The 250,082-nt window shown below is 37.0% G+C and overlaps 14 protein-coding genes, 4 long non-coding RNA genes and 1 other non-coding gene across 32 annotated transcripts; 7 read left to right on the top strand and 12 right to left on the bottom strand.

Annotated features, from left to right (window-relative positions):
• Nucleotides 1–4,903: 4,903 nt before the first annotated feature.
• Nucleotides 4,904–11,998, top strand: si:ch211-120k19.1 (uncharacterized protein LOC563199 homolog). Of its 3 annotated transcripts, XM_051865540.1 has the most exons (6): nt 4,904–8,581; nt 8,836–8,961; nt 9,657–10,169; nt 11,477–11,547; nt 11,651–11,680; nt 11,766–11,998. In XM_051865540.1, the coding sequence occupies exons 3-6, from the start codon at nt 9,665–9,667 to the stop codon at nt 11,883–11,885; spliced, it is 726 nt and encodes a 241-aa protein (XP_051721500.1). In that variant the 5' UTR covers nt 4,904–8,581; nt 8,836–8,961; nt 9,657–9,664; the 3' UTR covers nt 11,886–11,998. The 3 variants fall into 3 exon arrangements, with proteins under 3 accessions (XP_051721500.1, XP_051721501.1, XP_051721499.1); XM_051865541.1 differs by having other exon boundaries at nt 4,904–8,961; XM_051865539.1 differs by lacking the exons at nt 4,904–8,581; nt 8,836–8,961 and having other exon boundaries at nt 8,987–10,169.
• A 990-nt stretch (nt 11,999–12,988) lies between these two features.
• rpl18 (ribosomal protein L18) lies at nt 12,989–19,924 on the top strand. Its single transcript, XM_051865769.1, has 7 exons — nt 12,989–13,062; nt 13,702–13,788; nt 13,931–14,038; nt 15,007–15,105; nt 19,301–19,424; nt 19,595–19,664; nt 19,780–19,924. The coding sequence occupies exons 1-7, from the start codon at nt 13,060–13,062 to the stop codon at nt 19,853–19,855; spliced, it is 567 nt and encodes a 188-aa protein (XP_051721729.1). The 5' UTR covers nt 12,989–13,059; the 3' UTR covers nt 19,856–19,924.
• Nucleotides 19,925–27,264: 7,340 nt separating this feature from the next.
• LOC127497641 (lymphocyte activation gene 3 protein-like) lies at nt 27,265–30,075 on the top strand. The gene is made up of 8 exons (XM_051866267.1): nt 27,265–27,472; nt 27,585–27,708; nt 27,866–28,080; nt 28,173–28,394; nt 28,479–28,775; nt 29,011–29,277; nt 29,450–29,568; nt 29,718–30,075. Exons 1-8 carry the CDS (start codon nt 27,373–27,375, stop codon nt 29,850–29,852), a joined length of 1,479 nt encoding a protein of 492 aa, XP_051722227.1. The 5' UTR covers nt 27,265–27,372; the 3' UTR covers nt 29,853–30,075.
• Nucleotides 30,076–30,215: 140 nt separating this feature from the next.
• On the bottom strand, nt 30,216–45,425 carry LOC127497640 (pleckstrin homology domain-containing family G member 5-like). The gene is made up of 6 exons (XM_051866266.1): nt 45,144–45,425; nt 44,933–45,052; nt 44,716–44,845; nt 41,187–41,302; nt 36,675–37,999; nt 30,216–30,584 (listed from the first exon to the last, which is right to left on the bottom strand). Exons 2-6 carry the CDS (start codon nt 45,011–45,013, stop codon nt 30,398–30,400), a joined length of 1,839 nt encoding a protein of 612 aa, XP_051722226.1. The 5' UTR covers nt 45,014–45,052; nt 45,144–45,425; the 3' UTR covers nt 30,216–30,397.
• Nucleotides 45,426–49,380: 3,955 nt separating this feature from the next.
• LOC127497644 (uncharacterized) lies at nt 49,381–52,641 on the top strand. Its single transcript, XR_007925598.1, has 3 exons — nt 49,381–50,535; nt 52,308–52,401; nt 52,484–52,641. It is a non-coding gene; the product is annotated as an uncharacterized LOC127497644 (long non-coding RNA).
• Nucleotides 50,746–58,984, bottom strand: plekhg6 (pleckstrin homology domain containing, family G (with RhoGef domain) member 6). Of its 2 annotated transcripts, XM_051866268.1 has the most exons (9): nt 58,840–58,984; nt 56,505–56,697; nt 54,995–55,126; nt 54,702–54,854; nt 53,280–53,375; nt 52,975–53,025; nt 52,463–52,612; nt 52,229–52,339; nt 50,746–51,154 (listed from the first exon to the last, which is right to left on the bottom strand). In XM_051866268.1, exons 1-9 carry the CDS (start codon nt 58,857–58,859, stop codon nt 50,993–50,995), a joined length of 1,068 nt encoding a protein of 355 aa, XP_051722228.1. In that variant the 5' UTR covers nt 58,860–58,984; the 3' UTR covers nt 50,746–50,992. The 2 variants fall into 2 exon arrangements, with proteins under 2 accessions (XP_051722228.1, XP_051722229.1); XM_051866269.1 differs by having other exon boundaries at nt 50,746–52,339.
• A 796-nt stretch (nt 58,985–59,780) lies between these two features.
• Nucleotides 59,781–67,515, bottom strand: tnfrsf1a (tumor necrosis factor receptor superfamily, member 1a). 2 transcript variants are annotated; one of them, XM_051864328.1, is made up of 10 exons: nt 67,273–67,515; nt 66,762–66,886; nt 65,985–66,096; nt 65,604–65,732; nt 65,005–65,154; nt 64,814–64,898; nt 64,469–64,551; nt 63,980–64,128; nt 62,163–62,280; nt 59,781–62,051 (listed from the first exon to the last, which is right to left on the bottom strand). In XM_051864328.1, the coding sequence occupies exons 2-10, from the start codon at nt 66,795–66,797 to the stop codon at nt 61,750–61,752; spliced, it is 1,164 nt and encodes a 387-aa protein (XP_051720288.1). In that variant the 5' UTR covers nt 66,798–66,886; nt 67,273–67,515; the 3' UTR covers nt 59,781–61,749. The 2 variants fall into 2 exon arrangements, with proteins under 2 accessions (XP_051720288.1, XP_051720289.1); XM_051864329.1 differs by having other exon boundaries at nt 66,762–66,836; nt 67,273–67,444.
• LOC127496667 (uncharacterized) lies at nt 67,306–88,074 on the top strand. Of its 2 annotated transcripts, XR_007925354.1 has the most exons (11): nt 67,306–67,453; nt 69,364–69,593; nt 69,938–70,200; nt 70,275–70,398; nt 71,415–71,505; nt 80,618–80,690; nt 82,484–82,611; nt 83,259–83,393; nt 85,053–85,208; nt 85,402–85,524; nt 87,215–88,074. It is a non-coding gene; the product is annotated as an uncharacterized LOC127496667 (long non-coding RNA). The 2 variants fall into 2 exon arrangements; XR_007925353.1 differs by lacking the exons at nt 67,306–67,453; nt 69,364–69,593; nt 69,938–70,200; nt 70,275–70,398; nt 71,415–71,505 and having other exon boundaries at nt 78,892–80,690.
• Nucleotides 71,810–77,730, bottom strand: LOC127496668 (uncharacterized). The gene is made up of 5 exons (XR_007925355.1): nt 73,869–77,730; nt 73,713–73,786; nt 73,551–73,624; nt 73,070–73,123; nt 71,810–72,232 (listed from the first exon to the last, which is right to left on the bottom strand). It is a non-coding gene; the product is annotated as an uncharacterized LOC127496668 (long non-coding RNA).
• On the bottom strand, nt 87,965–129,997 carry iffo1b (intermediate filament family orphan 1b). 5 transcript variants are annotated; one of them, XM_051864322.1, is made up of 18 exons: nt 128,434–129,997; nt 122,524–122,584; nt 122,015–122,110; nt 120,518–120,658; nt 117,446–117,633; nt 117,227–117,347; nt 113,717–113,806; nt 113,241–113,371; nt 102,164–105,114; nt 98,888–101,825; nt 98,447–98,515; nt 98,177–98,222; nt 95,984–96,097; nt 95,615–95,830; nt 91,068–91,184; nt 90,939–90,970; nt 90,693–90,852; nt 87,965–89,171 (listed from the first exon to the last, which is right to left on the bottom strand). In XM_051864322.1, exons 1-9 carry the CDS (start codon nt 129,435–129,437, stop codon nt 105,030–105,032), a joined length of 1,917 nt encoding a protein of 638 aa, XP_051720282.1. In that variant the 5' UTR covers nt 129,438–129,997; the 3' UTR covers nt 87,965–89,171; nt 90,693–90,852; nt 90,939–90,970; nt 91,068–91,184; nt 95,615–95,830; nt 95,984–96,097; nt 98,177–98,222; nt 98,447–98,515; nt 98,888–101,825; nt 102,164–105,029. The 5 variants fall into 5 exon arrangements, with proteins under 5 accessions (XP_051720282.1, XP_051720283.1, XP_051720284.1 ...); XM_051864323.1 differs by having other exon boundaries at nt 98,888–101,470; XM_051864324.1 differs by having other exon boundaries at nt 91,068–92,813; nt 98,888–105,114.
• A 184-nt stretch (nt 129,998–130,181) lies between these two features.
• Nucleotides 130,182–140,848, bottom strand: opn9 (opsin 9). Of its 2 annotated transcripts, none has more exons than XM_051864326.1 (9): nt 140,678–140,814; nt 139,349–139,478; nt 137,817–137,967; nt 136,730–136,869; nt 134,655–134,793; nt 134,337–134,451; nt 134,061–134,141; nt 131,193–131,724; nt 130,182–130,859 (listed from the first exon to the last, which is right to left on the bottom strand). In XM_051864326.1, exons 2-9 carry the CDS (start codon nt 139,473–139,475, stop codon nt 130,591–130,593), a joined length of 1,554 nt encoding a protein of 517 aa, XP_051720286.1. In that variant the 5' UTR covers nt 139,476–139,478; nt 140,678–140,814; the 3' UTR covers nt 130,182–130,590. The 2 variants fall into 2 exon arrangements, with proteins under 2 accessions (XP_051720286.1, XP_051720287.1); XM_051864327.1 differs by having other exon boundaries at nt 130,688–130,822; nt 140,678–140,848.
• A 2,743-nt stretch (nt 140,849–143,591) lies between these two features.
• On the bottom strand, nt 143,592–149,534 carry gapdh (glyceraldehyde-3-phosphate dehydrogenase). Its single transcript, XM_051865633.1, has 12 exons — nt 149,417–149,534; nt 148,936–148,981; nt 146,834–146,933; nt 146,595–146,701; nt 146,409–146,499; nt 146,206–146,321; nt 145,501–145,582; nt 145,135–145,286; nt 144,756–144,834; nt 144,574–144,657; nt 144,394–144,491; nt 143,592–143,894 (listed from the first exon to the last, which is right to left on the bottom strand). Exons 2-12 carry the CDS (start codon nt 148,956–148,958, stop codon nt 143,825–143,827), a joined length of 1,002 nt encoding a protein of 333 aa, XP_051721593.1. The 5' UTR covers nt 148,959–148,981; nt 149,417–149,534; the 3' UTR covers nt 143,592–143,824.
• Nucleotides 149,535–167,564: 18,030 nt separating this feature from the next.
• LOC127497871 (uncharacterized) lies at nt 167,565–169,213 on the top strand. The gene is made up of 2 exons (XR_007925679.1): nt 167,565–167,926; nt 167,970–169,213. It is a non-coding gene; the product is annotated as an uncharacterized LOC127497871 (long non-coding RNA).
• On the bottom strand, nt 168,837–177,666 carry nop2 (NOP2 nucleolar protein homolog (yeast)). Of its 2 annotated transcripts, XM_051866632.1 has the most exons (16): nt 177,510–177,666; nt 176,894–177,021; nt 176,718–176,757; nt 176,560–176,618; nt 176,246–176,478; nt 175,610–175,838; nt 175,302–175,501; nt 174,902–174,991; nt 172,718–172,805; nt 172,467–172,607; nt 172,059–172,198; nt 171,804–171,893; nt 171,579–171,701; nt 169,936–170,033; nt 169,662–169,798; nt 168,837–169,565 (listed from the first exon to the last, which is right to left on the bottom strand). In XM_051866632.1, the coding sequence occupies exons 2-16, from the start codon at nt 176,997–176,999 to the stop codon at nt 169,123–169,125; spliced, it is 2,217 nt and encodes a 738-aa protein (XP_051722592.1). In that variant the 5' UTR covers nt 177,000–177,021; nt 177,510–177,666; the 3' UTR covers nt 168,837–169,122. The 2 variants fall into 2 exon arrangements, with proteins under 2 accessions (XP_051722592.1, XP_051722593.1); XM_051866633.1 differs by lacking the exons at nt 176,718–176,757; nt 176,894–177,021; nt 177,510–177,666 and having other exon boundaries at nt 176,246–176,480; nt 176,561–176,618.
• Nucleotides 175,070–175,209, bottom strand: LOC127498005 (small nucleolar RNA SNORA29). Its single transcript, XR_007925750.1, has one exon. It is a non-coding gene; the product is annotated as a small nucleolar RNA SNORA29 (small nucleolar RNA).
• A 235-nt stretch (nt 177,667–177,901) lies between the features above and the next one.
• On the top strand, nt 177,902–178,866 carry gtf3c6 (general transcription factor IIIC, polypeptide 6, alpha). Its single transcript, XM_051866636.1, has one exon. The coding sequence runs from the start codon at nt 178,050–178,052 to the stop codon at nt 178,782–178,784; it is 735 nt and encodes a 244-aa protein (XP_051722596.1). The 5' UTR covers nt 177,902–178,049; the 3' UTR covers nt 178,785–178,866.
• Nucleotides 178,867–182,554: 3,688 nt separating this feature from the next.
• Nucleotides 182,555–186,573, bottom strand: emg1 (EMG1 N1-specific pseudouridine methyltransferase). The gene is made up of 5 exons (XM_051866637.1): nt 185,704–186,573; nt 185,471–185,572; nt 184,486–184,627; nt 183,123–183,331; nt 182,555–183,009 (listed from the first exon to the last, which is right to left on the bottom strand). The coding sequence occupies exons 1-5, from the start codon at nt 185,851–185,853 to the stop codon at nt 182,896–182,898; spliced, it is 717 nt and encodes a 238-aa protein (XP_051722597.1). The 5' UTR covers nt 185,854–186,573; the 3' UTR covers nt 182,555–182,895.
• kel (Kell metallo-endopeptidase (Kell blood group)) lies at nt 185,981–208,063 on the bottom strand. 2 transcript variants are annotated; one of them, XM_051866629.1, is made up of 18 exons: nt 207,605–208,059; nt 206,161–206,329; nt 205,762–206,073; nt 199,282–199,409; nt 199,009–199,167; nt 196,336–196,407; nt 196,010–196,198; nt 194,840–195,000; nt 194,624–194,741; nt 194,431–194,526; nt 194,231–194,329; nt 194,075–194,152; nt 193,872–193,975; nt 191,413–191,502; nt 190,705–190,772; nt 190,457–190,617; nt 188,506–188,595; nt 185,981–188,426 (listed from the first exon to the last, which is right to left on the bottom strand). In XM_051866629.1, the coding sequence occupies exons 1-18, from the start codon at nt 207,629–207,631 to the stop codon at nt 188,274–188,276; spliced, it is 2,274 nt and encodes a 757-aa protein (XP_051722589.1). In that variant the 5' UTR covers nt 207,632–208,059; the 3' UTR covers nt 185,981–188,273. The 2 variants fall into 2 exon arrangements, with proteins under 2 accessions (XP_051722589.1, XP_051722590.1); XM_051866630.1 differs by lacking the exon at nt 185,981–188,426 and having other exon boundaries at nt 188,514–188,746; nt 207,605–208,063.
• Nucleotides 208,064–208,364: 301 nt separating this feature from the next.
• zyx (zyxin) lies at nt 208,365–239,391 on the bottom strand. Of its 2 annotated transcripts, none has more exons than XM_051866635.1 (10): nt 239,178–239,391; nt 223,422–223,647; nt 221,697–221,947; nt 217,557–217,652; nt 216,548–217,093; nt 215,026–215,146; nt 212,477–212,646; nt 212,099–212,277; nt 210,348–210,468; nt 208,365–210,252 (listed from the first exon to the last, which is right to left on the bottom strand). In XM_051866635.1, exons 2-10 carry the CDS (start codon nt 223,639–223,641, stop codon nt 210,139–210,141), a joined length of 1,818 nt encoding a protein of 605 aa, XP_051722595.1. In that variant the 5' UTR covers nt 223,642–223,647; nt 239,178–239,391; the 3' UTR covers nt 208,365–210,138. The 2 variants fall into 2 exon arrangements, with proteins under 2 accessions (XP_051722595.1, XP_051722594.1); XM_051866634.1 differs by lacking the exon at nt 239,178–239,391 and adding an exon at nt 237,969–238,248.
• Nucleotides 239,392–250,082: the final 10,691 nt, after the last annotated feature.

Raw genomic sequence — 250,082 nt, 5'->3', positions numbered from 1 at the left:
TTTGACAAATTTACTTTTATATGGTAACTTTTTAAAGGGTTAGTTCACCCCAAAATTTAAATTTTGTCATTAATTACTCACCCTCATGTCGTTCCACACCCGTAAGACCAAATTAAGATAGTTTTGATAAAAATCCGATGGCTCTTTTGTTTCGAATCAGTGGTTCAGAGCGCGTATCAAACTGCCAAAGTCACGTGATTCAGTAAATGAGGCTTCATTACGTCATAAGTGTTTCGAAGTTTCAATAGTTCACCACTGGGGTGCATGACTTTGGCAGTCTGATACACGCTTCGAACCACTGATTCGAAACAAAAGATTTGTAAAGCTTCGAAGCTTCATGAAGCAGTGTTTTGAAATCGCCCATCATTAGATATTTTTGAATAAAGTTGTTATTTAGTTTTTTTGGCGCACAAAAAATATTCTCGGTTGAATCACTGTAGTCACATGAACTGTTTTAAATATATCTTTAGTAGCTTTCTGGGCATTGAAAGTGTTAATTATCTTGCTGGCAATGTAGGCCTCACTGAGCCATCGGATTTTATCAAAAATATCTTAATTTGTGTTCCGAAGATGAGCGAAGGTCTTACGGGTGTGGAACGACATGAGGGTGAGTAATTAACGACAGAAATTTCATTTTTGGGTGAACTAACTCTTTAATGTCATGTTAGCTGATGCTTCGTCTTGTTGTATTGTGTTAGTTTAGCAAAATAATTTACTGAAGTCTATTGCAGTTATAGATATTAGGACTGTCAAGCTATTAAATATTTTAATCTAATTACACGATGTGGACGATTAATTAATCTAATGAATCGCAAATTAATCACAGATCAAATTTGGCTGAGAAATTACCCCCAAAAAATAATATAAAGTCATTATTGTGTTAAATGAGAAAAGCATTAAATAGACAATACAAAAAGTAGCTTTAGAAAAAATATTTTATTTGATTCAACATAGGATTCATTACACATAAACTTTTAGGCTTCAACGTCCATGAGGGTGAGTATATGATGACAGAATTTTTTTATTTTTGACAGAATGACAAAATTTCATTTTTTTATGAAATTATACTCAAACTAAAATTGCCAGTATTTGGCAGTAAATGTCTAAATGAGTAAGTCATTGAGTCATTCGATTAATTCAAACGGCTGATTCATTCAGGAATGAAGGAAATGGCTCTCGTTATGAATGTGCCATTGAATTTATTGTTTCACCCGATTGATTTGCTCAAAACGCACATTCATTCAGAAAACAAACAGGAGACGCACAATCATTCTGCTATGGTTTTATAGGTATTAATAATTTTAAAGCATTATTTTTTCACATAGCTAATTAAATTAACGCATTAAATCGACAGCCCTAAAGGATATTAATACATGTATCTAACTACGGTTGCAGACGCTCAGTCAGCTTGCTCTCAAATGTTCTCGTACCAGCTTTGACTGTTCCAATATGGCGGACAGCGTATAGCGGCCTATAGAAACAGGCTTAATGACTCATCTATGTATATACAGTATATTTATGGGAGTAATCCTGTGTTTGCATCTGCCTTGTATTTACTACATAACATGCGCGGATTGGTGGGTGGGGCTAAAGAGGCAATGATGTAGAAATAGGCCTTGATCTTTTTCTGCAGAGGCTGTCTTTTGTGCACTGTGACATAATCATGTGACAAAATCCGAAACGAGTCATTTTCTGAGCTTGGTTTCAATAAAAGCTGTTTTTGGACTAATGAGGAAATTTTGAAACTTACAGGATTTTTTATAGTACAATGACCTCTTGTATGTCAAAAGATCAAGGAAAATTGGATTTCTCAATTCATGACCCCTTTAAAATTGTTTTTACAATAAAATAATAAACTAATAAATCAATTTTAAAATTGATAAATAAATAGATATTTAAAACTTTATTTTACATGTAAAGGCATTAATAATAATAATAATAATAAACTAATAAATTGATAGACATTTAGACAAAGTTAAAACAGTTTAATTCATGTTTATAATGTAAATGTAACAATAAAATAATACATTAATTACTTTTTTTTAAATACATCCATCCACTCATTCCTGGAGCCTGTCCCAGCATCTTTGGACGAAACACTGTGGACTGATGACCAGTCCATGACAGTAACTTTTTTTTTTTTTTAAATTAGGCCAGTTGCTTTTCTTTATCTACTGCTTTGTTTTATATCTGTTTATTCGCAAATTTGAAAAGTGGCACTCCTAGTCCTCTATATAAAATGTTACAACACTCATACAGTCTTTATTAGGCTACAGAAAATATTTCACTAATTGAGAAATTAATTTCACAACACTGACAAGAACATTTCACAGAAATGATCATAAAATCATGAAAGTGTAAAGGTGCGGGCAATATATATATATATATATATATATATATATATATATATATATATATGCAGCACATCTCAGACAGAAGTCACATTCAAACCAAGCAGCTTTCTGTTGTTCATCACGGTGAAGTCGCGTGACCAACTTGAACATGAGCGAAATCTCTTGCCTTCAAGCGAAAGTCCTATTTACGCAGATTCCTATTGAATTGAAATTTCGCAGAGCAACGATACATGTAACCGCACCTTAATAATCAAACAACCCCAGATACAATAAAATTCATGTAAACATTTCATAACTACATTACTGTCCAGCGACTGATCAGTACTTTCCAAATGTATTACTCATGCAATTTACCTCTTCCTCTGCAACAATATTACTGAATAACCAATCATCATCTAGAGGCGGAGTTGGAATTGGAGTGGGGTGGATCTTATGTAATGTAGCAGGGAAAGATCTAGCCACGCCCTCAAAGTTGTGACAACTCTGATTGCCTCTGAATTTCGAGTAAAAACACGACTCTCCTTTATGATAACAAAAGCCTTCAAGGCAACACATTATGGGGCATTGGAGACCTGATCCAGTCTGATTCTCAGTATTTTTGTCTGCATTTCTGATATCAGTGTCTTGCATCATAAGATACTGCTCCGTTTCTGGACTTGAATAGCTCTTGTGTGAGCTTTTTAGAGGCTGTTGCTCCCAGATGTCATAGTGAATCCGTTTGGATTGAGAGTCCAGCTGATTTTCAAGCGCCGAGAACATGTGGTGGCTTGAAACAATACCATTCATGGCAGACAATCCTGTATCTGAGTAACCATCCTCCTTTCCATTTGTCCTCATGCAAGGTTCAGCCCTACCAAAATGGCCCTCTAGGATGTTATTGTGGTTCATGGAATAGTTTAGTTGATTGTGATGGAAACTATGTCTATGTGGCTCTTGATTGGAGAGAATATTAGCATCAAATTCTTGACCGTTTTGGCTCAAATTGCACATATTGCTGGTCCCACCGCCAAAACCTGTTAGGTTCTCTAGGATTCCTAGAGAATCCAGAGAGCTTGGAAACATGCTGGTTTCCTCTAAATCCTCTTCATTGTGAACCATCCACTCAGCCGTTTTACATTTAGGATCATTATTGTGGATCTGCAGATCTCCATGATTATCATAACAATCCAGTAGGTCAAGTTCATCCACCATATCCATTTGAAGACTCTCAACGATGGTGCCATCTTGCGTTTGGACGCCGTGCTCAGCATCTATGAGCATCTGAACCTCCAAATCACATGAATCCAAAGACAATAGTGAAATCACCGGAGAAGGGGGTGACAGGTCTGAAACATCAACACCCGTGGGGAGCAACTTCATGTCAGAGTATTTGGTGAGACATGGTTTTGAATACGTTCTTGTTCTTTCAATGCTTCCCAACCAGGAGGACACGCTTTCCTCAAAGCTTTCTAAATCGGTAGATGCTGGTTGCCTTTCGAAGCTGTTGCCTTCCATTGTGTGTCCGGGGTTGTTTTTCTTTGCAGCTTTGTAGGTTTCAGTCCTCAGATTTGTGCCTGTACTGTTGAAGGACTTGCATTGTGAGAAACTTTTATCAGCCACACTGGTCTCCATAAGACTGTCCAATGTCCAGAGGTCACACACATCCTCTTGTTGTTCAGGAAGCACTTCAGTTTTGTCAGCATTTATAAAAGTTTCAATAGCTGTAGAAAACAGAACAAGGATTCATCAAACTTGTTCCAGACCAGAACAAACCGGTTCTGAAAATAAAAAGTAAGGTCTTTTACCTTGTTTTGAGGGTTTAGGTGACTGGTCTGTGACTTCTTTTGCAATGCGAGATAGACTGGGTGTCGGATGATTTGGGGGTTTATCAGTTGAAAATAAAGCAGAAGCCAGCTGATGGTTCGCTGCCTCTATTTCTGCAAATTTCCTGTGTAGAAACAGATTGAATATTAATTATAATTATTTAATATAGTTATTTATAATAACATAATTATTATATAAAATTCATAAAATGTATTATACAAAATTATATATAAGTTTGGGGTCATTAAGATTTTCTCTCTTTTTTTGTTGAGAGAAATTAATACTTTTATTCAGCAAAGACGTATTAAAATAATCACAAGTGACAGACATTTTTATTGTTACCAATAAATTCTATTTAAAATAAATGCTGTTCCTTTGTATTTTCTATTCATTAAAGTATCCTGGAAATTGTATCCTGGTTTCCACAAACATATTAAACAGTTGTTTTAAATAATGATAATTATAAGAAATGTTTCTTGAAATCAGGTTATTCTAAAATAATTTCTGAAGGATCATGTGACACTGAAGAGTGCAATGATGACTGCTAAAATTCAGGTTTGCCATCCATCACAGGAATAAATAAAATTTTAAAATATATTAAAATAGAAAACAGTTAAGTCCTCAAAATATTATTGTTTTACTGTATTTTTGCTCACACCTTGGTGAAGATATATGTCCTAGATATAGGACAGTACTGTATTTTTTTATATATATATATATATATATATATATATATATATATATATAAAACGTACCTCTGTATCATGTTGTGCAGAAACCTGCGATGATTGACTTGTCGTTTTGATGGCTTGTTTTTACGTGGTTTTTGCAAAGTCCTCATCATGTGACCGGCTGCTGAGGTCACGAAAGTAAAAAGATCCCGACCCCATGGCACTCCATGCTCCAGCCCTGGTTCAAAGGTCAAAATACTGGATGGACGCATAGCTTTGGGGATAAAATGAGGATAAAATATGAGGGTCACTGTGACAAGTAAGACATCTTTTGTTGATCCAGGAACAACATTCCTGTCAAAAAACATAGTGCTAACCCTGTCCCTACCCCTAAACCTAACCCTGCCCATAACATCCCTAAAATCAGAGGGAAATGACAGGTATTCTCGTCGCTTTATAATATTAAGATAGAACGAATGAACTCACATGAACTGTTTCAAATATGTTTTTAATACCTTTATGGACCTTGAGAGTTTGAATGGCTTTGCTCTCAATCAAGGCCTCACTGAGCCATCGGATTTCATCCACAATATCTTAATTTGTGTTCTGAAGATGAACGAAGGTCTAACTGCTGTAGAACGACATGAGGGTGAGTAATATATGACATTATTTTCATTTTTGGGTGAACTAACACTTTGACTATGAAACTATCCCTCAAATCTGATTGGTTGATTGGAACATTGTTCCAGGATCAACACAGATGTTGATTCAGGAACATGTTCTACTTCACGTTCACCAATTAGGAGCATAAGAGAGAGAGAGAGAGAGACAGAAGGTAAGATAATATCACATCAGATTCAGTAGTTGTTTGCTAAACTGCAAATGAATATCGATAGTTTAGGCTCAGTATGTTAACATTTTGTTTAACACTTGCAGTCATGTACCCCAGAAAAACTAAAGGAGCTGAACTACAACATTCAGTATTACATCAAAATAAGATTCAGATCTCTAAAAGCTTGATAATGGTAACCAAATTAAATCTTTCTATATGAAAGCACACTTACCTTCTGTTACTCACTAAGAATCCACTTTAAAATGCGAACCAGGGAATCAGGGAAAGCTTTGCACAGGTGATCCAGTCATGCACCCTGACTGACCGAGAGACAGAGAGAGAGTGAATGAATGACCGAGGGGAGGGTGGCATTGGTTCAGTGATGATGCCACAGAATGAACGATTCTTTGTCTGCTTAGATAAAGGGAGGCAAGACCGCACCATTAAAGAGGACAGAGAAGTGCAGCAGAATGAAAAGAAAAGCAATTACCTAGAAGTCAACTGGTTCATGCCGTGTGGTCTCCTTGTGCATTGTCAAAAACATCGCTTGTTAAGTGTTAGCAAACACAGCGCACCAGTTAAGCGCTTAACGGGCCTTTAATTGATCTCTTTAATCTCAGATCCTCATTAACACATTCTCCTGTCTGAGAGCTCTACTGGTTGCCACAGACAAATTGCCTTCGCATTTCAGCCCTCAGACAAAATGTTATTTTTACATATCTATGGGGACGTTCAACATAATGGAACGTGGTCCAGAGGACAGGAAATATGACATGATTCAAAGCAGGAACATGTTAACTTTGAATGCTTAATATATGACTTAAAAGATATTCTGCAATCTATACCCACATTAGAGCATTATATTTGAAATTAGAAATGCTTCAAGGGCTAGAATCTTTTATGTGCTGTTCTGTGTTGAAAAATGTTTACCTCTTTTCATTTAGTGTTCATGTTCAAAATTGACTGGCCTTTTAAATTGCTTGTAAATCTCTCACTATATCACACTATCACCAAACACTCGATTCAATCTTTTTGTCAACTTGCTTTCTTTCAATTATAGCAGTTTCTGTATTTCCTTTTGGAACTGATTGATTATAGGCCTCATTGATTTAAGCCTCATTGATTTGAGCTTATGTGGATCACAGTTTTTGAGTGAAAAATGTTCACACAAGCTTATTCACTTAAAAAAAAAAAGAAAAAAAAAAGAGGTGAATAAGCTTGGATTAATGAGGAGGCCTATGATCAATCGGTTCTAAAAAGAAATACAATTCATGTCCTAATTAAAAGAAAACAAGTTGAATACATTATTTTGCAATAACAGCATACTGAGGGATTTAGCAATTTTTGTGTAGGCCAGTCATTTTTGACCAGGTAACAAGGTTGGGGGGAAAAAAGTAAAAAAATTATCAAAATATCTTTGGGGAAAGTTGTTATTCCCTGTGTGTGCAAAGTCACTAAGTTTTGGTCCAATGTGATAAATAATACAAGTATTTTCAGGAAAAAGAACATCCTCTCCATTTTAAACCTCTATTACTTTCTTTCATCTGTGGAACATAAAAGACATTTTACAATAGTTACCAATAGTTGGTTTTATTTTATATGTTTTACCTTGATTTTCCTGTTTCCCCCACAAAGAAGACCTTCATGATCAACACCTAAAAGTGTCTAAAGTTAAAGAAATATCCAGATTAGTGTTATTTTATGTGCATAATATTTTAGTATTTTGTTATATGCTTTTTATTAGTTCACCTAAAAATGAAGAGAGAGAGAGAGAGAATTCTCATATGTGCTGTGTTGGACAAATTTAGAGACTGTGAAAAGTGTTTCGGAAGAATTTCTACATTTAATTTAAATATCTCTATTTAGCTTTCATACATTTTTATTTAAGTTTTAGTTGTAGTAATTTTAATACTTCAACTTCAGCTTATTTTATTTCTAATTTTTCAACATTTCTCATTTTTATTTTTAGGTCAAGTTTTATCTAGGCTAATATTTATATTTGATTTTATTTCTGTCTTATTTCAAATAACATGCTATTTGTGATATTTTTTAGTTTTAACAACACTGAACCAGATGTGAAATTGCTAATAGCATCTTGTTTGAATTTTTGTGTAATTCATTGGTTATATTACCTAAGTCCACCTGTAGTCAATAATTTTATCCCTTAAAACTCATCTTTGATCACCAAAACGACATTTTTTTCACAGGAAAAAATGTTTAAATGTGTTTTAAAATAGCTTGAATGTAACTCTACACCCTTGCCTCATTTATTATACGCGGATCTATGAATATGATAATTAGCCCCGCATCCACTCATTCGCACAAGCTCAAGAGATCCACTCGGTCAACTTACTGAGGTAAACTCTGCACAATGGTATCGCTTTTTACAACGTCAGACACATAACGGTAATTAATATGATTAGGATTTTGCTTGACTACATTATCAATCAGCTAATAATGTGTTATTGTTATACAAACCATGTTCCCGGTCTTGAGTCAGACAGTTGCCTTCTAACAATCAGTATCATTAGAAACGCTTTGAACAACTCAGAATGTCAGTGGAGAAAGGCATATAGTTCATTGAGTCTTTTTTTCACAGCAGTTTTAAAGAGAAAATACTCAGCAATGGTGTTTGACTTATGATTTTGCACATGTTTGTCTTAAAGCATATTTAAAACACCACATAGACATATAAACAACATTAAAAACTTGATTTTCACCACAGGGGGACTTTAATCTTTTTTAGTCCATTAACATTCAGCATGGTAACATAAGCAGTGGGTGTGGACAGGAGAGTCTTCACTATATTTAGTGCAACTTCACACATGTGCTTGTCACTGCAGCATGCGTTCTCTCTTGGTTTTGAAGAACCTGTGCTTTCAGATTGGTGTTAGAATGTTCTTCTCTCAAGTTTAACATTGGTGAGCTTCATACTTCATGTTGTGTATCTGATTTCTGCATTTCGTTCTGTATGATTATAATGTGTTTTACTGTTAGCAGGAAAGCAGAAGAATGTTTTATATGCCGATTACTAACTAAAGACGTTTTTCCCTTTGGTAATATTCTCTCAAATGTTCCCTGGTTCTAACCATGTGTTCTTTTCTCACATTCTTGCACTGACTGATAAACCTTATCATAAACACTCATTCTTGCTACTTTGAACTTTGTACCTCAGAACAAACAGTTCTGATTGGTCTGTGTTTGACCAATCAGCCAGCTTTGTTTACAAGAATCAATCAGAGGGATCCACAGAGTGAACCTTGAGATTTGTCATTCATTCTTGAAACAGGACAGCTACATGGTGAGTTAAGCCAGTGTGATTTTGTACATATTAAAAAACTTTAAGTCAGCATGAAAAAGAAATTGCTATAGTCTTTTCTTCCCTATTGTGACATATATCTGAGTGAAACGGCATCTTAAACAAGAAAAAAATTTATAGGCCGGGAATTTATTTTGTCCATCAGGAATTGATTGGATTGTTGTGGTTCAAGTGGTGCTCACTGCAGAGCCAAATGACGTCCAACTCCACTTCTCTGAATGTAATGGGCGGAGTTCGACCTAGTCCAGCTCCACCTTCGTGGACCTAATGGGTGGAGTTATGTATAGCGATTTATTATGTATAGGGTTATGGGTAGGGTTAGGATGTGGCCGGGCCGTCTAGCTCCACCCATTAAGTCCAGTGAGTCTCTCTTGTGGTTTGCTATTGCTGTGATGTCATGTGAGTGACAGGTTGCCCCGCCCTCACGCCAGTAAACACATCATCAGAGATGAGATGTCGCTGCAAAAGGGAGGGGAAGTTATTTTGATTTATTTTTTATTTTTTTAAATAATGGTGTGCAAAGATAAATCATTTATAATAAATACTGCAATATTCCATAAAGAAATAAGAATTGTCAATTTTGATTTTATGGTGACTTTAAAAGGATGAAATGACATTTAATGTAGATCGAGCCTATTCATTTTCATTAAATATTTGCTTTTATTATCCCTGTCCAGCGGTCATCATGAAAAGAACATGGGCTTTGTTCAAATCCCATCCATACCTCTCCAACGTGGTGGGATACACAACGCTGTTCGCCACAGCAGACCTCATTCAGCAAAGCATGCTGGGAAAAGCTCAGGACAAAGTGACAGAACACAAACTGGATCGAATGCGACAAGATCCATCCAAGATATCCACTGAAGGATTTACTGTGGCTGGAGAAGCAAAGACAGATGATCTGACTTTGTATGATACCAAAATAATTTACTCAGAAGGCAACAAAAAAGCCTCAGAAGAAAATAAAACATTAGCTCCAGTACAACATGTTTCACAGCTTCACAGCATTGACTGGGCCCAGACTGCTCGGGTGGCACTGGTTGGGTTCTGTTTCCATGCCAACTTCAATTACCATTGGCTACGAGGACTGGAGAGGATGTTTCCGGGGGGAGGGGCCAAAAGAGTGTCACTTAAAGTGTTTCTGGACCAGCTATTTGCAGCCCCCATGACAATAAGTGCTTTCTACATTGGTGAGAATCAGGATTTTTTTTTAACTTCAAATATAATGCTCTAATTGTTGGGTGTATATAGTATCTCACAATTGAGTACACCCCTCACATTTTTGTAAATATTTCATTATATCTTTTCATGTGACAACACTGAAGAAATGACACTTTGCTACAATGTAAAGTAGTGAGTGTACAGCTTGTATAACAGTGTAAATTTGCTGTCCCCTCAAAATAACTCAACACACAGCCATTAATGTCTGAACCGCTGACCACAAAAGTGAGTACACCCCTAAGTGAAAATGTCCAAATTGGACCCAATTAGCCATTTTCTCTCTCCCGGTGTCATGTGACTCGTTAGTGTTAGTTGAGTGTACGTGTTCAGCCTGTCAGTGCTCAGACCATACGCCGCACACTGCATTAAATTGGTCTGCATGGTTGTTGTCCCAGAAGGAAGCCTCTTCTAAAGATGATGCACAAGAAAGACAGCAAACAGTTTGCTGAAGACAAGCAGACTAAGGACATGGATTACTGGAACCATGTCCTGTGGTCTGATGAGACCAAGATAAACTTATTTGGTTCAGATGGTGTCAAGCATGTGTGGCGGCAACCAGGTGAGGAGTACAAAGACAAGTGTGTCTTGCCAACAGTCAAGGATGGTGGTGGGAGTGTCATGGTCTGGGGCTGCATGAGTGCTGCCGGCACTGGGGAGCTACAGTTCATTGAGGGAACCATGAATGAGCAGAGCATGATCCCCTGGGCCGCAGGACAGTATTCCAACATGATAACGACCCCAAACACACCTCCAAGATGACCACTGCTTTGCTAAAGAAGCTGAGGGTAAAGGTGATGGACTGGCCAAGCATGTCTCCAGACCTAAACCCTATTGAGCATCTGTGGGGCATCCTCAAATGGAAGGTGGAGGAGCGCAAGATCTCTAACATCCACCAGCTCCGAAATAATGGTTTGCCACACAAAATATTGACACTTTGGGCCCAATTTGGACATTTTCACTTAGGGGTGTACTCACTTTTGTGGCCAGCGGTTTAGACATTAATGGCTGTGTGTTGAGTTATGTGAGATACTGTATATATATATATATATGTATATATGTATATATATATATATATATGTATATATGTATATATATATATATATATATATATATATATATATATTGTTTTTGTTTTTCCACCAAAAGGAATAACTGAAGAATTTCCACTTCAACTTATCCTGTACAATAAAACAAAATCAATACAAAACTATATTGGTGCACAATTGAATGAATAATGATAAACTGTTTTAGTAAAGTGTTTATTACACTTCTTAAGGGCTGAGTACATTGGAGGGTGCAGAAGATCCCCTTGAAGACTGGAGAAATAAATTCTGGACCTCATATAAGGTAAACATTGAAGAGCGCAAGAGCTATTGAACATATGTGTAAATATTAAAGGTTCTGGATTAATTTTGACACATTGATTTACTCTTTTTTTTTCTCTTGGTAGACTGGATTGGTGTACTGGTCAACAATGCAGGTACTATATCCATTTGTACATCTGTGCATCTGCTTCTAAGATGCTTCCTATTTTTTTTTTCCTAACTATATTCTTCATGTCTCAGGCTGTGAACTTCTCCCTGATCCCGCCAGTGGCTCGTACTGTTTTTGTTGGAGGAGTAGCTCTTGGCTGGACTGTCTTCTTGTGTCATTTCAAGCAACAGAAAAATGACTTCCTGAGCTAGGCTATACAGCTGCTTGGCATTGAACTTAACAAAAAAATCAAAATATGCAACATGCATATATGCAACTTTGTACATATAATGGATGCATTAAAGCTGGCTGATGTTTCAAACAACTGAGATTTGAACAAATCATTTTTCATGTCTCCTATTGGGGTAAAGCACAAATAAATGAATCTTTTAAATGGTCAATTATGCTACTTAATAAACATACATTATTTCTTACCCCAGTTTTTCCACATATTCTTTTAGAAACATTAAAGTTGAAATGAAACAGAAGTAGAGAAAGATCTTTTTTTTCCACAGTGAAATGGATTATCGAAATTATAGAAATAATGGTGGGTGGGAACTTGGTTATAAACATTATGAGGTCAAAAAATGGTCACTTTATATTAGGTGTCTTCAACTATGTGCTTATATAAAAAAGAATAGGTACATTGTACTTATTGTGTTCATGTTGTATTGCAAAACACTTGTGCTGCTATTGAGGTGGGATATGGGTAAGGTTAGGGACAAGTTTGGTAGTCTGGTAAGGTTTAAGGGTGGGTTAAGGGGTAAGGAAAGTGTCAACAGTGTAATTATAGAAATTTATTGCAGCTGTAATTAGCCTACATTCATGTATTTTTTACAACATAAAAACATGTATGTACACAATATGTGTAATGTTTAATTTAAAGGTTAGTCTACATAAAATACATCTAATATAAAGTGGAACCAAACAATTAAAAAATGACATTGTTATAGACTAAAAATCTATGCATTTAAAAAATTGACTGGGTGAATTTTCTTTTCATGCTGATATTCAGAGAGATTTTATAGATATGGGAATTGGTTAAATGCCTAGGCTATAATTATCACAATAACGATATATCCATTATAATAAATTTGTAATCAAACTCTTTTAAACTTTATGTAGCTAAGATAAACCACAGTGATGTTCTATTATAGACCCTAAATTTTAATTTAGCTATTTTTGTTTGCTTAAACACCGTTTAGTATGAATTTCACCGTGCTCTTGCTGTAACCAGCCATATCCAATGTACACACGATTTTTCAGTGACAGGAAGCGTAAACCAATCCGGACACGGCTTTTCAGTCACATGACTCATAGCGTTCAGTAATCTCGCTATACGTCCTCTCGCGAGCTTTCCTTTTCCCTTTTCACTCTGAGTCCAAGATGGTAGGTAGCTTGATTTCTTTTGGAAAGAACCAGTGTCCAAAATCTACCTCCATCCTCAGTGATATATTTTCTAGTTGTACCGCAGATGATGTTTATAAGCATTACATAGCGCTATAAGTGAAAAGATGTAGGTATTATTGTGGATTGTGTGTGAATTTTATAAGTAAATGCCGGCTAACGCACATCGGGCCGCAGAGCTGAGACTCTAGTTCATGTGTCGTGTGTAAAAATACTTAAGGATGTCTGACGACAGCGTGTTACTGTCTTATTAATCTTTTGTTTTTAAAGATAAAATACATAATGGCTTTGAAATTTATTTGACTGGGCAGAAGGAAGAGCACTAACGCAAACTCGTGTTGGCTAAGCTAGCTTTACTACTGCTAGCAGTATTCGGCTCTCACAGCCACATGAGTTACAGCTTCTCTGAGATAAATGTGTAAATATGAATGATGGTGAAGAAGATATTTTTCACTTCAAGTTGTTTTTGTAGCTATGCTAGCCATTATTGATCAATATATGTAAGTTCTTAGCTAGTGTAATTTATGGAGAAAGTGCTAATTCTGATATCCTGAAGTTTTTTTGTAATGATGCTTTTTATTGGTGTGCAACTTAATTGAGTTATTTTGTGGACTCTCACAGGGAGTTGACATCAGACACAACAAGGACCGTAAGGTTCACAGGAAGGAGCCCAAAAGTCAAGATATTTACCTGAGGCTCTTGGTCAAGGTAAGAACCATCATGAAACTAAATACTGATAAACATGCAAGAAACTCGAGTTTCAAAACGTATTGCTCGATTTGTCTGACTAGTTGTTTTCAAATTTTCTCTTTCATTTTATACCAATTCACTTTTTTGTTGTGTGTTGTAGTTGTACAGATTCCTGTCTCGTCGTTCTGATGCTCCCTTCAACAAGGTTATTCTGAGGAGACTCTTCATGAGCAAGACCAACCGCCCCCCTCTGGCCCTGTCCCGACTGGTGAGTTTGAACCCCAGTGTTTCTCATGTAGATCTTGTGTGACCTGTTGCGTGTTATTATTAGGGCTGGATAATAACGCAAATTTCACAATTCAATTTGATTTCTATTCACAATCTTGCGGTTCGATTCCATTCCGATTTCAATTCCATATCGATTCATTTGGTATATGTCAGGTACAGTACACGGCAAATTTTCTCAAGGAAAAGAAATCTCCCAACTAATGCTGTAACAACTTTTTAGGGAACCTTATCCGTTGGTCCATTACTATAATATTAAACGTAAAAAATAACTGATTTATATGCAAACATTTAAATTACACAAGGAATTTGTTATAACTTTTTAATCACAATAAATATGCAAGTTATGCTATTTTTTTTTTTTTTTTTTTTTTATAAATATAATTGGTAGCAGTCATAACTTTTTATGACAGATTTTTTCAAACATACTATAAATAATTGAACAGGTTAAGGACAAATATAATGAATATCTAATATAGTGCATGCATATATTTAGCAAATAATCATCTCTAGAATTTATTTTTCTAGCTGCCTAATGAGTTTATGATCATTGAATGGCTTCTCTGAGAAAAATTACTTGACATTGTTTACAAGCTGTTTTATTGACTTCTTTCTGTGGTTGAAACACTGGTTGAGCGATTGCATGAAGCATTTTTGAAAGTGATATTTATTGTTTGAATTTTGTGATAAAATCAACAGAATTTGAAAGCTGAGGCTTTTTCATATCAAAAGTAACAAAATGCGATTTAATTGGTGCTACAATGTTTTGTTCATCACCTTAAAACAGCATAGGCTTAAAAAAAAAAAAAAAAAAAAAAAATTTAAGAATCAATATTGGTTCATCAAAATGAGAATTGGTTAAAATTGAGAAATCAATATTTTTAACCCAGCCCTAAATAAACCTTGTCATTTTTGTCTTGTGCTAATTTTTTTTTCCTTCTTTGCCTCCAGATCCGTAAGATGAAGCTTCCAGGCCGTGACAACCTGACTGCTGTTGTTGTGGGAACTATTACTGATGATGTCAGAATTCAAAACATCCCTAAACTGAAGGTAAGACCAGACGTTGAAAGTTTGTTTAATGTCTCCACATCCATTTTGCTTATTAGATGTTGAATTGTATGAGTGGACAGAGTATCACTTCATTAAAAATAAAATGCAAAAGTAACTACAAGCATGAAACGTCGTAGTAAGTAATTATCAAAAAGCCTAAATAAATTGCGTAAGTGGTAGGGGTGGGGGAAAAAATAAATTCACATATGAATCGCGATTATATCTTCAGCCAATTCGCATCGATTCACAAATTTCAAAAATCGATTTTCTAAGGTGTTACATGTCTTTAACTTCGCAGTACTGCTTAATTAAACGCATAGTTTTAATAATCACAAGCTGTGAGAAGGACTCAATCTGGTGCTCATGCCGACGGATACAGATGAAGTTCGAGCACAAATGCTGCCTCTCAGATGCATGCGATCCTGAATTCAGTTTACTTTCACAGCTTATTGAGCTTGAATGGTCAAATACACACACATTTATGTTGAAATGCACATCGTCTTTAGTATTCATATAAACACTCTGTCCTATGCAAACATAAACAGATTTCGTGCATTTGTTCTTAAAGGAACAGCAGCCTCAAAATGTTTACTTAAAAAAACAAAAAAACAAAACAAATTCATTTAACTGCTTTTGACTGAATCACTTTTGTATCTTCGTTATGATTCAATTTATATTTAACAGTGAAGACTCAATTTATATTCTATAAAGTGAAAAATATACTGTATTATTTTTACATTTGATTTTTCAATTACTGTAGTATTTCCTAAGACATGTTAAATAAACCTAGGCTACTGTACCTGAAGCTTTCAGTATATGTATATTTTCTTTAAAGTTGACATTTTGTACTGCATTCAAATTAAGTTATTTAATATTCAATGTTTTAATATCATCCTGCGGCCCTTTAGGAAGGTTGCTGAAGCCCTCAGTAGGACCCAGCCAGCTTATTTAAATGAGATCTGGCTGATACATCAACATGAAAACCACTGGTCTTAAGTTTGTGGTCAGTGGTTTCAATGTCCAGCTTGATCTGGTTTATGCAAACGTGACCCAGCGCACGTTCGTTTCTGTCTTGTCTAATCTGATGGATTTTTGAAAACCAAATCTTCAGATGTAGAAAGATGAGGCTGTTGATACAGCAGTATCTCTGCATATGTGCACAACGACACAGTTCTTGTTTTAAGTGACTTGTTCAGCATGCTCTAGGGCTGCACGATTTGGAGAAAAAAAATCTAATTGCGTTTTTTTTTTATTTTGGTTAAAATTGCGATTTAAATTATTATTATTTTTTTTATAAAACAAATGAAAACAAATGTTTTGCTTGTTTGTAGGGCTGCACAATTTGGCCCGAAATTGTGCTAATATATTATTTTGACTAATTATTTTTATTATTATTATCATTATTGCTAAATAAAAATACTAAACTAAATAAGAAATATTACTGTTGTAATAACCTTCATTATTAAAGTATTTAGCATTAGTATTTAATTATAAATATAACTATAATAATTAGAAAATATTTAAAACTTGTATGACTAAATGTTGGGGTTACCTGTTAACATGCAAGCAGTATAAATCTTAGAAAGGTATAAATCGTTAGGTATAAAGGTATAAAGCTATAAATCGTTAGAAAGGTTATATATGCAATATAACAAACGCTGTTCCAGGAAATCCCCAGTGGGCATCATGCTATTGCTGTGACTGAATAAAAAGGTGAAACGCTTTGATTGATTAAACATGAATAAAATAAACAGACGACTACAACAATACATGGTTTATATGTTTTCTTCAAGCCTTCTCGGGTATTTCTGTAATAATAAAGTATATTTATAATCCAATGCTAATTAAAATGCTATTTCAAACACTCAACTGACGTTATGAAGTGAGTTTGGAATAAAAACGCATTAAATGTTGTCTTTTGTTAGAAAAGAAGTTCATAAAGGCTTATGTTTGGAAAGTTTGTATATTTGACGTGTGTTGCTTTTTCTAATGCAGTGCTCTCAGATGGAGCGTCATTTACTACTGATCACAGACGTGTACATATTTATATAATTAAAAATCGCAGCCTTTGTCATGTCATAATCGCACTAAGCCAAATCGCGATTTCGATTACAATTAATCGTGCAGCCCGCATCAAACCTCTTTCCAGACATAAGCATTTATTAACATCCTGTCCAACAAAAGACAACATTTAATGTTTTAACTCTAAACTCACTTCATAATGACAGTTGAGCATCCTTCTGTGAGATGTGGCTTCTTACACAGAATAAGGCAGTCGTGTGTTTATTCATGTTTAATCAAAGCGTTTCAATCTTCTGTTTATTCAGCTACAGCGACAGTATGATGCCTATAGGGATTTCCTGGAATGACGTGTGAGCGCCCTCTGGCTTTCAGATGGAGCAGCATTTACTACTGATCACAGAGCTGTACAGCACTTACAAGCTGCGTATAAAATAATTGCAGCCTTTGACAAATTGCATGCGGTTTAATTTCAATTAATCGTGCAGCCCTAGAATTTACTGTATAACACGGGGAAATTTTTTTTTTCGAAAATTACTTTTTTTGCGCGTGAACAGACTAATCAGATTAAAAACAATAGTGATATTAAACTATTCATTTAAATGTTGATATATAAAAGTTTTATTGCAAAATATGCATATGCAAATATTTACATATTTTGAGAGTGTTGGGAGCATATATAATGTCATTTGTGGTGCTTCATGGGAGTGGGCGGAGCTAAAGAGATCTTTTGGCACATGTTTCGAGACACTGATGGAATTTTCTGTACAGCATCATGGGTAATGTAGTTTTTAACCATGAATTCTACTATTAAACACGATTATTTTAAAACTAAAACCCTATTGGGACTGTAATTGTTTCTCGTGGGGTTTTAAGGTATTTACAGGGTTTTATTGCCACCATAATGCAGTATGTCTGTGTTTTTCTCCCACCACTCGTGTAAAAAAAAAAATGCCCAGCTGAATTACCTACTGTTTTTTGACATGCATCAAGGTAATGTGTTAATTGCCGTCCGAATCCACATCTGAGTTTACAAGAAGAGATCAGTTCAAAATTCACTGTTTAATCCTTTTTAACCACTGCAGAACATCGTACAATGACTTACGCTTCACTGTAATGTGAATATATTTGTACTCTTATTACTGAAATGCTGGAAAGTATTTATATTTCATCACTGCTCCACCTCGGTGGTGACAAAAAAGCATGCAAATATTTGAAATTAGTCGTCATTGTGGCAGCAACAGGTATGCAATACAATTTTATATTATATAATTATATATACATTAAAAATATAAAGAAAACAGCTTTGTTTACCTCATGTTTAAAAAAAAAAAAAAAAAGCTGCATTATTTCTGCTAATTTCCACATTTTTTTTTAAATGACATGCATCATTTTGAGATAAAAAACAAAACTATTTCAGCTATAGTGTGTTTATCTTCCTGTTTTTAAATGGGAGATTTAAATAATCAAACGAGATTTTTCTATTAAATTAAATATGAATTTATTCTTATTATTCAAAGCATAGGCCTTAGGACATTATTATTCACAGCAGACAATTATGCGACTGACCACATGAGCAGCGCATTCCCGGGTTCGTAGAATTAGAAAACTCGTTCCTGCACCATCTCCATCTGAATACATGAGTTTTATCACTGAGGTGTGATGCAAATTTATTTTTACAGATGTCCACATGACAAACAATTACCGTCCAAATAGGGCTTAAGTTGAAATAATGTGTTTTAACAGCTTCAACAGAAGCAAATGCTATCAATTAACAACCTTGTAGCTCACAGTAGGTCTGTCTTTAAAGGTTTTAAGTTATTGTTAAAAATCAATTTCCCTAATGAAAGGAGTTTTTACTTCCGGTTGCTCTCTATAGTACTGTTGTACTAATATTGTAATGATAATACAATTTATTAAAACATTTTATTTTAGAAACATCACAATAGTTGTATGTGTGTTTTCGAGAGATGATGTGAATGATCAAATTATGTTGTAGATGTTTTTTTTTTTGTTTTTTTTGTTATATAAACAGTCCTAAAGTTTTTTGCTTTTTGGACGTTTCAAGAACTGCAAAATACTTCAGGTGTTTTTCACCTGGCAGCGAGTGCATGCAGTGTGAGGTTGTCTGAATATCTAAATGAACATTATTTCTCTTTCCTGTGACTTCTCACAGGTGTGTGCCCTAAAAGTGACCGACGGTGCTCGCCGCAGGATCTTGAAGGCTGGTGGACAGATCATGACCTTGGACCAGCTGGCACTTACTGCACCTAGAGGACAGGGCACCGTTCTGTTGTCAGGTACGTGTGTGCACAGCAAGAATACAACTTCAATTAACAAATTCAGTGTAAATCTGATTGTTCATAGTAACTTTCTCATTTTTTGTAACTACTTGTTCCCTGAATGAGTTGCTGAAGAGGTTTTTAGCTAAGCTCCAGGTTTTTAAAGCACTTGTCTTCTTTGCAAACAGGACCCCGTAAGGCCAGAGAGGTGTACAGGCATTTTGGAAAAGCTCCTGGAACCCCCCACAGCCACACCAAGTAAGGAAACAATATGAACTTTAATTTCAAAACTTAATGAGGTTGAGGCTGTTTGATAAAAGTTGATCGTTGTGATGAATTATTTAACTGAAAACATGATTTTTCCCGTCTTTAGGCCCTATGTGCGCTCCAAAGGCAGGAAGTTCGAGCGTGCCCGTGGTCGCAGAGCCAGCCGAGGCTACAAGAACTAAACATCTGTCTTTTTGTATTCAATATTGTAATGCAAATAAAGATTGGGTAATATTCAAAATACAATCTCATTACATGATCATGATCTCATTTTATGTTCTGTTCAAAAATGCTCTAAAATATTTTGCTGCAGCAAGTGATTTTTTTTTTTTTTTTTTTTTTTTTTTTTAAACCATTTGCTGTGAAATTGACACCCTACATGCACCTGAAGCACATGAATGACTGTGACTTCACCACATCAAGTGGAAAAGCAAACCTAATGTTTTGTTTACAACTGCAGGTACATGTGCGTATGCACATGCTTCAATACAGTTTCAGAATTAATCTAACTCACTGATCGCTAACAATATGATTGTCAAGTTAAAAGAAGTTAACGTCAGAGGAAAGACGCACAGACCTTGATTGAACTTGAAATTTTCCATTTTAATTTTCACGAAACAAACCAGCTCTAAGCAGTTAGTGTTAAAATAGATTTCTGGAATCTTTTTGATTGAGGCTCAGATATAAATTTATCTTATTTTGTTGTTTTGTTTTTGCTTAAGGTTTGTAAATTTATAACTGTTTCTTAACAGACAGGTTTTGCACCAGTTTAATCGCCTAATTTTTTGCAGCCTGTCATTGGTAAAATATATTTTTAAAAGTAAAAAATTATATATTTAAAAAGGTAAAAAAAAAAAAAAAACTTGCACAGCAATAGATTCTTTTTAGACAAAGTAAACATGGCATGATGTCTGCTACCCATATATAGAAAATAAATACAGCAATAGTCATTTTATGCACCGGTGTAGTTTAAATGAATTATTAATTCAATCACTTGACTTCAGAGTTTTTGTGAGCGATTTATAAAAAAAAAAAAAAAAAAACTGTACAAAATGTAATGCCCTAGATTAAAATGCCAAAATATCTGTTTGTTGGATGACCATGCAAATGTAGAAGTTAAAAGGCACAACTTATGAGTAATGTTACTCTGTGTAACGTGTAACTCTGTATGTGGAAACGAAAAATCATTTGAAGCATTTGGACACTATTCAAAGAAGCTTTGCTATTGGTGAGTAAACACTTTTCGGAAGCTGACTGCCTTTGATCTGAACAATTGTGGTTATTTCTTCCAGTACACAGAGGACAAATTAAATAGTTCAGAAGACAGTTAGGATTGGTTTCAGCCACATGTGATGGTGTCATGATAGCAAACAATGTATATTAATTTCTAAATTTCCACCTTGATAATTTCAAAATTAATCTCGAAATTAAGGTTTTAATTGATGCAATCTGAAGTCTTTGTGAATAGTAGGTTTTCAAACACACTGTAGAGCCCTCTGAAAAATCACATTTAAGTTGAATTTGAATTTAAAACATATTTTGGGTTTTTCTATATAAGGACAAAACTTTCTAGATGAAACCGATCTATGCCATGATGTAAGAAACGGTAACTGGCTGACAGACAGCAGCTGCTCAGAGGAATAGTGTACGTGATGCATATCTATTCTATAAAACCATGTTTTGACTAATTTCTATTGAGAAATGATCTGTGGGACTGAAACTGTGGGCTCTGTTGTCCCACTGCTGAGTTTCATGGAACTTTGACCACTGCAATGAACGAGGCTGAACTGAACAACTTCAATTCTTATTAGTCACATTTTGCATGTTATTTTGAATAAAATGTGTTAGTGTCAGCAGATTTGTTACATATTTAAAGTAATTCAAATATACAATACATTTTAAATTATTAATGTAATAATGTACAAATGTACAATGTACAAATTAATGTAGAAGCAACACAAATCAAGTTAATGGCAAAGTAATGTTTAAAGGCACCTTTAGTTACCAAGTGCTACCAATACCTTTATTAAACTTATTTTCTAATTTTGAGGACAAAATTAATAATAACAGCCATAACTATCCAAATCAAGCAAACTGCAAATGATCAAAAAAAACAAAAAACAATTACAGTACATAATCCTATAACAGTGATTTAACTTAAATTATAACAATCAGCATAAACCATAAACTCATTATAATATATATATATATATATACTCATTTTGAAAACAAGCATAAAAAAAACTGTTTTCCCATCTTTAGAAGTTTATTTATTTATACAAGTTTCAACTATTTATTTTGTTTTTTAAAATAAAATCTATTAAAAACTAGTAAGAACTTAGCAATAATGGCTACTTATAAATTCAATTAAAAAATTAAGATATAGAATTGAATTAAAAAATGATTCAGGATATTCATTTTCAAGAGTGTAAAGGACTGAGTGAGACAGATGAATCTGTTTGTGTTTATGAGAAAGCAATGAGTGATGGGGTCAGTGGGGAAGAAATATGTAATATTTCAGTCACAATCCTGCCATCAAGCATAATCAGTGTTAATATGTTCCATCCTCTCTGCTATCTGCATAATATTCCCACTCGTGACAGTCTCTTTTTTCCACATCAGGGGCTCACGTAGGTCTTCCCCAGCTCTCCTGTTATTCAAATCAATTGTATCAGCCACATACAGTGAGTAGGAAAGACCCCATCACACTCTTGTATCGCCCCCTCTAATCTGAAGAAAGTGAAGGTTGATATCCGGATGTTCTCTATAACCACATGTCCCAGATACACAGCAGTGGTTCAAGTTGACCCCAGTTTATATTTGGATGTTTTCTTGTGAAATGGGGGTTTATGGGTACAGAAAGTCATGAGAACTCATGAGAGGCACAAAGGAAGGAAATGATGAGAATCTAAGCTTGAAAGCATCTGAAAATCTGTGGTTATCCTCCCATACTTTACCTCATGAAGGCATACATACCTACCTGCTTTTTCCATGGATTTACATATTTACATATTCAGTAGCCAGCTTACTATTTCCACCTGGTTCAAAGCTCTTAACATCACTGATCTGGTGTACAGCGGCCTCAAAAAGCCAAATATATAGATAGATGTCAAGATATTAAGAATAAGGTTTTACAAAATGGTCACACTTTATATTAGGTGTCATTAACTAAAAATTTTAGGTACAATATTGTGTTCATGTTGTTTTGCAAAACACTTTTGTGACTATTGAGGTGGGATATGGGTAAGGTTAGAGACAGGTTTGGTAGTCTGGTTAGGTTTAAGGGTGCACTCTACAAAAGGCTGGGTTGTTTCAACCCACGTTTGGGTCAAATATGGACAAACCCAAACAAAATTTTAAACCCAGTGGTTGTGTTTGCCCATATTTGACCTAAACAGGTTGAAACAACCCAGCATTTTTTAGAGTTTGGGTTAAAGTGTAAGGAAAGGGTCAACAGTGTGATTATAGAAGTGAAATTAATCACAGCTGTAATACTACAGTGTAAGTACAGTGTAAAAACATGTTTGTACACAATAAGTGCATTGTATCAAATTATTAATTTAAATGTTACACTCTAAAAATGCTCAAGTTGGGTTGAAAATGGACAAACCCACCGGTTGGGTTAAATGTTTGCCCAACCTGCTGGGTAGTTTCATTTAACTCAACTATTGTTTCAAAATTACTGTATTGCTTGTTTAAAATGAACCCAATGTATGTTGGAAATTAACATGTATTAATATGTTTAATAAATAAAATTAAACAATAAACATTTATTAAATTGCTTATTAATAAATGTTCAACTTTTGATTATTATTGGTGCCTCTAGTAATTATATGTCGGATTTTTAATTTAATTTATTTTGGGTTCATTTTAAGTGAGCCATATAGTAATTTTTAAACAATAGTTGGCAAACATTTTCAACCCAACTTGGGTTGTTTTTAACCCAGCATTTTTTAGTGTACACTGTAAAAAATGCTGGATTGTTCAAACCCAACCCAACCCAACAATTACATTTTTTAATTAAATATTTGACCCAAACATGGGTTGAAACAACCCAGCATTTTTTAGAATATAGTTTCAAAAATGCAAATTCTGTCATCTCTGAAGATATTTTAAAGAATGTTGGTAATCAAACAGTTGACGGTAGACTTCCATAGTATTTATTTTTTCCTACTTTAGACGTCAATGGCTACCGTCAACTGTTTGATTACCAACATTCTTTAAATTATCTTGTGTTCAACAACAGAAAGAAGCTCATACATGAACTATCCCTTTAAAGTCACTTAATATAAAGTTTAACAATGCTGTAAAAAATGAAAAACAAATGTATTTGGACACTTTCTGTTTGTCAAATGTTAGTGGAACATGTCTATAGTTAATGTGATGATTTACACCTGTGAAAACTTCACACATTTACGAAAAACACAGAGAAAAAAAAAGTTAGTTCTGAGAAAAGCATCATTTGTTCGCAGAAGTCCCTTGGTTTGAAACTTTGTATCTCGTTCATTAAAATTCAGTTAATTCATTGCATGTCCAAATACTTCTTGGGGCCATTTTGCAGAAAGAAAGAAAACTTGCTGTATAGACGTTTCAAATTAAGTGTGTCGTAATTTTGCTTAAACAAAAAAAAAAAAAAGTGGACTACAGAAGGAACTGCTACTTGCTTGTGAACTGGTTTATGACAGATAGGAGGAGTGAAAAACAAAGCAAAAATGGGAGGGGAGAGACTGAGTCAGCCACAGACTCTTTTCTTCATCAAAACAACTCCAGCCCCCATATTCATGTCACTCGCACACAGTCTCTTTGTCTTTACTGGAAGTGATGCTGTTTTAGAATATGCTGATTGCACATCCGCATATCAACGGCTGAATCAAATGCATTCCGAAGCTCAGCTCTGATTCTGGGCTGACTTAACAGAAAGCAACACTTACACAACCACATAAACAAATAATGATGCCATGGTGCAGGCTAAAATTACATATGACATTTGTGTTTTTTACCCACTGGTTCAGGGTGGGTTAATGTCAATAACAGAAATGCATGCCTGATGCAACGGTGACGTATATTGGGGGGAAAACAGATGTTAATTACTAAGTTTGGTAACAATTATTTTACAGTGTTTGTTATACGTTACATGTACTTACTCTAGTAATAACAGCAAATGATGCATAATTACATGCAACTAACCCTGAACCAAACTATAACCCTATAGCAAATATATGTTGTTAATTTATATTACTCAGTACTTAAATGTGTAATTACACTGTAATTAATACACCTTAAAATAAAGAGTGATTTAAACATATATTTGAACATAACAGATATTATTTAATATTTAATAATGCACAATTAACTGAAATTCATGCTTTGCATCATCCATGATTTTCTAACATGCAAAATTTGATCAATTATTTGTGTTATTTATCTATTCATGCTGTCTTTTCATGCAATGAATATCATGGCAAGTATATAGAAAACATTTATAATAAAATAGGGAAGTAGACAGTTAATAACTGTGAAAATGTGCAAATAAAATTATAATTTCTTATGATATTAAAACATGCATAGACAAATGCATGCATTTTCTGTAAAGCTTATTTGAAATACAGATGCTGGTCATATAATTAGAATATCATCAAAAAGTTGATTTATTTCACTAATTCCATTCAAAAAGTGAAACTTGTATATTATATTCATTCATTACACACAGACTGATATATTTCAAATGTTTATTTCTTTTAATTTTGATGATTATAACTGACAACTAAGGAAAATCCCAAATTCAGTATCTCAGAAAATTAGAATATTACTTAAGACCAATACAAAGAAAGGATTTTTAGAAATCTTGGCCAACTGAAAAGTATGAACATGAAAAGTATGAGCATGTACAGCACTCAATACTTAGTTGGGGCTCCTTTTGCCTGAATTACTGCAGCAATGCGGCGTGGCATGGAGTCGATCAGTCTGTGGCACTGCTCAGGTGTTATAAGAGCCCAGGTTGCTCTGATAGTGGCCTTCAGTTCTTCTGCATTGTTGGGTCTGGCATATCGCATCTTCCTCTTCACAATACCCCATAGATTTTCTATGGGGTTAAGGTCAGGCGAGTTTGCTGGCCAATTAAGAACAGGGATACCATGGTCCTTAAACCAGGTACTGGTAGCTTTGGCACTGTGTGCAGATGCCAAGTCCTGTTGGAAAATGAAATCTGCATCTCCATAAAGTTGGTCAGCAGCAGGAAGCATGAAATGCTCTAAAACTTCCTGGTATACGGCTGCGTTGACCTTGGACCTCAGAAAACACAGTGGACCAACACCAGCAGATGACATGGCACCCCAAACCATCACTGACTGTGGAAACTTTACACAGGACCTTAAGCAACGTGGATTGTGTGCCTCTCCTCTCTTCCTCCAGACTCTGGGACCCTGATTTCCAAAGGAAATGCAAAATTTACTTTCATCAGAGAACATAACTTTGGACCACTCAGCAGCAGTCCAGTCCTTTTTGTCTTTAGCCCAGGCGAGACGCTTCTGACGCTGTCTGTTGTTCAAGAGTGGCTTGACACAAGGAATGCGACAGCTGAAACCCATGTCTTGCATACGTCTGTACGTAGTGGTTCTTGAAGCACTGACTTCAGCTGCAGTCCACTCTTTGTGAATCTCCCCCACATTTTTGAATGGGTTTTGTTTCACAATCCTCTCCAGGGTGCAGTTATCCCTATTGCTTGTACACTTTTTTCTACCACATCTTTTCCTTCCCTTCGCATCTCTATTAATGTGCTTGGACACAGAGCTCTGTGAACAGCCAGCCTCTTTTGCAATGACCTTTTGTGTCTTGCCCTCCTTGTGCAAGGTGTCAGTGGTCGTCTTTTGGACAACTGTCAAGTCAGCAGTCTTCCCCATGATTGTGTAGCCTACAGAACTAGACTGAGAGACCATTTAAAGGCCTTTGCAGGTGTTTTGAGTTAATTAGCTGATTAGAGTGTGGCACCAGGTGTCTTCAATATTGAACCTTTTCACAATATTCTAATTTTCTGAGATACTGAATTTGGGATTTTCCTTAGTTGTCAGTTATAATCATCAAAATTAAAAAAATAAACATTTGAAATATATCAGTCTGTGTGTAATGAATGAATATAATATACAAGTTTCACTTTCTGAATGGAATTAGTGAAATAAATCAACTTTTTGATGATATTCTAATTATATGACCAGCACCTGTATGTATACAAATAAATGTCAGTTGAATACATACCGTAATTATTTATAAATAGATACGTTTTGCTTGTGTACATTTTCCATATTGCTTTTGTTTGTTTTGTCTGACATAAATTTGTTTCCATTCTTTGAAGTGAGTGACATACTTTCAGATAAACTTTTTCACGTGGCGAGAGAAAATTCAAGGTAGACCTGGTGAATCCGTGGGAGAATTGAACCTCAAGTGTTGCCTCTCCTTCGTTCTCTTACTCTCTCAGTATCTCTCTTTCTCTCTAACTTTTTCCAAAGTACGTCAGTCAGACCGCACACAACAGTTTCACTACATGCATCTTCAGAAGTCATGTGATGTTAAGAAGAAGAGGAACTACCTACAACGAGCAACTCCTCCCAACCACACTGCAACCCACACAACCACCCACAGCAGTATATATTCAAGAACATAGACCGGAGACGGCAGACAATAGCTGAGAAACAGGATTAAACGCATGAGGGTTTGCCTTTTATTTTTTTGGAAAGTAACAAGAAGAAGATTAGAAGATATGACACCGTTTCTGATTGTTCTGGGATTAGCGCTGGTTTTTGAAGGTGAGATGTCATGATAGAGTATATGTGAACTCGGTAAAATATTGTTTTATCATCTTGTTTTATATTTTTTCTTCTTGTAGATTTATATGTGCAATCTTTCTGTGTTCTGCAGGTGGTCAGTGTCAGGAACATGAAGTGTTGGTGGCTCAAGGATCTGTAGCAGTGCTGCCATGTGTGGACGAGTCCTCTGCGGTCTCATATCCTACTGCAGTCTACTGGAGCAGGATAGTTGATGGGTAAGAACATTTCATCCATTTATCCATCCATCCATCCATCCATCAATCCATCCATCCATCAACACAACTATCCAATACCTGACAATCTATTTAGAAAACATATGAGCACAAGAGGATGACCATTTTAATGTCTCGCTCTCTTTTTCCAATTTTCTAGTGTAATGAAAACAGTTTGGCGGCGACAGAAGAGCGGGTTAGAGTTTCGTCCGGTTAGAGACCCACCACGTGCTAACTGCCCTGTTCCCAACTTTGGGAAGGCCGATTACAGCCTTCACATAGCTGGAACAACATTTGAAGATGGAGGAAAGTACGTCTGTGAGGTTGAGGGAAGGACTCGGATGGCGAAGATCATCACACTCAGGGTTATAAGAGGTAACAGACCCACACAACCAAGAATTTGTCAATTCTTCTTTGATAAGCCATTGGAAATAGTCTTATCAGTAAGATGTTCTCTTTCTTCACAGCATCATTTTCTCCAGCCATTGTGGTTGAGGGCTCAAGAACAGAGGCAATGTGTGATGTTAGTCCTGGGACAAAATCTGTAAAAGTTAATTGGAAACGAAACGGCAAAGTTATAAGAAGAGCCAGCCTCTCTAGCGTGTCTCAAAGAGATGCCGGAAACTGGACCTGTCAGGTATCACACAATGGTGTGGTAGTAGAGGCAACTGTATCCCTACAGGTCAAAGGTGAGTGTTCGTTTTAAACACTGGCTTCTTCTATAAATAACTTCTGCAGGAGTCGCTCATTCACCTTATCTATTCCCTCTCCAGGAATCGCCACCCCTCAGAATGACTCTTCAGTGGTGTATGCTGCTATCGGCTCCCCTGTCTCCTTGCCCTGCCTGTTTACTGATGGTCTAATCCCAAACACTGTGAGCTGGAACAGAATCTCCTCAACAACACGCCTTCCTTCATCTTTCAACTGGTCTCTGGGGTCCTCAGCATCAGCCACTATACAGAGAGTGGAGGATGGAGATGAAGGGATGTATATGTGCTCAGGAGAGATGGAGGGATTGAATAGAGGGAGAATTAAAGTACAAAGAAGGATGGAGCTAGTGGTTACTCGAGGTGAATGGAATAATACATCACTTATATTACTCAGAATACTCCAGGATATATATATTAAAAATAAAATAAAAATTTATTAAAATACATTAAAATTAACTTTTTGGTTACACACACACAAAAATGTTTTTAACAGCTGTACTTTTTAAAGATCAGTTCACACAATCTAAAAAAAATCATTACTGAAATTTCTGAATTTGCTGAATGCTGATTTTTTTCCCTTCTGGTTTCTGTTTAGTTTTGAGCTCCTCAGCATCCAGTGGTAATGGACCCGTCACCCTGACCTGCCATCTCAGCAACTCCGACCAGATCACTTCCTATGAATGGCTCCGTGTAACTTATGGACCAAACGACACTCAAACGGTGACCCCTGTGACCTCTGTTCAAAAGACAGAGAGCTACAAGATTAAGCAAGTGACTGAGAAAGATGCTGGTGAATGGGTGTGTCGGTACTATGGGAAACAAGGAGTTCTGGGGAATGTGACTTATGAACTTCACATTATGGGTAGGTAAAGCAGTTATATATCAGTAAAGAAAATTATCTTTGCATACAATAAATAAAAGTATCATCATTTGGATCCATAATAAACTGGGGGGGAAAGTACAGAACATTTTATAGAATCAAGATTGGACTACACTACATTTTCCTTAATTATCTGTTTCTTTCATTTCTACAGGTGCTGTAAAGAGCGAAAAGTCAAGTTCCGGCAATAAAACCGCTATGGTGATGGGATTAGGATTTTTGTTCTTGGTGATATTCCTGATTTTGTTCCAGATGTACAGAAACTATCGCAGGGTACGTTTCCTGTATGAAATCTTGATTTAATAATGAAATTTATGCTCACTTATTTATGCAGTATACTGATATACTCTCAAAAGACAGATTTTTAAAATAGATTTTAATTATTTATATCTCATATCCATCCCATTTATTCCTCCTTACAGAAGAAGAGGATCCTTCTTTACCCAGCGATGGAAACCATCGTCCATCAGGCCGCCACTGAACGAGAGCACAGAGAAAGAAGCAGGCCAAAAATGGCTGAACCTTGTGTTGGACACCCGAAAACAGTGTGTGTGTAAATTTGTGTTTTTCATGGAAATTTTGTAAATGTCTGTGTTTTACTCTATGTTAATATGTGTGTTTTAAAAGCAGACAATTGTAGCAGTCCATTTAAACTGTAAATATATTACCGACCTATAAATGTATACATTTTGTATAAACTAATTTTGGTGCAAATATATTTTCAAATGTAAAATCTATGTAAATAAAGAAATAAACTGAAAACATATTTTATCAATTTCACATGTTTTAATTAAATTCTTTTTTTGTGCACAGTAAATACAAAAGTTTCTTAAATGCAGTTTCTTAAAATTGCTATACATGAAAAAAGAAAACATTCTGTACACAGTTACAATTACACAAGTAAATATAATTATATATAATAATCATTTTTTTCTTAAAAAAATGTGAAAGCTGTATATATATATATATATCACTCAAATATATTTGACTATAATAGTCATGCTACATATTCATTCAACAACAACATAGAACCATTATATATTACATTTCTCCAAACACTTTTCACACTATTCACAAGTCTAAATCTACATACTAGACAAAGCTACACCTCACTGCATTCTGTTTCATCTTGCCGCTCTGATCTTTTCGTCTCTGACCTGCGGAGCTCATTTGTGGTCAGAACCTGTTCAAACCAGTCTTCATCATCAAAGTCCTCAAAACCGAATACCTCCTCATCGTCAAAACACCAGCCTGGCCAGTCAACACTGACGCCATCCATGACGTTGCTGCTTCAATGGAGAGAACAGGGGTTTATTGGTTAATGCCTTCGAAAGAGGTTATTGTAATTCCCCTAGTAAAATGTCATTTTTGGCAAAAAAGAGTAATAGGTATAAAGCTGATATGTTATGAGGTATATATTAATGAATACATGTTGTTAATATATATATATATATATATATATATATATAAAATGATTATATGTAACATTATCAAATCTTTACAGACTTTTTAAAGAAATTAATAGTTTGAGACAATGCTTATCAGATCATAAAGTAGTGTTTATTCAAATTTAAAAATGTGTTTTTTTTTTTTTGTTTGTTTTTTTTTTTACACAGAAAGTACCTTCAAAGACTCTGAGGGGCCCACAGACCCCTAATTGAAAACCTTGAATATAAAACACAAAGCACATTCAAATAGTCAGAAATGTCATGAAACTTTCAAATACACAACCTCACATCAAGAAAAGTTTGGACATTTTGTAAAACGCAATAAAATCAAGAATCTGTGATTTGTTAATTCTCTTTAACCTTTATTTAACTGACAAAAGTACAAAGAAAATTTAAATTTATACTTTATACAATAAAGTTGGGACAGAGGCAAAATAATAATGAAAAGATTACAGAATATCCAAGTTAAACTGTTTTGAAACAGTCCACAATTAGCAGGTGAATTAGTAGGTGAGGGTATCGTGTTTGTATATAAAAGTAAGACCCACCAAAGACTCGGTTTTGAAAGCAAAGATGTGTCATGGTCAGTGTTGGGGAAAGTTACTTTTGAAAGTAATGCATTACAATGTTGCGATACTCCCTAAAAAGTAACTAATTGTGTTAGTTACTTTTTATGAAAAGTAATGCATTACATTACTTTTGCTCAGCTCAAACAAACCTCTCAACTGTGCTGCCATTCTGGATTAATGAAGAATAGGATACAGGAGAAGTTCAACACTCTTATTTCTAAATCTAATATAAAGTCATTTTTGCTTATTAGTATGGTTGAATTGGATCATTGAAGGTCAGCAGCAAAGACATTGGTTAATAAAGTAAGATTAAATACATAAAGTATATTTGTGTAATTTAATATAGTTAATTATTACAGGTTTGCATAAAATTCTGAGATTGCATTTCACTGTTTTTATTCATCTTGAGGAATACTGAATGTTTTTGTGCAAGTGAGATGAGTAAATGTATGTTCACATTTAGTCTAGAACTACAATAACCATCATGTTTACACAGCGCACACAACACCTCTGCACTTACCCTATTTCTCTCAACAGGAGAGCTGTCAGTCAATAAATGTGAAAAAGTAACTTGCGTTACTTATTTTAAAAACATAACTTAGAAATTTTGCTGTAAATTGAAAAAGTAATGCATTACTTTACTAGTTACTCAAAAAAAGTAAACTGATTACATAACTCAAGTTACTTGTAATGTGTTACTCCCAACACTGGTCATGGCTCATCTCTTTGTGCCAAATTTCATGAGAGAATTGTCAAACAATTCAAAAATCACATTTCTAAATTGCAAGACTGCAAAGTATTTAGGTGTTTCACCATGTACCATACATAATATTATGAAAAGATTCAGGGAATCCAGAGAAATCTCAGTACCTGTAGGACAAGGCAGGGAACCTCTGTTGAATGTGCATGACCTTTGAGCCCTCAGATGGCACTGCATGAGAAACCATCATCAGCTACTGTGTTAAAAATAGCCACACTGGCTCAGGAGTACTTTGGAAAACTGCTGTCACTTAACACAGCCTGCCGCTAAACCAAGAAATGCAACTTGGATCTCTGTTACGTAAAGTTATACATCAATTCTACGCTGAGTTCTCTGGGCCCGAGCTACTCTCAGATGGTCTAAAAGACAGTGGAAATGTTTCTGCTTATTTTTGGAAAAAACTGAGTTCTCAGTCCCAAAGACGAAAGGGACCATCCAGATTTTCATCAGCGATCTGTCAAGGTATGGAGGTGCATCAGTGCAAACGGCATGGGTGACTCACATATGTGTGAAGGTACCATTGACGTGAAGGCATATAATGGGATTGTACAAAGACATACACTATATTGCCAAAAGTTTTTGGATGCCTGCCTTTACGTGCACATGAACTTTAATGACATCCCGTTCTTAATCTGTAGGGTTTAATATGGAGTTGGCCCACCCTTTGCAGCTTATAACAGCTTCAACTCTTCTGGGAAGGCTAACCACAAGGTTTAGGAGTGCGTTTATGCGTTAATTTTTGACCATTCTTCTAGAAGCACATTTGTGAGGTCAGGCAGTGATGCTGGCGAGAAGGCCTGGCTCGCAGTCTCCGCTCTAATTCATCCCAAAGGTGTTTTATCGGGCTGAGGTCAGGACTCTGTGCAGGCCAGTCAAGTTCCTCCACACCAAACTCACTCATCCATGTCTTTATGGACCTTGCTTTGTGCACTGGTGCGCAGTCAAGTTGAAACAGGAAGGGGCCATCCCCAAACTGTTCCCACAAAGTTGGGAGCATGAAATTGTCCAAAATGTCTTGGTATGCTGAAGCATTAAGAGTTCCTTTCACTGGAACTAAGGGGCCAAGCCCAACCCCTGAAAAACAACCCCACACCATAGTCCCCCCTCCACCAAACTTTACACTTGGCACAATGCAGTCAGGCAAGTACCACTCTGCTGGCAACCGCCAAACCCAGACTCGTCCATCGGATTGCCAGACAGAGAAACGTGATTCGTCACTCCAGAGAACACGTCTCCACTGCTCTAGAGTCCAGTGGCGGCGTGCTTTACACCACTGCATCCGATGTTGTAATGCTTGGATGCAGCTGCTCGGCCATGGAATCCCATTCCATGAAGCTCTCTACGCACTATTCTTGAGCTAATCTGAAGGCCACACGGAGTTTGGAGGTCTGTAGCTATTGACTCTGCAGAAAATTGCCGACTTCTGCACACTGTGTGCCTCAGCATGCGCTGACCCCGCTCTGTGATTTTACGTGGCCTACCACTTCGTGGCTGAGTTGCTGTTGTTCCCAATTGCTTCCACTTTGTTATGATACCACTAACAGTTGACCGTGGAATATTTAGTAATGAGGAAATTTCTGGAATGGACTTATTGCACAGGTGGCAACCTATCACAGTACCACGCTTGAATTCACTGAGCTCCTGAGAGCGACCCATTCTTTCACAAATGTTTGTAGAAACAGTCTGCATGTCTAGGTGCTTGATTTTATACACCTGTGGCCATGGAAGTGATTGGAACACCTGAATTCAATGATTTGGAGGGGTGTCCCAGTACGTTTGGCAATATAGTGTATATTGCCATCAGAGTGGTTTCTTAGACTCTACACCGTACAGTGGGGGCCTCACTTATAAAGCGTGCATACGCACAGATTTGATCTTAGAGTGTACGTACGCTTAAATCCACGCCAACGGTCATATTTATAAAAACGGTCTTTGACGTGGAAAAGTGCTTAGCGCCACGTCAGGGTCTGAGCAGACGTGTGCACCTTTTCTTGTCAGATTACTGCACTTTTTTCGAAATCTAAGCTATTCTTGCAGCTCGCCATTCTAAATTAAAGTATTTAGACGATGACTGGTGATCTTTTATATGCAAATTAGATTAATTAGGTGTCGTTTACAACACGGAGAACTGAAACCATTCAGCTGCGTGCAAGTTCAGGATCATTTGCGATTTATAGATTTCACATCTGAAAGAGAGGCGTACGCTCGTTTTCTGTGTGTACGTTTATTCTATGAATCACACATGCGCACATCTGAGAAATGATCGTAAGATCAAATTTAGGATGGTTTCTGCACAACATTTTATAAATGAGGCCCACAGACTATTTTAACAATGTCTTTACTACCTTTCTGGGCCTTGAAAGGTACAATGACGTTGCTACCTATGTGTGATTCAAAAATCGTCCGATTTCATCAAAAATATCTTAATTAGTGTTCCGAAGATGAAAGAATGTCTTACGGGTGTGGAATGACATGAGGGTGAGTAATTAATGACAGAATATTCATTTTCGGGTGAACAACAGTCTTTAACACAGTCTGCCGCTGCATCATACATTAATCTCTGTAACTTACACAAGGAGAAAGCTATACTTTAATTCTACAGCGAGTTCTCTGGGCCCGTGCTCATCTCAGATAGTCCAAAACACAGTGGAAATGTGTGGTGTGTTCAGATTAGAAAAAACGGACATTGAGTTCTCATTCCCAAAGACAAAAGGGACCATTAAGGACTTTCATCAGCAACAGGTGCAAAAGCAAACATCTGTCATGGTTTGGGGGTGCATCACTGCAAACGGCATGGGTGACTCGCATATGTGTGAAAGTACCACTGAGGTGAAGACATATATTGGGATTGTACAGAGACATAAACTGCCATAACGATGACATCTTTCCTGGGAAGCAAGACAATGCCAGGCCTCATTCTGCACGTGATACATCAGAGTGGTTTCGTTGACACTCTACACCGTACAGTGGATGTGCCTGACTGCCTGCCTGCAGTCCAGATCTGTCTTCTATTGAAATGACCCATCATGAAAAGGAGAATCAGACAACAATGACCACAGACTGTTGAGCAGCCGTCTTTTATCAGGTGAGATGGAGCAAAGTTCCACTTGATGATTAAAAATTAAAAGGAAAGGTGAGTGGTAAACATGCCTCTGTCCCAACTTTTTGAAGTGTGTTGCAACCATTAAAATCAAAATTTGTTTATATTTATAAAATATATTCAAACTGATCAGTGAAAACATTGAAAATATTTTCTTTGTTCTTTTGTCAGTTAAATAAATTTTCGAGAGAATTAACAAATCACAGATTCTTGATTTGATTGCGTTTTACAAAATGTCCCAACTTTTCTTGATTTGGGGTTGTATTTGAATGTACTGTACATTAACTTCTGATCTGTTCTGAGCATTATATAACGTTTTTAATGACTTACTAAAGAAATATATTTAATATTAAGTGCAATATTATTGCATCTCAATATATGTTTTCAGGGGAAAGCCTGACTCCTAATGGTCTTTATGAAGAACTAACTCTACTATTATGAGATCTAGAGATGTAACATACTTCAATACAATTTTAGAACAATGATGTGGTAGAATTTTCCAACAATTTCCAGTGAAGATTTGAATATTATAATTTAGAGAGAATTTTATGTAACAGTACACAGATGAATTGTGTGTGGGCAGAGAGAAGAAATAACGCACATGAAACTGTCAAGTTCCGCAGCACAGTGAAGCATCTCTACAGTCATCTCTCACGAATGGAACAAATACACTTAAAATGAAAATGATTGATTTTCCACTGGGCAGTTAGGGTTATTTCTGGGTTTAATTTAGGAGGAAAAAATATTTATATCTTAAGTAAAAAAAATAAAATAATACAAAATCATTCAAAGTGGTGTGACAGATGCTGTGAGACTTTATAGGAGTCATAATATATCACATATTTATGCATATATTTATCATATATTTTGCATATTATTTCTTCCTTGGGGTTTGTTGGTAAAGTTTTTTATTTTTATTTTTATTTTCATTTAATTTTATTTACATTTTTCTTTTTTCTTTTTCAACCCTCTCTCAGACTCTTAAAATTAAGCACCCCTTTTTTGCAGCTGTGCTTACTTTCTATGTAAATAAAAAAATATTAAAATCATATAAGTTATACAAATGATATATTATACAATGTTAAATAGATTATGTAATTGTAAATATTAATTTAATTAAAAAAAAAAAATATTACCCTCAGCTCAGAACAATTTGCTAAACTGAAAATTATGTGATTGTCCCTTACGTCACTTCTAATTTATATTAAGGTTTTCCATGTTAAATAAAATTAATTAGTGTTCAAATGCAAAAGCTACTCCTATGAAAATGCATGCTGATCAATGTCCAGTTAAAACAACAACATATACCGTATTAGGTTGGGATTTGAAAGGAATAAGTAGCCAGTGCAACCCGCGTCACCATCAGATGTTTTCATGGTACTACAAACTCTTTTATCTCAGAAGATCAAGAAAAATATGATTCTTCATGATACGACCCCATTAAAAACAGTTCATCATTGCAGAACTTAGATGTTTAGCAATAGTGATGCATATAGACTCACCTATCTTTCATCTCATCCTCACTTCCATCCACGTTTCCCTCTATCCATCCATGTGCAGATATCATACTGGGTCCTGCTGAATTTTCTCCTTCTACCTCTCTCTCTCCTTCACTGGCAGATGGTGATGGAGAGGCGGAGATAGGAGAATTTTGTAGAGGAAAAGTCCTTGCTTTTGTCTCTCCCACTCTTTTTCCCAGTCCACGTCCCTTTTCCCGTTCCTTAGCCCTCTGCAGCAGGTCCTGGAGCGGAGAAGGGTGAAACTGGTTGTCCGTGCCTGGTGGCGGTGAGAGGCTGCGTCTGTGGGAACTTTGAAAGGAGCTGATCTCCGGGATGGAGGCGCTCCTCTGTGTCTTTAGTTTGGGTTTTGTTTGACGGTTCCCATCAGGTGTCTGCTCAGGTTCAGAGAGCGTTTCAGGATCTTGTGACGATCTCTTTTCAGGAACATTCCATAACGCTTCAGCGTTGTTTTTTAGAGATCCCAGCTTTAGCACTTTAATGCAAGGGTTGGATGCTCTTCTCTGGTTCCCATTGGAGTTTGTACTGGGAGTAAGCTCCAATCCATTCGCAACTTTCTTGGAACTATCAGAGGGGATAGATGGTTGCAAATTATTCGGATTCCTCCTCCGTAAGCGAGGAGACTTCACATTCCTGATGAACCTCCCTGATTCTGTGAGGAACCCATTGTCATCTTCTGGTTGGCTGCACAAAGAGCTCCTCCTGATTTCTTGAGAGTCATTATATGGATCCAGATGTGGTGTTCCTGTTTCTACACTTGCCCCATATGTTGATGTAGTCATTAGAGGCTTGTTTGATGAAGAAGTGCTTGGCATGGATTGGCTAGAAATGCCATTTTTCTCCACATGACCACCTGACACCTGTCCATTTCTCAGAAGTAAGTCCTGTTTGGTAATTTCATTAGATTGTTGTCTATGTTTCCATGTAACTCGCCTTTCTGTTATTTTTTTAAATGGGGCCTCCTCCCCTTCCCACTGCCTGTTTCTCCCTTCTGATTTGCTCTGATCATTCCGATGACCAATCAGTGAAGAGTTTTTATCCTCTGCCGGCTGTTGAATTTTACTTTGCTCCAGGTCTGTCTCCACATCTGTCTCAGACCTGCTACTATGAAAACTAGATCTGTTCACACACTCAGCTGGTTCAAAATCACTATGAGATCTGTCACTATCTGACTGGCCACCAGGATCCTCTATGACTTTGTCAGCCAGTTCATTCTGAATGGGAGGTCTCTCTGATTCAACTAACTCTGTCTTACTTGTGGTCTTCAGAGTTTTGTTGATCTCATTTTTCCTCAACATCTCTAATGCTGCCTAAGAATGTCAACAAGAAACAGTTTATAATTACAAACTATTCAACTATATTTGACTTTCCGATTCAGTATTCTGCTCACAATCTTAAATACTGCAGAGGTGTATTATGGTATATAAAAGGCACTTTCCATGATTTACTTTAGTGTCCACTCCAGTTCATTTTTAAAAAAAAGCATTAGCGGCACAAATCCCATGTTTTTCTCCTCTGAAATGAAGTAATTGTAATTTTCAAAAATATAAACACATACCTGTTTTACCACGTTATACGCCTATTTACTGCATGATTTTTCCCAAGTACAATTTCTTTTTTCTTTTTTTGAATGTCATTGGAAACTTTTTAAAGCATGGAGTGAATAAAAGTAAATACTATCATTCAATTTTTCTTAATTTTAGCACAAATTGTAATGTTGACTGCAACCCTTCTACTTTCAGCTCTGTTACTTAAAGGGTTAGTTCACCCAAAAATGAAAATAATGTCATTTATTACTCACCCTCATGCCGTTCCACACCCGTAAGACCTTCGTTCATCTTCAGAACGGAAATTAAGATAGTTTTGTTGAAATCCGATGGCTCAGTGAGGCCTGCATAGCCAGCAATGACATTTCCTCTCTCAAGATCCATTAATGTACTAAAAAACATATTTAAATCAGTTCATGTGAGTACAGTGGTTCAATATTAATATTATAAAGCGACTAGAATATTTTGGTGCGCCAAAAAAACAAAATAGCGATTTATATAGTGATGGCCGATTTCAAAACACTGCTTCATGAAGCTTCGGAGCGTTATGAATCTTTTGTGTCGAATCATGATTCGGATCGCGTGTCAAACCGCCAAACCGCTGAAATCACGTGACTTTGCCGCTCCGAACTGCTGATTCGACACAATAGATTCATACGCTCTGAAGCTTCATGAAGCAGTGTTTTGAAATTGGCCATCACTATATAAGTCGTTATTTAGTTTTTTTGGCGCACCAAAAATATTCTTGTCGCTTTATAATATTAATATTGAACCACTGTACTCGCATGAACTGATTTAAATATGTTTTTTAGTACATTAATGGATCTTGAGAGAGGAAAGGTCATTGCTGGCTATGCAGGCCTCACTGAGCCATCGGATTTCAACAAAAATATCTTAATTTGTGTTCCGAAGATTAACGAAGGTCTTACGGGTGTGGAACGGCATGAGGGTGAGTAATAAATAACATTATGATAAATGACCTTTAATTAAAGGGATAGTTCACCCCAAAATGAAAATTCTGTCACCATTTACTCCCCCTGAATGTTAGTAACCAAGAATGTTATATAGTATTCTTATAGTATTTCCATAGTACTTTTTTTCCTCCTATAGTAGTCAATGGGGGGCGAGATCTGGCCCACAGGACACGTAAATGAGAAAATAATGACAGAATTTTTATTTTTGGGTGAACTATCCTTTTAATGTAGGCAAAAATTGCAACCCTATAACTCTGAGCCCTGTTACACATTCTGGTGTAGTTTATTATTTTATTTAAAGGTACACTATGTAACTTTTTTTTTTTTTTTAATTAACAATAACAAATTATGAGTCAATACATCATCAATACTGCTTCCAAAACGTGTTTTTGTCTTACCCTGATTCACTATGCTAAGCCTATTATAAGTGTTTATATTTTAGACCTGTCAGGATGGTTTTCGCAGGAAATTGCATACACACTGTGCGTCACTTGCCTGTGTGCCTCTCGTCAAATCCGTAAATAGAGAAAAGTTGCTCCGGCTTCTTTGACACATATGGTATGGGAGTGACATAGGTTAGATGTCATAATGAGCGAGAAAGGTTGACATGGAGCACGCTAAACCCTGAACCTTCGGGGAATCACCTGTTTGAAACAAATGCTGAACAGAGGAGAGTCTGCTGGCAAAAAGAGAATGAGATAGAGCTCGTAATAAACCCAAAATCAACATCTGCTTGGATTTTGGAGATGGCGAGAATTGAGAGATTTGAAATGTTGTAAAAGCGATGCGGAGATGGCGTTTTTATTACTCAACAGGTGAGTAAGGTATTTTATGTAAGGGATAATGTAACACTTATTACACAGCTACTTGCCACATAAGTAAATAATTAGACACAGAATATTGATCTGAGTTGAAATATTTTATTAGCTCTTTAAACGCAAAGCTTCCGCTGAAAGAGCAGGTGCTAGCGCGACAAGTTCAAGCTAGACTGACATTTAAGGGATACAGTACAGTCACACCACTTATTAAACTTATCATTTCACCACATAAATAATTATGTGGATAAGAGATATTGATCTGAGATGAAACTCTTTTAAAATCGTACCTGTTTGTTTTCTTATGATCCAACAGTGTACAAAACAATAGTCGCAAAATGGCAGCAGCTACGTTTGTATGAAACAAGAGAGAGCGAGTCTGCGATACTGGATGACAAAATTAAATAACTGTACACAAAATATTGATTTGACTGAGTTTTATTATTTTATTAGCTCACCAAACACAAAACTTCAACGAAGAAAAACCGTTCCTAGCAAGCATATAGCGCTGCTGACTTCAGTAACCCGGATGAGCCTGTTTTCAGTGGTTGTTTTGGGGAATATAACATACCCCTGGATGGCGCGATTGACCAATCAGAATTAAGTATTCTACAAAGCCGTGCAATGATGAACAGATAAACTGCCATATATAGCTCTCTAACAGAGTTCATTGTAAAGCATTAACTATTTTGAAGAGTCATGCAGAGCCGAAGCACAATCGAAACAATGTTCTTCTGCAAAATGCTTGCAGTTTTGTTTTTTAACCATTAGAGGGCACTATAAGTTACATAGTGTACCTTTAATTTAGATTTTTATTTTTATTTTGTTTTATTGTTAGAAACTTCCAAGGAACTTTTGAAATAAACAAAAAACCTGATAAAATAATTGGAAAATAAAACTCCTAAATGTCATTTAAATTAGTTTGAGCAGCTCTTGAGGTCAATGATCAGCATTTTTCCGAATTTGTTCAAAAGAAAAAAATTACTTCATATTTTAAGATTTTCCGACCCCATTTTGTGTCCTATTCATGGAAAGTGCCAAAAGTAGAAAGTATGCATTAATTTAGAAATAAGAAATGGTAGTTTTTCAGGGTTGGGCTTGTACACCCTGCCACACTGGTGTTTCATATTGAGTGTGTTTGCTGCGAGAGGAATGCAGTACCTGAGTCTCACGCAGAGTAGACACCCATGACGTGTAGCTGTCTGGACTAGGCGTGGACAGAAAGTTCACACTAACAGCACAACCTAGATCACCAACCTCTACCAGCACAAACGAATCTACCAGACAGAGCAAAACAACACAGAAATAGCATGAGAATCAGTGTAGTATCCTATAATAAATATTTACTGAAAAATATTACAACTTGAAGTTCCAGTTATTTTTCCTTGAGGTTATAATGTGCACCAAATATACAGATTTCAGGTTCAGGTAATTTGCATGTTTGAATTCACAATTGCATAAGTATAATGAATGTTTTTTGACAAGTACCAGGACTTGCATGAGCAGGTCTTTGACACACCTTAGGTGGAGTCATTCTCTGATTCAAAAAGCCCAATTAAAAACCAGCTTAGCAAGTAATATGCCAAACTGGGCCATACTAAATTATATAAAACAGAACTCAATGTATGGCATTTTCCATGTGTCTTCGTGCTTTGCTAAAGACATTTAGGTTGTAGTATTTGAAATATTTTTTGTTTGTTATTGTATATACATATTTTTTATATAGATCTTTCCCCTTTTGGTTCTTAATATACAGTTGTGGTCAGAATTATTGGCACCCTTGGTAAATATGATCAAAAATGAAAATAAATCTGCATTGTTTACCCTTTTGATCTTTAATTCATAAATCTAGCCTTTCATTGAAGGAAAAGAATTGAAAGTGTGTGTGTGTGTGTGTGTGTGTGTGTGTGTGTGTGTGTGTGTGTGTGTGTGTGTGTGTGTGTGTGTGTGTGTGTGGAAATAAATGTTTTTCTCCAAAACATGTTGGCCACAATTATTGCCACCCCTAGAATATTTTATGAGTAAAATATCTCTGAAGTATATTTCCATTCATATTTCCATTTTTTAGCACACCAGGGTGATCATGAACATGAAATTGTCCAGCCATGACTTCCTGTTCCACAGGAGTATAAACATGAGGAAACACAAAGGCCAAATTCCCTTAATCATTCATCACAATGAGTAAAACCAAAGAATATAGTTCTGATGTGCAGCAAAAGATTGTTGAGCTTCACAAAATAGAAAGTGGCTGTAAGAAAATAGCTGAAGCATTGAAAATCCCCATTTCCACTATCAGGGCAATAATTAAGAAGTTCCAATCAACTAAAGATGTTACAAATCTGCCTGGAAGAGGATGTGTGTCTAAATCGTCCTAATGCGCGGTGAGGAGGAAAGTTTGAGTGGACAAAGACTCTCCAAGGATCACAGCTGGAGAATTGCAGAGATTAGTTGAATCTTGAGTCTCAGAAAGCCTAAAAAAATGATCGTGCATCACCAAAAGTTGTTTGGGAGGGTTTCAAGAAAAATCCTCTGCTCTCATCCAGAAACAATCTCCAGCATATTCAGTTGTCAGACACGACTGGAACTTCAAACGGGACCAGCTTCTATGGTCAGATGAAACTAAAAAAAGAGCTTTTTGGCAGCAAACCCACCAGATGGGTTTGGTGCACACAGGGATAAAAAGTACCCCATGCCCACGGTTAAATATACTGCTGGACCTTTAATGTTGTGGGCCTATTTTTCTGCTGGAGGTCCTGGACGTCTTGTTCAGATACATGGTATCATGGATTCTATAAAATACCAAAAGATAAAAAATCAAAACCTGACCGCTTCTGCTAGAAATCCAATAATGGGCCGTGGTTTGATCTTCCATCAGGACAATGATCCAAAACAAACATCAAAACCAACACAAAAATGTGTCACTGAGCACAAAATGAAGCTTCTGCCATGGCCGTCCCAGTCCCCTGACCTGAACACTAAAGAAAATGAGTGGAGTGAACTGAAGAGAAGAAGCGTCAACATGGAGCTGGGAATCTGAAGGATCTGTAGGGATTCTGCATGAAGTAATGGTCTCTGATCTCTTGTCAGGTGTTCTCCAAACTCATCAGGCATTATAGGTGAAGACTCAGAGCTGTTATCTTGGGAAAAGGAGGTTGCAAAAAGTATTGAATAAAGGGGTGCCAATTATTGTGGCCAAAGAGTTTTGGAGAAAAACATTTATTTCATAATGTGATTTTCCCCCCACTTTCAATTCTTTTTCTTCAATGAAAGGTTAGTTTTTTGCTAATTTTATGAATTAAAGATCAAAAGGATAAACAATGCAGATTTATTTTTACAGTCATCTTTGATCATATTTAACAAGGGTGCCAATAATTCTGACCACAACTGTAAATGATAGAAAAAGTGCAGCAATATATGATGATATGCTCCATTAACCTATGTACAGTGGGGTCCAATATGTCTGGCCACTAGAGAAAATTTTTCATTTTTCAATTTTATTTTTCTGTTGTTGTTGTTGTTGTTCATATATGTTTTTTTTTTTTTTTTTTTTTTTGCTTTGTTTCATTTTTAATTTTTACAAATTATAGTATTAACAGAACAATATGAGAGAAAAGTATAATTAAAATATTAATATGAATGTAAAACTCTCTTAGTATTAGTGACAGCAACATGCAAAACCACCATGATTTAAGCTGGTCCAAAAGAGCATCTTGTTTGTCAGTGGAAACAAAAACATGACCTTTTGTAGGAGTTTAAGTGATCAATGTCACAAATTTGCTTATTTGCTTAGCAATCCTAAATATTTAGTTTTTAAAATGATTTATAGTCCTAAAACTGTATGCTTATTTCTGTATTTAAAAATCAAATGAAATGTTAAATTCCAGATTTTGAATGTGGTCTCATACTTTTGGACCCCACTGTATATGATATGCACCAATATAGTGTAAATGTATAAGGCCCAATATACTGTTTTAATATAAATGAATTTTCTGTATTGATTTTTCAAAGGTGTTTTACCTGTAATTTGATTTATGCTTTGCATGTTTTAAAGTCATCATGAAATCAAATTGACAATTCTTATTTTTGTGGAATATTGCAGTATTTATAATAAATGATTTATCTGTGCACTTATATTTACACTTATATTTTACCCTCTAATCAAAATAACTCCCCTCTCTCTTGCAGTGACATCTCTTCTCTTCTCTGATGATGTGTTTACTGGCATGAGGACAACTTGTCACTCACATGAGATCGACCAATAGCAAACCACAACCATCCAACGATCCAATCAATTCCTGATGGACAAAATCAAGTCACACCCTAAATTTTTTTCTTGTTCGAGAAGCCATTTTTGTTCGAATATACGTCACAATAGGGAAGGAAAGACTATTGAATCTTTAGTATCATGCCGACTTTGAAGTTAAATGTATGTAAACTATGTCCTGGCAGAAAATTACCTGCACCTTTTCAGTTTTTTCAGTTTTTTTCTTACACTGCATCTGCATCATTATCATAAGTCTTATTAAGTTTTATTTTGGCATATTAAAACTACAATACTATGACCAGGGCATGAAAATATGGCCTATGTGCATTAAAAATGTCATTGGGTATACCTGCCCTTTCATACTGATGTGAGCCGTTTCTGGTGAGGTAAGGATTATTATATATAGGAAGTGGTGTTCACACTCACAGCCATCTTTGAGCTCAATGCAGTGTATTCTCTCCAGAGGCAGAGGGGGGCGCACTACCTTCAGCTTATCTGATTTCTTCTGCATTTTGGTCATCAACAACACATCATTGAAGAGCAGGACCACAAGCTCCTAACATAACCAGAAATGAATGTTGAAATTCTGAGGCCAGTACAATGATCATTAATACGTCATAATCATATTCGTCTTGTCACTTGCCTTACTGTCCTTTCTTGTTTTGACCTTCAAAGTTTCTTCCAGTAATAGCTTCCGTGTGACATTTGGTCCAACCCCCCTCATTGGGCTCGTCAAATCAAAGCAGCACAACTCACGAACATGCTGTTGGTGAGATCGCTCTGTTAGGCTTTTTTTTTTTTTTTTTTTTTTTTTTTAAAGCAAACGTTGTACAAACATTGTATCTTTTGTTTACCTTGTCTATTTCTTCACTCAGACCTTCTATCTTGTATCCCTCTATCCTTTGAGCAGCAACAGAAAGGGCTTGTTTCTGGTGCAAATAATCATTGATAGATTCCAGAAAATTACTCACACTGTTCAACTACAAGAGAAAGAGAGATTGTGAGTGAGAAAAACAATGTGCAGATCTTTATCTTTAACGTCAATGATAGAATAGACTCTGCAGGCATATTCATTTTCAAGAGAGCGAGAGGTATAGAGAGGCAGAGATTACAAGAATGATAACTAAGGAGATGCAGCTCAAGAGTTTGAATTTTCTCATATTTTTTAGTGGTGGGATATTTCACATATAATATATATTAGATTATTAATACCAACTACTAGTGTTTCTATTTTTATTCTATTCCATTATTATTATTATCATTCAATAAAATGTTGAATTTAAAACAATTCTTTTGCATTTTATTTGTCCCCTTTTTTGGTTTAATGACTACAGCACTTGAATTGCAAGAGCAAGTGTTTGCAATGCAAAACATATTTCTTATATATTTTAGTGTTCTAATCATGTTCTATAACCATAATATTTAATCTAATTATATTAGATTTTCCATCTCAGAATTTAAATGTGGTCTCTTTTGAATTCAGTAGGCATTCAGTTTTGTATTGTTGCTGTCAGACGGAAACCTTGTATCTCCAACTTTTGAGGAAAAGAAAAAAACATGTACTTTTAAAAAATAAGTAAACACTGCATTATCAAAAGTTAGTATTGTGGCTTTATAGGTGGTCAGACTCTTGCATGTGTCATATTAAATAACATTTTACCAAAATCAGGCTGAAATGGAGTTATGGGGTTTCTGACAAGCGAATTTCAGAGAATTTGTCCATCATTAAAACGGTCGCATCTGAGGCAGTAAGTGTATTACATTTTTATCAACTTACAGGTTCTAAAGTTTACTTTGTTTAGCTATGTTTACTATTGTCAAGTTTTGAGTTTGATTATTCATGTTTTGAGTTTCTTCTTGATCTGTTTCTGTTCATTGTTTGAGTTCTAAGCTGGTTTTCTTGTTCTGTTAATTAGTTCTGTCCTTTGCCTTTTTGTTTCCAAGGTGTCTGATTTGATTAGAGTTTGAGTTCAGGTGTTAATTAGCTCCTCAGTTCGCTTTGTATTTAAGCCCTGTGTTTAGCTCAGTTCAGAGTTATAGCATTGGCTATAACTCAACGATAAATGCTTGACTAAGGCCCTGCTTCCACCTGGTATGTGTATTGGTTGATTGGATCACAAGTGGACGAGGGGGACACATACCCGTTTACACCTGGTATTTTAATCCATCTCTCTTGTCCACTTTCAACCACTTTTGTCCTGATTTCTTCAAGGGGAAGGTCTATGGGCGGGTAAATGTATGTTTTTTTTTTTTTTTCAGATCTTTTGATCTAATGGGCAAAATATATGGTTGTGCAATCTACATATGAACACACCCAGAGACAACGGAAAAATATATGGAGTGCAGCAGCTTTCGTTTCTTCTCTGATAGCCGCAAGACTGGCCGAACGTGGTGAGTGCGTGTTGGAAATAAGGAATGGGGAGAGAACATTGTTCTTGGTACGTTTTTCGTCTTCAAACCAAACTTGGGTCTTTAAAAGTTTAAATCCCATCTGGCTAGCACGCTTCCCATCATGTTTATGCATTAAGTCAGTAGGCGGAGAGTCGACGGTCTTTAGTGGCTGTTTGAACACATTCAACCACATGAGCGTTTCCACTATGAACGGAATCCAGTTGAATGTGTTTTTGACTACCTCTGGAAGTGGGATCGAAAGTGGACAAGCTCAAAACGTTTTACACCTCGTTTACACCTGTGTTTAGCGTTCTCCACTTGTGATCTGATCGACCAAAACACATCTTAATACCAGGTGGAAACAAGGCTTAAGACACTCTTCTCCCCTTCTCAAATACATAAACCATTAATGCAGTGTCTTGTTCCCCTTCTCAGGGAACCTGGGTTGCAGTTGTAAACTGAGACGTTTCCTTTTGAAGTGGAACAGAACACTGCATCTGGATTGATGCTATGGGGAACAAATACCCACTCTGCCATGCTGAGGAATCCCTGCCTTATTAGCTGTGCCTATGCAAAGTCTTTACAGCCTTTCTCCCTTCCTTATGGGCCAGGCGTTAGCCACATGTGGCCCAAGAACAGCGGTCTAAGGTTTAGCTACATCAACTTCTCTTGCATGACACAGCTCATCAGGAATACTTGATCATTGAGATCTTTAAACTGTGTCCTTGGCCTACCTCTTCCTACAGGGAGAGCATTTACAGGGGTCACATCTACAATAATTATTCACCATTCTTGTAACATAGAACTCCAACCCCTACAGAGCCGCAGGGGATCTTCAGCTCTATCACCAATGAACAATCAAAGAAAAGCGCTCTCACACCCTGCCTGGACTCCATCCAGGATCCCAAGACTTCTGGCACCTGCAAAGGTGCCTGATAACAAGAAGAAATGCTATAAGGCAAATTATCTCAACTTGTTAGGTTCTAAGGGATTGGTTAAGGCTCCAACGGGACACTACTTTAAGACCCCAACAGTGGGGGAGGGTTCTACTCAGCACTCAACCCTGAAGAACAGCCTAACAAGGGGAGCCTGCTAAGTGCTAGCTGTAACCTTCCATACACCATAACTGGGCAGCTATCCTACTTAAAGACCACAGAATCCTGGAGGAGTCAGCTCAACCCTCTTAACACACTCATCTAGGACCTGCTACAGCCTATACTTGATTCAAGCAGCACTAGCCATAGTGACATGAACAAGGAGGGATGCCCCCCAGCAAACATCCTCGACTCATTAGCGTTGTCCGCTACCAGGATCGAAGCAAAATCGCTACTTAGCTCTACCCATTTACATCATCAGTCCCGTCTCAGGGCCTGATGTAAGCACTTAGTACAACCAACCTGTGCCCCACACACACCCTATTTAGGAAGGATGAGAGATGTTATTTCTCCTCAGCGATTTGATTCGATCACTTCCCTCAGATCTTGTCTCTTCCTCCTAGCGTCTCGCCTCCTCTTTGCTCTACTCTTGGAAGGAGGAGAAAGACTGGCCACAATCTCCCTCTGGCCCTGCCTCAAGTCCTCAGACTGTGATGGGCCAGGTCAGCCAGAGGTCTTAGGTGAAGATTTAGACCAGCGCAGGAAGTACTTCCTGAAAGCCACCGACCGCACCCTCGCCTCTCTAAACTTTCCGACTACCGTCTGTACAGATATGTTCTGAGGGTGAGACCGGCGCATCAAGAAGAAAGTTTTCTGTCTCTTGTGCCCCCAAACTAGATCCAATCTAGTCGTGGTGCAAGCCATTACCTCCAGCAGTTCCTCATATGCAGGGCTGGCAGGCTGAGAGGGCACACTGCAAGCGATATCTTTGCCCTCATCAACTAAATCCGCTTCATCCTGGCTGGATGGCGCCAGCAACATGCTATCTGCTGGATCCAAAGACTCAAGAGAGAGTACATCCTGATCCAGCAGATCGCTTAAGCCAGTGACTGAGGAACGCAAGAGAGACATACATTTCTTGAACTCCTCAGCCAGCTCGACCTGCAATCCCCATGACTTCAGTCTCCGCTGTGCCTCAACTACCACAGGGCCCGAGCCGCGGGGTGTAGATGCTTGTCCAGCATCCTTGGAGAATAGGGCCAAGCACGAACAGAGCTTGCTCATTGTTCTCAAGAGATCTGAATGTGCATGCTCCTCACCCAAAAATATAACGCACAGATCGTGTGTGTCCTCAGTCAAAAACCTGGAACACGGAGGCACACACTTCCTGAAACACTTGCTTGAGTGCTTATCCATGATAGTTGTCTTTATACGCGCTAACACAAACAAACAGCTCCTGAAAGCCCTGTCCCAAATAGCACACTTCATATGCACTTTCGGTCTTGTGGACTTACAATGGTTGCCACGTGCGCGTGTCTGTTAAATCCAATTTGTCAATTTTAGGTTTCAGAAGGGTGCTCACAAGCACCCCCTTTGCGGTCGATATGTGCCCTCAATGCGCACTTTTGCCGAGCCCGCACTGGTGCAAGCTACGCGGCAGACTTCTTCCTGACAGTCAAAGCGGTGTTGTACGTCACGAAAGTGCAGACTCGTAGGAAGACCGTGAATGTTTAGGGTGCCATTTGGGACAGGGCCGAAGACAAAAAAACTGATGACGTATATTGCAGGTGCCCTCTTATACTCACGGGTGCTCCGGTACTGATGTCATGGACTGTCATTAGTTAAATTGTTATGTTGGTACAAGTGTTTTAGACACTGGTCACGCTGATTCCATTCCACATAGCATCAATCCAGACGCACTGTGGAGTTCCACTTCAAATGGGAACAAGCCGAGATGGTCCAAACTACGTGCAGCACTTCATTTACGATAGAGGTGGGGTGGAGTTATGAGTTACAAGGTTTAGTCACAAGCTCTACTTAATACTTTTCATTGGTTAGATATTTGCGAAACTCACAGACAGATGTAAATGGTGACAGACAGTAATGATTTATGAAAAAAAATTAGAAAGCAACAATATATCATAATTTATATAAGTGTTTTCTGAGGACCCCCAGTTGGCTCAATGTAGTGCTTGGGGCCTGTTAAAGTATTGGTTTAGACCAATAGGGCCTGTTTTTTTTTTTTTGTTTGTTTTTTTTGTTTTGTGTAAGCTGTGATGGAAATTTTGAACTAATTAATAATGGACTAATATTTCTTTTCTTCTACAGGCCTAATAAGCTAACTTTGAAATAGAGAAATAGTCACTAGGACTGAGTGTTGTAACAAGTGGGAAAATTCTGCTGTGCTGGCTAGATAGCATCCTTCTAAGGATAAAAAATAGTCTTTGAAAAACTGTTCTATCCTGTTGAGTAATCTGAACTTTTAACCCGGTGATATTTTTTGATGATCTTGTGATTCAGTTGTTCTAATCTAAATTTACTCTGCCAGTAAGCGGGACAGAGGAACTGAGATGTTTTTCTTAAATCTGAACCAATCATATTGTGACTGATGATAATGAGTAATAGATCATGCCATACTGACTGTGAAATGTATCTGAAATCCTATAAAACCTGCTGTATTTCTTTGTTCGGAGAGAGATTCTCTGGAATTGATGAGAACTCTCCCGGCCGTGATTAAAGCTTTGAAGGACAAAAACTGGAGTCTCTGGTTATTGCTGCAGCAAGTCAGGTTAGGGAATACTAGGTTTTTGAGGGTCAAGACATTGACCAAGATATTATTGAGTATCGATTTGGAGACGCTCCGAGTACTATTGAGTGTCGACTGGAGACGCTCCGAAAGATCAGGAAATTTATTGAATGTCGACTGGAGACGCAGGGGTGTCAATTAGGAGACGCCCCAGGAACAGGTAACTTAAGTCAGGTGCGTCTTGGAAAATCTACCACAAAGCACTATACTAATAATGTTGATTTGAAATTAATAAAAAAAATGAAGACTTCAGATGCAAAAGCCTCTAAGTGCCATCTGAAATTTTCTTTTAAAATGAGCATTTTTATTAAGCTTGTATGTTTATGTTCAGTTATTTCACTTTAATGGCAATGAAAAGGACCTATTAATTACCATTAAAGTGAAATTACTGAACCTAAATATACGAGCTTGATAAAATAAAAATTTTAGAAGAAAATTTCAGACGGCACTTAGAGGCTTTTGCATATGAAGTCTTCAAATATTTCCAGATAATATTATGTCTACATAAATGGCAATTATTTTTTACTAGTAAAAACATTATTTAATGCTTGTTTTTATTATATTACACCTACAAGAGTTTACACAGTACAAATGAAATTTACAGCATATGATGTGATTCATCAACATTGTGTCACAGTCTCACCATTCTTTCAATTGCGTTTTGGGTGGGGGTGTTTTGTGTGGTCTTCTGAACAGCTTTCAGCAAAAGAGGGTATTTTGTTATTCTCTGGTGAGGTTTGGCTTGCATGTCGCCCAATCTCATTCGCCCACACTGCGGATGATTCTCCACCCACTGTGAAACAAATTACATCAAGATAATCAGGAACATCATGCATGCATGCATTTATCTTCATGCATAAACAAATTTGATTGTAATCTATGGCTTTTGTGCATCTCTGGTATGAATTGTGCATCTGAAGTTATACTTTTTTTTTTTTTTTTGCCTAAATGATCATATCACAGATTAGCACGTTAACTTTAACAGTGTGGTGCAGTTCTGTTCTCTGACATTCTATATTTTGGCTTGCATTTAACTCTACAATTAGTCAATTAAAGATAATATTAATTCATTTTAGGACTTAATGTGCAGTTGCTTCTACTATGTACCCTTCAGGAAACAGCTCACCCCCATAACCAACCACTACAGTCAAACCACCATGAAGGCAGGCGATCTTACAGTCATTTCTAACCTGCTTACTCTGCATACTGTCCACTGGTACAAAAAAACATTGACAGGGGAACTTGGTGGGGTAAACAGTTCGTTCGAAATGTGGAAAACAAATTCACACCTCTCCACCCATTTCTTATGTCTATATTTAATATGTTTTCCAGCCTTTATTTAGCTTCAAATAAAAAAATATTTTTTTTCCGTATAAGCTATTATCGAGTTTTCTTAAATGGTTTTTCAAACATGTTCTGCACATTTGTACACCTTTAAGATCTATTAAATCTAATTTAAATTATAATAAAATTAAAAAAAAGAACTGAAAAACACAGCGTTGTACACATTAACATTAAACAAAACTTAAAACGATTGGCTAAATCAGGGGTGTCCAAACTCGGTTTAGCTCCAGCTTGCCTCAATACCCCTGCGAGGAAGTTTCTAGTATGCCTACAGTAAGACCTTGATTAGCTGGTTCAGGTGTGATTAATTGTTTGCACATTTCAGGCATTTTTCAGTAACGCTTTCTGCATTTACTTTAAGTCATGAATGAGTCATTGAATCATTCATTCAACTGATTCATTCAAAAACATTAGGTGTGTTCAACTTGAAGTGAACGCTTGCTTTTGTGCTTTTTTTGGCGTAATCATTTTTTTTCAATAGAATAATTCTTTGCTTTTAACATATGAATATGATTTACAGTACCGTAAGATAGGTGTGAAATTGTGGGTTTGTGTCAAGCTGTCTGCGTGTAAACTCCACATTTCTCTCCTCTTCCCAACAGTATTCAAAGTATGCAGGAAAACGGTCAGGAAACTGGAAGAGATGAAAAATGAAGGAGAAAGAATAAAAGGAAATTTAGAGAGGGGATGGAAAAGGTAGAGCTAAATATTTTTAGCTTTATTGCTTATAATTTAATGAACAACAGATTTATAATACCTGCAAAAATCCTGCCTCAAGTTTCAGGGGGTCAAAAGGTTGTCTAGTGTGACGGACTTCTTGTAACATTGGATACATCACTTCATGCCAAAAGAGCCGATGTGCGTCAAGGATAGAAGGGAGATTGGAAAAGAGCATTGTGGGGCTGACCTAAGAAAGAAAGAAAGAAAGAAAGAAAGTGGAAAAAGATTAATCAATGCAGATGATTGCCACAGACATGTGTGCTGTCGCCCACACGCTCTATGACAGAGAAAAATAATTTTCCATCTTGTCCGCACCAATTGTTTCCATTTGTGACATCACCAGTAATGCTCCACATTATATTCAATGAACAGAATGAGTGATCTTAGACAAATGATAGTGAACGGCACATTATTTGACCACACTTCCGTCATGCTTATGCTGACAGCCTGCCAGCTATTTAAATCTGCTGAGCATGTAACTCTAGAAGATCAATTCAGAAGAAAGGGGTTTCATGTATATATGTGAAAGAAGAGACGAGAAGCACATACTTCCTGAAGAAATCCGTATCCATGACAGTGTGACAATGCTGCCAGCACGAGCTGTGCAGAAATGAGGATGTGCATTAGCCAAAACTTTAGCAACTGTGGTACATACATCATTTATATAAAAAAAATAAAAATAAAAAATGCATGAATAAAAATATATAGGACTGAGGAACAATTTGTTAAAGGATATCTGCAGTTTTTGATTAATGTTGTTATTGTGAATTGATTGTCTATATCTGAACAAATAAACTGTAATAAATCAATAATAATAATAATAAAAAAAAAATAACTGTAATGTTATGACCTACTTCCTTGGCAATAGTGAGTTTGTTGATGTAGGTAAGCTCAGTATTAAGAAGCTCCCACAGCGCCTCCTGCTGGTGTCGCTGGTTTTTTGACATAAACTACATACAGACAGAGAGAAATAGAGATGTCATTAACACTCCAACATACAGTAAACATACTTCTGCTATCTTCTCTGTTCTGTGTTTTATCCACTACATTGTATTAACTTGAAATCAAAATTGATTTTGATTATTGGTCTTATTGAGCATGATTATTCTTTTGGCAGACATCACCAATCACCCAACCTGTTTTGCAAACATTATGTCTTTTCATTATCTAACGGTGCATTCCATTTTTCCTTGGAAGAGGGAAATTCCTAGTTCCCAGAAGGAGCTTTTAACTGGAACGCCCCCTCAAGTCAGAGTCATGACTGTGTTTGTACTGTAAAGGTAAAGGTTTGTCTGGACGCATCCATCTTAGATTTCTGACCTGTGTACTAAAACACGGTCAACTCAGGTGTGAAGTCATTCCCAGCTATGACATCCCTCTTCCAAGGTAAATGGAATGCAGCATAATTAATCAAGTTCCAAAATGTATCTGCAGCGGTCAGGTGGTACAGCAACTCAAATCCTGAGTTTACAAGTTCCGAGTTTTACGAGGACATGAACACAAGTCGGAATCTCGTGATAACAGTAATTCTGACATGGCATGAATGACCTTAAAGCTGCAGTACGTAAGTTTTGCCTCTTCTCTGTTTGAAACCCGCAATTGCAGTTATTTGCGGAATTATCTTTACGTGGGTTGTGCCTCGGCACGGCTCCTCAGCGCGGATGAATCTAATGTTTGCTGTCAGTCATCGCACTGGTGGATACTGTACTTCGGAATCACAGATTGTAGTCTTGAAGTATGACCAAATAAGAATTTTCACCAGAAATTGTCATCCGAACAAGTAACATGGCTGCAACTTTTGTTCTGACCAACTAAGAAAAAAAGCATTACAATAAATTGCGCTGCCAATGGTGATCAAATCTAACGATCACTTAGTTCGGATCACGTCAAACTGTGCAAATTATTATTATTGTTATACTTTGTTCTCAAATTGTTAATGTTAACAACATCAGCATTGCGTCACTATGTGTATTCAGTGTGTATGTGTATTTCAATTTCTGTAGCCATTCCGCAGTCCGAAGTCTTTTGCTTTTGACTACGGGTGAAACTCCAGTTGTCACTCATGATTGTCATTTGGATCTTTCTGGATTACAATCTGCCATCAAAATGATCAGTTTAATTATTGCAGCTGCTGTGAGAACAACTCAATCTCATGAGAAAACATAACTATTTTGCTAGGTGGTGATTTTGTACTAATCCATACAATGTGACTGAGACAAAAACATGATTGAGAAAAACATTGTCTATAGTTATCTGTCTCTCCCATTCATCCATACCTCATGAGCGTGCACTAGGTCTGTCCAGCTCTTTTCCAGTGTTTTTTCAGTACCTCCCTGCCCCCATGTCCACCTCAGGTCAGCAGGTATGATGAAAGAGTCCAGAACTTGTTTCAGTGCATCCACCTGCCCCTGTACACCACCTGATCGTTCCTGAGAGAGAGAAATAACAGAAATATAATAATAATAATAATAATAATAATAATAAAAATAGTTGTTTAATACAAATACAGCATGCAGACGCACCTCCTCCAGCATTAACATGTACCCAATTTAGGCAAAAAATGAATTACCTCCAATGTGCTGTTTTTGTCAGACACTCCCTGGCTGAAAAGTGCCTGCTTTAATGCACCCCTGGTCCTCACACCGGCAGATGTTCCCTTGCTCACGGTAGAAAAGTCCACAGCTGACCTCTGCTTCTTTTTCTGACAATGCAAAATTGATATGTGACGTGGCATTCCTCATGGCCCTGAATATGCAGAGGACACTGATTGATCACTTGAGGATACATATTGGGGCAGTCATGGCCTAATGGTTAGAGATACAGACTGGTATCCCGAAGGTTGCAGGTTCGATTCTCAGTACCTCGGCAGGAAATGACTGAGGTGCTCTTGAGCAAGGCACCTAACCCCCAATCGCTCCCTGGGCGCCACAGCAAAAATTGCTGCCCACTGCTCCAGGTATGTGTTCACGGTTTGCAGTGTGTTCATTACTCACTATTCCTAATGTGTGTGCACTAACTTGGATGGCTAAAATGTAGAGGACAAATTCTGAGTATGGGTTACCATACTTGGCCTTCACATGTCACTTTTACTTTCTAAACGTGAGCACCAGTATGAAAGCAGTTGAAATGTGTGTTTTATTAAAAAGACTTAAAAAAAAGGGCACCAGTTTCCTGTAGCTAAAATGGTAGCGGAGGGTGCCAGCAACTTCAAGGTCATGGGTTTGATTCCCATGGCCATGAACCACAGATGTTGATAAAAGACTCAATGATAATGTCCTAAATAAAGAAAACGATTTAAAAAAAAAAGTTTAAAATATGCCAGGTTCTTAGATATGAAATTTTTACATTTATGTTGGCCTCGTATGGTTTTGGAAAAACATTTTGTATACCATATAAGCCTACTATTTAATCAATCAATCAATCAATTTTCCTTACAACTTGAATATATGTGATTTTAAATATTTTCCAAGGTAAAAAGTTTTTAACAAATATCATTATTTATTAATTCATAAGTTATTGGGATATGGAGGGCCAAATTACAGATAATTATTAATGTGTTTTTATTACATAATATTTTTTTTATTCATTTATTTAAATATTTAATTTGGATTAATTTGGCCCTCCATATTGGGAGGTTGTTCCACATGATTTTTTACATACAATCTGAACTAACCTTGTTATGTAGCTAATAAAAAAGATTAATATTTTAGAGACTTATTAACCTTGACACACACCCATGATTGGTTTTTAGGAATCCCCTTTATGATATTATTTCCTTTTTGACAAAAGATTTTCAAATGTTTATAAATGTTTTAGCAAAACTGTTTCACTGTTTTTTTAATAATAAAAGATTATGCACAACTACTTAGATTTGCCTCACAAGAATTAATGTTATTTAATGAGGCTTTTTTATTTATTTATTTTTTTTATTATGATATCAGAACAGTACCAGTAAATTTTTGACTATTTTTGATCGTCACGTTATTGATCCAAAATACAATGCAAGTCAGTTTGGAGAAAAGCATCTGCATACTACAAACATGATCCAGTGCTGAATAATAATCTTATGAATTCAGTACCTGGTAGCCTATAGTATTGTATCTGTGTTTCTCTCGTGCCCTCTGCTGGCTGACTGATGGTACTGCAATAAATCCATCAGGAACGACGGCGTCTGACTCTTTCTCTTCCTCCCGCTGTCTGTCACTTTTGTCACCGAGGGCAGTTTCCTCTGGGGCCATGACATTGCTCAGTTCCGGTCCTTTTGATGGATTACTAATGTGCACAGATCAGATTACAAGAGGATTAATATCTTAACACTTGAACGAGAATAAGATGAAAGACAGTGGAAGAACAAACAGAGAAAGCAAATCAGAAAGTAGTGGCAGCATTGAGTGATTACAGAAAAAAAAAAAAAAAAACATGCTATGCTTCATTTGTCACTGTGCATATAATGCAAACTGTAAACCACAACTGGAAGGAACTGATACCAGACTTCTGAAGCCCACTGCCAGCAGTGACCTTTAACTCTCAAATTCTCAAACCCCACTTGTTTTTCATGTTTATCATTTTCCATTGACGTCTTCTGTTTTTAATTTGAGCTAATGAAGACTTCTATTGATTTATATATAAAGTTAACTTAATTTTTTACTATTATTATTGCTATTTTATGCATGACTTGTTTTTACAATTGAGGACATCTGCAGATTTAGCTCAGATCTGTCCCCATAATCTAAGTAAATATAATGTCACACACACGCACACGCACACGCACACAGGTTTTGTTTTTGTGAATTGTGGGGACATTCCATAGGCGTAATGATTTTTATACTGTACAAACCGTATTTTCTATCCCCATACCCCTAAGCCTACCCATCACAGAAAACTTTGCACATTTTTACTTTCTCAAAAAAACTCATTCTGTATGATTTATAAGCCTTTTGAAAAATGGGGACATGGGGTAATGTCCTCATAAGTCACCCTCTCCTTGTAATACCTATGTCATACCCATGTCATTATACAAATTTGTGTCCTGATATGTTACAAAAACGCACGCACACACACACACACACACACACACACACACACACACAGGTTTGTTTTGCTATCAAAGTGAGGACATTCCATAGGCGTAATGGTTTTTATACTGTACAAACTGTACATTCTATCCCCCTACACTACCCCTAAACCTACCCATCACAGAAAACATTCTGCATTTTTACATTTTTAATAAAACATTGTTTAGTATGTTTTTAAAGCTATTTTAAAAATGAGGACTCATGAAATGTCCTCATATTTCATGTTTACGTCGTAATAACAGTGTAATACCAATGTCATTGTACAAATTTGTGACCTCATAAATCACAAAAACGCATGTACACACACACACACACACACACACACACACACACACACACACACACACACACACACACACACACACACACACACACACACACACACACACACACACAAACTGTATATTCTATCCCCCTAACCCTACCCCTAACCTACCCATCATAGAAAACCTTCTGCATTTTTACATTTTCAAAATATATAATTTAGCGTGATTTATAAGCTGTTTTCCTCATGGGGGCCAAAAAAAAATGTCCCACAAGTTCAAAGATGTCTGGTATTGCCATCCATTTTGTCCCCACAACATAGGGAATACCTGAATCACACACATAAACACACACGTTAACTTTGCTATCTAAATGGAGACATTGCTTTGATTGTTTTTATATGCAGCTATTTATAATCACTATAACCTAAATCTTATCTTAGCTTACTTCTGAGGAAAAATCTGTCTGCAAAATATGGTGAGAATACTCAATTTGCAAGTGACTCTGACATGTACAGACACACTGAAGCTAAACAAACATACCTTTACTGGATCTGATTCACACGATTCACTGTAAGGTGAGTCATATTTACCCAGGTATGAATCTCATAGGCAAGAAATTCATTAGTGTGTGATTCATAAGACTCACACATGTTCTGAGAAAGATCAGAGAGTCAGCCCACGTTTGACATCATTTTTTTGGCAATACACCAATTCCGCTTAAACTCACCTTGTCAACTTAATCATCATCAACCATCAGTTGAAGGTAAAATACGCTGAACTTACAAACACACACACCGCCATACACATGCACATACGTTTGCAAATTCACATTTGCACTTAAACATAAAAGCATAACATGGGATCTACATAAACGCATCATTTAGAAAGAAAATCAATCAGTGATATAGAAGTAACTTCACTTAAATCAACGTCAAAATCTGCGTCAAAACAAGATTTACTCAGTTATCTCCTTTAAATATTTAGATATGATTCTTATTTCAGAAAATCTCCTTAACCAATCACACAAAGTCACACACACACATTGACTCTGGCAAGTCTTCCTCAGTAGATACCTGGATTTATCTGTGTCCATTTCCTTCAGACGGACATCTTAAAGGTCTCTTTCTCTATCCCTCGTCTTCCAGACTGAGTCCTCTGTGTCTTTCTCTTTTTCATTCTTCTTCAACCCTTCCTTCAGTAACAGGTTGAACAAGTGAGACCGGATTCTTCAGTCTCAGATCTCAACAATGGCTGCACCCTGAGAACATAAACCTGATTAGGCCATTAGTGCTTTTTGATGTGATTGACAACCAACAGGTTGATCACAGGTACATAACAACATGTAAAGTTATAATTGTTTAGACAGGGATGATAGATTTGTGGTTTAGTCCCACCTAGACAAGCATGTGCACACACAAATACACACACATGCACAATAAGGAAGAAAGATGCATGTTATTTAGTGACCAATCAGGAAATGAACATGCCTTTTAGGTTTTGATAGGTGTTTACCCAAGAAAAACCCATCAACATGATGTTACGGCGATGTTTAGGTGATTTGGCTCAGGTTCATTCTTCAAGTTTAAATCTTTTGGATTTTTGGCCATTTTATCATCTTCTAAAATTATTCGTCCATAGCACAAATTGTGTGGTACCGTAAGTCGAGGAGAGAAAGCTTGCAGCTCAGCTGATTAAAAACAAAAAAAAAAGGGGGCAGAGGGCCTGAGAAATCAGACAGTAATTAATTTAGTGGGATGGGAATGCAGAAAAGCAACATTGCGCAAGATCATAACAGACATGCTTCAAGACATAATTACATAAGCACCTTCATCAAAAGATGGCTGGGTGGTGTTTGTCCAGTGGTTAAGGGTCTGCTAACAAAACACTAGTAGATTTAGTGCTGGTGAGCCCTTTCATTAAAGCTTGAACTTCCAGGTTTCTCAAGAGAGGCTACTAACAATCATTTTCATCTAAAATGGGAATCACTTTGAATAAAAAGCAAATTACACGTGTCTTCAAAATATAAAGTTTATTTTTGGAAGATATGTGTGTGTGTGTGTGTGTGTATGTACATCATTTTATACCATTTGTATACAAAAAGTCACCATATTTGTAATTCTACAATTGTCCATTTAAAAAGAAAAAGTGCATATCGGTGGGTATTAAAAAAAATAAAATTCATTTTTGGGACATTAAGTTTGTTCTAAGCAAAAATAAATGCTTCTAATTGGCTCATGATATTTGAATGCACAGAGATTAGCTTGCATATTATATTACACATTTCTAAAGAGAAAGAATGGAAAGTAAAAGTATAAAAACCCAAGTCTGCTGTTATGGAAACAAGATGAAAAGGAGATTAAAATTTTATGACTGTAGCAAGGGTCATGCTTTCCAGGTTAATAAAAGTTCAATTAAAAAAAACAGAGCTGCCTAGGGGACATGAGCCAAATATGTGTGCAATAACACTTAAAAAAAATCTGCTGGACAGAAGGACAGAACATTTTAAAGACATTAAAGCAACATTTAAACACTGAAAAGCAGAAAAAGCTAAATTTATCCATTAGCATATTCAGCTAACAAATCTACAAGATTTACCTTGAAAGCTTGATACAAATAATCTGTGGTCAAATCAGCTTTATATTGGCACATGCACATATTAATGCTATTATTTTTGCTGAAGCACCATATTAAAATCCCATGAGAAAGCTGTGGAATGATACACAGAAAACATATGGCAATACAAATGCAATTAAAGAGAGCTTTTGGTTCAAAAATACCTCTAGTTTAACGTTAATTCTATACAGCTGAAGGCATTATTAGGTATATGTGACCCGGGACTACTAAACCAGTCATAAGGGTCAATTTTTTGAAATTGAGATTTATACATCATCTGAAAGTTGAATAAATAATCTTTCCGTTGATGTATGGTTTGTTAGGATAGGACAATATTTGGCTGAGATACAACTGAATCTGAGCGTGCAAAAAAATCAAAATACTGAGAAAATTGCCTTCAAAGTTGTCCAAATGAAGACCTTAGCAATGCATATTCACTCATTTTTGATATATTTACGGTAGGAAATGTACAAAATATCTTCATGGAACATGATCCTTACTTAATATCTTAATTATTGCTGGCATAAAAGAAAAATCGATAATTTTGACCCATACAGTGTATTGTTGGCTATTGCTACAAATATAGCCGTGCGACTTATGAATGATTTTGTGGTCCAGGGTCACATATCTCACAAAACACATCAAGAACATGATCAGGTCACATTTTACCACCCAAAAAAGTTAAAATAAACTTCCTGATTTCTTAAAGTAATACTGAAGACTGGAGAAATGGCTGCTAAAAATCGTAAGAAAGAATAAAATGTTCAACTATATAAAAAATGAAAATGGTTACGTTAAATTTAAAAGTAATACTTCACATTATTATTGTTTTCACAATAATTTGATCAAATAAATGCAGCCTTAGGGAACATAATCTTCTTTCAAAAAAGATTGTCTTTTCATAAAAAACCTTATTGATCTCCAGCTTTTGAACAGTAGTGTATATATTTTTTATGGTGAAATGTGAACTGGACATGTTTTTGTGAGTTTTGTGCTATTATAAGGAGAACTGGCAGAGAATATCCATGATTATGTCATCTCCATTAAATTTGTAAAAAATGACAACCCAAACCCCAACCACCCCACCACCCTTGTTCATATATATATATATATATATATAAACTTTAACTGCACCAGAAAAAGCCTTGATGAAATATTTACACACAACACTACATACATACTACAAGAATATATGCATGTTCATAAAACATTTTTAGTGTGAAATCTTCAGACAACTGGAAATATGGCATGGTGTTATCCAGTAATACAGCTGTAGATGCACTTCCACTTTCAAAGGAATCCAATGGAATTTAGTGGAAGGTTAAGATCTCTATTAATGCCCTGTTCTCCATTCTTTTCCAATGGAATCATTATGGAGCGCTTGTGTCCTGCGAAAGGAACCTGTTCTCGATGTTGTCCGCACAGTTAACCAAATACATGTCCCTCAATGTTTCGATGAACATCTGGATGCGGTGACATGGCAAAACATTGTTCCCTCCTCCACTGCCACTGTCACTCCAAACCTTCAGCATCTGGTATTGGGCATCCTTGTACTTCCGGTTGTCTTGTTCTGCCCTTTCAATGTTCTGCTCAGAAACGCCAAGCTGACGTACCAGTTCTTTAAATCGTCCGACAGGGACCTCGTCCAGCACAAAATAGAAGAATTCATGAACTACAAGAGACAGAAATGGGAAGAGACAGACAACAGTCATTAATCATCTTTAACTGTCATTACTCAAGCCTCAAGAGATTTGCGTGTAGAAACAAATACAAACAGACATACTTTTGATCTCTCTTGGGACGCAGTCTGGGAGTTTTCTGTGCTGTTCAGGTTCGCACGGCTGATTTGTAAAAGGAGCACTCTCATTTATTTTGTCTGGTGGGATCGTGATAATCAATGTCTGTGGAGAACATAAAAAAGAATTATAATTACTTAAGAACATAAGTAATTATTAGTAATTGCATAAAACCATCATTCATTAACCATTTCAGTCATATCCAACTCTTGGTGATTCTTTGTCTACACACACAAACACACACACACACACACACACACACACACACACACACAGCAGTCCAGTCACCAGTCAAATAAGATATAACACATCACATGATCATTGCATGATCTTGAAAAAAAATACATTAAATAACAAGTTAAGTTGACAACTCTCAAAATAGTTTTAGCATGTTATATGGCAATGCTAATGCATTTGGTCTTGGTGGACTAGATCTGCTACACTGAATTCGCACTTCAGCCTGAGACTTATTCATTTCACTTTTGGTGTGAAAGGGCCTTTACATTTGCCAAAATTAGAACCTTTTTTGTTGTTTTAAAAACAAACAAACAAACAGCCCAGCCCAGATGAGAAAAAGTAACGCAAAAGCAACATAAAGCATTACTTTCCATAAAAAGTAACTAAATAACACAATTAGTTACTTTTTTTAGGGAGTAACGCAATATTGTAATGCATTACTTTTAAAAGTAACTTTCCCCAACGCTGTAAATAGACATACATAAATCCCGTAGCAGATCTAGGCAGATGGAGCTGGGGGAGGTGGAGGGTTTCAGGGGAACCCCGATAGCGCGCTGCAGGACTAGCTTACAGCAAACAACGAACCAGATTATTTAAATATTGAACATCTCATTGGCTGCAGGATCAGCAGAGGCCAATCAGCTTGTGTCATGTGGGAATGATTGCATGTAAAGGACCTATCAGCATGTAAGTAATCTTAGATAAATATTCTATGATTATGATTCTGAGCCCTGCCTGAGCCAGCAAGGGGTCTTGGCCTGAAAAATAACTTTATCTGATAAAGTATAAGAAAACATATTTTTAAAGCAATAAATACTTTTATTTAGCAAAAATGCATTATATTGATTAAAACTGAGAGTAAAGACATTTACATTGAGACAAATGATTTCTATTTCAAATAAATGAAATAAACATTCTATTCATCAATGAATCCTGAAGAAAAGGCATCATGGTTTCCACAAAAATATTAACCAGCACAACTGTTTTTAACATTGATAATAATAATAAATATTTCTTGAGCACCAAATCAGCATATTAGAAAGATTTCTGAAGGATCTTGTGACACTGAAGACCGTAAATTTAGGAATAAATTAGAAGATATTTTATTTTAAAATATTATCTTATTTATTATCTTATTTATTTATTTAAAAATATATATTTGTATATATTTGTTACTTAATAGAGTAAAATAAGCCTTAGTGAGCATAAGAGGCTTCTTTCAAAAACATTAAAAAGTTTTACAGACCCCCAAAATTTTAAATGTTGGTCTGTATGTATATACAGCACCAGCTGGGCATTTATTTAATTAAAAAAATCAGTACTATTTTGTTGTTATTTATTGTCTAAATTTTTAATTGGAAATTAGGTCGGTTAAGAGTCTGTATAGGTACATTGCGAAAAATTATACATATTAGTATTTATCTTCAAAACTGAATCATCTTCTGTGAAAACAGCAGTACAGTAATTATGTGTTCAACATAAAAAAATGAATCATTCATGCTGAGTGAGGAGAAGAATGGTGTGGTGTCTATGCTAGCGTTTGTCATAGGTTAATCAAGAATTTTACCTGATCTTCGGGAGCAGGTGATGATGTCTGCGATGACAAAGCACGATTCCTCTTCCTCCAAAGTCTGAGGCCTTCATATAACATAAACACTCCCAAAGCTACAACCGTGATACATGCACAAATGGGAACCAGTATTTGAGGTAATGTGTCTGAAAGATCAATGTGGTGAGAAACACAAATTAAAATCACCTCTAAACATGCCTGAAGACACATGTTGTTTTTGGACCGCAGATACACTTTGCTTAGTCACGGCAGGGCAAATTCAAAAGAACATGAAAGATAGAAGGGACTTCCCAAGATTACTCATGTTTTTCAAAGATTTTTGTCCTGGTTCTCTTTATCAATACACTCTAAATTCATAGTTTCCCAAGAGTTGCCTGTTTGGCATTCAAAATATGTGGAAAGCTAACAGACATCAACAACCGACTCATAATTTCTGTCTCTGATGGATACAAATTTTGGATGGATCGGATGTTGATCAGTACTCACCTGACGAAGTTGTTGGTTTGGCGGATCTAATGAGCACTGGTGTAGTGCTGGGTATGCACAAGTGTTCACACCCTGTCTGACATCTATAAGGCATAGAGAAAACTTTACTAAACATATTGATTATTATGTTTAATGTTATTCAGATCTCTTAATTTATCTGTTAATTAGCCTAAAAATAATCTTCATGGGCTAATTCAATACACTTCAGTGTTTGATGGTACATATATGTGCTGGAGTGTATGCGGATGAGCAGCAACGACATGCAGAGAATAGTCTAACATAAAATTTGACAAATAAGTAAATAGACAAATAGACAAATAAAACAAGTACTGAGGTGTGACTTACTTGACGCATGGTTCACAGGACTTTTTATCCTTGGCAAGGTAATGATTTTCTATGCACTTACACAGTGTATTCTGTTCCTCCCCACCTGACAAAAATAGAAACATTAACCAAGGGTATCCTACAGTGTAAATATGAGATTAATATATAACTTTATTTAATTTATAAAGCTTTATTAAGCTTGAGGAACTTACAATCTCCAGTTTTCTCCTGTCCAGGTCCACACTCCTTACAGCGAGAACATTCCCAGTCTGAGGCGGATAAAGTCTTCTTGTAATATCCTTTCACACACCCACACACCCTATTGGTTTCATGCGTACATTTTGATTTCTCTATGGAATGGGCTGTGGATAAGTGACAGATGAAAGACATATGTAAACATAGAAAAGATCAAATGAATTGGTTGTGTGAAGATTTTAACAATCATCCACTTAATGGGATACTTTTGTCCAAAAAAGAAAATTCTGTCATCATTTACTCACCCGCATGTGCATTCAAACATTTATAACTTTCTTTCTTCTGTGGAACACAAAACAAGATTTTTTGAAAAATATTGTTTTTTGTCGATAAAATTCAAGTCAGTGGAGTCCAATGTTGCTTTGTACCCCATTGACAATCATTGTAAGGACAAAAACTGTTATAACATTTTTCAAAATATCTTGTGTGTTCTGCAGAAGAAAGAATGTCATCCAGATCTGAAACGATGTGAGGGTGAGTAAACGATGACAGAATTTTCATTTTTGGGTGGACTATCCCTTAAAACATGAAATTCGAAAAGTTACAGTGGCATTACGTTTTTTGCACTCCTGGCATCTGAAGCAGTTTATAGAGTAATTTGGTTTCTCTAGGAAGGTTCCATCCTCACATTTCTCACATTCTGACCTCATCAAACGTTCAGGGCATTTCTCTTTCAGCTTAAACCCTAAAGTAGGAAACATGAGTAGAAAGGAGGAGAAAAAAACATCTATAAAAGCTGAACAAAAGATTTATTTGTAAAACATACCCTGTTGCTATATTGCCCATATAACCTGTTTTAAATGCTAACAGCTTTGATCCATTATATGACAAGTGTTCTTCAGTCACATCATTTAATAATTAATGAAAGGACATAAACTAGACATAAAGGACACATTACATGTCTATAACCTAAAGCGTTGAATTAATTTTGCTTTACCTGCAAGACATTTATTACAGCAGAATCCTTTCGAATTCCAGTATTGATCTTCAGGACAACTTCCATTCTCTGCTCCACTAACTGATATTATATATGACTGGCTGATTAGAATCTGCAGGGAACACAAGATCATATGGGTTAAGAATGTAAGGGGAAATGACTGTGGCTATGCTTTCATTTCAAATATGGTGAATAAACCAAAAGCTCCTTTTTTTTTTATATCATCATTTGGTCAGACTGTGTCTTTATTATGAAAATAAAAATTGGATGAATGAATGGCTATGTATGGACAGCCTGCAGCCTACAAATTTTAATACCAATAATGAGTCATGAAAGAGCCTCATAAATTCTTTGGAGGTATGAACTATGTGTACAATATAAAGTGACTTCTCTGATTGGTGGTGGATATTTCTTCAGGATTATGGGTAAGGTAGTTCTTCATCAGGAAATATTTAGCTAATATCATCACTTAAAAATCTCATGTCTGTCTTAAAGGGTTCATTTATTATCATCAAAAATAAATGACAGAACCTGACCATTGTGCTCCATTCCATGTACAGATAGTAACTAAGTAACCTATCAAAACTATATTTCATGGTTCATATTTCATGGTTCGTGCTTGTTTTATGGCTTATAGTTCATGTTGTTTAACCAATCAAACGACAGTCAACCATGATGAAAAACATACCCTTTACAGAGTTATTTTAGATGATAACCTGGGCACTTTTGAAAATGACAGCTTACTGCTGAGTAAATGCTTTGCAAATCCTTTCTTACCAGCAATACACAAGTCCAGAGCTGACATTTCCTCATGGCCGCTGCAGAGGGCGCACTCCTTCTTATTTCAACACACTATCCGGAGAGGGCGGTGGGTCGGTGGATGAAAGAAGAAGGCTTAAGTGCTGGGAAGAGTTAATAATTGCCTAATTATTCATTTCACAGCATTATGTAGTCAAATAAAAGCAACAGTTTTCATGAACTCTGATTTCCTTGTATATCAAGCAGAGTATCCTTACAGTAACCTGTTGCGAAATAATGCCTACCACAAGAGAAACTGATAATCAGATCTAAAGCACACATCAAATATAGATTTTATTGTTAATGGTAGCTGAGAACCCCACGGACATGTAGACTAATAAACACGGCAAACAGGGAGACGATTTAACATTTTCCCCCGCTTTAACCCTAGGGTACAATCTCGACGCCCACACTTGCACTTGAAAGCGCCACATTAAAGATAGCAATCGTTCCGTAAGGAGATTTTACAGTGAACAGCGAGTTACCTTACCTCTACTCATGGCGATCAAACGTCTCCTTTATTATTCTCCCCAAACTTTTTATCATCCTCAGTTGAGCAAAAAAAAACATAGAAAAGTGTTTTAAAAACGTGAGATTTGCAAAGTATCGCTACCGTCCATTTCCTCGGAGAAGGAAGGGCAGTCTTTAACTGGAAATGTCATGCGTCACAAGTAAGTCCTTCTCGCGTGCCAGTTCTCGTGAACGCAGGAATTCTAGGGGATGAAACCGAAAGTACTTGAACTTGGCCTCTATTACAACTTTGAGAAAGGCACAGTCTTTACGCAGTAGCCTAATGGCGCCACATTGCAGGAAACAAAAGATAAACGTTCATAGAGAAAGTGCTAAAGCAGGCATTGCTATGCTGTAGTCTTATGTTGTGTGTTGGAGAATACACTTTAGCCTAATACAGTCTTTATATCAAACTAGAGTTAAAGAAAACTCAAGTCATAATTCACCCAAAAATGAAACTCAGCCTCATGTCATGACTTTCTTTCTTCTCAAAACAAATAGAAGACATTTTTTAAAGAATGTTTTGGTTAATGGTTGCAACTTGCAGGTTACTGATTAAGTGATTTGAACATGAGAACCAGGTCAGATTGAATCTTCAAAATGGTTTTGTAAAACAAGATCTGACTCAAATGAGTCAAGACATAATTTTCTGGAATGACTTTTACCCTGAATAGCAGCTGGATGAGTTGACTCCAGTTGCCGAAAGTTGGAGCCAGCCTGCGGATTTTGGACCGTCAGTGTCAATGATGGGCATAATAAATAATGAGCTTCAGACTATTCTGTCCATTTGGAGGATATCAAACATGTCTGATATTTTGAGCCAATTTTGGAACACATATTGTAGTGTATGATGTGCCTGTCTTCTCTCATGAAGAGTCACAATATGGCTTCAGAAAACCAGTCATATGGAACACTTTTATTATGTGTTATGGTGGTTTTGTGTCCCTCTTAAGGCTTGAAATCTTCGGTCACCATTCGTTGTCAATGCATACAAAGAGGAGTACAGTTCTTCAAAATGTCTCTTTTTGTGTTCCATCATGTAAGAAAGAAAGTTAGAATGACCTGAGAATGAGCAAATGATGACAGAATTCTCATTTATGAGTGAACTGTCCCTTTAAGTAATGGCACATTCTCATACCACTTCAGACTGCACATAAAAAATAAATGCATGCTTTTTTGCGTTGCATAACAACTGAGGAATTGTTTTCATAGCCCTCCCTGTTACAAGTTTTGTCTTTATTTTTCTCTAGGTGCAATATGAGGTAAGGCTCTTAAACTGTTCACTGCTTAAAGTTGAAGACTTTTTTAAAATTATTATTATTATAGCAGACACAATGTTGCGCTTAGCTGCTGAGGCGAAGAAAAAACTTCCTCACCTCTGAAACCACATCCTGTCTCCATTTCCCCTGTGACCTGATGTGTAACCATGGAGATTGTAAAAAAAAATGCCCACGGATTGTTCTGTAAGATAATGCACTAATTCAAAAGACTAATTATAAAACAAACAATAACAAAAAAACATTGTGCTGCTACTTGTGTATTAAAGTTAGATGGCTATTGAGTTGTTGTTTTTTATTTAGCTATTTTTTACTTATCTATGTAACTCTGTGTGTGTGTGTTTGTTTATATATTTAAGATAGAACTAAGATTGGCAAAGGTCTTGTGAATAGCATGTTTTTGAAAGGTGAGTTCTCACTGAAAAAATAGCATAACTGATTCCAGTCTTGCAAGGTTGTTTAACCACAGACACTTTCTCTGCTCAAATGGCTGTTTAATGCTGTTTCATTAGCTTGACCAACAAGGCCAATACTGCACCCGCAGAGTTTGCTGCCAGATTACACTATTATTGTCATTTTTAATTTTGAAAGTCTCTCTGACACTGTTGATGTCACTGAAGCTCCACCCACTGTTGACAGCAGCAGCCTGTTTTGACTCCAATTAGTGGCCTTTAAGAAGGGCTGTGTCAGTAGAGCAGTAGTTTGCTCTTTGTTTTTGTCTTTGCTGCTCTGAACTTTTCATATGGTGCTGTGAGTTATATTAATTTGGCTTGTCTGATTATATATTGTAACAGCATGGCTTCGTTGTAGAAGAGTCCGGGTGCTGAATTGGCCTGCCTGCAGTCCAGATCTTTCACCTATAGAGAAAAATACGTCAAAGACGACCACAAAGTCTTCAGCAGCTGGAAGCCTATATCAGGCAAGAATGGGACCAAATTCCAACACCAAAACTCCAGAAAAACATAACCTCGATGCCCAGACATCTTCAAACTGTTTTGAAAAGAAGAGGAGATGCTACACCATGGTAAACATGCCCCCGTCCCAACTATTTTGAGACCTGTAGCAGGCATCAAATTTGAAAGGAGCTCATTTAGTGCATAAAATTGTAAAATTTCTCAGTTTAAACATTTATGTTATCTATGTTCTATTGTGAATAAATATTGGCTCCTGTGATTTGAAAGTCTTATAGTTTTCATTTTATTCAAATTTAAAAAATGTCCCAACATTTCTAGAATTCGGGTTGTACAAAAATAGACAGAAGAAAGTATATGTATGAACAGGTAGGTTATGTACAAATGCAAGCAATGTAAATAAGAAGTATGGTGTGTTAAATAAATAAATGTATAAATAGTGTTGTGTATTGCACAGGTTTATTGCCAAGTGAGGGCTTTAACTGGTTATGAGATGGATTGCCTGAGGGAAGAAACTGTTCCTAAGCCTGGCCGTTCTGGTGTTCAGTGCTCTATAGCGCCAATCAGGCGTCAAAAGAGGAAGTGGCCTGGGTGTGAGGCGTCCAGAATGATTTTTCCAGCCCTTCTACTCTCTCTGGATGAGTACTGTTCTTGGAGAGTGGGGAGGGTTGTACCAGTGATTTGCTCAGCAGTCCGGACTATCTGCTGTAATCTTCTAAGGTCTGATTTGGTAGCAACTGCTTTTGGGCTTCCTTGATTTTCTCAGAGAATACTCTAACTGCATCCCCAAACAGGCCTTTTGGTGTCTTATCTCAATCACGGATCTCTGTGAGGGTGAGCCATAGATGCCGCTGTAACACCATGAGACTGACCATGCTTCACCCAACTCCTTGAGCGACCTTCTTTAACACACAAAGGGTGAGGGCCACCGCTGTACGTAGTTCACGAGTTCACACTTACAAATAATCAGATAGTAAATAGCATGCGTAATAGTATGCGTATTTGGCGTACTGTCTAAGGAGAGTCACAAATACATAACTAATCTAACAGACACATACACACAACTCAAGCAGAGCCGGTGCCAGGACGCACGAACTGAGGGGCATTCATAATTCTGGAGGGGGCCAGCCGGGGCGGTGGGGTGATGTCAGGCGCGCCGTTGGCACGCGGGACAGGGGGGTCAGGACCCCCGCACTTTCAAAAAGACAGAAATTGACCCCCGCACTTTTGATAAGGGCTGCTTAAGTCAGTATCAAACTAAAACAGTATCAAAAAAGCTACAAACTAGCTTAGGATATTTTCTTTCAAATGAGACCATTTTCACGTTTCTATGAGCTTTCGTTCGTAAATAATCAACTGTTTTGTCGCGGATGTGCAGAACAGGAAATGCGCTCTCGATGAAACACGCAATCTCCAAACCATTGTTCAAAGCGTGCTAACGTTTTCTGAGGACATGTCGATGATATATAAATCATGCCCGAAAGTTAGCGTTCGTGGGGACATGTCAATCAAGCCAACCGTCCATTCAGAAACCAAGATATTTGACACAGGCTGATCTCTCACGTTCAGTTCTGGTTGACGCGCGAGCTGGCTGGACTGAAGTATTCGCGAGTTTTCGTGAGGATTTATAGTTTATGGACTGTTTTGATTTCGATAATCACTTCTAGAAACGGAAAAGCATCGAAAAAAGAGATCTTTGAAAGCGAAACTAAAGTGATTATTGCCTCGGACAGCGACGCAATGGGGAGGACGCACGAGAGGAGAGGACTCACAAACTATGACAAACTATTATTTGACCAAAAAAAAATTTCAGTAAATCTACATTTCAGTAAATTCAGTAAATCTATATTTCAGTAAATCTACATTTTGATATTGTGAAATGGGTATTATTACAGTTCAAAAACTGTGTGTAAACAGTCATTTCTTTGTTTCAGTCTCAGTTGAAGATTAGTGAGCAGCAACAGCAAAGGGCACAGCTGACATCACATCTCCAGGAGGCAGATGCTGAGGTGATGCTCAACACAGGTGACAAAAAATGATGCACATATAAGGAATTATACAAATCTGGAGGATGTTGTACACTGTAAAAAATGATGTGTTGGATTTACTTAAAATACATATGCACCATTTTTGCATCACACTTTTTAAGTAAATCCAACTTGAAGCAAATTTATGTAAAACTAACAAGAAATCCTTTGTTATAGGTACTTAAATATATTTGTTTACTCAACATTCTTTAATGAAAAACACAAGTTGAATTTACCAAGTAATAGCAAGTTGTGTTAACTTAACATTTAAGCTTATTTACATAAAAAAAAAAAACAGTCAATTGAGTTGAACAAACTTAAAATTTTAATTAATTTTAACCTTGAGCTATTGAATAAAACTTACTGTACTGCTCTAGAACATTGAATGTCTTAAAATAAGTGCAAAACATACAATAAACACAAAACAGCATTTTACTTCATTTTTGGACAGCATTTCAACAAAAGGTTTTCACACAATTAGTACAATTAGTAAAATCAGTACAAAAATAAAGCATTTTAGGTTTTCTGGCAGAGATTGCAATACTACTCTGGAAACAGCAACTTAAATAGTCTAAAACCAAAAATCATGACTGTAGTACTTCTGAAAAAAGTGACAATTTGACCAAAAGAAAGTTACAGTCTCTAAAGGATCGTCCATGAAGCCACCTTTGTGATAATCCTCAGTGTGTGTGCTGTTCCAGTTCCTTTAGGTCACCATGGCTATCCTAATGAAAAGCATAGCAAATATGTATTTACTTACAACATTACGTGGTAGTTTCAGATTGTTTTACAGTGGGAAAAATATAATGTATTTATATAACACAAAATGAGATAGAATGTTTTGAAATAACCAGAAATCACATTTATATTTAATAAATAAAATAAATGTTAGTTTATCGTTTCATTTCGGTTTTATTTTATTTTACTCTAAACAACTGTCAGGGGTGGTTGCAGGCAAACAGACGAAGATGAAGAAGAAGGTGCCAACACAAAGCTTTAATAACAATAATCCAAATGACAGGCGAACAGGATGCAACACACTTAACTTAGGGGCTGTTTACACGACACCGTTTCCAACAAAAAATGGAAAACTGTACAGCCGTTATGGCCGTTCATTTACACAACAGCGTTTTGGTGGCCTGAAAACACAAACTTTTGAAAATGGGTTTCAAAAAGTTTTTGAAAACGATACAATTGTCATCTCCGTATAAACTGCAAAAACACGAATCTGTGAAAACAGTGATAGCACGCACATGCGTATTATGTGTTTAGTCTATCCACCTTATTTTTCAATGCAAAGGTAAGGTGTTTTCTGCGAGTGCTCTGTAAAAGAATGCGTATCAGATCTGATGATCTGAAAAGTACATGAAACAAAAAAGTTGATTTTCATGGTCCTTACACAAGCTTTTATACTGTATCTTAACTGACTGAAATATGATGCCTTTAAAAGCAGACAAATCACCCAAAATGCAGAAAATATGCCAGGTTCACCTTTTATTTTGGCAAAGCCAATTTGTCAAAAACAATTCATAGTCAAGTGTGAAATTAACAAAATTGTATACCTCCAAAAACAGGATGCACCATATCCTTCTATTGTTGCACCACAAATGTTCGCACTGGAAAGACAGATAGAGAAAAACAACAGTATTAAACAACATAAAAAATGATTAGGCTAGATTTTTCAATTTTTATTCTGTATTATTTTTGGAGCTGTGTGAAAACTCAATACATTAATGCATATGCATTAGTGCAAACTCGATACTTTTACCTTAAGCAGTCTTCGTGAATACAAACACTGCATAAGCACTCAATATGTTCGAATGAAGCACGCACATTTATAAATATATATAACGTTATATAACTCGATATAGAAATAGTTGCAAAGTATTCATAAGTAACATGTTTCTGATTGTTAAATAATACATATCAATTAAAAATACAAGTTTAACAAATCCCCAGTGACTACAAATGCAATAAACGAGTGGACATGAAACGACACACTTATATTTTATTTCGTTAATAAAAAGCTAAGCTTTCGCTTACCTCCTTTCACCATCGTCACCACATTGCGCTTCAGAAAACGTTGCTTTGTGCTTCCAGTTTACAAATACACCCCACTAACACAATAAATGAGTGTTAATGAATGTTAAAAAAGTCAAAATCTAATGTTTTACTTTGTTAATATAAAGCTAAGCTTTAGCTTACCTCTTATCTCTGTCTTCACCACATCGAACTTCAGAAAATGTTGTGTTGCGCTTCTGGTTAAGGAATACACCCCACTAACACAATAAACGAGTGTTTATGAATGTTTAAATAATCAAACTCTAATATTTTATTTAGTTTTCTTTAAAGACAGCTTACCTGACAGAGTACTCGCTGTCTTCACCACATCACGCTTCAAAATGGCTCCAGCTTCACTCATTGGCTGGATAGAATATTTGGGTCATTATACGAAAACGTGCCATTTCCCACTTTTAATGTTTGACTTTCAAAGTACTGTTTTGAAAATCTTTAAGCCCCTTTTTGGATGAAGTAGATCCTTACCTCTCAGGAAAATGTGCCGTGCCATCTCAGGCTATCTTATTTATTTATTTATTTTTTTCATATAACCAACGTAAATGTGTGTGTTTGGTCAACCCTGTTACCGACATATTAATTACTTTTTGAAAAGGTTTTAAATACATATATAGAACAAATCTGATATACTGTGAAAGATAACCCCCCCCCCCTTGTTACATTAAGAGTGTTTGTGAATTGAGAATATTGAAAGTTTTATTTTTTTTAGTGGATGAATACGTTCATTTCCAAATGACACTCTCCCAGCATCTTCTGTTTTAAGAAAAATGTATGGAAATAAATATAAAACACCTCAATTCAATTTTGAGTGGATTATTAGCCTCTCTTACTAAACATTTACAATTAGTTGATTACATTTTTATTTTCATTTTTTAAATGATATTAGAATATTATACAAGTAACAGGGTTGACACATCAGTAACAGGGTTGACAACAGTTACCGTATTGGTTATACCGCTTGTTTGAGTTACAGTTATGGTTGTAATGGAGTCTTAATTGGACATTCATAAACCTTTAATTCAACATGACTAATCAGCATATTTTGTAGAAAGCTCTATTGAGATATTTTAGCATAAAAATGATGAAAAATGATGATGATTCTGCGGATGTAAATGTAAACCAATTGTTTTATTAAAACATTAACATTACATTGCAATTAAATGACCAATTGAACATGTTTGGCCTTAACAGAATAAGCAAAAACCACTAACGATCACTTACTAAAGGCCACTATAAAAAAGTATAAAAAACAAAATGCAGATCATCATATAATGATTATGTAGGCATTTGGTGAGTGTGTTGTAACATGGAGGAAGTAAACTGGTGAAAAATCTTATGTCTAGAGAAATTGGGTTTAAAGATTAGACACATATCAACATTTCAGAGTGGCCATTTCCTGATTCTATCCTGAAGGTGAATGGTGATGCAGCGATTTCTTTTGTTAACCATTCCCGCGCAGCAGACAGTCGTTAGTCCTCAACTACGTCCACAACAACGTTTTAAGTACTGGCGCTCAGGACCGGAGCAAAAGGACTCGGTAAAGGAAAAGCTAACTGTTGAACATGTTTGGCTTTAACAGAATAAACAAAAGACAATGATCACTAATGATCACTTAATGTAACATTCCTGTCTGCCTACCCAACAAGTTTTGACCGGATGTTCTGGACTTAGAGGTGGCGTCATGCACTGATCTATGATTGCTGCACTTGCTGCTTTGGCTGTTCTGCTTTTCACTTGTGCTGCTCTCCAGTTCTGCCGCTTGGCTCTCCTTTCTCTGTCATTTAGTTCACTAACTGACTGCTTTTTCCCCTGTGCTTCTGTCCTTTCTCCATTTTGCTCTCTCTTTTCGTAAATATGCTTCTCGTCTCTCAGGATCAGCATCTCTACGTTGTCTGTATCTGCGCTGTTTCTAAGCTGCAGAAAGAGGCATCCTAACAAAATCAAATCAAATAAAAATACATAAAACACTTAAACAGCAACCTTGTTAATTTATTGACCTCATAATAAAAATAATAATGACTTTTGGTTTATAAAGCACATTTATAAAACCCAATGCACTTGTGTGTATCAGTATAGATCAGTAACCTCAACACATTTTAGCCTACCTATCAGTAGAATAAATAAAAAACATGATTTTTAGGGATGAAAACTGTAAAAACATGTATATTATGTAAATACTATTAGTAAGAAAAGTATGTCTGTTAAAATTCTCAGTCATCCAGGTCATAGTTATCCAAGAAGGGTTGGCTCAGGGGTGACAACCCCACAGAGGTTAAATACCTGGCACTCCCCATCAGTCATTTAGAACTGAAGAAACCCCTTGGATTAGAGGCAATATCTTCAAATATGGAAGTACCAAGTCCAGTTGCCCTTGATTTAACCCTTCTTGGGTATACAACATGGGTAAGACACACAAAAGCATACTTGCGTCAACCCTGTTACCCTGGAATGGTAACAGGGTTGACAGTAACAGGGTTGACGAAAAAGGTTATTGGCGGCCATTACTAGCCATGAGGTATAGGTAATGACACCACATTACGTGCCTTAATGAGAGGCTTAAATGTTGTTATATATGTACATTTTTAAATATGTACAAATAACTTTTTAACGTATGCTTTTCTGGTAACAGGGCTGACACAATGAGCGTGTCCCTGTCTTTCAGACATTACATAAACTCAAAGAAAATTCATTAAAAAGAAGAGAATACTTACTTGTCTTCTACCATCAACTTCATGAAAGGCAGATGATGTCACTTCCTGGAACTGATGCAACTTTTGGAACAGTCCATTATCTTTAAAGAGGTTTTTCATAAAAAGTAACAGGGTTGACGAGAACCTAGGGACCCGACTAAATTTTGTTTTTTTTTCTAAATTTGACACATGTTAAGAATAAAATCCATTCATGACTAATGAACTGACACTTAAGGCTTTATACAAGTATATGTTTTTTTATGATAGTTTGACTTTTTTGGCCTCGATAGCAAGTAGAAGTAGAAAAATCATACTGAGGGACAGGCCATTTTCAACATTTCTGCAAGATGCTTTGCACAAAAATGTGATTAAAATCCTTTAAAAACAAAAGAAACAGAAATTAATTTATTCTTATATTATGAGACATATTATGGAAACTAAATTATAAAATATTTTATTTGTTTTATGGTTTATTAAGATTTACAGAGCTTTTTTTTTTTTTTCTGAGGGACACAAAATGGCACGTTTTCGTATAATGACCCATTTGCATATCATGCAGCTCACAAATACGTAAAATTTTATGTTAGGTTTACTTAATTTTAACCAAGTTTTAATGCTAGTTGATGTTACTTACGTTTTTTCATTTACTTTACAATACACTTATGTTCACCTTTTAATTTACGTTTTTGTGTTGCATACACTAAAAAATGTTATGTAGAGCTTGAAATGTTATGAATATTTATATTTTTGAGTTTATTCTATTTATCTTGATAAGTAATAAATGTTGAGCCAACGAATCACTTTTTACAGTGTAGATTGTAATAGAGTTGTGTCTCCTGAAAGAATAAAACTGATCAAAATCATAAAATGCCTCTTTTTTTGTTTATTATAGCGCAGACAAAATACATTGTAGACATTGTATCTGATATGAATAAAACACTGTCAAATTATAATTGTAAGGATTATTGCAGCTTCCATATCAGTGTATAGAATTTGCATTCAACAAACTGTAAGTGTCTTTTTTATATATAGCCTAGTAATTCATTTAAATGTCTATTTAAATGTCTGAAACCTCAAATAAACATTATGGGGTTGAAAACACTGAATAGTTAGTGAAATATAAAAAGCTCTGAGCGAGTCTTTCTCTGGCTCAGCGCCAGCACCGCTGTGTAACCGTATGCGTCAAAGCATTAAAATCGATTGCGTTTCGGGGATGAAGGGAGGATAAATTGAAACTGAGGGGGCACAAATCAGATGCCCCCTTTTGGCAATGCCTGAACTCAACTTACGGAAAAAATGTAACTGGCGCTGCGTTCGTTCCGTAAGTTGAATAGGGAAGGCGTAGGACATACAGCGTAAGCTTTTTGGAGAATACAGAAATGCGGTTTTGGCGGAGGCATTTAGAAGGCGAACGTTTGTTTACAGGTGCTGGTCATATAATTAGAATATCATCAAAAAGTTGATTTATTTCACTAATTCCATTCAAAAAGTGAAACTTGTATATTATATTCATTCATTACACACAGACTGATATATTTCAAATGTTTATTTCTTTTAATTTTGATGATTATAACTGACAACTAAGGAAAATCCCAAATTCAGTATCTCAGAAAATTAGAATATTACTTAAGACCAATACAAAGAAAAGATTTTTAGAAATCTTGGCCAACTGAAAAGTATGAACATGAAAAGTATGAGTATGTACAGCACTCAATACTTAGTTGGGGTTCCTTTTGCCTGAAATACTGCAGCAATGTGGCGTGGCATGGAGTCGATCAGTCTGTGGCACTGCTCAGGTGTTATAAGAGCCCAGGTTGCTCTGATAGTGGCCTTCAGCTCTTCTGCATTGTTGGGTCTGGCATATCGCATCTTCCTCTTCACAATACCCCATAGATTTTCTCCTCGCTATTAATGTGCTTGGACACAGAGCTCTGTGAACAGCCAGCCTCTTTTGCAATGACCTTTTGTGTCTTGCCCTCCTTGTGCAAGGTGTCAATGGTCGTCTTTTGGACAACTGTCAAGTCAGCAGTCTTCCCCATGATTGTGTAGCCTACAGAACTAGACTGAGAGACCATTTAAAGGCCTTTGCAGGTGTTTTGAGTTAATTAGCTGATTAGAGTGTGGCACCAGGTGTCTTCAATACTGAACCTTTTTACAATATTCTAATTTTCTGAGATACTGAATTTGGGATTTTCCTTAGTTGTCAGTTATAATCATCAAAATTAAAAGAAATAAACATTTGAAATATATCAGTCTGTGTGTAATAAATGAATATAATATACAAGTTTCACTTTTTGAATGGAATTAGTGAAATAAATCAACTTTTTGATGATATTCTAATTATATGACCAGCACCTGTATATAAAGCATATACAGTTGTATTTTTTTCGAAAATGACCGATCGTTTCGCTAGATAAGACGCTTATTCATCGTCTGGTATCGTTTAAAGCCTTTTGAAGCTGCACTGAAACTGTCATTTGGACCTTGAACCGTTTCGTGTCCATTGAAGTCCATTATAAGGAGAATAATCCTGGAATGTTTTCATCAAAAACCTTAATTTTTTTTCGACTGAAGAAAGAAAGACATGGACATCTTGGATGACATGGGGGTGAGTAAATTATCAGCAAAAGTTTAAAAGTGAACTAATCCTTTAACTAGATTAAATTATGTGTCTGATCGATCCAGTCATTACACAGCTGTCCACGGCGCAATTTTGTTCATTTAAACTCTGCTTGCAACTGCATGTATTCGACTATGGAAGCCTTACAGAATGTAACCTCTAGTAATAATACAGCAGATGAACTAGATCTCCTCAAAGTGTTCTCTGATTGGAGAACCATTCATGGAGAGCATCATAATCAGTTGGCCTAACTAAGTAAGGCCATGTTCAAGGCCCTGCAGATGCTACATAAGCTTGCCAGAAATTCAGCCAAAGATGAGGATAGAGAGCAAGCTGGAGATCTCCAAAAGGTGGTGACGGATAGGGATAGGGTCTCCCTATGTCTTCTAGGAGTTTTTCTAGATCTCTCCCCCTATTGGAGACTCCATCTTGCTCTTTAAAAATAACTATTTAAAACACATAACACATTAAAAAAAGCCACTCAGAGTGCTGAACTCCCATCAAGCCTCGCCTTTTTCTTCTTAAGAAAAAATATGTTAGTAGGTTAATAGGTTCTCTGCAAGAGATGACAATTTTACTAAAATGACAATATAAATGCTAAAAGAAACATTCCAAAAGAAAACATTCCATTATCAGTCAGAGTTTTCATCCGCAGCCCTTAACTGAAAAGGACATCAGTTATTTCACAATTCACAAAAAAACAAAAACAACAAACAAAAAACAGATGTCACTTATAAAGAAAAGTGGGAAAACATTAAGAGGAAAAGTACTGAAATACAAAGCAACAGACTTGTGATGGAATCGAAATTCAAATTGATCTAATATGACAGCATTGAAGAGAGGTCTCACTCATAAGGGGAAAAAACTCTTTTACTTAAAGACTAGAGTTCTTTAAGGTTGCATGCCTGTCAGCAGGTGATGTTATCTGCATGAGCCGATGTCACAATATCTTAGCGGTTGTAGCGATGTTGTGGTAAGCCCTCCTTTTACTGTAAACACTAATTGCTCTAGTGTGTGTGCACGTGTGCTGCGGTTGCATTTCTAATTTACAAACTATGAAAAGGACATGACACTTCACTCATTGTGGTATCATAAGTTCCAGTGAATAAAACCAATGAGTTGACAGCTCGTGAGTTGACAGAGTGTGAAGCCGATTAAGATAAGACAAAGTGAAGATATGTTTTGGAAAATAAACCCTAAAAAAGAAACCATTGAGTCAGATTTCAGACATAATGTACTTTGTCTTCATTTTCATTTATCTGAACTCAGGATAAAATGATGAGTTTCATGGATTTTGTGTGATTGGATGTTATAGTTATATCACCATTGACCTCACAACTAATCTCATGTCTCAGAATGAGTAGCTGTTCTTTAGTAGCTAGTCTTTTTTTTTTTTTTACTCATGCGTTTACTCAGAGTGAGAGACAGGACCCTTTTCATCTAGAGTGTTTTTTGTACGCATGTATTTGTTTCAAAGAGAGATGATGGAGAGAAAGAGAGAATTTGTTTTGGAACTAGTTAAAAGTTAAAACAAGACAGGAAACATTTAATGGAAAGTTAGGGGTAGAGGAAATTAAGGCACAGGAGAAATGTTGACAGAGCTGTGTTGCTGCAGTTGGGGGTCCTAAGGCAGAGTCATCCATAAAGTTCGTTGAACGTTATGACTCATCGTGACATTTCTGATAAAGATTTAATGCTGAAATGTTGTCCCCTCATCTGCAAAGTTTCAGAGGGGCCTGACTAATTCACATCTCCTGTCGTTTTCTCATTGACTCTCTGCTTCTACACAGCTTCAAGGTAAGACTTTACTCTATCTCAGTGTGAATTTAAAAGTTTGTATGGTTTAACAGGTAAAACAATGTGTGATGTTGCAGCATAAGCTATAATAATCTTATTGAGAGGGTACAAATTATATTTATATTGATGTTAACTAAAAGTTAAAGAGAAGAACAGTTACAGCCCTAAAATATACACACAACTAGGTCAAGCTCAATTTAGTAAGAAGTCAGCGAGGGGCTGGATCTGTCTGGTGTTTATTGTAACCATGCTCGAAATATTGTTGCATAATCATTGAGATTGTTGTACCCTATAATATTATTCCACTCACTTATTTATACAGTAGAGTAGAAATGATAGAGAAATACTAAACTGTTGTTCATTATAACAACATTTTTGTTTTAGAATAAAGCTAAATTATTATAAATATTGAACTTAAGTAAAAAATATACCGTCTTATTTCATAAATCATCAGTTATGTTCGACTTGAAATGGCGCTGCACAGACTGATCAGTGAATGACATCCAAGTACCGCGAGAGTGAGTCGAAAGCATACAGAGCCTACGTCTGTTCGCTCTCGCAGTAGCCTACTTTGATGTCATCTGTCTTTGCAGCGCCGCTTCCAGTGGAACACACCTATTGTTCACCCTTTACGTCTGCCTGTGGGTTTTGCAAATATGAAAAGTATTAACTCCAAGAAGTGCTGCACGCAGTTTGGACTGTCTCTGCTTGTTTGCAATGCAAGGGTAAACAAAGAACTGTTTGTCTGAATAAAGAACTGTTTGTTTCATGTCCTCATCTCCTAAATCAAACCCCTAATGCACTTGCATTCACGCAAAGTAGCCTTGTTGACAAGTTTGGGCGAGTAAAGGCAAAACGCACAAGATATAGTACCTTCAGTGCCCTTAGATGGCGATATTGCATCTTTATAGCAGAAACAAACTGCTGCAGAAAAAGTTAGGTGCCATGCAAAATGTAATGTGTACAAAAAGTACATTTACTTGTTCAAAAATGTAGTCAAGTAGAGAGTAAAAGTTCAAAACACCTTTGATACACGGTACAACTGCAAAGTAGCCAAAAAGATACTTAAATACAGTAACTAATTACATTTATTCAAATACTTTACACCGCTGATAAGCTTTTGGCCAAATGATAGAAAAAACTGAGCGCCTACATAGCTACAGTAAACTTTAAGCTAATGAGACGCACTTACTGCCTCAGATGCGGCTGTTCTAATGACGGACAGATTCTCTGAAATTCGCTGGTCTTAAACTCTATCCAAGCTTGATTTTGGTAAAATGTTAATAATATAATGACACATGCAAATGTCTGACCATATATAAAGCCACAATATCAACTTTGCCAATGCTGTGTAATTAATTATTTAAAAAAGACTTTTCTTTTTTCTTCCATTTTCTGAAAAGTAGTGTTTTTGGAGGTTTCCGCCCAACAGTGATGATATGTAGCCTATCAAGTGGTAAAAAATATGTTATTTTGGTGAAGATAATATTTATGCTAAATGCAATATGTGCGTGTGTGTTGAATTTAGCAAATGATTATACATATGTAATTGATCATAACTTAAACTATGTTGAAATAAATGAAGGACTTTAATATAATTAATAATTAAACTTAATGGATAAGTTGTTTATCGATAATTAGTACATTAAGCATTTAACCGGTAAGGCCGTCTTTATCAGTCATTTATAGCCAAGTAATGCATTTATGATTTGTATGACTCTTTACATACTCTGCTAACACATTTAAAGTCATTCCAGGTGTCATGTGTCATTCTGAACCCTTTTCTCTTCCAGTAAGATGTTTGCCCTGCTCAGTGTCCTTCTGCTTTCGTCACACGTCCTTCCTCTCGTCCAATCACAGACGTGCAATGAAACAACAGAGTACCCTAAAGTCAATCAGTGCTGCAAAAAATGTGAACCAGGTAAATGAAATGCTGCCTCATCACTGTGAGTGCCTCATAGACAGTTTAAGGGAAATGAGCACAGTTGAGTCAGAGTTGAACTTAAGAAGAGTTAAACTGAGCTAAGCTATCATCAGATAAGATTAGATAGCCTAAGTAACATGATATGCATTAAATGGAGTTTAGAGGGCTGTAGTGAGTTAAACAAACATGTACGAACCAAATACATGTGTAATAAAGCAGGGAAATCTAAAATAGGAATGTTTATAATAGGACGAATCTAATTTTAGAGACAAAATTGATTGCAGACTGTTTATGCAGACTTAATCAAGACACTTTCAACTTTTTTCATATTTTTGACACATTTCAGTTGAAAAAGACTGGATGTACTCTTTCGGCATATCAAAATTGATTGCAATATGTACGAATATTTTAGGGTTCAGTTGATGTTTGGTTTGATGACATTTGTCTTAAATGACACATCAGGTTTCTCGTATGAGGATGACTTGTTCTCTGAACTCAACCTGGTAAAGTCTCAAACTAGTCAGCATTGAATGCCACACTGTTATCATTTCGCCTGTACAGCAGCGGAGTCAGCGTGATTCTGCCACACTCATGTCTCAGTACATCTCATTACACGTGTTTCTCTGCCTTTGTGTGTGTTACAGGACAGTTTCTGGAAAAGAGATGCGAAACCGGCTCACCTGATTCTCAGTGTAGGCCTTGCGGAAAAGGCTACTTCATGGAAGAATATAATACCAATTTCGGCTGGTGCAAACATTGCACAAAGTGCAACAAAGATCGTACGTCCACTCCATTTCTTTGTTTGTGATGTCACGAAACAGGTTTTATGTTCATACAATGATAAGTTTGGCTGTGTTCTGAATCTTCAGATGAATCAGTAAACTAGAAATACCAAACATGACAGTAAAACAAGTTGGGTGCTTCCCCTTCAGTAGATCTTGGTGGGTTTTCAGTACAGAGGTAGGTGGGGGTCTGAGAAACATCTGGTAAGTGTCTGGTAACAAACATGATATGGGACAGCAAATGATAAAAATACACGTGCAGCTCTGGAAAAAAAATGGCACCTGAGCGACGGAATTTATTATTTGGAACGGAAATAACTGCCTACTGAGATGTCTGAGATGTTTGATATGCAGATGGCCTGCTAAATAGATTCACAACAAGTAGAAACAAAATACTTAGTAGTAGCAAAAAAAGGAGAGGAAGTGCAGGTAATGTTTGAAGCAACTGAACAAAGAAATATTGCTGATATACTATATTTAGGACCCTGCTGAAAAGACAAGCATGAATTTCCATTGACCAAAGGCAGACTTGCTGGTTAAACTAGATAAACTACGCAGCAGTATCCCATGCAATGCCGATCTTTTCTTTAACAATGGAAGTGAATTTTGTACTAATGTTTTTATCGTAGTTACAATATGAATGACTCCTGAATCCTGTAAATTATGCAGAAAGTTTGCACTCTGTGAAACCTGTGCTAAATGATGCTTTAGCTCAGACTGTAGATGCTTAAGGTCACATAACCAGGCTGAGTCTTGTGATTAAAAAAAAAAGAGATGAGTAGAAATGAAAAGTGAATATCCTGAGGTGACTCGAGAAGTTAATTGTGAGTCAGCAGAAAAAAAAAAAAAAAAAAAACGTGTGTTCGAGCTTACTGTTTTATTTTGACACTTGTGTCTTGGTGAAATGACTGTGACTTTAGTAAGCAATCACATATGGGTACAGGCACTTTTATGTCTTTGGGGTTTGGTTTTGTACTCAGACTAACTGATATTTTGTTTTTTGTATTTTTAATCTACTTTTCAAATGTGTTTTAATTTTTTTTTGTGTGTGTAAATTTGATAGTTTTACTCCTGTCCCAGACCTTAAGTCTTGAAATATATATATATAAAAAAAAAAAAAAATCATCATAATCACACAAAAAATGATAATTATTGCAATTTTAAGTATTATATACATATATTATGTGAAATTATTAATATTCATTTTATATCTATTTACATAAATTATGACTTTTGTTGTATTTCCAGCACACCGAACAGTTTTGCCCCTAGTAAAGTTTGTGTACTTAGCTACGTATGTGGTTACCAGACCGTAAGTTTTAGACTATAATATGAATCATAAAAATAATATTATTGCATTTATGCTATTATGATCCAAATAAGAGAAAATCATCAAAAATCAACTATTTTAATAGTTCTTGTGTAAATTTATTTATATTTATATTAAAAATATATTTATATATTTATGTTTCTTGAGCAGCAAATCATCATATTAGCAGGATTTCTGAAGGATCATGTGACACTGAAGACTGGAGTAATGACCATCGGTGCTCGGGCCCTAATGAACTAGTGCATTTGAAATGTTTGATTCAAGGAAGAAACACAGATAGACACATACAGTTCTGGATAACCCTTTTCATGCTTTCGATTTTGCAGATATGAAGTATAAGAGGAACTGTACGGCGACAAAAGATGCCGAGTGTACATGTGATGAAGGCTACAGATGCAAAGACGATTGCATGATGTGTGTAAAAGAACAGACAACTACTCCTGTTACTTTCCATCCTCCTTCTGCTACTAAAACACCACAGGGTGAGTGTCTGAATCCTGACGTGCTGTTGTCATTTTGTCTGTTGTATTCATTTTATATCCATTTACATATATTATGACTGTTGTGGTATTTCCAGAAGACAGGCTGTCACACACACAGTTCTCCATTGACCTGTTTACTCTTTCTCTCTCCTTTTCTCCATCCATTTGCTCCCTTTCTATCAACCTCTTCCAGATAATGTGTGGATCTCGGTGAGTCTGTGTTTTGCATGTGTGTGTGTGTGCGTTCTGTTCACCTGTTTCCTTCTCACCAGCAGACATGCACGATCATGTGGAAGGATCATGTCAGCATCAAAGGGTCAGTGCCACTATAAAAAATGCTCCAATACAAAACCACAAAACTGTTCTTTATACTCTTGCATATAATATAATATAATATAATATAATATAATGTAATATAATATAATATAATATAATATAATATAATATAATATAATATAATATAATATAACATAATGATATCAGTGATGGACTGACCAACTGTTCAGAGTGTTGTTTATTAATAATATAATATAATATAACATAATATAATATAATATCATATAATATCATATAATATAACATAATGATATCAGTGATGGACTGACCAACTGTTCAGAGTGTTGTTTATAATATGTTTATTAATAATATAATATAATGTAATAATATCAGTGATGGACTGACCAACTGTTCAGAGTGTTGTTTATAATATGTTTATTAATAATATAATATAATATAATATAATATAATATAATATAATATAATATAATAATATCAGTGATGGACTGACCAACTGTTCAGAGTGTTGTTTACAATATGTTTATTAATAATATAATATAATGTAATATAATATAATATAATATAATATAATATAATATAATATAATATAATATAATATAATATAACATAATGATATCAGTGATGGACTGACCAACTGTTCAGAGTGTTGTTTATAATATGTTTATTTTATTAATAATATAATATAATGTAATAATATCAGTGATGGACTGACCAACTGTTCAGAGTGTTGTTTATAATATGTTTATTAATAATATAATATAATATAATATAATATAATATAATATAATATAGTATAATATAATATAATAATATCAGTGATGGACTGACCAACTGTTCAGAGTGTTGTTTACAATATGTTTATTAATAATATAATATAATAGAATAGAATAGAATAGAATAGAATAGAATAATATCAGTGATGGACTGACCAACTGTTCAGAGTGTTGTTTATAATATGTTTATTAATAATATAATATAATGTAATATAATATAATATAATATAATATAATATAATATAATATAATATAACATAATGATATCAGTGATGGACTGACCAACTGTTCAGAGTGTTGTTTATAATATGTTTATTAATAATATAATATAATATAATATAACATAATATAATATCATATCATATAATATAACATAATGATATCAGTGATGGACTGACCAACTGTTCAGAGTGTTGTTTATAATATGTTTATTAATAATATAATATAATATAATATAATATAATAATATCAGTGATGGACTGACCAACTGTTCAGAGTGTTGTTTACAATATGTTTATTTATAATATAATATAATATAATATAATATAATATAATATAATATAATATAATATAATATAATATAATATAGAAAGTAATATTGAGAACACGTTTAAAACAATATTGTCTTAACTGATCAAAACAATATTAAAGCTTGTTTTTTGGAAACATTTGAGTAGAACATTGAGTGTGAAGTACAACTCCTGGGGAGATGGAAAATTTAAAAATTTCAAATTTCCAAATGTAGTGAAATTATTTATAATGCACCTCGATAGTCACTTCATTGTAATATGTGATAAAATTAAAACTAATTTATATGGTTTGCATATTTATACATTTTGATTTTAATATTTCACTCAATATATTAAAACATGGCATGAAATTGTACTGCATAACAGGAATGAGCCTTTAATAATGTGTACCGTACTGGGTCTTCAGGTTTCTGGTCCAACAAAAAGAACAACTCTGGCTGCAGTCAGGCCACAGGGGAAGAAAATGTACCAATGCCAGTACAGGAAATGTGTGGAAAGACAGAGAAACTGGAGGATGTCTGAGAAAAGAGGAGGAAGAAGGCCGCTGATGCGTCTACGGATTGAGTTACTCTAGAACAAACCTGCTGCTGCCATATACTCAAGAGAAGAGTGAGACAAATCTGCACTCATGTGGCTCATCTGAAGTATCCGTGAGAATGACTGTCCATCCTGAGAAATGCTGACAGAGAGAGATTTGACTTCCCGCTGCACATAAAGACACACTCGACATTCAACATAGAGCTAATCTTTTTCAACAAATGTAGGTTTTCTTCTCTGCACACTTGTTTGTATTTATAATTGGGTAGTTAATGGACTTTAGGTTAATGTGTATGAATGTACTGTACAAGGGAACGTGTATATGTTAGGTCATGTGACCACTCAACATTTCTTTTCGCTTTTTTAATCGCCTTAAAAATAATGTTTAGAAATAATTAAGTCATAGAAGCTGCATGTATAAAAATATAAAAGAATTTACTAAATATGTTGAAAATAGTTTTTGATGGGAATATAGCATGTCATGTAACACCACGGGGTATGTCACTTCCCAGAAGTATTTCATGTATTCAAGTATTTCATCTATCCAGTTGCATAAAATAGAAAAGGGAATTGTATTTGTGAGTCCATCTTGCAGTAAAATTAAGTACGCAGAAAAACATACCAAAAAATAAACTTTTATTGATTTCTATTGCACTTAACAATCAATATCAGGTATATAAAACGTGTATTACAGTAAATATACAACATAATACATGATGATACAATGTTTTTGTGCTGTGCTTATTGAGCTCTGAGCGAAGAAACAGTGTTGACATTTCCAGACCAGACCACCATCAAAATGTCAGGGCTTTTTTCACGTCACAATCCATCATGCCTGCCACATAAAAACCAAAGAAATGAGGAAGAACACTGACAGCATCAACCAGGGACTTAACGTGATTGAACAATGATAAACCGCGTGAGAGCAAAAACACTTTTTTTGTGATATTAACAGTAACAGAATTAATAATGGTTATAAATAAATAAACATGTTTACTATTTAATAACGGTATATGTCAAGACTCAAAATGCCCCATAAGTCAGTAAATTAGATAGATAGATAGATAGATAGAAAGGAAATTATGGGGCACACTGCAGTTACAATAACTTCAACAAACTTTACTTAAAATAAATATCTCAAATATGTGAATCTTCTGAGTGTTTTAGAGCTGCAATTGCCTTCAAACACTTTGAAAAGAGGCACCGAGATTCCGCTTTGCTCCTGAGGGTCATTCAACCATCATAAGACCTACAGTGAACTGAAAGCCTGTGGTAACAACTCGTCACAAAATCAGCATTAGGATCCCACTGCTGTTCTGATGGTTTAGAGTCAGTGGTTATTCATAAACGTACTGCATGGGTTTAAAAGCTGGCATGAACTGTCAAGCTCGTACGCGACACTTTTGTCATCCATACTTTCAGTCACACAGCTAGGTCTTCCCCTAATGCAGCTTCTCTCAATGAAATCCCCTGCCAGGGTTAGAGTTTTAATACTAGGTACTCATGAAGCATCAGTTAAAACAAACCACACAGCAGTTGAACAGTACAGAAGAACGGATACAAAGTTCCCATGATTCCTCAAAGCACCTCTTCTTTAGATATGTGGCACTCTTTCCCTTGCTCTTGAGACGGGAAGAAGATAAAGTCGTTTTCTCTGCTCCGTTCCTCCTCAGACAGATGGACGGGTGGAGACTGAGGGTAGGACGCGTTGCTGTTATTTAACGATTCTTCTTGGAGTTCGTGTGCTTTTTTCTCCCCTCCATCCCATCCGAACTGATTGAGCAAACTAACAAAAACTGTCTGGGGACCGTAGATGTGGAGAGGGCCTGCGAGAAAGAGAGAATTTGTGAACTTTTATACTATTTCTGCATGTTTGCTTGTTTTTGTTTTTTTTCATTAACATTTTTGTGGGTCAGTGACAAGTGTCCAAGAAAAGAAAACATTTTTGGAAAATTTTAAACAGCTTAAAGTTGTTATAAATGTCTGGTTTAGAAATGTTTGTAATCATATTGGTTTTATGTTATTTTGAAAAACCTTTAAAGGTTTTCAAAAAAAAAAAAAAAAAATTGGATAACTGTAATGTGGTGGAACCATCAAGTCAAAAGTATGTGGTATACATTGAATACATGAGAGTGTACCACACACACACACACACACGTTGGTTTTTCATGTTTTATGTGGACATTCCATAGACATGATTTTTATACTGTACATTTATACTGTATATTCTATCCCCTAACTATAACCCTACCCCTAAACCCACCTATCACAGCCTAAACAGTATTCTGCAGTTTTAGATTTTCAAAAAATATCATTCTATATGATTTATAAGCTGTTTTCCTTATGTCCCCACAAGGAAAAGGATTTTGCATATTGCCATCTTTGTGGGGACATTTTGTCCCTCTCTGTGTATGTGTCCTGGCAAACCTTACATTATATATTTTATATATATATATATATATATATATATAGTCAAACCAAAAATTATTCAGATATTAGATATAATATTAGATATAATTTTTTATATTTTTTACTAGTGGGTGCAGGACACTATAGTTCATTTATGTAAGTGAGGATGGCAAAATAAAGTAAACTGTGACATATTATACCCAAAAATTATTCATACAGTGGACTACCAGTAAAATTGATAAAAATTTGGGACCAACAATTATCCAGACACTTGACCAGACCATGTTTTGCTTAAGTGTTGTCTCACATAATTAAGATTAATATATATATATATATATATATATATATATATATATATAAATTATGCACATATATAATGATATAATAATTCATAAATATCATTATATCATTGAGTTTTGGGGAGTCGCACCACATGACATTTTACAACCTGAACTAACCTTGCTTTGTCATAATAAGGTCAAATTATATGTTTTAAGAAACTTATTGACCACGTGATGCAGTCATGAAGGTCTGCAGGGGTCCTCTCTATGATATCATCTCCTGTTTTATTTTATTTATTTATTTTTTTTACTGCATGTTTATGCATATTGGTTTGACCACACGACATGATTTCACAGACGATTCAAAAATTTTTCAAATATTAATAAGCAGTGAAGCAGTTTTGTTAAATAATAAAACATTATGCTAAATAAGGTTTTCTTTTCAAGAATTGCATTCTTTTAATGTTCTTTTCAAGAATGTAATTGTTATGGTATCGCACACATTTTTTAGTTCCCGCACTCACTTCATGCCATAAAGTTGTGTCATTTTAGGTCATATTTTTTAACAAATAAATAGATCTGGGGAAAAAATGAGCATCATGTGTTTGACCCTTTTCATGAAAGACAAAAATCACAAAAAGCATCCCTTTATAGTACCTAAATTGCCAGCTGGAGGCACAGCCTGCTCTGAGCTGACTGGCTTATGAAAAGAGCAGTCTGTGCTGTGATTGGTGGGTGTGCTGCCATGTGACAGCATCTCCTGTGGGTGGGGCTGCTCATCTGGTTGGCTGGAAGGAGGTGTGGTCTCACTGTCCACCTTAAGAAATTGAAGGACTGTAAGTCAGATAATTCATGACATATATGTTAAAATACTGCACAAATGTGCATTCACTCATTACTTACCTCTATATTACCCAAAGAGCACTGCCTGACAACTGATGAAGAGGAGAAACAATGAGAGATAAGACAGAGATTAACCCAAAAAACCTCTGAGAAGAAATGTGTTTGTGTTCATGTGTGGATGTTACTCACAATGCTTAAAACATTCCTTCTCTTTCTTTCTGCACAGTCGTAAGAAGAGTGTAAGGATGATGGCAGATAACATGACAGAAATGAACGCAAACAAAATCCACAACAAATTACTTTCACCTGTGAAATAAGCACAAGGGAGCATTACTATTTATGTTGAGATGAATAGGTGAGATGAAAAATTCTTCTATGGGAAAGAGCTCTCCAAGAAACAGTGCTCTTAAAGGGTGCTATAAATAGATGATAGCAGAAGTGCTCTAAAATCTAAAAAATAGGCAAAAATGAGTGTCCTGTTAATACAAATAGAGTGCACTTAAAAAAACCGTAGAGTTAGCATTTTTCAACTTCTGGTTCCAATAGGTTTTTGATTAAATGCCTGAAATAAGGTCTGTGGTGAACACAAGCTCAAGATATTTTGTCATGTTTTATTCTTTGACATACATCGGTAATACCCGACTTGTCATTCTTTAAAACTTTTACGTGTCTTGAAAAAGGTGGTTGCTAACAAGTGGCTAAATGACACTATAGAGGTCGTCGGAGACATTAAATGTCACACACCTTTCAAAAAAGTTTCAATTGTAAAAAGAAAAAATGATTAAAAACTGTAAAAATGTCACGTGGTGTCAGCTGCTGCCATTTTGCGACTATTGCTTTGTTCACTGTAATGGATTATAAGAAAACAAACAGGTACGATTTTAAATCAGTTTCATCTCAGATCAATATCTCTTATCCCCGTAATTATCTAAGTGGCGAAATGTCGTGTAATATGTGGTATGACTGTACCGTATCTTTTAAATGTCAGTCTAGTGTCAGTCTCGTTTGAACTTGCCGCGCAAGCAACTGCTCTCTCCCCGGAAGTTTTGCGTTTAAAGAGCTAATAAAATATTTTGACTCAGATCAATATTTCATGTCTAATTATTTACTTATGTGGCAAGTAGCCACGTAATAAGCGGGATAATGTACATCCAGCTGGTTGTTATCGCAGAGTAAACCCCTTCAGGCTGATGCAAGGGTCCTGATCACCCTGTCGGGGTTTATTCTGAGATAACAACCGACTGGATGTACATTATCCCTTACATAAAAATAGTACACCGTACAGAAAATCTACTCACTAGTCCGCATTTACAGGCTCGTTGTGTTTATACTTGCACTCTTGCAAACTTTTTAAACTATTCTAATTCCCACTGGCAGATTTATAGTATTTATATTTAAATGTGTCTCAAAACTTTACAAGCCAAATAATACTACAAAGAAAACTATATTTAAAACAGACCACCCAAATTTTCTCTCATTCATGCAGATTCTCAAAAAAAAAAAAAAAAAAAAAAAAAAAACGAGAGAAAAAAAAGGTGTGGGTGGATTCCTCCACTATACCACAAAAACAACACATTAGAACCTTATCAGGGAAGGTGTTTTTTAAATTTAGATTGAAAGAGTTGGCAGAAGTTAAGCGGTGGTGATGATGAAGTCATGTAACCGTGGTGTAGTTTGTTCAATATTTTACTTCAGGCGACTGTATAACTTCCGAGTTCTTAAAGGTTGTGAAGATTATCATGATAAACAAAATGTGTATGAATCATAAACTTTCTACAATAATTTAAAAGCCAAAGCAAAAATCTTAGCTTTATGTGGCAGGAACCAGGGTGATGCTAACTTCTGGGTTGGCCTACAAAAATAGGTCATCCCTGCAGCACTCTATAAGGATTCAAGCCCACCTCCTGCTCCCCCTAGTGGCAGACCCCTATTTGGCTAAAACAAAAATGGAAAAGCGTGTTTTGATAGGCTAATATCAGATAATATGAGTATAAATAGCTGAGGGTCTTAGTGATCAGCATGCACTGTATGTGACGAGGAGCCCGGGGGCCCTTGCTGTCAGGCCCTAAAGTTATCGGCCGTGGAGATTAAGGCTTTGGAAGGCCTTGACAGTCTGAGGCTCTGAGCAACATCCCCATTGGCCCAGTCCCCAATCCAGATTCAAGCATACTACTCTTCCTTACTTTCTTGTTTTGGAATGAATTCAAACTACTGCTTAGAATACAAGTGTACACACATCATGATGTAGAACAGGGGTTCGCAAACTTTTTTGTCAGTTTTAGATGTAAAATATTTACTTAAAGTACCCCCTGAGATTAAAGAGGCCATATTATGCCCTTTTTTCAAAGTTTTGATTTTGTTTTGGGGTCTACTAGAATAGGTTTTCATGCTTGAATATTAAAAAACCCCACATTATTTCCCATTCTCTCTTCCCAGTCTGTCAGTAATGCTCTGTATAGATTCCTTCCGAAAAGCGCAGTGTGCTCTGATTGGCCGGCTGGACCAGTGCGTTCTGATTGGTCAACTGATTCGAGTGTGTTTCTGAAATCTCACACCCCTCACCATAACCACGAGTTTCAACCATAGACTGTAAAAAAATATGGACGACGCACCTTCACTCTCTTCTATTGTAGTAACTGAAGCCGCTAGTGTGTCAATATGGCGCTGACATCTTGAGTCTCGAGTCTGCGCCGTAGTGAGCACGAAGTGGAGCCGCGATACTCAGAACAACTCATTATTTTTGTGTGAAATGAACAGTTATGGAAATTAAGAGCTCCAATCACCTCGCGAAGATCCAGAAAAAAGTCCGGTGGCGCCTCAGTGACTGTTAATCTCAGCTGTCAATCATGACGTCACACCCTGTTTTTATAACATCAAATAACTAACTAAAACCAAACTTATTTAAAGAACAAATACTTGAACTAACACCAGCGTGATAAAAACTGCCTAAAATGACAGAAATTGTCCCACTGGATTACATGGAGATGGCAGGGTTTATGACCTATACTGCTTCCAGCCACCAGTATAGGTCATAAACCCCGCCCTCTTCATTAAATGTAATGGGATGTGAGACAAACTAAAATCAAATTACACTTTAAATATTTTTTTCCAAAGACAATTTTTAAAGTTTTTATCATGCTGGTGTTAGTTCAGATGTTCATTCTTTAAATAAGTTTGGTTTTAGTTAGTTATTTGATGCTATAAAAACGGGGTGTGACGTCATGATTGACAGCTGAGATTAACAGCTTCTCTGAGTGAAGTTGTCACAGAGGTGCCAGCGGACTTTTTTCAGGATCTTCACGGGGTGATTGGAGCTTTAACTTTAATTTCTACATTTCCATAACTGTTTATTTCACACCGACATAACGAGTTGTTCTGAGTTTGGGCGGGACCTTGATATCGCGGCTCCGCTTCGTACTCACTACTGCACAGACTCGGGTTTCAAGTTCACTATACGCAGACTCGAGACTCGAGATGTCAGCGCCATATTGACACTGGCGGCTTCAGTTACTACAATAAAAGTCCCTTTAAGACAAGTCACTTCACTCGGCGGCCATCTTTGAAACACCTCTCGGGCATTCAAGTGCAGCTCCTATCTCTTTGAATGGGGAAACATCAAATTCTCTAAAGCTGTTTGCCAAGCTTTCGATTAAATTTAATATTTGAAATCACCAATGAAATCTGACAACAACTGTCTCATAAATTGTGTTTCTGAACGCTTGAATCATGACAAAAAAGGCATTTTTTCAGGCTAGATCAAGCTAATGCGCATGCACAGTCCTAACTGCGCGTCTCTATAGGAAGCGCGAGTCTGACTGTTTCTATAGAAACCGGAGCTTCTAACGGCCGCTTTAGTGACGCGATGACTTTACTAATCGGCGATTGGCTCTTATTTAGAAGGCGGGACTTATTCCGCGTTGCACATTCTCCCATTCAAAACAATATGAGTGACACGTCTTGTGTTATTCTATAGTCTTTGCTACAATGGAAGAGAGTAAAGGTGCGTCATCCATCTTTTTACAGTCTGTGGTTTCAAGGCACTACTAACGCAATTCAACCAGGCCTTGCCCCTTTTTTTGTATATACCTTGGGCGGGAATAATTTAAATGAGGAATATTGTGACATTTACGTTCTGGAAAAAAGCTCAAAACTACAATCCAGGCGTTTCAGCGACTTCATAAACATACTGCCTTTGATGTGGACTTTGTACTGTGTAACTTTGCAGACCTTTTTCAGGCTCAAACAGCAACATTACATACTTAACAAAGTTGAACATTTAATTTTACAATGTAATTTTACTCTTTAATATTACAATAATTTGATGTTCATGGTCCTCTAATGTCAGTAATAGTATAGTAGTAATAATAATCATACTTATAATAATTATTATTAGTAGTAGTATTAGTAGTAGTATGTTTTAAATCTAATTATAAAAATAAAGACATAAATATATTACTGTTTTAAATTAGAGAATGAATATTTGGTAACTATAATAATGAAAAATTCTGAAACATGCAGAGCATCAGACTATACAATTATTTAATTAAAATGCAGCCTTTAATTTGTTTATCATACTAAGCTATATCACGATTATCATGCAGCCCCATTTATTTATTTTCTTTAAACATTCAATATAATTAATTATTAGTTTTTCATCAACTCACGAACCCCCTGCAGTTCCCTCACAAATCCCCGTTTGGGAAACCCTGATGTAGAAGAAAAAAAGCCATGCTTACCCAGAAAGCTCTGTGCACTTATGGGTGAAGTGGTAGATGAATTGGTGGATGAAGGGGTGTCAGCAGGGGTGAAGGATGAGCTTGGGGTGGTGACAGGAACACATTCCCGACATTGGCCTGTGTATTGGTCCTCCGTGGTACATTCATATCCCTTCTGACAGCGACAGACTACATCTGATTTATGCGTACACTCCTTTTCCACCTCCATATAGAAATCTAAAACACACACACACACACACACACACACACACACACACACAGACAAACGTGTTTTCAAAATGAAGCACTTTTTGCCATACTTCCTGTTTCTATTCTCACTTCATCTTGTTTATACTATCATGGGTAAATTAGGTGTAAAGAGCTTCATACCAGCATTGCAGTTCTGGAAACAGCGGTGGCAATTGCTTTCTCTGTTCTCCTGATTGGTGAAGAAACCAGAGTCGCAACGAACACAGTTTTTGGAATTGTCTGGCAGGTAATCTCCTGAGAGACGATGGATGGTCAAGAAGACAGAGAGGATAAAGAGGAAGTGGAAATGCGGAAGACAAAAAACAAAACAAAAACAACAACAACATTAAGATCAAATAAATTAAAACTAAAAACATGTTTGTTTGTTTTTTTCATTTTTTAAATAAACATTTTATTTGAAGTAATTACATGATGCTAATTTGTTAACTGCAGTTATTTGTGTGTATCATTATTTTCTAAAATAAAAACGATAACAATTCAGGTATTTTTGTGGCAACCTGTCACTCACATGACATCGCAGCAATAGCACACCACGACCATCCAATCAATTCTCAACAGACAAAATTAAGTCCCGCCCTACATTTTTTCTTGTTGGAGAAGTCATTTTTAACGTGTATGGCTTCTGGTGTTACCAGATATTTATTTTAGCTGTACAAAAATTGTCCGTTATGCTGCTTTATATTGCAAACTGGTATTATTATTATATTATTTTAATTTATTATTGTAATCATGAACACATTTGCTGCATCCGAAATCGAATACTTCCCTACTGCGAAAAACAGTACGCCAAAATGTCAGAATACATAGTATTTGAAAAAAGTAGGCAAAAAGTCTCTGGATGATCTCCGCTGAGATTCTGAAGTGTGCATTCGATGGACACTTTACTATTCCATGAGGCCACAGGAGAGGATTTATAAATAAAAGTGAAGTGACGCAACTGACGCTGGTAGGTCATGTGACAATAACAACATGGCGGATGTAGAACATCTGAATTTCATTCATACTACCCATATTCATTCTATTCACAATTCTTTTAACGGTCGCAAAGTAAATTCAAATACAAATGTAGTACCTACTCAGACAGTACGCGATTTCAGAACCGCTTACTTTCACATCGAAAAATACAGTGCACTGAAATATAATTTCAGGGTTTAAACAGCCCACCTTGTTGGCAGAGGCTATTTAAACTAACTCCGCCCACCAATGTCTGATTAAGCCAGATAAAAATGACAAAAAAAACCTATGTGATAACAGAATCGGTGGTGACGAGAGTAAGGTGGGTGGCTAACTTTGCAAAATCATTCTCTCTTTTCCCATCACACATCAGCTCGCTGAGGCATCTATTTTAAATAAAAATGATGAAAATATTCAAAAAGTGGAAATAAAGTGCCTAACGGGAATTTAATAGCGGGAATAAAGTGTTTAATAGGCATAATTAGCGGTAGGTGTAGTAGGGGACGGCATTTAGGGACAAGGACGATTAATGTCCCAATAAGGCAGCATCAATTTATGATCATATACACTACATTAGTTATTATTATTATTACATTGTTTACTACAATACACTGAGGTACAAGTAGTATCTGACACTATTTGCACTAGGTATAAATAACATCTCACAACTATTTACACTTACACTTACTATTTACACTGGCTGTTTGCACTTAGTGTAAATAGCATATTTTTTCTCCTTAAAAAGGTAATTACACCTAACTTACAAATTGCATGCACACATAACTGACAAACATGAATGCACAGAATAGATAGAAGTAAAATGACTATCATAACATATTTAAAGGAGTAATAACTAAATTTGTATTTGACTGTGCACAGACTTCAGCTTAAAAGGGCACATTTTGAATTTCTTAAAGGCGGATGTGGGTGCTTGTGCACAGACACACTCACGTACGTGCACACACACACACACACTTATATGCACAAACTCATACTTGCTGACTGAGGGGAGAGATGAGAAATAGCATCAAAAACAGGACGTTACAAAGAAGCTCAAACAGGCAGTGGCATTCTAATGAAGGAAGTGGTTGACGCTTCTGTGTCAGAACATACCATTTCCCATCACGAGAGAAAAAGAAAGAGAGGGAAAGGAAGAAGAAGAAAGAACGATGAAGAACTTAATAAATAACCACTGATTTCTTGAGCAATTTCTTGCTCAGACCACACAAGTAATACTGGGAAGTGTGGTGACAGAAAAGTACGCTCACGCACTCCGCACAAACAGGGATCGAATTCAGAGAAAGTGATGGCAGATATGAAAGGCTCTGAGAAATATAACGCCCAAACATGCATTCTCACCTGCTTGACACAAAGGGGAATTGGGATCTCTCGCATTTCCATCCTGCTAAAAGCAAAAGACAACACAAAAGACAGTTAGTAATGGATGAGTCCAATTCAGTCACGCTGTACCTTTAAAGTGCACATTAGAGTTCGGTTCTGTGCTGCTTCAGATCGCACATTGATTAATGTGAACACAGAGCGTGCAGCGTACTTAAAGTCTACGCAACACACCGTCTTATGTTAACATAATATATCATACACATTATAACGTATAGCATAATAATTTACCACAGGGTGGCCGTATATATGGTGACCTGTCAGCATCACCATGGCTACAGATAACATTGTCACAAGCATCTGTAAAAAATAAAATTATATCAGAAAAGAAGTGATCCACATACACAACATATCACACACCCTACATCAGTCACTCAATGCAGAACATAAAAGCATACGCAATCAAACTTTCGAATAAATTAGTGTGATGTGAAGTTTCACATCAATGTTCACATGTCCAATAAAATTTTACAACAGCTGAGTTTGCTAAAAAAAAGGGGGAAGTAGATTTGTAGATCTGATGCAAAAGGCAAGTAAAACCGTGACTAGCTTTTTGTTTAGTTTACTTTTACCTGTTTTACTAAATTTTACGTTTCAGTCAGCATCTTATAACAAAGACAAACACAAAACAGCATAACAAATAACTGCAGTATAAGTGAAAATAGTCAGTACCTCAAAATTAGTAGAATCCAAAATGTCATCAAATGCTTTCAAACTCAATTTCTGTGTCTTCTGCCAGTGTGTATTCTGTTCTGCTCAATACATCTCATTGTTTCCTCACCTGCTGTGTCTTCCTGTCATTCTCCTCCCTCTCTTTCTCAAACTGCCCTTCACCTGCTTACTGTTTTGGAGAGAGAGAGAGAGAGGCAATAGCTTCACATACTGTGCAGCTGTCACGGTTTCGTTGTTTCATTATTACTGGTTTGATTAAGGCTAGGACGCATTCAGTCTAATTGGAGTAGTTTTGGAATGCCTCATAAAAACACACATTTATCTGTTTGCACGAAGCTGCACACAAAATGAAAATATATTTTATGTAGAACAAACTCCCTTTTAGTAGTACATACCCAGACCTACCGTCATGAAGCAGTTTAAAGACAAAAGGTCAGACTGAGCTATTTTAACTCACACAAATGTCTGTGGCTTTGATCTTAAATGTCTTTTCAATTTACACCATTTGGCCTTTTTTTCCACTATCACCTTATTAAGCAACTAAGTGCGTAGCAGACTGGCAGATAAACAGATACTTAAGAGGAAAAAATGACCTACAGATTGAAAAAGAAAAACAAAACGCACACACTATGACACAAAAACTCCACTCGTCGCGATGTGTGTTCAGCTGTAACCTTTATTCAGAAATCTTTTTAAAGCTCCAGTCTTTCTGTACACTTGCAGTGAAGCGAGCAATTCCTGTTCTGCTTTGGGTTACACATACATATTTATATATACATATAGTCCTGTTACTCTTTAAATCAAAATACACATGTGACATTGCTTTGGTTGGGGTCCTTTTCGTCCCCGCAGACATTCAGAAGGGTTCTGCCGCCATTCGACAGTATCTGAAAGGCTCAACCACAGTGGCTCATGTGTAAATTTAAAGAGAACCCATAAAAGATAAACATTCATACAATTCCACAGTAGGAACAAGTTGAGATTCATTCCTGTGAGATGTTACAGAATGACACGGAGATGCTATGAATGACTATGAGATCATTCAAACCTTCTTTCAGACTCTCAATTGAGTCCCAAGTGATAATTTCAAATGTTGTAATTCTCTTGTCAAGGTTCAGGACTTGCTTGCATAGCCAGCGTTTGAGCATTACAAGACTCTCCCTTTGTCTCTTCTAGGTTACAGTATCATTGCATTCATACATTTATTGCAAATAAGCATTCTTTCGAAGCACTTTTCTCTTTTTTTTTTCAAAATCTGTTATTATTTTGGTGACGATATTATGTGGAATTTACTCATTGTTTGTAGCCACTGCAAATCTGAAGAATCTTTAAGAAAAATTCAGTCAGTTCCAATGAGTCATTTTCCTGACTGTATAACTTTTTCATACAAGACAGGATTTGTGGTTATTGAATTAAGAGAATTCTCGTAAAAGACGTTTGCTTTAAGGTCATATAGCAACAAACAAGAAGTAAATTGCTGTAGAAAACAACCACTTACTCGTTGCAGAAACCTGGAGTGCTCACTCCATACATATACACATGCATACATAAGTCTTACACACGTAGTTCAGCTCAGTGCTGCAAAACAAAAGCAAAAAAACTCAATTAAAAGAATTTCTGTGGACGAACAATGGCTTAGTTGTTTGCGATGGCAGCAGAAACAACATGATAAGCAATGTTTAGTTCACAAACAAAACCTTTTCCTGAAAAAAAACAAAACAAATTTTAACATTTTAATTAATCATCAAGGTCATCCTTTGATTTTTCTGGGCTAATATTTTTTCAATGATTTTTACACATTATTATCATAAGGCTGTCTGTAAGTTGGCACCCATAGAACATCTTTAAAATAATGTGAAATAACTGAAATATTCAGCAAAATCAAATCAATCTGCAAATCCCCGACAGAACTTCACAGTGGTCAGAGGGAAAAACCTAAGGCAGACACACAATGTTGTTCCTCAGTCAGTATGCAAAAAATAGAACAAGATGAAAAGAAAAACAACCTGAGGATGGTTCATAACATATTGTTCAACTGAATAAATTCTGTTCTGGCTCGTTATAGAAAGTGATATGTTTATTAAAGCTTTCACTCTTTGTTTTTCAACAGCGAAAATTTACATGCTGGATGTACAGCACCATGTTTTCAAAAGCATGAGGTTTTCATTTTCACTGTGTGCAGTATCTTTCCTGAATGTTTTATTTCACATTTGGCACTCGAAATGTCTTTGTCAAAGAGTTTTAGTCTCTATTCTTGAATTCAAGCTGTGGTTTTACGCTCAGACTACAGATATGAATGACCAGCAAACAAAGTCAGTGCGCCAGTTTCTTCTAGAGCTACTATATTAGTCCCTGTGGGCGTTTGGTTAGAATTAGAAAGTGCTCTCCCAAAAGGAGAGCTGATTATTACAAATCACGTGAGGTTCTTAAGAACTTCAGAACTTTCTAGAATCAGACTGCACATTAATTTGCAAGATAATCACTGAAGGATCATTCTCTAGTAGATCTAACCCAAGGGTATCTAAACTCGGTCCTAGAGGGCCACTGTCCTGCAGAGTTTAGCTCCAACTTGCCTCAACACACCTGCCTGGAAGTTTCAAGTATGCCTAGTAAGATCTTGATTAGCTGTTTCAGGTGTGTTTAATTGGGGTTGAAGCTGAACTCTGCAGGACAGTGGCCCTCCAGCAGCAGGATTAGACACCCCTGATCAAACCCATCAGAATTTCACTCTTGTAGGTGGAAAGGAAAGTAAACATGTTCATCAAATCATTTCATGGGGTCTTTAGATCATTCTTCAATGGGTCTTCTAATCCATGAGATCACCATTCTTCAATTGATAAAACCCATCAGGCTCTCACACTTAAATGCAGGGGTGTCCAAACTCGGTCCTGGAGGGCCACTGTCCGGCAGAATTTCACTCCAACTTGCCTCAACACACCTGCCTGGAAGTTTCAAGTATGCCTATAATAAGACCTTGATTAGCTGGTTCAGGTGTGTTTAATTGGGGTTGGAGCTGAGCTCTGCAGGACAGTGGCCCTCCAGGAACAGGATTGGACACCCCTGATCAAACCCATCAGGATCTCACTCTTGTAGGTGGAAAGGAAAGGAAACATGTTCATCAAACCAATTCATGGGGTCTTTAGATCATTCTTCAATGGGTCTTCTAATCCATGAGATCATTCTTCAATTGATAAAACCTGATGCTCTCACACTTAAATGCAGGGGTGTCCAAACTTGGTCCTGGAGGGCCACTGTCCTGCAGAGTTTTGCTCCAACTTGCCTGGAAGTTTCTAGTATGCTTAGCAAGACCTTGATTAGCTGGTTTATGTGTGTTCAATTGGGGTTGGAGCTGAACTCTGCAGGACACCCAACAAATCTTAATCCTTGTGAATCCTGCAAATATTCCCTATTTCCACAAAATTGAAAAAGATAAGAAACAAAGTCGCAATTATGAGAAATAAAGAAGCGATTGTGAGATATAAAGTCACAATTACATGAAACAATGTTGTGAAATATAAAGGCGCAATTACTAGAAACAAAGCTGCAATTGTGAGAAACAGTCATAATTACAAGAAACAGTCACAATTGTGAGATATGAAGTTGCAATTCTAAAAAAAGTGGCAATCGTGAGAAACAAAGTCACAATTGTGAGACATCAAGTCACGAGTATGAGAAACAATAGCTGCGTTTACATGGACATTACATTGAAAACCGAAACTGGAGAGTACTGCGCATGTGCAATGATGTAGAAATACCGTAATGACGTATGACGTGCAGAACGAGCTGTTCTTCCTGTTAAATAAAGTGTCATAAATAAGTGTCCTGTTATTCTGAAATTCTCTTTCCACTCATCGTCTGTGAAATGGAGCGAGACAACGTCCCACCAGTCCTTGTTTCATAATCTCATCCGCAGACGACTGGTTTTGGGCATGGGAAGGGGCGCTTTTATTGCCTGATAAAGACACAGCAGCACAACTCAACAGTTACTGTGCTCGTCGTTGCCTAATTAGGACCCGAAATAGATAAATATTAATTCTGCTTTTTAAAACAAAGAAAAAGAGGATGGTTAGTATGCAACAACAGCGGGAAACTCTGTATATTTGTGCTGTGAGCGCATGTCAAAAGATTAAATCCCATCAGAAGCTTGTGACATATAAACGTGCATATAAACCCGATTACTTTATTTGGCGTTCATGTAAACACTACATTCGGATTTATCAATCGGAATGAATTCATTCAGATTGAAGCAAGTAGTGTCCATGTAAACGTAGCTAATGTTGTGAAATAAAAGTCGCAATTACCAGAAACAAAGTAAAATTACGATTTAATGTAAACACTGTAAGAGATGAAATCGCAATTACGAGAAACAATGACATAAGTGAGAGATATAATGTCAAAATTTTGAGAAACAATGTCGAAATAGTGAGATATGAACTCGTAATTCTGAAAAAAAGTGGCAATTGTGCGAAACAAAGTAACAATTGTGAGATATAAAGTTGCAACTGTTTTTTACTCTGAGGCAGAAATGGGTTTCCATAAGATCTCTCTGATAAACAGATAGAAAATAATATTTAGTTTGTCAAACATTTTATGGGGTCTTTAACCCAGAGGTGTCCTATCCAGCTCCCAGAGGGCCACAGTCCTGCAGAGTTTAGCTCCAACCCCAATTAAACACACCTGAACCAGCTAATCAAGGCCTTACTAGGCATACCAGAAACTTCCAAGCAGGTGTGTTGATACAAGTTGGAGCTAAACTCTGCAGGAGCAGGTTTGGACACCCCTGAATTAACCCATCAGCATCTCTCTTTCTAAAGGATCACTGGTAGAATCTAACAAGATAAGATGCTTAAACTATCATGAACTATCACCACTAGCATGAAAATAACTCTTCAGGGTCTTGCTCTATAAATGACTCCTCTTATATCACCTTATTCTACAGATTACTCAGTTCCTTACAGAACACAGCCAGTCTAGACTACAAGACTGTTCCCAGTGAAAACAACAGGTCAGACAAATGGATAGATCTTTGCATCAACCTCAGCCATCAGAGGCACCAGCAAGGTCTTAAGGACACAAAACAGAAAAAGAAAAAAGAAAAAACGCCAAGGGTGAACTACACTGGAAGGATTTTACTATCCAAAATAGAAATACTAGATACTTTTATGGACTGAGCAGTTCTCATATCTATAGCAGCGATAAATATACAGCATTTTCATGAAATTCTTTTTTTCGGAAATGTACCTCCACCGGCAGAGAAAAAGGCTCAATATCATTTATCTTAAAGACGAAAAATGAGGGGAAAAGTGAAAAGGAAATAACATAGCGGTTGACATGCGTAACGCTCTGACATGTACTCCGAGCCATAACATCCTCGAATCTCACTCGTCTGACCTCACCCATCACTCATGTTTTCCACCCGCAAGAGAGGAAGTAAAAGAGTTCATTATTCTAAGAGCGCATACAGCCGAGACTCCAAAGCAGCCTGGCATCAGCACAATACCGTTAGCATGAAATGTCGTTTATTTCATGTGAATTTGAGCACAAAGATGGGGGACGTGCAGGCTACAGATACCTCCACCCTTCACTAGCATAAACAGCCCGGTATTTACAACAGCTCAGACAGGAAGCACAACACACCTACTGACCCACGGCTTACAGCGGCACGTAACGGTACATGCGGCAACAATAAGTGAGCAAATGTCCCCTCAGAGTGTCTAGGAAATGGAAACTTTGTGAAAACACTGTCAATGATTTTCTGCCAGACATACGAAATCAAAAGTGATTGTATTCACTGCTGAAAATATAATGACTCAGACATTTGGGGATGAGAACGGAAAACATGATTGATACTTGCCGGTGGATGGGCTCGCTGAAAGCAGATAAAAGCAAACAATTGTGTGAGGACTCTCATCTTTAAGATTATGAAGGTGTGAAAACAGTACCAGAGGGGAAATGTCAGTACATGTTCTCTTTTGGGCACTCAGCACACACAATGTAATTCCATTTCCCATCACTAGAGGCAGTGACTGGATAGTCTGCAAAAACATGAGCAGGGCTGATATTGGTACTGATGATGGTTGCCGTGAAGAGATGAGGGGTGCTTTTTCTTCTTCTTGCAAACACCTTCTGCATATTGTTGTCATTATCTTCCTCCTTCCTCCGTTTTGTCCCTCTCTGTTTCTCCGTTCGCATCTGTACCTCCTCCAGGTATAGAAGAAGTGGATTTACTGTAAGGTGGTAAAAGGAATAAATCAACAAAATATATTTTCTTGTGCTTTGAGAAATAGTAAAATATAAACTGTGTCATTCATGAGTTTTGATCAGTCACACAAACTTTCAGATGCTGTTTAGTTTCAACATCTGAGCAGAAAAAAATTGGTAAATGTTGATGAAAGACATAACTGTTTTAACTGGAGTGATGAAGAGACAGTATTATTAATTTTGGTGTATATTTCAGAATACTTAAAGGGACAGTTCACCCAAAAATGACAGTTCTGTCATCATTTACTCACCCTCATGTCATTCCAAACCTGTATTTATTTATTTATTTTTTGGAACAGAGAAGATTTTTGAAAAATGTTGGTAACCAAACAATTCCTTTGACTTTCATTGTATGGACATTTCTCAAAATATCTTCTTTTATGTTCCACAGAAGGGTCATACATGTTTGGAACGACATTGTCACGATCACCGTCTGTTCCTGTCAGTTCCTGGACTCCATTTCCCACAATCCTCCCTTCCAATCACATGCACACTCCACTCCAATCACCAATTGCCACACACATCTGCCGATCATTACCTGGACTATAAAAGACTCACACACACACCACCTCATTGCGAAGTCTTGTTAACCCTTGTTGCAATTCTGAGCGTTTATTTCCTGTCTGCCTGTTTGTTTCCGATCCTGTCTGTTACCCGTTATCGACCCGTTGCTGCCTACCTTTGATCCTTGCCTGGTATACTGTTCTGTGAGTGTTTTCTGCCTGCCCTGACTATTGCCTGTACCCTGACTACGATTCTGCCTGTCCCTGCTGTTCCTGTTTGCCCCTGCTTTGACCCTGCCTGTACGACCACGTTCTTTTATAATAAAGCTAGCAAATGGATCCCCGCCTGAGTCTCGCTTCGTTACAGAAGACTTCGCCAACACAAGATCCAGCAGCTACCGTGAGTGTTCCTGTCTCAGCTAACATGAGTCCATCCGTCCAGTTAATGTGTCTCCGTCAAGGAGACAGAACGGTAGAGGACTATGTCAAGGACTTTATTGAACTGGCACACTTAACCACCTTTGACACTGTATGCCTCATGATATTCTTTCGCGGGGGACTGTCTGATCCGCTCTGTTCCATCATGCCATTGCATGACCCTGATGGGACGCTAGAACAATATATAGATCTGGCATTACAGATGAGTGGCTCTAGCTTTACCGTGGGTGTCGCGGAGGAACGCGACACCTCATCCCCTCATGTAATGGCTGCCTCTACAGAGAGCATTCATAAAATGGCGGCCACAACATCATCACATCATGTCTCCGCTGATCTTCCAGAGCCAAGTCAAATCTCCGTTGACCGTCTAGAATCACGTCACGTCTCTGGATCTGTCCGGAAGCGGAGAGGGTTGCGTTCCAGTGTGGCTGATCCACCGCTGACTTCAGCACGAGCGGCTGGCATTCCTAATCCTCCGCCGGCCGCCTCGCACTCAAGCCCGCCAGCCGCCTCGCACTCAAGCCCGCCGGTTGCAACGCACTCAAAGCTGCCGGTTGCAACGCACTCAGGCTCGCCGGTTGCTACGCACTCAGGCTCGCCGGTTGCTACGCACTCAGGCTCGCCGGTTGCTACGCACTCAAGCTCGCCGGTTGCTACGCACTCAAGCTCGCCGGTTGCTACGCACTCAAGCTCGCCGGATGCTATGGACAAGATGGCCGCTTTGCCAGTGCCCACGGGCAAGATGGCCGCCCCGCCAGTGTCTGTGAACGTAGGGGTCGTTCCAGCCAGTAAGTCCGCTCCAGAGCCCGCTCCAGCCCGTGAGTCAGTCCCCGAGCAGCCCGCTGCCGTCCCCGAGCAGCCCGCTCTTCCTGATACGGCCACGGAGGCCGTCGCCGAGCTCCTTGCCCTGCCGGCGCCACCCGAGCTCCTTGACCTGCCGGCGCCACCCGAGCTCCTTGCCCTGCCGGCGCCACCCGAGCTCCTTACCCACGAAACCGCCACGGCCTCCGTTGAATTCTCCAAGAACTTTTTGGGGGGGGGGCATATACCTGAGGGTGGGGAGCTTGCGGGTGGGGACCCTGCACGGCCGCGATCATCAGCGGCCTCCGAACTGCTTGAGCTCGCGGGTGGGGACCCTGCACGGCCGCGATCATCAGCGGCCTCCGAACTGCTTGAGCTTGCGAGTGGGGACCTTACACGACCACGGCCTTCAACTGCCTGTGAACTGCTGTGGCCGGCTACGGAACCTGACCTGCCGTGGTTGCCCGAGCTACCTGACCCGCCGTGGCCTCCCGACACTCCTGACCTGCCATGGCTGCCCGTGGCTCCTGACCCGCCATGGCTGCCCGTGGCACCTGACCCGCCATGGCTGCCCGTGGCACCTGACCCACCATGGCTGCCCGTGGCACATGACCCACCGTGGCTGCCTGAGTTCCTGGATCTGCATTGGAGACCCTGTTCCTGTCTACGTCTCCAATGCACCCCCCCCCCCCTCCCTATCTGTGCCATTTACGCCGCGAGGACACGCCTTCCAGACGATCACCGTCTGTTCCTGTCAGTTCCTGGACTCCATTTCCCACAATCCTCCCTTCCAATCACATGCACACTCCACTCCAATCACCAATTGCCACACACACCTGCAGATCATTACCTGGACTATAAAAGACTCACACACACACCACCTCATTGCGAAGTCTTGTTAACCCTTGTTGCAATTCTGAGCGTTTATTTCCTGTCTGCCTGTTTGTTTCCGATCCTGTCTGTTACCCGTTATCGACCCGTTGCTGCCTACCTTTGATCCTTGCCTGGTATACTGTTCTGTGAGTGTTTTCTGCCTGCCCTGACTATTGCCTGTACCCTGACTACGATTCTGCCTGTCCCTGCTGTTCCTGTTTGCCCCTGCTTTGACCCTGCCTGTACGACCACGTTCTTTTATAATAAAGCTAGCAAATGGATCCCCGCCTGAGTCTCGCTTCGTTACAGACATGAGGGTGAGTAAACGATGAAAGAATATTTGGGTGAACTGTGAACTATGTGTATCTATGTAGCTGACCTCATAAATATGCATATATGAATGTAAATCCATGGTTTACAGCGGTGTAATTTTAGCATCATGAAGTTGCTATTACAGTTATTATTAATAGTTTGAAGTTGTTTTTGACAAAAATTTCACAATTTGATTTTGATTCACAAGCATGCAATTCAATTCTATTCGAATTCTATTCGGCCTGTCAGGTATCAGGCTACTTACATTTAAATTACACATAAGGAAATTTTTTAATAATAATAACATTATAATAATACATTTTTACGATTTTACATTTTTACAATTACACGGATTTCAGTAAGTTGTGCTGTATCTTTCAACATACCTTCTGATGTTAATTCATTTTTATTTCATGCTGTAACTAGCAATAAAGCAGAAGAGATGATCAGTTCACGTACATTTAACGCTGCCACTTGGCTTTAACTGAAGGCGCTATATGATGTCTTGCCACATTAAAGAGCACTAAAACTATATTTATTGTTTGAATTTCGTAATAAGATTGACAGAATGCGATTTAGTAGATGGGTGGCACGCTATGACAGGGAGTCTCTCTCCTCTGCCTAATTTTTTTTCTTTATCTCTATTTGAGGTTTTGCAAACTTTCTCGCCCTGTTTTAACTTAAAACATTTCTTTTAAATGTCTACTTTAACTTGGAAACTATAATTTCAGATACTATTTATTTGTGTTACTTTTGAGATACTTTTGAGAACTTGGATTACTCTAACATGGCAACCCATTAGAGTATCCTCAGCATCAAATATCTATTCCCCACAGGAACCTTGCACTAAAGTCCTCTGACACCACCACTTTACTTGCTGGAGACTCAATAATCAGGGATGTCAGAAATGAAATAATTAAAACGATTTGCTTTCCCAGGGGTACTGTATGTGACATCATGGAAAATATCCCACAGATTCAAAGGGAAAACCCAAAACTGATGAAATCATTATCCATGCAGGCTCAAATGACATCCCTAAACAGCAATCTGAAGTTCTAAAACAGGATTTTCTTCACCTTCTGGACTCTTTAATTTCTACATCAGTCAAGGTGCATATTTCAGTCCCCATTTCCACAATCGGATGGGGATGCAGACGCTTCAGTAGGTTCTCTTAAATCTGCTATTCTAAATGTAAGGTCATCAACAAATAAGTCTTTTGTAATTAGCCAAATTGTTGAAAACCATAAGCTGGATATCATCTTCCTGGAAGAAACATGGCTTGACAGTAATCATAATTTTGTCCTAAATGAAACATCTCCACCAGGTTTTAGATATTTCAGTGTCCCTAGACTTAATAAGAAGGGTGGTAGAGTTGCCTGCCTGTTCCGCAATACTTTGTGCTGTCAACATGTTTCTCTGGGAGATTTTTGAAACATCTGAATACCTTGCAGTGCATATGAAGAGTGAACAGTCTGTTATTTTATTAATTCCGTATCATCCTCCTAGACTCAACAAAGGCTTTTTTGATGATCATGGAGAACTGCTTTCTAAGATTTTAACTGACTTTGAAAATGTCTTAATCACTGGTGATTTTAATATCCATATGGATGTAATTTCTGATCCATCGACTGTTAATTTCACAGGGTAACTAAACTCATTTGGCCTTAAGCAGCATGTAACTGGCCCCACACGCAAACATGGTCACACACTTGATCTAGTGATATCATGTGGCTTAACCGTCAGCCAACCACAGATAGTAGATGTTGCCATATCTGACTACTACTGTTTCTTTTTTGAGATTTCAGTATGTACCAAAACTGTGAGTGATGAGAGAACTGTCAGTCAGGCTGATTCTGCCATGACCTTCATGGAGCTCATGTCATCATCTCTCCCTCCTCTTACTTCCCCCTCTGTAAACACTTATGTTGAGAATTTTAGTCTCAGGCTCTCAGAATGTATTAACTTTGTTGCTCCTTTAAAAGCAAAGACTGTCTCTGGGACAATTAAAGCCCCATGGAGACATAGTACATCCATCGTAAAATTAAGACTCCAGGAGAGCAGAAAGTCAATGGAAGCGCACAACGCTTACAGTTCACCATGATATCTATAAGACTCATCTGAAAATGCTATATAATACAATGAGGTCTGCAAGAAAAGCTTATTTTTCAAGTTTAACTGACCGCAACAAAGAAAACCCTAGATTCTTATTCTTCTCTATCGATAGGCTACTTAACCCCTCAGCTCAAATATCACCAGAACTTCCCACAAGTGCAAAGTGCAATGAGTTTGCAGAATTTTTAATGAAAAAATTACTTCCATAAGACAAAACATTGCCAGCACTTGTAAGGTCACCAACTCCCCATCTAGTCCTTTGCAATGTCCTCCTTCTCAACTGTCAGCTCCAGTACACTTACACTGGTCATACACTGATTCTTCTGTGCTCGGTAACTACAGACCAATCTCTAATCTACCATTTTTTGGTAATATAATAGTATCCATAAAGCTCAATAACTATTTCAATACACTTAATGAGAAATTTCAGTCTGGCTTCCAGGCAAACCACACCACAGAAACAGCCTTGTTTAGTGTTTTAAATGATCTGAAAGTTATTCGGGACTCAGGAAACTTGGCAATCCTTGTTCTTTTAGATCTGAGTGTTGCTTTTGACACCATTGATCACGAAATTCTACTTGACCAACTTCAGACCTGGATCGGTCTATCAGGTCCTGTCTTAGACTGGCTCAGATCCTACTTAATGTAGTTCCAAACGTAGGTTTGGGAGGAGCCTAAACATTCAGTCCTGTCAATCATCATTACGAGCGTATATAAGCAGCAGTCACTGCGTCATCCCAGCGAGAGTTCTTCCAGCATCCCTCCTCCTCCCCATCTCCTCATCTATTTCTCTTATTCTCCCTCTACGGAGTACTGTTATAGGGGGGTTTAACTCGAGCCTCGGGTTCGAACCTCCTTCGAGGACAGTAAGCCAAGTTTGTTTTACCATTAACCATTCAGACTGAATGGGCAGGTGAACTTCTGAAAGCAACAGGGAACACAACGTTGCACAGGCTACCTACCCCTCCAGGCGTTATGTCTATGGTGTTCCTCAAGGCTCAATTTTGGGTCCTCTATTATTTAACCTATATATGCTTCCTTTAGCTGGTGTAATTAACCAGTACAATATTTCATTTCACCAGTACGCAGATGACACGCAACTCTATCTTTCACTTGCACCAGATGCCCACAATTCAATTTCCACACTACTGGACTGCATAGAGAGCATAAAATTGTGAATTTACCAGAACTTTCTACAGCTAAACAAAGATAAGACAGAGGTACTTGTTATCAGTAATGACGCACAGAGAACATCTATTGCCCAACATCTTGACTCTCTATCACTAAAAGTCAGTAATCAGGCCAAGAACTTAGGAATCATGTTTGACAGTGACCTCAGTTTTAAAAAACACATTAGCACTGTTACTAAAACAGCATATTATCACCTCAGAAACATCTCCAAAGTACGTGACATTCTCTCCATTTCTGACAATGAGAAACTTGTTCATGCATTTATTATGTCTAGACTTGACTACTACAATAGCGTTTTGCTGGGTTACAAACGAGCTCTATTAAACACTCACAAAGGGTTCAGAATGCAGCTGTGCAAAAAAATCGAACTCTAAAAATAGAAATCACATTACTCCAACACTCAGATCCCTTCAATGGCTGCCTGAATCATTCAGATTTAAATTCAAGATCCTTTTATTAGATTTTAAATGTCTTCATAGGACTGCCCCAATATACCTTTCTAATTTGTTGAATAAATATAATCCAGCAAGATGCCTAAGACATGACTAAAAATTGAGAGCCATTGACTCTGTGCATCTATTTTTGATGAAATCAGAGGGTATCTGATCCATACATATGCAGCAACATCATTGCACCTTTTGACGTCCAGAAAGGTAGTTAAAAACATGGTTAAAATAGTCAAAATAGTCGTGACTACAGTGGTTCAACCTTAATGTTATGAAGCAATGAGAATACTTTTGTGTGCAAAAACCAAACAAAAATATTCAATTCAACAATTTTAACCATTGTCATACCTAGTGAACTCAGTGCAGGCTTCCTTGTTAACGTCCAAATTCCAGCCAATACACAGGTTGAACCACTGCAGTCACGTTGACTATTTTAACCATGTTTTCAACTACCTTTCTGGACGTCAAAAGGTGATGTTGCTGCCTGTGTGGATCAGACACCCTCGGATTTCATAAAAAATATCTCAATTTGCGTTCCGAAGATGAACGAAGGTCTTACGGGTTTGAAACGACATGAGGGTAATTAATGACATAAATTTTAATTTTGGGTGAACTAACTCTTTAATTACTCACGCTCATGTTGTTCCAAACCCGTAAGATTTTCATTCATTTCGGATCTTTTTGATGAAATTTGCGAGCCTTCTGTCCCTCCATAGACAGCAACGCAACTGACACTTTGACACTTCAAAAAGTTCATAAAGAGTTTATAAAACTAATCCATATTAATTGAGTGGTCTAGTCCAAATTTTCTGGGGACACGATCACTTTATTTGATGAACAGATTTAATTTAGGCTTCAATCTCTGTGCACTTTTAAAAAGAATCTCAAAACACATTTGGTCACTATGGCCTTTCCTCGATTCATTTTATTGTTGTATTTTATTATCTTATTTCTATTATGTGATTTTATTTTTGGTCTGTATTTTATTTTATCATCTTATTATCTTATCTTATTTCTATACTGTATGTGTATATGTTTTTTTCTTCTCTGTGTATTTCTATTCTGTAAAGCACTTTGTAAACACTGTTTTAAAAGGTGCTATATAAATAAAGCTTTACTTACTTGCTTACTTACTACAAAGGTTTGTTCATTCATCAACCGAAAAACAGCATAGACCAAAAGATCAATTCTTGGGATTTAAGTATCGATATCGGTTTTTCAAAATAGGAATAGATCCAGCCTTAGTTTTACTTTGAATTAACAATAATAACCCTGTTAAATGTACAGTGTGAAATCTAAAAATCTTAGTATCAAGAATACAGAACAGTGTGAAACAAAATAACCCAGGGTTAAGAATAACCATGTTAACAGTTTCAAAAATGTCAAAAACCCATTTGTTTGTGGATATATGCATACTTGTTTCCACTCTGAGTTATGAGTCTCCTGCAGGTTTCCATCTGCACATCCAGTCCTCTCTTCATGCTACACATCTCCATATATTCGTGAAGATGGCGGTTCATGTCCGACTTTGCTGTGGCAAGTTCCAACTACAGAGAAGCAGATCGCATCAGACCAGGCTGATGGGCTTCTATACTTACATTTATATGTACATTTATTCAACATAACTAACAAGCAAATAGCAGAACAATACTATTAACAGTGTGTGTAAAACATATGATTCATGACTGTATGACAGGGATAAAGTACTGTAATGTATATAAACCCTGACAGTGAGTTTTTCCAAAACCCCAGAAGGGTTTGTTTTGTGATAACGATCTTCTGACTGTACATTATCTCACTTAACAGAATGTTGCAATTGACTATTCAGAATCAAAAGCTGTGTTATAATCTGATAAATCATGAAATTAAAGTAAACTACTCAAACTTCTCACCTCAATCTGGTCTATAGTCTCCTGATATTCCTTCTCCCTGGACTTAAAAAGACATTCAGTGTCCTTAATCACCTTTTCCAAACACTCCTCCTGTTCAGACAGAAAAAAAGAGAGAGAAATCGCACAGACACATTATCTCACAGCAGAAGCATAAGCACTCACCAGCAGATGAGATTTTACCAGAGGGAAAATAAAATACTAGATTAATGACCCCGCTGATGGAAAACTCTAAACACTTTGAGCTTTCCATGAAATGCGACACACTTCCAGCCCACATCGCATTAACTAATGTCAGTAATGTTTAGTATCGAACCACCCCCCAGCAAACTGGACTGAGTACCCTGACCTAAATATGAGCTGTGTGTGTGTGTTTGCATGTGTCCTATGTGTGAACCCCATGACTGGATGACCAGTAGAATCCTATTCTCCTGTGGAAAAACTCTTTGACACTATGAGCAAGCATGTGCACCTAAGCTTCATTCTGTATCATATTTTCTGTGTCTGATTCTTCCTGGCTTCAATTAGAGATGCCCACCCTTTGAGATGAACCAATACTCACCAGTTTACCACAAACATCAAAAAAAAAAAAAAAATACATGAAAAAGAATGTGAGACGGATAGAGGGAGAGACAGGGGGAGAGGGAGAGAGTGCCTAAGTAATGAACAGAATGGAGAAAGAGATAGAGTTACCAAATGACAGAGGTAATATGGTATGACTTATGATATAAAGCAGAGAGCATAATGCTGGGTAATGCTGAGATGACAAAGGAAAGCTAAATGGACGTTACAGTAACACTTTATTTCGATAGTCCACTTTAGACATTCTACTAACTATAAGTAACTTTGCAACTACATGTCAACTAACTCTCATTAGAGTATTAGTACTGTCTGCTTAATATCTGCTAACACTTCATTTCATGCTCCAACAACAGACATTCTACTGACTATAAGTAACTTTGCAATTACATGAAATTAATTTATTCTACTAACTCGAACCCTAATTTTTACAGTCTACTATACAATACTCTAAAAATGTCAACTAACTCTCATTACTTATTGTTAATAGAATGTCTAAAGTGGACCATTGAAATACAGTGCACAGCATAAATGAGTACACCCCCTCTGAAACTTCGGAAAGTCAGAAATTACTCAATTACTTAGAAGACATGTTAGGGTTCTTTGGAGATATAATGTTCCAGAAAGTCTGCCTAATCAATTACCAAAGAAGCATGTCAAAATTATTCAGGAAAATAAGATTTTCTTATCAAGGTGACAAAATGTTGTGAAGCAAAAATGAGTACACCCTCCTAAAAGTTACTAAATGAAACGAAATAGAAAAATTGCTGGTGTAAGTTTAAGGCAATGTTTGATCAACAGGTAAGTATGTTGAACCAAAACATTTAAAGAGAAGTAATTTCTTGACAATTAAAAGTGTTAAAAGTGTGTGAAAATATAGCAAAAGTAACACAGAAATTCAAAAACAATGGACTTGTGAGGCCCCTGAAATAATCAGGCCTTCATTTTAAGCTTTCATTTAGTGAGGAGGGATTTTTTTGCTAGACAAAGAGCAGGAGAAATACCTAGCGAATGTCTCAGAGCCAGCTATGAAAAGGGTGACTGTTTATCTCACAGAGTAAGATGCAGCCTGCAGAAATGACATACATGGTTGTTGTTCTCACTGGAACTACTTACTGTAGCCAAAGCACAATAAAGTCAGTTAGCCATTTCCAAAGCCCATATTTACAAAATATAGATTCTGGGAATCAATACTCTGGTCTCATGAGACCAAATCAATCATTTTGGATCTAACAGCATCCAAAATGTTATGGTGTTGCTAGAGGAGGAGCACAGTGAGAAGTGCCTGGTTCCCACAGTAAAGTTCAGTGGTAGTAAAGCTCTTATATAGGGATGTATGAGTGCTGAAGATGTAAGGGAGTTGTGCTTTATCTATGCTGTCATGAATTCCCACACCACTGTGTAATATAATACACAAACTTGAAACAGAAGATGTTACCCTTTCCTCATTCCCTGCATTGTTGGGCATTTTTTCAACATGACAGTGAGGATATGCATTCTCCCAATGTGAAAAACCTTCTGTGAACATGCATTGCACTCAATTTTAACACTCTTGAGCACCTGTGGGGGATTCTGAGACGAGTTGAGCAACACTCCCCATTAAAGATCAGGGCATTTAAGGAGCTCATCATCCAGGACAGATGTGACAATTTGTCATGAACTTGTACAATCAGTGCCGAGAAGGGTCAGAGCAGTATATTCAAAATTATGGAGGGCATACTAAGTGCTAGAATATTATACATTTGTTGAATTAAATCTAGGGTGTACTCATTTCTGCAATCCTTAATTTAAACCAAATTGGCAAATTTACTTATTTTATGGCTATTAATGACATATATTTCTCGGTTTTTATTAAGTATATTTTTAATACATTTTAGATTTGCCATCTTTCCATGAATTGTATTAGTGAGCATAAAGAAAATACATCTTTTGTATTTGTTCAGAAGTGGTGTACTCATTTATGCTGTGCACTGTAAGTGTAACTGAAGTTACTTTAAAAGAGAGAAAAATAAAATAGTGCTACCAAATCAATTAATGTTTAATCGCATCTAACATAAAAGTTTGTATATATATATATATATATATATATATATATATATATACATATACTGTATACACACACATTATATATATATATATATATACACATTATATATTTACAAACTTTTATGTTAGATGCGATTAATCACAAATAATTGATTTTACATCACTAAAAAATTTATATAAAATAAAAGTTATAAAAATACAACTTTGGGAAAATTGGGTTAGATTTCTGTAAAAAGGCTTATTTCATTTTGCTTCTAAATTAATCTTGTTGTAAAGATGCTTGTGTTAATTTACTGGAAAACAAGACAAAATACTGAGTAAGAAAATTATTTTTACATGAATGAATGAATTTAGATGAATTAGATGAATTCAATTAATTGAAATTTCAATATTTAGTAGGTGCACCTATCAGATTCTTGGATAATATTAAATATTATTCCATTTATTGTACCTACTGTACTTTTAAATATATTTTATGACACTCCACTTACTCTTTTTTCAGTTTTGATTAAGGGGGTTATAACTTTTTTGTTATTTCGAAAATGCAAGAATTCAACAACTTTGTGAACCTGTCGAAATGTAATGAAGGCTTTGCGAAGAGGCTGTTATTAAAAGCCAGGAGCAATTATTGTTTAATTTTAAGTAGGAAAGAAGGTGAAAAATATAAAAAAAAACTACTTTATGTCCCATTTTATTGTCTAATATTATGAGTGAGTCAAAAAGAAAGTATATTACATGGACCCTTGAATTATTAAAAGGCTTTTAATCATGGGAAAGTTTCCATGTGCGTAAATAAATGAGGAAGTAGTAAACAATAATGTGCATTCAAACACAACCACAAATATCAACCACATATAAACCACATGACCCAGAATTCAGCGCACTAACCTCGCCCTGACTAGTGTCCGCTGTGAAAGTACATCCTGGGAAATCCTCCCACAGAAGGAGCGTTTCTTCTGTCTCTTCCCAAGCCAGAGAGTCACAGTCGTCCTCAAACTCACACTCTCGCCTGGCAAATACACAGTTAATCATTACATTAGATAAACAGACTGTAAAAGAACAAAGCAATTAGGATCCAAACATTGCAAGACATTTTTAATCTCTCACAGTTGGGTTAACATTCTTTGCATCTCTTCATTGATCTGGAGGGTTGAAGGGGTGCACACTTCATCCTCTCGCGCACCACCTCCATCACTCTCAGAGGTGCTGACTGGCTCATCTGTCTCGCTGCCATTGGCAGGTTGCGAGGTTTGTTTACGGGCACGAGAGGTGATGGCATTTTGAGGGCTGGGAACCTGAGATGGCAAGAGAGAGAGAGGGTTAGGCCATTTTTAACTTTAACCTCAACATTTTTGACCCAACACAGCATTGAAACAAACATACAATAGAATTATAGGTTCGACCACTCCCTCTTCTACCCATAATGCAATAAATAATCAGTTCTCTGTGCCTCAGACACTATAGCAGGCATCAGCAGAAAATCACAGCAGCTGAGTCAGAGACAGAAAGAGATTGTATGAATTACAAGGGTGCAAGATTACACCACACGTATATGACATTCATAGCAGGAAAACATTTTCTTTTTGTTTTCCAGTAAAAAGATTGAAACCAAAAGCCATATCACCTGAAAACAATAGGTTTATTCGAGAAGCATCAGGCATTAAATTGTTCTTGTATTAAGCATAAACCTCACAAAATTTTGTTAGATTTGTTCTGAAAACAAGTCAATTCAAATTTATTTGTATAGCGCTTGAAAATGAAAAGAAAAGAAAATGGGGTAAGTAAAATGACCTTAATTAAAGACTATATTCTTTGGAAGACCATTCTTAAGGTGACTTTGCACTCCACTGACTTCCATTCAGAATGTTCCTGATTAGAAATCCTACAAAAATCACTTTATGATGCATGTCATCTCACCTATTATTACAACCATTTATGTCTTTAAATTATACACTACCTTTCAAAAGTTTAGAGCCATTAAGATTTGTTTTCAAATAAATAATACTTTATTCAGCACGGGCACATTAAATTGGTCAAAAGTGACAGTAAAGACATTCATGATGTTACAAAAGATTTCTATTTCAAATAAATGCTGTTCTTTTGAACCTGAATGTATCACAGTTTCCACCAAATAATAAACATCAACTATTATCAGCCTTGATAATAAGAAGAAATGTTTTCTGAGCAGCAAATCAGCATTAGAATGATTTCTGAAGGATCATGTGACACTAGATCCCAGTTCAGTTTCCAGGTGCGTTCACGGCATATCGTAATTACTGTAACTATGAGATTCTGGCTCAAAAAAGCGTTCACGTCCTCGTAGAACTCGTAATTACAGTTTGTAAGCTGGGAGTTTTCTGAAAGCTCCCATGTGTACCAAGTGGCTGCTGTACCACCTGACCACTGTAGATTCATTTAGGCATTGATCGTGGTCCCATTGAAATGCATAATTTCCAGTCCAAGGACATGAACAGCTCCGAATATATGCGTGAATGCAGCATATTATTTTGTTCATCATTTGCCCTCATGTGTAGCACCTGTGTCTTGTTAAATATGTCGCCTAATCCCTAGTGTGTCCCTGAACTTTTGAACGGTAGTATATATTACATATAATATGTAATCAAGGCTATAAACTGGGAAATTAAAAATTTCTTAAACAGTTTGTTGTTAGCTTATATTTTGCAAGCTAAATGCTCAGTTTAGCTCACCTGCTCACATTCGCTGTGATGTCTGAATAATTATTTCACATTCTCAAAGCCTTCATAACTGCATTTGAAAATTATGAAATTAAAATAGGTAATTTTATCTTGTTATAAGAATGTTTAGATGTTTTATTAGAAAACACACACACACACACACACACAAAATATCAGATTTTAAAAAATTGCAGTGTTCAGACAAAGATTGTCAGTGGAGCTTAAAGGGATAGCTCACCCAAAAATGAAAAGTCTTTCATCATTTACTCACCCTCATGCCATCCCCGATGTATATGACTTTCTTTCTTCAGATAAACACAAATAAATATTTTTAGATAAATAATAAAGCTCTGTGAGTTCACATAATACAAGTGCTGCTCGGTTGACGCATGAAAAACCACACACCGTTATCATGATGGTAATCCATACGACCTGAGGCTCTGTCTTTCAATCCGTCTCAAGTGTGTTGTAAAGCTCGGGTGAGAAGTGACAGTCCTCTGTGCTTCAGTGTTACTTCTCGCATGAACATCACAACGCACTTATTTACGTAAGTGTCACAACGTCTCTCTCAAGAATGCCATATGACAGTAGACAGAAAGGAATGATTTATAGTTAAAAAAGGTTTTTAAAAATGTGCATTTTTCTTACACACCTATCATTTCGCTTCAGACAAGATTGATTCATCCACTGGGGTCATATGGTTTATCGTCATGATTGCTGTGCGCGGTTTTTCCAAGCGTTAACTCAGCGGCACCCATACAATGGCATTATACTGACTCACAGAGATTGATTATTTTCCTAAAAACATATCTGAAGAAAGAAAGTCATATACATCAGGGATGGCATGAGGGTGAGTAAATGTTGAGAGAAATAATAATAATAATTTGTTACATTTATATAGCGCTTTTTCTCGGCACTCAAAGCACTTTACACATGGAAGGGGGGAATCTCCTCAACCACCACCAATGCGCAACATCCAGCTGGATGATACGACAGCAGCCATACTGCGTCAGAACGGCCACCACACACCAGCTTATTGAGGAGAGGAAACCAATCAGTATATATTTGCATGGGGATGATTAGGATGGTGATGGATACAGGCCAATGGGCAAATTTGGCCAGGGTTATACCCCTACTCTTTTACAAAGGACATCCTGGGATTTTTAATGACCACAGAGAGTCAGGACCTCTGTTTAATGTCATTGTAGTATAGTGTCCCTATATTGGGGTGTTAGGACCACACAGACCACAGGGTAAGCACCCCCTGCTGGCCTCACTAACACCCCTTCCAGCAGCAACCTATTTTTCCCAGGAGGTCTCCCATCCAGTTACTGACCAGGCTCAGTCCTGCTTAGCTTCAGTGGGCAACCAGTCATGGGCTACAGGGTGATTTTCATTTTTGGGTGAACTATCCCTTTAAGCATGTAGCACAACAATAATGATAGCATAACATAGAGAAATGTTTGTTTGAGTGTATGAATACCTTAAAGATCTTGATTGGATCTTCACAGTTTCTTTGTTGGGCGACATCACACAGGCGAGCTGTGATGTCAATACGTCTGCAGATGTCCATGTCCACTTTCATGGCCTTCTCCTGGATCTTACTGTCCAGCTCTGACAGGTTCTGTATGTGTGCAGATTTGTGTGAGTATATGTGTGTCATTTGGAGCAAGAATAACTAGATAATTATTAACTCATTTCTATAAAATACTTAGTATGTTAGTAATCACGGCACTGGAGTTTCAGATGGTGTGAAACTGAAACTGCACTGGTATGTCTATTTTGGTACACAATGAGGAAAACTGTGATGTTTGTGTTCTTTGGACATACAGCTAACTCATTCTCAAAAACAAGCTATTTTTAACTCTTTGAACTGTGTGATAAGTCTTTTCTGGGAAAAGTATTTGATACAAAGAAGGGTAATGTCTCATTTTCAGATCAAACACATTCAGAAGATTTAAATAAAGTGCTAATCATGGAAAGTGTGTTTGCGTGTGAGCGTTTATGTGGACAAAAGCACAAAGCTCATATATTTCCCTTAAAGGGATAGTTCACCCAAAAATGAAAATCATTTAACGTAACTCACCCTCATTTTATTCCAAATCTGTATGAGTTTCATTCTTCTGTTGAACACAAAAGAAGATATTTTAAAGAATTTTGGTAACCAGACAGTTGATGGCACCCATTGACTTTTTTTTTCCTACTATGGAAGTCAGTGGGTGCCGTCAACTGTTTGGGTACCAACATTCTTTAAAATATCTTCTTTTGCGTTCAACAGAAAAAGAAACTCATACAGATTTGGAACCACTTGAGGGTGAGTAAGTAATGACAATTTTCATTTTAGGGTGAACTCACCCTTTCTGAAGCATTTCTCCAGAAAATGTGATGACCGTGGTCTGCTCTTGACAAATGTTGGTGCTATGAGCTTAGCTGCTATGAATACACATACTGTTCATGAGCTCGCCAGAAACAAACCCCTGAGTGTGTGTGACTTGTTGAATTAAACTCTACATGAGCAATGTAATGAAATCAATTGGCTGCTATAAAAAGACAGCTTAGACCAACATAAATTCCTATGCTGGTCCAGGCCGGTTTGTGCTGCTCTGGTACTGGTCAATCAGTGTGTTCTTTATAACTCAGTACCCACTATCCAGTACCCATTCACTGCTATTGCATGGAAAACAACTTTAGCATTCTTTTAAATAGAGTGGTGCAGGAATGACATATTTTTGTAGGCCAAAACCCGTAAACGAGTTAGCAATACCAGAGTTTTAACACTTCTGGTTCCATCGTCCCAAGGTCAATGGGCTTTTTGAATGGGATTTTGGTTAAATGTTTGAAAGGTTTAAAGGTTCGGAACGACATGAGTGTGAGTAAATAATTTCATTTTCATTTTGGGTGGTAATTTTCTGTCCAGTCCAGTGTGTTTGGGGCATGTATTTGTTGTTTGAGTGTACTGAGAGTGTGTTTTGCTTCTCACGTTGCTCATGAGTCCTTTAAAGAGCACGAGTTCAGCTTTCAGCTGTTGCACCTTGAGGGCCAACTCATCCTGACATACTTCACTCTCCTGTAGGTCCTACACACATAGACAAATGCATATCCATTATTATTATTATTATTATACAATTATTTTCCTGTATAAATAACACATTTTCTTGGCCAAAATCATCACAATGTTACTCATATAATTCCAAAAAACTCTACTTCATGTCTAACAGTATGACAATAAATCTACTGACCCACATAGAGCAAAAATATACATACAATAATTACATACTGAACATTGTGAACATTTAGAAACTGTAACTTATAATTAAGTTACTAGAAGAGCTTTTTTTTACCAACCACAAACTCTTGAATGGTTATGTATTTAAAGACTTTGTTTAACATTATTCTAGTGAACTTAAAATCAATTAATCAATTAATATCTACAAACAGCACATGGTAGAGAAGCAAAGAGATGGTTTGGCTTGAAAAGGTGTTCCTCACCTCCTGTAGATCATTCATTCTCTGTTCCATGTCCATTCTCATGGTGTATTCCTCTTCCCATCTGAGAGGAGAAAACAAGAACTTCAGGACCAACAGCAGAGCATGTGACCCAACGACAGGAACTTCTCAATTTAGCTAAAATCAACAATAAAAAGTGGTCCATTTGACAATATTTTAAAGCCTAAAATTTAAGCCATTATTTACTGATAATCTTTCTACCCTAGCTCTCTCTGGTGCATTCAAAAGAAGAGAAATCAAATCTTTAAGTGAATCAGGTTCAAAAAAATGGTTTAAATTATTAATTTGGATCTGACTGACTTAATGAGTCAGTATGTTTCTCACATAAAAGTATCACATAACTTGACAAGACTTGGAATATAGCGCACAAATCATATGGATCACTTTTATGATACTTTTACATCCTTTTTGGATCATAAAAACTCCAATTAAATACTGCTCGGAAGATCTTGTAAAGCAGGAAAAAGCATGCGATTGTTCCTGTTACAGAAGAAAATGCTGATTTGTAATTTACATGCGCAAGTGTTTTTGTTTCTGTGAGTATGCTAGCTCAACTTAAGTGCATCTATTCAGTCCTTTGAAAATCCATCAGCCCAGTCAGCTCTACAGTAATTTACTGTGTGGCTGTTCAACAGTAATATTGTCCAGTGCAGTAGTATAGTGCAATGAGGTGGAACCAAACAAGCCCTGTCCTTATGTAAGAGCTAATTAACATTCAGAGCATTGCAGCAGCCTCTACATTTATTAAACATCCTCACTGGACTGCAAGGTTGGTTTGAGGCCGTGCATTACTGCCAATTCAAGGTGCAAACATACAATTACTGAGGGGAAGGACAGATAACGTGAGCGACGGGAGGAGAGAGGGTGGAGAGAGAGAGAGCTTCTCTGCAGCCTGAGCTCTTGTGTATGTACTGCAATGCAGATATAACAGATCACTGCTGCTGGATGCCGTGGCTGCAATAGAGCGGCTTAAATGAGACAAATGATACAAATAGCAAGTGTGTTCAATTGCAGAAATTATAATGTGAATTTAATGTGCTTATTATTGGACCAGTAATTTTCCAAAAGCACATAATTTTAGTTTCTATCCTTCTACATTACCATTCATACAGTCTAAAATGCTGGGTTAAAAACAACCCAAGTTTTAACCCAGTGGTTGGGTTATGTTTGCAACCTTTAATTCAGCTACTGTTTAAAAATTACTGTATTGCTTGCTTACAATGAACCCAAAATATGTTGGAAATGAACATTTATTAATATGTGTAATAAATGAACATTTATTAATAAGATTAATGAATAATAAACATTTATAAAATTGCTTATTAATAAATAATGTTCACCTTTTGATTATTATTTTTGCATCTAGTAATTATGTGTCTGATTTTAATTTCCAAACTATTTTGGGTTCATTTTAAGCAGACATATAGTAATTTTTAAACAATAGTTGGGTTAAATAAAACTGCCCAGCAGGTAGGGCAAACATTTAACCCAATCGCTTAGTTTGTCCATTTTCAACCCAACTTGGGTTGTTTTTAACCCAACATTTTTTAGAGCGTAATTTAGGGTCTCATACTCTCATACTCACTAAGGATGCATTTATTTGATCAAATAAACAGTAAACATAGTGATATTGTGAAATATTATTATAACTGAAAATAACTGTTTTGTATATTAATATATTTTAAAATGTAATTTATTCATGTCAAAGCTTAATTTTCAGCATCATTACTCCAGTCTTCAGTGTCACGTGATCCTTCAGGAATCATACTAATATGCTGATTTGATGCTCAAGAATTCAAATCACTAATTCAATGATTCATTTGCATCACTCATCACTCAAAAATTTTCATTAAAAGGCACAATATGTAAGATTTTTCTATTAAAATGTCCAAAAACCACTAGAACAATGTTATATATTTTGTTGACTTGTGTACTTACATAATCCCAAATGTTTCCAAGAATGTTTAAATCCAGAAAAATAAGCAATTTTAACCAGGACACGGACCATGTCCGTGCGTCGCATATCAATGACATCATACCCACGTTACCCTCGGTTTCCGGTTTTATTTTGTAGAAACCATGGAAACACCAAAGACGCTTTAATATATTATGTGTTTTATTAGACAGGTGAGCAACTGTTTGGATACATTCATCGACAGAAAACTAATCATGTTATATAGCTCAACATAGTATGTCTTATTGTTTAAATCTTGTTTTCTTGATTTACCACGAGTACCATGTTTTACCATGCCTAATATCAATCTAGCTTACTGCAGTGTGCAACAAGAGTTTCATAGTAGCCGCTGAGCGAACGCAGAGTAGCACTATAACAACTTTCAACACTCAAATGTATCTTATATGATAAACAGCGCTGCGTTACCCCACATACGCTTGACCGGAAGAAGCAGAAGCGGTCGTCATAATAAAAGTTCCGCTGCTCTCAAGCTGTGTGTCACGCTCGTCTCTCATTAGCAATTGCTCCAGCAGCCTCGTTCAGCTCCCACAGCACTCGGCCCTGCTCTGCTTCATACTACAGTAACGTTAATTATCTCATCCATGAACATGATTTCTGCCCGAGTCCCATCCCGATTCTTTTCCACCGGCTGTAGACGTGAAGACAACACCTCCCATGATTCCGTGAAATCAAGGCGTCATCAAGCTACACCTTTGTTTTTGAATAAGTGACCTCTAGCGGTGAATAGTTACATTGTGCCTTTAAAATTTTTTGCTAGTTTCAGCCTGACGCAGTTATCATTTTCACGTCCTGCGCCACGTTGTTTAAATATTTGTGCGCCCATGGGTGTGCTGGTCTGAAAACGAGGTGTGTTCAGGCGCATTGTTGCCGTGTTACTATTTTGAGGCAACTGAAATAGACTGCGCCATTGACCAACTGAAACCTGGTCTAAAGTAAATGGCGCAATATTTGTTTTGTTATTTAAAGAGTGCGTTAGTAATATGCGGGTGCACAATGCGTGTACACTCTGCTTGTTACACACACAGGGACGTGCAGCAGCATTTTTATCTCTTTATAAAGATAAAAATGCTTTCGTGGAAGCCGGCTTTTCCCATAGATGGTCTGCTTGCGCACTTTAACCTCGCGCACGAGCAGATCCGCTTCCTCACTAGAGAAGCATTCGGTTTTTCCACTTGCAAATTCCGTCATGTAAATAGCGAATCCGCCATGGTGCGAGCGCAACTGGCTTTTAAAAGGAATGGGAGATGAGAATGTGATTGGTTTATTACACGTTACGCCCAAAACATACCCATTACTCATTAAGAGAATAGGGACAACCCTTTTAGACCATTTTGTGGATTCGGACACGCCCTAAGTGCACTTGCGCCGTGCGCTTTAGACTATGCGCTTATATCGTTAAAATAGGGCCCATACATTGGTAAATGTTGCTGTTCATGACTATGTTTTGTTATATTTGTGGATATGAACTGTGTGCTTTCAGCTGTTCTGAACACTTTTGGGATGAATCGGAACGCTGACTGTGAGCCAGGCCCCATTAATCAACATTACTGCATGACCTTCCTGATGCTCTTGAGTCTGAATAGAAGCAAATCCTGCATCCTTGTTTCAACATCTAGTGGAAATCTGTCCCTGAAGAGAGGAAGCTGTTATTGCAGCAAAGAGAGGGATTAATGCTTTGCCACACTTTTGAAATTAAATGTTTTAAGACAAAAGAGCATCAGGGAGGTCAGACACTGATGTTGAGTGATGGGACCCGGTTTGCAGTTCCAATTCATCCCAAAGGTGTTCAAATAGGATACTAAGTCACAACAGACATAGTAAACAGTTTCTTTATGCTCCCTGCTTTGTGCACAGGTCATTTTAGAACCTCTTTACTAAACTGTTTTGTCACACAGAATTGTCTAAACTTTCAGATTTGTTTTAGAAAGGAGTGCCCACACAATGTTGGCCATATACACTAAAGTTCAAAAGTTTGGAGTAAGTACCTTTATTTATTTACTGTACACATAGCATTGATCAAAAGTGACACTAAAGACATTTATAATGTTACAAAAGATTGCTCTTTCAAATAAATATTGTTCTATTCATCAAAGAATCCTGAAGAAAATGTATCATGGTTTCCACAAAAATATTAAGCAGCACTGTATTCAACATTGATAATAATATGAAACGTTACTTGAGCACCAAATCAGCATATTAGAATGATTTCTGAAGGATCATGTGACACTGAAGACTAGAGTAATGATGCTGAAAATTCAGCATTCAGCTACATTTTAAAATATATTTAAAAAGTTATTTTTGAAATTGTAATAATATTTCAGAATATTACTGATTTACTGTATTTTTGATCAAATATATGAAGCCTCAGTGAGACTTCTTCCAAAAACATTAAACAATCTTACCGACCCCAAACGTTTGAATGGAAAAACAAATGTGGAAACAAATTCCTTGATTACTTTTAACTAGATTTTCAGAGTATTCCATTTTGAATCTGCTTCGTTGAAATGATGGTTGTATAAATACTGGAATATAATACTGGATATAATCTTTTATCACAGAAAGATAGAAAAACACTTTCGAGGATGAGAGCCACAGACATTGAAAGGCTGCTTACTAAATTAGAAAGCCAAAACAGAAAATAAATACAGACAAGAAAGTCTGAGAAGAGCTGAAACCATTACCAGGGCAAATGACAAAGCAGTCAGATGGAGAGACGCTGAACACATGATAACATCTGCAGGCGGTTTTAAGACAGAGAGCCAAAATGACTTTTGTGCTTTTCAACAGTGTTTTCACCTGTCCTGATGAGTCAACAGACAGTAATGAGTTTGCGAACTGATGGTCCGTCCAGCCCTAAATAAAGCTGCTATACGTGACTGACAGCAGGCGGAATGCGGCGCTCGGGCCGCTGCAGGTTTGGACATAAAAGAGCCGTGGGCCTGACTGAATACCACCATTATAGACCTTATTTTTCCTCCAGCTGATTCTTATCTTCTAAATACTGTACATATGATCTCCCTTCCTTTTGCTTCTCATGTTGAACTCTAGCTTGGCAACTAGGTATATGATACTGTACATGAGTGTCATATGATATACATCTGAGAAAGTTAGAGTCCTTTTTAAAGTCCATTTATCTCCACCCATCCTAAACACCACCTCATATCACCTTCACAGATTACTAAGAGTATATTTATCCCATAGACTTCACAATAGTCCATTCAATAACCTCAGATTGATTCAAATAACTTCAGCAGCCGTTATAGTAGATATAGGTCTACTTCATGTCTCTGAACATGACTGCCAGCAGATGATTTATGCTCTATTTTATCCCACAAAAGCTGCAAGTCACAACTCATTCTCCTCTTTTTTAACAGATTCCACCAGCACTTTTTGTTGTGGTCTTAAACACCTGCAGGTTTGACTCTTTTCAGGTTTGAAAAGTAACCACTTCATGCAGGAAGTGCAAAGTGACTGCAGCCTGCTCTGCATTGAAACAAGGTTTGTTCGTGACTGAAGCACAGGTTATCAGAGGTCAATGCGAGTCAGGGCAGAACATGCAGAACATTGGAACATGCTGAAATAGCCCAGTGTACAGGTGTCTTATCCTTCTGAGATCCAGCAATAAGGTTTTGGCATTGAGATTTGGCAATAAATACAATGGGAAATGTCTGTGTCCACTAGTGAAAATATTGCATTTTTCCAATTCAGTACATTTTCATTGCAAATTATATTATCAATCAAGTCAAATTTAAACATTTCATTTGTTTCTAGATCCCAGGAGGTCATTCAATCTGGCAATCATGTCTCAAATCCATCATGACTCTCTACACTCCTGAAATCAGAGGGCCCAACACAGAAACCTTTTCTCATAAACAAACATTTAGCCATAATAATCATCTATATATATATATATTCACCTTCGCTTGTACTCATCCCTTTCCCTTTTGATTTTGGCCAGGACGTTGTAAAGTGCTCTGATCTCTGGAGTGATGGTGTCTATCTGGACACCCACACCGTCCGGGTGGACCCACGATACTCCGGGACTGGTGACCCGAGTCTCTGACCCGCTTCCCAGTTTTCGAGTGTGGTTGTAGGACCAGATAGTGCCTGGGAGGAAGCGAGGAGGAGGGTTGGGAGACGTCCCGATGCCAATGCTGCTTACTTGTGGAGTATTATTAGAGTTATTGGTGTTGGCCGAGGCGGATTCGGTGGTGGGTGTTGACAGACTAACCGTGATGGTTGGATTTCTGTTGGTGTTTGAGTCAGTTGTGATCCCATCATCAGCTTTATTGGGCTCAAGCTTGAGGACAGTCGTGAGAGAAGGCATAAACAACGTAGTGGGTCTTTTGGCAGAGTTGTTAGTGTTTTGGAAGGACAGAGACCCAGGCCGGACAGCAATAGGCCCAATAAACCCAGTCTGGACACCAATTTCTTTAGTCTTTCCGTCTTCCATGCATCCACCCGCACTGTTGCTGTTTAAAGCCTGCTGAAGCTGTAACTCCAATATCTTATTGCGTCTCTCCAGTTCATGCACTTTAGCCAGAAAGCATCGGAACCGCAGATTGAGGGTCTTCAGGACACTTATATTGGATCCCAGGTCGTTTCTCAATGCCATTGCTGTAGGTGGAGGAGGTTGGGACCAGTGGAGGGATGGACTGAAGTGCAGGTAAGAAGATGCCGTAAGGTCAAGTGCGGTTTGGGGGACGCCAGCAGGGATGGGTTGTTCTCCGAGGAAAAAAGAGGATGGGTCAGGAGCTCCGAAGACAGCAGCCTCGGGGAGTAAACCGGAGGGAGAATCGGGATGACCGGGACTTTCTGGATTCTGATGCTGTTGGTACTGCTGATGCTGCTGCTGATGATGATGATGGAGAGGAGAATTCATGCTACGGTACGGAAAACTGAAGCGCTGCAGATCGGGCATGAACACCAGCTATGTCTGACTTCAACAGTCTGACGTCAAAACAATTAACGGCTTGATTTCTAAGTCAATGAGACACAGTGACACGACAATATCCACATTTAACTCGTTAAAGCCTTATGTAACGAGATAAGAGTATTACAGCTTGCGCGTGAATGCTGAGTAAGGATGAACAGACGCTGATGGAGATGAAGCGACTCTCACTGCAGCAAACGATAAAAGAGAAAAATGTGGAGTAATTACAGAAGCATGCGATACCTCTATTCTAACAAGCAAAGTATAAAGTAAAAACGTTAATGGAATATGTTTCAAATAGGTCCAAACGAAAGTCTTGTGGCTTCCCTGCCTGGAAACCTGAATATGCTTGAGAGCTCGAGTGTCTGCAGCGCTTTAGTGCGGACACAACCGTAATATCAGCAGTAGCTCGCGTCTTTTGTCTGTTTACTTGAATATTCCAGAGCCGCAAAATAATATTTAGTAGGTGATATTACGGAAAAGTGTGTTTATATATAATATATCAGTGTTCGAATGCGAACAACAGCTCTCTGTATCCTATTCTCCTTCTGTGTTTGCTCTTAGAGGGGTACTTAAGGTAAAAACATATTACCTCATGCATCATAATAACAAAGCAATGCTGACGTCATAAATCTGCAACAAATAGCCCTTGTAATTCATTGGGTCTTATAGGGCTTCTGATTTAGGACTTTTTTTTTTTTTTGCAAACTACAAAATAAACATATCAAAGTCTTTTCATAATCGTAAACTTTATTTACATTTCACATTTATTCAGAAATAGCTGCAATACTTTGGAATGGATAGTGCTCTCTAAATATGTAAAAACATAAATACAATATGAAAATTCTTAAAATATTTGGTTACATAAAATATTAATAAATAAATAAATACACTGGATTCAATAATAACACAAAGGACAAAATACATATGAAAATACTTACTATCTCCTCATGTGTCAAAGAACCAGTGTTAAACTGAATGGGTGCATTTGTTAGCGTGTAAAATCTCACACTGGATGACACTTATAGAAAAAAAAGACTATATTTTAACTAAAAGACAGATAGGCCTACTTTGAGCTAAATAACTGCATTAGGAACTACTGTTTTTGTCTTAGATATCAGCAGGCATCACTCCTCGCCCGTCAACAAGCTGCTAAAGGTGGATTCTCTAAATCTTTTTTCTCTCTTTCCACCTCTTTCCCTCTCTCTCTATCTAAGTTGGCCTGTGTATCTAAGGTTGTAGTATCCAAGGATGCCCACCCGACTGACGCATTGTCCTGACAGGACCCTCTCTTCCCTCTACTCTTCCGTGAGGAATCTTTTTTCACTCGCTCCCCAGATGGCTGCCTAGTAGGTGTGCTTCTTCTTCTCCAGCTGTGAATATAAGAGAGAGTGACGCTTCCACCATGCCCTGCATGTGTGGAAAATACAGAGACAGAAATGTGAGAAAATACAGAGAAATTAAAATGAATAAAAATGTATAAATATAGAATAGATAGATAGATAGATAGATAGATAGACAAGCAGACAGACAGACAGACAGATAGACAGACAGACAGACAGACAGACAGAGAGATAGATAGATAGATAGATAGATAGATAGATAGATAGACAGACAGACAGACAGACAGACAGACAGACAGATAGATAGTTAGATAGATAGATAGATAGATAGATAGATAGATAGATAGATACATAGATAGATAGATAGATCTAATAGTAATCTAATCAATTAGCTCCTGACCATAAGAATCACTTCCACTTGTGCTCCTTCCTCTCCTTCTCTCTCCATCTTTTCCTCTCAAGCACAGGAGATCATAGACGTCCTCCCTGAAGTCACGGTTCATGATCTGGTAGATGAAGGGGTTTATCATGCAGTGGGACTTGGCAAGAATAGCAGGGATGAGTGTGACCTCTGGCTTCAGGATGGACACAAGATGTGACCGGTGTTCATCCATTCCTCCATGTGCAGAACCCACAGATGAACTGGATCCATGATGCTCTACTGAATGGGAATGATCTGAAGTCATGTTCTTCCAGGTACCAAAAGCATCTCCGAAGTGTTCTGAAGAGGTCCAGTTAATGAGGAACGGAAACCCAAAGACGTCAGAGAACCCTCCGCCATGGCCGACGGCTGCTCCTGATATTCCGCCCGGGAGAGGAGTTCCTCCGTCTTCCCCGAGGTGCTCTTCTCTGGCAGTCAAAGCGGAATAGAGGGAAACAATCGCATAGGGGGTCCAGGCAATCAGAAATGAGGAACACACCACTGCTGCTATCTGCAACGGAAAGTTTCAGAAACTGTGTACTGTCATACAAGGAGGAAATGAGACATTGTATGTGAGTCATGAAAAAGAGAAATTTGAATAAAAAATGTGGAGGTAAAAGCAGGGGTAGAATCGGGGAGACATCTGTTGTACCATTTGTGATGAAATCAGCAGGGCTATTTATAGTTGTTTTTTATTTTTTTAAGTCTCTTTTTATTTTTATTTTTAGATGGTATTTTCAACTTAATTTGATCTTTGTCCATTTTAGTTTTTTTAGTGTTTTAAGGCCTTCAAAGTTGTGCTAACTGGTATCATTTCAAATTTTTAATAGTGTTAAAATTCTCAGCATAGTTATTTAAAGGCATTTTTAGACGATCACAACTACCTTTTCATACCAACTTTAAAGCAAGCAGGTTGTCAAGGTATACCATATATCACACATCAAAAAATAAAATTAATTTGTAGGCTTTTTTTTTTTTCATTTATTTAATTTAGTTCCATTTGTTTCACAGTAATTTATTTATCTATTATTTTATTTATTTTTATGTGAACATTAACTCTAAAAAATAACGTGTTGGCTCAACAAAAAAAATAACGCAACAGTTTGCATCAATTTTTTGGAGTTATGACAAGTTTGAGTGAATTTACATTCAACCAACAAGCTACATTGAGTTAGAGGAACTTAATTTGTAGCATAAACACAAATTTTTAAGTTGATTACTTAGAAAAAATTAAGTCGTTCTAACTACCAGAGTTGTAGCCCTGGAACCATCTATTTCAGTTCAAATTAACAGCTATCATAGCACATACAAACAAAACTTATTTAACATGTATAATTATTTTAAGATATTACTGTCACTGGCATCAGCGCAGTCATTGCTTATAGAGTCAATGTAGTGTTTACCTTCATGTATCTACTCTTCAGCACAATGGTAACCACAAAAACTTTAAAACGCCTTTAAATGTCAAACATAACGGCATTAAACACTAACAGGTCAAATAAATTAACACTTAATTTCAACATTTATTCTCCTTATCCAGTCCTATGCAAAGCATGGGAACTAGAAATCCACTGCCTAATCTCCGAAGTTTTCAAGACAATTTCATTAAGTTACTACAACCTAATTTTTTTTTTTTTTTTTTTTTTAAAAAGCCAATTAACTTACAGATGATATTAAGTTGATGTAATGATCAACATTATTATATCAACAGAACTTTAGAAAATAATGTTTGTAACTTAAAAGTTTTAATTAAAACAATAAATTAGAATTTTTAACTTGCAACTATGCATTTATTTAAGTTGTGATAACAGGTCCAGTGAATTACTTTTCAGAGTGCAATACACTTTCATGGCATTTTATAACTATTTTACGTGTTGGCAAATTGGTGGCGAATTCATACGAATTTGTACAATCTCATTCGTACATTTTTGTACAACCTGCTTACACACATATAGGCGTAATTTGCGGGTGGGACGGGTGGGATGTGTCCCCACCACTTATAGCCAGGGTCAATATTGTCCCCACCACTTTTTGAAACATCTCGCAGCACGGACGTATCTAATACAAAAGAAACATCTCTAGTTGATTAGCAAATCGCACGCTTGTGTTAAATAAGAGGCGAACTGGTGCCGGTATGTGTTGTTTTTGAAATCATGCTGAGTGCTTGTTGCCGCTGTTATCAGTGGCGCAACAGTTCTTTTGATGCTCGTGCACACTGCGCAGTCTTCACACGGACGAGCGCTTCAATCTATCGCTTAACGCTGTTGCGGAGACTCTATCCGTTCCGGTGAAATCACAAAACAAAATGCACACAAACATGTCCCTACTCTTGATATACAATCACTGCTTTGGTTTTTAATGAGGAAAAAATAAAATAAACTATATAGTGGGGATTAGAACCCAGAAGCTCTGGCACGCTTGACAAAAATTCTACCATCGGACCATTAGGCCATATGCAGTTTTAAAGGGGATCTACGTATTTATTCACTAATGTAAATACTCTTGAGACTAACAATATAGTGTATTATTGTAGATGTAAGGATGAAACTATCACATTAAACATGAGTTCTATGTCAATAAATGTTGTTCATTTATTATTGATGAACCCCCCCACCCCAACACACACACACACTCCTGTCCCACCCACTTTTTAAAACAAAGTTACGCCATTGCTTACACACCACTAAGGGTTAGGTTTAGGACCTTCATAATTACCTCTTTTTCTCTCAAAAATGTGTTTTCCTACAAATCAAACTGTATGAATTCTTACAAAATTGCCCACTCGTAAAATAGTTTTGTCCGAGAAGAGGGTCCTTTCCAAAGGTATTATGGGTGATGAGCTTGTACCTTTGTCAGCCGAAGATCTTTGCTGCTGTGAGTAACATTGGATGAAGGGATTGAAGCCAATATACGACCAGACCAATACACCTGAAATCACACAACAATGTAGCAACACTTCAATTCACCTTAATGGTTCTTCAGTCAACATTTGGATTAAACTGTCAAATAACAATTGATCGTAAACATCACATTTTTATATCAGAGTGAAGTAAAATGATCTTGACATGTCTTCGCTGTTTTATAATCCTTATTAATACGGATAATCTCTACTGTTTAACTCACCCTGATGATAATAGCAAGGTATGAAGCGATGATAGTGAGGGTGGGAACTCCAAAGCAGAGTAACAGGATCAGGAAAATATAGACTCTATCATTGAGTGACGACTTCATCCTCCACCTGTGGCCACAGGAATCAATGCATGAACACATCAACACATATTTTCTGTGCTGTGGGCATGTTCAGCTGGTTTGTGGGTAAAATAACTTTGAGCTGGTTAAAAGTGAAAGCCTTTTAAAAGCCCTAGAGAATGCATTATGAAAACACCAACAAATCACTGGGGAAATGGTTAGAAACCCCTTTACAGCGCTATGGTTCATTACCAGTTTATGGTGCAGCTGGTTCCAAACGGTTCCGGGCCATAACTACCAAACCCAAACAAAGGAAGTAAAGCCCAGAACAATGTATAGATCCACACCAGAGCAACAGACAGAGAGGCATGTTTTCTTTCAATCCACTGACCTGAGAAAAGGGAAAAGGTACATTAGTAATCATCTAAAAGCTTGCTTGATGGCTCCATTGTTTGTCGCATAGGATTAAAATGTACTGGTATTATTGTATCGATTGTCACAGCCTGATTCTGTTAGCTGAGAGAAAGATGTGCAGTCCATCTGAAATAGAGATCTCTGTTTTGCACTAAAAATGCATAAATGACAACTATCTCCGTGTTGAGTTTGTGCAATGATATACTATACTTTCAAGTAGGAAGGCAAATTGTAATTGGCAAATGTATTGCAATAAATTTCTTCAATCACAAATCAGCTTAAGTAATCTCATTTTCTCAGCGTATGCTCTGTTCTCTCTCTCTGCCTGAAAAAGAAAAAAGTGCTGTTGAATGATTTTTTGGGAAAAATTTCAAAAACAAATAATTCTGCAAGCAGCAATTATCGGGGTTCAAGAGCTTTAAGGCCTTTAAGCACATGCCTAAAAAACTATTAGCCTGTAACCATCTCGATCAAAGATGGAAAAGACCAAACAGCCAATACAGGCAATTTACTATAGGAAATATATGGTTTTTAAAGCTTTTATCGAGGTTGAGCCAAAAACCTAGGACTAGTTCGCCAAAGTTGTTTTTTGAAATAATCTTCAATATTTAATGAATGATTTGATGGACAGCGGCAGTCCTAGAGGCAAAGTTGCTCAGAATGAGGTGTGATGTACAATGCTTAATGCACATGAAAAACGCTAAGGCGACCACCAGTGGTCGATTTTTATCTAATTTCTCACAGGCCTCTAGGGCAGGGGTTCCCAAACACATTCCTGGAGCCTCCCCAACGCTGCATATTTTCCATGTCTCCTTAATCAAACACAACTGATTCAGATCATCAGCTCATTAGTCGAGACTCCAAGACAGGGGTGTCCATACTTGGTCCTGGAGGGCCACTGTCCTGCAGAGTTTAGCTCCAACTTACCTCAACACACCTGCCTGGAAGTTTCCTGTATGCCTAAAAACCTTGATTAGCTGGTTAAGGTGTGTTTAATTGGGGTTGGAGCTAAACTCTGCAGGACAGTGGCCCTCCAGGAGCAGGATTGGACACCCCTGCTAAAAGACCTGAAATGGGTGTATCAGACAAAGGAGACATGCAGTGCGGGGGAGGCTCCAGGAATGTGTTTGGGAACCCCTGCTCTTGAGTCAAACGACCTCCGTTAACCTTGTCTGATAGCTGCTCAAATTCATTGGCCAATGGTGGACATGTTTTTTGAGATACGCCAATGTCCTCATAGACAATCATGGCACCTTGGACAAAGACACTGCATGCTAATTTTCAAGTCAATCAGACTAACTGTGAAGTAGTTATAGCCATTTTCATGTTTTTATTCCTGTTATAGCACCACCAAGTGGCCAGTCACCGCTGCCTTTTTCACGCAATCACAGAACGAGCTCTTTCATAGGTGTGCTGAGTTTGGTGAAAATATCTCATTCTGTTCATGAGCCATTTTAGTGAAGATAGCTACACCCACTTCAAACATTTTGGCGGCCCTTAGGGACTGTGAATGAAAATTTCAACTTTTTTGATAATTATTGACAATCAGACTCTTGCTGCACTGGTTTAGTTCTGATTGGGAAAAAACCTAGGACTAGTTCGCAAAAGTAGGTTTTTCAAAAAATCCAAAATACCCGAACATTTCAACAATCAAATTCCATTCATTTTATCCATCTTGAGCCAAGGATTTCAACAATACAAGACACTTGAGCTTACGCCGAATGGTTTAGGAGTTATGAGCGATTTCGTGCTTTTGTCCAACAATGACAACCAAATTCTGCAATTTCATCCTGCTGTGAAAATAAATGACTGGGTAGGCCTTGTACCTTAATCTCAGTAATGTACAAGAATTCAAACTGATGTACAAAATCTAAACAAAATTATACTTCAAACAATAAAATAGGGAGAATTACCATATCGAACGCTACAGATCTTGAAGCAGCGGTCGAGGGAGATAAGGCAGGTGGTGATGAGAGACCCAATACCAAAAACAAAGCCCTGCATCCCATACCAGATACATCCTGTTTCCCCAAAAATCCATGCATGGGACAGACTAAAAGAGACAAATAGGGAGAAACACATTTTTTTAGAACACTAACAAAATCCTGAGCACAGCAAGTCCAAAAATACCCAGAAGAACTACATATTTAATATGCTCACATTCTGCAGTTATAAGGGTTTATATTCTCTAAGACTACACTTTACCCATTTCTTAAAAACTTAGGTTATGTTGTATATGTATAGGCTATATAAGTCCACAAGCCAAAAAGTCAGACATGATGATTTTTATCCACATACTGTATTGACCCAAGATTGTAGATGCCCAAAGATTTTTCTCTTCATTTTCTTCACAAATCTATTTCTCTACTTCCTTCACCTGAGGGCATGTTTTGGTGGTTTGTGTGAGGAAAAAATACTTTCAGTAATATAAAAGTGAGACCCGTTTGGCCCCTTGAGAATCCACTCCAAATTCTTTTGAAAGTGTTTGCTCGAGATTTCAAAGGATTTTGTTTTCTTTTTTCCTCAAAAATCTATTCCTGACATTCAGAGAAGTATAAAGACGGGAATTAAATAAAGCAATAAAACTGATTCGAGAGTACATCTAAAGTGCTTTCCCTTGACCAAATGTCCTGTTAAATCCTCTCTAAAATCAAATCAGATCAATATTATTCCTTGTGTAGATGTTCTACATTATGTAATAGCATCATCAATGGCTTATATTCGGACTGTCAATCTTCTTTCTTAACCAACACAATATTTTGACCTTGACTGGCACTCACACACTCCAGAAGATACGGAGGGATAATAACAAGAGCGAGTGATGCAGACGATGTCATAGACTAATACAGGCTTTAGCAAAGAGGAGCTTTTATATACTTACAATGTACACGATTGACATGCCAAGCAAACTTAATTTAACCCTTCAAAATACATGTTAAAAATCATGCTCTATGTAAATGTTCCTTCTAAAATTGCAGTCAGTACAGGCAGTTGCGACACCTTGAGATGATGAGACATGGCGCCCCCAGCAGGCTGTAGCCGAAATCACAAACAGCCAGATTGATTGTCATCAGCTCGTGCGCTCTGAGCTTCTTTCTCCTCTGACCGTAAACCACCAATACCAGCCCATTCCCAACCACAGACACCACACCTGGGACAGAAATGTAGATAGTGTCAACTGTCATCTAACACAACCAAAAGTTCAGTTATCCTCATATTTAAGGTGATAAAAAAGCAAGAATTTCATCATAGATTAAATTGATCATTTTAATATTATATATATATATATATATATATTTGCTTTTAATGGGACAGTACATGTAATTTTACAGAAAGGTTTTTAAAAGTAAAAAAAAAAAAATAGTTAATGAATGTATAATTTATGTTTTTTTTTTTAATGAACCACTGTTTTTTAGCATAACAATTTTATGTTCTGTGTCCAGTAAAATTACTCATCAGTCTCATCTGGACAAGCAGACTTACCAAACACTGCCAGAAAACACTTACTTTACATAAAGCAAAACAAAACATGATATATACAGTAGTGTTACCATTTATTGATGTGCCTCATATGCTTTTTTGAATATTACTTTTCATGTAGTGTGTAATATAGCTGTTTGTGAATGTAAAGGTCAGCAAAGTTTCAGTGATCAAAGTGCACGATAAATGGAGTTATTGTCTCCCAAAAGAAAGAACTGATTCTCAGCTGCCTAAAACGAGTCTTCAGTAATTTCAGTCTTACTTCCTGCACAAACCTATGTAGGTTTGTAACGAATTTGCATAATTGCCAGCCTATGGTCTTCATTGGCTGCCTGGGAAGAACATCTACTTTGCCCCGCCCTCAAAGGCTGTAGTTGTAGCTGAGGCCTGGAAGAGTTTGGTTCGTGTTTCGACATTTCAAGAAGACACTGTTTTTTGCGCTATGGAAAAAAAAAAAAAACACTGAGGAAGCCTCCTGGGCTGAAATTCAGGTATGGTAAAGGGTGTTTCCCCGGTGTGGGCGTGGCCTAAATGCGCTCTGTTTCTATGCGCCATAAGCGGTAGAGCAATCGCAACAGACTGGGCCATCTGACCAATCAGAGCAGAGCAGGCGCTCCGAAAGGAGGAGTTTAGAGAGATCGAATCCATTATCAAACAATTTCAGATACTGAGAATAGAGGTGCTGCAATTTATGCAATGAGAAAATTAAAGTGTTTTTTTTTTATCTTGAATGTACGTAAACTTATTATAGGAGACCTCCAAAACAAAATTAGGAACCTTTAAAAAATATAATTAATAGGTTTTAATGTGCAGTTCATGTGTGCATTATTACTGTCACATTGGACATAAGCGTCTGTTAAATGGGGGCATAAATTGCTATGCTGATAATGATCTGTGATGAAAAAATAAAAGAGAATGGACATTAGAAGCATTTTCAAATGTGGTCTTGCTAATTTTGCTAAAGCCCGCTATATATTAAACAATAATAATATAAAAGATATCTTCAAAATAATAATGTAGCATTAATAATGACATAGAAACAGATAACAGACCTGCAATGATGAGGAAGATGGCTATGCTGAGGTCAGCGGATGAAGAGAGTTGTGAGCGGAAGGCATGAGGGACGGAGGACGGGACAGAGATAGACCCCATCCATGAGCCATTCACTCTCTTAGACATGAACTAACAGAGACATAGAAAGGAAAAGACAGAGAAAGACAGAGACATAATGAGACAGTGCTGCTGTGCCCAGAAACAATGAAATCCATTAACTAAAATGATGAACTTACATGAAAATCAAACAAATACAGTCGCATATTCAAACATAAGTTTTAAAGCTCATGCTTTATGTTTGGAACCTTAAAGGGATAGTTCGCCCAAAAATGAAAACTCTGTCATCATTTACTCCACCTCAAGTTTTTCCAAACCTGTATGAATCTCTCCGTTCTGCTGAACACAAAGGAAGATATTTGGAAGAATGTTTGTAACCAAGCAGATCTCGTCCCCCATTGACTACCATAGTAGGAAAAGAAATACTGTGGCAATCAATGGGGGCGAGATCTGCTTGGTTACAAACATTCTTCCAAATACTTTCCTTTGTGTACAGCAAAACAAAGACATTTATACAAGTTTGGAACAACTTGAGGGGGAGTAAATGATGACAGAGTTTTCATTTTTGGGTGAACTATCCCTTTAAGACCAAAATGATTTTTGTATAAAAATAATAGTAGAATAGTTCAAAATGAACCTGTTTTTCGCTTTAAATTCATTTAAATATTTTTTAAAACAAATATTATTGAAGCATTAATCCTCTGTTGTGTCAAGCATGCTTTATAGAAATGTGACTGCTGAAGTTATCAAATTATTAGAAAAAAACTATTAATTTGATACCTCAATGTTAGAGATATTATCATAACAGTATCACTTTACAGTAATGTTCTATATGTATTAACATTAGTTAATTCATTAGATATCATAAACTAACATAAACAAGAAACAATATTTTTTTAAATATAAATATTATTAGATATTTTATTATAATTTTAAGAATTAATTATTATTAATTATTAATTTCTTTGCTCATTGTTAGTTCCTATTATACAACTTTTAATTTTAAAAATGTCTTATTAAAATTAGAAATGGATATTAACAGATAAATAAATGCTGTAAACATCTCAATTGCAATAAATAGTGTTGATGTATAGCTTGTTACCCAAACATTCTCACTTAGAAAATATTCATGGAGGAAAATGTTCAAGTATTTCACTGAAGCTAGCAACATAATTCAAACTATTTCATAATTTAAATTCATAATTCTTTAAAGTGTCAAATAAAATATGGTCACATCTGAGCAAAGGACAAGGTGAAAGTTTTTTACTCACCTCCCTATTTGTCAATCTACCTCTTCTTTGTTTACTTCTCTGTCTTTTTCAGTCTGCCGCTCTCAGTTAATCTCAAAGTGAAATGCTCGCTTTTCAGTCTTAAGCCTCTTTTGTTTCTGTTGCTCTCTGTTTATACGGCAGGAGCGAATCAATTTCGCTGTGGTCAATCTGGCAGAGGACCATCAGGATTCAACAGTAACCCTCCCTTCCTTTTGAACACCCCCACCTCTCTCTTCATGAGCACCTCTACCTTCCTCTCATCCCTCTTTCACACTCCTTAGCAGTTTACCTCTGCGATTAGAGGATGCCACAGATGGAAGTTAGTTTTTATAGACAATGGGGTGCGTACATGATGTTTTAGTGAGATGAAAGAACATCATGGCAGACACAGCACTTTTTGGTGCTGTAAGATTAATAGAGTAGAGGCATAATCTGTGTATGTGGGTGAGAGAGAGAGGGGGGTGAGCCTTGCATATGGAAGAGTAATAGCAACCATCTGAACAAAGCAGCAACTAAAGTCTCTTAATCCTCTGTCTGCATTCTTATCAACAGAATTGAACCGCTTTAAAGTGCATATACACACACAAACATAAATGCACAAGTACCATAAATCCCGCAATCCTAGAATGTCTCAAGGCTAAATCATGAGTCAACTACATCTAAAACATTAATTTTGTTAAAAGATGATTGTTTGGACCCTAGCACTGTAAACAACTATTTCAATTTGCATTATTTTAGATAACGTCAACTCTAATATGATGCATGGTTAATAATGTTATGCACTCTTGAGTGATAGAGTGTAAAGTTTTTTCCCCCCTAAAGCATTACGCTCATCATTGGTAAATCTGTGCCATTCTAATGCAATGCATTAATGTTGAAACGTCTATTGGTCTTCTGACTCCCACATCAATAACATTGATAGACATATTTCATAAAGGCCCATCAGGTGAAATAATGGCATGTCTGTGTCAGGGTGCATTATTCATGGAAAACTACCCCCGATGCACAAATGGACAAAGTATTGAACTAATAGAGTGTGTCAGGGAGCAAAGGAGAATGTAACAGAGTGCTTAAATGAGAGCAGGGAAACTATTTAATTACCAACAGTAAGAGGTTAGAATATTTTAAAATCATTAAACATCAGACCAGGTTTAATAAAACTTACCTTGTAATATTCTCATGATTGGTGACGTCATTGATCGAGGCCCTTTCACTCGTAAAATTGGGGTTAACAGTGAAAGTTTATCTTTGTCATGTTTTGCATTCATAAACCTTGGTTAATGTTGTAATTTTGCGGTGTCCATATTGACTGGACAAGTGGAGCACACATGACTGGGCGGTTTAATTACAGCTTTGTTTCAATCTTGAGCATCAGTTGGGCTTGTATATTCGTTCACACCAAGAACGATAACTATTCTATAAAATGCTCAAGTTCTTTAATTAGTCGAGTGGTTTCTGATTGGTCATTTTTATCGTTCATCAACTGAAAACAAATACACATTCTGGAAGTGATTCTAATGATATCGTTCCTGTTTTGTTATTGTCTGGTTTGAATGGCCCTTAAGGGTTAGTTCACCCCAAAATTAAAATTCTGTCAATTACTCGTGTTGTTCTAAACTGGTAAAACTTTTATTTTCGGAACACAAATGAAGATATTTTTAATGAAATCTGAGAGCTTTCTTTTTCCACTAACAGTCTACTCAACTACCACTTTCGAGCCCCAGTAAGGTAGTAAAGACATCATCAAAATAATCCATGTGACTCCAGTGGTTTAACCTTGATGCACGAGTGTTGTGTTGACACGATGTGAACGTGTGTGGAGATTTACATTTTGCAAATAGTGTTTGTTTTTTTGCACCTACAAAGCACTCATGTCACTTCATTAAATTGAGGTTAAACCACTGGAGTCACATGGATTACTTTAATATTTACTACCTTTCTGGGGCTTGAAAGTGGTAGTTGCATAGACTGTCAATGGAGGGACAGAAAGCTCTCAGATTTAATCAAAAAGATCTTCATTTGTGTCCTGAAAAAGTCTTACAGTTTTGGAATGATATGAGCGTTAGTAATTAATGACAAAATTTTAATTATTTTGGACGAACTAACCCTTTAAGAATGAGAAAAGAAATTTCAAATGATTTTCTCACACGCTGTAATATGGAAGCTTGTTCCCAACCTGGAATAAAATACAAAAGGTAATCGTGACTTTCTCAGTTGATTATTTTTCCTCGCAATTGAGAGTTTACATCTCAGTCAATTGATTATATCTCACAATTCTGACTTTGATTATGAAATTAGAAAAGTCAGCTCACAATTCTGACATTCTCACAACTGCAAGTTTATACTTTGCAACTTAAAAAAAAAAAAAAAAGGCGAGAAGTCTAAAACTACCTTTTGTTCTTTATTCAGTGGCAGGAACAAGCTTCCATACAAAAATTAAAATGGCAAGTGAAAGTTATGGAAACCATAGAAAGCAAGTTAATATTCAGGCAAGAGTTAAATTTACGATAAACATAGTTGAGTACATTTTTGAAGTGGTGAACAAACTACAACAAATCATTTTTGCATTCACATTTGCCCCAATGGCAAGAAACCCCATGATTGAGTTTCCATAACTGCACTTGTTAGAATTCTTGTGCGTGAGTGCTTTAAAGAGCATCGTGAAGCTATTTAATTGGATCTCCCACTATGACCACTGACCAGCATTTACTCATTTGTTGAACCTTCCCAAGATGCTCTTACATCATGCATTTCAAATGAGTCTCCTGTGACCACTTGCATTCTGATTATGTTGAGACCCCCCTCCCTTTTTATTTCATGACTGATTTATTGAAATGAACATTGACAATTTTAGAATGAGTGCTCTGACCCAATAAGTCACTAGATTTAGATGAAATAAAGACAAAAGCTTCCATCCATTTCTCACAAACAGAGGACTTTATTCTGTCACAGGTTGTTAGCAGACAGAAAAGCCTTTTGAAGTCAACATCCATTTTTAAATCTCACAAAAACAGAACAGAGCATCTTCATATAAAAATAACATTGGTCTTCAAGTTAAGCATGTAATTTCCTTCCAGGCATGTGGTGCAAACATCCAACCAGATGAGAGGTGGGTCACGTATATCAAAAGTGGCAGAAAGGTCACATCTACTCCTTGGAGGCCATGTGTGCCATCAGGTCACAAACACGGTTGCTGTACCCGAACTCGTTGTCATACCTGTGGAAGGAAGAGAATGGATTAGTCCCATTCAAAAGCACACAAGCAAAGAGTTTCCAGAAGTATTGTTTCTTGTGCTCTTCAAGTGGAGTAAAAAAAAAAAACCCACTAAAATTGTGAGTTCAGAGGAAACAAATGACCAAGTGAAGCCATATTTACGAGAGAGGAAACTGAATTCTACATCATACACAAGTAGCAGAGTTGCACCACTGAAAGGGCAGAAAGATGACAGACTTCAACTATTACAGTAAAGTCAATACTGAAGGCCTATACATTCAAGCATTTCAGAGAGAAGTGTAATAAAGTCCTATAAATCTCTATAGAGATCAGTGAGAGAAGTCTACATTGAATTATCTTGCTAATTTTACATTCTGTACTTTAACTTTGAATTAATATGTAGTTATTGGGTTTGTTCAAGACGTAAAGGTTACTTTGAGTCAAGTATTACGACGTCACTGAGGTACAAGTTTACTAGGTGCTCTTGAAGGCAGCATCTTACCATGTGACCAGCTTGACAAAGTGATCGTTGAGGGCGATGCCAGCACCAGCATCAAAGATAGAGGAGCGACAATCCCCATTGAAGTCAGTGGACACAACCTGCACACACAAAGATTATACTATGCTGAAGACTTCTCCAAAACTTTTACACTCATAACCTTGACAATTTTTATGTGCATACCTGGTCCTCTGTGTATCCCAGAATGCCTTTCATGGGTCCATCAGCTGCAGCCTTGACCACTTTCTTGATATCATCATACTTGGCCTGTAGTCAGCAGAGGAGACATGAAAAGCCAACAGGTGTCAAATTGAGGTCGTTCAACTGAAACCATTTTTATCATGAAGGTTTGTAAATAAACTCACAGGTTTCTCAAGGCGGACGGTCAGATCCACCACAGACACATTGGGGGTGGGGACACGGAAGGCCATACCAGTAAGCTTGCTAAAAACAGGAAGCGTCAAGCATCAGAATATGTTTGGATCATAGAAAGGGGAAGCAAAAAATGAAAGGACATCAAATACGTAAACTTCCCCAAACAGAACATTCCACTTTTGAGTAAATATCACAAGACACTGATGTAGTTCAGTTAACCCTGACCTTTAAAAAGTGGGCATGCAAACTACTTTTGTGGAAGTGGATGTTGGGTTCTAAAGTACATTTGAGAAATGAGTGAAATTGCAAACTAATAGATGCATTCTTTAAACGTCAGTCGTGATGGACAGACGGGAGTGTGGCACTGACCCATTGAGCTCAGGAATGACTTTGCCCACAGCCTTGGCAGCCCCAGTGGAGGCTGGGATAATGTTCTGACTGGCACCACGGCCATCCCTCCACAGTTTCCCAGAGGGCCCGTCAACGGTCTTCTGTGTGGCTGTGATGGCATGAACAGTGCTCTAAGTAGGAGAGGGGTGAGAGTTAATGTTCTGGGAACGATTATAAAACCAAAGCTTTACTTGCATCAACTGATGCATTTCAGTAAGAGCCTAGTGTATAGCTTGGCCAGGAAAAAGTAGAACAGAACAAATTGTCAGACGCATCACGGCAGGTCTCAATCAATTTTAGGTCAAAAGGCTTTTTGTTGAGATTGGAAAGGCCATTTAATCTTACCATAAGACCTTCAATGATGACAAAGTTGTCATTGATGACCTTGGCCAAGGGAGCCAGGCAGTTGGTGGTGCAGGAGGCATTGCTAGAAAAACAGACAGGTGGATTCAGTCACAAAGAACTTGATTAATCATTTAACAAGATGCAGGGATTTTATCTATGTGGAAGAGACATGTTCAATCACACCCAAGTTAAACAGTTTGCTTTAGTACACCCCCTACAGGACATAACCATGATTGCACATCTCTGCCAGAGCATGAAATAAGTAAATTAACTACACTTTTGCATTTTTTAAATTTAAACAATCCTATCCTATAAAATTTAAACCTGTATAAAAATCAGATAAAACAGATAATGCCCAATTAGTTTAAGTGAAATAGAAAAATAAATAAAATTCATTCTTTAAAATGTGTAAATTTAAAAAAAAATAAATAAAAATATATATAATTCTCTGGTGCATGCATTTTATTTATTTTAACCAGTTTAAAAGAAAGCTAATAATTAAGTTATTAATAATAAAATAATAAAAAATAAAATATTATTTTTTATTATAATAATAATTATTATAATTATAATTATAATAATTATTTTTATTATTTTTATTATTATTTTTATTATTATTATTATTATTTTTATTATTTTTATTATTTTTATTATTATTATCATCAAAATCAATTAAACGCATTTCATACAACTGCATATCCTTACCTGACAACTTTAAGGGAATTATCATATTTCTCATGGTTGACACCCATGACAAACATAGGGGCATCTGCACTGGGGGCAGAGATGATGACTCTCTTGGCACCGCCCTTAAGGTGAGCCTAGCAGGAGAGAGCAAAGGTTCAGACACAGGAAATGAACAGTAGCTTTGATGGCTGACAGCTGATATGACGACTACAACTACATACAGAAGCCTTCTCAATGGTAGTGAAGACACCGGTAGACTCCACAACATATGTGGCACCTGCATCACCCCATTTAATGTTGGCTGGGTCCCTCCTGCATGGAGAGATCATACAGATGGAGAGATCATGAGCACATCTGAGTGTACAGCACTGAATGACGCATGTAATGTTTGTCAGGACAGCACTCACTCGCTGAAGACGGAGATGGCGTGACCGTCAATGACCAACTTGCCGCCTTCTGCCTTAACCTCACCCTTGTACTTGCCATGGGTGGAGTCATACTTGAACATGTAAACCTGTGAAGAGAAGGGAATGATTTTTTTGGATGTAAAATAAAACTCAAACTTCAAAACAGTGTGAAGACTCCAAGTTATAATTCAGGAAATTCAGTCCTACCACTCTGAGGGAAACCAAAATTAGGAACTTGCCATGTAATCAAGGTCAATGAATGGGTCATTGATGGCCACAATCTCTACTTTCTTGGACTGGAAAGCAGCACGGGTCACCAGACGCCCAATGCGACCGAATCTGAGAGACAGAAGGAAATAAACTCATTTTGAACCATTTTCTACAACTGCTACTGATATTTTTAAGAGAATACACTACAGTTCAAAGATGACAACGGAACTACTGTGTTTTAGCACCAAATCAGCATGTTAAACTCAATTTCTGAAGGATCATGTGACACTGAAGACTAGATTTTCAGCATCATTTCTCAAGCGCCGCCATCACAGGAGTAAATTTACACATTGAAATATTTAAGCACGTTATATTTTATTGTATTTGATCAATTATAATGCAGCCTTTGTGAGCAAAGACCATAATCCAACCCCAACATTTCAAAATGTAGGATATTTGTATAGTTCTGACAAATGAAGCAAACTTTCAATAAAATTGGAATTTACAAAAACAAGTTTCCTGTTTCCAATGTTGCACAAATGAGAGCAAATATCTCCAACAGTTAGTCTGCATCTCATCACTAGATGGCACACATGTCACATTTCTGAATAGATACAAAACCACTTCCTGTCCTCATGAGTCCTGTGATCTTGTAACCCACATGTCAAAAGACAGCCAGTGAACAGCTCCACCCTTTACCAAATATACAAAAATGTCCTAACCTTCCAACCATTCACTGTGCTAATAAACTAAACCCTTGAAGAATGGCTCAGTATCATTTAGATAAATGATCCTACCAAAGCATCAGAGACGGTTAGCCAGAGCGTCAGAAGGCTTGCCCTCTGCCATCCAGACTTTGATAAAGAATTTCTGTAGGCCACCAGCTGTCATTGTGAGCTATTCTGGTACCCATAACACCAATGATGCACAAAAGACAGATAAGGAGGACTGCCTGCATGAAAACCTCTTCCATTACAACACTTTCATCTACCCATTAAAATCAATAGGCCAAAGAAAAAACCGGGATCACAGTACATGCTGCTTTGCACTGATAAGACCTACTGATACGGTGGAAGTACAATTTCAAAACATTTGCATGAAGTCCGTAAAGATTGAGAAACTGGCCAAAGGTATAGAGTCACGTAGATACAGCGCTTTTGGTAAATGGGGTTGACCATTTGATCAGTGGAGTTAGACTTTAAATCTTCAGGTTAAATCAAAGCTTGCAAAAAGTAAAAGTTGTAATGTCTATAAAAAGGTGAACAAGACAAAAAGAAACCTTTGAAAAAGTAGCCTATATTTTAGCATACCTTTAAAAAACAAAGTAACACTTTAACTCACTTGTGTTAACATTAGTAAGATCAAAAAGCTGCATTTTCATTAGTTAAGACACTGAACATGAACTTTCCCAAGTAACATTAAGCTGCACAAAACTTTGCAGGACAGTAGGTCAAGTCCTTCAGAAGCTCTAAATATGTTGTGAAATATTGGGTCTACGTGTGCATGCGTGGACATTGATGCAAGTGACCTATGCATGTCGCTTAAGGATCACATGTCTTGTTGCATAACTCTATAAGCTTTGGAAAGGTCACAGCTGGTGCTGGTCTCCCATTGCAGAGACAAATCAGCTGGTCAGTCAGAGACTTGAATTGATTGTTGGATACTGCATTGTGACAGGTGTAAGAAATGGCTTTGAAATGCAGACTCAAAGCAAACTCTGACCCTGGAGTAAAAAGTGAGTCAAAGAGGCCAAGTACACACAGATAAAACGTGCCATTATTTGACGTCGCGATGACGTAACAACGCACACACCGCGATGGCACAATCCCAACACAGCGGCGCGACTGGCTCGCGCAGCCGACGCCCCCGCCAATCGTTCATCAGAATCAATAAGCAGTCCAGTAAGAGGATATTGAAATCTTTCAAAAAGTTTGAATATTTAGGGTGGCTTTCTTCGATTTATTGGCATCTACATTTATACTATTCAACACGCCAAACATTACTATTATAGGTTAAATAGTGTTAGTATGCAAGGCTATCCTGTAAGTGTCTCAAAGTAAACATTTCCAAATAACAAGTGTTAATTTCTGGACAATAACGGTGTTGCATTTGTATGTATAGGAGTTCTTACCCGTTGATACCAACTTTAACCATGATGCCTAATTTGGTCTTGTCCTCTGGAGAAGAGAAAAAAAGAAAACACTCAATTATTTGACTAGCTACATTGCGTCAGTCGAAGCACAAAGTGCAGGTTGTGAACCTGCAAAGCTGAATTGTGAGTGAGTGTGAGTGTAAACTTAATGCCCTATAAACTTAAGTTTATAGTATAGCGCATTATGTTCAAAAATTTCCCTTTAGGCCTAAAACATGCTCATTGATAAGTAATTTTGAGTTGGGCCTAAACAACCGGCTTTAATGGAACATTGTCCCAATCTCTGCTACGTTTTCAACTGTGTCCCACGCATATATAGTTAATATTTAATTTATAACCTCAATAAGGAATTCCTGCCACTACATTATGAACTACGGCTGCATAATAAAACACTCAAATACATTACATGATCCCCCCCCAAAAAAAAGTGTATTTCAAGCTGGTATGAATGTTCATTTACCGTTTGTGAGAAGCCTCTGTTCGTCCTGACACTTGGTGTGAGTGGGCTGATCATAAGCATGAGGTTAATTTATATCTGGTGCGATAGCGGTGGCCACGCCCCTTGGACTTTAGGCCATAATTGCCACGCCCCCTTAGAATGTCAAGGTCATATTCGGGGGAAGTTGGATGAAACAACTGCATTTCTTAAATAATTATAACAAATGCAACCAAGCTTTAACAGAAAGCATTTACATATTATATTAAATATATTATAGACATGTTCAGAGTTTTCCTTTGTCCCTTTGTGAAAGTAGCAGTGAATAAGTTCAAGTTTAATGTCTTCAGTAATAGGCCAGGCCTTTTTCCTGTAACTTCTTTAGTAGTAAATAGTGCATTTGAATAGGCTTTTAAAATAAAACATCATTTGGCATGGATGAAATGATTCAGCATATACATTGTTATTGATCTAGGTGCCAACATAAAGACTTCAGGTTCAATCCTAAGTAAAGGAACCCAAAGATGTGGAGACTTCCTGAGATTTCCATCCCGTGCAATTACTGCATATTTTTGCAGGTGCACTAACCCTGCAAAAAAAAAAAAGACATTTATGATGAAATGTCCTTGCTAATGGTATTCTCTTAAAAAGAAAATCTGATTTGAGCATATCTGTCCACCCTGACCTTCTAACAGTAACTGTCCCAGACTGAGAGCGAGATGAAGCAGGGGATCAAATCGCCCTTATCGTGAGTGTGTGACATTTACAGGAAAGACCATGACCCTTCCCTTTTAACCAGCCATTCCTGCATCCCAGAATCCCTCACATTGGTAGGAAATCCACTGCCTTTGCACCTGGAGAAAAGTTGTAAATCCAAGAAAACCAGAAAAACGATTGAAGAAACATCATTCTTGTTTTAAATGGGACACTGTTTTCCTGTTTGAAACAAGAACAATCTTTTTAGAGAGTGACAGGGTAGATTAATTGCTTGGTTTATAAATTTATATAGTCAATTTCATCACAAAGTGCATTTGATTAATCGCATTATAATCTTTCTGTTATCTGTCAAATTTAGCGTTGGTGTTAATTACAGTAGCTGACTCTTTGTCTCTTTTTCTGCAATTAATCACAGGGTTATACTAGTAATTAACACTGACATGATCCAGGAGATTAGGTGCTCCATCACTGCATGAGGACAGACTGAAAAAATAGATTCATGCTTTAAAGCAATTAGCTGTCATAGTGCAATCTTCCACAGTAAATCTGCACTTTTGTTGCAAGATATGATCTGTGAACTTTGCAAAACTACAGATTTGTCCTGTTTTTTCCTTTCACTTTGAATTAAATTAGTCTTGTCCTGTTAAGTATCAGCTGAGTTTGCACTGTTGACATTTTGGACTGTCGTGACTGCTGCTGTGGTCTTTTGGCTTCTTTTGATAGTTCAGGGGTCACAGAGATGAAGAGGCCAAACTGCGTTCGTCACAGGATATTGAAGTGGGGTGTGATAGTTTTAAAATTGCCATCTCACCCTTTAATCATCATAACTTCCTTATTAAATGGGGTAACTGTAATGTATACTTGTATGTACATATTAATTTCTAAATCATTCTTCTTTTGAAAAGAGGTTAAGAGCTCTCAGCAACTGCCCCTCAGAATAGTGTATGCATATCCCTGCTATCTGCTCCCCAGCCACCAGAGAGAATGTGCTGGACTGTCGCCAGGGTCAGGCTAAAAATACACAAACACTCAAAGGCTGACCCCGCACCCTTTCCACTGCAGCTATCTTGTGCTTCTGTGGAGTGACCTGCACGATCCACTTCGCCCTGTGTCGACTGACTCACATGATTCAGACAGAATCAGACAAGCTTCTGAAAGTAACACTGAGAGACACAAACAGCACGTCTGTCACGTCAAATTTCCAGGTTCACCCCAGATAGCTCAGATTCTTCAGCTGGAAGATTTGTCGGCCAGTTTGTGATTTGTTAAACTCTGGTGACAAGTAGTTGTTTGTTTAAATGCTGTTCTCCAGTGTGGGTGATTCTTTACTAGCTCTGTGCGTTGGTATGTGAGGGTGTTATATATTAACTTCTAACCATAAAGTGGCATAGCTGTTTGAGCTCAGAGTCCAGGATCTGATCTGTCGGGACAAGTCTAGTGTCTTAAGCTTCGTGGTATAGTGCTATCTTGTGGTCAAATTCAAATAATGCATTTATAAGACTGTCTGAGCTGATTTTCATCATTTAAACTGTACTTATGCAAATGTGTTACAATGAGCAAATATATGGATGTTAATAATAGGAAATGTTGGCAGAAGATTGGGTGGAAGATTGATTTGAAGTTAGATTTATGTTATATCAGGGTTAGGAAAAGTTCCTTTAAAGTAGTGGTTCTCAACCAGGAGGCTTTCAATTTGGCCTCAGGATGACTTTTAAAATAACTTAATAAAAACTTAATATAATTCTAAAAGCATATCAAGGTGTGAAGTTTTTTTTAATAAAAACGTAAGTCCTAATAATATAATTATAACAAACATTTTTTTATTAAACAGTATAGTAACTTCTGGAATGACAAAAGTAATTGTGGCTAGTTAATTAATTTAATATATTGACACTCTAAAAAAGTTCTGCTTTATCATAATTACAGCAGAACATACCGGAGGAAATATGTGGTGAATTATATATGTGTGTCATGGCATGGTAAACAAAGGCAAGAGAAGAGGATATATAGCTGCAGCAGTAGAACTGAAAACTGAGGGATGTGTATGAACACAATGAATGAGGAACCAAACAAAACACAGGTGAACATAATCAATTAAACCATAGAAACAAACAAGCAAAGGAAACAAAGTCAACAATTATGACAACAGAAACACAGGGAACTGAAAATACTCAAAATAAGGGTGTGTTTACACAACACCATTTTACACTAAAAACTTTTTATGAGTTTTGGCTGTTTATTTACACAACATTTTGGGGTCCTGAAAATGCAAACTTTTGAAAAAGGGCTTCAAAGTGCAAGTTTTTGAAAACGATGTAAACTACAAAAACACAAACTTGTAAAAACTGTGTGATCATGCGCATGCGTATTATGTGTTCAGTCTGTAGGCATGTAGTGTTTCTTTACAAAGTGACATCGCCAACTACTGGCCTGGCATGCACAATACAGCGTTTTTAGTTGTTTTTGTGGATTTTTGTTGTCATCTATACATAAAACTTTTCCATTTTTAGTACATTGTGTAAACGTACCCTAAAGGCCCCAATATAATCACTGTGAAGTGAATTTCGTTCTTTGCTTTGGGGTAAAAAGAAGTTCGAAATACATGAGCAGCGGTATACTGTTAGCGAACATCCTGATGCCACCCACACCTCTGAGAGCGGCGTTTAAAAAAAAAATTAAATATGTGCTGCACACTTTCCTTTCAATAAAATAAACACAACAAAAAATGACAGCGATGAGAAAACACAGTTCTTTATATACCACTTCATACAATAAATAGTTTTAAAACAAGCAGCTTACAGTATTAAACATGAAAAAAAAAAACCACAACAACAACAACAAAAAAACTGTGTCAATGTCTCGTTCAATTAGAATTACAACTTCATTTTCTACTATAAAGCAGCTCTCCAGTGTGTTCATATCTTTACTTGTGAACGTCCGACCTCAACGGACTGAACAGAAGAATTAACTGGAGAAGATATCCATGTCAAATAAGGTGGAGCCTTAGAGCTACATCTAACTATTACATAATTGCCACAGACCAATGGTAGTTCAAAGGTGTTTACCAGCCAGAGTGAACTTTTCCAGCAAGTTCGATTTGGCAAGCTGTTTCGAACTCTTGAAATGAACACAAAATGAACTTTTGGCCTGACTTTGTTTGAAACGACGACACACTGGTTCGTTCTTCGATTTTGCTTAAAGTATACAGAAACAGAGAAGCTGTGTCAATATGAGGGGCCTTTGAATATCGTATTGTACAATGGGATGCCTTTAAAGGAATAGTTCAACCAAAAATGAAAATTCTTTCATCATTTACTCGCCCTCAAGTTGTTCCAAACCTGTATACATTTCTTTGTTCTGCTGTACCCAAAGGAAAATATTTTGACACCCTTGTGTCATTCCAAACCTTTATGACTGTCTTTCTTCTGTTGAACACAAAATAAATTATTTAGAATATTCACTTTTTTTTCTATCCAGTGAAAGTAAAGGTTGACCATGGCTTAAATATGTACATTTAAGTTGTTTGGGCTACTTTTATGGTACTTTTTGTACATTATTCTCAGTTTTGGTGCCCATTCACATTCACTGTATTGCTCGGGCATTCTGCATTATTCTGCCACATTCTGCATAACGTCTTTTGTGTTATATTTGAAAAAGAAATTAATATAAGTAATGACAGAATTTTATTTTTTTATTTTTTGGATGAAATGACCCTGTAAAGAACTGCAAGTAAAAGAACACCTATAAAAACACCATAGCTTTATACTCACTTTGGGGTAGTTTAATGATATTTAAGAGTAAATTAAAAGTAAATCACTTTATTACTGGTAAATCATATACTGTAAAAAAAATAAAGGATAAAACAGAGGACAGAGATCTTCATAAGCTCACCAAATTATTTTAAACATGGTTAGTGCCAGATACTTATTACTTATGGCAGACACAAAACACTATTCAGTTTTTAGAAAGACAATTTGTTGCTATACTAATAAAATATGTAGTTCAAGTTAAGATTTTATGGCTAAACATAGTAAGGATTTTGTTTTTTATACAAGCTATAATCCTAACACCCACACATACATTTCACAGGCTGATTTAGTGGTAAGAATTGAAGGGATTTTTCATGCAGTTCCCAAATGATTTAATGGTTGTGGATGTATGTGAGACTACCAATTGCTTCTCAGTATTAGAAGAGGATTTTTTTTTTTTAATTGTTTAAATCCATTTACAATAATTGTTAATAGTACATCACATTGTTCAATAAATTGTTTCCATGAGTAATTATTAAGTTCCTTAATTAAAACTAAATAGCTTGCACCTCACATAGCCACCACTAAACCCTAGACTTCCCACTAGGATGTGGATGTGTGTCAGCCTGCGTGTTCTTGTTCAATGGGAGCTGATTAAGACTGTGAAAATCCTGCCACATTCTTCCAATTTGCATATTTGCAGCCCATAAGAAAAAAATGATGCAGAAACAGGTGGAACTCCTTGATTTGCAGTGTGTGGGAGAACACACTGATAATAACCTGCATGGGTTTAGAAAAGCGTAATAAAAACGAAATTAAGATACATGCAGAATGCAAAAAGAAACATGATGGGAGAAATTTTATTCATGCAAAAAGTACAGAAGGTGAGCAGTATATGTTTACGTTCTATAACTCATGCATTTTTGAGACTATTTGAGACATATCCATTACTTTCCATAACCTTTGTTGACTAGTAAACTAGCAGAATATCAAAATGAAGGTCATTGTAACTCATCTACATCTCAAGGAACAAGTAAAACACTTTGCTACCTTCATTAAGAAATAAATATACAAATACAGCTAAACAACATGTTACTTTAAATCCAATGTAAAAATAAGTATATTGAAAGACACGATATAATGAATTTGTCCACCTAACTTTGTACAACTTTTTTTCATAGGGTCCCAGACAAGAGTTTGGTAATGACCTCTATACCTAAAGCTAAGCAGGACAACAGTCATCTCATCGTCTCAGTCCATCTCTCAGTTCATTATTAGCAGCCGAGGCCACTCATAGAGCCGATCCGATCCAGTTTCAAGCCAAAACAGCCGCGATTCCATCCCCTCCGCAACCGGTCCGGTGGAGCTCGCTTCTGATTGGCCAAAGCCCCCTTCAAGAGGCGGAGCCAGGCATTCTCGCTCTGCACAGGTATGTCAATCCACTTGGGATACTCTGCAACCTTCAGCCCAGAGCTAAAGGTCTGCATGGGCTCTTCCGACTGGTCACTCGTGAGGTTCTCAAGATCATCAAGGGTCAAAAGGTCATTGTAGCGCTCAAGGAACTGCTCAATGACCTGCATTGTAGAGATAGGAAATATGTTTCAATGGCTGTTTATGACTTTAAAAATATATATGTATACAAGTACTGAGGAAGCCCACCTGCATGGCTTTGTCAGGGGTGTGCAGGGCTCGGGTGTGGCCCGGCAGCGGATTGGCCAGAAGGACTAGAAGCACCACAAATACAGAGGAGCACAGCATGGTGCAAGCGATATTGGCCCCAGATACACCACTAATGCGAGTCGGTATGGACAGATTTAGATGAACAGATTTAGATGAATACACTCAAACACGGATAAAGAAGAGAGACGCATGGGAGTACAAACAAAAAAACATTCTGCAGAAAATACTACACAGTACATACAAAGAAACACAAAACACAGAAAGAGGTTAGTTTGTGTTAATGTCATGCATTAAATCATTTTGAACAAACAGATATTATTCAGATTCTAAAACAAAATAGAATCTTAGAGTACACTTGACAATAAAAAAAAATAAAAAAAAATAAAAAACAGGTCACGCTGCACCCATATGCATATATGAAATAAAGTCTTTTTTTCATGTAAATACATTTCCCCCTCAAAGTTTTTTTTTATTATTATTTATTTAACATTACAAAAATTATTCTCATTAGATAAGTTTAATGCAGTACACTAAAAATGACAGTGATTTTCTATTTAAATCAGCATAAAGACTACAGCATACTACTATTATGATGTATAAAAACCTCTGATGTCATTAACTTTTTCACATTACAGGAATAAGTTATTAATAAGTTAATAAATTATTTACTTGTTTCTTTGTGCATTACGGTAATGACAATTTGAGGGAGTGCTAAATTTTCATGAAAACAAAATATAACATGATTACCAATGCATAAAAGTTCCTTAAAGATAAAAAATAGCCTTCATTTTCTATAAACATATATAATATTATTTTTATTTTGGGGTAAAATATCACCCAGACATGTTCTTGGCAGGTTTTATAAGATTCACCCATATGCTGTGGAGAAAAAATTGCTTGCAAAAATGGCAAAATTATTTTATAATTATAAAGTAACAGAGTCTTAATGATATAAATCTCAAAAAATAAAGTTAAGAAGTTATACAAAAATAATAGTATTTAGTAAAATTCATAGCAAAAATCTGAACTGAAAATAAGAAGATAAAGTTTTGTTTTACTCACCAATAATAGTTCGAGGATCTTCTAAAACCTGACTGAATGTTTTAGTCCTGCTCCATTCCTCTCTCTCTCTCTCTCGTCTCAGTTTTTGGCACCTGCTAAGAGCATCCCTGTCTTTCCCTTTCCTCTCTCTTCCTTCCTCTGAGTGCAGGAATTTGATTTAATGCGAGTGGTGTTTGTATGTCAGTGTGTGTTTGTGTGAGCTTGGTAAGTATGTTAATAGTAACGATGAGGTGTCTATATATGCTTTGCTCGTCCCCCTTCCACTCACACAACACACACCTCTTTTCCCTCCCTTTTCTCTCTCTCCTTATCTTAACGTCTCTCGGGTGATGTCAGAGGTATCGAGGGGGTGTTTGATGTTGTCGGGGTGATCAGGCAGGGGGATGCCACCTTCTGCCTGGAATATGACATCATATGCACGCACATCGCAAAATAAGTCGTGACACAAATGCAGGGCACCACAACCAGGTGTTGCCTCCCTCCGTTCTCTACTTTAAATGATCTCATCCTTCCTTTTTTCATTCCTCATCCATCCATCTCTTGTCTCCTCGCATCCTTCTGTTTGCAAGGTGCGACTTTGGCTGCCAAAAGCACCACAGGCTGGCAGAATATTGTGTCTGTTGAGAGGATGCCAACACTTTTTTAGTGGACTTAACTCAAGGAGATATATAGAGCTTTCAGTGTCTGTTTGGATAGGAAAGAGATATTTCTTGCTGTTCCTGTGTCATACACACATGTAAAACAAATGCTTGAGTCCTAAAGTCATGGTAGATGTCCATCATCGGAAGTGCATGAGAATAAAGCTCATTTTTAAAGTGCATTTGCATTGTAAGTCATTTATTGAATATTAAACCTTGATTTTTCCCCCACCCTATTAATTTGCTCTTGTGGGTCACTGTGAGAAATGTCTTTGTGTCTTTCCTTTTATTTTTTTTCTCTCTCTGTGAGTGCCATCACAGACTGCCAGTGCCATCTGCTTACTGCTCCCCCCGGCCTCAAGAACATGATACAAGAGCCTACACACACACACACACACACAATGATTTTTATACCGCACAAACTGTAAATTCTATCCCCTAACCCTGAACGTGCCCATCACAGAAAACTTTCTGCATTTTTGCATTTTCAAAAAACATCACTTTGTATGATTTTTAAGCCGTTTTCCTCATGGGGACCAAAAAATGTCGCCACAAGAGCAAGGATTTCGGATATTGTCATCTTAGAGGGGCATTTTGTCACCATAAAGTATAGGACCACACACACACACATACAACCTTACACGTGTCACAAGAATATAACTGAAAAACTGTTTAGCATATGGTGGTTTACTGTGTCATAACATAAACATATTGTATAACTGCATCAATAAAGTCTTCACGATCACCATGTGCATTCAGATATTAAAAAAGTAATCGTGCCTTGCATCATTTACACATCATTTACAGTGATTTACTGTGTCGCAACATACATATACTGTATGTGGGTCATTCTCAGGAAACTGTGCTATTTTTTTTTTAAACCAGAGGATTTTTTTGGGAACTGCATCATAGAAAGAATAATTCTAATATTGTTGTACTTTTTGTAAATATATTTTAATTTCAATAAAAGAAAAATGTAGGAAATTTTAAAGTATTTATACATTCAATGTTCCTCCATCATGATTTCAAAATTATTTAAAATAAGACGAAACAAGCATTGAAATAAGTTAAAACAACTAAAAATCAAGATATTTCTAATTTTAATTCACCCCCTTTAACAACTGTTTGAAGAAGCAGTGTTTCTATAGTATTGAAAAATTTGGATCTATGAGGTAGCTTGGTTTTAGAATTTTAAGACCTAGAAAAGCCATGTAAATTAACGAAATCAAATGCCATGGGTATTTTTAATAATGAATATACGTTTTAGTTATTTATTTTATCATATGGAAATTGTGAAGAAATATATTTTTAAAAATTTGTTTGCTTAATCCTTATCCATTAAATCAGGAACAACTGTTAGTGTCGTGTAAATGAATTTCTTAAAAAGAGTGGGAACTCTGAATGACATTCAGCTCCTAAAACTTCTGGAGTCCTGAAATTTAATTATTTTAATTATTTGTTACCTTTTTATTTACAGAAACTAGAAGTACAATTATATTAAATGTTTGGAAAACAAAACTAGGGCCAGGGGTTCCTTCGAATATTGTTGTGGACAATGGAGGCCTTGGAAAACATTAAACGTTACATTAAACATTAACATTAAACGTTTTATTTATAATGCATTGTCACAACCCAACACAATCATTTCACTTTACCATAGCATAAACGCAATGTACGATTAATTAATGATCCAAATCTCATCATACAGACACAACAGTGGTCTATCACAATAATAGTCTGACAAGAACACTTCTAGAAAACCACACACACACACCCTGAGGTATCCCTGGCTTCATAAAAGCATCAGCGTCCAGAGAGGGGCTCTTGTGTTTGATCAGGTTGAAGCCAGTGTTTTTACGGTTGTGTACCCTGTCTGAGTTTCTCACACTGTGAAGGATCGCAGGTTTATCCAGCCAGCTGCTGCCACTAGCAACCAATCCAGTAGGAACCTAGCAATAGAGCGATTTAAAAGATCTAATTACTTTATTTACATTACAGTGCTTATTTGCTTTAATTACAGATATAAGTCAAATTAAAATGCACCACATATAATATACTAGTTGTCAAAAAGGTTTTTCTATTTACAAAGTCATAATTTAGTATTTGACCACTTTCAATAATAATTTAAACAATTTTTGCTGCTTTATCTTTACTTTGCACATTCACAAATTAAATGTGTAAAAGCACTTTGCAAAACTTTTCTATCCAGCTTGATATGCTTCCTTCTGTAACAGCCTCTGCAAAACTTGTATTACACTATGACAGTTTAAAAAACAATCCACACACTGCAACATATCACACCAGATTGTGAAATTTTGACCAAAATGATCAGGGATCTTTAATTGCTCATTTCTAACAGTGGGATCCTTCAGAAGGATATATGCAGAGCCATAGGTGCTACACACAGCCCGGCCGATAGAGGTAACAATGTGTTTGGTGGAGACGTGGGCTTGGCAGACCTTGGCAAAGTCGGTGCGCCTGAACACAATGATGGAACCGTAAGGAAGGAGGAGACTGGTGGAGCCAGAGGGGTGGGGGCTCAAGGCACAGCTGAAGACTCGGAAGTCTGAGGCGGAGTCAAAGCAACGATAGACTAAGGTGGAGCCAGAGGGACAAGGGAGCCCCGCAGAGCCTGAGGGATAACAGACCATGGTGGAGCCGAGGGAGTGTTGAGCCAAGTTGGAGCCGATGGGTCGTGGGGTTATGGTGGAGCCCAGGGTCAGAGGCTTGAGGTGGAGCTGAGAGATCCACAGGCCAATGCGGAGCTGATGACTGGAAAGTCCCAGGCAGATCAGAGTAGCTGGGTGGAACCACAGATAGAGGAGCCTGGGGGCTGAAGGGAGACAATGGAGGCAAGGCAGAGGAAGTGGATGGATGAGCCAAGATTGTCCAATCTTGCTCCTGGAGGGCCACTGTCCTGCAGAGTTCCACTCCAACCCCAACCCCCAATAAAACACCTGAACCAGCTAATCAAGGTCATACTAGGCATACTAGAAACTTCCAGGCAGGTGTGTTGAAGCAAGTTGGAGCTAAACTCTGCAGGACATTGGCCCTCCAGGAGCAAGTCTGGACACCTGGCTTAGGCAGAGGTGAAGGGAGAGGGAGGCTGGGTGCAACCATCCATGATGAATGAGACTTGGAACAGTGACTTGAGCAGTGCCAATGGCGACGAAGGTGACTTGGAGCTGGATGAGACTAACGGAGATAGTAGACCAGGAACCATTTCATAATCCAGCAAAATGTTCATGTGGTCTGAACTACCAGCCACAAAGACAACTTAAGACTGATCTAAACCAGCAGAGACGAGGACGACTAGGGACTGGGCTTTTCCAGTGGCAATGAAGACGACTTGGAACTGGTCTGAACCAGCAGAGATGAAGATGACTTGGAATTGGATGAGACTAATGGATGGTAGAACAGGAAACATTTCATAATCCAGCAAAATGTTCATGTGGTGTGATGTGGTTTGAGACTTTATTAACGTCCAAACCTACAACAAACCCTACCCTTAAAATAATGCAAATATAGTGTTGGTAGCACAATCTGATAGGTAGTATTTTTCATCAAGACACTGGATCACACACCTGAACAGACTCCACGATGGGCTCAGGCTCCAGGATGAACGTAGCCTCTGTTAATCACTCTGGCTTTGTTTTCATGGCGGACTCGGGCCCTGAGTCAACTGTGGGCTCTGGGTTGTTATCTCTGGCGGGCTTGGCTGAAGGCGAGCTGGGCTCTGGGTTCGAAGTGGGGATGGCGTTGTCCTCAACAGCGTGGCATATGGTGAATGGTAAGTCATTTTAGACCAGCACCCACTCCACATATGCAGCAAAGCTCACTCAAGGACTATCCAGGGGCAGGTGCATAACGAGTGGTCGGGATAATGGGTGAAGCACGCCAGATCTAAGAAGTCCCTTGTGTGATCTTCAAGAGAGCGATCTCCCTGCTTGAGGAGAAGCAGGCAGACTTCAGGTATATCCACACTTTTCCTTTGTATAATATCTAATCAGGGTTCGTCGTTCTGTGACGGTTAAGTGTAGTATACTCTAACAACGAGAGACCTGCGTGACGCAGAATGATGATTAAACAAGAGTTTAATCTATACAAAAAGCAAGAACACCATACATACCCAGGTGAAAAAAAAGTACATTTCTATAATGTACTTAAAGTGCTCTATTTTAACGCACTAATTTTGTACTTAATATACTAAAAATTGTTCTTTAGTACTTCTTAAGATAATCTTAATAACCTCTAAGCGTACTCAACTGTACTCAACTAAGTTGAGTACAGTGTACTCAACTAAGTTGAGTACAGTGTACTCAACTAAGTGTACTCAATTTTGAGACACCATGAAATATAAACTAAAATGTGATTTTAATGTACTATCTCTGTATTTAAAAAATGTATTTAGATACCACTTGTAGTACATTTGAACCCATAGTGTACTACAAGTGGTAACTAAATATATTTTTAAATACAGATATAGTACATTAAAATCACATTTTAGTTCATATTTCATGGTGTCTCAAAATAGCACAGTTGAGTACACTTAGATGTTCTTAAGATTATCTTAAGAAGTACTAAAGAAGAATTTTTAGTATATTAAGTACAAAATTAGTGGACGAAAATAGAGCACTTTAAGTACATCATAGAAGTGTACTTTTTTTTCGCCTGGGTAAATTGGAAATTGGGGACTTAAATACACAAGAAATGATAATCAACAGAACTGGGAACAGGTGTGCACTAATTAGAAACCATGACAACAAACTAGAAACTAAACAGAGCATGACAATGAAACAAAACAGAACATGACTATGAACTAAACAAGACATGAATGTTTTAATGGAGGTGTTTTCAAACATTTCAAAGGACTACACCAAATATAAGGATATTTCTCCCTAAAAGCCATTTATATTGAGCATGAAATATTCTAAGCATGATTTTATAAACACATTTCCTTTAACAAAATTCTGACAAAACCCTTTAAGGTTCTATAGTGGCCCTATGATATCCCAGACCCCAGATTCTGCATTTCTCAAAATGCATCAAAGCAGACAGGAAATTCAAACACTCAAGAGTTTCAAAAATGAAATGTCCAAACAAAAAGTTTTGGTTACCACTCGCTTGCATTGTGTGGGGGACAAAAACCCCAAGACATTTCTCAAAATATTTTCTTTTATGTTACAGAAGAAAGAAAGTCATACAGGTTTAGAATAACCTGAAGGTGAGTAAAGGATGACAGACTTTTCATTTTGGGGTGAACGAAAGTCTTCAACATTTACTGATTACTGTGAGATAAGTGACTGTGATACAGAAATAGCTAAACATATGAATCCATTTAACTATATATATATATATATATATTTTTAATTTATACATACAGAGCTAAAATTATCCTTTTTTTTCTTTTTTCCTGTGGACCCCCTGGCGAAACTATGTAGCATCCTTGTGGTGTGTGAGTTTATTCTTTGAAAACCTCTGTATTAGAGTTAAAAACATCAGCTATTATAAGGCCCCTTTAAATTCCAAACTAATACAAAGAAATATTATAGGTGATTCAAAAAGTTTAGCCAAGTAGCGGGACATGAATGCACACTCACACACAGAAGTAGAGATGTCTGCCTCTTGCAGACAGCAGAAGGTGCTCTTATTTTATATAACACACTCACCAAAACAGCAGAAGAGTAATTGGCCTCTACAGTCCTCTCTGACTGTCACTCAAGAGACAGAGAAAGAGCCAAAGCGAGACAGAGAGAGAGAGCGCTAGAACGAGAGAGAAGGTGTGTAGGAGGACGGGTGGGCGAAAAGAGAGGGATGAGACAAGGATGAAAAACGAGGGTATGGTAGGATACGGCTAGAGCCCACCAGCGTGTCACCTCTGAGTGAGAGAAAGAGGCGAAGGTGGTACATGTGAGTATGTGTGTTTTCTGAAGTTCTGTAGGCAGGGAATCTAGCTGTGTGTGTGTGTGTGTGTGTGTGTGTGCATATATGGAGAGAAATAAGAGTGGGCAGATTCATCTGTGTAGGCGTGTGGGTGGGTGAGAGGACAACAGACCCTGAGAAGAGCACTAAATTTCAAAATAAAGGTTTTCGAGGTCAGAAAGTTTGGAGTGAGATGGAGAGAGAAAGAAAGAGGATGTGATGACCTGAGATGGGTAGTGATTCTGTTAGAGCCAGCTGTGATTGACAGACCTTAAGGCTTCCCTGTGTGCAGAACAAAATTGAGCAAAGACAGATCAACAAACTACGCTGTACATTTTAAGGGCTACAGGCAGCAAGCAGAAACATTTTTGGCAATATCATTTACAACACGTTACTCCAGATATTTTGCATTAATTAAACCCAAAAATTAAAATTCTAACCTCATTTTGTATTTAATATCATTAATATCATATCAATATCATTTTGTGGGACACAAAGGAGATGTTTTGCATAATGTTGTGAATTGGGAAAAGGGCTCTCAAGCTCTTTGATTAATTGTTTTCTCTAATTAGCAGTAAACCTGTTCCTATCAAAATTGAACATCTGTTTGTTGTCTCTGTGAAAATTGCAAGGTCATGACGCCAAGCCGACATCAAAGAACTAGCAGTGATGAAAGACGACTGTATTGTTGCCTTGTGTTGGCTCGTGAACACACCACAAAGATGACAGCCAACAACCATCTAGAATGTACATCAGTGGTCTCAAACTCAACTCCTGGAGGGCCACAGCCCTGCAGAGTTTAGTTCCAACCAGCTCCAACTCACCTGCTTGGAACTTTCTAGTAATCCTAAAGACCTTGATTAGCTGGATCATGTGTATTTAATTAGGGTTGGAGCTGAACTCTGCAGGGCTGTGGCCCTCCAGGAACTGAGTTTTTGACCCCTGATATTCTGCACCTGCGTGAGACGAAATAACTTTCCATACCAGCAGGTGGCAGTAGTCTCTATTCGTCTTCAAAAAGGGAAACTAGGACTGCAGATATGCAAGCCACAAACAAAGCAGCGCTTTCTTACTATTTTGAATAATGCTGATCAACTGGCTTTCACTTTCTTCTTTAGAGGCCATGTTGTTATTAAAATAATTGCATACTGGAATTTTGTCACTTTTGTTTTTCTTCTTGTGCACTAGCTCACTGAACAGCCGATCAGAGTGATCTCTCATCGATGGCTTCAACACCAGTTCAGCCTGCTTAATTGGCCAAAAAGCCACCAATGGTGATCCGACTAGTGCCAACAGTGTGGAAAACACTGCCAAAACTGGGCCAAAAGACTCTCAACGACAGCCCGACGACTGACCGTCGACTTGGTGTCTCACGGCCTTTAAAGGGCTGTTTACACTGCATGTGTTTTTGCATTTAAAAAAGTGAAATGCAGAGTAGTGGAATAAAAACTTTTAAAGGGGTGGTGGATTATGATTTCACATTTAGTGTTTAATGTTGCTATTAGAGATCTGTTAGACATCACTAACCCTAAAATTTACATAAACCCTGCCCCCGGGAACACGCACCAAATGGGGTGAGGCCATGTTGGGCTGCTTTAGAGAAGAGGAAGAGTTATTGTAGTAGAGTGTTGTTACCATGCCGTCATTTTATGCCGGACTGCTTCACAAACGAGGGTCAATTCAACGCTGGATTTGCACAAAAGATTAATATGACGGCACATGCTAGTCGATGAGCTGAATCAACTCCACAGCAACTACATAAATTTATCCACTAACTATTCAGAAACCTCCAGATGCATTCTGAAAATTGTAACTTCTTCCCGAGTCTCTCCATTAGTGTGCGACTCCGGTTTGAACAATGTAAGGCTGAACACCGTTACTGACAATTGTCATTTTGGCTGCGTGAGATTCTCCAGCTTTGTTGTTGTTGAGCAACCGAAGCGCGAGCTGTTAAAGCTCCGCCCTCTTCTGGAAAGGGGGCCGGGAGCAGCAGCTCATTTGCATTTAAAGGGACACAAAAACGGTGTGTTTTTGCTCACACCCATATAGGGGCAAATTTGACAAGCTATAATAAATGTTCTGTGGGGTATTTTGAGCTGAAACTTCATAGACACATTCTGGGGATACCAGAGACTTATATTACATCTTGTAAAAGGGGCATTATAGGTCCCCTTTAACAATACTTTTTTTAGAATAGAAGTAAAAAAGTGAAATTGACGTGTAGCCAAGTATGGTGTCCCATACTCAGAATTTGTGCTCTGCATTTCACCCATCCAAGTGCACACACACAGCAGTGAGTATTGAACACACACACACACACACCATGAACACACACCCGGAGCAGTGGGCAGCCATTTTTGCCGTGGTGCCCAGGGAGTGATTGGGGGTAAGGTGTCTTGTTTAAAGGTACCTCAGTTGTGGGTAATGAGAGTGGAAGAGAGCGCTGTTCATTCACTCCCACCTACATTTCCTGTAGGTGACCTTCGGGTTACAAGTCCAACTGTCTAACCATTAGGCCACAACTGCCTGTAAGTGTCATAATAAGTGTCATGTACTGTAAAAAAGACACAAGACACAACCACAACTGCCAAACAAGTCCGTCTATGAAAAGGAGCTCAGTGGAATACAAAAACACATTCTTTATGAGCGGCCCTCTTTCACACGTGTTTTTGCACTTAAAAATATGATATGCAGAGTTGTGGAATGGGGGAAGAAAACATAAGGTGTACAGTCATGTTTTTTAAAAGTTCAATTTCTTCTAATTCGAGAGCTGCTATTTTAGAACACTGTGTCAAGCGCGAAACACTGAAAAAGACAAGATGCAAATGCAATGGTCAAACATGTCAGTCTAGCGCATTTTTACATATAAAAACAAGGGAAAAAGATGCGCAGTAGATTGCAAAAACACATTCCTTATGAACAGCCATTAAAGGACTGTTTAAAAACAAAAAAAATGCAAGGTCTAGAGACACGTTTTTTCAAATTTTAACTTTTAACTTGACACAGCATTCTAAAAACTCAGTGCTAATGCAAGAGAAGCTGAAAAAGATGCAAGATGCACATGTTTACATGTTAGCGCAGTGGAATGCAAAAACACGTTCTTCATACAAAAAAGAGCACCCTGGATATTCTGCCATAAATAATACAATTAAATAAAAGTTTTTGAAAAGAGGGTGAGCGAAGAATGGTAGATTCTTTTTTTTTTTCTTTTTGGCTGAACTATTCCCTGACTGAAACGGAGAGGTAAGGTTTAGTTGGGTTTGACAGCTGTGTCTCGCAGGTGCAGACTTCAGCGAAGGCCTACACGTTTCTGCAGTCATTGCTGATATAGGTAGCTGGAGGATATAATGAAGACTCTGGCGGATTTCCCAGCTGTGAAAGGATTAAATACACGGTCAAACTGTGCAGTCACGACAAGAAACAAACATGCTCATAGATGCACTACAGAGAGGCTGAGGCAATGGGAAATGTAGCGGAACATAAATTAAAGGGGCGGATGGGATGGCACATTTACATATCGGCAACACCCCCATGCACCATGGAAATGCTGTTAATTAAGTATGTTTCATGTGCTAAATTGTTATTCTGCTACTGTTTTTTGGCTCGAGTCAAAAGAACCCACCTCCAAATCTCTAAAATATGGAACTTCTTTCAGTTTTTCTCACTTTTGGTCCAACTAATGTGCGAAAACATTTAGAAAAACAAAAAAACAAAAAAGGAAATTATATCACTGCCGACCCTCATGTGACCATTGCTAGCTAGTAACTGTAGTCCATTACTGATTGCAAAATACATGATGAAAATTGTAGTTAGGAATGTAGGCAATTACAATTACACACAATTTAGGTAATGCACTGCCCGGCCAAAAAAAAAGTTTGGATTTAAATAGGCAAATGTTTAAGAGTCTATGATTAAATCATTATTGCTTTGATTATTATGCTTCTAGCATGTTATATGTTAGGCAACAGTTCTTCTAACCCTGACTGATGGTGTGTGTAACTTTTCATTTTTTAAACAACCATGTTGGAAGACACATCATGGCCATATTCCAGGATGACAATGTCAAGATTCATCAGGCTCAAATTGTGAAAGAATAGTTGGGAGAGAGCATGAAGAATCATTTTCACACATGAATTGGCACCTCTGAGACCAGACCTTAAATTCATTGAAAGTCTTTGGGATGTGCTGGAGGAGACTTTACAGAGTGCTCACCTCTTGCATTGTCAATACAAGATCTTGACCAAAAATTGACTCACCTCTTGATGGAAATAACATCACAACATCTATTTCCATCAAGAGGTGCATCTATTTTTGGTCAAGGTCTTGTATTGACAGTGCAACATTATGGATTATGCTACTCAACTTTGCAAAAGAGAAACAAACAAACAAAAAAAGCCTCGAGAGTGCACACTTTCACTGCATGTCAGGTTTAAAGCCCCAAAAATGTATTTAGTTGATGAATCTTAAAATTGGTATAAAATTTTACAAAAAGTTTATGAAAATTATTGTGTACCCTCATCTGTATTCAATGTATAAGAAAAATGTTACCACTTTTTACTTGACGATTACACTACATGACAATTTTATTTTATTATTTTTTTTTATTTTTTATTTTTTTTAAGTTTTTCAAAACCATACAAACATTTCTAAGAACTTGTCATTGACCATTTATGATTACGGGTTTGTTCAAATGAACAATACAAATAGTGTTACCTGTCTTAGTAAGCACCATTAACTAACCTGAAAACGTTAGTGTGGAAATACTGGTGAAACACAGTAAGCGAAAACTCATCTGTACAGTACAAAAAGGGAGAAGCAATTCTTATTAAAGATAGACTGGACGCTCCTACCCCTGCAATCATATGTGCAGGTGATCATGATAATTACCCTTCTACAATACCACTTAATCAGTGGGGTGTCAAACTAGTCTGATCTAAACTGCTTTCCCTACAGGCCTGCTGAATGGCTTCGTTTACCCTTCAGGCACAACCTTAAATTATCTCCTTGCATGTAATCACTGCAATGTGATTAAAATAAACGCTTTGCCTACACATGCACTACATTTCAACAGAATTAACAGCTTTGGGAGGAACAAGTGGTGATAATTGTGGTGTTTTGGGCCATCTTTTGTGGAGACAGAAGGATCTCATGCAAGCACAGAGAAAACATCGCAGTTCAGAGGGTATGAGCTCAGGGCTTCGCAACGCACAATACGATAAATGCGTTGCCATGCCTACACAGGCACTGGGCCAAAAGGGTGGGAAGAAAGATCGCACACAGCTGAAGTTCATCTACTGAACGTTTTAGCCATTTGAACCTGAAGAAAACTTTTTACGCGTTGATAAATGTTCTGTGGCGGGAGCGAAGCGATGTGAAAAGTGAAGTCAATAGGCTTTGCTGTATAGCAGTCGTGATGCACTCAGGCTCAAAGGAAGATTTCACTTCTACCTCAACAGTTTTTGATCTGATTTCTGAGGTGATGTTCTGAGAGGCTGAAAGGAAAGGTCAGGTTATGACAAGCCGAGAAACGTCATTTCAGGCACTCTCTTCCAAAGAAGGCAATAACCGAAGTACATTAAGGTTTCAGACTTCACTTTTTCAGACACCATACCTTTTTTTTGAAAATTTCTTTTTAATAGGTATGAGGAAAAAAAAAAAAAAAAACAGACCACATACTCACATTCAGTTAAAGGTTTCTTTTTCAAAACAAAATCCATTAAAATGGACAATATACATTTATAACACTTGTACCACAAGTTTAAAGAAAACCTTGCGGTAAAGTAATAAGGTTGACAAAAGTATTGAGAAGCAAGATAAATACACAAAATCATTGTGTACATTTCTGAAGGATGATCTTTGAGTCCCCAAGAGCAGGCTGGGATTGGTTTAACTTCTTGTGTCAAACCACAGACAGATCCCAGTCCTGACCATACAGGTCCATGTCAATTCATAGCAATGAATCTCACTGGCCACTTTCTTGTCCAAGCATCTTTTTTAACTTTTTAAATTTGTTTTTCCCTATTCTTTTCTTCCTCAAATTCCTCCTTTTCGCTTTGCTTTTCTTCTCAAACTGGCTCCCCTTCTCCTTTTCTACCCCTTTCGTTGAATCTCCATTCTGTTCTTTTACCTTCTGCTTTTTGTCAGGTCTCTCAACCTTTTTGGATGCTTCACCATCTAACTTGGCAATTTTGGCTTTTTTGGGACCATCAGCTTTTTTATTCTGAGATTTCACTCCAGCTTTCTTTGTGATGATGGGCGGCTCAGATCTTTTCTGGTTTAATTTCTGCTTCTTGCCCATGTTGCTTTTCGCTGGAGTTGAAGCGGGCTTCTGTTCCTTAGATTCTGGCTTTTGGATCTGCGCCGATGAGGCTGCAGTCTCCATTTTTGTAGATTCTACTTCATTTTCTGAAAAAAAAAAAAAAAAAAATAAATAAATATTGAAACGCTACATTCAGATAGCAAATAAACAAGTTGTGTAAAACATGGGAAATAAGTACGTACCTGTTTCTTTTGGTGCTGTAGGGATGGTGTTAGACAGCTTCTTTAGCTTGGCCACAAAAAATCCATCCATGTTGTGGGAATGAGGGTAGAATCGGCGAGACAGTTTCAGAGAAGGATGGAAACGTCTCTGTTTGAATCTGTGGAAAAGAGATCTTATTTTCTAAGTGCACTTCATAATTTATTACGCTTTCTCAGGCAAACTCACTCATGTAACTCAATTTCTGGGAGAAAAGCCTTTATTATTGTAGATGGATCTCAAATAAGGCCTCATTACCTGGTGAATCCCTCCTTGCCAAAGTCTAGTCCAGTGGGGACCAGCTTAACATTTCTCTTCTTCAGAGCGTAGTCCACCACCCACTCATTCTCCTCAACCTATGGAGAAGACAAAATTAAATCTTAATAAGAAATTCACTTCAAAAAATGAGCATATTTAGGAGGACATAAAATGCAATCATCCAGACATTTCCATAGGTTTTCATACAATTACTCTCCATCCATCTCTTCCACCTTTCCTCTAAATGTCGCATTATAACGCTGATTTAAAATGCAATATCTGGATCAGTCCAGATCAAATCAGACAATTAAAAAGGTTTTTGCTGCACCAACTTAGATTTAGCTCATAGGTTGCTTATTTGTTGTTGGTGGTAAAACTAAGGTCTGTCAAATATTTATTGTAGATTCTAACACTTTCAGGCCTCTGAAGTATTCATTATTTCCAGGCCAAAAGTCTCATGTGGGAAGCCATGTTCAGGGTATGATATCTCAAGTATTGTGATTGCTGGCCTCTATGGAATTGGTCATTTGTTCCAGTCAAGCACAAATGGTTTTCAGTCTCCTCTGAGACACAAATATTTTCATTAAATGTGAGATATTAACACTTGGAATCCTTTGGAGAATCTTGGAAAGCTCCAAGGACAAACATTACTCTTCAAAAGTTTGGGTTCCATATAATTTCTTTTTAAAGAAATTGATATTTTTATTCAGCAAGGATACATTAAATTGATCAAGTGTGACAGTAAAGACATTTACAATGTTACAAAAGATTTCTATTTCAAATAAATGCTGTTCTTTTGAACTTTCTACTCATCAAATCATCCTGAAAAATGTCTCATATGGAAGCATATTGGTAGCAATATTCAATTTGAAATGTAATATGCAAAATTGCAATGCAACATGTAAAATGACAATGTATTTCTGTATTTAATTTTACATTTTCCATACGTGCAACATTTGGAGTAAAATTATCACTCAAATTCAATGATATAATTTACATTTTCTATTTATATAATTTAAATACATATTTTAACGTTTTATTAGTTGCAAAATTAAAATGAAAATGTAACAAATTATTAGATATGTTCAAGCAAAAATTGTAGCAAAATTATAACTTAATTGTTTGTTTTTTTTTTGTTCTTAATTGCATTTACACTCACAGTTAAGACACTTGCGATTGCATTTTTATTAATTATCATGCGATGTAGCAAAACTTAATGTGGATTAGAAAATGCATTTTGAGCTGATCATGTTCCCGTCACGCCCTTTTTACTGTATTTATGCTCAAATAAATGCAGCCTTAGTAAGCATAAAAGACTTCTTTCAAAAACATTAAAAATAATCGTACCAATCCCAAATTTTTGTAGTAGTGGTAGTGTAAGTCTTCAAACCTAATTTTTCATATATAAAACTAATATTTAATATATAAACCTAAAATTTTGTTTATTGTAGTTTTATTGAAATAACTATTCTTCAGTTACCAATGTGCAAAAAATAAGTTATTAAATATCAGATATGTTCTGCATACTGGATATCAAACTAAAATAATGAGATCATTTTTTAATTAATAAATTAAATCAAACTGTATTGGTCAAAAAAAAAAAAAATAAATAAATTATCAATTTGACTTCGTGTGCAACTCACCATAATAGAGCATGTGCAGTAAATAAGGTATCCGCCAGATGAAGAATCAGCATTGACAGAGTCAATAGCTGACAGGATGAGCTCCTTCTGCAGGTGAGCCGAGCGAAGAATATCAGCCTCATCCTGAGAAAGAGAAATATTTCAGAATTCTGAATGTGCAAAAACTAAACAAATCCTTCAGAAGCTGAAAAGAATGAAAACAGGTGACTTTCAGAACAGAATTACCTTGCTAGTTTTAACTGCCGGATCTTTGGAAATGACTCCTGTACCTGAGCAAGGAGCATCCAAAAGCACTCTGTCGAAACCTCCCATCACCTACAATACAAAATACAACACCTCAGAATAGACATGCATATGGGAATGTACAGAAAACTAATACATATACCAAAAACAAAACAGAATATTTCATTCTCAGTTAACCATGTTGTCATTAAAAATGTTTTTTTCTAAGACAGAAAATGAAAAAAGGATGATGCAGACCTTTGGGAATTGTCTGCCGTCATAGTTGCAGATGACCGCGTTAGTGACACCGAGACGATGGATGTTTCCCACCACACTCTTCAGTCTGTCTGCATTAGCGTCATTAGCCACAATCATGCCTGTGTTCCTCATGAGCTGAGCTGAATCACACAAAAGATACACATTTTAGCTTAACACACACTCCAAAAACATTTCCTGATGCTTACTTTTTTTACATAACATTGTAGAAAGGCAATAATGTGCATTATTTCTACATGACTTTTATTCTTTGGTGTATTTTGTGACAATAAATTTCTGTGCCAATTAAAAAAAAAAAAAAAAAAAAAAAAAAAAAAAAAGACACCGAGATGAGCCGCTTTACAAAAACACAGCAGTTGGTGTCACTGCCATGGAGAAGCATATGCTCACCCATATATGTGGTCTTGCCTCCTGGAGCAGCACTCATGTCTAACACTGACTCCCCCTCCTGGGGAGACAGCGCCATTACAGGAAGAAATGATGATGCACCTTGAAGCATGTACTGGCCTGCCAAATATTCTGGAGTTGCTCCTGTATGAATGAGAGAATTACAATTATCACGCTTAAAATTAACACTTACAATCACCAGTAATCAAGATTGAAGAAAAACAAAGTTATTTTAAAATGACACTGGAACTGACCTATGGGAACAGAAGAGTCATAGATAACCAGCCCTACTTTGGACCATTTCCCCAATGGATCCAGGTTTACTCCTCTGTTAATCAAAGCCTGTGTTAAAAAAACAAGCTGTTACAACCAGAAGCCATTTCTCAACCAAACTGGCATGCGTTAATGGCATTTTGGGATTGTTTACACCTGTTATTAAAGTCTGTTTCGGGTGTTTCAATCAGAAGTGGGCAGACAGGATGCTTGGTACATTCTTAAAAATAAAGGTTCTAAAAGGTTTTTTTTTTTTTGCAGTGATGCCATAGAAGAACCATTTTTTGCTTCCCCAAAGAACCGTTCTGTGAACAGGTCTTAAAAGAACCTCTTTTCTTAGAGTAAATAACATTTTAAAAATCTTTTGTGGAATAGAAATGTTATTTATGGAACTATAGATGTCAATAAAGTACTTTTATTTTTAAGTGTGTAATAAAATGAGTCTCAAACGCATCTCATGTGACCACTTGTCTCAAATTTTCAAAAAAAGTCAGCATAAAATGAAAATTCACTATTTTGCAAGTGCATAGACCTATTGCGAACGATTCATCTAGCATGCTTCATTTTGTTTTGACCTTGTAATGTTAAATTAAAATGTCGTAACTGCCTGCCCGCCACAATCGACTCACATTCATATTTTAGTGCAAACATTCACATCTCAAAATCAAATCTACAACTGAAGCATAAAACCAAGTCCTCACCCTACATTTTTTCTTTTTCAACAATCCATTAATCAATAATTAATTATCCAATCCAAAAAAATCTCTTGCTACTTACATTTCATCGCGACTTTAAGGTGCGGTTATAATTAACTTTTGCACTGTGAAATTTCATGAGCGAAATCCAATCAATCGGAGTCTGTGTAACCAGACATTTCGTGAGGGCAAAATTTCCCCATGCAGATTTTGCATTTGGTTCAAGTTTATTGAACTTTGACACAAACTTGCCATCCTGACCAAGAGAAAGCTGCTTGTGCATTGTCACGTTATTAACTGTTAATACATTAACAAATTTAATCTTACAGAAAATTTCTAAAGATTATTTCGAGCGAGAGGCTTGAATATTTAAAGTCCTATTTTAATCAAACATTGGATCTGCACACTTCACGTGAGAAACCTTGTGCTTGTATACAGGTGCACCATTTTTTCTTAAAGCAAAACATAGCTAGGAGGTCGTAAGCTCTCCATAAAGTAGGGCAAGTGTACTTGTGGAGCCTTAGGTCAGCTTGACTATGGAGTTATGCCCGGTCAAATGGGGAAATTTAACCGGGCATAACTCGGGAACCAAGCCAACTTAAGGCTCCATACTCCGGGCATGGGGGGCCCACTAGGAGAGCCTCCTAACCCCAGAGTGTGGAGCCCCAACTCGGCTTCCTTCCTGAGATACACCTGGTCAAACTTCCACATTTGACCGGCATAACTCCATAGTCAAGCCGACTTAAGGCTCCACACTCCTGGTGTAGGGGGCCCACTAGTAGACCCAAGTAAACCCAGAGTATGGAGCCCCAGCTCATCTTGGCTCCCGAGATACACCCTGTCAAACTTCCGGCTTGACTCCAGATACAACTCTAGAGTCAAGCCAACTTAAGACTGCAGACCACCGGTTTATTTGAAACACATACAGGCTTAAATGGTGCCAAAGTACCATTAAGCCCATTCCAGACTTCTGACTTCATTCATAAAATATCTTAATTTCATATTCTAAAATGTACATCAACTAATTAATACTTTTTCAAATGAGATATGAATCTTACATTAACAAATTATTTCTCTTATAAACCATGTCAATATCTCTGAAAAACAAATACGAATATTTTTCAACTAAGTTTAATGGTGCAAAGCATCAAGTTAAAAGTAACTTAGTGCTTGTTTATGTCAAAACTAGGCTAAGTTGTAACTTGCAAACAGCTGGTGCAACCGGCCCCTGGGCATTTACCTTATTCAAATCAATTACCTTATGGGAATTAACTTTGATTTCAAGACACATACAGATGCAGTAGCATTTAACAAATACGAGGTAACATGCGTTTGACTGTAATGACGTTTTCATTATCACATTTTGAAATCCATATTTAGCACAATTCAATCACAAACCAGGTGTAAATTGGGCCTCTGATAAAAAAAAATATCACAACATTTTGGAAAAAGAAAGAAGATTTTCCAGACCTGAGCCAAGTCTCTCCTTCTGGTTTTCAGGGTGTTGGTTCTGATGGTGACTGGTCGGTGAATTTCATTTGCCTCAAGAAAATCAATCAGCTGAAATTGAAAATTGTATTTGTATATCAATCAACACATACAAAACCTTTCCAAAGTTTTACAAAGAATTGTTTTCTGATATAGATGTACTGCCAATTCATATAGAAGTGGAAGGGGTGTGACCATCCACCTCTTCTGATCTTGACAGAGTTGCTTTATCCTGTTAGCATAGCCACACACCTTGTGAGGAAGCAGATGGGTGGTACTACAACAGGAAGCATCTACACTTCAGCAATTTGTAATAAATGCTGTCACACAAAGTTTCTCATCATCACAGACTAAAAAAACAAGAGCACATACAAGCACACACCTCAGAGAGAGAGAAAAGGTCCATGAGTTTGCTGATGAGGAACTCGTTGTAGCTGTAATAGGTGCAGAGGTCAGAGCGCAGCAGAGAGAGATACTCCGATCTCGCCTTGCCCTTCTCTCTCTTCTCACTGAAGTGAGACAGCACATCCACATTATCTTTGATCCTCTGATGGATGGTCTGCAGGTCCATTAGTAAAAGACCTACATACATGCAAGATGGAGGGCAGCAGGTTAAAATACACCTCTAGATCAAATAAGAACTGGGAGGCTGTGGAAATCTGTAGTTTGATGACATAAACTTGGACTCACCTTCCTTGGCTCTCTCCGCCGCAGCAGGGAGTTTGAATTGTTCCGACTCATCAATATTTGCCTGCACAGTATCCTCTTCCTCCTCATCTTCCTTTAAATCACCCTTTTCCTCTTTTTCCTCTTCTTCGTCATCATCTTCATCATCATCATCATCATCATCATCATCATCCTCTGGTTTCATGCTTGCTTGTTTTTTCTGTTTTCTTGCAGCTTTCTCTATTGGCAGAAGCTAACAGGGCAAAGGATGATGGGACACAATAAGGAATTGGCTAGAATTCTATGCTGACTGTTTTTTAAATATATATAGTATAGAACAGTATGTAACGACAGACATTTCAAACAGTAATATTTATCATAACCTCACTACATCGTATAATTCTGAAGTAAATGTAATTATATTGCATTTTAAAACCAATTTTGAGTCTTAAATCTTGGCAGTCTGATTAAATATTATCTCACTTGGAAACAGAAAGTCAAGCATCCCATTGTGGGATACAGTATTTTGTGCTCCAAACTTCACATTTATCAAAAGTAGTAGGACATCCGAATGTCCTTTTATCCGGAGAAATTTGACATACTGTGCAAAAGTAGTATGCTATTGACATTTGACAAAGGTCAAAATCTTTAATTTCATACCTCTTCTCCATCACTGTCTTGTTCATCCCCTTCATCAGCACCATAGTCATCCACCATATCTTCATCATCATCATCCTCATCCATTCCCTTGTGATCCAAGCCCTCGACATCATCATCATCATCATCATCATCTTCTTCCCATTGACTGTCACTGTCCTCATCTTCCTCACACTGTTCAATCTTCCGTTTCCTCTGTGCTGGTGTGAGCCATTCACTATTCTCATCTGAGAATCCTGCAATAAATATGAATTGATTTACAAATTCAACGGTGTATAAACATTGTCACTCCATTTTATTTTTATACATTTATGTACCTTTTTTGGGCTTTTCCTCTTGTTTGGGTGCTTTGGTCACTTGAGTTCTCTTTACAGCTCTGTCAAAATGTATTATTAATAATAATAATAATAAGACAAGTTATAGTCAGAGAGTTAAAAAAAAAAAAAAGGCTCCCCCAAACAAAAAATAATTTTACCGTTTTCTTGCTCTGCTTGAAAGTTTTTTGGGCCCATCATCTGTGAACAGAAGATAACCATTGTTATAACTTACATAATACATTGTAATAATGGTTATGAATCTATATTAATAATAAATGAATGAATAATAACACAAAGGCCAAAAAACAAATCACTCCAAGTATGTGTGATTTACCATCAACCAAAAACTTGGACAGCTCAGTTTCTGCTCCCTTCTGTTTCCTGGCCTTGCGTCCAGGTCCTCGTTTCACCTTAATGGTGGGATCCAACCTCCTGCCCATGATTGACACCTACAAAGTTGTTCTGGGGTAACAAGTAAAGTAATTAATTGAACAGATTTGACATTCTTGTTTTTTTTTTAACTTCTGTAAGGTTCGAAACAGAGAAACCAGTCCGGCGTGGGGGTTGCCATGTCCCATGTGGCTTTCATACTGTATGATAAACGCTTATGAAAACATAGTTATCTACACAATCCAATGCTTTCATTGTATTAAAATAGATGTCTGGCTTGTAATCGTGACAAATACAACTTTTACTTGGATAACTGGCAGTTTGATTGTCAGATAGGAGCGTGATGCGGCTTCCACAATTTAACACATGCTAACATTCATAAGGTTAATAATATGCAGGCCCATTGTGTTTATAATACTGCAGTAAATTCAATACCATGTTTAGATGGAATTCATTAGGTTGTATTCTGCGCACCATTTACTAGCACGCTGCAAACCATGAGACTAGCTTACAAGCGATTAACACAAAAAATTGTAACTGTAAACCCAACAGATACTTACTGTTTAACAAAAACAAGTTCTTACGATTACCCCGATCTTCTCTCGAACACTCCGAGAAATTTTAGTTTTAATTTACTAAAGTTGCCAGAGTACATGTGCCTCTCTCATGCTGCCGTGAACTAGCGCACATGTGACTTCAGCTGCACACGTTGGATTTCCGGAAGTTGTTAGCGATGCCCGATTGGTGAACGATTCATTCTTCGGAGTCGGATCTTTTCTAAATCCGTTGATTTTTTTTCTCAGTATTTTTAATTTTTAATTTACTTTAATAGCCGAACAACACAAACACAAACGTGTTTGTTTTTTTATTCATTTAAATATGAAAAAACGTTTCTAGCCAAAAGTACTGACTGATGAAAATGTTCAGAATGTCCAAGCTGAATTATGGTTGCAACAGACTGAAGTGGGACACATGAACGTACAATGAAGATTTTTATTTAAAAACTTTAAACCAGCAGCGAGTGGGTTTTGACGTAAAAGATGAATCGTTTTTGAACCGGTTCTTTAAACCGAACTGTTTGAAAGAACCGATTCGCGTAAATGAATCAGACACCGGATTACTACTTCCGTCGCGCACATTCTGCGAAAGCAATTCGCTACTTGAAGTTGTCGGAGAGCTTCAACTTTCGTAAATTAAAACTAAAATTTCTCGGAATTTGCATGAATACAACTACCCCTTCAGTCACTGCCATGGAGGACGAATGGGAGGAGGAGGAGCAGTTGGTTGTGGCGGAACTGTCTGGAATGATCAGCTCTGATCTACTCTCCAGTCGGCAGAGCACCTGTAAGATAGTGGACATTGACAGCGAGCAGCCCATGATGCAGGTGGGCCGGTATCTGTTCGCTGGAGAATACGAGGACGCCATCGGAACATGTGTGATTTTCGAAGAAGATGGTGCAGACTCTAAACCAGCCCTTAAATACAAATGTCACACCATGAAGAAACTGATGCTGCAGCGGACGTTTCTGTCCGAGAGGAAAGAGGACGAGCCCGTCTCTAACCGAATAGAGGTACTGGCTCTCCACGATGAAGAGTCGTTCGGCCGGAAGAGTGCAGTTTGTCACTACCTGGATCCGATAGACACAGAGAAATCGGTGCTAGATGAACCTAAAGATTGCGATGATCCAGAGATGAGCGACGAATCGGCGGATGAAATGGAAGAGACTGAGACTGACGCGGGAGCCACGCTTTTGGACAACTCCACTGAGGAGACGATGAACGCCAGCAGCTCTTCTGTACTGACTGCTATACAAGAAGGGGACGATGGCTCTTGAAAGACTGCTTGATTTCTGAGGATGTACAGACTGCGTCGTGTAAATATATGCTTTCTGGTTAATAAAAGTTTTGTATTTTGTAGTTCGGTATGGATATTTGTGCTATTTCCGTATTATTAACTGTTAGAAATAATAGTTGCATAAATAATTCTATGCACAACAGAACTATCTATCTTTATTTATTTGATATCACACACCTTATTGTTCTAAGACTTTAAAGGGGTGGTTGATTATGATTTCACGTTTTTAACTTTAGTTAGTGTGTAATGTTGCTGTTAGAGCATAAACAACATATGCAATGTTACCATGCCATCATTTTACTCCAAACTGCTTCACAAACGAGGGTCAACTCAACGCTGGATTTGCACAAAAGATTAACACCTGCTAGTTGATGAGTTGAATCAACTCCACAGCAACTACATACATTTATCCACTAACCGTTCAGAAATGTCCAGTTTCATTCTAACTTTTTCCTGAGTCTCTCCATCAGTGTCCGACTCCGGTTTGAACAATGTAAGGCTGAACACCGTTACTGACAATCCTCATTTTGGCTGCGTGAGATTCTTCAGCTTTGTTGCTGTTGAGCAACCGAAGCGCGAGCTGTTAAAGCTCCGCCCTCTTTTGGAAATAGGGCCGGGAGCACCAGCTCATTTGCATTTAAAGGGACACACACAAAAACGACAAATAGGGGCAAATTTGACAAGCTATAATAAATGATCTGTGGGGTATTTTGAGCTGAAATTTCAGACACATTCTGGGGACACCAGAGACTTATATTACATCTTGTAAAATGGGCATTATAAAACAGATAGTTCTGGCCCTTGATTCTGATTGGTTGAGCCGCGTTCGAAGTCGTTGTAAAATTCCCGAAAACATACAGCTGACCACATTACATGAGTATTGCTGCACCACCGAGTATGTTGCTGCCTGTCTTAGCAACCACTCTTAGCAAAGTAAACATGTTTGTTCATTATTGATTTTGTTCATTGAAGCTTACCTCATTACATAGAAGAGTATTGTGAGAGAGATATCGAGTGACCAAGTGTATTACCTGCATTCAGATTTAACATTTTCTTTCAGGTCAGTCCTATGTTCATGAATGTCCGCTGTGATCTTGTCCTTTTAACATTTAATAAGTTTTCCCGTGCCATGCTGACACTGACAGCACTGGTCAAAGCATTTGTCATTTGCGTCTTGTTCCGTGTTCACAACAAGTTTCAATATAAAAGTCTTTGCGACTTGATAGGATTCCAACGACGAGCAATTTGACTGTCCACACTAGACTTGACAATGGGAAGCGATAAAATCAATCAAAAACCACAGCCAATCAGAAGAGAGTGTGGGCGGGCTCTCTCGGCAAGAGCACAGCAGCCACAATGAAATAGGGAAGTACATAGTAAAATTCATAAATATTACACCATTTAAACATTATTTAAAGTACATACGGAGTGACTGAACCAATCTTTGTCATAGAATACACTTGTTTGTTCGCACTGAGTTGACAGTTTGAACGTTCTTGTGCCCATTTATTTAATTTCAAGATCTGAGGTGAATGTTTTCGTTACAGCTAAAAAGCTGGGAACACAGAATGATATTCAAACTCACGTTAGACGCTTTTAACATTAAATAAAGCACATAAACAGTACCTGATATTATCATTGCCATACTTTGTGTTGCTGTTTCAGCCGCGACGTCGCGGAAATAGAAACCGTTTGTAAAATAGTATATTTGCGTCGCGGCTGGTTAGGACAAAAACTCCGATTAACATGGAAAAGATACCTTTTTTTGCGTTTGGTTAGGACATAGTGTAATGGTATAATAATGTAACTTCTGTTGCTGTTCACGGTCACGGACTATTTTTTCCAGTGGAAGGAAGGCTTTTAATGATTTTACTTAATGAAAGTTGCACTGATACATATTTTTTGTCTTTAATATTTGTATTGTGTGGTAACCGTTTTATAAATGCAATAAGCCCCGTGAAGCCGTGGTTTACAGTGAATTTATAACAGCTAAGGGGGTTTTAGGCACTCCGCTCTACGTCAGTAGTTATAAATTCACTGTAAATCACGGCTTCTTGGGGCTTATTGCTTTATTATAGGTCCCCTTTAAAAGACGTTTTTAAATTCATTCTAAATGAATTTGAATTATTCAGGTTAAACGGAAAGAACTGAGTCGAATGAACGATTCTCACAAATCACCATCTAGATCAGAGGTTTTCAAACTTTTTAGAGCCACGGGCCCCTAAATATGTTACCTTTGCGAAGAACACCTTTCTTAACCCTCTCTCTCCATTCACACACACTCTAAAAAATGTTAGAAATATATGTACAATATTGTCTGAAAAATACTTTCTATTCTTAGTTTATATTGACACTATCCTTTTTTTTTTACCCACCATAGATGTATAAACCTGAGCAGAAACATAAAATATAATGAACTAAAAGCCATTAATCTAATCATTAAAGACATTAGAAATCATAATAAAGTTGCAATGTCATTTAAAAAAAAAAAAAAAAATCTATTTTCATATTTTTAAACAACATTTTGCTCTGAACTTTTTTGTGGACCCCCAGCACCCCGTTGATGACCCTGGTTTGAAAACTAAACAATGAAATATTTCAGAAAGGTTAATTTAATAACAGGGGGAAAAAAAAAAAGTTAATATAAATGAAGACTTAAGATGCAAAAGCCTCTAATTGCCATCTGAAATTTTCTTCTAAAATGATCATTTTTTATCAGACTCCCATGTTTAGGTTCAGTAATTTCACTTTAATGGCAATCAATAAGTCTTTTTCATTGCCATTAAAGTGGAATAACTGAACATAATCATTGGAGCCTGATAAAAATGATCATTTTAGAAGAAAATTTGGTAACACTTTACAATAAGGTTCATTAGTTAACTACATTAGTTAACATGAACTAATAACGAACTGCACTTCTACAGCATTTATTAATCTTTGTTAATGTTAATTTCAACATTTACTAATACATTATTAAAATCCTGTAAACATTAGTTAATGCACTGTGAACTAACATGAACAAACTATGAACTGTATTTTCATTAACTAAAGTTTACAAAGATTAGTAAACACAGTAACAGATGTATTGCACATGGTTAGTTCATGTTAGTTAATACATTAACTAATGTTTAAATAATGAACCTTATTGTAAAGTGTTACCAAAAATTTCAGATGGCACTTCGAGAACTCCTCAAACATTCCATGACTTTTATATTATAGCAGATTTCAGCTCACTGTTTAAAGGTATTAATTGCCAAGAGTCTAAAATGTTCATAACAGTGGTGTAATTTCGTGTTGCATGTGGGAAAAAATGTCCCAAATAATAGAAAAACTACAAAAGCAACTTGCCAAAACGTACAGATGGCAAAAATACAAAATCAGTAGAAACTCAATCAGTAGAAATCAGAAGAAACTCAAATGTTTAAATGCGCTGAAAACTGAAATGAAAAAAAGCTGAGTGAGCCTGAGTCCTGTTAGGAAAGGTGCCAAGTGTGGACAAAGAACAAGCAAAAGAAATAAACAAGAACAAACCCAGTAGGGAGAATCAACATCAAGCCTAGACAGAAAAAAACTGTTTAAATAACATCTAAAGCACAGTTCAGGATAAAGGAAGCTAAAGGGGCCAGAGAGACTGAACACAAGAGGAGAGACTGCTTTTGAAGTTGTGTAGACTCATAGTGAGAATAGAGAATATAAGGATAAAGCTGGAGTACAACATGATTTTAAAAGGGAATTTGAAACATCTCAGTATAGTGCTGAAGAAAACCAGTTCTTATTGTTTATTGTAAGGAGAAAAAGTGTTTTACATATCAGGAATAGATTTAAATGCAAATCTGGGTTTATTACTAAATGTATAGACTTATACAAAAAGACATTTAGGTTTAATACTCCACATTTTAAAGAGTGTAAATGTTTGCTTCAGTGTGTGTTAAAATTGTGTTACAATTTTGACATAAAATGTTCTCCTCTGTTGTGATGTCACATAACACAATTTTTGCTCAAAGGAATGAAACACATACACACAGAACGCAATCCAAAGGTCTGTTCCTCAATCAGGCATAAACATGACAGTTAATAACAGTTTGATTTTGTCATAACACTCCCCAGACCTCCTCAAACGCTGAACACATCTTGGCACAGGTCAGAGCTGCAGATAAAGGATAGTTACTGATGGACACGGTCTTCTCTGTATAGTCGGCATTCACCTACATCAGGATGGAGTGACAGAGTTTAGTATGCTGATTTACTTGAAAAGCGATGACATAATTCATGTTTATGAAATAATTTTCTATGCATGGAGAATATATTTCAGACTCACTGTTCCATGTGCAAATGCTCCAATGACAATAGCGGCAGGTCCATCTTTGGGGACGACTGTTCTGGGACATACAGCATCTCCTGCTTTGAACGATGTGGAAAATCGGGGGCATCCAGGTGGCAGGTGGTCCGACACTGGATTTTTAATGAGCTTCAACAAACGTTGAGAGCCATCAGCTGCTCTCACACTCATCTTGTGCAGGAGCTGGACTATAGGAGGACAAATAGTAGGAAACCAAACTTATTCTGAATTCAAGATACAGCATTACAGCTTTTTTTTTTTTTTTGCATTACAATGTAACACTATTTTTTTAGGTGTAGTCACATGTACTTACAATAGTAGTAATAATAGTAAATTATGTATAATTACAAGTAACTAACCTTAAAATAACCCTATAGTTCACTTTCAAATAAAAATTTCCTGATAATTTACTCACCCCCATGTCATCCAAGATGTCCATGTCCTTCTTTCTTCAGGTCGAAAAGAAATTAAGGTTTTTAATGAAAACATTCCAGGATTTTTCTCCTTATAGGACTTCAATGGTCTCCAAACGGTTGAAGGTCAAAATTACAGTTTCAGTGCAGCTTCAAAGGGCTTTAAATGATACCAGACGAGGAATAAGGGTCTTATCTAGCGAAACGATTTTTTTTTTTTTTTTTAAGAAAATGACCAAAGTATATGCTTTATAGGCACAAATGATCGCATCACAAGTGCTTCCACCAGAACGCAATTCCATATTCTTCAAAAAGCTTATGCTAAATGTCCTACGCCTTCCCTATTCAATTTATGGGGAAAAAAAAAAACGGAACTGGCGCCGCATTCGTTCCGTAAGTTCAATAAGAAAGGCGAAGGACATTTCTGTATTCTTCAAAAAGCTTACGCTGAATGTCCTACGCCTTCCTTATTCAACTTACGGAAGGAATGCGGCGCCAGTTCGGTTTTTTTCCCATAAATTGAATGGGGAAGGCGTAGGACATTTAGCATAAGCTTTTTGAAGAATACGGTATATTTGTTTCGCTAGATAAGACCCTTATTCCTCGTCTGGTATCGTTTGAAGCTGCTCTGAAACTGTAATTTTGACCTTCAACCGTTTGGAGACCATTGAAGTCCACTATAAGGAGAAAAATCCTGGAATGTTTTCATCAAAAACCTTAATTTCTTTTCAACTGAAGAAAGAAGGACATGGACATCTTGGATGACATGGGGGTGAGTAAATTATCAGGAAAATTTTATTTGAAAGTGAACTAATCCTTTAATATTATTTGTGTAATTACACTGTAACAACATTACCCTAAAATAGTGTAACCCATTACAATACTGACGTTAGAGTTAATGTGCAAATGGAGCCTCCATGTGAATTTACCCATGAGTCCACAAAATCGTGCAAAGGTGCGAGGAATTCTTGTCTGTGGGTTGATCTCGATCAAAACGTTCTTCTCTGTGTGAACGTACACTTGCAGCAGTCCAGCTCTGTTCAAAGGACTGTCCAGTAACATCAGCAGGCACTGTGGGACAGCAGACATGACATTCAGAGAGAAGATATGGGACAAAAAAAAAAAAAAAAAAAAATCATGGTTTCATACCAACACCAATGGTCAAAATCATTAGAAAATCCTCACAAGATGGCTTGTTTTCTTCATTTAACCCTCATAATGCATTCAAAACCTGCATACCATTTGGACCCCATGGAATGCAAGCTTATAAGAGTCATAACTTTGCATTTTTCAACTAAAATGATGTTGTATCTTATCAATAACTTCTCATTAATGATTAAATGGCAAACATGTATTACTAAATTCACCCCTTTTTAAATTCTTTAAAATGTCCAATGTTACATTAACTACAGAAACACTGTAATACAATAAAAATTTTATATTTTAATATTCATAAAAAAATATTTGAATACAAATGAAATTTACAAGAACATAATCTGAGAATGAACAGTATCAACTTGAATTATTTTGAACTTAAAACTCACGACTGCTCAAAATCAGTCCAAATTTATGAAACTTACTCATTTTCAAACAAAACAATATCAGCATTACTCCAGCATGTTTTAAAACAGAATATATTCATTTTACTTACATAAACTTTCATTTTCAGATGAAAAGAATATCAATTTGCCATGCTGCATTGTTTATCGACAAAATTCAGTCCCAAAAGTATGTAAGAGATATGGAAGATAGGATAAATATATATTACAAAAGTATTTTGAGACAAAAAAAATCGAACCCATAAATGTTAACTGGGGGTTAACATGGGCATGGTAATGTTGAAATAAGTTGTTTAGATGATGAAAACTAAATACATGAACGCGCATTTCAAACACTTAGATCAGATGATTATACCTGATGTGTGATATCGGGGCGAATCTTTCCAGGGTCTCGTCCACTCTTTATTATCATACTCTTATGCTGATCACAGTTCAGCAACTCGAATGTCTTTCCAACCTGCACAGACATGCGTTCACATTTAACTGTTGAAACATACGGTTATGACAACTATTAGTGGCAATCCAGTGAGTAACACCCGCTCCAACACTTTAACGTTTCTATTTCTACCGAGCCTCGTTGTCTTTTACCTTTACGGTTTCAAGCGTCGCTCCTTCTAAAACAACAACAAGACGCTTTTCCGTCATCTGATCGTGCAGACTTCTTTGCTGTTTTGCCGGTTTTGGTTCATATTCATCTAAATGCTCCAGACCACGCTTGTCTCCAGCGCGTGCAGCCATGTTGACACAGAACTACGACACGTTTGTTCAGAGTGGCGCACGCTGATGACGGTCTCTCTGCATAGTTAATAATGTATCATAAAATACTGTACTTGACCACCTATTAAATGACATTATGTTATTATGAAAAAAAAAAAAAAAAAAAAAAATACATTTTACTATTTTAAACACCAAGAATTGTCGATTTTTTTGCTAGTGTTATCAAAACAAACCCTGAATTTTCACAATCGCTATACACCAGAAAAGGACACATGCAAAACACACCTCAACGTTTTCTTCAAATATAAGAGTGACATTTATGATACATTCAAACCTCAGACCTCAAACTGTATTTACACTAGAGAATAAACGTACAAAATATTCATCATTAATGAATTACTGAATTGTAGTAACCAGTTTAACTGTGGTATTTATAGTATGACTATAATTACCACATATAAAACCAGTGTAACTTTGTAAACAAACTAGGAAATACTACTGCCATAGGTGTTATAAAAATGCATGAGATTTCCTCCCTCCCCTAATATATTAGCTTGCATGAATCTACAACATTTCCCCCAAAATTCAATTCTGTAAAAGCATGGTACATTTTCATGCTTTTGACTGTTTGACTAAAAATTGTTTTTAACTGTTCATTATACTGTACATCACTTATCAAATGTGATAATATTGCCTAAATGTACAGTATCTCACAAAAGTGAGTACACCCCTCACATTTCAGCAACCATTTTAGTATATCTTCTGAAGGGACAATAGTATAGAAATGAAACTTGGATATATTTTAGAGTAGTCAATGTGCTGCTTGTTTAGCAGTATAAATTTACTGTCCTCTGAAAATAACTTAACATACAGCCATTACTGTCAAAATAGCTGGCAACAAACATAAGTACACCCTAAGTGATAACAGGTGCATGTCGTTTAACCATGCAAAGCCACATGTCCTATTCATCATGTTCATGTTTTTGTCTGCTTGACAGGACCATGCAAATGTGTGGATCTTGTATTAGCAGTTAAAATTTGGTACTTTGAGTACAATTCTCTCATACTGATCACTGAATGTTCAACATGGCACCTCATGGCAAAGAACTCTCTGAGGATTTGAGAATTAGAATTGTTGCTCTCCACAAAGATGGCGTAGGCTATAAGAAGATCGGTAACACCATGAAACTGAGTTACAGCACAGTGGCCAGGGTCATAGAGAGAGGTTTTCCAAGATGGGTTCTACACGGAACAGGCCAAAGAAGTTGAATCAAAGAAGTTGAGACCTTGTGCTGTGCGTCAGGTGCAGAAGCTGGCTTCAAAAAACAGATGCATGAGTGCTGCCAGCATTGACCATACGCCACACACTGCAATAAGTTGGTTTGCATGGCCGTCGTCCCAGAAAGAAGCCTCTTCTGAAGCTGGCTCACAAGAAAGCCCGTAAACAGTTTGCTGAAGACAACCTCTCCAAGAGCATGAATTACTGGAACCATGTCCTGTGGTCTGATGAGACCAAGATAAACTTGTTTGGCTCAGATGGTATCCAGCATGTGTGGCGACGCCCTGGTGAGGAGTACCAAGAAAATTGTGTCTTGTCTACAGTCAAGCATGGTGGTGGTAGCATCATGGTCTGGGGCTGCATGATTGCTGCTGGTACTGGGGAGCTGCGCGTCATTGAGGGAAACATGGATTCCAACATATACTGTGACATTCTGAAGCAGAACATGATGCTCCCTGCAGAAACTGGGCCGAACGGCATGATAATGACCCCAAACACACCGCCAAGATGCCAACTGCCTTGCTGAGGAAGCTGAAGGTGAAGGTGATGGAGTGGCCAAGTATGTCTCCAGACCTGAACCCTATTAAGCACCTGTGGGGCATCCTCAAGCGGAAGGTGGAGAAGCACCACGTGTCTAACATCCAGCAGCTCCGTGATGTTATGGAGGAGTGGAAGAGGATCCCAGCAACAACTCTGGTGAATTCCATGCCCAAGAGGATCAAGGCAGTGCTAAATATCAATGGTGCTCACACAAAATATTGACACTTTGGACAGTTTTGACATGTTCACTTAGGGTGTACTCACTTTTGTTGCCAGTTATTTGGACAATAATGGCTGTATGTTGAGTTATTTTTAGACAGTAAATCTGTACTGCTATACAAGCTGCACATTGTCTACTCTAGTTTCATTTCTATAATATTGTCCCTTGAGAACATAATAAAATGGTTGCTGAAATGTGAGGGGTGTACTCACTTTTGTGAGATACTGTATGTGACATTTCTAAACCCATTACTTATCCAGTGAATATAAAAAGTTTAATGATCTCTGGAATGACTTTCTCCTATTTTCACTAAACATTGAGCAGCTCCAATGGTTCAATAGTCCCAAACCAGCTCCAACAGGTCTCAGTGGAGATGTGTTCCTCGCAGATTCAGTGCAGTGATCAACTCTGACACATCTCATGAGGAAAACTCTGAGATTTATTCAGGCAGGTCAGCGGTTTGGGGCAGAAGCTTGAGTTCGAACACAGGACAGTCACCAGGAAGGAAGGTTCAAAGGGCATGAACTCGCGGTAGGAGTCAGCGTCACACGTTACCTGTAACATTTGATTTGAATGTTTGATTAGCACACATGCTTGAGTGCCTGTGTAATTCTCTTTGAGATGTTCACTGTACCTTAGTAAAGGATGAGAGGAACAGGTGAATGTAAGAGAGGCCTGATAGTGATGAGTCTATTGGATGCCTTTTGAAACTCATCTTATAAGCCTGTAAGGAACAAATATAGAATATAAAAGGATGACAAAGAAATATTGGGTTCATTGCTAAATAACAGTGAAAAGAGTATTGTTGTAGACTAGAGCAGAGGTTTTTCAAGTAGGGGGCCACAAGGAAGTGCTAGGGGTCTGTTGAAAAGCTTCTAGAAAAACAGTGAAAAAAAAATGTAAATTAATTTAGTATAAAATTAAATATAAAATTAAAATAAATAAAAATTTAAGTGACTAAAATAAGTGAATAAATAATAAATCTAACACCACAGTACTAAAATGAGTATAAAAACAACAATTTGAACACGGTTTGTACAGACACTGTAAAGTGAAATTCAAAGACTTCAAGCACTGCTTTTTTGGTTTTCAAGGACTACAATCAGAGATCTCACTTATCAAAACAATATCTTCAAGCACTTTAAGCACCTTGTAAGAACCCTGATAATAGTACATAATACCCAGCTAACAAATTTATATTCTATGACATCCAAAATGTCAAGTATTTTTATTGTTTTATAACCTTTTTTTTTTTTGGATATGCGAACATTAAAGGATTAGTTCACTTCAGAATTCAAATTTCCTGATAATTTACTCAGTCCCATGTCATCTAAGATCTTTATGTCTTTCAGTTGAAAAGAAATTAAGGTTTCTGAGGAAAACATTCCAGGATTTTTCTCCATATAGTGGACTTCAATGGGGACCAACGGGTTGAAGGTCCAAATTACAGTTTCAGTGCAGCTTCATAGGGCTCTACACAATCCCAGCTGAGGAATAAAGGTCTTGTCTAGTGAAACGATCTGTCATTTAAAAAAAAAAAAAAAATTATATACTATATACTTTTTAACCACAAATGCTTGTCTTGCACTGCTCTGCAATGCGATCATCACGTTGGAAAGGTCACGTGTGACGTAGGCGGAAATACCGAGCAAGTGTTTACAAAGCGAACATGTAAAGATTAAGTCAAGCGGCCTTTACCAAAAAAAAAAAAAAAAAGTAAACCAATGATGTTGGACAATTTTGAAGTTGGAGAGAAATGAGATGGAGTTTTTCACCCCACCCACGCTACTTCTGCCTATGTAATGTGTGGCACATTGCAGAGCAGTGCAAGATGAGCATTTGTGGTTAAGTATATTATTTTTATTTATTTATTTTTTAGAATATGAGCAATCGTTTCGCTAGACAAGACCCTTATTCCTCAGCTGGGATCGTGTAGAGCCTTTTGAAGCTGCATTAAAACTTCAATTTGGACCTTCAACTCTTTGAACCCCACTGGAGTACACTATATGGAGAAAATCCTGGAATGTTTTCCTCAAAAACCTTAATTTCTTTTCGACTGAAGAAAGAAAGACATGAACATCTTGGATGACATGGGGGTGAGTAAATTATCAGGAAATTTTAATTCTAAAGTGAACTAATCCTTTAAGGGAACATTCAATTTTATAATTTTGCAGGCATTATGAAAACATTAGTTTTAAACATCCTCTAACATTCTGAAGAAAGTAGTAACATTTATAAAAAATAAAAAAATAAAAAAAACACGTTCCATGAACAATGTATATAAATTACATTTTTTGCCAACATTTTGAGAACATTACTAAAGAATAGAACTTTGAACAAAAAAGTTCTATTAACGTTACTGGAAGAATGTTTGTTCATAACTTGAGAACGTTCCCTGTTAGCTGGGTAGAAACTTAAATTCCAAATTTTTTTTGCAATTAATTTTTGCAAAGTATAAAAAAAAAAAACAGGTCTTTGAACAAGAAACAACATAAGATGTCTGTTAAATTTCAGTATGGGATGATCATATTTAGGGGTGGCATCTAAAAGATTGAAAACCCCTAGACTAGAGTAAGTAAACTTACATCCAGTGCCACCTGTAGAGCAGAGTACTGCACCCAAACCTCCTGCTGTTTAGAGGGGGGAAGGGAGAATGTGCCAGCCTGTCCCGGACCCTTGGTCATACTTAGATAATGAGACCACACACACATACTCTCAGACTCTGGGTTGTCGGCCTGTGTGCGGACTAGTGACGAGAAACATAGAAGGGGATTAAAAACAGTCAAAAACACATTATGCATGCATATTCATATTGAAATCCATACTGACTTACTATCAGGAAGCAGAAGGTGGAGAAGATCTTTAGCCATCAGAGATCCCAGTGTCCCATAATTCAGTGCCCTAGAGAATATTATATTTTAAGTTTTATACCACAGTCTGTCTGAATAGTTGATTCTGATTGGCTGGAAGGTGTGCAATAAAACAGTTTAAATGTACAGTAAGTTCCAAGTCAGTTGAATCATCGGTCAATGTTAACGTGCTGCTTTCAGTGAAGCGCGCACACACACACACACACGTCACTCACACACAGAGATCGGAGATCACGCTGCACACACGGAAACAGGAGCACAGAAATTTCTTGTCAATGTTACTGTTTTTGAAGTAATTAAACTCACAGTTTCATTGTTAGTAGAGAGTCTCTCTCTCTCTCTCTCTCTCTCCCTCCCTCCCTCCCCAAAAGTTCTTTGCCTCCATGTCATGCATTAAAATTTAATTTAATAAAATTTAATGTTTAATCCACAGCTAGCTGTGGATTATCCCTTATGTAAACATTTTTATCTAACTTTCTTACATTTATGCATCATACATCTTTAGCACATAAAAACTAGAAGAGTGCATTCAAAGAATGAGGAATAATCACAGTAACATTACACAATAACATAACATTTTACTAACAGCGGTGCAAAGTACATCAAGATATACCCACACTAATATTTTTACCATTGAATAAATATTCTGTGTTTATATTGTAAAAAGATACCTGGGATATGAAGAATGGAAGAAAGGCAAAACAAACATTCCAACAGGGATGATGATGTCATTACCAGAGATGGATGGAGTGATAGACAAACTAGAGAAGAGGAAAGATAGAAATGTAAAATGGATGATGACTTAAAGTCGGCATGAAATGATTATCCACCCTATCTATTTTCAAAGTGCCTTTTATTGATGTTATTGTAAATGATTAATCCGTGTACGTTTCACTTTTTAAAAAAAATTCTTTAATCAAAATGTCATAACTTGATCTTCCAGTGAAATGACAGATTTTTTCCAATCATTTAGTCCATTTAAACCCCGACCTTTTTTTGCAATCAACCTCAAGCTCACATCCAGAGCTTACTCCATCCCTTCAACAACCAATGGATAGATCCAAGTCCCAGCCCTACAATTTTTTTTTAATTTTCAAAAATCTGTTTCACTCATTTGTATGCACAATATGGAAAAAAGATGTTGCTTTGTTACGTTGCGACTTTAATATCAGAAGTGATAACCCAGTAAAAAAGGATATAAAAAACAAAAAGATGAGACAAAAAACAAAACAAAACAAAAAAAATACGGTTCAGTACAGTACACAATTTTTGCTGTTTGCATTGTCAGAAGTTGTGAATGGTATCCTAATTCCAAACCGTTCCGTACCACTTTTTTGGGACCCTTCCGTTGGGGTTCCTAGCACAATAGTACCAATATTACCGGTACCAAAAGGGGGGAGGCTACACTTACTGCAGAACGTTGATTGGTTGACAGAGAATCGTCACTTGCACGTGCTACAAAGGGAATGACAACACAACACCGTTGCAACATAATGTGTATTTTTTGGCTGTTTTTCCTTGCAGCCTTCAGCCTTTTCAAACAAAGCTGCTGTATGTCCTCCATTGTTGTTTACTGTCACTTTTTTCTTCACGCGAGAATGACGTCGATCGCTACTTTCTGGCATACACCACGCCTATCAAGCAAGGGTACTGTTGGCGGTGGAAACGCAAGCCGGATCAGGGTTTACTGTCCCGAATCGTACTGTACTGAACTGAACCGTACCACTCATTAAATGTTAACCAACCATAAAACTCGTTAATTAAATGTTAACTTAATGTTAAGTTAAAGGGTTAGTTCACCAAAAAATAAAAAAAAATTATGTCATTACTCACTCACCCTCATGTTGTTCCACACCCGTAAGACCTTCGTTCATCTTTGGACCACAAATTAAGATATTTTTGATAAAATCCGATGGCTCAGTGAGGCCTGCATTGCCAAGAAGATAATTTACACTTTCAATGCCCAGAAAGCTACTAAAGACGTGTTTAAAACAGTTCATGTGACTACAGTGGTTCAACCGTAATATTATAAAGTGACGAGAATACTTTTTGTGTGCCAAAAATAACAAAATAGCGACTTTATTCCACAATATCTAGTGATGGGCGATTTCAAAACACTGCTTCATGAAGCTTCGCGAATTTTTTGTTTCGAATCAGTGGTTCAGAGCGCCAAAATCACATGATTTCAGTAAACGAGGCTTTGTTACGTCATAAGTGATTTGAAACTTCAATAGTTCACGTGACTTTGGCAGTTTGATACATGCTCCGAACCACTGATTCAAAACAAAAGATTTGTAAAGCTTCGAAGCTTCATGAAGCAGTGTTTTGAAATCGGCCATCACTAGATATTGTTGAATAAAGTCACTATTTTGTTATTTTTGGAGCACAAAAAGTATTCTTGTCGCTTTATAATATTAAGGTTGAACCACTGTTGTCACATGAACTGTTTTAAATGTTTTTAGTAGCTTTCTGGGCATTGAAAAAGGGAGTGTTATTGCTGTCGATGCAGGCCTCACTGAGCCATCGGATTTTATCAAAAATATCTTAATTTGTGTTCCAAAGATGAACGAAGGTCTTGCGGGTGTGGAACGACATGATGGTGAGTAATTAATGACATCATTTTCATTTTTGGGTGAACTAACCCTTTAAATAGCGATTTAGTTAATGTGAACCAAAATATGACATTCAGATCAAATTAGTCAAGTCTTTTGAAGGTAAACACTATTTGCATAATCCAGAAATATAAAATAATATGTGCTGCAAATAACTCAGGTCACATGAGCATTATAATGTTCAATTTTGAGTTTTTCAAATGTTTATTTTGGGTGGAGGGGAATTAATTGATAATTAAAAAATAAAAGTATATTTTAAAGTATATTAGTTAAGAAATAAAACATTTGTATAAATATATACATAATAAAATATTATAAATACATCTTATATAAAAATAAATAATAAAAATAAATATAATATATTGAAAAAAAACTATACACATAGTTCTATGTATAAAAACTGATTTTAAATAGATTACTATGAAATAAAATAAAAATCCAACAAATATTTGTTTTTCATATTTGATATTGTGACAAAACGTTACCTTAAATTTCATTGCTAGTATGCGAGCACTCACCCTTCAGTCCATGTGCCGTGTGAGAGCAGTCTGTACCTGCTCTTCTGCTCCAGCACCAGCATCTGCAGGTAGTTGGAGAAAAAATCCTCCTCTTTCAAAACCATCTATAGCAAAGAGGAAGAGAAACACAGCAAATGAAGAATATTTCATTCACTCATCCCACTCCACTGATTGTCCATTTATGTATCTTCAAATGAAGCTACCTCTGCATAGAGAAGGTTGATTTCTGTATGATTGAGATTATTTGTTTTAGTGGAGAGTCTTGGATTAAAAGATTTTATCTGAAAAAGACACAAGATTATCAGAAATCCATACGCAGTTTCATTTGGATATGGTTTTGAATATGATTCACAACATACCTTATTCAAAATAAAGCCTGATGTTGTTTTGTCCCTCCAGCTAAGATCTGTTAGTTTCTTCTTGAGGGATGAATAAACATCATGAATCAACTCTTCAGCCTGGCAGAGAGAAAGAAAAACACTTGTGTCATTGCTCTATTAAATACATGTTCGTGCATAATCAATCCTTTATTTCTTCATGAGGTCCAAACAAAACGTACCTCTTTCTGTGCATGGCGTTCTCTAATTACATGACTGAGTAAGACATCAAATCCTCTCTCGGTCTGCTGAACACATCGCCACCAGTGTGGCATCTCCTAAAATCACAGACAGTATAAGCGAATTAAATATATAATGCAGTCTGAACTTCACTTCACACAAATAGACTTTGTAATTAATTTAATGCCGACCCACCTCCTGCATGTCTCCAGTCACAATTGAATAGTTTCTCATTGTTTGGAAGAACCTCGAGTCCAGCGAAGGTATGAGTGTTTGCAAAAGACTAAAGATCATGTATGTGTGAAGAGGACCACTGTAGATTTATATACAGGCACAAAAAAATAAAAACACATTTGTATCATTTATCAAGACCTATCACATTTTAAGAAACCATGCCAAAAAGTGACTTACGTGCCCATAATCTCATGCTGGAATTGCCACTGGCTGATTGTCTGGGACATGTGGATAATGTACGGGAGATTGTGGACTAAAACAATATCTGATTGGCTGATAGGAAGAGGCTGAAATATGGCTTGTAGGCAAGCAAGCCAATCAATGGCTGAAGCCCGAGTCTGTGAGGCACAGGAAAAACAGCTCCTTTAGAACACAATTCAGTTATTATACATTATTTGGGTTAATGACATGATGTTCATTTTTTATCCAGATCTATTCTATGTACTCAAAAATTCAATTTATTCACACAATAACTTGAATCACATCTTCTATGATGAGCATGTTTTAATTTCTGTAATAGAATTTACATATTTTGCTATTTTGGTGGGAAATGTGTAAATGTGTGATACAACTGTCCTGATATTGTAATGAAGAAAAAAAGCCTAATTTCAACAACAACTTTTCACCTTTTATTATTATTTAAAATGATTAAAGACACTTTTGAAAATAATAAGACTTGTAATAAGTATCAGTATAAATATATCACATTATATCATGAGTCATTAAATTTAAGCTTGAAAAGGAATAAAATCTTGAAAAAGGAATAAAAGTTCAATAACAATTTCTTAGAATAACAATTTCTTAGAATGTTGCACGCCTGTTAACTCTCAGTGTAGTGGAACACATGGTGTGTTTTTTATTGCTTTTTTTCTCTATGACATATTATAGTAATCATCATAAATTATGTATTATTAGAAAGCTTAAACACTCAAAATTCACTCATTCTGTGAAATTGGACATGCATTACTATGGAAACGGTTCTTTAAAACCTTTTAGCAGGCTCAATTTTTGGAATATCAACTTCAAATTTGGAACACAATTTGGTTAGACATATGGCATTGATTTTCTAGCAATTTTAGACTCCAAATTACTTTGTTTTACAGTGAATTTCTATAACTACACTTTCATTTTTTGAAGTGCTTTCACTTCTGCAACAATCTGCTGAGTGTCGTCTTTAAAAAGAGACCAACCTTAAGTTGTGTGTGTGTGCGAGACAATTAACAGGTTAAACTAGATTTAAAAAAAAAAAAAAAAAAAAAAAAAAAAGATTTCTGTGATCGTGAACGCTCTTATTTGTTATTGACCCATTTATACATGTCAGACAGGAAAACCAATTTACACACAGACCTGTAGCTCTTGGATGGTAATTCTGTGGTAGAGCAACTTCTGACTGAGGCGGTAGTGAAGAGGTGATGTGGCCACAGCGAGAGTTGTGGACAGAGATATGTAAAGACCACAGTGCTGAGTGGTTCCATTGGAGGGAACACCCAAGAGAGCCAAATACTGACCACAGGACGAATAGAATGGACGCAAATACTGAGAAACAGGAACAGAGACAGACAACAAAAGAGATGTTACCAAAATACCAAAGAATCCAGTATAATAATACATTATGAGCATTAGCCGCTAGTTATATGTGAAATCTGGTGCTAAGCTGAACAGGAAATACCTACCCGAGTACTAGCTTTGGATTTATGTGTCTTGCTATTCCAGTCAATAGGGAATTGAAAATGAGGCTCATCAATCTATGGAAATGTAAACTGACATTTTTAACCAACATATAGAGGACAAAAATCTCAAAAACAATGAAAATGGGCCAAAATATTGAGGATTCATGTACACAGGAATGTAATACAAATTTACATTTGTTTACAGTTTATTACAATCATTAAGACACATTTCTCAGTACTTACATTATTTTTCAAAACTCTTCACAGTTTTTCACAGTACCAACCAACTTTCTGCTTGGCACAGCTGTAAATTTCACATCCAAATGCACTAAAACTACAAAAACATGTCTCAAATCAAGTCACTGTCCCATAACACTAATAAAAGTTGACACCCAACAAACACACTTAAAACTCACTAAAAAAACGACTTAAACTCTAACAACAGGCAGCTTTATACAATATAAAAATGTATTTACAAAACAAAAATGTTTTGAATTCACTGCAATATATGTTACATGGTCCATTTTTACATTATAGTACAAAATTAAATAAAAGTATAAAACTAAATTAATTCCTTAATTCCAATTCTTAAATTGTCCTCTTTTGTAAAGATGATAATGAAATTGAAAGACTAACACCCGTGTATGTGTTCAGCTATATCTAATTGTTTTGATAGCTTTTTATTTTTTAGATTTAGAATATTTTAATATGCTATTATTGTAGAAATTGCTGTCTTGTTCAGTTTAGTATTATGTTTTGAACTTAAGTTTAAAGGGGTCATGAATTGAGAAATCAAATTTTCCTTGATCTTTTGACATGTAAGTATAGTACATTGTACTATAAAAACATCCTGTAAGTTTAATAACTCAAAACTTCCTTAATAATCCAAAAACAGCTTTTATTGAAACCAAGCTCCGAAAATGACTAGTTTGGGATTTTGTCACATTATGACGTAATAGTGCGATGAAAGCCCGCCTCTGCAGATACTTCATCATCATTACATCTTTGGCCCCACCTACTGGCACGTTAGTGAGATGAGAAGAGAGATACAGGACCACTGGACTAAAAATAACATTATCTTCCAAAGGATCCTAATGCTAGGAAAGTGGTTATTTATTTTCAACTATGTGAATGTCTCAGTAGAGCATTATTTGTTTGTTCGGTTCATTTCACTGTGGACTCTTTGGTAAATCAGTCGCAATTTCGGTTCAGGCTTTGCAAACAGACTTTCACTGTAAGATATGGACCTGACAGTAATGCCTAATGTAAGTAACCGTGTTACTTCTAATGTCTGATCTGCGATCAATGATTTCAAATAATGATTCATGTACAGTCAGACGTTCTTTGTCTCAAAATCATTTATTGCTGTTTATGCGTCCATAAATCAAGCCAGTGACTAAACAGTCAACTTCACATTGTTTCTTGACTAATTGCTTCACTTTAGTAGCATAAATCTAAAACTAGCCAATCACAGCAGTGGGCGTTTACACTGAAGTCTCACAACAGACACACCCCTTAAAACAGTGTTCAAATCAGAGGCTAAAATCAGGGTAGAAAAATAAAATAATATAAAACACCAAAACACACTCCAAACCCACGATCGGCAACCGGTTTTTCATTTTATTTTGGCCGATCTCTATTCCGGACTTCCCACAAACTGCATTGCAATCACTTCCCAAAATGTAATTTGTGTGGAAATATTACGAAGCAACCTCACTGTTCATGATGCCCGAAATATTGAAAGAAAAATATAAATATTGAATTGCAGGTGGGGGGTTATATGAATGTATCTCTAAAGGGAACTGACTGTCTTCAAAAAAGTTTTGGTGGCATTTTCTTTTCCTCTAACCTCCGTATAATGCCTGTTTATAAGCGCAGCAATGCTTTGTGTACAGCAATAACAAAGGAAACACTATATTGCTGCTGTTCCATCTAATCTAAATAAAAAAAATAATAAAAAAATATGCTAATGCTATGTGTGAAGCATCTTTGTTTGGATCATGATTAAATTCAGTGTTCTAATTTCAAATGGCTACAGATATTTTTGTTTAAGGTCAATTTGGCCTGTTAAGGCCAATTCACACTGCACAGACAAACACCAACAAACACGTTTGTTGGGTTTTGTCTGATCAGTGTGTTAGCCTTGTTGGCATCTGTTGGAGTTGGTCGGAGTTTGTTTTCACCTGACTGACCATGTTCAATCAGTGTTTGTTGGTGTCTGTTGGGGCAGTGTGAACATGACAGTTATTTTTTCATAAAATTCTAAATCCAATTGCCAACTTGTTTGTTGGTGTTTGTCTGTGTGGTGTCAATTGACCTTTATAGAGCAAATAAACAACAAATATCAGAATCGGAAATGAAAAATCATGATCTGTGCATCCCTAGAGTATGTAAATGTGAAAACTGGCCTGTAGGTACAGTACATAGAATTTTGGCGGTGGTTGTGTCAAGTGAGAAAAGAATTCATGTAAATTGAAAGATGTAGTCAGTGAATTCATTTTGTGTCAAAGCAATGGAAAATGATCCACAGTTTAGCCCACTTAAACTGCTTAATGCTCACTGTGTGAAGAGCTTTGAAAAAGTGACCTAAGCATTGAGAAATGAGTCCTAGCTATAATTATATATATATATATATATATATATATATATAAAAAATAAACAGGCATTAGTGATCACCTGTATGTACTGTTTATTGGAAGCATTTTGCTCTTCACCAGGGTCTGGCCCTACATACACACTGAAGAAAGGAAATGTGGAGTACTGGCTCATCAGCAGGGCGAGGGTGGCGTTAAAATCTTTCTGATTCCATTCACCTGATACTGCCCAGCCACCCAACTACACACACAGAGAGAGGGAGAGAATAAAAAAAAAAAAAAACACTTGAGCAAAATACATGATGCAACATAAGAGTTTTTTTGTACTTTCTCTTATCCTAAAAAGTGTGTGTACCTGCTGGAGTAGTGTGAGGAAGCGTTCTGGACCCACTTTCTCTTGGGATTCTGCATCCATGCAAGTCTTGAAGAATTTCTTTGCTTTCTGTTCTGCAGCACTCATAGAAACACCCTCCTCTGGAGACTCTGATCACACAGGGATCATACAGATCGAAATAACCAATACTTTGGTACATTATGTCATGTTGATCAAAATATATTATAGGAGTTCAAATATTCTTACTGCCCAAAACATCTAGACCAGGGGTTCTCAACTCTGGCCCTTGAGATCCATTTTCCTGCAGAGTTCAGCTCCAACCCTATTCAAACACACCTGAAGGTCTTCAGGATTACTAGAAAATTACAGGCAGGTGAGTTTGATCAAGGTTTTAGCTAAACTCTGCAGGAAAGTGAACCTTGAGGGCCAGAGGTGAGAACCCCTGATCTAGACATTAGTTCATTGCATAAGTCAAGGGTGTCAAACTCAGTTCCTGGAGGGCCACTGTCCTGCAGAGTTCAGGTGTGTTCACACCATGTTGTAATTACCGTAAATACGAGATTTCAACTTGTAAAAAGCGTTCACGTCCTCGTAGAGCTCGTAATTACAGCTTGTAAGATGGGAATTTTCTGAGAGCTCCTACTTATACCACATGACCGCTATACTACCTGACCTCTACAGATTAATTTAGGCATTAATAGTGTTGCAAAACAGAAAAAAATAGCTGAATCCAAAAAAAAAAGAAAGTCTAGAAAGTACATGGTGCAGCAAAGTGCAGGTGAATTAAAAACAAAAAAGCATGAACAGACATTTCAGCAGATTGCTATCCTCAAGTGCTCAATATGCAACAAACAATCACCCTCTTTCTAGAAAGACAAGCAACTCAAAGCAATCAGCTGAATCCAATTGTCACAATCATCAATTATCACGAGTGTCACTGCAAGAGAGTCTAGAAATTAACAAACATGGCACAAACTGTGTAAAATATACATTCAAAGTAATAAAGAAAAAAGAAAAAAAAAAAATAATAATAATAATAATAATGTTGCAGAAAACAATTACAAAAAACAAGAAAGTTCAAGTTTTTCATTCATGCCATCAGGAAATGAAGATTTAAGTTCAAAAATCCAAAAGGCCTCCCTCCCTTTGCAACAATTTCTTGTCTCTATCTCCGCCTCTTCTATGAGGTAAAATCCTCTTGATGCCCAGGAACTTCATGTCAGACAAATAATGTTTAGCAAGATTGAAGTGATGATAAATAGGTGATGTATCATCCTGTCTACGAATTGCACTTGTATGTTCAATCATTCTAGTGCGTAATGCACGTGTGGTTTTACCAACATATAACAGAGAACTTGAATAAATAATAATATAACTCTTGCAAGTTATCAGTTGTTTGATCTTGTATGTTTTTTGTGTACGAGGATGTATAAATGATTGATATTTGACATATTTTGTGCAAGAAGTACACTTGTAGCATGGAAAATTACCCTGGGCATCAACTAGGGTGGTCGGAGAAGAGACATGAGTGTCTGCATGAACAAGCTTATCCCTCAGACTAGAACTCGTAGAAGAAACAAAGAGTGGTGGATCATTGAATACATTCAATAACTGAGGATCACTTTGAATGATGTGCCAGTGACTCTTAATAATCCTCCTAACATCATTACTCAATGGGCTGAATGTAGATTTAAAAACACATGAATAACTTTTCTTACTTTTGTTTGCAATCAAGTTACTCACTTCCCGTTCCTGTAAACTACGCACTTTCTCAAGTGCAGTATCAAGCCACTTGTTGGGATATCCACGTGATTTAAAATCTGCATATAGATTCTGGGTTTTAACATCAAAATCCTCCTTCCTAGAGCAGATACGGTGGAGTCTTAAAAATTTACTATAGGGTAACCCAAGTTTTAAAGGGATTGGATGGGCACTAGTAGCATGAAGGAGACTGTTCTTAGCTGTATCTTTTCTATAAAGAGAAGATACGATTTGTTTCTCAACAATTGATATACAAGTATCCAAGAAATTAACATTTGTAATACCCACATTATGTGTGAACTTAATCGAAGGTCTTAAACAATTCATATATAGAACAAATGCTTCAAGATCACTTGCAGAACCTTTGTAAATAACAAAACAATCATCAGTGTATCTCTTAAACAGAATGATATTGTCAAAAAAAGGATTGTTGTTGAAAACATATCTATCCTCCAAAAAGCCCAGATATAAATTGGCATAGTCAGGAGCCATGGTGGCCCCTATGGCAGTGCCCTCAATCTGTAAATAATACCGTTTTTCAAATAAAAAATACTTTTTAGTGAGAACCATTTCAGCCATTTCAATGATAAATTTAGACGGAAGGCCATCATCTTCAACACGTAAATCAAGAAAATGTTTTAAGGCCAATAGACCTTCATGATGTGGAATATTGGTATATAACGAAGTCACATCCATAGTGTCCAGTATAACATCCTGCTCAACATTTTGAATAGTTGTTAGACATTGCAGGAAATCTGCTGTGTCACTCAGATAACTAGGAAGGACTAACGGTCTCAGAACAAAATCAACAAAATTCGAGAGTGGTTCAGTAAGACTATTGTTACCAGCTACTATAGGCCGTCCTGGTGGATTGACCAAGCTTTTATGTACCTTGGGTAGAATGTAGAAAACTGGCCTACTTGGAGAACGACTGAGCAAGTATTGCATCTCTTTATCAGAAATCAATAGATGAGCATGTGCTTTCTGAAGAAACATCTCAATCTTCCTCTGAAACTGGGCAGTTGGATCTGATGGTAAAACTCAATAATAGGAGGTATTTTCTAATTGACGAAGAGCCTCCTGATTCTAGAGAGCTCGAGGCAGAATCACCAATCCACCTCCTTTATCTGAAGGTTTATTTATGATATCTTTATTTCGGCACAGTTTGTCAAGAGCCTCTTTTTCAGAAAGTGTCAAATTTGACTTTTTGTTCTGAGATGAAGATGACTGCTCAAATGAATTAGCCACATCCCTTTCCACTAGCCTACAATATGTATCAATAGATGAATTAGATACAGATGGACAAAAGGTACTAGTAGGTTTAAATTTAGCTTGAACATTATACACATGTGCATTTTATTGATAGTGTTGCCATAGAAACGTAAAATTCCCAGTCTGAGGATGTTGAACAGCTCCAAATAAAAAGTCACATGTTGTCATCTCAAGACTACGATAATTACGACATGGCATGAACGCAGCATTTAGCTCCAACCCTAATTAAACACACCTGAACCAGCTAATCAAGGTCTTCAGGATTACTAGGGACTTCAAGGCAGGAGTTTTGGAGGTGGTTGGAGCAGGACAGTGGCCCTCCAGGAGTGGAGTCTGACACATGTGGCATTAAATGCAAAAAGGTTGTCATAATCTGTCAAGCATATTTTCCATACATTTCTATTTGACTTTTTTTTTGTAAATGTGTCCTGAATTGATGAATTGCTCTCAGGTGAATCATGATTTTCACCATTTAAAGCCTGGGATACACTGCACTACACGATTTTTGCAGTCCTTTAAGATCATTACAAATCACACTGTGTGACATGGATCCAATTGAACTCGGGCACGACATGCATGTAAACTGTACGATGATGACACCTATTGACTCGTAGGTTATGATGCAAGTTTCTATAGAAGAATAAAACGTCATCAGCATACGCTAGTGGTTAACAAAAATACCATGTTGAATCACACTTTGGCAGTTGTAATTTTTATGTGTGCTGAAAATAAAAAGGAAGCGGCAAAAGAAGAAGGGAAAAGAGCTTGAGGTAAGCAGTTTTAAGTTTTAGCGCCATGTCGCTTTGATTTCATGTCGCATTTTTATTGGCTGGTCAGTAGACGTAGGTCGTAGCAGTGAACACACTGTGCGATGTTCATGCTTAATTTCTGACAATGTCAGAAAACTATCGTAGGCTATCTTTGGTCGCAAGACCGGGAAAACGGCTGTCTTTGAACCTCTCTCACTGTACGACATAGGACCACCGATTAAGAGCCACGATCACACAAATTGCCACGATTGTTTCACGATGGCAGTCTTTCGTCTGGGACAGCCAAAAATCGTGCAGTGTATCCCGGGCTTAAGGGGAATGTGTGAAGCGTAAGATTTTTCCCACACTGCATTGCAAGGGAAGATAGCAAAGGCATAAATGTGAATCCTGTCCAATCTCTTGCAATCAATATCCCACATACAGTATGCGTAACTTTGTACTATTGAAATTGATACATGCCAAACAGAACAAGTGTGCGTTTTGTCATCAAAACCGTAGCCATAATTTACATCAGGAAATGGGTAGTTGACAAATAGGCAGTAAAAAATGTTTTTTTTGTAAAACACCATTTTTGAAAAAAACAAACAAAAAAAAACAACATATTTTTGTAGTGTGACGTCTGATGTACCATAACTGAACTGTACCGTAAATGTGTCCTATGTGACACAGCAAAAATTAATAAAAAAAACTCTTAATAGTATACAAATAGCATGAGAGAGATTTATCTTCATTTTTAGACACTTATTTTCATATAGTGCTATTTATTTAATATGAAATTATGAAAAACATTATTTTTTCCCCACAACATGTTGGACTTGTTGGAAATTTCAATAATTATGAGACAAAGTTTGCTGTCAACCTTTCAAAACTGCTGAAAATTATACCATTTTAAGATGAGTGATGATTATACCTCCCCTACTGCAATACTCGACTGTTCTGTCAAGATATTTTGAGATAAAGACAATTCTGCGGTTCTTTTATGTGTGTCACGCTATAGGACATTGTCACGCTGAAGAACAGAAATGATAGTTTTTGCATTAAAGAGAGTGAGGGGTATTACATTAAAGTATTTTTATTTAACCTTGAATGTGTCAAAGAAGAAAGAAAATGTAATTTTGATACAAAAAAAATATCAAAATGAAATGTGACTCTTTAACAGAGCAAATATCTTTGAAACTTTAACGCCCCAAAATCTATTTTTAATGTAATTAATTTGTTTGTTAAAGAAATAACATTTCATTTTGTTGCATCATCAACCATTTTTTTAAAAATCACATTTTTTAAAGTATATGGCTGCTCTTTTCAAGGCATCATTTCAATTATATTTACTTTGCGTCCTTCTCTAGGATCTTTTCCCTTCTCAGTGGATCTCTGTTCATTTTCTCCCTATACTTCTGTGTCCTCTCCCTCCCACTCATTTCTCTCCCTCAATTCTTTCTCTCAAAAACAAGTAGTATCACATTTTATGCTTATTTTCATAACACTTTATAACAGTACAAATTTTCTGCAAAGCATTACAATTTTTTTATTCAATGTAATTATTGTATTTAAGAACACTGAAAATGATCAAAAAAGAATAAAAAGGAGTTGAACAAATCTTATTTAATTATTTAAAATGCTTCTTAAAGAGACCTTGTCCTCTTGTGTGACATCTTTGTCCTCCGGTGTGACAGTACAGGTGTCACACCAGTGGACATTATCTGTCACACCATAGGATGTTTCAGCCTTTAGAGTCAGTTAATGACCTTGCTGTTCGTAGCTAACATGTCATTAGCAGTTAGCAAGACACATTTGCATAATTTTCCATGATTATGTAGTTTAACATACATTTTTAATTAAAAAATATAATTTAGGGGTGTCACACCAAAGGACAAGAAAACTTAACACTTTTATAGTGGTTCCAAAAAAGTTAAATATTTAAACAATTCTGAGACAATGTGCACCATGTGCACATGTCATGGGCTTCACAAGGGGCTTCGGTAACATGACCTTGAATGGTGTCCTTCAAATAATTAAATTTGTCCGTGGAATTGCCCGATTTAATATCAGGATATGGCGTCACACCAGAGGACATAATTTTCAGTGACAAAATGTATCAAGATCGTACGCTTTTAGAAATATATGGATGAAAAAAGGATTGCCATTTACTAAAAAAGACACTTGTAAAATTATGCCTGAGGTATTTATTAACGTTTTTACGCTTTTCTTTTTAATTTATAAAAGTTGTAATTTATTGAACCATGCTTGAGACAGTCACACCATAGGACAATTTTGAGATTTGGCTCAAAAATGTAAAAAATCTATTAACAAAGCAGTTTTTTTAACAACAGGTCCATGTAAAACAAAGAAATGTTTAACCATTTACTGCATTTTAAATGATGACAATACTAATTATATTCATTTTTGTCATGTGTGACAGTGAAAATGCCATGTAACGTCAACGACCCAAATACTGACAAAGTTCACTGCTATATTAAGCAATGAACACTGAAACAAGGACTTGTCATTCTGATGGCAATGATTTGTTCATTAGCATAAAAGTTTTGAGAGATGGAGCAAGGACTTGGCGCAATTTACAGGCTTTTGCAGGTAATCCATTTTGTGGTGCGCAAATGCCTTGATAGACACAAAGAGATAGATTCTCATAGATAGATAGATTCTGTTTTAGGTACAAAAGATATAGTGGAATTTCACTCACCTAGTATTTCTTTAATGGCTTTCAGTAAAGCAATCTGTCTGTCTGGAAATTTATCTAGCCGTCCATCACTTTTAACGTGAACATCTGCCTCTCTTCTCATCCTCACTAATCCACCCATGCTCACTTCTCGTTTTTTGTCCGGTTCCCCATTGTCTTCATTGGAGAACCCACTGAGTCTCCCCTTGTTGGTGGAAGATCCACCTGCTCCACAGGCATATAGGAAGTAGTCACAAGGGCGAGAAAAGGGATCCATGTCAAGAGAAAAATGCTCTGATGCCCTTAGACAGGCGGGAGAAAGGCAAGGAGGTGCAGCTGAAACACAAGAGATAGAAATACAACCACTGTTACCAATGAAATTAAACTATACCAGAAGAAAAGCCTAGTTCCATAAGCTTGTACCTGATTTCCATTGTGATTCCTTTTGCAGGTGGGAATAGATAGCCAAACCTAACGTAGTTGAAAAGAGAGAGAAGGCAAAGAGGACCAATAAGAGACTGCAGTACTTGTTGCAGCCCATTGGATTTGGCTCATCAGAACGAGGCTGTTCCTCTGGCGTCGTGACCATTTCCTGTGGGTACATATTGAGATGAACATGTACAGAAATTGAAAAGCACAACTGGGAAAAGTTGGAATGCATAACTCATTGACTTTATGATGGATTGAAATTACAACGCCAGTCAAACATCCAACCACAATGAGAGCAAGTCCAATGAATGTTCACTAAAGAACAATGAAAAGTTAGAGAAGTGAAATTTGCGCCAAGACTAATGTTTTTAATGTACATTTTCCACTTAACATAGCTAACAGTTAATAATTACATTAACTAAACATGTGGTCATTAAATATTTATTTGAGTTATTTTATAATCCTTCATGTAGGCTATTATGTTGTTTGTGATTTTTTGCTTTTATTATATACGTTAGTTGCGTAACTGACAGGAAGCTTACTGGGAAAGAGAAGGACCACAAACCGGGATTTAAAGTCAAGTTGCCTGAAAAATAGTACATTACAATGTAGAAACAATCGGCCAAGCAATAAGACAAACTCGACAACAATATATAAAAAATAAGTTCTCTGAGGTATTTCTTAGTACAGCGATAAAGGCGAAATGGCGGCAGTTAGGTTTTTACGTAAGAAGAGACGCGGATTCACATTATCGAAAGTTCGTCGAGATTTTGCTGGGGGGTGGGATGGGGGGTGGATTTCAATTTTTCCATTGTCAATAGTACAGTAGATATATAAAACAATTCACAGAGGTCACTATTATCAAACCAGCAGCTTTGCGTTTATGAACGCTGCGAAATCTGCTACGTTGGGAACTTTTTCGCGCGGGTCCCACGAATTAAAATGGCTGCATTTCACACGTGAAATTTCGCAAAGCAACGATAAATTTGACCGCACATTAAATACATTAAAGTAGCGCGGATTTCAGTTACCTCAAGAGCCATGGACGACTGTACGAAATTTCACACCGCCTATTGTGATTGACCAATCACAATCAAGTATTCCAGCGAGCCGTGTAATAGAACAGCATCATGAACTTCTATCCCAGCAACCCGAGCATTATGTTGTGAACCAGGAGTCTTAACTACGCCACACCACTCATTATATAGGCCTACTAGAGACCTTTCTGATATTTAAAGCAAAACTTCACCATTTAGGCAACAACTTAAACGCATATACAGCACAGATACAAGTGCACGGTGGTAGGCTACTTTTGTGGGTGACTAGTTTGAATCTGATTCATGGCATTCCCTGATTTCCTGTGACTACCACTGTCATATTAATACAACTGGCTAAAGCCCAAAAAAATGAAAAATTGGGTTTATCTTGAAAGCCTCACCTGATGAACAGCTGGGTTCTCGTCCATCTTGTTCTTTTTTCTTCTTTTGTGGCAGTTTGATCAAAATTCTCCCAACATGTTGGTCTTCCAGCGAAGCTTTCTATTTCGTCACACTGTTCCTCTTTCTATCTCTCACTCCGTCAACCACAAGTCATCCAACTACTATCTTCCCTCATCACGTTCGCGGTTCACTCTCACTGACTGATAAACATGTAATGACCCGGCTTCCCACAAGACCCCTCTTTTGCACATACATAAATGAGGCATTTCTGGATGCATTTCCTGAACTTCACCATTTCTTAAATTTATGAGGGCCAGAAGATGATTTTGCTCCAAAATCCATCAATTGGATCATGTCACCCAAGTTAAACTTGGGAAAACACAAACACTAAATGGGAAGAAAAGCTGCAAGTACATTTTTAAAGCTTCATCAGTATAGGAAGTGTCATAGTTAATATTCATAAATATTCACATTTTTACATACACAGACGTCGACACTCCTGACTATCAGTGACGTGTGTGAAGCTGGTGCGGGCTGATAAGAATTGAGGGGGTGTGAGAGGAGCAAAACCACAAAAGAGCACGTCACACATTGCGTGGGAACGAACATGTTTGGAAGCCGTCACATGATGAAAACGTAAACGCTTATGGTCCGTCAAAAATACACATTACTATAAGAAGAAAATGAAAGTGAAAAAGATGGGAAACAAGAAACATTTTCTTTTAAATCAAATGAAAGATAAAACAAACAAAAAAAAAGTCAATTTTATAGTTTTATTAGTTCAGAATACAGTACAAATGTGGAAGAAAAACAATGATAGCAAAAATAACACGTTGGCATACTTTCAACAGTAAACATACACACATTCACATATTAAGAGAGAAAATTAGATGTTGAGTTTACAAAAAAAGTAATGTTAAATGGTAAATACATGGAGGCTAAACCATGAGTGTTCAAATGGTCCTTAATGAATTCAGCAGTATTGTGATACCAGCATGAAAATGAGGCAACTGTGAAACGTATAAAAACACTGTAATAACAACAAATCATGCATAACGTGTTAGATTTGGTCATGTAATATTTTTATAACTGGAGCCATTGTTTTATTCGATTGCATCAAATACTAGAATTTCTTGGACATAATATAGTCAAGGGACGAGGCCAAGAAGAGAAACACACAGAGGTTCGTAGATAAAATGAATGTTTCTGAGCTATGCAAAACAGATGCAATATTCTAAATAATACGAGTGCTACCCTAAAGCCAAAATGAGTGGTCTTAGTTAGACAGTAGTTGCTATTGTAAAGACAAATAAGCTAAAATGTCAATGTTGGAAAACTGGAATTCTGTGCATTAATCACGGGGAATGGTGACTGTTAAAAATGAAGTATTTCTGAGAAACATTTAAGAGTTCAATTTGCTCAGAATGTTAGTTTGTCTACAGTAACACTGTTGTTTTTTTTAATCAAAAACTAGTTTTGTGATGTTGAATTTTGCTGTATATAACCTGGAGGCTCTAGTTTTAGCTTTCTGTGTAGATAATACTATCTTCTCCATAATCCAGACATTTAAAAAAAAAAAAAAAAAAAAAAAAAAAAAAGCTCTAGCTACGATGTCATAGACTTAGGCTCAGGCTCAGTGATTGATGTACTTTTCTTTGGAAATACTTAATTGTCAAATCTACCAATTGTGCAATCGCTAAATACCTCTGGCAATATATGGAATGAAAAACAATTGAACTGATACTGGCATGATAATCAATTCAAACTTCTTTAACTGTATCATCACATAGTTTGTTCGACATGTTTTAGGACAAAACCAATGTGCTTTTTAAAATGTTTGTTCATTTACAGGTAAGCAGTTCTATAAGTAAAGCATGCATCTTTCCCTGCCTTTGTTTTTGCTTATTTTACATTTGTTGTGACTACAATTTCACAAAAAGCCCTTATCATCAACTACAATGTATGTTTCAGAAAAGCCTTATTGAAAGTGCATGGATGGCTGTGGATATACAAACTATACGTCTTGCCTCAGTAGTCAGCTGTGGTACAATTTATGGATGTTCTGAGTTTTTTTTCTTTAAAGGCATGCTGGGAGTTGTACGTCTCGCTGAACTGCGCAGTTCAAACGGCAGTGCAGTACATTACCTCTGCACAGAGTCAGCCACTACAGTAAAAATTCAAGACACAAAAAAAATCCTAAAATCACTTCTCTGACACCTTACATATCAAACAATCTAGGGGTAAAAATTGTGTCGTATGTAACCGTCAACATGGAGGCACTAACGTTGTGCTCGCACACATCAGGCCCTAGCAGAAAGACGCCAGGACAAACAGGGCAAGCTATGGGCTGGGCTCTGAATAAGGCCATTCAGAAAAAGCAGCAGAGCTTTGTCGAGAAAAGGCTAACTGACTGAGGAAACATGAGGAAAATGAGAATGTGAAACGGAAGAGAGAATTACAACACATACATTTTCAAAGCTGAGCCAATTATGTGTCTTAAATTTGGTTTAGGTTTTGTATAAGTTTCCACCAATCACTGCTTGGCCTGCTTGGCACGTTGGGCGTGGCACTTCATGCACAGAATTCTGCCATCCAATGGGTAGCAGCCATCAGCATCTGCCTCGATGGAAAGGGGACGAGCACAATCCTGCAATGAACGAGCAATTTCTTATTTTAAAACATGACTTCTAATTTGAGGCTAGAACAAATAGGTAAAGATAACAAAAGGAAGAGTCTTCGTACCTCACATCGGTAGCACTTCAGGTGAAAGTTCTTCTCTAAAGCAACAACCCTGATGGTCTCTTCACTTCCAGGGTCGGGAACAATCGGCTCATTGCAGCTCACGCAAAGTGGAGAGAAACGGCTGAGAAACAGAAAAAGAAGGAGAGAAGGTAAGATAAAACATTGAGAGAGAAAAAAAAAAAAACACTTTACAATAAGGTCTCATTCATTAACATTAGTTAATGTATTAACTAACTAACATGTACTAACAATGAGCAATACATTTGTTACATCTTTGTTGCATAACTAGTTAATAAAAATACAGTACTTCATGTTAGTTCACAGTGCATTAACTGTGCAATAACAGCTTTTGATTTTAAAAATGTATCAGTAAATGTTGAAATTAACATAAATAAATGGGTAACCAAACAGTATGGTAAAAATACTATGGAAGTCAATGAGGCCCGTCAATTGTTTGGTTACCCATATTCTTCAAAATGTTTTCTTTTGTGTTCAGCAGAACAAAGAAATTCATACAGGTTTGGAACAACTTGAGAGTGAGTAAATGATGACACAATTTTCACTTTTGGATGAACTATCCCTTTAAGAAAGATTAATAAAGGCTGTAGAAGTAGGCTATTGTTCACTGTTAGTTCATGTTAACTAAAATAGTCAACTAATGGAACCTTATTTTAAAGTGTTACCAACATTTTTTAATATTATATAACATTTTTATAATTTAATACCACTTTATATATCAACTTGTTTCATGTTTCAAGTGTTTTTTTTTTGCTATATGACAATTTCTTTTACAATACATTAATTTTTCTATTTTTGTGTATAGATTGTTCTCTTATCCTAGTCAAACTTTCAATCTTAAAATATGAAAATTCATCATAACATGACAATAAAAAAAAAACCCCCATGATAACACAAAGTGAAATATTCATAAACCTTTTCAATATATATTGTGTGGGAATGATTTATATACATTTTTTATACAAATTACAACAATGCTCAAGTTGTGGAGTCCATCACAAACTTTTTGGTAACACTTTATTTTACAGTGTCATTGTTACACACGTTACATGCAGTTACTGTAGTAATAACTATAAATTATGCATAATTACATGCAATTAACCAAACCCTCATCATAACCCTAACCCTATAGTAAGTACATTAATTATGTGCATCATTTTCCAGTCAAGCTGTTATTAAATTACAAAAAAAGTATGAAAATACTATTTAATTGTGTGTATTTAGGATACATAAGAAGTGGTTACACTTTATTTTAAGGTGACCGTGTTGCAGTGTAATTATACATTTAAGTACTGAGTAATAAGAATTAACTACATGTACTTACTATAGGGTTAGGGTTAGGATTAGGGTGTGGTTTAGGGTTAGTTGCATGCAACTACGCACAGTTTATAGTAATTATCATACATGTAATGTGTAAGAAGAACACTGTAAAATAAAGTGTTACCTAAAAAGCTAACTAAGAAATGCCTTAGCAAGACAAAAAGTGTCTGAAATTAAGATTTCAAAACCCTACTTTAAATAAATTAACTGTGAAACTTGTAAGGAAGTTTCATTTTACATTGCTAAAAGTGTCCTTAGTTGAAGAAATCCCCATATAAAATACCACTTTTTTGTTCATTACATTGATAACTGATTATTATTTAAAATAATTACAATAATTAGTTAAAAATGCTCTAGAATATACCAGTACAATTGAGTGCTTTGATTGGTCTGTGATTAGTGAGATGGCTCACCGATGGTAATCTTTGACACAGTAGGGGTTGTTGTTGTCATCGGTGATGAATGGAGCGCCCTCCAGTGTGCAGCTGCAGGTAGTGCAGCGGAAACAGTGGGAATGGAAACACTGGCCCACCGCCTTCAGGACGCGATCTGTGATCCGCTCCCCACAGCGGGAACACACAGTCAGAGAACTCTGGAAACACACAGTCACACCCAAAGACAAACGGTAAGAAAATGCAATGGAAAAAAAGTCCCCACATGTTCATAAAGTCTGTAATATGGATAACATTGACTATCATCAAAGTTTGTCTGATACCAAAAAAGGTGATGTGTCAATTCTAAAAATGAAAACTGTGACTGAAATTTCACGTGTTTAAACGTGTCCGTCTCACCATGTAGCAGTCCTCACACTGAGGCGTGCCGTTGTGGTCGTAGAACTGCATGCCCTGCAGGGGGCGCTGGCAGGTCATGCAGCAGAAACAATGGGAGTGGAAGAGTTTCTCCATCGCTCTTACTGCTGGCTGAGATCTTGACAGAGCTTCTCCACATTTACCACACACTTCTGAAAGGAAAAATGTGTTTATATTAGAAAAGAGAAATAAAGATTGGGGATAATGAGAGATTTATGAGATAAAGAGAAGTTCATTATGGAGCAGCAAACACAGAGATGGTCTCCAGGGTGATAACTGGGTGACTGGAGAGGTTGTACTATTGTACTCTAAAGGTCTCAGTTCAACAGCACAGCCTCACTAATTGAGCCTAAGCCCCACCTTAAAAGCATTCCTGACCAATCCTACCTTAGCAACTGTTGCCATATAGAGCTGATTTTTAACAAAAAAAAAAAAAAAAAAAACTTTTACCTTTAACGTATACCTTTAAAGACAGACCTATGAGCTACAAGGTTAATTGATGCTAGATGCTTTTGTTAAAGCCATCAGCCAGCATTACTTTAATATTTTTAAAACAATCATCTTTAACAGTGAAATTCTTGGTGAAGGACTACATTACCCACGATTCTACAAAAAAACTCCACCAATCAAAAAATTCCAACAAGCAAAGCTCACCATAACTTTAGCAGCAGTTTACTGCCATTTAAGTATGGTGAATGATGTAATCGAGTCAATCTCCCTACGCTTTCAAACTACTTAAATACTTATATATGCATACAGTATCTGTCAAAAGTTTGGAAACATTACAATTTTGTAATATATTTGAAAGAAGTCTCTTATGCTCACCAAGGCTGCATTTATTTAATCAAAAATACAGTAAAACAGTAATATTGTGAAATATTATTACAATCAGTGTTGGGGTAACGCATTACTAATAGTGTTGTCAAAAGATTAAATCGCATCTAAAATAAAGGTTCATGTTTACATAATATATGTGTGTGTATAATTATCATTTATATATATATATATATATATATACACACACACACACACACACATTCATGTATATATTTAAGAAAAATTCATAATATATATAATATCAATTGTATAAATATATATACAGTATATACATGCAAATATTTCTTAAATATATACATGAATGTGTGTGTATTTATATATACACATGATAATTATACACAGTACACATATTATGTAAACAAACTTTTATTTTGGATGTGATTAATCGCAACTAATCTTTTGACAGCACTAATTACAAGTAACTCGAGTTACGTAAGCTGATTACTTTTTTCAAGTAACTAGTAAAGTAACGCATTACTTTTAAATTTATAACAAAATATCTGAGGGTCTCCATGTTGAGAGAAATCGGGAGTAAGTGCAGAGGCGTTGTGTGAACATGATTGTTATTCTAGACTAAATGTGAGCATACATTTACTCATTTACTTCTCCTGTGTCCAATTCTTCTTTAATCCAGAATGGCAGCACAGCTGAGAGGTTTGAGTTGCGCCCTCTACTGTACAGGCGTGAATTAGCATTTCTTTCAGCCTGAGGCTTATTCGTTTCACTTTTGGTGTGAAAGGGCCTTTACATTTGCCAAAAATAGGACTTTTTTTGTTGTTATAAAAACAAACAGACAAACAGTCCAGCCCAGATGAGAAAAATTAACGCAAAAGTAATGTAACACATTACCTTCCATAAAAAGTAACTAAGTATCGCAATTAGTTACTTTTTTAGGGAGTAACGCAATATTGCAACTCATTACTTTTAAAAGTAACTTTCCCCAACACTGATTACAATTTAAAAGAATTGTTTTCTATTTTAATAAACTTAAAAATGTAAATTATTCTTGTGATAACAAAGCTAAATTGTCATCTTTGCAAAGGGTCAACACAACAAGCCGGGCAATAAAGAACTAAATCAATCTATGAACAAGAATATATCAGATTTAAAAATAAACCATAAAACACAGAGCATGAATACACAAATCAAACTGTTTATTTCAGTTGTATGTGAAAGTAGGTTGATCAAATCAAAAACTGATCAAAAAGTATTTTTAGTTTTCACCTGTACACACATCTAAGCTACTAAGAAACCTAAAAAAAAAAAAAAAAAAACCCTCAATGCTGACAAAGACAGAGTGAGATCATTACAACACTCATCCAGTGAGATCCAGACACGGGAGAGGTGAAGCGCTGTGGTGTTTAGACACTGATAATAGAGTAATAAACTGAGATAGAGAAGCTACATCGAGCTAAACACCTACACAGACAGATAAAGAGAGAGGGAGACGGAAAAAGAGCAAGACAAGCCCGGGACCATTGCACAGTCAATGTTTATCGCAGCTTGTCTGCTGTGTGTTAAACAAGAGCCATATGGATGTCTGGGACTAAGGCTTAAATTATCATCAAAACCATGAAATCACTGAAATTAGAAGAGATGAAAAAGACCAATCAAATCTTAAGGGTGTGGGTGTGTACACAAGGTTAGGTGGAGTCCAGTTTGTGTGTAGGTGAGGTCATAGTGTGTTTGTGTACCTGTAGCTGGAGAGGTGATCACAGGAGGATGCTTGTCCATGTCTTTGATAAAGTCCTTAGTCATTTTCTCCAGCTCTTCTACCTCCCTCATAGTGAGAGGAGCTCCACCAGAACCAGACACCTAAAAAAAACAACAGCATATGTTTGCCATTTTCCAGAAATGACTCAGACATTCAGACATTTTAGTTTTATGATGTCATTTTTTGCCAACTTTATACTTTTTAAGTAATGTAAACATCTGAAAAACATTTTGAATACTAAACATTCATCAATCACCATGAGTAACTGTAATATTTGCATATGAACTGCAATTGGCCGTTCTCTTGAAATGTGACTGGTCTTTTATTACATCTATTTAACCATCTATAGCTGCCTTTATTCCGCACAGACAATGTTGAATTATGTCGATTGCGCCACACAGCTCACAGTAAAAAAGATGATGCAGAATGTATGCATATGCAAAAACTAAAACCTAAGCTGTCCCAAAACTATAAAACTATAAACCAGGGTTCCTCAAATCCAGGTCACTGTCCTGCAGTTTACTTCACTCACTTACCTGCAATTTTCTAGTAACTCTGAAGACCTTGACTAGCTTGTTCAGGGGTGTTTGATTAGGGTTGGAACTAAACTCTGCAGGGCAGTGGCCCTCCAGAACCGGATTTGATACTTCAACATAAGCTTTAGGCGTGCTTTATTTTTATTTATCTTATGACTTACTGTACCATTCAAAAGTTTGGGGTTTGTAATATTTTTAAATGTTTTTGAAAGAAGTCTCTTATGCTCACCAAGCAGAATATGTAGTAAAAACTACAGTAAAAACAGTAATATTGTGAAATGTATATAAAATAGAAAACATTTATTTTAAATTGCATTAATATTTTAAAATATAATTTATTCCTGCGAGAGCAAAGCTGAATTTTTGGCATCATTACTCCAGTCTTCAGTGTCACATGATCCTTCAGAAATTATTCTAATATACTGATTTGATGCAGAAGAAAAAAAAAAAAAAAAACTTATTATCAATGTTTTTTTGTTTTGTTTTTTTGTGGAAATTATAATACATTATTATAGATAAAATGAAGCATTTATTTGAAATAGTCTTTTCTGAATAAATCTTATTGACCCCAAACTTTAGAACCTTTGTACATTGACGAAATGTTTGCCATTTAAAATCTTAAGCCTTAAACTTAAAGGGATAGTTCACCCAAAACTGAAAATTCTGTCCTTAATTACTCACCCTCATGTTGTTCCAAACCCTTAAGACTTTTGTTCATCTTCAGAACACAAATGAAGATGCGGGTTTGGAACGACATGAGGGTGAGTAATTAATGACAGAGTTTTCATTTTTGGGTGAACTAACCCTTTAAGCTTACCAAAACTTACTTCAGGAAATATACATTTATTTCAACAGTTATTAGCATTCATTTTAAGATTTTTTTTTTTTTGGCTTGTTATTATATTATCACCTTACGTTAGCTTTATTTAAATTACTGCATCACGTTACAATCTAAGGCACACCCACCTTTGGTGGAACAGTGTTTCCTGCTGGTCTGCTGAATGATGAGATGGGTGACTTCTTAGGTGCAGCAGGAGAAGGCGGAGCAAAGCTCTGCTGACTGCGAATGGGAGATGTTTCAGAGTGATTGAAAGCAGGTGTGGAGGCGGGAATATTCACTGGTGGAGCAACAGGGGCAGGAGGAGCTGCAGGAGGAGGTGGTGGGAAAGAGCTTTGGGCGGGGGTTTTAACGGCATGGTTAAACACTCTTGCGCCTCCAGAAGGTGCAGGGCTAACTGCTTTGGAACCAAAATTTGAATTCAGCTGACTGGGAGGGAAGTTGGTCTTTGGAGCAACAGCTGGGCCTTTAGCCAGTGACTGTACAGGAGCGGGGGCAGAGGCTGTGCTCTGATTGGCCGGCCGTGTTCGGGCACGGAGCTCCTCAGCCCAAGGGGCGGGGGGAGGACGATCCTGCAGCTCAGGAGGGGGCAGAAAGGAAAGGGCGGGCTTAGGGGCGGTTGGTGGTGGTGCTACTGGCTTCGGAGCTGGTGCTGATGAAAACTGGCTTGGCAACTGAGCAAACAAACACACACAGAAGTACGTCACACATCAGATGGAGAAATAGGAACTTAAAAGGCTTACAAAATATCTAAATTGTGGAATCAGAATGTTGCAAGATTAAGATTGTGAAAAATAATTGTTCCTCTATTATCCAGTTATTAGTCATGGTAACTTAAGCTAAAACAGAATGCTTAGTTTAAAGGTTCCTTTAGCTTATATTGGTCTTTAGCCTATTAAAATATGGGCATCTGTCATCAAAAATTAAAAGAGCAGCTCTACCAAAAAATAAAAGAGCAGCATGAACATTCGTCAAAACATCTCCTTTTGTGTTCTTCTAAAGTAAGCAAGCCTTGGAATGGCATTAGGGTGAGTAAATATTGACAGAATTTTAATTTGGGTTGGAAAATTAAAGGGAAATAAACTGAATCCTGAAGGTCAAGTTTAGAACGTCAGAGGTTAAAGGTTGTGCGTTTACCTTTGGATTGAAAGGTCCACTAGTTTCCATCTCTGATAACATATCGGTCAAAGAGCCCAGCTGCCTGTCAAAACTTGTCTGTTTCTCGAACAGCCTCTATGGAGAACAAAATGAGAGACATTGTGGGAGAGAGAAATTTAGGGGAAAAAAGATGAGACAAGATGAGGAGGAGAGGTTGGAGAGGATGTGGTTTAGGAGAGGAGAACGACAAGAAAGGGTGAATCAGCCATGAAATCAGATGTAGTGTTGGAAAGAGTGTGAGAGTATATAAATGTGAGGCAATAAAAGGGTGGGAGAGAGTACAAAGCAATAAAAAAAAAAGGAATATGTGAAACAGAAAATGACAGGGTCAGAGCTGAAAAACAATCCAAAGAACATTAAACGTGTGAAGAACAGAGATTAAAAAAAAGGATGAAGAAAACGGTGCCTTTTGAGAAGTGTTTCTAGATTATAATTAATGCCTAGTTAAAGTCATTTGATCAAATTATATGAGAAAATAAAAGGGCAGAATGTGCGTGTGAATGAATCCACAAAGCTCTTAGAAATTTGGAAGAGCTGAGAAAGACAAACAAATTACAGTCTTGCTCTCAGAAAACCACAGCACATCACTACACAATCTTCAAAGAAGAAGCATGCACTTTCTATAGCTATGTTTCCATCCAAAAGTTGCGAACATTGCATACAAAAAATAAAAAATAAATAAATAAATATTGTGAATAAAGCACCATTTCCATGCCATGTGTTCAAAAGAACAAAATTTTTACTTCTTGGAAAATTGGCGCAAAATATCTGTAATAAAAATGAAAGTGGCATCTGCAATCGGAGACGCCACTGTGGCTATTTTGACTTGCGCCTCAAAACTCGAAAATGAAACGCAACAAACGCTGTCTTGTTATCTTGCATTCAGAGGCGGATGCCTGGTGTTTGGGAGCGCAATCGTGTTATACAGTTCTGGGAGGTCATTATACCAAATCATTTTGATGACTCATGATGGCTCAGGCATTTCAGAATGACCAAAGCAACATTTGAGATGCTTTGTAATGAAATTGGTCCACTTGTTAGTCCACTTATCCAATCACATCCAAACAAAAGTTTTTTGTTGTGCATCAAGGGATTTATTCGGTAAATGTGTTTCCATCATAGTTTATGCGCATGTCTTCTTATCGGATAAAAAAAAAAGAAAAAAAAAAAGTGGAAATGATCACACATCATTACATTTAGAAAACATTTGGGATCAGGCACTAAGGTCAGCTAGTTTAATTAGCAACTAGAGATGCACCGATATATCGGCCAATAATCGGTATCCGCCGATAAAAGCAAATTTTTTTTTAAAAAACAGCCCATAATCAGAGCCGATATATCCTGTCAATCAAAAGAGGACAGGAAAATGCACTGAATTTGTGATGTGTAAAGAAAATGCTAAGAAACCAGTTTGATGTTCAATATTAATAGTAATTATGAATTAATAACATTCAGAAAGTTAAGAAATGTTAATTTAATCCTCAGAATTTAGTTAATGTGTGTTAATATTAATTTGAGTAATGTGTTTGTTTATAACTGATACCAGTTAGGCTGAAACAAGTTGATGAAATGGAGAGAATAAAGTTATTGTTTGCATTTCTTTCAAAATAAAATAATTAATAATTAATTATAATGAAACTATCATTAATTTAAAAGAAGATATAAAAAGGCAGAACCCCCAAACTATCGGTATCGTTATTGGCAGATATCACTCTGAATAATTGGCTATCGGTGGAGAAATTTAGTATCGGTGCATCTCTGCAACCATTAGCTAGAGTGATGTCTATGGCCATAGCAACACAACTTGTACTGTTTTTTTGTGCTTCTTGCAGCATGAACTGCATTTTTGAGATGTAATATTAGGGATGCACACTATATCAGTACTGTATCAGTTATTTTAGAGATTTTCTTATGTAGACAGAAAGTTCAATCAATATATATCAGCTGATATCTCAGATATTAGATTTAACTGCATGCAAATTTTCCCTATTTTTACATTTAGATACTTAACACTAATAATTTTAAACTTATGTAATGTACTCCTTAACAAATCTCAAAATAAATATTGCTTGTTAGGATTAAAATCACTTGTAGCATATAAAAAGACTATTTTAATTTAGAAAAAAAACGTAATATCTAACATTTACTAGTATAATCCAAAATTTAATAATAGTTAAAAAGTTCAAATAGTTCAAATTCTACAAGACACATCGAGACCCCTGCATTCTGTTCCATTCCAGCATGCTCTGTCCAGCTGTTTTGGAACACAAGAACATGTCCTATGTGAAGATTACTGTGGCAAGCAGGGTGGGGCCAAGAGCCATGGGAGCAGATTCGAGGCCGGTGGCGTGATTGCTAATGAGCGTCACCTGAGCACCAAGTTTGGCCTCAAGTTTCTCACGGAGGAGCTCTGGGAGGAAAAAAGGAGGAATGACAACAGTGAAGGGCGACAACAGGCCTGGACTATTCATGTTGTTGTTTTATTATGTTTTATACGGCTGTTGTCCGTGAGGGGCTGCTGCTTTACTTTCGTTTTGTTGTTCAATAATATTTGGTTTACAGCAGTTCATTAATATTTGGTTAATAAAATTACGGTTGAACGTTCGACGGTTCCCGCCTCCTTCTTCCCTGAACTTTAAACCTTGTTACAATTACCTAAAGCTTCTGATGGGGGTCAGGTCACCACACAGCATACAAATTAGTTAACTAGTTTTTAGGCAAAAGCTCAGCGAGTTTTATCCATCCCTAAAAACTTCTATAATAAGGAAATGTTTCACAAAAAAAATGTTTATGCAGTGGATTTGCAGTGTATTTTCATTGCTGTCAGTAGCAAAAGCAGGTCTGTTTGATTGAATGAGGCCCTGTGAGAATGATGATGTAGCCCAATTACATCGCACTCACCACAATAACACATCCATAAATAGAGCCAGGGCTTATATGGACATGTCAGCAGACAGCACGCATAACTGTGTCTCACAGTACAGCAGAGTTTACTGCAGCAAACTGCTCAATTCCACTTAACCATCTTCTCTATTTACACAAAGAGAGTCACTAGAATTACAGAAGACTGTAAAAAATCTGGCATGCCACATCAGGCCATAAAGAGTAAGAATTAGTAATGCACCAAAATTTCGGCAAATGGAGCTTTCAATCAGAAAATAAAATAAAAAATAAAATAAAAAAAACATTGAAATCATTAGTCAAACAGTGACGTTTAATGAGCACTTCTCCGATGACACCTTTTGTCTGTCTATTTTTTGCACAGCGATGATAACACCAGGTAAAAATGTCAGTTGAGTGGACTTTTGATATGAAACTGTCAATTTTATGATGAAATTCAAACAATACAGTGATGTTTTGGGGCTCTTAAATGTGGCATGACATATCGCTGTAGCCGACAGCGTGGAAACGTACGTTAACCGAACATCTTTACTACTAGTTACAGCACAAAATAAACATGAATGAATATCAGAAGTTATGTTGAAAGAAACAGAACAACGTACTGAAATGTATCATGTCTTATGTAATCACTCAATTAGTGTTTCAACCGTGAAAAGACGACGTCAATACAATAGCTTGTAAACAATGTCACATATCGTTGCATTTAGCTCAGTTTATATTAAATGTCCATTGCTCATTAAAAAATAAATAAAAATCCAACTCAAGAAAGGAGCATTTTGCTAAATATATGCACTATAGTACATATACTTAACCTGCTAGTGATGTCTTCATTATTTAAAGTATGTTTTAATAAATCTGTCATGAAAGTAAGTTATTATAGCCACTGTTTAAATGTTTATATTTCAATAGGAGTAGAAACATCATTACATAATTAATAAAACTGATATAAAAACTGCCTACTGTCCAATTTAAATCTAAAGTTTTTATTTGAGTGCTGATTATTAAATAAATTTGATTGATTATTAACCTTTATTTTTGTTTTTGGTGACTTTTTTTAGTACATTGTTAGTCAGAATGGAGTTTTTTGTGGTCGGTAGTGCGCAAGCTTAAAGGACAAGAAATAAGAAAGTTATAAAGGCTAGGAATGACATAAGGGCATGTAAAGACTTGTTAAGATTAAAATCAAATTGAAATGAAATCAAATATTGGGAAACCTACCTGAGAGTTGACACCTGCACCGGTCTCAGGGAGAGGAGGAGGTGGTGGTGGTGGGGGTGGGGGGAATGAGGCAGAAGGTACAGAGATAAACTCCTCGGGAGGTGCAGGGAGGTGCAGGTCTTCTGCAACTGGGGGCGGGGCTGGGAATGCAGGAGGAAGGGCATCAGATGCAGGGGGTGTGATTTGGCATTCTGGAGGAGGGGCTGGGAGCTCGGCGTCATCCAACGGAGGAGGAGGAGGGGGTGGGAAGTCTAATGAACGGAGGCAGTGAATTTCATTACACTCGCACCAATTCACAATGACAAAACAATCCCTTTCTGCATTGTTCTTTCACCTCAACACAAAGCATGATGGCATAGCTTATCTGCATGTACATTAGCATACATTGCTTCTCTCACACGTGAAAAACAACTCTTTAAATCATCAGGACTGGCATTTAAAGGACAATGCAGATATTGAATATGCCACACATCAGTAAAGACAGAAATGCAATGGTAACACTTTACAATAAGGTTCATTAGTTAACATTAGTTAACTACATTAGTTAACATGAACTAATAATGAACTGCACTTAAACAACATCTATTAATCTTTGTTAATGTTAATTTCATCATTTACTAATACATTATTAAAATCTTGTTAACATTACTGTGAAATAACATTAACAAACACTGAAGAACCATATTTCCATTAACTAACATTAACGAAGATTAGTAAACACAGTAACAGATGTATTGCTCATGGTTAGTTCATGTTAGTTAATACATTAACTAATGTTTAACTAATGAACCTTATTGTAAAGTGTTACCAATGCAATTCAGTTTAATCCTTAAAGTTATATTCAGCAGTTTATCTGCAAAACCCTTACAACACTTGGCGCAAAAGTGAATTCTTTAACAGTCATGTCTGAAAATGCACTCTGTTGCCAAGCGCATATGTTGTAATTCTGGTGAGGACGGAATTACTACATTTGCTACAACAAGCAGAGTGAGCTTTCTTAAAAAGAACCTCATGTTCAATGTATAATGAAGGATCATTGTCCCACTAGTGATATCATAATGAAGAATAAAGCCTCAAAAATATTTTGAGAAAACTTAAATAGTTTGGCATAATCTTTTTTTTTTTTTAATTACATTAGTAATTGGAAAAAAAAAAAAAAAAAAAAAAAAAAAAGTTAACAACTGCTTCACTGCTTATTAATATTTTAAATCAATGTCATGTGGTGCAACTAACATGATAAAAAAAAACATGAAACAGGAAATGATATCAGAGAAAAGACTCCTGTAGACCCTCATGACTGCGAGTAAAGGTGAAAAAATGCTCTTAAAATACCAAATAATTTCACATTTTTATAATAAGGCTAGGTTAGTTTAGATAGTAAAATCATGTAGTTCAACTCTCTGAAAAGTTAAATTATTAATGAATGAATAAATTTATGATATTTCTAAAAAAATAAGATGTGTACACTAACATGTATTAAAGGTGTAAGGAAAATATATTATTACTTTTTACTTGATGGCTACACTATGACATTTTTAGGGTTATTGAAATAAAACTGTAAATGTTTTCCAAAACCATATAAAACAGCATATATACATTTCAAAGAATTTGCCACATGTGTTCTAAAGTAGTTTTTTTTTTAAATAAAAGACATATCTTGTTCTTTATCATGGATTGTCTCATATTAGAAACGACACGCTTCATCTTTCATTGAAATTGCCTTACCCTCACAAACAGCTGAAGGCGGCGGGGGCATCTCTCCAACTCGTCCAATCACACCAGTGCTTGCAAATGATGAGGGCTGTGATGGGGCCATCTGTACTTTGGGCCGTGGAGGAGCGACGGATGCAAACTTTTTGGGCTGGTTGTAGAAAGAAGGAGCGGTAACTTTGAGGGAGACGGAGGAAGTTACCACAAGGGGCTTGCTGCTACTGGAGTCAGACATCTTGATCTGAAAAATACAACATTATGTAGTCAAAGAAGTGTTACAGTTCAGATTATTATTTCCGCACAATTTATGAAAAAAAACAAAAAAACAAATTCAAGACCACCAGGACTGATCTTGGTTGCATAGTTTGGTGGATAGCATATGGAAAATCTTAACGTTTAGTAAGTGGTCTGTAGCTTTGGTGCCTGAAACTGCTTCATGCAGAATCATTTCTCAAGAGAGCCGCCCACCTGTATGTAGGTTAGACAACCATCTGGGTTAAATTTGAAAGACCTCTCCTACATGTCTCTAGCTTTGAAACACCCTGAACATGAGCAGAAAATTTCTCTTTTATTATTTTTAGCATTATATAATAACATCTGGTCTGGCTGGTAGACGTTTAAAATCACCATCGAGTGATACTGAAGATGTGGTGAACATCTCAGTAATTACAGGGAAGTAAATACATCAATGTTGTTCTCTGTTTTGTCATAACTAAAAAACATAACTGGTTTTAAGAGAAGTTTTTTAACTTCTGTAAACTAGCATGAAAAAGCTACAAAAGGTGCACAGAAACAAAAGTTATGTGTACCTCATGTTTCCCCCAACTGTTTTGCATCACTTGGGTGAGGTATAACAAGGAAATCCTTCACCAAAATATTGGAAGAGGGAATTTCATGACTTGAATGCAAAGCATTTCACTTCCTTTTACGTAAATTGCATTCTCAGGTACTTACATGTTGTCTATTTTGGCTTGTTTCATATCCACGCCTTGTATAACTGGGTTTCATATCCAGAGAAAAGTCTCACTCTCAGAAATCAGCTTTCAGCTGTTCATTTCTTAAAGGGATCACACATTTTTTAGTATTTCTTGTCCTTTGATGTCCACTTGTAATGATGTTATTTTGTAGTGTTTTCACCCTTTATCTAAAGCTTTGGATTTAAAGGGTTAGTTCACCCAAAAATGAAAATAATATCATTTAATGCTCACCCTCATGTCGTTCTACACCCGTAAGACCTTCGTTCATTTTTGGAACACAAATTAAAATATTTTTGATTAAATCCGATGGCTCAGTGAGGCCTGCATTCACAGCAATGGTACTTCCTCTCTCAAGATCCATAAAAGTACTAAAAACATATTTAAAACATTTCATGTGAGTTCAGTGGTTCTACCTTAATATTATAAAGTGACGAGAATACTTTTTGTGCGCCAAAAAAAACAAAACGACTTTTCAGCAATATAGTAATGGGCTGATTTCAAAACACTGCTTTAGAGCTTAATGAATCGAATCAGTGATTTGGAACGCCAAAGTCACGTGATTTCAGCAGTTTAGCCGTTTGATAGGAGATCCGAATCACTGATTCGATTCGTAAAGCTCTTGAGAGAGGAAGTACCATTGCTGTGAATGCAGGCCTCACTGAGCTATGGGATTTAATTAAAATATCTTAATTTGTGTTCCGAAGATGAACGAAGGTCTTGAGGGTGTAGAACGACATGAGGGTGAGTAATTAATGACGTTATTTTCATTTTTGGGTGAACTAACCCTTTAAACAGTCACAGCCTTCAAATGTGAAAATGAGCAATACATTTTTAACTGCACCATCCTTCAATAACAGCCTCTTTGCAAAGTATAGGGGATTTCACACCGGGTAGTTATAGGAACTTAGTTATAGGAACTAGCCATCAGTCCCCCAAGAATTAATGTTCCCCTTGCCTAGGACCATTTTCCTGGTTGCATTCGCACCACCAGTTGGAACTTTGAAATGGCATAAGCAGTCACTTACGTCCTGCTGCTCTGGTTGTTGTGCAAGACTTTAAGATTGACTGCGCTGAGAACGACTTCACCAGACCCTGAGCACATAGTGCTCCCATTCTCAGTCTTCATTAGTTTGCGCCCTGTTTGAAAGTCCTATTTTATACATTATTAGATAGAACTGTTAAACAAAGAAAGTAAATGGGATACAAAAAAGTATGATAGCGTTTGCCATGTGGTTGATGCCCAATGTCGCTAGCTGAGAAGAAATAAATAATAATCATGTTTCGCTTGGTCGCTTCAAAGTCGTGCTGGATTTCCTCCTTAGCGTTAAGGTTGAGAAGTGCCTGGACTTCGGCGTTGGTCCATCTACCGATGTTTTCTATGGAGTAAATATATAGGCTATAAACTGTTTTTGTTTTTTTGTTTTGCATGCTTTTGGCCAATCAATGCACACTTACGCCACTGGTAGTTCCTATAGTGCTGGGTTAGACCATACTCTGAAGTAGGAGCTAATTTAGTTCCCCTAAAAGGCGTTCCTAGAACTAAAATCGTTCCCAGTTCTGTGGTGCCAAAAAGCGGGTACTTCCGCCATTAGTTATAGGAACTATGAAAAGGTTTCTACAGTGCAAAAGCCCCTTTGTTCATGCTCAGACCACAATTAACAGGAACCTTGTTAAAAATAAATCTCAATCACTCATTACTACCATTTACTGTAGAAGGATGTATACAACCAGTAATAGCACAAAGTTTGGTACATTTTACACATTTTACTTCATTAGCTTAGTTTATCTGGTGTTTATGAATAATAGTATCTATCGGGCTGTCAAATGTACTGGTACTTTGGTAACAAGTTGATAAAAAAAAAAAAAAAAAAACACCAAACAATACTAGCCTTTCTGCAGTACCGGTAGTACTGAGTACAGACTCTATTCAGTATCCGCAGATAGGTGCTGCTTTCAAATGTGTATTTGTCTGAGCGCTCTGTGAAGAGCATCAGAGGTTTCTATTTACAATGTGGTTTTTTTTTTTAAGTGTTGAGCTTTGTAGCCAATCACAGACATGTCTGTTGATCGTGTGAACGCAATGGCCAACCAGTGATTCGAAGCGTGTATCAAACTGCCAAAGTCACATGAACTATTGAAGTTTTAAAAGACTTATGACGTAACAAAGCCTCGTTTACTGAAATCATGTGATTTTGGCGCTCTGAACCACTGATTCAAAACAAATGATTCATAAAGAATCGAAGCTTCATGAAGCAGTGTTTTGAAATCGCCCTTCACTGGATATTGTGGAATAAAGTCGCTATTTTGTTATTTTTAGCACACAAAAAGTATTCTCGTCGCTTTATAATATTAAGGTTGAAACACTGTAGTAACATGAACTGTTTTAAATACGTTTTTAGTAGCTTTCTGGGCATTGAAAAAGGGAGTCTATGGAGGCCTCACTGAGAAATCAGATTTGATCAAAAAATATCTTAATTTGTGTTCCGAAGATCAACGAAGGTCTTACGGGTGTGGGACGACATGAGGGTGAGTAATAAATGACATAATTTTCATTTTTGTGTGAACTAACCCTTTAAACCAATAGTTGTTTACACTGCGATTTTGATTATAGCATGTTTTTGCAAGAGTGCAGAGCTCAGGTACTGGAACTGGTACAAAGAACCATGAAATTTTACTGGTATTTGTACAGACTACTGAAATTTTGGTATTGTGACAACGCTAATCTATCCTGCGTTCATGTTATCCTACTGTGAATGGGAGCATCAAGTTTCTGATGACACAACAGGTATCACTGACATGCAAATTTGAATCATCACGTGTTCATGCATTCATTAGTATGACATCACAAAGTTGTGAAGTTGAGAACGAGTCATTTTTGCAGCTTAATTTCAAAAGATGGTTTGAGTTCTGAAAGTTGCGATACGTTTTCAAAAAAAAAAAAATTGTCTAAAGATCAAGGAAAATCCAATTCGTTATGATAGGACCCCTTAAAATTATGTACTAACAGGACTCAGCAGAACACAGAAGGTCAGAAACAGTACAAAGATACAATGTTCTCTTGTTGGAGGATATAATCTCTTTTTTGATTTTGCGTGCACACAAGCAAGCTCTCCAAACCAAGGTTATCAGGGCTGAAGTCATACCATGACTTTCCCATTACGAGGCCTCAGGGTACGGTCAACTGAGCTTTTTCTAGAAACAGTTAAAAGTGCTTGAGACATGTGGATGTGATATACCGCAGAAGTGCTCTCATGGCATGAGCTATGTGCAAATATTTACCTCAAGCATGTTTGCCATTAAAAATGACGGCATTACCTCATTTCCCTCCTCCTGCTGCTGCTGCAGCTGAGCCAAGTCTCATTTGACCCTATGACTAAGTCATAACTTTTTTTTCCCTCTATAGTTCTCGTAATACAGCCAGTGAACCGTAAGACTCCTACTTTGAAACTATGAATTACGGATGATGGCAAACACTTTAAAGGCATCAAATGCAGCCTGGTCTGTCCTAGCTAATTAGCTCTCTCTACTTCAACCCACTGTTGCTTTCTGAAGCAGATGATGTATACATGGATTTCATGACAAAAGAACATCTTTCATTTCTAGCTTTACTAATTGGAGCCACATTTTTGTTACTCTATCCTAATTATATTCTTTCGTGTCGAATCATGTTATACTAAATCAGGTAGGAAAGAAACATGCAATGCATGCCATTGCCAGTCCTTTCTCATTCACATTTTTTCGGTTCAGCATCTCAAAATGAACTGACAACTTCTCACTTGAAATGTGCTCTGTAGTACAAGTACAAGAGAAATGAAAGTAAATAGTCAAATTAAATCATCCAAAAAGTTATGTAAAAATTAGTAGAACTTGTAGTACTGTAAAAATGAGTCTGCAAAATATTAAATAAAAAAACTTAAAGACATGTTATTTCTCTAAATGTATAAAATCGGATAATTATAAATAATAAAAAATTATGATTAATCTCATGATTTTACCATCCTGACTTGAATGAATGAAACCATAACAACAGCAAATTGATAAGCATTCAATTACTAAATTAAAGATTCAGTTCATTTCTAAAGTTAATGATAACTTTGGCAGCCCTAAAATCTAATCTGCATTCTGTTGATCTGCCTCCATTTAATCAACAAATGATGGACAGACCCACCCTACATTTTATTTTAATTTTTTTTTTTATAAAAGATCTGACACAACTTACCAATAGTAGGGCTGCACGATTTATGGATTTTAAATCCAATTAAAAAAAATTCCAGGTTTGCTGCACTTGTTTATATGCAAACACTGGCAGATAGTAAGCTGCTCACATGTAAGAACACAGTAGCTATGTTTCCATCCAAAGTTGCCAATTTAACTTTGAATATCACATCAAACATTTGCGAATAAAGCACCGTTTCCATCCAGTGAATCGAAGAGAACAAAATCGTCACTTCCTGAAAAACTGGCGCTAAATATCACTAAGACAAATGGAAGTTGCTGCAGTAGAAGCCAATGTATTTAATAAATTTTTGTATATAATAAATTATTTGTGCCTCAGAGCACACAGATGAAATGCAATAAATGCTGTCATGTTATCTTGCATTCAGATGGTGAAGCGCCTGGTGCGTTATACTGGACCACTTTAACGACAGGCTTTGCTCAGGCATTTCAGTCCAGTTAAATTGGTCCAATTAAGCCGTCCCATCGTCACATCTTTTTTGATGTGCATCAAGGTAAAAGTGTTTCCATCGTAGTTTATGTGCATGTTTTCATAATGCATAAAAAAAAAATTATCTGAGTCATTTGAGGGCATAAGTTTATGCACATTTTTTGAATTTATGCGCATCTTAGCGTTTCAATCCAGCATTTTTTTTTAATGAGATATTCCAAAATGCGCATAAAAATAGGTGGATGGAAACAGCTAGTGACGTGCTTCACTCTGAAACACAGCACATATTTAATTAAATCACACCCTTTATGATTTGATAATCACACAAAGCCATTTCCTGATTTTGGATTTATTTCAATTAATCATGCAGCCCTAGTTCTGACTGTACATTCTGCTAAAATCAGCCACATTCAAAGCCATTGTAAAAATGCTGATATACACAATTTTGACCACACATAAATTGAATGCTACATTACTGAAGCCACATTTCTAAGCATCCATAAATAACTGTTCACACTTCATGCTGTGCCACCCAACAAACAAACACTCCTTAATAGCAAGTTCCTCTTCACCTTGTTTGGGCCATGCCCAACTCAATTTCTTTGTCACACACGACACAAGTGTAAATACTGCAAAGCAGCCTGGTCCAATGACAGCCATACAAATCCATGACGGTGAATGATTTTATCAAGAGGAGTAATTGTGAATCATTTAGCAGTTGAGTCCCACACATAACCACAACCACAAACTCCAGCAGATTCCATGTTCTGGCATGAGCAGAAGAGCTCCAGTTCACACAAATATTCCCTAAATGCCTGACAAGTGGTAAAGGTCCCTTCTGCCCTACCTTTAAGATGCTAACAGTTAAAGATGCTTTGATGTGGTCCACCAACCCATTTCAATCAAAATCTGAGAAGCTCTTAACGGTTTCTGCATAACCATAAGTGGAAGCACAATTTAAGGCCAAAAAAAGAGAGGCTAAGTATTTTTAGTTCCCAGTTCTGAGTGTGCCATGAGAGGCAGTGACATGTAAAGTGCAAATTCTTCACCTTTCTCCTCTGGTTCAGATGTTTAATAATGCAGAGGTGCATGCTCTAATAAAATATTCACAAAGGACAGAAAACAAGCCATAAACCCTGAGGTTCAAAAGATGATTTATTCTCCTCATGGCCCCCATCTCCAGATCAATACAAGTTTGCGGGTACTTACAATAAACTTGCATGAAACGTTCCATTGAGCTGTTCCAGTAACCGATCCTCAGCAGGGCACACGTGACATTGATGCTCAAAACAAACAGCAATGACTTACTTTTGAGAGCGTCCTTTGCAGCAAAATGGAAAAGATGATCACATCCTTAATTCTGAGTTCCCTTTCAACCTAACCAAAAAGAACAAGAGACCCACAAGCTGGCCACATCTTCTGTTAGTTTTGGTGTTGGTACAACCATCCATCCTTCTTTGACAATCAGCGCATGTTCGGCGAAAGATTCATTCCTTTATTCCTGATTTCCTTTAGTTCAAATTAGGGCTTTTCAAGAATCTAATTTACAAAAGACTAAGCCTATATACAGTAAAAATCATTTTCCACAATGATTTTTCACTAAAAGGACAAAGAAAGAACGTTAAAGGTGGGGTAAGCCATTTCTCAAAAACACTGTTTGCAAGTTAGTCGGGCCAACACCAACAACAAACGTTTAGCCAATCAGCATTAGGGGACATATGATGGTTTAGGAGAGGGAACGAGCAAAAGGGAGATTTGAAGAAAGACTGCAGAAAGAGATGAGACAATACAAAAGAGCTCAAAAGAATATCACTGGAATGAAGGTTTATGACTGGGCAAGCGCTTTAGGACCCGCGTTAATATTAGAAAAGCTTTCCGGCGCTGGAGAGAGCCAAGTGGGAAAACCTGAAAACAGACACGGAGGCTGCTTTGATTCCGCTTCACACGTGAGTAACACTGGGTTTGAGTGTCATTGATTGTCTGGAGCTGCTGTGCTGTTGGCGACTAACAACGGACACTTGTTTGTATTTACTCTTGTTTACTGTACGTTCATTTTTTGTGCTTCCTTGTCATTCATCTGCACTTTATTTTTCGTGAAGTATTATTTTGTTGCGCGTCAGCTGTGATAAACAGACATCCACTTGCATTGCGTGTGTAATAGTGCCCAGATAGTGAGAGCTGTGCAGGTAAACCACTGCACACTGATGACCACTAGAGAATGCGATGTTTAGCGCCATTGTTAGTGCCCTGACCTCAAATGCCAGCAGCGAACGGGCCGGGGTTCGAGACTGACTCAGAGCAGGGTGGTAAGGAATGGAAGCTGAGTTTTGGAGGCGGAGCAATGAAGAGACGGGTGGGTTTGTTTGGGTTGATTTCTAATATCAACAATGTCCAACAGCGTTTTTATTAAATATGACTTACCCCACCTTTAAATAAATTTTCATTCCATATAAAATACACTGTTAACATAATATTTATCTTCATACAGTATTTTTGGTAAAACATGAGCAATATCACACGAGTAGCCATGCAATATGGCTGTCTATCAGAACTGTTGTATAAATAATTATAATATATTATAATTATAGAAATTGTATTAAAAAATAGTTCTTCTGTTTCTTAAAGACACTTCGGGGCGGTTTCCCGGACAGAGATTAAGCGTAGTCCTAGAATAAAATGGCCCTAGACTAGTAATCTAGGAATAAAATAGTCCTAGACTTAGTCTATTCCAGAGTTTAATAAGATCATTTTCTGGAGGAAGACTAGAGCTACTCCAGGACTAAATTGAGGCTTAAATTAAACCTACCAGGAGGCAGGTTTAACTTCAGATTAACGTTGTGTTTCAAAGAAGACATATGTATTACTTGGGTATATATCGATATTGATATACACTGTAAGTATATATATATATATATATATTTTGTGTTCACTTTATTTAAACAATTCATTTTGATTTAACACCATTGTTTCTGGTTCAAATGTAATTGCTTCATGTTAAATTGACTTTTTGGTTTTTGAATTGGTTACTATAACTCACTTGAGGCTTTCATTTTGAAATAACATGTTTCAGTCAAGTAACCCAATCAAACAGGACTTTCACTTCCCATCATGCTTTGCACCGGGCTGAATTGAGAGTAAATGTTGAAAAAGTGTTATTTTATGCATTTTTTAGAAAGATGAGAATATGGAGAGACTTCTTACTGTTTAATGTTCTATTATGTAAAAGTTTTTATGATATGTTAGTGTTTTTTGGAGATTACCGTTGTGGTGAAGTGTAGAGCTTGTGCTCGGGTTGAGGACCTGCTAACAAGAATTGCCTTTTCATAAAAACTTATATATATTTTTAAGTTTTTATGAGATTATATTATATATATATATATATATATATAAAATGAAGGAACCACTATGGTAGTGCTTTGGATCAAAACAGTATCATTTCTAGACTGCCAACACCGATTATCACATATGTAAATAGTTACATTTAGTTTGTTGCTATGTAAAGGACAAAACAAAGCATTAATAATCACAGGATTTTAAATATATATATATATATATATATATATATATATATAGAGAGAGAGAGAGAGAGAGAGAGAGAATGCATCTAAAATAGAATTCATTACAAACAAATTTCCAGGCATTTCTTTTTCTTTTTTTTCCCCACAGCTGATGTATTTTGCTTGCTTTAAAACAAATGTCTCTTGTTTAGTTAAGTTTTTATATTGGAGTCTTTTTTGCTGCCATTGTTTTCCTTGGATTTGCTTCTGAGTTCCATGCAATCTGAAGCTTTTCTTGATTCATTCCATGTTTTACAGGCAACCTCTCTTATGCTAATTCAGATTTGCACAGTTGGTTTTAAATTAATCTGGTTTATTTTAATTCAGGACTCCATAGTCCAGGTTTTAGTAATTTGTACTTAATCTGTGTTTCAGAAAGCCATTTTTTAAACCACGATTAACTATTCTGGATTAAGGCCTATCCTGGCTTAATTTAAACCCTGTCCAGGAAACCGGCCCCTTAAAGGGTTACATTTCTGTCATTAAGTACTCACCTTCATGTCGTTCCAAACCCGCAAGCCCTTTGTTCATCTTTGGAACACAAATTAAGATATTTTGGATGAAATCTGAGAGTTTTTTTTTTTTTTATCTCCCGTAGAAAGCAATGAAATTACCACATTCAAAGGTCCAGAAAAGTAGTAAAGTTAAACGTGACTACAGTGGTTCAACCTAATGTTATGAAGCGTTGAGAATACTTTTTGTGTGCAAAAACAAAACAAAAATAGCGACTTTATTCAACAAATTCTTCTCTACCCTGTCAATCTCCTACGCAGTTGTCGCAGTACAGAGCTTCCGTGTTTAAGTCCGAACGCCAGCTCAGTATTGGCCAATGCTATTTATGTGAACAGCAGGACGCATGCCTGTGATGATGACGCAGGAGCCGGCCAATAATGAGTCGGTATTCAGACGTAGAACCTGAAAGCGCTGCACTGCTTTCACTAAATCAACTGTGTAGGAGACTGACAGATAAAAGAAGAAACTGTTGAATAAAGTCGTTATTTTTGTTTTGTTTTTGTGCACAAATAGTATTCTTGACGCTTAATAACATTAAGGTTGAACAACTAGTCATGTTGACTATTTTAACAATGTCTTTACTCCTTTCTACTGCTTTCTATTGAGGATTAAAAAAAAAACCTCTTGGATTTTATCAAAAATATCTTAATTTGTGTTCTGAAGATGAACGAAGGTCTTACGGGTTTAAAACAACATGAGGGTGAGTACTTAATGACAAATTTCATTTTTGGGTGAACTAACCCTTTAATGGTCAAATAAAAAGAACATCCCAATATTCATGATGTTGCCTGATTTTCATCTCACCAGCAAAACCACTGCGAATATATTGTGAATCATTTTTTTAACCGTCCTGCCCTAGTTCAAACTAAAAGCTATACTTGCTCAAGCCCTAGTACAAACTAAAAGCTCTGCTTGTTGAGGTCACCAGCTGCCAGTTTGGCTGGTGTGTTTGGTCTCTATGGATACTGTAATGGTTTGGATACACTGCTACACACTCTGATAATGTGAAGAAGGTAGACAATACATTAGTGAGAGAAAATCCATCTCATGCAAAATAACAGTCCAACTGTAACACAATGTAGTCTAAACCAGTATAAACACTATCCAGGGAAAACACTCTGTGACTTTCATCACCCGCTATGGAGTTCCAGCAAAGGATTAGATCTGATCGAACTAGGACCTTCTCACAGTGTGTGCGCGCCATGGAAAGAGAAACAGCTGCAATATAAAGATTCCAGTGGCCTTACGCATGTGTCTGCATTTCATCACTTGATCAGAATGACTATGTCATATAGGGAGTCTGGCTCTTTTTTTTTTGTGGAAAGGAGAAGCAGCTGATCTGGCTCCATGAGGCCTCCTTGTGCAGCCTTGATGGATAATGTGGCCTGTAAACGTTACCCACAGAGGGAAACAATGGGAACTATTTGAGGATCATTGCATGAGATATGCAAATTCTTCAACATTTTGTTTGCCACACTGGAGACATTAAGAAATAAACAACAGGACATGTTGAAATTACAATGAGTAATGTTCTACTGTGACTGCAGATGGGCAAATAGCTCTTTATAAAAAGTCCATCACATCAACTATAGACCAAAGTAAATGTGTCATAGTACCTCTCCGGCTGCAAACACAGTATTTTTCTGCATTGCAGTTTTCTGGCTTCCTCTACAGATTTAATCTCAGGTCCAACAAGTCACAGAGTAGCTGCAACTAACACAGTAAGTAGATAAGAGTTCACAACTATATTAAGAGTGTCGTGTGCGTGAATAGCAACCCGGATCTTGATAACTTGTATTTTTGGGAAGCGAAATAGCTCTTGACAAACAATGAGCTGTCAATTTACCTGACAGTATGACACCACAACAGCTGTATGTTTCCAAAGATAATGTCACCTATGACATCACATCACTAATCATAAACAACTCCTATCACAATGCTTTGATTACAATGACTAATAAGAGAATCATTTCCTTTCGCAAATCCAGTTCAAACATGTACAAAGACACTCGGTTGGAATTTGGTACAGAAACTCCAGACGCAGCGGGATTCTATTGTGTTGGGTGACTGTGGTGAAAAGCATATGGCACGCCCACAGCCTGTCTGGATTACGCTTGGCTCACATACAGCTCACTCAGATCGCATAATTACATCATGGGGGGTGCGTATAATGTGGGTGATTACGTCATAAGGTCTGTCAGTTACATGCTTGCTTTCTATGATGCCTAAAAACATTCTTAATATGAAAATAATTTACTCTAAGTTGTTAAAAAAGGCACAAGAAATAACTTTCTTGGTAGTAGTACATAAAGTAAAATGGTAATATGATAAAGACACCAATGAGTAGTTCAATTAAAGGGATACTTCACCCAAAAATGAAAATTCTGTCATTAATTACTCACCCTCATGTTGTTCCACACCCGTAAGACCTTCGTTCATCTTCGGAACATGAATTAAAGATATTTTTGATGAAATCTGAGAGCTTTCTGTCCCTCCATTGACAACCTAAGCAACTGAAACTTTGATGCTTCAAAAAGTTGATAAAGAGATCGTAAAACTAATCCATATGAATCGAGCGGTTTAGTCCAAATTTTCTGAAGAGACTCGATCGCTTTATATGATAAACAGATTGAATTTAGGCTTTTATTCACATATAAACTCTGATGAGCGAACAAACAGAAGCTCAAACCAAACCTTCTTGAGGTTGTCCGCTAGAACAAACCTCTTGTGGAACCTCAAACGTGCTGCGTAACGTGAGAATAAACTTCATTGTCATGCGAACATACTTGAGCTTCTGTTTACCACAACTGATGTGTGAGTTGATGAATGTTTATGTAAGTAAAAGTCTAAATTCAATCTGTTCATCATATAAAAAAAAAAATTTGGACTAAACCGGTCAAAGTTTTAGTTGCATAGCTGTCCATGGAGGGACAGAAAACTCCCAGATTTCATCAAAAAAAAAATCTTCATTTGTGTTCTGAAGATGAACAAAAGTCTTACAAGTTTGGAATGACATGAGGGTGAGTAATTAATGACAGAACTAATCCTTTAATAAATTTATTAATACTTAATTTGCAAACACATTTACGACGTCGGCGAAATCCAGTCATTTCAAAAGGACTCCATGTGTTTGGGAGTTTTCCGTGAGGATGAAAAAGTTCCCAATGCAGATTTCACTGATGTTTAAAGGTGCAGTAAGCAAATTCTGAGAAACACTGTTGAAAGTGGATCAGACCGAGCACCAAAACACACTTGTAGCCAATCAGCAGTAAGGGGCGTATACACTCATGAGGGGGGAGGTGCCTGTGTTGCATAGCTTGTTTTTGCTTGAATTTGGGGGCAGAGCTATCAAGGTGTGATCCTTTTGGGTAGGGGCATGTTCGTTTTGGTGATTTCAAATATCAACAGCATTTCCCAGAAATCACTTACTTCACCTTTAAGTTGTTCATGCAAATTCATCGCACTGAAAACTGCTTGGTTTGAAAGTGAGTTCTGTGTGAACAGTGCTTCATACACTGCCAGGGGAGCTGCTATGGTTTCTGGGCCCCCCAGGACTGTTTATTTGTCCAGGGCCCCCGTTGAACTCGCTTTCCCATTACACCACCCCTATACGCCGCTACACTATTGACAACAGACTTTTTTTGCATGCAAAATTTTGCTGAAATATCGCTAATGTTACCACACCTTTACAGTTTGGCAAATTTTCAAAGGTCGAAATCCAGTCACTTCATTCAGAATCCACACAATAGAGGATTTTCATGGGAGGGCAAAAGATTTTCCCACGCAGATTTCACACAGGGTGGGTCGCATGGATTCACCATGCTGACCAACAGAAAGCTGCTTGTTTTGAAAGTGATATAAATCATATAGTTCACTATCCTAACAGTAGGGTGGTTGGTTGCCAATCTATTAACTGTTGCTTATCCAATCAGAACTCCGTGGGAACGATCAGTTTTATAATGAAACTGTTAACACCAACAAGGCTGCACTCCTCATTACAAACTGAATATTCGTATTTTTATGTTGAACTATAACGGGAGAGAAATAGCTTTAATAACATGACAGTGCATTTTTTGGAGGTATCCTGTTGTTATAACTCGCGCTGATTATATCATTCCAGTCCTGCAGCCGCATTCAGCACAAAATTCTTATTGAGGTGGAAATCCTAAATCACTTTGGCGTCGCCTAAAGGCCAATAAACCATATTGTCATCTTTAGGGACAACACCCAGAGAAATCCCGCGTTCATTATGACATTCTCGCCCTAAATACTAATGACACATAACATGTAATCGCGGTCTCTTTCTTCAGATGCGGAAAAGTTTGTGTAGCTGTTCCTCATGATCGCTTATCAGACGCAAGAGCAGGACTACGAGCTAAAACAAATTTCTTTAACCTTATATGGATATCTGACTGAAAACCCAGACAGTAACGAGAGATAAAGCTCTCAGTGAATAATACAAGTTATGAATCCAGTCCTACTTAATAAACTCCAGCCCTGAATATTTAGGTGGATGCATATTATTAAGATTTAGTTAACATTGTATACATCCGCCCCACCCCTCACTTTACATCCATGGTTAGGCTATTTTATAAAACATTTTTCACTGAGGACGGAATCGTTTTCAAAAACACTATGAAAGATGTTCAGAGCCAAAATACCTAAAGCCATTCAAACACATATCATTACATTAAGGCTATTTCAAAAGATCTATAGGCTACATTACTAAAACCACTGTGAACGCAAACATGGTTTGTGGTTTTGATGAGAATACAGATACCAGTTTACTATGTTACAAACGTGTCGTTAGTGTTACACATTATAGAAAAGGTGAAATAAAGGCACTTACTGTTCGTTTTTCTCTGGAAAGGTGCAGTTATGGCAAAACAGTACAGGTAACGTACAGTCAGACAACGCGTCTAATTTCAATCCCTACTGTTTTATGGATAAATACCGCCCTTTCTTAATTTATATCACTTTACGGTGCTGTGCTGGCGTTAGGCACCATTCTGTTAGTACTGACAAGCTCTCGTGGGGACGATCATCAGCGAATCTGATCTGCCCGCATGAACTTTTTCCAAATGTACCGACTCTAGTCACACTTCCGGTTGGCGCTTCCGCATTCTCCTGACCGCTGGAGGTGGAACAAAATCTGCGGCCAATGATGACTACACTGCTGTTAGAGATCTGCACAGTATTTATTCATTTAGTTAATACGTTTTTAGCGTTTTATTCACCCTTTTGCCTTCTTTAGTAAATAGATTAACTATTTTAAATGCTGTGACAAATGAATTTTAGCAGAAATATTACTTGTATCTTCTCAAATAATGGGCTAATGAAACAACATGCCTAATAGCAAAAATAGCAAAAGCACGTTTTACAAGCAAAACGTTTCACCAAAAACATTGTTAGGTTTTGTTATAAAATCTAAAATTATACTATAAAAAATAATTTGAAAAATGGGTTTCAATCCTAAAAGCAGCTGAACAAAAAATGCCTTAAAACTCTCTAAATAACTTCAATCATATTGATACCCCCTTAAATTTGAATATATAATTTGCTTTTATGTATTTCAGTATTATTGTATGTGTGTGTATATAGGTTATGTGTGTGTGTGTGTGTGTGTGTGTGTGTGTGTGTGTGTGTGTATTATATATATTCTCTTTCAATGTATACGACTTGGATTTATTGTTTGTGTTTAACAATGATAATGCCTGTTTCTTATATGAAGAGGTTTAATAAAGGTAAAAAAGAAAAAAAAAGTTCATTAGTTACCTCACCAGATATGCACATAAGCCAGGGGTGGGGAAAGTTATACCTGAAGGGCCATGGTCCTGCAGAGTTTAGCTCCAACCCTGAAAAAAACACTCACCTGCCTGTAACTTTAGTAATCCTGAAGACCTTGATTAGCTTCTGGTGTGTTTAATTAGGGTTGGAGCTAAACTCTGCAGGACAATGATCCTCCAGGATCAACATTTCCCACCCCTGACCTAAGCCATTGGACGGTTATTAAATAAGCTACAGCAGTCTTGTTGTATTGAAAACAGCTTTGACTTACCTATTTGCCTGCCTCCTTGTTGTTTCTCTCTCTCCGTAAGCCTAAAAAAAACGGTGTGTTTTCAATGATAACTTTTTCTGCAGTCTCTACCCCTGTTCCTTTCAGATTCACAGCTGTTGAAACCTCCCCCTACATGTCTCTTAAAGGAATGACACCATCCCTCCATCTAAACAAGTTCTTTCTCGTTTGTCTTTTGCACAGGTCATGCGTATTACAATCCAAACACCTCTCTCTGTCTCTCCCCCCTTTGGATTCTTTAAACATTCTTCAGTCTATGACATCAACCCTGCCTGCCTTTCCTTGTAAGGGCAGAGTGGGTGAGTAAGTAACTGAGAAAGAGAGCCAGAGGGAGAGAGGGAAAGAAAGAAAGAGATAAAGGAGGTTGGGGGTTTATTAGATACAGACACATGGAATGGTTGGCAGGACACAGAAGGAAAGGGACGGGAACACGCAGTGCTCAGTTAGACGAATCAAACTGACACAAAACCTTGAGCCTCGCTCAAAAACAACACTTACAAATTCAAGTTAGTTTTAATAGTCATGGTCAACCACTAACTGCTGCACATACTATTTTCCACTGCTGGTTCCAGTTTAATTCAAAGCAAACAGGGTCATCCGAAAGGCATTGAAGGTATAGTTCACCTAAAAAAAAAAAAAAAAGTGAACATACAATCATTATTTATTTAACCTAATATCATTAGGTTGACTCATGAGTATCTTTCTTCCATACAACACAAAAGAAGTTTAGCACAATGTGTGAGCTGCTCTCTTCCATTCAATGAAAGAGAATGGGGACCAGGGGTTGTCAAGCTCAAAAACACCATAAACCATCATAATATTAGTCTGTACAATATATGCACTATATTCAGAGATGTCTGAAGCCATATTAGAGCTTTGTCAGCAGAAAATCTTGCCTGACAGCCATGGTCCCATTGTGAAATAGAAGTGTGCTTTATTGCAGTATTTATTAAAAGGGTAATCCACAATCGTAATCCACAAAGTAGTCTTAATCCAAGGTCAAAACACAGGCAAACAGTCCAAACAATAACAGAATCCAGGGTAGAGGCAGAACAAAAAAATCCAGGGGAACAGGGAGAGAATCAAAAAAACCAAGAGACATGAAACCAGGGAGAATGCTCAGAAATGCAGTATAGACACATACAAGACTTAGCCATGACTGACAGAGTGAACATGGTTTATATAGGCTGGGACTAACAATGATACACAGCTGTAGACAATCAGTGATGATGAGACCATGCAGAGGATTATGGGGGATGGCAATGAACATGGCATGTGTGAATGGCAATGAACAAGAGGGGAATGCCCTCTGGTAGACAACCAGGGCACTCCAGCTGGTGATCTTGACATAGCACCCCCTTAAAGAAGCGGCTTCTAGACGCTCCTAAAAGCAAGTCCAGGCGGAGCTGAGGCGGACCTGGGGGCCGGATGGAGGGCCAGGCACGTGTGGTGGAAGAAGTGGAGAAGGAGGTAGTGCAGAAGGCCAGGGAAGAGTAAGTGGCCAGGGCGGAACAAGCCGGGCAAGTGGCCAGGGTGAAGCAGGCAGTGCAGGTGGCCAGGGTGGATCAGGCTGAGCAGAAGACCAAGGTGGAGCAGGCTGGACAGGTGGACATGGTAGAGCAGATGACTACCACATAGGGCTGCACGATTAATCGAAAAAAAGATCACGATCTTGATTTATACATAAATGCGATCTTCTTTCTAAATGACGGCGATTCAATTGCGTATTTCCCTGTATTCAGATCACACTGCATTCATGTGTTCACTTATTTACTTTACAACAATCCAAGATGCTATATCAGTCAAATTTATTGGTCACACTCACACAGTGTAAAACAAAACACTATTAATTCACCAATCAGGCCAGAGAGTAGCGAATGATTCAGACATAAATCCCGATCAATTCCGATCTACTCTCTCTTCATCATTTACAGCGCTCCGCTGTCACTCACGTGACGTGTAACAAGGAGGCAGACCTAAACAGATTAGTCAGTTTACTTGGTGGATTTCGAGCGGCAATTTTAATCAAATTCATGAATAGTACACCATTTTAACATTATAAAAAACACATACTGAGTTACTGAAACATTTTTGTCATATAAGTCTGCTCACAATGAGTTGACAGTTTAAACGTTCTTGTTTCCTTTCATTCTGAAGAGCTGAGGTAACGTAAATTGTCTGTTGTTGCTTTCAGTACGGCTATAAAAGGCACACAAAATGATATTCAAACTCACATTAGATGCTTGTAACATTAAATAAAGCACATAAACAGTACCTGAGATTATCATTGTCATACTTTGTGTTGTTGTTCCAGCCGCGACATCGCAGAAAAATAGAAACCGTTTCTAAAATAGAATCATCGCGTGTCATCGTCGCGGCTAGTTAGGACAAAAAAGGCAGAGCTACCACGGCAGAGCCGAAGACCCCCAGGGCAGATCTGGTGGAACTGGAGTCCACCACGGCTGATCAGGTAAAACTGAAACATAGAGCACAGAGAGGTTAGCGTTGGCCTCGGGGGCTGTGTCAAAACTGACAGGGAGCTCTAGGGTGTCCTCCATGGTCATAATAGGACCGGCAGGGGGTTCCTCTGGGGTCATCTCAAGGCTGGCAGGAAGTTCATAAACAACCTCTGTGGTTGTGTCGAGACAGACAGGCAGTTCAGAAACGACCTCTGAGGTCATTTCAGGGCATACAGGCAGTTCATAAACAAGCTCTGTGATCGTATTGAGGCAGACAGGCAGTTCAGGAATCACCTCTGTGGTAATTTCAGGGCAGACAGGCAGTCTCTGCAGTCGTGTCGAAGCATGCTGAAATCTCAGGGATGACCTCCGTGGTCGTATCAAGGAAGACAAGAAACTCTGGGATGACCTCTGTGGTCGCATCAAGGCAGACGGAAGCTCAGGGACGACCACCATGGTCACATCAGGGCAGACAGGAAACTCAGGGAAGACCTCCATGGTCACATCAGTGCAGACAGGAAACTCAGGGAAGACCTCCATGGTCACATAAGGACAGACAGGAAACTCTGGGGCAGGAGTGGTTTCTGGAGCGTAGTCATGAGCTGAAGCAGGCTCTGGAGCAGACTCACAGGCTGGAGTGGGCTCTGGGGTGGACTCTTGGGCTGGAGCAGGCTCTGGAGCAGAGTCATGGGCTGAAGCGAGCTCTGGAGCAGAATCATAGGCTGGAGCAGGCTCTGGAGCAGACTCATTGGCTGGAGAGGGCTCTGGAGCAGACTCATAGGCAGAAGTTGGCTCTGGAGTGAACTCATTGGCTGGAGTGGGTTCATGGGCTGGAGAGCAGTGTGCAGCCCAAACACACAAAATGGCCACTGCCGTAACGGGGAGTTCAGTCGACAGTAGGACCACCTCTGAGATCCCAGACTTGACCTCACTGCAGTAATGACAGTTACTCACACCGACGTAAGCGGTGTATCCTCCAAACTGGAAGCCAGTCTCAAACGACTACGTCCATGACGGCTGAAGACTCTAGTGTGGCGTCCATGACAGCTGGAGGCTCTGGTGTGGCATCCATGTTGACTGAAAGCTTAGGTATGGCAGCCATGTTGTGATCAGGCTCTGGTGCGGAATTATGGGGGATGTAGTCCATATGTGAATGGCAATGAACAAGAGGGGAGTGCCCTCTGATGGACAACCAGGGCACTCCAGCTGGTGATCGTGACAGTTTTAGTTTACATAAATACATTTGGCAGTACACCACTGCAAAGTTTAACTAATTGCATTTTAATATATATTTAAACTATAATACATTTTTATTTAATTACAGTTTAAGTGTCTGAAAACAACACTGTAAGAAAATCAGTAGAAAAATGAAAAAGGTACTGGTAATTTTTCTGCCAGGATTTTAACCATTAATTTTACTGCAATTTCGTTTAACCCTTAACCACATAAAGTTCCTTCATATTAACATATATCAATGGCATTGTTGTTGTTCTCTGTTAACCCTGATGAAAACCCTGATTAGTGAATCAGCATATAGCCATACTGTTTTAAAAGCAAAAAACAAGCTAGCCAATCAGAAAATTCTTTCTGCTGAAGCTGGTTAAGCTAGTTAAAAGACTGGTAGGGACACCAGCACACTAGCATCCTATCCAAAACACAACATATGCTGGTGACTGGCAATACTGAACATTTTAACAGGAAATTTGCTTATTCAATGTTCATTATAGAGAATACCGCTCATATAAAGATGTGTCTGTTCTTTGACCACTCTTCAGGAAGGCAATTCCACCCATCCTGCACATCTGTGTATTTTAATCTCTCTTGCTCTCTCTTTCAGTCTCTTTCTCTCTAACACTCTTTATCCTCCTGAGGCCTATTAATGATTCAGGTGCATTATGTTTTTTTCTTTTTTCACACAGTGGCCTGGAAAATATCTTCTGTTCATTCTGACTGCACAACTCTCCATCGTAGGCTCTCTTTAGCTTTTAGACGCTGAAGGAACTATCAGGGGAACATATGGCCGTCACTGAAAATCAGTGCTTCAAAACAACAACAACAGGATTTTGTTACTAGGGAAAAAGTGGTCATTAAACACAGTACTTGTTTTGATACTTCAAATCCAAGTCAACATCCGGTTTGGTTGCTTGGTTATGGTTAAGCCATTTAAAAAAAAGACTGAGTCTTTAAAAAAACAAAGACAGCTTAATGTCTGTCGATTATGAGGTTGGGAGAGGTAAACGTACTGGCTGCTTTCTGCAAGCCTTCGGATCCCTCATTGTGAAGGTGAGTTTGCACAGAAGGATACCCTCTGGCATCAAAGTGGAGCCTGGAGTTTAGCCAAGACTTAGCATGGAACAATCCCTCTCCCCCTCCCTCCTATGAGTCACTGCGTGCACATACTGTACAGCAAAACTTTAGCATGCACATTCGGTGACATACTCAGCCTAATTTACTGGAAACAGAAGAGTCATATTACTCTTTGGCCTCATTGCACTGCCTTTTCTTTTAGGCAAAGAGACTGTGCATTCAGAAAAACTGTTTTTTTTGTGTGTGTGTGTGTTTTAATAGAAATGTGCATAATCACATAATGTATACAACAAACAAATGCACTTACAATTCCCATCACTCATAGAAAGTAGATGGAAACTTCCTTGACATATCCAAAATTTGCAACAACCAAAATTTACACTTCAGTTTTGCATGCATTGGCAAGCTTCACTGTTACTATTGTTCACAGTTTGGGGAATTCCGATCCCCTAATCATAAGTATTAGACTGTGCAACCCGTCCCACACTGTGTTATAAACATAATTGATATCTCAAATCCTGCAGCTTGTTGAGGAGCGACATGCCATAACTTTTCTAATGTAAAAAACTTCCTGTTAAATTAACTGAAAAAATGGGAGCTGTGGTTGCCAGAAAATCACCATAAAAAATACAGTGACAATGTTTCGTTTCATTGGGATGGCAAATTGGTACCTGTATATTTTACAGCTTATAGATGTATATTTTATTAAATGATGTAATGTTATTTTCAAGTCCATTTGAATGACTAAAATATGATTACCTTAAAATGTCCTGATAACCAGCTTACTAATACAGGTAGTAAAATAAAACGCCACAAATGTTCATCGTATGTTGTCTGTCCATAAAACATGTCCAATACTCGTATATAGACAGTGCACAGGGTCATACACACAAAAACAAAACATTATCAGTGTAACACATGACTTAACTAAAATAACGCAATAAACAGTAACTAAATAACAGAAAATGAAACGCCCTATGTACATTATTTATTATAATAATGAGAAGAAACAAAATTATTTATACAAATTATAATCACAGGCTATGTGATGTCACACAGGGACCTTTTACTGTTTTTCACCATAAATTATATGGTAATTTATCATTTTTTCTTGACTCAATTTTAAAGAACCTTTATGCCATAAAGGTTCTATATACGGAGAAATGTCTTAAATGATTACATAATACATTTTTTCTTTTTTTTTTTTGCACAGGATTTATCCAAAGAACAAATTGCAGATTTATTTAAAGGAACTTACCGTGCATGTTATTAGTAGGAATGCCACCTGGGAATCAAACCCATAACCTTGTGTTGCTAACTAGTTAAGCTATTGGAAAAGTAAGTGGATTTCAATTGGTATTTATGATTTTCTTCTAATGGAAAATAAAATAAATACATAAATAACATAGGCTTAAATTGAAATGTACCCAAGCCATATCTAGCACAATATCTTATAGACTTGGCCACCTTAGCAACCACCCAGAATGGTGAACGTGATTTCACCAAGTACAACATGTTCCTGGATCAACATTCCAATCAACCAATCAGATTTGAGGGACAAGATTACAGTTTATGTCAAGTTTAGGCATAAAACCTGGGTTAGGTGCTTCTACATCAGTGTTATTAACCTATCATTTCCCTCTGATTTTATGGATAAGCTGTAGGGTTAGGTTTAGGGGTAGCAATAGGGTTAGGACTACATTTTCAGACAGGAATCTTGTTCCAGGATCAACAAAATATGTTGATCCAGGAATAGGGATAGATGGTTAGGTCAGGGATAGATGGTTAGTTTCAGCCTGCTGGTAGATGCTGTAACAACATCATTCTATAGGCAAAAAGCTGATTTCTCCATTGACAACCAATAAAAAGTAGATGTGCATACTCTTTTTTGCATGTTTTTGTTAGTGTTTTTGTTTTTTGTATGTTGAATGCAACTTCATATTTCTTTACAATATAATTGATGTTTTACAGCTTGAGACTGTGTGTTATTGTGTTGCCACCAGCCAATCAGCATCAGGACCTCATTTTTGTTCAGTTCCAGTGTCATTAGTCACATGGCATCTAAGATTTAGCTGACAGATAACAGATAGGGATATAATAGACCTCCTCGAGCTGACATATTGCTGCTTTAAATCATAGTTAAACATGGTTGTATTACCATCACTGTCCACCAGATGCCAGCACACAGTCTCTGCTTAAAGTTCAGTTTTTTCACTAGGACAAGAAGAAACATAAAAGAAAGATGTAAAGTGGTTTTGCCGTAGGGAAAGTTAAAAGTAAAACAGATACACCACAGGAAACGTTTGATAGACAACAACGTTTAGAGTATGGACAGTTGACAAGTCTTATACATGAAACAGTTCGGACAGATACATGGAAGTGATGATGATGAACAGATAGACAGGAGACTAGACAAGAAGGAAGGGAATGTAGGTTAACTTGAAGAGAGAGGGAACATCTAAATTATAAAGGAGGGATGGGAGCTCTTTGAGCATTCCAAGTAAGTGACACAGAGACACCAATTTAAAAGAGGTTTCAAAAAGACTACCTTTGAATATGTCCTCACGATTAGGTCAAATAATGAGTCAAACTTCATCTCTATGGTACCTATGTCAGTTGGGCCCTGTTTAAAACACAAGATTTTATCTTTATATCTATCCATGTATGGGGATTTGCTTTGCATGCACGTGTCGGGTACATGTATGTTTACATGTGCATGAGTTTGATAAATGACATATCCATCATGCTAATCACAGCTGTCTAAATCTAGCACGCACCTCATGCTTCAGAAGGGAATGTTATCACCAGCTGTGTGCCTGTGTGTGAGGATCAGTATGCCCACCGCTAAAGATATAAATCAGTTCCCTAGAGTTGCCTATGTATCAAACCAGCCTCCTCCTTTGCTCACTTTCAAAGTAAGTAGAATTGAATGAGCACTGTCGGAGAGAGCCTTCAAAAAGACAACAAATGCGTATCGATCCAGAGACCCCTTTCCATTTGCCTTTGTGTGTGCACATGTGCGTGAGAAAGAAAATTGAGGTTATAGGGTTCAGAGTCGTACATTATTACCTGCAAAGGTGTGTACATGCGAGAGAGATGACTGGTGGTCCTAATTATCTCAGTCTCTTTATCCAGCCATATTTGTGTTAAGACCCAAGTACAACAGAGTTCACAGAAAGATCACTTACAGGGCAGCAACACGCCACACTGAGGCAATAACCACCCCGTTGTGTATTCCACATCTTTCTTAATTTAGGGACATTGAACAATTGCTTGTCATATTCAAGAGCTGTGAATACTCAACCATGCGGTTTGTTCTCGATCTTGGGCTTATAAATGTTGTGAACTGAACACAGTGAATGCTGCAAGTTAGAGTATCAGCCTGGCTCTATTTTTCAGTTGTGATTAAATAATAAATGTGAATGGGACTATTAAAGTTGGCATGAAATGAAAATTCGCCCCAACCTTTACAATTTTTTAAATGCATGTTATAGATCTTATTGTGAATGATTCATCCATGTATATCCTTCATCTGTTTAGCTCAATAACTCTATATTCCTGTGAAACAACAGGCTTCTCTCTGGTAAGGTATGCCAGACTTCATTTAGTCCACAATAAACCTTTGCCCTAAATTGACTGCAAGCTCGCATTAGAGCTACTGTCTGTAACTTTTTTTGGTTAAAGATTAAACAAAATTAATTTTTGAGCATGTACATAAACCAGTCAGTGTTCAAAACTATCTCCTTACCTTAGCCTGATTCACAATGGTAAGCTTGTAATAATGTTTTATAATTCGGGTGGTATTGGTAGGTTTTTACGAGAAATTCGAGCATGTCGCCGTTTGTCTTCATCATTGTGTCCCGTCCGTATACATAAAAAACGAGTCCCAGCTAGTAGGCTATATCGCATGTGAGGTGGATCATTTATAGCCTTTTCTCACAGCAGCTGGAGTAATTAAACTGATCATTTTGATGGCGGATTGTATGGTATGACAAATTAACGTTAGTGATTAGACTGTACAGAAATTAAAATCTACAGGTAACGCTAATACACACTAAATACACGTAGTCACACAATGCTGATGTTGTTAACATTAACAATTTGAGAACAAAATATAACAATAATAATAATATTTGCACGGTTTGATGTGATATAAGCTAAGCGATCTTTAGATTTAATCACAATTGGCAGCGCGATTTACTGTAATGCTTTTTTCCCCTCAGTCAGAACAAAAGTGGCAGACATGTTACTTGTTCAGATGACATTCTTCGGTGAAAATTCTTATATTGGTCATACTTCCAAGACTACAATCTGTGATTCCGAACTACAGTATCCACACTGATGTGGTGGTTGACAGTAAACATTAGATTCATCCATGCTGAGGAGCCGTGCCGAGGCACAATGCACGTAAACATAATAATTCCGCAAACAACTGCTATTGCAGGTTTCAAACAGAGATGGCGACAAAGAGGCAAAATTATGGACTGCAGCTTTAAGATCTGCCTTCATCCATTCAACAACCGATGAATTGAAACAAGTCCCTGCCCTACATTTTTTTTCACTTTGTAATAAGAAAGAAATTATCTGTCGCTACTTCCGTTACATCGCAACTTTAAAGGTTAACTGTAATATAGATGATCAAAAAAGGATCATATGAATTACATTTTGTCAACTACTTTTCTTGTTGGTGCCAGTCCATGAAGACAAGGACATGTGAGGTAGGCCTATAATGTGATGAGGCTATATATAATTGAGTACACCAGTTTTGAACCTGGGTCCCTAAGAGCCACCAGCTCAGTGGAAAAACCCACTGCACTACTCTTAGACAAGCTTGTTTTTAAAAAGTTATTTGCAAGATATATATACTTACACACAAACTTCATTCAAATACAATACAAGTCCTGACACAAAAAACAGATAAGAAAGGATGATACAAACCAGTTTGAGCCAGTTTCATTTTTGGGGGCAAGATGGAAACAAACTCGGGTTGCACATACACAAGCACTTCCATTTCCATTTATTCATCGGCAGATGCTTTTATCCAAAGTGACTTAGAAGATAGCATACAGTAAGTGATTCATCCTAAAGAGGCAGTAACATGAGATGTGCTGCTATACAAATTCCTAGATTAGTCAGAGAAGTACAGACTAGAGTAGAGATGAAAGTGAGACATTAAGTTGAAAGAATAGTTTAAGAGTTTTTCTATTTCCAAGCATCAGTATCTTGAACTTGATATGAGAGGAAACTGGCAGCCTCTGTGCTCTGCATCATTTGCTGAGATTTGATTGTGCATGACGGAAGGCTAGTTAAAAGAGCACTGCAGTTAACCAGTCTAGAGATTACAAGACCCTGGACAAAGCGCTGTGCAGCATGCTTAGATAGGAATGGCCAGATCTTCCTATTGTTGTAAAATGCAAATCTGCATGACCTGGCTGTCTTCGCAGTGTGCTCTGTTCAGGTGCCCTGCATGGTATTATTGTACATGAGCCTAGCTGAATGGTGAAATTGTGTTGCATTGCTAAACTGACTGACAAGAGTACTCTGTCTTTGCTAGATTGAGTTGGACATATTGTTCGATCATTTAGGCCAAACTGTCTACCAGGCAGGCTGAGATCCATGCAGCTGTAGGGGTTGTCAGCCTGGAACAAGAAGTACAGCTCTGTGTTATTTCTGTAACAGCTGTAAGAAAATATATGTACCTGATAATAAGTCCCAGCAATGCTGTGTATATTGAGAAGAGAAGAGGTCCTGGGAGCGAACCCTGGGGTACTCTGGTTACAGGTTGATTTGACTTAGACACTACTCACCTCCAAGATACCCAAATCAACACTATATGGTCAAAATGATATAGACACCCTTACCTAATTTGGCAATTCCAGTAATTTCAATGAAATCATATCTTGATCATATGCCATTCTAGAGAACTGAGTGCTTTCAAATTTATTGCATCAGCTTGTGTTGGGCCTTTTGTGTTCCAAAATAACAGCCTACTGTGCAACTAGGTCCATAAAATAAATGGTTTACTATGTCTGATGTGGAAAAACGTGATTGGCCTACAAAAAACCCAGACCTGAGCCTGTATTGAAGACCTTCGGAATAAATTGGAACAGCCAACTTCAAT

The sequence above is a fragment of the Ctenopharyngodon idella genome, chromosome 16, assembly GCF_019924925.1.
Source record: "Ctenopharyngodon idella isolate HZGC_01 chromosome 16, HZGC01, whole genome shotgun sequence".
NCBI lineage: Eukaryota > Metazoa > Chordata > Actinopteri > Cypriniformes > Xenocyprididae > Ctenopharyngodon > Ctenopharyngodon idella.
The sequence above is the reverse complement of the archived record's forward strand: the minus strand, read 5'-3'. Positions and strand labels throughout refer to the sequence as shown.

Bases quoted from the DNA above. Each gene is read 5' to 3' on its own strand.
- si:ch211-120k19.1 (XM_051865539.1), top strand. From the start codon at position 9,590: ATGACATTTAATGTAGATCGAGCCTATTCATTTTCATTAAATATTTGC. The intron at 11,548-11,650 runs GTAAACATTGAA...TTCTCTTGGTAG, and splicing joins AATTCTGGACCTCATATAAG to ACTGGATTGGTGTACTGGTC. The intron at 11,681-11,765 runs GTACTATATCCA...TTCATGTCTCAG, and splicing joins TGTACTGGTCAACAATGCAG to GCTGTGAACTTCTCCCTGAT.
- rpl18 (XM_051865769.1), top strand. The intron at 19,425-19,594 runs GTACGTGTGTGC...CTTTGCAAACAG, and splicing joins GGGCACCGTTCTGTTGTCAG to GACCCCGTAAGGCCAGAGAG. The intron at 19,665-19,779 runs GTAAGGAAACAA...TCCCGTCTTTAG, and splicing joins ACCCCCCACAGCCACACCAA to GCCCTATGTGCGCTCCAAAG.
- LOC127497641 (XM_051866267.1), top strand. From the start codon at position 27,373: ATGAGGGTTTGCCTTTTATTTTTTTGGAAAGTAACAAGAAGAAGATTA. The intron at 27,473-27,584 runs GTGAGATGTCAT...TGTGTTCTGCAG, and splicing joins ATTAGCGCTGGTTTTTGAAG to GTGGTCAGTGTCAGGAACAT. The intron at 29,569-29,717 runs GTACGTTTCCTG...TCCTCCTTACAG, and splicing joins TGTACAGAAACTATCGCAGG to AAGAAGAGGATCCTTCTTTA.
- LOC127497640 (XM_051866266.1), bottom strand. From the start codon at position 45,013: ATGAGGGGGGTTGGACCAAATGTCACACGGAAGCTATTACTGGAAGAA. The intron at 44,846-44,932 runs GCAAGTGACAAG...TGGTTATGTTAG, and splicing joins AAACAAGAAAGGACAGTAAG to GAGCTTGTGGTCCTGCTCTT. The intron at 38,000-41,186 runs GTACTGCATTCC...TGACATTCTTAG, and splicing joins CTACTCTGCGTGAGACTCAG to GCAGCATTAGAGATGTTGAG.
- plekhg6 (XM_051866268.1), bottom strand. From the start codon at position 58,859: ATGGACACAGATAAATCCAG. The intron at 53,026-53,279 runs GTAGGTCATAAC...ATTTCTGCACAG, and splicing joins AACTCACTATTGCCAAGGAA to CTCGTGCTGGCAGCATTGTC. The intron at 51,155-52,228 runs GTACTGTAAATC...TTTGTTTCACAG, and splicing joins AATTTCACACCTATCTTACG to TGGGTGGAGAATCATCCGCA.
- tnfrsf1a (XM_051864328.1), bottom strand. From the start codon at position 66,797: ATGAGGAAATGTCAGCTCTGGACTTGTGTATTGCTG. The intron at 62,281-63,979 runs GTAAAATTCTTG...TGTTCTCCACAG, and splicing joins CACCTGCTCCCGAAGATCAG to ACATTGATTATCACGATCCC. The intron at 62,052-62,162 runs GTATGTCTGTTT...TGTCTCTTGTAG, and splicing joins CGTCCCAAGAGAGATCAAAA to TTCATGAATTCTTCTATTTT.
- iffo1b (XM_051864324.1), bottom strand. From the start codon at position 129,437: ATGCCCGATCTGCAGCGCTTCAGTTTTCCGTACCGTAGCATGAATTCT. The intron at 122,585-128,433 runs GTGAATATATAT...TTCTCCTCTCAG, and splicing joins AGGGATGAGTACAAGCGAAG to ATGGGAAGAGGAATACACCA. The intron at 120,659-122,014 runs GTGAGAAGCAAA...GCACACATACAG, and splicing joins TTAAAGGACTCATGAGCAAC to AACCTGTCAGAGCTGGACAG.
- opn9 (XM_051864326.1), bottom strand. From the start codon at position 139,475: ATGTCTAAGAGAGTGAATGGCTCATGGATGGGGTCTATCTCTGTCCCG. The intron at 136,870-137,816 runs GTGTCGCAACTG...TGTCTCTTTTAG, and splicing joins CCATGTCTCATCATCTCAAG to TCTGTCCCATGCATGGATTT. The intron at 134,452-134,654 runs GTAATGAACCAT...CTGTGGCCACAG, and splicing joins ACCAGCTGCACCATAAACTG to GTGGAGGATGAAGTCGTCAC.
- gapdh (XM_051865633.1), bottom strand. From the start codon at position 148,958: ATGGTTAAAGTTGGTATCAACGG. The intron at 145,287-145,500 runs GTAAGATTAAAT...TCTCCTACTTAG, and splicing joins TCATCATTGAAGGTCTTATG to AGCACTGTTCATGCCATCAC. The intron at 143,895-144,393 runs GTAAGATGCTGC...TTCCTTCCACAG, and splicing joins TTTGTCAAGCTGGTCACATG to GTATGACAACGAGTTCGGGT.
- nop2 (XM_051866632.1), bottom strand. From the start codon at position 176,999: ATGGGCAGGAGGTTGGATCCCACCATTAAGGTGAAACGAGGACCTGGA. The intron at 176,479-176,559 runs GTACATAAATGT...TATTTATTGCAG, and splicing joins AGAGGAAAAGCCCAAAAAAG to GATTCTCAGATGAGAATAGT. The intron at 172,806-174,901 runs GTCTGGAAAATC...TTTTTAACACAG, and splicing joins GAAGGAGAGACTTGGCTCAG to GCTTTGATTAACAGAGGAGT.
- gtf3c6 (XM_051866636.1), top strand. From the start codon at position 178,050: ATGAATCAGACACCGGATTACTACTTCCGTCGCGCACATTCTGCGAAA.
- emg1 (XM_051866637.1), bottom strand. From the start codon at position 185,853: ATGGCTGCACGCGCTGGAGACAAGCGTGGTCTGGAGCATTTAGATGAA. The intron at 185,573-185,703 runs GTAAAAGACAAC...ATGTCTGTGCAG, and splicing joins CGACGCTTGAAACCGTAAAG to GTTGGAAAGACATTCGAGTT. The intron at 183,010-183,122 runs GTGAGTCTGAAA...ATCCTGATGTAG, and splicing joins GAGCATTTGCACATGGAACA to GTGAATGCCGACTATACAGA.
- kel (XM_051866629.1), bottom strand. From the start codon at position 207,631: ATGGACGAGAACCCAGCTGTTCATCAG. The intron at 195,001-196,009 runs GTCTGTGTGTAA...TGTGCCTCACAG, and splicing joins TTACCATCCAAGAGCTACAG to ACTCGGGCTTCAGCCATTGA. The intron at 194,527-194,623 runs GTGGGTCGGCAT...CTGTGATTTTAG, and splicing joins TGACTGGAGACATGCAGGAG to GAGATGCCACACTGGTGGCG.
- zyx (XM_051866635.1), bottom strand. From the start codon at position 223,641: ATGTCTGACTCCAGTAGCAGCAAGCCCCTTGTGGTAACTTCCTCCGTC. The intron at 217,653-221,696 runs GTAGGTTTCCCA...TGTTCTCCATAG, and splicing joins GTGCAGGTGTCAACTCTCAG to AGGCTGTTCGAGAAACAGAC. The intron at 212,647-215,025 runs GTACACAAACAC...TTTTCCTTTCAG, and splicing joins GATCACCTCTCCAGCTACAG to AAGTGTGTGGTAAATGTGGA.